At 47.1% G+C, this 257,926-nt stretch overlaps 11 protein-coding genes across 17 annotated transcripts in view; all 11 read right to left on the reverse strand.

Moving 5' to 3' along the window:
- The window catches only part of LOC309677442 (uncharacterized protein), a gene marked incomplete at its 3' end in the record, with an annotated part of 11,512 nt that extends 6,833 nt beyond the window's left edge, over window positions 1–4,679 (reverse strand). The window contains exons 1-2 of the mRNA XM_082490239.1: window positions 2,224–4,679; window positions 674–789 (exon numbers count right to left, since the gene is read on the reverse strand). Coding sequence (XP_082346365.1) covers window positions 674–789; window positions 2,224–4,662 — 2,555 coding nt within the window. The 5' untranslated portion in view covers window positions 4,663–4,679. The remainder of the gene's footprint in view (window positions 1–673; window positions 790–2,223) is intronic.
- Window positions 4,680–58,769: 54,090 nt separating this feature from the next.
- On the reverse strand, window positions 58,770–160,312 carry LOC309677149 (protocadherin alpha-C2-like; the record flags this gene model as incomplete). Of its 7 annotated transcripts, none has more annotated exons than XM_082489890.1 (4): window positions 58,770–59,208; window positions 94,243–94,331; window positions 96,581–96,639; window positions 157,131–160,312. In XM_082489890.1, 4 exons carry the CDS (start codon window positions 159,570–159,572, stop codon window positions 58,898–58,900), a joined length of 2,901 nt encoding a protein of 966 aa, XP_082346016.1. In that variant the 3' UTR covers window positions 58,770–58,897. The 7 variants fall into 7 exon arrangements, with proteins under 7 accessions (XP_082346016.1, XP_082346017.1, XP_082346019.1 ...); XM_082489891.1 differs by lacking the exon at window positions 157,131–160,312 and adding an exon at window positions 150,824–153,330; XM_082489893.1 differs by lacking the exon at window positions 157,131–160,312 and adding an exon at window positions 150,824–153,330 and having other exon boundaries at window positions 94,239–94,331; window positions 96,570–96,639.
- Window positions 160,313–163,979: 3,667 nt separating this feature from the next.
- Window positions 163,980–169,309, reverse strand: LOC309677443 (protocadherin alpha-2-like; the record flags this gene model as incomplete). The annotated part of the gene is made up of 1 exon (XM_082490240.1): window positions 163,980–169,309. The coding sequence occupies exon 1, from the start codon at window positions 166,638–166,640 to the stop codon at window positions 163,980–163,982; it is 2,661 nt and encodes an 886-aa protein (XP_082346366.1). The 5' UTR covers window positions 166,641–169,309.
- Window positions 166,741–177,422, reverse strand: LOC309677444 (protocadherin alpha-6-like; the record flags this gene model as incomplete). Its single annotated transcript, XM_082490241.1, has 3 exons — window positions 173,109–177,422; window positions 167,242–167,334; window positions 166,741–166,805 (listed from the first exon to the last, which is right to left on the reverse strand). Exons 1-3 carry the CDS (start codon window positions 175,648–175,650, stop codon window positions 166,741–166,743), a joined length of 2,700 nt encoding a protein of 899 aa, XP_082346367.1. The 5' UTR covers window positions 175,651–177,422.
- A 2,813-nt stretch (window positions 177,423–180,235) lies between these two features.
- Window positions 180,236–185,284, reverse strand: LOC309677445 (protocadherin alpha-2-like; the record flags this gene model as incomplete). Its single annotated transcript, XM_082490242.1, has 2 exons — window positions 180,900–185,284; window positions 180,236–180,241 (listed from the first exon to the last, which is right to left on the reverse strand). The coding sequence occupies exons 1-2, from the start codon at window positions 183,429–183,431 to the stop codon at window positions 180,236–180,238; spliced, it is 2,538 nt and encodes an 845-aa protein (XP_082346368.1). The 5' UTR covers window positions 183,432–185,284.
- A 4,575-nt stretch (window positions 185,285–189,859) lies between these two features.
- On the reverse strand, window positions 189,860–194,329 carry LOC309677446 (protocadherin alpha-2-like; the record flags this gene model as incomplete). Its single annotated transcript, XM_082490243.1, has 2 exons — window positions 189,930–194,329; window positions 189,860–189,883 (listed from the first exon to the last, which is right to left on the reverse strand). The coding sequence occupies exons 1-2, from the start codon at window positions 192,375–192,377 to the stop codon at window positions 189,860–189,862; spliced, it is 2,472 nt and encodes an 823-aa protein (XP_082346369.1). The 5' UTR covers window positions 192,378–194,329.
- Window positions 194,330–199,164: 4,835 nt separating this feature from the next.
- On the reverse strand, window positions 199,165–204,224 carry LOC309677448 (protocadherin alpha-8-like; the record flags this gene model as incomplete). Its single annotated transcript, XM_082490245.1, has 2 exons — window positions 199,463–204,224; window positions 199,165–199,248 (listed from the first exon to the last, which is right to left on the reverse strand). The coding sequence occupies exons 1-2, from the start codon at window positions 201,989–201,991 to the stop codon at window positions 199,165–199,167; spliced, it is 2,613 nt and encodes an 870-aa protein (XP_082346371.1). The 5' UTR covers window positions 201,992–204,224.
- Window positions 204,225–208,862: 4,638 nt separating this feature from the next.
- LOC309677449 (protocadherin alpha-13-like) lies at window positions 208,863–213,796 on the reverse strand (the record flags this gene model as incomplete). Its single annotated transcript, XM_082490246.1, has 2 exons — window positions 209,322–213,796; window positions 208,863–208,904 (listed from the first exon to the last, which is right to left on the reverse strand). Exons 1-2 carry the CDS (start codon window positions 211,848–211,850, stop codon window positions 208,863–208,865), a joined length of 2,571 nt encoding a protein of 856 aa, XP_082346372.1. The 5' UTR covers window positions 211,851–213,796.
- A 3,394-nt stretch (window positions 213,797–217,190) lies between these two features.
- Window positions 217,191–222,443, reverse strand: LOC309677450 (protocadherin alpha-2-like; the record flags this gene model as incomplete). Its single annotated transcript, XM_082490247.1, has 2 exons — window positions 218,266–222,443; window positions 217,191–217,195 (listed from the first exon to the last, which is right to left on the reverse strand). Exons 1-2 carry the CDS (start codon window positions 220,802–220,804, stop codon window positions 217,191–217,193), a joined length of 2,544 nt encoding a protein of 847 aa, XP_082346373.1. The 5' UTR covers window positions 220,805–222,443.
- Window positions 222,444–222,927: 484 nt separating this feature from the next.
- LOC309677451 (protocadherin alpha-2-like) lies at window positions 222,928–232,234 on the reverse strand (the record flags this gene model as incomplete). Its single annotated transcript, XM_082490248.1, has 3 exons — window positions 222,928–222,972; window positions 229,405–229,476; window positions 229,691–232,234. The coding sequence occupies 3 exons, from the start codon at window positions 232,232–232,234 to the stop codon at window positions 222,928–222,930; spliced, it is 2,661 nt and encodes an 886-aa protein (XP_082346374.1).
- An 18,038-nt stretch (window positions 232,235–250,272) lies between these two features.
- On the reverse strand, window positions 250,273–254,714 carry LOC309677151 (protocadherin-10-like; the record flags this gene model as incomplete). The annotated part of the gene is made up of 4 exons (XM_082489896.1): window positions 250,273–250,532; window positions 250,782–250,870; window positions 250,973–251,031; window positions 252,228–254,714. 4 exons carry the CDS (start codon window positions 254,712–254,714, stop codon window positions 250,273–250,275), a joined length of 2,895 nt encoding a protein of 964 aa, XP_082346022.1.
- Window positions 254,715–257,926: the final 3,212 nt, after the last annotated feature.

Raw genomic sequence — 257,926 nt, forward strand, 5'->3', positions numbered from 1 at the left:
AAAATCCCAAAATGTTAATTTCAACTTTACATTAGGGTAAAAAAAAAAAAAAAGAATATGTTGCTTAAAGCCCACGCTTTACAGTACGAAGAACCCGTAAATGCCTGGTCAAATATGCGAAGTGTGTCAACCGTTTCTAACATAACCACCTTCCACCTTCTGCTTGTTATTAAGGAATTACTTTGCAAGCACCACTTGATTTTTCTTAATATCTGTTCGGCCTGGTATTAAACAGGCTGTAGAAAATCAAGACATTATTACAGAGCCCTCTCCCTAAGGAAAAAAAAAAAAAAAGAGAGAGAGAAAAAAACAGCAACAAAAAAAAACCCAAAACAAACAAACCAAACAAACAAAAAAAAGCACAGAAAAGTTGATGTAGGAAAAAGTTATCTTGAAAATCTGCTTCCAGTTTTCAGGATTTGCCTTAACATTTAGAAACAATAGAACTCTCACAGTCACACATAAAGTCTTGGTGTAATCAACATGCAACACAGTCCTCCTCCATCCATATCACAATTACAAAATACCTACATGAATAAAGTACTGCTCAAGAGGAGCGTGGTTTTGCTGGCTCACAGAGAAACCTTGTACCTTCCTGGTATTTTTTTGGTGGGTGTTTGGTCTCTTCGCTTCTTTTCCCTGTGAGGACAGACATGCTTGTCTTTCTCCTCACTGATGGGTGAGCCAAGGGTTTTGATGAGAATTGGCATTTAGCTCCACCACCCTGTTTGAGGTGCCATCTGCTTCCACAGGTCTGGGACCGGTGTCTTCGGAGAGGGGAGCTCTGCCCTGCAAAGACCACAGAGTGAAGGTTGTCATTTGGGCCTTGAAGGTAAGCAGGCATCAGGGAGAAGCTTAAAGGGCATATCTTACATCACCTGCGTGTGTGACACCACTCTTCTCTACCCAGAGCCAAAGAAGAGGTTCGACCAGGTGGTGGGTCTCTGACCTGAATGGGGACAGTCTAAAGCTGGGAACTGTCCTCCACTGTGGATGTCACAAAGGCACTACTGCAAACCTTTTATGAGTCTGAGGGAGTAATTTAAGATGGTGAGAGATCAACATAAAACCACTTTCTCACAAACAGTAAATGTGGTTTAATGTTGATGTATCAAAGTGGGTCCTTGTCTTTCCTAACGCTACTGTGACTGCGGTTCTGAGAACATGCAGTAAAGTGAGTCCAAGTCATCAGTGATTATGAAATACGAAAATGTTATTGGGTGTTTGTGGTGTTTTGGGATAGGGTGTAAGATGGTGTTTGTGGGTCTTCACCCTCAATGTTCATCTGTCCAGACTCTTGTGAAGTGCTAGATAGATCTCTGCAAACTAGTAACCCCATGAGAAGAGAAGGAGCTGTTTCAATGACTGCCTCTTGTCTCCTCATGCTTTTTGAACAGCCAGAGTTTAAAGGGCATCTCAGACATGACTCACTTTAAGTTCACAGCAGCACTGGGAAGAGAAGTGCTGATACTGTCCAGGAGCACCCGTCTGGGTCAGGAAGAGACAGGGAGTATGTATTATAAAGCTCCGATTTTTCTGGCCAATACTGTTCATCCAAGCCACAAAAGTATAAGGGAATTTAATGGCAGAGGTCTCCACCTCCGTAGTCTCCAGCAGCTTGTAAGGCAGCTTGAGTTCAGCACTGCCACTGCCCTGGTGAACGGCACTTGGCAGCGCCGAGCACCAGCTCCTAACAGCAGTGTAGGGGACGTCGTCATTGATGTGACACCCCTTTGCATCGTTGTCCCCGCAGTCCCGGTTGCCCTGGACAGGACCACTACATTGCCGGTGCTGTCGCTTCCGGGAGGACGTATCGCTAGGAGTGGTGCCATTCCTGCCCTGGGTCCCTATGGGCTCTACACAGTGTGTGGACAGGACTCACTGTGTGGCTCACACATCCAACCCCCTACTTCTTATCTTCTCATCGTCCACCCTTTGTGGTGACACCAAAAACAATTTAAAGCGAATACTCAGGGCATAGGGGTGCGGTTTGTCAGCACTTGGGGAGCAGCTGAGCCGTGCCGGATCCTCCTGGGAGGCCCCCGCCAGCGGCTCTGAGATCCCCTTTACCCTCTCCTCCCGGCCCAGTGGCTTCTCCACACCACCAGTTCCGCAACATCGATAGTCCTTACTGCCAGGGGTGGGCAACCCCCCGCCTTCACTCCCCCTCAGCGTTGCTCCCCCCCCGCTCCCCCATCGCCTGGGCTCGGGCAGGTCTCTCACCTGTACAGACCAGTCGCCATCTTCCCCGAGGTTGGCCGCCTCTTGCGAGCACACCGTGCTCCGCTGTTCGCCCGGGCCGGGGGGGAGCCCGGCGGGGAAGCAGGGGAAGAGGGGCCGGAGGAATCGAAACTCGCTGTTGACAGTCCCGGCGGCAAAGCAGACGTCGTAAACGTAGCTGCGGGGCAGGGAGCCCGCGTTGCTATCCGTGGCAACCTTCGGGAACGTGGGCAAGTTCTCCGCCTCTCTCCGCCTGGCCCGCCGCAACCGCACCACCACGGTGGACACCGCGGTGGCCAGGAAGAGCGACGACACGCAGGCCAGGCAGACGATGAGGTACACGGTCAGCGGCCCGTCGGGCTCGGCGGCCGGCGCCTCCTCGCTTACCCGCAAATGGGCGTCGGAGAAGCCGTCCACCAGGGCGATGCCGAGGGTGGCGGTGGTGGAGCGCGGCGGCTGCCCGCGGTCTCGCACCAGCACGACGAGCCTGTGGCGGGGCGCGTCCCTCTCCGCCACGGCCCGCGCCGTGCGCACCTCGCCGCTGTGCAGCCCCACGCGGAACAGCCCCGGCTCCGTCGCCTTGGCCAGCTCGTACGACAGCCACGCGTTCTGACCCGCGTCCGCGTCCACCGCCACCACCTTGGCCACCAGGTAGCCCGCCTGCGCCCAGCGCGGCACTAGCTCCCCCGCCACTGCGCTGCTGTCGAGGGGCGGGTGTAGCACGACGGGCGCGTTGTCGTTCTCGTCCCGCACCACCACGCGCAGCACCGCCTGGGAGCTGAGCGGCGGCGAGCCGCCGTCGGCGGCGCTCACGGTCACCTCGAAGGCGCGCACCTCCTCATAGTCCAGCGGGCGGAGGATATAAACGTCCCCATTTTCAGAGTTGACCGACACGTCGGGCTGCTCCTTGCCCTCCTGCCTTACCAGTGCGTATCTCACGCGGGCATTTTTTCCGTCGTCGGCGTCCGTGGCGTTCACGCTGCCGATCCGGAGCATGGGGATGTTGTTCTCCGTGACTGACATGGTGTAAAGGGCCTGGGTGAACTCCGGTGGATGGTCGTTCACGTCCGATATCTGTACGAAGATGCTTTCCAGAGAGCTCAGCCGCGTCGTGCCCCAGTCCATGGCTGTGATGGTGATGTTGTACTGCGCTGTCCTCTCCCTGTCCAGCACCGCGTTTGTCCTCAGCTCGTAGTAATTGTCGAAAGTGGGGGTGAGACTGAAGGGCAAGTCCCCGTCGATTGCGCACTCCGTCCTGCCGTTGTCCCCGGAGTCCCGGTCCCGCACACTGAACAGGGCCACCACGGCGCGGAGCGGGGCGTCCTCGGGGATAGAGGTGCTGAGGGAGGTGAGCGCGATCTCCGGGACATTGTCATTCACGTCCAGGACCTCCACCTGCACTTTGCAGTGCGCACTCAGCCCCCCGCCGTCGGTGGCTCTCACCACCATCTCGTGGTTTTGCACTTCCTCGAAGTCCAGGTTGCCCGCGACCCGTATCTCCCCAGTGGCGGGGTTCAGCTTGAAGAGCTGCCGGGACCGCTCCGATGTCTGGGTGAAGGCATACCGCACTTTCCCGTTGGATCCTTCGTCGGGATCCGAGGCCGCGACTCTGACCACCAGCTGCTCCGGGGGGCTGTTCTCGGCCAGGCGCACCTCGTAGACCTCCCGACCGAAGACCGGGATGTTGTCGTTGGCATCCAGCACCACGATCCGGATCTGAGCCGTACCCGACCTGGGTGGCGAACCCCCATCGGTGGCAGTGAGGAGTAAATTCAGCTCTCGCTGCTCTTCGCGGTCCAGCTGCCGCTCTAGGACGAGCTCCGCATATTTTGCTCCACCTTTCCCTGTTCCAAGAGCGAGGGAGAAATGCGAATTGTATCCGAGGCTGTAGTTCTGCAAGCCGTTGCTGCCCACGTCCTTGTCCTGGGCGCTTTCCAGAGGGAAGCGGGACCCGGGAGATGTCGTTTCCAGAATCTCTAAAACCATCTCCTTCTCCGAGAACACGGGGGAGTTGTCGTTCACGTCACGAACCTCCACCTCTCCTCGGATCAGCTGCAACGGATTTTCAAAGAATATCTTAAGGAAGAGCGTGCAGGTATCGCTCTGCGGACAGATCTCCTCTCGGTCCAGTGACTCCTTTGCCGTCAGGACTCCGGTGTTTTGATTGAGGCGGAATAGCTGCTCGTACCCCTCGGACACAACGCGGGCCTTACGAGCTGCGAGCTGGCTCGGGGAAACGCCCAGGTCGTTTGCAATATTGGCCACAAAGGAGTCCCTCTCCATTTCCTCTGCCAGAGAATAGCGGAGGGTTTCTGCCCCGCTCTGACACACGCAAACGCACAGAATAAACAAGATCACTTGCCTCTTGTTGCCTCCGCTCCGTCTTCCACACGCCGTTACTCTCCAGGAAAGCCATCCACCGTCCTCCGTGTTTTCTAGCATTTTTAAGCAGATCGGTGTTTGTCAGGAATCCAAGGTAAAGGAGGTCTGAAAGGCCCCCGACTCCGTGCCCCACCGCCCTTCCCGAGCAGCTCACACGGCTTTTTTTTTTTTTTTTTTTATCTCCCTGTGAACCCGATGCAGGCAGAGGAACCTGCCTGTCCGTGGCCAACACCCCCACCCAGCGTCGTAAGGGGGAATATTTCCTCTGCCTTCTCATTCGGGGCACCACTGCTGATTTTGGAGTTTGCTGCTTGAGTCTGCACTTTCCTTGCTAAATTGAAGGCGAAAAGCGCAGTGGAAAGCGCTTGGAAAGCGCTTCCTCGCTTGGAAGCAGGCTCCCTCCCCGCAGACAGAGCGCTGCTCCGGGTGTCACTTGCCAGTTGTCAACGGCGAACTCTTCATGCGCAGCTCTTAGTTCTCCTCTGTGTTGTGTAGACACTGCCAGATCTGCCACTTCCACAGGATACATTGCGGGATTTTCCTTCTCCTCTCCACTTGTAAATCAGCACAAGACAATTAGTAGGAGGGGTGGATCGGAGGATAGTTCCTCTAGGAACTCTGAGAGCTGGTGCCAGGGAAAGGTCCCGAAAGCAAATGCTTGCCCATCACCCTAGCTCACCATCACACTAGAATGATAATCCTGTTCTAGGACACATAACCCTAATGCTGTTTTTCTTCACATTGTGTATCACACCTCGTCCAAAGCACACACAATTTTCACGCTTTTGTCTGAAAAGCGTTTTACTCCTTAATTGACAGAAGTATCTTACCCTGCCGCCTGCTGATCTTTGCACCCACGATAAAGTGTGTCACCGTGTGTCCCCAGCCATACATCAACATCGAAATGCTGCAACCGGGTGTCGTGTTTCAGAGGTATACAGTCCTTTCTCCTCTGATGTTAGCACACAGGCTTAGAAATACTTTAAAGGTCCCTGTACTCAAAGATCAAAACTCCTGCACCTGTGTAAGGATATACGGCCAACAGCTATTCAATACAAATGGCAAGGAAGCGAACCGGAGAGCTCATAAATTAACCCCGCAGATACACAAACGCTAACGAGCAGCAGCTAACAAAGACAACAGCAAAGATCAGGGATCTAACGACACTGATCGATGAGCCATTAGAGGCACAATTCAAATGCAAACTCTAAGAGGTTCAACCAGAAACTTTGTAAAAGATAAGGCGGCGGGGGGGAGAGATTATAATGGATTATCAGAAAGGGTCTCATAGGAAAAAGCAAACTGATTACGAGACGTTTGAGAGGGGCTCTAGGAATATGCAAAGCTTATTATAGGATGATTAGAGGCAGGATCAAACGCGGTAAAATGAAGATGTCAAGAGTGGACCTGGGAGGAACAACACTGGGGCAACGGAGGTGGGAGAGGAGAGCAAGGGTTCCTAAGCACGGCCTTGTAGCGTGAGCCAGGATCCGAGCCGAAGACAGGGTAAAAACTCCAGGGTCAGGCACTCATCGGCGGCCCTGAGGATCGATTTATACCTCGACTGGTCCTGCGGGCTCGAGCTCCCGCAAACGGACACGCAACGTACTGGAGGTGTGCACACCTGCCTCCAAGACCAGTCTTCCTCTTCAGAATTAAAGAAAAAAGAAATGGAGGGGAAAACAAAATATAGCTTGCACTACTTATTTTTGGTTCAAGCAATTTTAATTCAGCTTTTACTATAAAAGGAACGACGGCCTTTTTTATATATATACATATATATAAAGTATCCTAACCTCCTTGGTTTTGACACTTTTCCTTTAATTTCCTAGATGTTTCCCCTTTATTTTTGCTTGCTAAATGGGCTAACATTGTCCAACAATATTCACCAAGTGAAGTCCTAGAAGTTCGTTGGCCCCTTCATTTGTTTTAAAATAAAAACTTCGTGGCTGTATCAGTAGGAGAAAGTAACAACCAGGGTTGACTTTAGGATTCACCAGAATTTTAGCTACTAGAGGACTTTGCACGGGTGCAGCCATTTTTTGTGATTTCTGCTTATTGCCCTTTGACTTGGAAGTGTGATAGGATCCAAAAGGCTAACTTACAACAAAGGCCAGGTCAGCTCTTTCTTCCTTTCTTCCCTTCCATCTTTCGAGTTGCTATTGTTATCACCAGGACAGAAGCTTGATGTAAAACCAACCATAGGCCAAGTACAGCAATAGATGTCCTGGGGATGTGGCTTTTCTCCTCATTCGTGCCGTGCAAAAATAACAGTGATACCAGGAATCCATTTGCTTTGTGCCCTTGCCAGTTCTCCTGCTCAGGTCGTGGCACCTCCGAGAGGTGAAGATGTATTTGCTTCTCTGTAACCTAATCCTTGGCACCACTATGCAGCAGGGAACAGGCAGAAGATGAGATCTTCCACATACACTTCCCTCCCTGGCTGCAGTAACCCCGTTATTATTACTCTCCTCATTTCAGAAGGGAAATGGTGTCCTTCAGCTTCAGAAGTAGAAGGGTGTAAGAGGAACAGTGATCTTTAGCAGAGCTCTTGGTTATCATAGTATCTTTGCATACCAGAAGATTCTTCTTTTAGATTGAAGCTCATATTGTTTCAGATTTTAGAGTACTGCAAAATAAAGAGGGTCACTTACCGTGCACCACCAGATAGCTAATGCTGGTGTTTTCCGTTGGCTGACAACAATCAAACGGATGTATATGAGTGGAAAAAAGAAGCATGTATACTGCCAGACGAAGGCACACTGTGTTTTAGGACAGACTAAGGAACTACAGCCATAATAAGAATGTAATTCGCACAAATGTGTCAGAGAAATCTCCTTGAGCACATAGTGATGTTGCAGGCTTCCTCATTTTTTAATTTAGTGATGACGTCTGTATCCTAAGCAGGTAGCTTAAAATGACCGAAATACGGTTTCCTCTTTACTGAGATCTATATCAACGCTAGAAAAGTGCAACAGCAACATATTCTGCTCAGTTCCTGGTATATCCCCGTATTTCAGAAGACAGTGTTCCTAAAAGAGGATTCTCCCCGCACTTCTGCAGCCTGAGCAATTTCATTTTCCAAAATCCCCTTCTTGGTCTTCCAGCTGGGAATTCAGATCTGCCGAGCGAAATCTCAGAGGTCCTATGCCGGGTTTTGTTTCCCTCTGGATAAAGGTTTCTTCCCCATCCCTGGGGCCACTGCCAATCCACCTCCAGCACCCCCCGCGGATAGCGTGGTTTGGGAGGAGCAGTTGCCTGCAGCACAGATGCTTCCCCGAGTCACTGTGGTTTCCACGCCCGAGTGCCAAGAAGAACCAACGTTCCCGTCCTCTCATTCCCAGTCAGCTCCCAGAATGGATTTATTCTCTCCCCTCTACCATTCAAACAGCACCTGAATTCCCAGCTCTCCCGCGGAACTGTTGCCCTGAGCTCTTTGCTGGATGCAAACGTGAAGAAAGCTGGGATAATCGTTCCCAACCTTCTGGCTCTCCGTTATGCTGTAAATACCACTGGTACATATCCTATTTGTGGTTCATTTTCAGAGAGATAAACAGTCCTCTGCTCTCTGTCTGCATCCAGCTGAGTTAATGCTTTCCCCGTCTGCTAAATGTAAACATTTCTTTCTCGCGATATTAAGTCGGTGCTTACCAACCAACTGGCTCTGCCTGAGTGCCCCCAGACCTGCGGCGAAATCTTTCCAAATCCCCCGGGGATGGAACGTGGCATCAGCGGGATGGGGACAGCCGGGGACATCGTCTCCCTCCACATCCCCGGTTCTGCCTTGTGCTCTTGGCGTTTCCAGACGGTTCTCGATGCGGCAATTTCCAGCACACCCTTTGGAAAGGCTGTGAACTAGAACATTTCGGCTGGGCTTTCAGCTAATGTCAGCCATACAGCATCTGAGTGGTGCTGATTGGTCTTCGGAGCTCCCCGCCCAGCAGCAGGAATACACGCATAGCGCTGGCCAACAGCGGCACTGGGCGTCCAACGCAGAAACTGCACATGGGCGTCCCCCCCCCCCCGAGTCTCAGCACGCATCTCCTCCGTTGGGTTCTGGCTGTTTCTAGGGCAAAATATGAAACACGTTTCCCACCTAAAGTCTTTGACAAATAAACTCGCTTTCTTAGTACTTATTGAGACGTTTGGTTTGGCATTAATAATCCAGGATGCAAGAACAACCACAAAACCACGGATGAAAGGCAAAGAACAAATTTAATCTCAATACCTCACAAAATGGGGAATCTCCAAAGCAACACCCAGGCAGAGAGATGCGAGCAGGTCATGCAGGCACTGCAGAGCAGGAGAAAGTCCTTGTTAGCAGAAGCGTGTGAGCTCCAACTTGCTGTTTTCGCCTGCTTTTCAAAGGTTCAAGCAGGCATAGTTTTCCACTGTGCTTTGATCTTCTTCAACAACAAGGCAGTGACCTTATGTATGGTAGATAAGATGTCCCTGAGTCCATTTCAGATTTACATTATCTAAGTGTGGATGTTCTACTTGCGAGCACACAAGGCTGAACAACAATTAGTGTGATATGTGTTGTCCAGCACCACAGCTGTGAGTCACTTGAGCATGTTTATAATCCTCCTTGCCAATCTTTCATTATTTTCCCACACCAGGCAAGTATGAAAGTTCTAGAAGTCATCCTCTACAAACCTTCTGTTAAATGTGCTTAACAAGGAGGGAAACTATGGGCAGAGGAAGCAAGCATTTCTCACACATTGTGCATTACATCTTCCAGAAGTCAGAGAGACAATCGAGGCATTTTCAAGCACAGCTGGTTTCTACTTCACAAGGAAATCCTCCAGCTATTGTATGTCCTCTCCTAGAGGAATCTGAAATTAAGAACCAATGCAGTATTAATAGCAGCACGAACCTCCACCGTCCCTTGGATCAGTTACAACGGATTTTCAAAGAATATCTTAAAGAAGAGTGTGTAGATATTGCTCCATGGACAGATCTTCTCTCAGTCCAGCAATTCCTTTGCCGTCAGGACTCCAGTGTTTTGACTGAGGTGGAAATGTTGTTCATTTTCCTTGGCCACAATGTAGGCCACATTTCCTCCTGGTTAGCAGTACTTCCTTTCTACTAACACCAGCTTGTGAGGTTATCTGCTCTAAAATCTCCCATGCATACCTTCCAACTTTGACGAATAAAGGGAAATTCCCTGCTTCAAAAGTGTGAATTCACAAGCCTTCTCAGAGACATTTGGCACTCTCCAGTCTCCAAAGATAATGCTGGACAGAAGACATGGGCCAGATGTGTACCCAGATCTTTTCAATCCTACATCTTTGAAGACAGGAAATTCTTGCTCTTCTCTCTAGCCATGACAATCTCAATACTTCTCATTTGAAAATAAAACCTTCACAATGTCAACATTTTGGTACTACAAATACCTTTGAAGCCAACTAAGTAATTCTCATTTAGTAAACTTTGTGCTCAGTGGGATCAAGCTTTTCCATCCCCAGCCTCAATCCTAGGTCAAATATGCAGTATACAATTTTCTCAATAAATACCTAGAACTGTGTGTTTTCTTGCATTCTATAAATAATAGTTTAATTTCTAGCTCTAAATTGATGTATTTTGTGGGGCAAAAATGTAATCTATTGAGATTTTCTTTCACTTCTGTGTGTCCAATTTCTGTACGACTCCTTCCACAGTTTCCTGCAGTGGCTGTTTCGTGGTTTAGGCCAAAATCCACTATTTTTAGATATCCAAGGATATCTAAAAATTCACAGTCCAGCAGTAGCACTATATGTTGAACATTGGCTTGACTAGCGTGCCAAAATTTTTGTAGAAAACTGTATTTATACGTTCACAAAAATTAATACCATAGAATTAATACAGCTCCACTTTTTACCGGTAATTACTCTGAACTGCACAATAGCCCATTCTCTCATGCATGCTACACGATGGCCGCTAAACTTTTTGAAGGTTCAAATGCTGCTCCAGCACTATATAATCTCAGAATTTAACAAAATCAAATCTATAATCTCTGTGGGTTTAGAAAAATCCTGGGAGGGTGTCATGGTTTAGGCCAAAATCCACTACTGGGGACCTGGGGGACCCCAAATGGGACCAACAGATGCTCCCCTCTACCCCTCTTCAAAGAGAGAGGCAGAGGAGGAAAAAGAGACTTATGAGTTTAGAAGGAACTGAACTACTTTAAAGAAATATTAATAATAAAATCAAAAGAAATAATGAAATATATACAAAACCATATCAAGCTCTCGAGATGACAATCACGACAACAGCTGGCACAGGGGCAGTCCCAGGCTGGGCTCAGTGATAGACGGGAACTGGATTCTGGGTCTGCATTCAGGATCAGGATCACAGGCAGATGAACAGAGTCCGCCTCGGATGTCGGCCATTGAAGGAAGAGAAAGCTGACCCTTTGATCCCTCATCTTTTATACTGAGCATGAGGCAGATGGGATGCAATACCCTGTTGGTCAGTTTTGGGTCACCTGTCCTGTCCGCTCCTCCCCACAGGTGGGACCTCACTATGCTTTTTCGCTTCTGACCCTCCAATGGGGCAAATAACAAAGTTGGTTGGCATTGGTTGTTATAGCAATAACTATAAGCAAGAGCCTCTCTGCATACCATGCCTGGGCATCAGCTATAAACAATTGGTCTTATCACTCTGAGAGAGTGAACATTGTCTGCAAAATATGCTGTTAATTTCAGTAGTTAGAGAGGCCTAGCCAAGAAGCGAAGCTACTGAACAAAATTGGTTCTGTTTTACCTCAAACCAGGACAGTTGAACAGGAGGAGATAAATACACGTAGAAAGCCATATGATGAACAGTCTAGCAGCACAAAGTTGTCAGGCAATTCAAGTCCCCTGTGTGAATAGTCTTGGTTTTCTCTGTGCTTTTCACGAAGCAACAGAGGAGAATAAGATGATTTTCTCAGTAACATTTGGATAGCCTTGAAAAAGAGACTTCACAGAATCACAGAATCACAGAATCACAGAATTATCAGAGTTGGAAGGGACCTCTAGAGATCATCTAGTCCAACTCTCCTGCTAAAGCAGGATTGCCTAGAGCACATTACTCAGGACTGCATCCAGGCGGGTCTTGAAAATCTCCAGGGAAGGGGACTCCACAACCTCCCTGGGCAGCCTGTTCCAGTGCTCTGTCACCCTCACCGTAAAGAACTGTTTCCGTGTATTTGAACGGAACTTCCTGTGTTCTAACTTGTGCCCATTGCCCCTCGTCCTGTCACTTGGAACCGATGAAAAGAGCCTGGCTCCATCCTCCTTCAACCCACCCTTTAGATACTTGTATGCCATAATAAGGTCTCCCCTCAACCTTCTCTTCTCCAGGCTAAAGAGTCCCAGCTCTCTCAGCCTTTCCTCATAGGGGAGGTGCTCCAAGCCCTTAATCATCTTAGTTGCCCTTCGCTGGACTCGCTCCAGCAGTTCCCTGTCCCTCTTGAACTGGGGAGCCCAAAACTGGACACAGTATTCCAGTTGTGGCCTCACCAGTGCCGAGTAGAGGGGGAGAATGACCTCCCTCGACCTACTGGCCACACTCTCCCCTATGCAGCCCAGGATTCCATTGGCCTTTTTGGCGACAAGGGCACATTGCTGGGCCATGGATAATTTACTGTCTACCACAACCCCCAGATCCTTCTCCTCCAAGCTATCTCCCAGCAGGTCAGCCCCTAACCTATACTGGTGCCTAGCATTCTTCCTCCCCAGGTGCAGGACCTTGCACTTGGTTTTGTTGAACCTCATTAGGTTCTTCTCTGCCCAGCTCTCCAGCCTGTCCAGGTCACGCTGGATGGCAGCACAGCCCTCTGGGGTGTCAGCCACCCCACCCAGTTTGGTATCATCAGCAAACTTGCTGAGGATACACTCTGTCCCCTCATCCAGGTCATTAATGAATATATTAAACAAAATAGGACCAAGTATTGACCCCTGGGGGACACCACTGGTTACAGGCCTCCAACTAGACTCTGTGCCACTGATCACAACCCTCTGAGTCCTGTCCCACAGCCAACTCTCAATCCACCTCACTGTCACCTCATCTAGCCCATACTTCCTCAGCTTCCTAATGAGGATGTCATGGGAGACAGTGTCAAAAGCCTTGCTAAAGTCAAGGTAGATGACATCCACGACTTTCCCCTCATCCAGCCAACCAGTTATAACATCATAGAAAGCTATCAGATTGGTCAAGCACGATTTACCCTTGGTAAATCCATGTTGACCACTTCCAATAACTTCCTGTTCCTCAACGTGTTTGGAGATGACATCCAGAATGAGTCGCTCCAATACCTTCCCAGGGACAGAGGTGAGACTAACCGGTCTGTAGTTCCCTGGGTCCTCCTTCTTGCCTTTTTTGAAGATTGGAGTGATGTCGGCCTTCTTCCAGTCCTCAGGCACCTCTCCTGTTCTCCATGACCGTTCAAAGACGATGGAGAGTGGTCTAGCAATAACATCCGCCAGCTCTCTCAGCACTCGCGGATGCATGCCATCAGGGCCCATGGACTTGTGAATGTCCAGCTTGGCCAAGTGGTCTCTGACCCGGTCCTCCTCAACTGAGGGAAAATCTTCCACTCTCCAGACCTCCCCCTTTGCCTTCAGAATATGGGATTCATGAGGGACAGCTTTAGCAGTGAAGACCGAAGAAAAGAAGGCATTCAGTAACTCTGCCTTCTCTGCGTCCTCCACCACTAGGGCACCTGTCTCATTCACCAGTGGGCCTACATGACTTCAGGGACAGAAGTGCCACAGAGCATTTCGTGAACAAGGGCAAGAAACTTCCAGCTTGTGAAGATAAGTTTCTAAAGTTGGCTATCTGAAGATAGTTACTAGAATTGATTGAAGGAAAACAGTTGAGTGATATAACAAGAAAGTGAGAAATAGCCAGATTGTATGCTGTTTTGAGCACAGAAATAGCACATTTTCTCTTTAATGGGCAGGCCGGGAAGAAAAGGACCTTGGAAGAGGTTGGCCTTGGACGAGCTAATATTGAAATTCTAGCTGGTCACCTAAAGAGAGAAACAGGGCTTGAACTGAGAAGCAGATTTGGAAGTGGAGAGAAAGGGAGAGCAGGAAGAGGGAGAGCAATGGTTAGATGGGGGAAAGATGCTATGCAAGAGGGGCCAAGAGAAGACAAGCATGAACTTATTTGGTTGACAAGGCTGATCAAGGAGGGTGAGCATAGAGAAATACACGTAGGATCCATCCTGAAGGCAACTTAGGAGGAGCTTGTTGGTGCAGCACCTGTAAGAAAAGAATCAGAACAGGCATTAGTAAAGGGAAAGTGGGGTCAAATCAACCAGAGGGAAAAGCATATGGGGAATTCTGGAGAAAAGCAGGAAAGGCATTAGATGCGGTGTGAAGTCAAAGCAGGTCCATGGATCAGAAAGGAGCAAAAATGGTCATAAAGAAGGAAGAAGCAAAACAGGCAGGAGAGGAAGGTAAGAGGAAGAAAGGTGGAGATATGGTCCTTAAGGTTTGGGCCTGTCTTTCCCCCACTCTTAGTGTCTGGCTTAGGACCTAGGTCTCCTCTTTTCCATCTTTCTCCCTCAGAATGCCTCTCTTTCCATTCAGGCAGTGTGGGATAATTACTGGAGGTGACTTAGAAATTAAGTTATATTCACATTGTGAAGAAAAGTACAGCATCTGCAGGGGCAGAGTGCAGCTGGTGTGCAAAGGACACATTTCACAAAGGTTCCTTAGGCAGCCTTAGATGTTAACAACATTGGGGGAGTCCGATGTGCTAACTCTAAGAAAAACGGTGCGGAGGATGGAGCGGAGTGGAGACACTGCAGCCAAACTCTATGATAAAATGGGAACTTGAAGGTCATATAGAACTGATAAGCTGCCTAATTGTTACTCCGACCAACGATCTGTCATTTTTTGACAAAATGCTATCCTTTGGGTGAAATTTGCTCATTATAATGTCATTATAATACCAAAACACACCTCCATCCCAAAAGCTACCCGCCTCCAAGGTGCGACCACTCCTCAAAGAGCTGAATTTTTCATAGTCTACACCTTTAAAAGTGAAGCAAGAGAATTTTACATCGATCATAACAAAAGTATGTATGACTAGAGTCCCTCAAGCTCCACCTGAAAGGTAAAAAATAGTATAAAAATAGCTTAAAAGAGGAGTGATGTCAGGGAAGATACCAACGTGATCAGGGAAACACCATCGCTGCCCACCCCTGACTTCCAGGATCAGTCAACCGGCAGAGCCTCTCTTCCCCCCCATAAGGGTGCTTGTGGGAAAGATTTGAACACTTGGCCATACCACGTGCTTCCCCGGGAAACTTAGAAATCTCTGTAGAGTTGTTTTATAACTTAACACATTTGTAGCCAGGCTATATTACTAACATCTTTAGTATTTGCATGTGCTTTGCAGACAGTAACTATCACCAGCAATCCAAAAGAACTTGTGCATCTGTTGCTTCAATAAACGACACTTTTCACCAATCTAGCCGTGAGAGTTCATAGTGAATGCCACCTAACTCCTTAAGTGTGGCCGTGATAGTTCATGGAATGCCACTAGATCGAATTGTGTATGGTGTTATTAGTGTGTCCGTAATCGTGATAGTTCAATATACATATCGAACACTACCCGACTTTTAACGCCGAACTGGGCATCACTCAGAATCTAAACCTAGCTGCCCCCAGCCCCTCTGATACAGGCTGGAATGCAAGGGGGGTTATTTTCTGCCAAATTACTTTGCCCTTTAATGCAACAGGGAGCAAGAAAATTACCAGAAGGAAGCAGTAAACCAAAGGGAACCCTAGTTATCTCAGTCAGCTTAATAGGGTGAAGTGTCCAGAGAAAGCAAGTGTCAACAGCCAACTTTCTGTCTCTTGATGTCAGACCTGGCCCATCTTCAAGCCAAGTTCCCTTGGATAGCATGAATCATAGAATGGTTGGAAGGGATCTTGAAGATCACCGAGTTCCAAACCCCCTGCCATGGGCAGGGACACCTCCCACTAGACCAGGTTGCTCAAAGCCCCATCCAGCCTGGCCTTAAACACCTCCAGGGATGATGCTTCCACAGCTTCTCTGGGCAACCTGTTCCAGTGCCTCACCACCCTCATAGTGAAAAATTTCTTCCTAATATCTAATCTAAATCTACCCTTTTCCAGTTTGAAGCCATTCCCCCTCATCCTATCATTACATGCCCTAGTAAAAAGTCCTTCCCCAGCTCTCCTGTAGGCCCCCTTTAGGTACTGGAAGGCAGCAATAAGGTCTCCCTGGAGCCTTCTCTTCTCCAGGATGAACAACCCCAAGTCTCTCAGCCTGTCCTCACAGAAGAGGTGCTCCAGTCCTCTGAACATCTTTGCAGCCCTCCTCTGGACATGCTCCATCAGGCCCATGTTTTTCCTATGCTGGGGGCTCCAGAGCTGGACGCAGTACTCCAGGTGGGGTCTCACCAGAGCAGAGGGGAAGAATAACCTCCCTTGTCCAGCTGGCTACACTTCTTCTGATGCAGCCCAGGATAAGGCTGTCTCTGGGCTGCGATTGCACGTTGCTGGCTCATGTTGAGCTTCTCATCAACCAGTCCTTCTCCTCAGAGCTGCTCTCAATCCACTCTCTGCTCAGCCTGTACTTGTGCTTAGGATTGCCCTGACCCAGACCTTGCAGGACCTTGCACTTGGCCTTGTTGAACTGCATGAGGTTGGCTTGGGCTTACCTCTCCAGCCTGTCCAGGTCCCTCTGGATTGCATGCCTCCCCTCCGGCATGTCTACCTCGCCACACAGCTTGGTATCATCAGCAAACTTGCTGAAGGTCCACTCAATCCCACTGTCCATGTCACCAACAAAGATATTGAACAGCACGGGTCCCAGTACCAGCCCCTGAGGAACACCACTCATCACTGGTCTCCACTTGGACATCGAGCCATTGACCACAACTCTTCAAGTGTGACCATCCAGCCAGTTCTTTATCCACTGAGTGGTCCATCTGTCAAATCCATGTCTCTTCGATTTAGAGACCAGGATATAGTGTGGGACAGTGTCAAACGCTTTGTACAAGTCCAGGTAGATGACATCAGTTGCTCTTCCCTTGTCCACTACAGCTGTAACCCCCTCGTAGAAGGCCACCAAATTTGTCAGGCATGACTTGCCCTTGGTGAAGCCATGTTGGCTGTCACCAGTCACCTCCTTTTTTTCCACGTGCCTTAGCAGAGTTTCCAGAAGGATCTGCTTCTGTAGTTCTCTGGATCTTCCTTTTTTCCCTTTTTAAAAATCGGGGTTATGCTTCCCCTTTTCCAGTCTGCGATATGAAGATATTGAGAAGGTGAAAACACCTGGCCCAGTGGCACCTAAAAGGGAGGTCGTTGGAGAAGTGATTAAAGTACAGCCTCATGGACAGTGTGGTCACTACCTGGAAGGAAAACAGTTTCTGAACTGAGGCTGTCCAAGGAGAAAGAGAAGTCAAGGGAGTTGTCATGTTTACTCATGTCACAGGTGACCAGGGAGATGGGTCAACATGAGGGCACCACCCCCCACTTCATGTCTTCTGAAGACATAGTGACCAGTCCAGTGGTTAACTAAGTGGCCAGCACTGTTAGTAAACCAACTCCAGCTAAATAAAAAGGTCTGTATAAAACCAACATAAGGGAAATCTTGCCTGTGCTTTACAGAAGTCAGCAGAGATTTCCTGGGAGGATACCTGGGGGAAAAAAAAGGCTTTTTATGCCCTCTGTTTAACATCCTCTAGGACAGCTGCAGGTCCCTTCCTCTCACATTATGGTTCCAGCAGCAACTGCAGACGGGGCACCCGGCAGGCTCACAGGATGACCTTTGTGTCTCTGACACAACTATACAATTCCCAGAAATACAGGGTAACCGGTGAACTTCCTGGGACATCTTTTACACAAAATAGGGAAGTTTAGGCTCTCAGTATCCTAACATAATATTGCATCTTATTTTGTTTTATGCCTTTTGTATCTTGTCAAAGCTGAGCTGTGAATAAACATCTTTCTGTCAGATGATGTTTTGACATGTTCGGTACTGCTGACCAACGACATGTAGATACTCTGAAGGAAGGGAGACTTCCAGAGCAGAAAACATCCATCCTGTGGGGAGAAATCCAGAAAGGGTTTGATTACTGTTTAGGCAACAGACATGTACTCACACCAATATCACATTTGCTAATGGACTGGACACACTGGCAATAAAAAACTGATCAGAAAATTATAGATGTACACACACAGTTCCTAGTGAAAAATTATAAACAGATACAAACCCAATGCATTAAACAGGTACTGCTGAAGGTGCATGACAGTTAATTTACTTTCCAAAGAGTTTATACCTGGACAGATACAGCACACCTCTGATGTCAAAATTCTTCTACTGCTAGGTTCATAAATCTGAAAAAAAAAAAAAAAAAAAAGTAATGTATTTTTATATTAAGGTACTGGGTTCTGTTAATGATGGAGAGGGCTAATAGAAAACAACCTGTAATCCATGAGCACTGTCACATATAAAAATAGTATGCTCAAGCCCAACAAAAGACGCAATGAGGCTTGGGAACATCTTGGGGTCACTTAGATGCAGCTTTTTGTCCATCAGCAAGTCGGTCGCTGCCCAGGGAGGAGTAGAGGCAGCTGGGTCGCATACGGCTACCCCGTCCCTGGCTCAGCAGGCCCGGGATCTCCTGCTGCAATGCCCGTTTCACGCCGGCAGAGGGCAGCCGCCACCAGGGAAAAAAAAAAAAAAAAAAAAAAAAAAACCAACCGAAAAAAAAACGAGTGGCGAATTTGCAAGTCACGGAAAGGAGCAGCAGGAACCGGCTTGGAAACAACCAGGCTCGGCAGCTCGTCAGGTTCGGCTAGGGCAAGGGACAGAGTCCCCTGGAGAAAGGCAGGTCTCTTTATTATCTATCGATTGATCTATCTATCTATCCAGTCATCTGTCTATCCATCTGTATCTATTCATTTATCCATCTGTCTATCCATCTGTCCATCCATCTAGCTATCTACAGACTCATCCATTTATTGTCTCTCTATCTATCTATCTATCTATCCATCCATCCATCCATCTATTTATCAGCATCCTTGTCCACAGGAGCTGGGTCCTGTTGTGCTGCTTGCTGTGCCGGGCAAAGGAGCACACACTCAGATCCAGGGAAACAAGCTCAGACCGAGAGAGAGTTTTTGTCTCAAAGCAGGTGGCTGGAGAGAAAGGGATCGTTAGTGAGGCAGTGAGATTGTGAGGGGGGGGACCCGGCACTCTGGACTGAGCTGGTTTTGTGAGGGGATATAGGTCACGGAACAGCCATGGGGATGGTTTTACCCCTTGGGGTCCCTGACGCTGTCTTTCTGCCCTTGCCACAGATCAGAAATGAAATTGCAGTAGTATTGAGCAGTGTGCTGGTTCCCCCCAGCACAGGGCAAGTGAGGACAACAGCCAGCTTAAACCCCGGGAATCAGGGACTGTTGTAGGAGACGCCAGGGCTGAATAATCTCTTAACTTCCCTTTTTGTCAGGCCAGAGTGTGTCTAATGCAGAAAGTATTTATACCATTTTAAATATGCTTAAAGAGTTGTGTCCACAATTCCTTACTACATGCTTGTCTTCTGTTTTAATCCTTACAGAAGACAAAGAAAGGAGTTACAGACACCAATTTAGAGAGACAGACAGCTGTTAGGAATTCATACGTACACATAGTATTCGTAATCACACACCTCAATGTACAGTGAAATTCACAGGTTTGTGCATGACTGGTTTATTCATTTCTAATACTCTAAAGAAAATACACCTCAAAAAGTTTAAGCCAAGATTTTAAAATAAAATTAGTGATGTGGAGGCACATTTGATATCCAGAAGTGTCAGTCAAGGCACAGTAACAAAATTTAATTTTCAAGAAGCAAACGTATCATGCACTACTGTAAATCTCTCATTTAGATCCTTAAGGTACAAGTTTTGTCTCATTTTTTTTCTTCTTTTAAAAATGTTTTGTACAAAACATTTTTGCTCCTGCACGTCACAGTACTATTTAACTTCTGCTGAAGATCAGTTTATTGTTTCATTTTACTTGGACCGTACAGTTTAGTCCTCTAGACTGCAAAGTAAATTAGGCGAAGATATTTGAAATGTAAATGGGCAGTGTCATATGTATTGTTAGAGGAAAATGAGTTTGTATACTTCACATTAGACAGGTACATAATATTTCCACTGTTGAAGAAAATTACATGTATAGAAAATGCGTGTCTTACTCAACTTCACCAATCATTATGTGTGTAGCTAGGACTAGCCCTGAAGGCCCAGATTAAAAGGCTACTTAAAATAATTTTTAACTGCAAATTAAGGACAGATTTCTTAAAGTGTAATCCCAAAAGCCCTGCTCCCTGTCTCCTGAACTTGGCAATACACTGCTGAAGAGCATTAGCTATTTAACTGTAGACTTCTCTAAGCCCTCAAAACTCTGCTTCTGCATGTGCAGATGTGTCCTGACATTACCAAGCCTTTGTCTTTTCCATTAAGTGCCCAGGTGGTGTCCAGAAATCTGTGAGCCCATGTCTGTCTTCCAGAAGGAATTGGGTTCACTTGGCATTTAAAGGGCAGACATTGCCCAGAGCCTATGCAAAAGGCAGTGCTGCTATGAAAAGTACGGCGCTTTCTTTTAAAACTCTAAAATGGAGAAGAATAGTATATGACCCCCTTTTTCTGTAATACCATTCTGTATTTAAGGTTTTAAAGTTAAACTCTACCTAAAAAGATTCAAACTCACCTCTGGATATCAGATGATAGGAACTTTAGCGTCCAACTGGAGTGATTCTTGGCCTTCCTGTCAAAACATATATTATATTCATCAGCAGATAATAGTGAACAACTAAATCAGTACCTCTGCTTCCTCGTTTCAGTTTTTTTTTTTTGTCTACCTCATTCTGTTTCTTGATACATAATTAAAGGTAGCTAAAAAAATAAATGCTCAAAAAAAACGAAAAACCAAACCCAAACCCACAAACCCGGTACAAAGTCATGGGTGACCCTGAGAGAGTTTAAGAATTAACACAGGCTGCCTGTGTGAATAAGCAGCATGTATCTTAAATTGAACTTTTTTAATCCCAAACTGGAGTTTAAATGTGTATCCTTTTGAACATATAGAAAAGACAGCTCTGTACCCAGTACAGAATCACCTGCCATTCTATTCTGAGGGTAAACCCAGGGTATTGGATAGTGACAGGAAAGATAAATGTCCATTACATTGTTGTTCAGTAGATGGAGTATGAGTTACTTTTACATCAAAATGCTACACCAAGAGACTCGTAGCTATCCAGTCTCTGTTTATTGACACTTCCCACTAAACGCACATAACAAAAAGGCGTCAGAGAAACTATTTGGCAAAACCTCTAAGCTCAACAGACTAAACCTGCGCAGTGATTCTTGCTTTGTACATAAACCTTCTCTTATTTATGCACGTGCCTGACGAGCAACACATCAGAAAAATCAAGATAGATGTTGAACTGAATGGATAATAGGGTTCTAACATCACTAGAATACAGCAAAAATTTTCTTCAAGGCAGTGCTGCCTAAAGGCAGGAAAAAAAAAGGTAATATGATAATAGTCTTTTAATTTCTGTAGCATTCAGACAAGCTGATTGATGTTGCCTCCTAGAATCTGACATTTTTAACTCGCCTGCTTTCTTTTTTACCTCATTGACGGCTCAAATGCTCTCAAGCTTCAGAACAGTGAGATACAGCTGGCTGAAAATACAGCTTTAACAAGGAAATGTCCAATGTGTTCCAGGGTGTTGCAAAGGAGAAAACCAGTGAGGTTTACTACCAATAATAAAAGCTGGATTAGAGCAGCAGATGTGATAAGACTGGGAAACTAATTTATCACCTTCCACCTTTCAAAAACAACAAAGAAACGGGCTTGTTTGTAGTTCAGGGGAATGGTAAGAAATTCTGAGGAACACATAATCATAAAGATCTATTAATACTGGCAGCCTCTGTTAGTCAACTTCTGAATTACACTGTCTTTAAGAACAGATAATTATTTTAGGAAAAATATATCAGATTCTGAAACACATTAGTGCTTTCTGGTATTATATAGGAGCCATCCATCTGTTGACAAGTTAGTTAATAGTTTGAAATCTATCCATAATGTACCCACAATGCACATACTGGGTACAGCATATGGGAGCAATTAGCATGATACTGGACACAAAATTTGGTCAGACGTATACGAGCTATCATCACCCCATCACAAAGGTTAATACCAGCTAGTACAGTCTACTTAAAGAGTCCCTGAATGGGAGATTTATCACGTAATGCATCCTTCTGCTATGTGCTGTAGGATATTTCCAAAGTTTCTAAAGCTTTAAAGAGAGTTTGGCTTTGTACTAAGATGATTATTAAGAGGCATAATGAAATGTTGTCCAGCAAAGAGAAGACACTTTTAAATACCAGGCAGACGGCAAGCAGTGGGTCCTCAAGAGAAATAAGAAGGAAATGAGAATGTCAGAACTGTGTTATCATAGCTGAATCAATCAAACTCCTAAAGCTTCCCTTGGGAATAAAATGTGAGCTGACAGCAAATGGTGTATTCAGACTCAGACACAGACACCCCACCCCACCCCCCCCCAATAAAATAAAAAAAAACCACAAGCTGGTATAACTACCAATCCGCTTGAATATTCAGATTAAAAAGACTTGATATGAATGGTCAAATAAATTTCTTTTAAAAGCCAAAGTACTGTTCTAATAAAAGCCTTAATGCATCATTTGAAGTTTCACATTAAACTGGGGGGGGGGGGGGGGGGAGAAAGCCCTTCCTATTGGACAGGCGTTTGCACTTGCCTCTGAAATAAAAATGTGTAAGATTTCAGAGGACTGCATGTACTGATTCCTTTGCCCATGGGAAACAAAATTCTAAGACCATTCTCAAGCTTTCTGAATTAACACTGTAAACATCCCTAAATGTATAGACCTGCACATGCTATAACCAGAGAAGAAAATGTATTAATAAGACTTTTCTTATGTACTTTTACAGGGAAACTGGAAATGGAATTCTTTAATACAGTAGTAATTTCCTAAATTCTTAGCATCCTTTACCTTCTTAGGACTTTGTTTATCTTTTTTGTTTATTTGTTTATTTCTTGTTGCTTTTGTTATCTGAATGAATGGAGAAGTTAAGACAGAATAGAGGAAGACCTCTGAAAGAAAATTAAGTGAAACCACTGTACATTTCCATGTCACTCAGTACCTTACCTATAGATAACTCTTTGCCAGAAAAAAAAAAGTAAGATAGAAATCCACAGATTTTTTTTTGAGTGACTGATATTCTGAACAAGGCCTCTAAAGGTATTCCTCTGCAAGGGCAGATGTTCCCACCTTGAGCCTTCTGTTCTTCTCAAGAGTTAAAATGGCTGTTGAGGGGCGAGTTATCTAACCAAATTAAATAATACTCTATCATTTGGCTCTTAGGTTTGTAATTAAGTAGTTGAAAGTTGCCAAAGGCCAAATTTCGCAGACGTTCAGCAACCTTAACCGTGTGACGCATTATTTAAAAAAAATATTATAGAAATATGTGTCAGTTTAAACTTGATGTTTTGGTGGTTGGGCCAAAAATCGTCATCATTTTTTGGAAAATATGCATGAAAGTGATAAGACAGCCATGCTGGCAAAGACTGTATAATTCACAGCAAAAGTACCCCATATCGTGGGTTCCTTCACTTGCTGGTCCATGAAATACTTATCTGTAAATTTTAAATATTTAGGTGGTGGCCGTGTCAATGCTGAGGACTACCCTGACCTTGCTTCTACTGCTTTTGTCCTGCCAGTGCCTTAGAGATTTCCTGGCTCTTGTCATGGATCCCTATAATCCCTACACAGAGATCCAGCAACAAATTTACCATTGCTCTGCTCCTGCCTTTCTTGCAGTGCTGGGACGTCCTCCATTACATGCCAGTTTAGGCATGCCACGATCTGGATCTTGAAGATACTGTCGGGGCACAATTACAGGACAGAATAAGCACACTGAGTGACATTCCGCACTTAAATAGAAGTGCTTAGTGCTATTTAGGATGAAATATAGCATGATGTACCTAGTGTGTATATACATAGCATATAGGAAGCCTGGCCTTGTCTTTAGTGCCAGAAGGACATACGTCTCCAATAGAGCCTGTGTTACATCTTCCAGTCCTCTGTGGATATCCCAGTTACTGTTGCATGTGGCACTCGCTACCAACTGGCAGGTAAAGGAGCCTGACCTGTTGTTCCAAAACACAATTATTGGACTTGGACACATGGAAAAACATATAGCAAAAGTCACAAGCAAGGGGAAGGAAGTGCTTTCAGCCATCGGGAAGCAGAAGTGAACAAGTCAACTCCCCGATTCCTACTGTATCATATCTTATTTACTACTTTCTTCTAGATACTCCTCTTATTGTGTGGCAACAGCTTAAACTCTAACCACAAGTCTAATGAGGAGAGTGCAGCAGATTATGTCAAAGAGATTTGATATCTTTCTCTGACAAGATTAAAAATATGAATGATAACGGAGACTGTACTGCTGACATAATATAATCAGACTTTTGTAAGACTTCTGGCTTTGTGCCTTTAACATTCAGATAAAAAATTAAAAACAAGAACACCATGGAAAATCAGAACGGCACATACTGTATCAAATTAAATTTGTCAAGTTAATAGTCTCACTGCAACTAATGTGGAGGCATCGAATAATTTCAATTAGACTAATAATGTCCTATAAAGACTTTCTCTTGCTCTCTTATGCAGTTATAACCTTCTTGTGGAATGATATAGAGATATAATAATAATGTAGACATAGATTCATTCTTTAAAATTTTCAGATTATATAAATATTGGTATGGTGATAAACAAGCAAGTCAATGAGCAGTTCACAGAGCTGTGGAATGCTTGGTATGGCACACCAAGGCACTTTTTAATACAGTAAAACATATCATTCCCGCAGGAATAAAAAGTCGTATGCAGAGACTTGTCTCTGGACAGCACTCCAGAAACTGTTGCCTCCAGACAGGCAGAAAAAGCTAACACAACCTCCATGCATGCACTTCAAAACTGTTGGTAGTTCACAGAGGAACCATGAGAATAACTGGTCTAAAGAACAGGACACAGAGACTGAAAGAACTCCAGTCTCCATCTTACCATTGTGAAGTTATAGGTGGTTTGATTAGACTCCGATGAACAGATATCTATTAGATCACTCTTTAACCTAGTAAGGACATCTGACATGATCCTGTTATGATCTAGAAGTTTGAAGAAATGAAAACAGGGGAAAAAACTACAATTTATAACACCAAGAGGACATGGCCAAGGCATATGGTGTGTTACCTCTCATTTGGTATCTCCAAGTCAATAGGATGGAGTCTTTCTAAGATAGTTTGTAATTCTGTTGAAAGTCAGTGGTCGTCTTGTAGGGAGCAGTGGATACAAATATGCAGTGTATGTCATGCACAAAGCAGATTAGATGATCACAAAATTCCTCTTGCATCTCCAAAATATGTCCATTGGTATCTAACATGCTCCAGGTCATATACCATGTCTTCTGTATTTAGCCTCTCCACATTTGATTCCCAAATACCACATAAGTACTAGCTTTCAAAATCATCTAATCCTTTAAGTAGCACTTAGATTCCTCAGGAATCACATTTTTAAACAATATAACGAACCAAATTCAGCTTTTACTCTGCTCTATTCCCCTAGTAGAGATAAATAGAACTAGTCATTTTCGCAGAAGTTACTGACATAACAAAGATAAAACAAAGTGCAAACTTCATACCTTTGGAAACAAACACAAGACTTTCCTTTTGGTCAAGAAATACGTGAGTATCAGATGTTGCCTCCTGTGAGTCCATTTCCCACAGGATGCTTTCAAATGACAGACTCACCTCTGTGCTCTCCCTCAGGGACTACATACATGTGTATTAAGCAGAATAAGTAGGTTTTGGGGGTTTGTTTGTTTGTTTGTTTGTTTTTTGTCGTTTTGGAAATGCTGCTTTTCAATTCCAATTGTCTTCTAAAGAATAGATGTTCTTCTGATCCCCTAGCTATATTTGATTCTGCTATTTTTTTCTTCCTTTGAGGTCTGTAGAGCCAGCTCTGCTCTGTCTCTTCAGTATCACAAATATCAACTGAAGTGTTAACAAAGATGCATCTGCAAAGCCAGATGCTGGCCTTAGTAACGGCTGTACCCAGCTACTTTCCCTGTCTGCCATTGCATATTCAGAAATGAAGTCCTTTCAGAGGATAAATATCATGTGATATATTATATATTATCTTTCCTATTGCACCTATCTACCAGACAGTGCAAACAGTCTGATTTTAACCAGAAATGACATTTCCTGGCAATAGAAAACATGCTGCGTCTTGCTTATATTAGGAACATGTTTGATCTGCATTCAATCAGACGGCCAACATGGGATTCTTAAATCCTGCATTTCCATCATTGCTTTTTAAAGTGAAACATGAGTTTAATCTGCCTTAATTGGAATTGGAATAGGAAAGCCTTTGATATGTCCTTTGTCACTACAATGCCTGCCCCGCTGAGCAGAGGGTCCCCATTTTACTTAGCCTTCTTTTTGCTGTCTGTGTACTTCTAGGATCTTTCTTATTACTGTGATATCACTCACTTGTTCCTACTCCAGCTCAGTACGGTGAGTTTGGGTTTCTATAGTCCTTTTGAGGAGTCTGTCCCCACTTTCACTGTGTAACTCCTTTTGGCATTTGAGCTCAGTCAGGAGTTTGCTGCTTATTCGTGTTGGGTTCTGCCATGTCTGCTTGACTTCCCACGTGTTGGAATGGCACTTTCTTGTGTTTTAAGGAGGCTGTCCTTGAAAACCAATAGTCTGTCCTGGGTCCTTTGCCCTTCACTGCAACAGTAAGTTGGGTAGAAAGTTTGAGGGAATGTCATCAGGATGTGGGTACAACAGGCTGGGATGTAGAGTGGTAATGAAACAAATTAACATTTGTTACTTTGAAGGGTTATATAATCACAAATGCATGAATATGATGAAAAGAAAACAGGAGGGAGGATTTCATGTTACCCATGCAAGCCAAAATATTTCACTACCTGGGCTTCCTCAAGGGCAGTGTTTACAACTCCAACTCCTACAAACTAGCTAGAAAGGAATACTCTAATTATAATTTCACCATCTGTATTCCTTCTTTATTCCTGTTCTGTATGGTAAAGCACAAAGAAACACATTTAGAAGCAAATAGGACATCTTCATTCACCAGGTATTACTCATTGTGTCCTTTCCTAATGACTGCGTTATTTCCCCAAAAGATAATAGCATTATTTATTTCCAACACTGGTACTTCACATGTCCTGATGCTTGACTCTGTTCTGTCTTTCGTCTCAATGACAGCCAAATTTGAGGAAAGTTCTGGAAAATAATTCATAGCAAAATACTATAATGCAAATGAAACTCATGGAAAAGGATAAGTAAACTCTATTAAAACAAACAAACAAACAAACAAAACCACCTTCTCCAGACACAACTATTCAAGCCAAAACTGTTTATATTGGGTTTAATAAGTTGCTAATAAAAAATATTTTTATGTTTGATATCTCCTGGTTGCTTATCACCTGGGCACCTTGTTCATTTAAGTTGCCAGAAAAACGATGACATACCAGCTTTTGGCCTTCTCTTTCCTTCCCTTATTCAGTCTCTTATTTTTCAAAGGACCAGGTACTCCAGCTGTTAGTGCTGGCATTTATTTCAATGGGGCTCTGTAGGAGTGATTAACCGCAACAGTATAAATCTTCATTTTACACAAAGAAAGACCTGAAGGAGCAAATGAAGGAGAGCAGGGTAAAGGCAGAAAATCTCTGCACACCACCAGATCATAAAATCCCTTGCCCAAAAATGTAGGGAAAGTCCCATGAGCAAATGGAAAAAGCAGCTTTTGTGGGTTAATGACGCTGTTACATCTCCGTTAGGATCATCTATGAGAGAAACAGAGGGAAACCTGCTCATAGTTTGGATGAATCAAAGTGAGGATGTTTCAAAATTTTTTTGTGGCATCCTACAACTTGTTCTGGTGCATGAAACTTTTCCTTGTAATTTGATAGTGTGCCTTTTCATGTCTTCTATATAAAAACATGCATTTTAACCAGTAGACTCAAGCAAAATGCATGCTGCATTAAAGGAAGAGAGGGTAGCAGGGAGCTTAGTTTACATAAAGGGGGAATTTCATATGCAAAATATGATTTTTTTCATACAAACTTCTGTTCTCTTGCCTTGTGCATTATTTTTCAGCTCTTCATTCTTTCAGCGTTCCCCATATTTTCTTTTCTTCACTTACGTCTGTTTTTTTTCCTCTCTGTTCTCCTTTTCTAACATTCCTTCTTAAGTAGGACACCAACTCACCATGATATATTCAGATCACACCATCAAATTCAGAATAATGAAGAGCATTTGAAGCTAAGTGACATGAACTTGCCTATTCCTTCCAAGCATAAGAAAAATCTGCAGCTGATACCTGAAAGCACTGGGTGTTTTCTTGTAATGCCTTATGGCTCTGCATAAAACAACCATTGTCACACCTTCTGCAATAACAAATCTATTCCAATGGCAAAGACCTTTATACCAACATTAAAAAATACCAGTTGTAGTTCTGGTTTTCCCTGTGCTCCTTAGAATTCAACAGTTACTCACAGGGAAGACAACTGAATTTGTAAGAGAAGTAATAGCCTGGCCCAGCCCATCCTGATTGAAGAATATTATGAAGAATAATTGTAGATGAGGTGCAAGAAGCAACTTGTATAAGACAGTGACGTTCTGCAAAATATGGAATAAATTCCCAGAGAGAGTCCAGTCCATTTTGGGAAATTCAGATGGAAAGTTCTGAGAAATGAAGAAACCTAAAAGCAATAAGATAAAAAAACATGCCATCAAGAAAATTTTGAGGGACAAGCCTGAGGACCAGGCTGTATATATTCTCTGCTGCAGTTGCAAATTAGTGATACAGACTAGTGAGAAGGGATATAACAACTCACCTTCTTTCTTAGCAGAGCATTCCCAGAGAGTGGCACTGAGAAGCTTTTCCTCAGCATTTAAAAGACCAAGTTTACTTTCTAGGACAAATCAGAATTGTTTCAAAGATCTACTGTTTTCTGACAGCTGGTAGAAGTTTTTAAGGGACCTGAGTGTAAGTTTGGGATTAGCAGAGTGCAGCAGTGTCTTACCTTTACTTTTAGTATTCCCTACTAGCACTAGCTGGAAGCTTAAATCAGCCTTATACTTTGCAGGGATTTTCCCATGGGAGTGGTTTCTATTTGTTCTCTGTAGATTGATAAAGCAGACACTTTCCCAGTCTCTCCTTCAAACTCTGGGCCAGATTTGCTTATAAGTCATCGCATACTAGAATCTTTCACTTGTCAAATGATCTTCACTTGTTGATGATCTTCTGACTACTGACAAAGAATGTTCTTAGGGTTTTTTTACATGTACCATCTGTCACTGATACCACTGACCACAAGATAGTACTGAACTGTTTGGACACCAGGGCAGGAAAGGCAGAGCTCCATTTTTCCCTTGAGGAGAAAATGAGCAACAGCGATCCATAAGTACTTCTTAGTTTTGATAACTTTATCAAAGGGATCTCCACAGATGTTTTCTGCTTCTATTATAATATCTTTCCTCCCACGGCCTTCTAAAAATACTCGGTCTGTTCCCTCAGGAGGAGCCTACTGCCTCTAGATACTAGCCAAGTATGTTCTTACCAAATCCAATCACCTCTCTGCACTCCAAAGGCTCCTCAGGGTCCCTTACTCATTACATGCTCTTCCAAGACTGAACAATATGCAGCTGACGTGTACTGCATTGGGTGGCAATGGGGAGTAGAGAGAGCTATGAACTTCTTATGGTTACTCACTACTTAATCTACTTCTACATTCTCTCTCTCCTCATGCAAGGAGATGGAAGGTCCCCAAGGAGGTTTTTGGACACATCATGAAAATCACCAGGAACTGATGAAAGGAGTAGACAAGATCTGTAACAAGATGGCTCTTTTGCCCAAATCTGTTTTCCTATTGAGCTTCATTCTAATATTCAGGGACCTTTCATGCTCCAAGATATCATGCATAGCTTTCTTACACTAAGAGGTATCATATACCAGTCCCAGGTGTTGTGAGTGACACTTGGCAGTCTAGAAGAACACGTCTCCATAACAGTCATCTTTCAAGTCCTGGACTGTGCGAGTTCGTCTGTTTCTAAAAACTCAAGAGTTTGACACAGTGACTGTATCACTGTTCCAGTGCAGCCTGACAGAACCTAATAAGGTAAATTCATCATATTTGAAGATTAAAAGTTCCAGAAGTGAAAGAGCAGACAACAAAAGTAGCAGACCTTTGAACATGTACCTAGAAAAGAGAATGTCTCAGGCAGAAACCCTGTTTGAGAAATCCACAGAGTGGTTCACAAGGAGGATATGAGGCAAACCCAGAATCCCTCAGGAGACACTTCCTTGCCTAAAGTTTTTGAAGTCACCTTTATTGTGCTAAAAGGCACTTTGAGATGTGATGAGACATAAATGGGGAGAAATATATCACTAAAGACAAACAAAGTTCAAATGTTGTTAATTACTACTTGGAATTTCAGCTGTTTGGCCAAATGGTCATATTTTTGTGTTTGTACCTACCAAGGTCTATACAGCATTAGCCCTAGAATAGGCTTTCTAGGTAAATTCTTCTACCATAATGTAGATACTTCTGCTAATAATCACTGGTTCGTCCAGTCCAAAGGAATTGCAAATTAATAAACCATTTTTCATTGTAATATAAAATGAATATAATAGTTATTTCTAGTTTAGACAGCACTGTTGTTTATCTTGCCAGCTCTGTAAATGTTGATTGTGTGAAGCACTTCTGAAATATCCTGAAAAGTAGAGTATCATCTGGCTGTTACCTTGGTTTTAGCCGCTGTAATCTAAGTTGAAAGGCAATGTACCCTGCAAGTCAGCTGTGGATTTTGGCAGTTTCCTATATCATCACTTGCTGCCTTGTTCATATATTTCTTTATACCATCCACATGAAATTAAACAATAAACAAGAAGTTCAAATACACCCCTGCACCTCTGTACCCTATTTAGTATAATGATCTTCCCTTAAGCCTACTATTTTCTAAACAGAAGACATGATGCTTTTGTAATATTTTTAATTAACTGCAGTTCCTAGGTCCATGTGTAATTCTGACTGATTTATATTCTCTCTGTTTCTATAATATCCGTTTCATAATAAACGGACAGTCACATCACACTGAATAGCTCAAATGCAACATGTTCATAAACTTAGCCAATCCAAAGAAATATTATCAACTGATAAAAGGCTTGAAGGAAATTAAATGTGAGGAAAGAGAGTTAAAAATCTATAGCTTAGGGAGAAACAGATGAGAAGGTGAGATATAAGTCTACAAAAATCAAAAGTGTGTCAACAATGAAGCAAGAAATAGCAGAGGCACAGGGGTACAAAACTAAGCATGTGCACAAAATGACTTAGGGGAAGATGTAAACTGAATGCTAAGGAACTGTTGGGGTTTATTTACATATAGATCCCTGCAAGTCTAAACATAATCTCCATAAAAAAGCACATTCTAAAATTGATTATAGCAGATTTTTTTGAATATTCTGCAGTAAAACAGAGAAACAGAGACCATGAAAGAGAATAATCAGTATTCTTGACCTACTGGATCATTTGCCTTCTAACATCATTTCTCCAACTGCAAATCGTGTTAGAAAAATATTAAGTTTACAGGGAAGTACATAAAATGTAAGGGGAAGAGCTGTAATTACTGAAACAAATTAACATTCCTAATATCAAAATTCCAGGTTTAACCTCAGCTTTATATTTATCCAGCCGTACAAAGATAAGGAAAGGTATGAGTAAAAATGATGAAGTTTTACCTCTGCATTATAGGTATACCTTTATTATATGTATCACTTGTTAAATGGTCATCCTAACGCTAAGGAAGTTTGTTCTACACCTTATTTTTATCACCAGCAGGTATATAATACTTTTTATCAAGTTTGGGTTTGACCAGACTGCATACATTTTTGACAAAGAGCCCGTGGCCTGACTGTTCAGCAGTAACCACGACACAAGCATAACTGACAACAGTATTTCATCCACATGAGAAACAAGAACGCCCGTGGGAACTACTGAAAAACCATACAATCATTAAAGCAAGTCCCTTTCCCCAGGAACAGATATTATTATTTTAAGAAACAAAACCTGCTGAAGGAAACTGGAATTTTGCCAGATCTGGTACTTAAAAAGAAAAAAGAAAAGAGAATAAAAGAAAAAATTAGAGCACTTGAAGATTAAGCAACTGTGCAAAATGAGAAAGCCTCCATCCCAGAATCCCGAGGCAAGTACCAAAAGAACTGGGACAATATTAGCATATGCATTCAGTATGCTTCTGGAAGCAAGGAGGTGTTTAGAAAGATTCAAGTGTAACACCTGTCTTTTATACTAAGAAAAAAACAAGAATAAAAAAAAATTCAGGAAGGGTAACAGAGGACACCGTTAAGCTGACATGGAGCAGGCCAGCTGGACTGTTATGATTTAATTAAGGAGAGTTAGACTCAGTGAGATTCACACATGGGAGATTATTCCTATCAAATCTCACAGAAATTTTCACAGTGGTAACAAACATCATGGGGAGAAACTGTGGACATAAAAATGATTTGACACTGCACTGTATATTGTTAAATTAGAAAGTTAATGATTAGGATATATACAGCATTAAAAGCTTGACAGGAAAAAGCTGGCTTTGAAATGAAACATATGAAATCAAAAAATAGAGAGTAGACCAAATTTTAATTTACTCAGCTTCATCAAATTAAATGTATCTGCCTACTCCTAATATCTTTTGATCAACTAACCATGGAGGCATAATACACCACTTTCAGTAAAACAATTCCCGTGCTTTGCTGCCTCATCTTCTGCCTAAAAGTGCATAAATTTTATATTATCTAAATGTGACCAATTCTTTCTTTGATTCTGGTCTTGTCTTTTCTTCCCAGGAGCTCACTGTCAAGCTGCTTTATCAGAAACTGGTTTTCCTATTATTCACAGAGACACAGAACAGTTGAGGGTAGAAGGTACCCTCTGGAAATCACCAAGTTCAACTCCCCCCCCAACTCATCCTAAGTCTGGGTAAACTAAAGCAGGTTGCTCAAGCTCTTGGCCAGTTGGGTTTTCAACATCTCCAGGAATGGAAACTCCACCACCTCTCTGGGAAATCTGTTCCAGTGGTCAACTACAGTCTGAAGGTTTTTTTCCTTATGTTTAGAACAGAATTTCATGTATTTTCACTGCTGCCCATTGCCTCTTGTCCTGTCATACAGCCTGTCTCTGTCTGCTTTACTCCCTTAGATCAGGTATTTGATTGATATAATCCCCCCAATTCTTCTCTTCCCTAGGGTGAACTCTACCAGCATTCTGAGCATCTCCTCAGTCTCCAGCTGAAATTCCTACCTCTGGTCACAATCCTTTGAGCCTGCCAGTTTAGCCAGTTTTCTGTCCACTTATCTAGGCCATACTTTATCAGTTTGTCTGTAGGAATGTTATGGGAGACAGCACTGAAAACCTTATTAAAGTCAAGGTAAACAACATCCACTGCTCTTCCTTCATATAATGATCTAGTCATCTCATTGTAGAAAGGTGTCAGGTTGATCAAACACAGTTTCCCCTTCATAAATCGATGCTTACTACTTGTCCTTCATATGCTTCAAAATGGTTTCCAGGATTCTTTGGGCACCATCCTCCCAGGGACTGAAGTGAATCTGATAGGCTGTAGTTCTGTAGAGCCTCCTTCTTGCCGGTCTTGAAAATACTAGTGATATTTGCCCTCTTCCAGTTCTCAGGAACCTCCCTCAAACACCATGACTCTTCAAAGATTGAGTGGCCTTGCAGTGATATCAGTCAGGTCCCTCAGCAACAGTGGATGCATCTGTGGAATTCTGTATATCCAGTTTGCTTAAATGTTCTCTAGTCTGATCTTCCTCTACTAAGGGTAAGTTTTTATTGCTCCAGACTTTCCAACTGCTGTCAGACACCTGAGATTCCTGAAGGCAAATCTTAGTCATAAAGACCAAGGCAAATAAGGTATCAAGTGCCTCCTTGTTCTTTGTCAACCATCTCCCTTGTGTCATTCAGCAGTGGGCCCACAGTTTACTAGTCTTCCTTTTACTACTGATACACCTGTAAAAAACCTTTCATATCCTTCACCATATTCAACTCCAGATGGGTTTTGGCTTTCCTATTCATCCTTCCACGTGTCTTGGACAGCATCTCTATACTCCTGTGGGGTCACTTGTCCCTTCTTTCAGCTTTTGTATGCTTTCTTTTTTATGTTGGAGTTGTGCCAGGAGCTCCTAGATCATCCATGCAGGCTTTCTGCCACGTTCTTTTGATTTTCCACACATTGAGGTGGGCCACTCTGGATCTTGAAGAAGGCAAAAGTTTGACATCTCCTGAACTCCTCTTGTCTCCAGCACCATCTCCTACAGGATTCTTACTAGCAGGTAAGTGAACAGGTCAAAGCCTGCTCAGCTGACACCTAGGGTTGAGAGGCTGATATCTGCCCAGTGCCCTCCTCCCAGAATCCTTCATGCCACCATTGTGTGGTTCCTAAGGCTCCCCCAACCTTCTCACCCCAGAGCAGTTCTTCCTTGTTTATAAGTATCAGGTCGAGCAAAGAACTCCTTCTCCTTGATTCCTCAGTTACCTCAGGGAGTTATCATTAATGCACTCCAGAAAACTCCTGGCTTGCTTATGTCCCATTCTGTTACCCTTTCAGCAAATATCAGGGTGAATAAAGACTTTGAAGAACCTGTGAGTTTTTCTGGCCATTGTTCCTTATGGTGTAGTCAAGTGTGGTAACTGCCCCAGCTGGGGGGAAAGGACATACAATGAAGAATAACTACACTGAGAATACAGTAGTAGATAATCAAGTAGGCACTACTTCTTCAATAAATACCCAGCCAACAAAAAGCTTTCCTACTGCTTTACCTTTGCAGTGCTGTTGTGCATCAGAGAGAAAATTATTTAGCAGCTTCCATTTATTTTTTAGGATGGTTAATATACCAGGGCTTAACAGGGGGAAGCACACCCTACGTTCAGCTGAATGCAAGGAATTAATTATAACCTAAAAGACTGGTAATCTTCTCACACAACCCTCTGGTGGATTATATCAGGTGAGGCTGATGTACTACCCAGAAAGCAGTTCTAGGGGAACTCCAGGTCATTGCTTGTTGAAAAACATCTTTACTGAATGCTTCTCAGCTCTCATCTCCCTACTTGGCTTAAGAGAGACAGAGTTTGCTGACTTTGGGCCCAGAATTGTACTTTCATTAACGCTGAAGTTATTTGTGTAAGTCCAAAATGTTTCTAGATAAAAATTTGTTAAGGTTGAAGGCAGTTACTCTAGACAACATCAACCAAATAACAAAGAATGTTGAAGATGGAGAATTACTCTTTTTTTTTACAAACAGTAATGTTTACAGCAATGTAATCTGTTCCAAAGATCATTTAAAAATAACCTAATATTTGGAAGGAAATTAAAGGCAGGCTTTGACAGTTATCTGTTCTGAAGATCAGAGCTCAGGCCACACATTGATTCTCTGTAATATCATTCTGAATTCAGTTTGCAGACTCTCAGAGCTCTTGGTTTGGCAGCAAGAAAGCAACACATTCATCACTGTCAGGCTGATACTGCGGTCATTTCATAGACAAAAAGTAAGATAGCGGGTTCCTTGCTGAGAAAAATGTATTAACAGTGTACACACAGTCAGTAATACTGGGAAAGTTTAGTTCTGTAGTTTCATATACTTTGTAATACATTTTAAACCCCACATATTAGTGTAACATTTAATTATATACTTTGTAGGGTACATGTGTGAAAACCGCACCGCATCACATAGCGGCTTCATATAACCCTTTGCCAGTATTCTTTCTCAGGGAAGAAGATGCATAAATCCCCTTTCTGGAGTGATTTGTGAGTGGAGGAAGGAAGCCAGAGGAGGAATGTTTCCATACCACAGTCCTGTGGTGTACCTCTATACCACAAATGCCTCCAGGTGCTTATTAGTCCTTGACTAATATGTGAAACTATAGCTATTGCTCAGCAGACCAGAAGAGGGTCAAAAAGCAAATCTTACAACTGATTTGTGCTGATGATACCAAATTGGATATTTTTTCCTTTATGGCTACCATGGACCATATTACTCAACCCATCTGGGGAACCAGTCAGTCATAGCAATCACAGAATCACAGAATCATCAGGGTTGGCAGGGACCTCTGGAGATCATTTAGTCCAATTCCCTCACCAGATCAGGGTCACCTACAGCAAGTTGCACAGGACAGCGTCCAGGTGGATTTTGAATGTCTCCAGAGTGGAAGACTCCACAACCTCTCTGGGCAGCCTGTTCCATCAAGCTATCATACTTGTTGATATCACAGACACTTAAATCTTGCACCAGCTTTCTAATTGCACCAGCTCACCAAAACCAAGTCCTGAGCTCTGAAAGAAACTGAGAATTGGGAAGAGGATATACTGGATATAGGCTGAGAGTATAAGGCAACTAGGTTTCTATTTTTTTCTCAGGTCTAATCCCTAAAGAAAACTTCATCTTGCATCTGAGTATTATGGTACCTCTTAGTTCTGCTGTTATATCAGCATCTCTGAGCACTGTAAAAACTGTGCAAATCTGCTCCACTCAGTATCTCATTGTAGCATGTATTGTTCTCAGAACTTCCTGGAGCATGAACTCAGCCCTGTTCGCACTGGAATAGTTTTTCCAAGCCAGGCCAGGACTTCCCTGGGGACCTACCTCAGGCTTATCTTCAGGATTGTCAAATGAGTCAGCGCTGCCTCATCCCAAAATTGTACCGTTTGCTCTCTACCCAGCTCCTCAGAACTTCACTGCTACTGGCTCCTCCCCATTATTGCTCTTCATGACATCTGCACTGTGACATATGCCACAGAGTCAAAATGCAGATGTGAAAAAAAACACACTTTCATCCCCAAACGCATCATCTCTCCTTCAATAGCCTAAGGTAGGTCCCCAGACCTGGTCTCATCTACCTGATACCCCTCATACAGATCTCTACTGCAGCTTGTGCCCAGAATCATAGCAGGAAAAACTTTCCAATAGTCCAACATGTCTTAATGTCTCAGTTGGACACGGATAACATTTATAAAGCCACCTCCTTATTTGCTTTAGTTAAAAGAAGGCTGTATACCATTGTGTATGTGACTGAAAAACATTGACCTTTCTTACAGCTAGTCACTTATACATGGAAACTGAGTTTGTACTGACTGGTGTCCCAGAAAGCAGATAATGGTAACCTAAAGGTAGGCTTCAGTGAGTTGAATTTAAGATTCAACTCTTTCAGCCCTTAAACGTAAATAAACTACAATGAAGCTAAAAATGGAAGGAAGATGTCGGCTTCTTTAAGAACAAAATGCCCTTCAGCAACAAAACGATGCAGAGTGAAGGAAGCATGAGCAGAACAGAATGATTCACACGTGAGAGACATTCTGAACCATTCAGTAAAAGGTGCTTATTGTGCACAGGAGCATCCAATTATATGGGCATCAGTGGGCTTGGCTTACCCCACTGTTCTGTCACCCTTGATTACAGGGAACGTAAGCGACAGTAAATGTATAGGGAAATCCCAGACTGGTCTGAAACCGAAAGATGGCACGTAAAGAAGAGACCTGCATCATGAAAAGTGGTTACCCAATAAGTTTTCTATCCTTTGCATAAAAGTACAACACCTAATACATCTTCGGCTAGCAATGATCCTGATTAAGCTCTTGACATTGACAGTTAGTAGACAAAAATGGGAAATCTAATACAGTTTCTTCAAGGGTTAAACTTCTTTAAATCTCTGATTTAGGAAACCAGCTTGAAAATTGTGTGTGTGAATTTTAGCTTGCACTTTACATAATCCATTTCAATTCCTGTGTGTGCTACAGCGAGTGACATCTTTTTTGGAGAAGATAAACAGGGATCTATTATCTCTTACTGCTCTATCCCTTCATCTGGTTGTTCATCTGTCATCCACACTTTCAATCTCCTATTACGAATTCCTGTTTTCTCTGTTCCCCTTAGATATTTTGTCCTTTTGCCCAAAAGGGTATTGTTTCCATAAGCAGGAGTTGGGATCTCTTTCCCAAAATGCTTTTGCTGCTTTTGCTCATGATGTTTAGCAATTCTGCAAGAAGTCTCTTGGTAACATGATCTTTCTACTTTCCAAATTAATTTTGTCCTTCAAACCTGGTCCATTACTGACTACGAACTTCATCTCTCTTGACATTTACTTCCCAACCTACAGTATGTCTCTACTGTCTGATAATATCCCTCTCTTCCTCCAGAAAACCCTTTGTGAATCTTTGCGCCTGGCCTCATCTTTTTCTCCAGTATGCTTTCTCTTCCTTATGACATGGAGATCAACAGTCACCTTTTAATGACCCATTACTCCAAACCTGACCTCTTCCTTCTCCCCTTCTCAACTTTCTACCTGACACTTAACTTTTTTTCTGCAAACTCAAACACATAAACTTCAAAAAGCAACCTGGTTACACCGTAGAAATGGTTTAGATTAAATCACTATAAGGTTCATTAGGAAGAAGTTCTTTACCCTGAGGGTGGTGAGACACTGGAACAGGTTGCCCAGGGAAGCTGTGGATGCCCCATCTCTGGAGGTGTTCAAGGCCAGGGTAGACGGAGCTTTAAGCAACCTGGTCTAGTGGAAAGTGTCCCTGCCCAGGGCAGGGTATTGGAACCAGACGATCTTTAAGGTCCCTTCCAACTCTAACCATGCTATGCTTCATAAGCAACTGACTGAAGAAATTCAGAGTTTAAATGATGGTTTAATGTCCATCTGGGATGAAATTTCATGTATACTCCTACAGGAGTCTGTCATGCATCCCACTCTACAAAACTGTTTTACTAGCACATTGTATGCTACTGTAATGCACACATACTCTTAGCTGATGCCAAACTGGGACAGGGAAAAAGTGACACTTTATGGAATTCAAAAGAACCTTGAAAATTTGGGAGGAAGAGTCTGAAATAAGACAAAATTTCATAATGACACATTCAAAAAGGTACAGTCAGGAAGGTCAGAGCAAATATAACAGCAAAATGGGGAAATAAATGAGTGAGCATTACTGCAGAAAATATCTGGGGTTATATCGGTTCACAGACTATGAGATGCTGCTTTCAAAAACCAGAAAATCTCATTCTTGGGTATATTATCAAAAGTGTTGTATGTAAGACAAGGGAGGTAATTATTCTGCTCTACTTGTTACTAGTGAGAGCTGGGTTCCTGCTTTGGGCACAGCATTTAAAGAAGCATGGACATAAAGATTATCTAACAGAGACTGAGAAAAAATAAGGTTTTCCCAAATCACGGTCTTTAAGAAGAATTGTTTAGATGATAAGGAGGTTGAGGAAAGGGGAGAAGAGTCTTCTAGTTTATCAAAAGTTATTACAATGAAGATGGTGATCAATTGTTCCCCGTGTCCTCTGGAGGAGGGCAAGAAGTAATCTACTTAATTTGTAGCAAAGAGGATTTAGGTTACACACTAGAAAAAACTTGCTACTATAAGGATAGTTAAGCTCTGGAACAGGCTAGCTGGAAAGGTATTAGGATCACTTCAATAAGAAGTTTAGAGAGCAATTTTGGTTGATGTGTCAGGGATAAAAGAGTTGCGTGTGTTTAATGTTTCAAGTGAGGTAGAAGATCATTCAATCATCTTTGATGTAATTTTACCACTGCACCTACACATATGATACTAGGCCAGGCTGTGCATCTGACCTCACACTGATGAACACCTTGATTGCAGAGTTAGAAGGAATTCTTGAGGGGCTTGCTAAAGTGTTTGGTAAGTGATATCATTGAGTATATTCCATCCATCTTTGGTATAATTGGCTATTTACATACTTGCTGACAAGGATCATTAGCAGCACCATTTGATAAGACTGTTACCTTAAGAACCAGAAAAGAATATGAAAGTAAATTATTACAGGGCAGATCCTGCTAGAGCAGTCTATGACTTTGTCAACAGGTTCCTACAGTATTTTTGACATTGGACTTCTCCAATTTCCAAAATTCTTGTGTGTGAAATAATACCCACAGAGTACATCATACCTACATTTTGAAGTGCAATGTTTTCAAATTTGTGAATTTCAACCTATTGATTTTTTGTCTATAAGGCTCAGTTGTTTGTGTCTTGTATACCTTGGAAATCCTTTTTCTCCCCACATGACACTAAGTGAATTCTGAGCTACTGAGCTGCTCTGACACATAGCAACCTTTTCAAATGGGAGGGAACTGTTATCCTGATATTTTCTTTTGGTGACCTGTATGTTGAATTCGCCTGCTTCCTAGATATGACAAGAGGCAATGTCAGTCTCTCGACATGTAATGTGGTTACTGGGTTTTATTACACTGATCATAGGAGGTTTTGACTTTGCAGAGGAATAAGGAATTTTGCAGATTTCTAAGGACACTAAGTTTGCTGTATTTTTATGTTTCAAAAAAAAATTATAAGTGTCTAGTGTTTTGAGTAAGTTAAATTTAAATAAACAGATAAATTATCTGCTTATGCTGAGCTGTGATAATGACTTTGTTATCTTTAATTTTCATGATCTTTCACCTGCCCATTTGTGGGACTTTCATTGTGTGATGCCAGTAGCAAGCAGAGTTGTTAGAATTTTAAAAATATATTACATGTTTTTTTGCCCAAGGATTACTGTTTCAACAACTCCTTTCAAAATACTAGTTCTCACTTTTGTGCTTTGCAATGCCCTTACTTTAACAAGTAACCAGTGATGCACACAGCAAGATGAGACCTGTACTTCCAGCTAACACATGATTTTGCAAACACAAGTCAAAAGTTGGGAGATAAGGGGCAAGAAATAATTCTGCCAAATATTACTACAACAGGATAGAGATGCAAGAAAGATTGTCCATGCAGACTTAATTAGATAGCTACTTATTGTTAGACAGATCTGCCAAAAAAAAAAAACCCAACCCAAAACAAAACAAAATCCCAAGAATTATAAACCAAAGCAGTTTGAACAGAAGGTGCATAGAGAACAAAAGGCTGGCCCAAACATAAGCCAGCTCAATTGCTGCAGTAATTAATGACTGAGGAGCTCAGAAGTTTATATATTGAATTCCATTAATGTAAGCTTGTGAAAAGAAGTCTATCCCATCAGGTGGTCTCAAATACCTCAGATATCTAGTAGGAGCAAAGCAAATCAAACTGCTTTTTCCCTACCTCTGTAACAAAAAAACACCAAAAACCCCTGATAGCACAAAGACCATTGGCAAGTACAAGTTGGTTTTAAACAGTTTTAGGAGTGTCTGTGCTTTGCTCTGGGTCTAGATAGGAAATTACTCCTTTTAAATGTTGGACTAGCTGGTTAACTGACTGCCAGTCCCTTTATTATGCCAAGGAGCAACCACTTTGTTCCAACACAGAAGTTTTCAGCTTTCACCTACTATTTGAAATTATTCATACAGAGGAAAAACAGCAGCAGCTCAGGAATAAGAATGGCACAGGTTGGGATGTGTGCTTTTTACTCTTTCCCTAGTAATAAGACTGAGTATGATAGGACCAGAAGTATACAGTGAGGTCTGCAGAGGCCACAAGGGATCTGCCTCATGAGCCTCTGGAAGGGCAGGCAGGTGTGCTAGGCTTTGGGAATTGGAATGGTTCAGAGAATCCAAAGGGACACGACTAGCCTGGTGACAGAAAGGGAAAGAGAAAGAGGCAAACAACGGTCGGACAGTATTTTTAGTCTTTCATTAGCTGTACCTTCACGTGATGTTTACCAAAAATTTAGATTTTAAGCTGAAGAAGGCACATCGCATCACATTCCTGAGTTGTACAACAGGTCAGGGAGACATGATAGGGCTGGAATATATGCAAAAGGAACATAATTTTTTTTCTCCGTTGAGTCAGCAATGCACAGCTGGTGTAAGACACTTGTGTTTACTCCATGTCTGTAATCTGTCTGCAGTCTGTACAAGAATACATCCCTAGAGTCTTTCTTAGTCCTTGAATTCTAGCAGCTGTCACTTTAAATTTATTGCTTCCTTTGTCTGGAAGCTATTTTAGTGCAAATGCAAGCACATGTGCTCTGAGCAAAGCTCCTAAGAGCAGCAGACAGGTACCCTCCTACATACATGTATTATCTTCTTTTAACAGGCTAGAAACTGGTGGCAAATATTTTTCCCTTTAATGTATTTTTTTGCTAATCCATGGCCTGTTGGAGTGTTCCTTTTCCCCCACTGCTTCCCAAATCATCTCCTATGGCATAAAGCATTGGCCATGACAGCTTAGTAGAGTTTAAGGTAGTTCTGGGCTCACAGTAGCCAAAAGGTCCCAGGGAAGGAGTAGCAGAAGGACCTGTGCTAGGGATCAGACCTATTACAGGCCTCCTCCATCACAGTCTTTTGGGTTTGCAACTCTTGAGCTCCAGCCTGTTCGATCAGCCATCCCTTTCCAACCATGAGAAAAGGAAATCTCTCAGACTCAGCAGCTGCACTGCCTCATTTTTGCCTTTCTCATTGCTCCCTGAATGTGTTTTAGTTTCATCCTTCCCCTTACAGTGCAGCGAATTACCTCTACAATCACTCCTCCACAACCACTCCTCCAGCACCATCTCTTTCTGTGCCTATTTGTCCTATATTATGAGCTAGTGACCCCTAGGAGAGCCTGAATTTCATTCCAGTGGTCATCCTCTCCCTTTAACCAGTATAAATTGCATCACCATCATATCTTGCTCCCCAGAATAATAACCTATTAACCTTTTAATCAACACAGAAACTGCATTTGTCCTACACTCAAACAATCTGATGGGATCCAAACTGGGGTGGGGGAAAGTCTTGAGGAGGGAGACTGGGAACACCAATTTAAGCTGGGTCCGGGGGGGGCAGGAGGAGCAGAAAAAAATTGGATAACACATTTACTCTGGACTTATGAATAACTAATTAATATCTACTTGACCCCCAAAACTGAATTGTTTGGAGAAGATTAACAAGAGCAGATAAATAATCTTGCTAGACTTTCTTACTCTACAACAATATTTTAGTAGCTTCCCCTGTGAAGAGACAGAAGAGGAACTTCTGGCTAGACGATCCTCCAGGATCAGACATCTCTAATAGCCAAAGGGCGAGATTCCCCTGTCAAAATGGAGAGGTTAGTGGTGCAGACTGTCACCTTGGAGCTCATTGTCTGGGCTCTCTTTACAAAGAGACAGAAATAGGCCTTTCAAGGGTCACCTCATCTCACTCGAAGATAGGACAAATTACTAGAATTTCAGAAGGGTTTATTTCCCTCCACTGAATATGAAAGGAAACTCAAAGATTAGATCAGATGCAGATATCTATGCTGCAGACTTCTTAGATTAGGCAAGATGGGCCCCACTCAGTTTTCTAAATCTTGCTCACACGTTTCCCATTTGTCCTATGTAGCATGAAATATATAAATACTTGATATAGTATTAAATATTAGATATTTGATTCCTTCTCTACTGAGAATCAAATTCTTTCGTAGACCCCTTACCATGTTGCAACTGAGTACAACTGTGATAATTAGGGAAGCAGAGACAGCTGTGATGGGAACATTTAGAAGACAGATAAACAAGGGCAGCTTTAAACTCTTTAAAATCAACCCCACTTTACTTGCCTGATATTAACAATAAACATAGCTAGCGTTTGTTGGTACTTATTATTAATAACCATCACCACATATTCAAATAAATTATTTTAACAATCTCATTCTACATTAGCTGTAATTGTACAATACAACAGAATGGGTGCAATATAGTCAGGGCCAAGGACTCCTGTCCTTGGTGATCTCAGTCCATGAGGTGAAGGTGATTGGTTTTGAGAAAGGGAAAGCTGGAATAAAAGGGGAGCATTCTTTCTTTATAACTCCTAAATTCAATGTTTTCTCCTTTTAGAAAACGTTTCTGTTTCTAGACATTTCATAGCCATTCACTTGTGCACTGCAGTGTGCTGGGGGGGGGTTACTTTCCTAGGCTGCTACATGTGTCTTGGCCTGTTGCTTGGTTTTTTGCTTTGTGCTGGGATTTTTTTAGGGTGGTTTTTTTTTTTTTTCCCTTTTTTAATCTCTTGATGAGCTGCTGATGCTGGTAACACCCACCCCTTACAGCAAAAGCAGTCTTTTCCCAGCTTTCCAGGGTGTGGCTTTTTAATCAGCAGTGGCTGATCACCAGTGCTCAACTCATTGCTGCCTCGTGGTCCTGGGGGCTCTGTTTTAACATGCGTCCATATTTTCAAGGCTCTCGCTGCTATCATATATTTAAATTGTGTATATAGCTAAGACACAAGTTCAAGTTCACACAAAGTTATTGTAACACTAACAGGCAGGGATTGGAGTCTGGCAGAGTTAACATAAACCTGAGACCTGTTCCTAGCAATGGCAATACCATTCTTACTAGGACAAGTACAGAAACCCTTATACACTATTTGACAGTTATGCAATATGAGTGTGCTCATATTTGAATTCAAAACAAGCTGATATTGATTATATCCTGCTTATTGAGCTCCTATTTACAGGGGTACAACAGGCCTCTGATTTTGCTACAGCCACCTTCAAACCCTGGAATTTTTGAAAGCTTCATCTTCTCTAGAAAGAGCTGTCAGTCTCAAATGCTTCATCCATCCATACAAGTACTGATTACGCTAATGAAGAAACAGTAGCTTTTTTCACAATTTATGTGATGTCATGCTTCAAACTACTCTGTTTGAATTAATGGTTTATGTTGTTTGTTTTTTCAGTGATTTTGCGGTTGCGTATTTTGTTTGGGGGTGGGTTTTGGTTGTTTTTGTTTTGTTTTGTTTTGTTTTTGCTGTTTTTTTTTATTTTTTTGTTGTTTTTTTTTTTTTTTTACAGACATAAAACCTAAGGGGTGATTGAAAAAACACCAACCTATTACAGAAAAGAAGAAAGAGACTAAACCAGAAAGCCTGAGAACTAACTATGAATATAGCAGTCTTCAACAGTATAGTTTCATACCTATGATTTAAAGTTATTTCAAACAATTGAGAACACTTGGGACTAAGCAAGTGAGCATCACATTTCACATATTTGAAAACAAATTATTTTCTTTTAGAATGAAGATTCAGAAATAGCCAAGGTTTCTTACCTGCTGCTGGTCTGAAGAAAAGAGCTCAAAAAGCAGTGTTCAGACTCTAGACCGATGCCTAGCTATGTAAGGTCCTACCTAGAAAGGCCCTCCTGAAGTTTTCACAGTGAGCAAAAACAACTGACCTTGAATGAAATAATTTCTGCATAACGCGGAGCATAACCAACACCAAATACTAGAAACTTTTTTCTGCAGTATGGAACTGGTGCTCTCTTGGTAACCATTTCCTGATTCTAATGCAACACAATTAGGTACTCCATCTTATGACTTCGCATAACACCTCAGCAATCACTAATGTCTCCAATGCGGGCTTTTAAAATATATTTTCTTAAATTCAGAATTTATTATCAGTCTCTTGGAACTGAGTGCAATACTTTAAAACATCAAAAGCTATCTGGAAAAGCCTTGTCCTGTGTCTCTTTTCCCTTTCTTGGTATCTTCAGTAACTTTGCCAGAGCTTCGGTGATCTGTGCTGCCTTATTTGTAACCAACGCATCTAAGTTAGAATTTTAACAATTTCTTGAAACATTTATTGCATAACTTTAGCCAGTTAAGTTGTCGGTTACTTGATCTGAAGTAACCTTCCACACACAACCCGTCCCTTCTGAAAAAGGGAAAACAAAAAGGACTTTGAACCTTTAAAAGAGAAGAATGGACATCTGCAAGTGATAATTCACTTCTGAAAGCACTCGAAGAGTTGCCCTCCGGGAAGCTGTTTTTCTTTGTTGACTGTAGAGGCAGACAGGTCAAGTGGCTTTGAATAAACTCGTGGCACTGAATAAACAAAAAAGCAGCTTTGAAGAACTATTCCACTTTACGATGTTTACAACCGGAAAGATGAAATCCAGATTTTCATGGTCATACTTCCATGATTAATTTTAACTGTAGGAACTGCCAGATTGTTTTTAACTCCTTACCATACCTACCTAATATCTAGTCTCTTTTCGAGGCAGAAGCACTACTAGATTTTGAACAGCAATCTGTTTGAGATTACACAGAAACAAAGTTCTTTCCCCCTTTTTTGAAAGAATTTTCACCTGTTAAAACCATGGACAGCTAGCTGGCTTTATTATTTTTTAAATTGCAGTTTCTTTCATTACCTCTTCCACATCAGGCTCCACTATGTCTTTTTGAAAAGGGAACAAACAATTCTGTATCTTTTATAGGCTGAATCAAACCGGATGATTCTGAAACATGTTAACTAATTGGTATTAATTCAAAGCACATGTTGCTCAGCTGTTTATCCCACTGTCTTTGCAGTTATCCTTCCAGCGCATGTGCTTTTTGATGCAATGTGTTTTCTCTGCAATATTGCTACTAGACTTAAGGAGAATATGCAAAATTAACCAATTCATTTTCTTTAAATCTAAGATTCTTTAGGTTTAGGTGAAAGTACTTTCTTCTTCTTTTAAATTCTCCCCTTTTCCCCCTAGACAAAATATAGACCTCAAATGCAAAAATACTTCTTTCTTGTTACAGTCAAGAGCTGTTCCTTGCCAAAAAGCAAGAGCAAAGGTGGAGATACACCTCCAGCTCCCTCCTTGTCTCAGAGGATGAAATGCACAGCCTGTTTAGGACTGAGTTTTCAAAGTAAGGGCTGAGAGCGGCTGATGCTCTAGAGACCAATTTAGTCTGAACCCTTCCTGAAATCATGTCCTTCTCTGACACTGCCAGTCTGGAGTGATAACTAGGGACTTGAATATCACAGGGTAAATTTTATTTTCTTTTTTCTCTCTCTTCCAAACTGTGATTTCAGAATCTAAATGATTACAAGCACTTGTGTCTTATGAGATGAGCAAACAAATTAATGTGACTGATTTATTTACCAAAAAAGGGGGGAAAGAGGAAAGAAGATACTTAAGCACCTTCCTAATATTTAATACTACAACACCCAACACCCCCCATCCCGACGCTTAACAATAAATTAGGAGTTTCGCTTCGAGGCACAGCAAATAAGGAGGCAGGCTTACATGCACACACATTTACTCAAAGGATCCACAGCTGACAGCGCACACATCAACGCTAACAGAAAAAGTTACCTCTGGGCAAAAGTGAATTAAAAAAAATAAAAAAAAAAAAAAAAGGAGACATAAAGAACAGAAAAGGAAAGCTCTCCTAGCAACTGAAACACCATCTCCTTCAATGCAACAAGGAAACACCAAATACTTTTCCAAATGTAACAATATGGTTTCATTCAGTCTTATCACTGTTGAGGCTAAAGGCGTTGATTGCAGCAGGCTTTAATGAGGTACAGGTATTGCAGTGCTAATTGCCTATTAGGCTTTGTGCTGCCCATCATTGGGTAATGTTTATTAGTTGTTTAAATGCCCACTGTCTCCTATTGTTATCTACTGAGCAATGTGGTCCCTAGTGATTTTAGATTAAAGCTACAAAGTAGGAGGTGGAAAATGAAAGACAATTAACCCGTCAGTGTCCCACCAAAAATCCAACATATAGGACATAATACAAGGCCCTGAGGGTTGGAGGCCTTCTGGTCCAGGGGTGAAAGCATTGTCCTAGACCATGGTGGTGGTTGCAGGGCTGGAGGTGAGACAGACTGCAGTGAAATAAAAGAAAGGCTTCAGAATTACAAACATCAGGAATTTCACATTACAGAGGTGAAAGCACTGTGAGCTAATCTTTGCTATCCTTGCCTATTTTGGAGGATAACAATGAAGTTCAGCCTCCCACTAGTAGAACTACTTTGTTGCCCAAGACAGTCTTTCTCATTAGGGGATGTCTTAAGTGCTCACTCATCTTTCAGTTTTTTAAGTGTTAGATCTTCACAAGCTTGAAAAATCATTCTCCCAGGATTCAAAAATCTAACAAAAGAACTTCAAATTCATAGCCAAAATTATTGCTGTCTTATACAGAAATAATAAAATTTGAGCTGTTAGGTACTTAAGATGTGGAACCTCCAAACACTAATGTTTTCTTCTCTCTTTTCTGTGACTAAATGATTCTTTTACATTTTTGTTAAAAGCATGTTTTCCACTTTCTCTTTCCTCATGGTTTTGACATGGAATAACCTTCTTTCCCAGTCTGAACTATATTAAGCTGTGCAGTAAAAGAGGCTCAGCTGCCTGTTAAATGCCAAAATCTTTCGTACACTAATGTATTATCTTTTTAAAAATTACATGAGTGAGAAGTGCATTAGATAAAGCATTAAAGGATCGAATTTTAACATCACAAAATGGATAAACTAGGTTAGTAAAATACATAAGATTTCTAACTTGAATCAAAATGATAAGCCCAGCTGAGCAATTCTTTTGCTTCCAATGGTATTTGATTTCCAGATCAGCTGTTTTGGACAAAAAAAATATCATTAAATGTGTATAAAATTGTTTTGTTTTTCAGGATGGGATCTCCCACACAATACACCCTGGCAGTATGTGCTCAGTGGAACTACCAGATATTTTCCAGTCTTGGCAGTTCTGGACCATTTCTCTAACAGCAGTATGCCTGTGCAGCTGCTCATGCACTCATTTATTTGTAGGATCTGGGGTGGTCATTGCCCACAGTAGAAACGTACAAAGAACAGAAGCTTTGTTATTAATGTTGCTCGGGTGGAAAAGGAACAGTGCCTGTTAATGCCTCTAGTCTACATGTGCCTTTTCTTAGCCGTACTCATAGATACTCACAATGATTGTATATCTAGCAGGAGAAAAAGCAGTGATATGATCACAGTGACCTTGCTGGACATATTTGAGGAAGAAACCCATCTATGCAACTGTAGCAGAAGATGTCTTGCACTGACTGAGGAAAGTAGTGTATGTAATAACGCAGTGTTTTCAAAACGTGCCGATGAAGGAAAACTTGACCCCAGCTTTTATCATGACATGCTATATTTCATTACTGTTAAAAATTAGAGGCTGATGAAGGACCTTGTGCCATTTGCCCAACACATGATCAAATTCCCTTTTTATTTCTGTTATTTCATGCTTGTCTTTGTCACACAGAAGACAATCTTGATAGCTTGTCTACATTTTGAATAAGTCACCTAAGTCACCAGTCAGCCAGAGAAATATGAACATCTCAAACAGCTGAAAGTGGTGAAATGAAACATTCATTGTTCAAAAATCAGTATCTTTAACTCTTTCATATCTCTTTGCATTTACAGAAAAGCTCCCTTATCTACAACTCCCATCCATATCTTCTCATGAAAGCTCCCGTTCTTCTCTAATAATTTTTGACACTTTCTATGAGACTATTTTCCAAGAAAAGGACAACCAGGGCTCTTGAGAAAAAAGGAAAAGTGTGTCGTGTATATAATTTCATATTAAAGCAAACAGTTCAGAAGAACTCTACTGGTTATATGAGCAATTGAAAATTAAACCACTGCAAAATTTCTAGTCTTTGGCATCAGGGACTGGGGAATGCGATACTTGAAAGTAGGATTTAAGACTCTATTTGCAGCAGCACGTACATGGCTTTGACAATTAGATTTGTGACATTTCCCTACCTCCACTAAACTGCATTTGGCAGAGGCATTATATCAAATATCACACTTCACTGTGGCCAGAATACAAAGTTTCATCAGAATCCTAGCTTCAGTACACTCCACTGCCAATATAAGGGTAACTATGAGATAAGAAATAAGCCCTGAGAAGCTGAGTGCGCTTCTCTCTACAGAGCCTTGAAGGGGATAAAAAACTGCTAGACTAGTATCTGCCAGAAATTACCGTAAGAAATGAGAACATTTCCAGACAGGTTTCTAATGTGCATGGATTTTTCACTAGTGATTGTTATTTTATTAAAGTATTGGCCCAGAAGCTTCACCTGAAATGGCTGTTCTACTATGTTAAGTATCAAATAAACCTCTGCTGTGATAAGATGACAGTCAAAACAACTAAAATACTATGAAGTGCAACAACTGAGCATCTGTTTACATGTGTTTACATTTTTGCGTGTGCAAGTGAACCTGGAGGTGATGACAGGTGAGACAGATATCTTCATTCAAGAACAATACAAGAATTGGCTCCGGTCCCTTCAGTGATTGATTATTTTAACACCTCTTGGAATTCCGGAATAAAACCAGTGAAAGAGGCCAAATGGCAAGAGCTAGAAAATTATAGGGCAAAGGGCCTGAAATTTGTGCCAGAAAAATTAAGGAAATGGTATGGTATGCAAACAGTAAAGAATAAAACTATGGTTTCAAGAAAAATGGGTCTTGTCAAATAAATGCAATTCAATTTTTTAATGGGCCATTTGCCTGATTTATAGAGAAAACTGTGCTAACAAAAAACCTGATCAATTTGTGTGGCTTAGTTTTACACCACAGTGATCACATATAATAAAGCTGTAAACTGGCTACTAAATGTCTTACAACAGATAGAATGCAGCAAGTAAGTGTAAATCTTTCTCTGAGATTTTCTGTGCATCTCCACGGGATTTCTTCACCAAGTGCTGCTAATTTAACAATGTAGAAGAAGATATACAATTATTTAAGGAAAAACATGCAGATGGCACATACTATTAGAATAGAAAATGAGACTCTCAGGTCAATTATACAGAGTAATCTGAATTGGTTTGGAAAGTGGAGAGCAACTGAGGCACATATACTTTACTACATCCAAAGGCATCCTATTATATGATCCAGAATGTAGGTCATGTGCCTGACTAGAGGAATCATATCCATATCAGCCATGTATTGAAAAGGGCTTTGGACTAGTCAACGAACCAGTTCCATTGGGAGATTATGCTCAGTGTGTCACCTAGAATTGTCCTTGGATGTATAAGTGTTGCCCATGCATGCCAGGGAATGACTGAGAGGTCAATGAAGGTTGGGGTTGTTAGGCACCTTGGTTTGTGTCAGCCCTTGGCTTTACACCTTTACAAATGGCTAAAAATACGTGAGCCATCAGTTGGCGGGAAGGAAAGTATATGGCTTTTCAAAACATTTTAAACATTTTTCTGAAACAGAGCTTGGGGTAAGTGGGTGGGCAGGAGAAAAGAAGCCGACATGCTAGGCTTAGACAGGAGGCATTTCGACAGTCTCTTCATTTTGAAGGTGTGTCCGGACATGGGCACAAATCCAGTCTTGCTGAACTTGCTCAGTTCTGCATTTTAAAACAAGTTTTTGGAAGAGGCTTGGGGAGCTGGACTAGGGCAGGAGGAGGTAGTACATGGTTTACACCACCAAATTCTTTCATTTATTTTGACAGTGTATAGAAAATACAGAAAGATCTAATTTTCCCCCCATGCATTTAAAAGAGGACATAGGACTTGTGGTTGAGCTAACTTCTCAGAGGAGAGGAACGACAGCCCTGACTTCAGGCAGCTATGCAGACAAGAGGAGACCTTGGGAGCTTCCAGGACAGGCTCAAGCAAATCACTAATTGCCATGTGGGTGGGGTAGCATGAAGGCATCTGTCCCATTTGCCACCATAATCCTACCGTCGATTAGCAGCATGTATGGATTTTGGAGCCAGCCCTATGGTTTTACACAGAGCAGGTACGAGCAACCCAAAGCCCACTGGCACCTACAGTCAGCAATATAGACATGTATGGCAAAGCATACCCATGACCTTGCAAAGTGAGGTCAGGGAGCATGGACAAAAGCCTCTGGGGTTAAGAGTTTTTAGTACATACCTCTGTGTTGGGGAGGGACAAGACTTAGCATAACATAAAAATTTTCCAGAGTCTACCCTGTGGGGTGTGCAGCTGTCCTGTAAGTGTTCTTTGCACAGCATACCATTTGGGCTGCACATGCTTACACCTGCAGTTTGTCTGTGACCTATTTGTTATTTTATATAGCCACACAATTCTGGTAGACACAGTGTCAGTGAGCACTTCACCACAAACCTCACTTGCTGTAGGGGTTTCATTTTGTAAGTTAATCAATGCAGAACTAACTGCACCATCAACATTGATCAGGCTGCAAAGGCTTTGGCGTTATAGCACTGCAATATCCTGTTCCTTCCAGATTGCTTTGCATTAGCCTTGCATTAGTATGTGTGCATACTAATGAATGCCAGAACCTATATAACTGGGCTTGGCAGGTTCACAGAGGGAGCCCAGCACTGCACGATAAGGGCCCTTTGCCTAAGCAAAGACACTGAACAGGAATTTTAATTTTTTTTCTTGGGTACAAACAACTGGAGCAATATAATTCACAGGTCAGCGGGTCCTACCACCAGTCAAAGAGCATATCTGACAGCTTTGCAGATGATATGGGCTGTCCATTTGTGAAAGCTTGCTTGACCCAGGGGGCCATTAAGAAGATCTATAGGCAGAATAGCCCCTCCCTCTGACTGAAAGTAAGTGCATTTAGTGCCCTAGGTTGACCTGTCACACTTCGAATCTCTGGTATCTTCTAACGTTGTGAAAAAATTCACCCATATAACACTCCTGCTACTTTCTGACTAATAAATGTCTACTTGCTTGTGCTGCTGGCCAGAATCTGACCCTGTGTGGTTGAGAGACCTCCTCTTGTGTGTGTGAAGGGAGCCTGAGGATGAAATGAAGCTGTGATTTCACCTTTTTTGCCGTTTAGTCCCTGAGAACAAAGGACAGTACTTGCACATGTCAGTTCTCAGTGCAGTCACTCCTCAGGGTAAGATGCAGCTTATCTTCAGGATTGCATTGATATTGCAACTGCACTGAAGTAGCTTAACAAGAGATGGTTACATGTGGCTTTGGAAAGATTAAGGTAGCTTTTGTGATGCTTGTTGGCAGCTTAAATTCCCATTTCTGAGTCTACAGATAGCCAGTCTAACACAATTTACACAGCCTTGGGGTCACACAGCTCATTTTTATTGGGTAAACACCCATCAGGAGCTTTGTGGATCACTTTCTCAAATGCCAATACCTTGCATAAGCCCCTTTTAGGCATCTAAGACATGCAGAATTTCATGCTTTTAGGCTTGTCCCTTACCTAACATGCAGTAAAGCCTGCACTACAGGTAATTTCCACACTGCAAGGTTGGGGGTTAAAAGCAAATTCAGCAAAGTTAAGCCTCTTTCATCCTGTCACCATGCAGCTGAAGCTGCTCACAGCTGGGGTTCACAGTGTCTGGGAAGGGCCAGGTTGGCATAACTGCTCTAAGCAGGGCCTGAGCCTCCTATGCCAGCCCACAGGAATGGGGGTACCATAGGTGATGAAGAGGAAGGCAGGCACCAGTCAGTAATGGCTTTGACAGTGTACATAATCTGGGGGCGGGTGGTAGTGATGTCTGAAAAGCCATAAGCCCTAGTGTACAGAATTGATTTGATTCATGACTGCCTAGCACATCATTTCATGGGTAGAGAGACTTCAGGTAGGATTCCTTAAACAGTGACAGAAGAAAGTTCTTCGAGGTAGAGAGTGATTCATGTCTTCCTAAAGGAGGGCTATGATACACTGGGGGCTTAGTTAGGACATAAGATTATATCTACACACACATTCAGTTTAGTTTTCCTCAGAATTACACACATTTTTCCCACTGAGGCTGCAATGAGAGGAATTTGAGTCCTAGAAAAGCTAAAGGATTTATCTAACAGGAATACTGTTGCAGGATTAAAAGTCTAGGGTGGCTGTGATTGATGTGTTGTAATAACTATTACGTCTTGTCAGGCTTCTTGTGTGGCACCATTCCTGTAATTAATGGGAAAGGACTTTCTAGTTCTCCTCAGTGCTGCTCAAGGGGTGCCAAGACATTTGAACCTTCCATAAAATATCACCGAAGGATCTGGAACAGGGCTGCCAGGGCCAGCTCCAACATTATCCCTTCTCAGTGCTAAAGCCTGAAATCAGGTGTAATGCCCCAGCACTGGTGCAATACCCACTGCTGAGTCCATAGGGCAGCCCTTCAGGGTCTCACATCTGGTAGGAGATTCAGATATTATTCCTGCTGGAATGGTGCCCCAGTAACATGGGCTTTCACCCTTCATCTACAACACCTGATCTATATGACTTATTGCAATGCTATGTCTGTGGCATAATATTTCCCACTTGACAGCATACATGGGATTCTCTCTTTATGACATGCCTCACTCCCCACCACCACAATGGAGCTCATTATGTTGAAGGACAAGTGAGTTGAGTGGGTGGAGTGACAACAGACTTATGGCTGCTCTACTGGGTATAAAGGCCAGTTTAATACCTCCAAATCTTTGTCAGGGTCCTGGTTTTAAAATCTAGTTTTCAAGCCTAGGATGTCTGTTTTGTAATATGCTTCAGACATCAGTTCCTAAATGTGGATTAGTTGCTTGCTGTCTTTATTCAGACAACAGTTACATAGCTCTGGGCGCCACTGGCAGGAAAACATTTGTAATATTTGCCAAGCTGTGTGGCTTCTGAGAGATGTTTACTTCACTACATCTCTGTCATCTTTTGATGTTAAAACCTGTGTCAGAGTGATTGCACAAAGGCAGTCCTGGGATAAGAAAGGGAATCCGCAGTGCAGTGTAAGATACGCTCTTCTCACTATGTGGTGGAAGTAATTCTGTGGTACTTCATGCTGAAGAATTCCTTTCTTTAGTTCTCTAAGCCAGCAAAGGCACCCGAACAACACATATTGCAGAAGTAGGTGCATAATGTCACTGTAATAGCATCACCTTGAAAAATCACATAGATTTGCATAATAGGCTTTACCTAAGCAGTATTACCACTGGTAGTGCTGCAGTATTCTGTATAACATGATCAGGTCCCAGATTTGTATATATATCTATATCAATGTGTGTGTGCATATATATATGCACACATCTATCTGGAAATGCAGAGCAGTATCACTGGATCCTCTAGGGAGGGATGGAAGCCATAGAGAGGAGAAGGAACTCAGGAGAGTAGAGAGTAGAGCATCCCCATACCAAGAGCTAATGGAAAATTAACAGAACATGGGACTCTTGGTACTATCTTAAAAAAGTGTCTGTGTCAAGGAACAGCCAGTAGCTTCCAAACAATTAAATAACAGCAAAACTGAAGAATCTACTTATTTTTTAGGACTCAAATAAGGATAGCGGCTCAGCTCCTTCCTTAATACTTGTCTTACACAATATCCACAAAACTGCTGCTGGGGGAGAATAGGATAAGGAAGGAAGATTGTACATGGTTTATTTTATGTTGTTGTTGACACAAACTTGGCTATACCCAGATTAAAATAAGTGAGGCCAATCATGTAAAAAAAAGGCAGTAACTGACTTCACATTTTAAGAATGTAATTACAGTTTGAGAACAGATGATTTTAGAAACAGAGAAAACTCTAACTGAGGTGTTTAGTGGCATGAAGCATGGACTCATTTTGTACCTAAATATGTTACGAATAAATTAGGGAGCTAATAAAACAAAGTTTCCTGGAGGAAATGCTATTTATTGGCAGCTTGAGACTGTTAAGCCCCCAAATGGGCAGGTCTAAGTTTTTGACCAGCCAACATGAATTATGTATCCTATAGAAATTGTAGTCGCTGTATCATGTACTAATAAGCATTGTTCTATAAAGGCAGCTTACTCACATTTCTCCTGGGGAGGAAGTCAATTAACTGTGTAACAGCTTTTTCCAAAAAATTGAAGTGGTTCTTGAAACACATCAAATGAATGAAGAAGAAGGGAAAATGAAAGGTGATCTTAAAAGATATCCAAGTTGTCTGCAAATAATTCCATAATGGATTTTCATATATGAAATTTGGGAAGTGTATTTTGGGTTCTATGTTTTTCCCCTTATATAAGATCATTGGAAAAATTTAATTGGATCCCCCTCCTGTGTTATGCAATGACCCAAATACTGAGCAGAAAGAAAGCGTGTAAGACTAAGCCTCAGGAGCCTAATGTAAAATCTTTTTAATGACAGGATGTAATTAATATACAACATAACTCAGGCTTAATTGTTATAAAAGCCCAATAGTTTTGGCCACTGATCTTGTATGCATAAAAACCAGACTTCCAAAGACAATACGCTCACAGAAAATACATGGATTCTAAGAGAAATAAGTTGCTCAAGTGGTAAAAAGCCTCAAAATTGTAATTTCCTCCTTAACAAACTCTATACTGTATTTTGTCTTGCTCATTTCCTTGTCAGCAAGAGGATAAAAGAAACTTTTGTTTCTTGATTCTTGTTGGTCTTGACCACCTCTGATTCTTAATTCCCATTGTTGTGCAGTATTTAAATAGCTACCCCCAAAACTATGGCCGAATGTTCAAATTCTGTCCACCCTCCCAAATCATGGATATCAATGGTATATAATTTCTATACTAGTTTTGAAATAGCCAAATTTCACTTACAACATCTCAGCATTCCAGTTGTACTAGAGGGCTGAAATATGGAATAATCTTTTATAAATCTGGTGAGGTGCCTAAGTCTTCTGAAAAAACAGCGAATCTGTGTAATGTATATTCTACTAGTGCAGTCCAGCCTCTTTTTAAACAATTCCAGCAAAAGCATCTCCTCTCCTCTGGGAGTTTTTTCTCTGTTCTACCAGATCTCCACACTGGAATGCTTATATTCAGATATTCTGCTTTTTGCTATCAAGTCATGCAAGCATACAGTCCTCCTGCAGTAAGCACCTGCAACAAAGCCAGCATTGGTAAATGTCATTTTGTGTTAAGACAGGCAAATCAGAGATATACTGCAGCTCTTGGTTCATTCTGATAGAAGCAAGCCTTGGAAAACCAGCTGTGTATGACCACTGGTGAAAAATGAATGAATCAGATTGGCCTGTATAGAGGAAAATGCCGGCACTCAAAAGACAAAAAAAATATTCAGTTAAAATCTAAAAATAATCAAATGGTAAAGATTCCTGTAAGAATTAAATCTTTGTGCCAGATTTTTGCCAGAGGCATTGAGGAGAACTATTTTATGATGAGTACAAAACAACAGTATCCTTCTGTAACTCCAGTTTATTTACGTTTTGGGCACTGCTGGATTAGTCACCAAATAAAAAACTAAATCTAAATATAATTGCATAGCACACTTGCATAAAAGAACAGCTCCCTCCCCAAATCTTAAGTTTTTTTCCTCTTGGCTAGCCTTTAAAACCAAATAAAGGATTCTCTTTCTCAAGTAGCATCTTTTTCATTGCCAGTAAAACAAGACTGGTAGCCAAAGGAAACTCTAAATAGACCACATGAGTCCATTGGTGGTTCGTGCTTTGAGATATGAATTCTTTTATTAGGGCTTTACCTTCTGTGATGTTTTAAGACTTGCTGCAGGTTCTTAAAAATGAATAGGAATCATCCTATTCTGAACTGTCAGCACTTTGGAAACTTAAAACATGCAGGACATGTCTCAAGAAATCCAGTTGTTCTCTTTGATCCTACATTAAAGGGTCTGTTAGAAATTTTAGAGCTATGTAGTTTCTTACACAGTTCCAATTAATACGACACTTGAGCTTTATTCTGTGAATGTACAATAATGTAGAAAACTCTTTGGAATTCCCTCATCAGCGATAGTCTATTTAAAAATACATGTATTGGTTTTATATCAACATCCTCAACCACATTCAAGACTCCATTTATACCCTCAGGTTTAGTAATTCACAGAGCTTTAGCTTCACAGATTCTTACCAATAAATCCCAAACTGCATGCATGGCTTGATTTAAGAAAGATATTTTACTTGTGTTTCATACACAAAAAACTTATAATCAACAGTGGCTTAAAAAATTAACACTACTCCACTTTTTCACAAGTGTACAAAAAAGAAATAATGAATTTACATTCAACGGTAAAGCTTAAAGTCCACTCTAATAATAGTTGCATTGACATTCACATACACAAGCACAGAATAAATATTTCAGGATTCTTATAAGAGCATATAGCATACATACAGTACTTGAATTTTACATAATGAGTGTTAGTAGGGTCAGAAATTCATAATCTCATAGAAAAGTAAAACTAAAATCAGAAAAGGTTGTGTGGGAGGTAACACCAAGGTACTGCACAGAGCTAGCAGGTTATTAAATCCATTTGTGTGAGGAGTTTGCTTCTGCTTCTTCATGTTAGGACAGTTTGATTGCAAAGGTGTATTCAAAGTGCAGATTAATGTAAAAAAAAAAAAAAAAAAAAAGAGAAGATATTCTTGTATTAATACATGCAAGAGGCAGCCCCCAAGTCACCCGACAGAATAAAGCTGTTATTGGCAAGTGGCCGATATAATACAGATGTTTCAGGCAATTTTTCTAAAGCACTTTAATAGCAGCAATTGTAATTTATAATGGCTCTAGACTGACTTCTGTTTGGGTTAAAGGGCATCATATTTCTTTAACATTTACAGCTATATTTCTTTATAAATAAATATCTCAAATAACAAATAGCATAGTTAACGTTTTTTTTCTCTCTTTTGCATAAGTGTCGTGGAAAAACTCTGACCTTTTCAGAGACATAATGTGCAAAATAACGTTCGAGTGGCAATAGGGACACAGAACATCACAGTTACATTCCTGGGATGTCAGCCGAGCCCTTCTTACACTCTGAGGGCTAGCCTTGCCAGGGTAATGCAGGGCTTTAAGGGACAATTTTCCCAATGGCTTGCTTGGTAAGAGATAAAATTTATGATATCTTAAAGAGCTGTAAATTTGAGGTTTTATTTGCAGGAGTGTGTACAATACGTCATGTATAGGACTCAGTATTTCCACACAGTGACTTTTCAAGATTTGAAAAGTCTGGTCATCTCCTTTCAGACATTTCCTCCCCAGCCTGAACATCTTTGAACATTTGTGTTCATTAGGTGTCTCCTCTGTTGCATATTTACCAGCTCTTCTTGCATTTTATAATCTGATCTCGTATCACCTAGCTGACATCTGCACACAAATATTTCCAATCAGATAGAGGGTGCACAACATTAAAACTTTTAAACCTGTCCTGTAAGTGTCATCAAGACAGGAGCACAGGAACCACAGTGCAGAGTCCAACCTCTCACTGGCTGTACTGTGAAGATTCTCCTTTTCGGCGTAGGAGAAAGGAAACTTGTGTCTGCTTTTTAGATTCTGAAAACAAGCCAGAGTGGAGAAAAAGAGTTAACACCAGACTTAATAAAGCTTTTAAGACAAAACCTGTTAAGCAATTTAGACAGATACTGTGATTTTCTTGCTGATTTTCTCAAGCCTGTACATACAGGAAATTTATAACAGTAGGAAGAAGTTAGGAGTTGCTACATAGGAGAAATCTGCCATTATTACAAAAACTGGCTAAGTTGGTTCTTTCAGTATAAACCCCTCACTGGTCACTGTTCTCAGTGGTGCTGTTGCCCTTTTCTTTTTTCTCCTGAGTCTTGTTTCCCTTCTTCTTTTTCTTCTTTTTCTTCGTCTCTTCCTTCTTGCCAAAGGTTATGAAGTCACTTTTGTCAATTTGGCTGTTTGGTGGCTCCTGCCGGATGGAGATGATTGCAGGAGATCCTGGGATAATGAATTTGTCTGGCAACTCACCAGGACCACCTTGTTTGGGATTGCCCGGTCCAAATTTAAAGGTCCAGCTGTTGCTGTTCACACCAGCTCCCACTGGGGGGGACACCTCTCCTGCCTCAGGTTCTGAAAAAGTCAAAACAGCAAGAAAAGTTTAAAGCATCGTTAAATGCAAGCACTCGGTGAATATCAGCTTCCTATTTGAAAGCTATGGCTTTAGCCTGGCTCTACATGGACTCTTGGTTGACTGGCTGCTCGTCTGGGTGTTATCAACTGGTTCTTAGCCAGGCTGCTCAATGCTAGTACGCACTGTAGTGTTTTATAGGATGAAACACAAGCACGTGTATTGCGTGGCACAAAAGGGTATGTTTGAGGGTGTCAAGTCTTTTGGAAAATGGTTAGAGGAGTGTCCAGAACAGGGGAAGTCAGCCTTGCCAGTACACACATCCACACTGGATATCTCAGCAAACCATCCTGTCAGCTGAGTCCAGGATTCCTCGTGGAAGGAATGAGTTGGTGCATCCCAGAGGAACCTGAGTCAACTAGCATGTATGTATGTATGTGTGTACTTATGCATGCAATGTGGCTGATCAGCAGACATGGCCCTACAGCAAAAACAGGAGTGACCTGAATTGCCTGGGCAGAGATACCGCAGGACTCCTTCAACCAGGGTGCAGAGTCTGGTCTCAGAAATATTCATGGTCTTCTTCAAGGCAAGGCTTTAACAACCCCTTCCCTTTTGCCAGGAAGCAGAGTGACTCTTCTAAGAGAGTTGTAAAGTTTTTCTAAACTATAAACTTACAAGAAAAATGGGAAATCAGAAAGGGCTGGTGCCAAATTTGTGGTAAGCTGTCAAGAATGGTTCAGAAATAAACAATACTGCAGTGAGTTCTCAAACCGGGAAAGCCCTCGCTATTATGTTTCTTTTTTCTTGTGGTAATATACAACATAAAGGCTGAAGAACACCAGACTGGTGACGGGTTTGGCACATGGATTCTTTGTAAAGGTGGCGAAGTGACTGCTTTTACAATGTGATGTTCAAATAAGAATTAGAAGAGCCTGTACACTTCTTTTTCCCCTAAGACTGTATTTAATGATGAAGAAGATTTGACTTTATGTTCTTTCCAGGAACTGCTGAAGTTGTTTTAGTGACCTTAACCTCCCGAGTCTCAAATATCTTATTATTAATACCTATTATTAATGTGGAGCTTCCTCTATTTGATCAGTTGTAGATTTTCTGTAAACTTCCAACAGTTGTAACTATCAGCTTCAGATTTTTTTACATGTTTGTTGTTGGTAATAGCAATGTCCTAGCAAGCTCTTTCATACTAAACACATTAATATGAACCGACTTTCATTTCTGCTTATTAAAGTATTTTGGTTGGGTACATTTCATATCACTTCTGTTTCTTCAAGATGATAAATTACAAAGGTGAATGTTGTGTGTCTTGGCCTTTTTCCAAATTATTAATCAATTGTCATTCTCCGGCAATACAAAAATGTGAGCTTTCTTATTGTACATAATAAATTAAGCCCCATTTGACAAATAAATCCTTTCTCCTTCACAACAAGCCCATAAAACATTCATTCCAAATAACACTGGCCCAAACCCAATGCTGTTTTCCTGTTCCTGGCAGGAAAAAAAAAAAAACAGCCAAAGGTGACCTCAAATAATTTTTGAACCGTCTTTCCCCTGGTTGGGGAGAGCCCTGTAGCAGTGAATAGTCCAAAAACTGCTTTGAAGTGCACAGGGTTACAACACCCGCTGTTGTCACCCTGTCACCTATGTGCCACCACAGCACAGAGGAAATAACATGGTGTGTGGTCGTGCTATTTTGACATGAGCATATCAGGCTAATGACAGGAGATGAGACAATAACAGTGACCTTATATTATCCATTTTACCACACAAATACAGTAATATGCAAGAACAGAGGGTATCCTTAAAGTACAGCATCTTTTTCCTTGCATGAAAACCTTTGCCAGTCTAACAGGGTGCACATACACGTCTGCATTATTGAAATCTAATTGAGAACAGGATACTGACCCTTTAATCTGGTTCTGCCTAGACAAATCCACTCACCAGATGAAGTCAGTAACATTTATCACAAAGCCATTTGGCATAACGTATCCAAACAAACCCATCATTATCTACCCTGGAATCAGAATTCTGTCAAGCTAAAGACTAAGCGGGCTTACTTGCATTTCTGCGTGTTTTTTTCCCAGCCCCTGAATATGTTTGCTGTCCATACAGACTACGCATTTTAATACTCCTTAATACTCACTAAGCTAAAGGAAACTAATTATCCTTACAGCTGTGTGGAGAGCTCACATACAAGCAGACAGAGACAGACAGAACTTAGTGAGTTAATAGCCATCATTTCCTATGAGTGGGGTTTAAACAACCTCCTCAAGAAATTTCCCTTCTGAGTGATTTACCTGATAACAAGTGTGTTTTATCCGTATTGGCAGGCTGAAAGGTCACAGTTCAACTGTACTAACAATGTTGTATGTTTAGGCATTTCAGATCAAGGATAAATGTCAATTACCACCTAGTTTCCAGAGCTTTCTTAAACATCTCTTCTGTTTCGTATCAGCAGGAATTTAACAACAAAACTTTCCACTTGGATGTTATTTTGCATTTAACAGGATTAGTTGTACTTCTCTTGTATATTTTCTGGGTCTTATTGAATGCTCTAAAGTTGATTATTAAACTTAGAGGAAAATCTAAATCAAATCTGCCAGCTATATTTATACTACTTAATTTAAAACATTATACTGCTCTTCATCCTACAGCGTAGCGTGGTTTTGCCAGAGTTCCTACACAAAAGCACAGAGTCTGGCCATTTCCTGGTGTAACTCGAAGGATTACTTTGGAGAATGACCCCCTTATTCTCAAGGAATATGACAGCCTTCGTGTTCACTGACCGAATGATTTATTTTTAAAATGCACGCATGCAGCCAAACCCAAAATCTAGGCTGCACCTGCAGCTCCTGATGCTTCTTCGCTGTGTGTCTACACGCTAAAATGGGAGATGAACTTTTCACCCCTTCCATTTCCTTGTACTCTTACCAAAATACAAGTGTCTCAGTAGACTTTAAATGGAACCTAGAGCAACAGGAACTCTGCAGTTGAGTAGATCTTATATTTAGTTGGGAGGAAAGGCCTTCTGGGTTGCCTTTCAAAATACTTCTTTTTCTATCCAGTGACTGTTGTCTGAAATGCACAGGCAGATCTACATACAAAAATCCTCACATCCGAAATCACATTTCTGAAAGCTTGAAGCAGTAGGGTATGGTGTCCACCTACTTTTTTCTCTTCCAGAGGCATTTACACGTTATAAGCTGTAGCTCTCTACCTCTCACAGAACTTGAAAAACATACACATCTCGGTCAATAGGCACTTGTTCAACAAATCCTAATTGCTCTGAAAGTACCCGGTTTCCTACACATTGTCAGATAGAAAGTGTCATGTGGATGTCATAGGCTCCAAGAGCCCAGAAAGACAGCAGGTTGCACATAAGCTGCGTCACCTTGCTGAGCACAGAGCTTCTTGTTCGCGTGGTCCATGCAGCCCTGGTCTCAGGACCCAGGTTTTTCAGAGGTACCTAACTCTCCTCATGCTCTGTGCAGGGAGCCCAGGCACCTACTACAAGGAACAGCATCCCTAGAAGTTAACTTGTAGTAGTTTTTTTTCCTAGGTGTCACCCACAGAGTAAAGTATCCCTTTTCTAAATTCAGCCACCAAAGAAGTAGGCATCCAATCTAAACTGTCTAATTTAGTTCTTGCTATACAGTCTATAAAAAGAGACAGAAGGCAGTTCAACCCACCTAGCTTCAATGCCTGTTTTTATATGCACTGAATTTTCTTTGTTCCTCTCCTCTCTCTGCTGGAGCTGTGTTACCTTTGCTTCTTTAACTACAGATAGAGCCCAGAGCTAACTTTTGTATGGCTAGTGCAAAAGGAGCTGAATTTCACCCTCAGGAGCAAGCTAAGCAGCATCATGGCTTGAGGGATATTGTACTAATGACCATGCCAGAGTATTTTAAAAAAATTAAAATTTGAAACTAATCTCTTTAATAGTGACAGCCACAAAAATCCTGTGCAACTACTTGCAAGATGAGGCCACTTTCTCAGCCCTAATCCCTTCATGGGATTTTCATTTAGGGAGGCATTGGCATCATCTGGTCAGAAACACCTGAGAAAGCTCAGCCATATTGTTAAGGTTGCACCATGTCCACCCCTTAAAAGGGTACATTTTAGTTATGACAGCAATAACACCAGTACACTTCAGGTCTCGAGCGGTACTCTACTGCAAAACTTCAAAGTACAGGTCTGTCACTGAGATTTACAGTGCTGTCTTCTCAGATGCGGCATTTGCAAATTCACTCCATTGAAGGGTCGGCTTTCATCAGCTTGTGAAACCATCCGAGCTAATACGCAAGTGGAACAAAGCTGAAATGCTGAGTGATGGGTACAAACAGCCTGAAACTGAGACGTCGTCTAAATTTGGGGGAAAATGCCTGCTCAGAGAACATGTCATCACTCCACCCACAAATCAATATCCCATCAGGTCTGGGCAAAGACTGAAGTTTCTATCTCACTGACATTTTTCACTCTTTTCAGGGGGGAAAGTGTTCTTTTCTTGTCCCTCTATAGCCCCACAGCTCCAATCTGGTGTTTACTAGGAACAGGTGGTGCTTACTTCCCATAATGCGAGCTGGCCATATATTCTGTCATGTACATCATCTCTACCTCCTATGCCTCTGCTGCTTTCTTAAAGAACCTTTGTCAGAAGAAGGCTAACTTGTGTTAGAACAGATGTGCCCCTGCACAAGGGGGACAAGAGGAAAGCATTTCTGTGCAGCTCTGTCTCCCTGCAGAGACATTTTTGACTGTGTGACATGCTCAGCCAAGACAGCAGCTTGCTTTCGCTCTGTTCCACCCCTCCCCACTCACCACTTTGTCCCTGTCTCTAAAAATTCAGTGGCTCATGGACTCAGGAGATCATTTAGATAAAAGCTTTCAATCAAACCATCTATTATTATTAAGTTTAAAGGAAATATTTTTCAATTTTTTTTTCTAGACACCAGAACATGCTGATTAAAGCCACTGTGAGACTAGGAATGCCCCATCATTAATCCCAGACCCTTCTGCGCGCAGGTCAAAGTAGCAAAACACATTAATTAAATGAATTTATTTAAAACTGAGATCAGGCAATAAGCAGGAAGCAAACTGCAGAGAAAGCTAGTGATTAACCTGATTTTTCTCTTCCCTGCCTCCTCCACTGATGTTGTACTGACTGCAGCTTCTGCCTCTGGCAGGCTTAATGAATATTCACCGTTATAAAGAGTCTGACATTGTGCACTGATTCCGAAACAGCACATCAAATGCAAAGAGCATGCACTGAAAAACCCTCTCTGTCATTTAGAGGATGTCTGCGGACATTCTGGCTTCACTGATCATCCCTAAGCCTTTTGGGGATTAAAATGCCCATTTAATCTTTTTTATTATTAATAAATAAAAAAAAAAAAAAACAAAGCCAAACCCACAACCAACGACACAACAAAGAAAGCAAATAAAAATCCATCATCAACATGATAAAATGGCAGATACTGAATTGAAAGACAGAGAAACGATTCAGTCAGAACAAAGTTGAACCATTTTAACTATCAGTTTGCCAAACAGTCCCAACCATCTCTAAAGGCTATATCAATTTGCAGTCCTAAGGAAAAAAAAAAGAAATAAATAATTCCCACTCTCTGCCCTTCCATCTGTTTGACCTGTTCTGCCCTAATGATTCAGAGACAGGAGGAATGAACAAAATGAAAACTTCTCCCCACCAAGGGTGCCTGCAGCTTTAATCCATTGCTTGGATTTAAAGTCAGTAACATTAAACACGGTAATTATAGCACATATGTTGTGGGAGCTCTGTAAGCCCCCACTGCTCCAACATCCAGATAAAAAGTGGGGGGCGGGCACGGAGGTCACTTCCAGCTCAGTCTCAGGTTACTGTCCAAGCTAACGCTGCAATTTAATTTAGATTATCTACCTCATTATAAGAAAACAATCTTCCGTGGCTGTGTATTAAAGCAACTGTCTCAGCTACCAAATAGCCCTGCTAGCATATGCTGAGAGATGCGAAAGCAAAAATTGATTTGCTTGCTACCGCAGCCTGCTGTGGACAGAGCACAACAAATGGCTTCTCGCAGCTGCTGAAGAAGCAAACAGTGCCCAGTGCCTGCAGCCCCAAGCTCCTCTCAGTCTCTTTTCACTAAAAGAGGCTTTCCCTCCCACGAAACCATCAACCTTCTCAGGTAACATACTTTTAGCACTGTACTTATGCCCAGTCCTACTCCCACTGGTAGAATTTGTCTTGGAGAGCACCAGTTAGTGCTTGCTCAGCACAAGCTTTAACCTTTTCCTCACCAAACTGAGGACTAAATTGCTGCATCACCGAGACAGCATGTGCACACATCCCGGATGCTCCATATCATCTTTCCAGCTCTAATTGGATGCTGGCCTCGGCAGGATGCAGCATGGGAATATTTGTGTCGCCTGCACAAGTTTTTAGGGAGACACTACTCCTGCAATATAAGGTAGACGGATTTTTATTTGGGCATTTCACCATACCTGCAGGCCCACAGCGACCATTTTTAAGAGTTCATAGTTGAAAACAAGCCAAAAAAAAAAAACTCCAAACCAACCAACCAGATGATTTTCACCTTCTAAATGCAATGTAAATATAGTGTGGGCAGCTAGAGCATCAGCCCTTCTGCCCTTGTTTTAATGCAAACAGTAAAGGGCAGTGAATAGGGCAGGAAAACTGGAGTCGGTGTTGGGGAGACTGCTGTGCCCCTCAGTACCTGGGAAGGGAGAGGTGGTGTGGGAAGAAGCTGGGGATGACGCTTCCTCTGAGGACCAGCAGCGAGTTGTCCTCACCACAGTTCCCCCCATCTCCTCCAAAGAAAAGGCTTTTCTTTGCCTTCATGTCAAACCAGGCACTATGTAGCCTCCTTAAATGCCCTAAACTTGAACCGACTTGAGCAGCAAACAGCCACCGAGGCCTCCACTGAGGGCTGATTTTAGGTAACACATACCAAAAATGTGGACTTTGAGATAAATCTTTAAAAACTGGGATGTCTGATTTATGGCTCAAATCTCCCTCTGGATGTGACCAGGAGGGAAGCGGCATTCTAACTGCTTTCAGCTGACTGGTGCTGTGTGGGGGTGCTGCCTCTATTATATAAAGACATTAAATATTGCAAAGAGAGCAAAAGTCATTGCAGAAGACAAAGCTCCAAATGTCGGGAGGGCAGAAGCAGATCTGTGCACTGCTTAGTCTGTATTACGGAAAGCCAATTCTGGTTAGTGTGTTCTGTCAAATTGAAATAAAAAATAATTTAATTCTTACATGCAAGCACTTTTATGTGAAAGACAACAGGCTCGCAGACCATCATAAATCCTGCTGTGAAGGTGAAAAGGAGGAAGCATTTCCTGGCTGCTGCTGCAGCCTCTAACAGTATTCTGCAGAGAGCCAACTCCCTCCTCCCCTTGCTCTCTGCTAGATGAGCTATTGAACTGAGGCCAAGAGCACAGACTATCCATCCTATCTATCCAGTCACCTCCTGCCACTGGAGGCCACTCCGCTGCTATGGGGTGATCACAGGATCAGCAGCTTGGACTCCTGTCTACAGCCACTGCAAGCCACCTTCTGCCTCAGCCTCTACCTCGATGGGTGGCTGTGACTGATTCCCAAAAGGAAAATCTCATGTTGGGGATTTCAGCTTACCTGAATAAAAGACAGAAGGCAGGATTAGATGTTCTCCTAGTGTCAGATCTTCTGGACAGGACTAGTTTGTTTTTATTTGTGTACACCTTGGAGGGTGAACACTCCTAAGAGAATTCAGTTGAATTCAGTTCCTTCTCCTTACCCTCAACAAAACCATTTACCAAGTACCAGGCTCTACACCTATGAAAACCTTCTGCAGGTAAACTTACCCTAGCACAGCCCATATTACTGCTGGTGCCCAAAGAGGCCAGAGCCCAGCATGGCTGCCAAAGCCCAGCACTCATAGGCAAAAGAGAATCCCCACTTTTTAACTGAGCATCGTTAATAGAAAGACAGTAACTATGGAAACTTGAAGCATCAATTTTAGTCTTTCGAAGCAGAATCTAATTTTAACCAAGTAATTGGATGCTTGAAGCAGTAGTGAAAGCAAAAGGGACACATTTATTTCAGTGCTTTTAGAAGCATCTATTTTAAACATGAATGAATGTGTGAGCTTCATCATTTAGAAATGACAGCACATAACAGATCACAGACAACTCAGAAATGGTCTCAAAACATAACTTTTTTTTTTCTTTCTTCATCATCTATGTTTATCTTACAGGCTTCAACCATTCCTTTTGAATATGGCTCCCACCCCAGCAACCCAAACCATTGTAATCTGCAGGCCAGATGACTACAGTGTGAAGCTTTCTGCTTGGATCTTCCCTTCAAAAAACACACAAAGCTTCCAAGAGTGGAAAATGCAGTGCCTTGTCTCTCAGAGGTTGAAGGTGGCTCTGTGCTCTAAAGCTCAGAGCTGGAACCTGTTCCCTAGCTCCCTCTGGCTCTGATCACAAAAAAAAAGGGATAATTTTACTGGTATTTTATGAATGAAAATTGAAACTAGCCTTTTCTCTAGCTGGACCATACAGGGGAAAAAAGGGTACTGTTACTGTTTAGTTTAGTTTGGTTTTGTTATTCTGATTCTCACTGATAAGGCTGTTAGCCAGCAACCTGCCCTAAAAGGGATGTGTTACACTTTGATACCATCCACAGGAAGGGGCTGTAAAACTGAAGACATCACAGGCTTCAAAACAGACTCTGGCAGTCACAGCCCTCTTTCCCTTCCACAATATATATGTCACATTAGCAGCTTCCTGTCATCTCCTGTTAAGATCACATCCCATTATTATTCCTTTTTACTGATACGGGATGAATGGGGCTAATAATATTTCATATCAGCTAGAAAGGAATCTTAATTAAATGTGACCAGTAACTGCTAATACAAAATGATAAGCCCCCTGGATAAGCAACCTACGCTATTTCGCTATTTTTCAGAATCCTTTAAATGTTCTTGGAGAATAAAATGGAGGTGACTTTGCAAAGACTCCCCACATCCATTCTCCTACTGCAGAAATACCTTTGCTCCTTCAAGTGGTTGTGAGGTCCACACTTAGAGGACTTTTTCTTAGGTTGTAGGTAAATCCAGATATTATGATCATTTAGAGTCATCTGGGTCTGTAACCTGCTGTACTGATGAGATGAACCAGACTGACTGCCCTGGAAGTCTGGACCTACTGTATCATGGCTCCAAGCCTTCTACCTGGCTGTCCTTCCCTACAACTAAAGGCGTCCTCTCTTAACTGAAAGGACACTACCTGCTTGACCCATATGATGAAAAGCTTGCATTTGGTTTTCAACAGATGTGTATCTGTGTAAGAATTTAATAGATCTGCATGCACATCTGCATGCTCTGGCTGGCTGTTGAAAGCCAATTTAAATATGTTTATGAATCTCCTAACTTGTTCAGTGCTTTATTCTACTTGGTCACATAAACTGAAATCACAAATTGCTAGGTGATGTGCTGTAAAGGCCATATAATGCTAAAACAAAATAAATTTAACAAAGAGATTACTTGAGGGGGGATGATACAGCATTATGGAATATTAAGGTATGGTTATCTAAGTAAAGATGAGATCAAAGTTGGCAGTTGCTTGAAATGGATGGCAACATACTGCAACAGCCATTTTAAGAAAGTTGCAGATGCCTTTTGTGCCCTATCTCTAGGACTACACTGTCTTAAATATTCACCAGGTGGCAAGTATTAAGTGTTGGAGGCTTAACACATGCAAAAAGTGGGTAGATCCACCTCTGTTAATTTTTTATCACTGTAACCTTTCCAGAATAGACCCCTCATAATCCCAGTTTAAGAGTTAGTAAATTACCTACTTCATTTTCAACTATTTTTATTTTAATTTTATAGCCCCAGTCATGATTTAAGCCAAGCATTTTTCCCTCTGTGGAACAATTGGAGAAATGGCTCAGGCTTGTCCTTCCACATAAAATGGTGCTTTACGTTATACACAGGAACTGCTCATTTGCTAATGAACTCTCTTTCAAGAAAGGCATTGCTCTAACAGTTGTAGCAACATATCAAAAACTTATTTATATAATACGCCTGCCATTTCACTTCTCTGAAGGAAATATTAAAAATGGAAGAACTGGCTTGAAATTAACAGAAAGATCAAATCTGGGAAATGAATTATTACACATAAAGTGTAATGGATGTAAAATGGATGTCAGAGCAAAGTAAGGAAAATTAACTTCATTTCTACATTATTGCTTAATGAAGGCTGACTTAGAAAAAAAAAATCCTATCCTGATTAAATTTTAGAAAATTCACATTTCTTATAGCTATGATTGCTTTAAATGAAAAGGGAGGGAGAAAATCAAGTACAGACTGTATCTGGATTGATAGCATAGTTACTTTCCTTGCAAGAAATGAGTCATATGCCCAGGTAACTAGGACAAGCTGTCAAAGAATAGAGACACTTAAAAGATTTTAGTGGTTAAAAAGGCTAAAAGGTGATGTCATTGCTTCTTGAATCCTTCACTTCAAAGGGAATTTGAAATTACCATCTGGTGGGATCTACGTGTAGAATATTAAAAAAAAAAAACAACAAAAACAACACTGAATGGAAGTCTAAACTTTTGTTGTCACATTGTAATTGTGTGTATATACATACATGTTAATACACAATTGGCTCATTTGTTTTGAATTTGTGTGATTGTTGAGGACGTGAGTGACTGGCTTCTTAATTGTTACATATATGCTCTACATGTATAGTGCACTCAGAACGATGCAGAGAGCAACTCCTGACAGCAACTGGGACCACCATGGAGTGTCAGCCTCATGTATGCCAATCCGTAATATAGTCACATCTCTGAACTGCAGCAGATGGGGACCTGTGCATGGCACTTCTTTAGGAGAAAGGAAAGCGGTGACAAAGGTGCACGCATTGACACATTCTTTGCATAAATTGTGGCCTGCTAATACCCACAGTAGTCCTTCAGACAGGGGGACATACATAACGTAAAGACAATGTTTCTTTCAGAAACTATAGGCCAAATTAGATGTTTACGCCTCAGGAACACTTTAAAGATTGATTTGAGTTGTAAAATGCAATTCCATCAAAGCCATTGCAATCAGGGCCTCCTGAACCAGTCCTTGTGCTTCTGAGGATGGGCCAAGCCCTCTCCCACCTCAAAGAACACCCCATTTTCCTCAGTCACGCCGCTACCAGGTCAGGTCATGGAGGAAAGGGCTTGTTACATTATCAGCCCTGTATCTGGAATAGTACCTTAATGGGCAGTAGGTCCCAGTCCATTTTAATCCATGCAGACCACTCAAGTTCACAGGGTCCTGATGTGCAGTGCACATATGTCAGATCATATGATGACGAATGCATGTTCCTGCTATACCAGGCAACACTGTTGCCCCAGTCAGGGATCCCTGGTGCCAGGCAAACCAACTGACCCACCTGCTCTCCATATATCTCAACTGACTGCATTTGGTGTATGAGTTGGCAATATTTGCAATTCTTCATTGCAAAGGTGTGAGACCAGCATATGTCAGCAGGGGAGCACAAAGCCAAAAGAGCTTCACCCCCCCCTTCATAAAGGGGAATTTTTGTCAGCTATTACTATACGTTCCCTCACTGGAAAGGGTTAAAAAAAAGACAACTTCTGCAGCAAAAGGCCAGTTGTCTGGACAGCAGAAAGAGCAGCCATTCATTAATCTTGATATGCCTTGTCCCACTAAGCACTCGGTGTAAATGGCTGCAATCCTTACATTGCTTCCCTACAATCCAGGACTGCAGCACTGAACCTAACTGAAACATATTCCCTTTACACCAGACTTAAAGAAGAAATGGCTTGGGGTAGCCAGCAGAAACATAGTTTGTGACAACAAGGAGAAAAAAGCTCTATTTATAACTCTTCCTGCTGACACATGGAATAGCACACCCTTCATTCAAGCATACACGCAGCTGCTCAGTGGCTGGAATTTCTGCAGTGGCTTAGAGACTGGAGGAAGTGCAATCAAAGCACATATACTGTGTACCAAGGAGAAAAGACAGCAAAAGGATGCTTTAAAATGCTTTGCTTGATCTAGTTCATTCTACTCACCAGGGAGGCACACAACTCAATTTTACATTCAAAAACATGCATGCATATTTACTGAAACTAGCAGTAATATTTAATAACTCTTCCTGTAAAAACAGTATAATCACACATGCAGATCTTCGACAAGCGGCTATCGACAATTTTTGCATCAGCAACTATCCAATTTGCATCTCTAGTGGAAAAATTCAGTGAACAGGCAAAAAGATTTGTATCTCTGTGGATGAGCAAATCTGCCAGTTGCTTAGAGCTGATGTGTCAGTCTTCAGGAGGGGACAATAACTGGAGAGAGGACAAATATTTAGGCTCAATAGCAAATACTGACATGAGCCATATAGCCTTACCCACAGTATCTGAGAGAAATAAATAGCAGAAATGAATTATGATGGCTTTACTCTTTTTTTTTTTTTTGCAGAGGCCAGAGTTTTCTCTTTGGCACATAAATATTTTTTAGAGATACAGACACAATTAAAAAAAAAAAAAAAGGTGAGAGGGGATGCTAACAATGTGTCAACAAAACAACTGTTTATAAATACTGAAAATAATCTGTTAATTGCTTGGCTGCACTCTTCAGGGCCTCAGTCATTCATCAAAGTATATCAAATGGTGCCAGGTGGGATGACTTTCCCCTTGAAGAAGCTGAGATAAACTCATTGATACAAGGACCCAAAGTCACCTGATTGGACAATTAGGTCTGCAACTGCGCCCAAACCTGCAGAGCTTTCTTAAGGCAAAACCCACTATTTTTCCCCTCTGTAAATAACTTAGGCATCTGTTCATACTCCTCCCAAATATATTTCGTGTTCCTGCCTGCAGCTTTGATTTAGCACTTGTCTTCAGAAGCCAAAGAGAATCACCCTTTCTTGCCTCCTAATCCTCAAATATCACAAGCTTCTCTGTAAGTTTTCTTGCAGCTCCTCCAAGTAATTCTGCTTTGGCCTCAGTAGAAAAGCTGCATTAAGAAAGAAAAATGCTGAGCAGGTGGCACTGCCATAGTCTAACACACAGAGAATGGAATCAAGCTTGTTCCCTTGTGGCTGTTGTATTTTAATCACAATTAAATAATGAAAGAGCATAAACTGCAGCCTGAATTTTCTCATGTAGCTTTTTCTACCCATGTGAGATTTTTGTGTCTCTAGTCTTTGCACTGTGGGATCATGTCATGCCCATTCATCCTGCCAATTCTCAGAATATTTGTCACTGTCCTTAAGTATCAGTAGTTTTGTGATTTTGTGAGGTTTCACGGGGGGGGCTGAAGTTACTTTTGGCTGCTAATGCATCAGAAAGCAAATACAAGGAACTAATTATTTGGGATTGGTTTTTTTTTTAATCGTAATTTTTAAAACAATCTCTACTTGAGACTTATGTTTTGAGTGTTTGGGATTGGCAGCATAGGACTGACCGAATGCAATTTCATGGTCTGTTTATCCATCCTATTCTCTAGACCATCACGCATTTAATAACAGGTGCTCTTCTTTACCCTCGCATCTGTGACAAACGGAACATGCCATGCATGCGTTACTGCTGCAGAGAAAGCAACTGCCTTCATAAATTTAATTCCAGTCAACGAAGAGCTCGTGTCTGAGAATCACAGAACTGAGTAATCGATAATCACGGTCTGCAAGACAGAAAAATATCTTCTGATGGCTTCATTCAAAGTTGTGCACTGTTTTCTGGATTCTTTTTCAGCATTCCAGTATTATGCTGCTTCCCTAAAAGCTGCGTGGACCAACACTGTTACCCTGCATAACTCTATCTGGCACTTGACCTGAATATGTTTCTCCCGATTAGGCAGTGACATTCTCATCTGGAAACTCTGTTTGTACATTCAAACTGTTGTCTCAGCATAAAGGTGTACCTGAGTTATTCTGAAAACCCAGCTGAATGTTTGCTGGGATGTACTGTCTGTACCTCAAAAACTTTAGCAATTAGTATGGTTTGGAAGCTTTCACTTCCAGATTCCAGCTTCTGCTGCAGCTTATGCCTCCCAGCCTATTTGTTATGAAGTGATGGGTGTCTGTCAAGTGGTGGGAGGGACAAACCTCCACACCGCAAATAACACAACATCTTTTTCCATAACTACCAACTTCAGCAGAAAAATTAAATATGATTAACACACAAATAAGAAATATCTAGTGGCCACTATCCTTGATTCTTCCAGGTCAAAGATGAAAAACAAGCAGACCTGCAAAGGATGTAGACGTTTCTGCCAAGGACCTCTCCTCTGCAGTAAACAGGAGACCTCACTGCCGGGTGCAACAATTTGCCCCCTTTCACAAATACTAAATTTATCTTAACAACCAAATATTCCCCTTACCTTAATCCATGTTAGATATTTTTCATATTTGCCATCAGAATTGCACAGTCTCAGCCAACATGTTCTGTATGAAAAAAACCCCTGCAACAGTTGCCTCTTTTCAGAGTGAATAAAGGCCATTCAAAATGCAAACAATCCTCTCTTGTCTCCTCAGTTCATCTGTGAAAGTAGAAGGAATTTGTACAGAGCCCAGAAGGTCACAGATTCATTATCTGCCAGAGGAGAAAGCAAGCTCTGCTCTACAGGAATACCTGTTCACAGTTTCGAGAGTAATACTCTCAGCATCTGAGCTGACCTTAACTATTAACCCAACATACGAAGTGAGCAGTTGTGCATCCAAAAGTCAGGACCAAGGATATCTAAAAATTCACAGTCCAGCAGTAGCACTATATGTTGAACATTGGCTTGACTAGCGTGCCAAAATTTTTGTAGAAAACTGTATTTATACGTTCACAAAAATTAATACCATAGAATTAATACAGCTCCACTTTTTACCGGTAATTACTCTGAACTGCACAATAGCCCATTCTCTCATGCATGCTACATGATGGCCGCTAAACTTTTTGAAGGTTCAAATGCTGCTCCAGCACTATATAATCTCAGAATTTAACAAAATCAAATCTATAATCTCTGTGGGTTTAGAAAAATCCTGGGAGGGTGTCGTGGTTTAGGCCAAAATCCACTACTGGGGACCTGGGGGACCCCAAATGGGACCAACAGATGCTCCCCTCTACCCCTCTTCAAAGAGAGAGGCAGAGGAGGAAAAAGAGACTTATGAGTTTAGAAGGAACTGAACTACTTTAAAGAAATATTAATAATAAAATCAAAAGAAATAATGAAATATATACAAAACCATATCAAGCTCTTACCTTGACTTCAGTAAAGCATTTGACACAGTCTCCCACAGCATCCTCATGGCTAAACTGAGGAAGTGTGGACTGGATGACCGGATAATTAGGTGGACTGTGAACTGGCTGAAGGAGAGAAGCCAGAGAGTCGTAGTCAATGGGGCAGAGTCCAGTTGGAGGCCGGTAACCAGTGGAGTGCCTCAAGGGTCGGTACTGGGGCCCATATTATTCAATATATTCATCAATGATTTAGATGAGGGAATTGAGTGTACTATCAGCAAGTTTGCTGATGACACTAAGCTGGGAGGAGTGGCTGACACACCAGAGGGCTGTGCTGCCATCCAGAGAGACTTGGACAGGCTGGAGATTTGGGCAGGGAATAACTTAATGAAATACAACAAGGGAAAGTGTAGGGTCCTACATCTGGGCAGAAACAACCCCAGGTTCCAGTATAGGATGGGGAGCTACCTGTTAGAGAGCAGTGTAGAGGAAAGGGACCTGGGGGTCCTGGTGGACAGCAGGATGACCATGAGCCAGCACTGTGCCCTTGTGGCCAAGAAGGCCAATGGCATCCTGGGCTGTATTAGAAGGGGGGTGGTTAGCAGATCGAGAGAGGTCCTCCTTCCCCTCTACTCTGCCCTGGTGAGACCGCATCTGGAATATTGTGTCCAGTTCTGGGCCCCTCAGTTCAAGAAGGACACAGAGCTGCTGGAGAGAGTCCAGCGTAGGGCAACTAAGATGATTAAGGGAGTGGAGCATCTCCCTTATGAGGAAAGACTGAGGGAGCTGGGTCTCTTTAGTTTGGAGAAGAGGAGACTGAGGGGTGATCTTATTAGCGTTTATAAATATATAAAGGGGGAATGTCATGAGGATGGAGCCAGGCTCTTCTCAGTCCATGATAGGACAAGGGGTAATGGATTCAAGCTGGAACACAAGAGGTTCCACTTAAATTTGAGAAGAAACTTCTTCTCAGTGAGGGTGACAGAGCACTGGAACAGGCTGCCCAGGGAGGTTGTGGAGTCTCCTTCTCTGGAGACATTCAAAACTTGCCTGGACGCCTTCCTGTGCAACCTCATCTAGGCGTTCCTGCTCCGACAGGGGGATTGGACTAGATGATCTTTTGAGGTCCCTTCCAATCCCTAGCATACTGTGATACTGTGAGATGACAATCACGACACCAGCTGGCACAGGGGCAGTCCCAGGCTGGGCTCAGTGACAGACAGGAACTGGATTCTGGATCTGCATTCAGGATCAGGATCACCGGCAGATGAACAGAGTCCGCCTCAGATGTCAGCCATTGAAGGAAGAGAAAGCTGACCCTTTGATCCCTCATCTTTTATACTGAGCATGAGGCAGATGGGATGGAATACCCTGTTGGTCAGTTTTGGGTCACCTGTCCTGTCCGCTCCTCCCCACAGGTGGGACCTCACTATGCTTTTTCGCTTCCGACCCTCCAACGGGGCAAATAACAAAGTTGGTTGGCCTTGGGGGTTATGGCAATAAGTGTAAGCAGGAGCCTCTCTGCATACCATGCCTGGGCATCAGCTATAAACAATTGGTCTTATCACTCTGAGAGAGTGAATATTGTCTGCAAAATATGCTGTTAATTTCAGTAGTTAGAAGAGGCCCAACTAAGAAGCAAAGTTACTGAACAAAATTGCTTGTGTTTTACCTCAAACCAGGACAGAGGGAAAAAGAAGAAAGGAAAAAGAATCATAACTCTGATGATATAAAAAAAAAAAAAAAAACAACAAACAAGGAGTTTCATTTTTTTAAATCAGATACTCTTTGGATACTTGACTACTAAGTTTTATACCCGGGACTGGTAATGATTAATTTTCAAAGAACATCTCAAGTATAATGTCCTGCACAGCTCAAAGGAAAGGCTATTGCTGTGAAGACCAAGTGGTAGAATAAATACTTAATTACTATTTTCTCCAATTCCCAGCCTGTACCTCAAAAGTAGATGTGTGACCAGTCCAATGCAATCTTGCCCTTTTTTGCCCGAATCCATCAGCATATTACCCAAATCCCAGGCAGCAGTATCAAAGACTGCTGAAATCTTTGGAAAAATAATTCGGTCTTCCAGGCACTGTGTGACATTAAGGGAAGACATCAACTAGATTGGGCAATCTACATTCCATAAATGAGCTAAAAATAAAAGACACAGGTAATTAGGAGTCTCCAGACAACCCTCACCACAACCTCAGCATTTTAGTTCTTCGACAGGAGCACGTACAGGTAAGAAAATGACTGTGTAAGGAGCCCATGTAAGGAGAGAACGGCCACTTGCTTGAGTAGTACAGAGCCTCACTTCCCTTAGAAAGCACAGGCTAAGCATGCAAGTAAGATTTTCACTTGTTTCCAGGATTCAGAAGAAAACCTGAGGCTTTTCCACAACAGTAACCAGATAACCTGTTTGTTTCAGTACAAAGAGAAAACAATGAGATTTCACAGAAGTCCAGGTCTTACTGGTCTTGGTTTAGGCCTGCTTCTAGAGTATGAGAAGCAGAGAGAGTCTACATGCATGAATCGCAATGGTTCAAAGATGCCACAAGGAAGGGCATGCCAAGTCTCTCCATGGGGAGTCCCTGTTCTTGGAAAGGAAACCCCAAGGGCAACAGGAAGCTACGGCTTGGGGAGGACAAGGAACACGAGCTGTGCTTCAAAGAGAACAGAATATACACATATTTCCTGCTCCCCACTCAGATCTTCTGTCCCCTCTATCAAATAAATGGTAAGGATGCTAAAAGCAACAGCTTAGTGCATGAAAATAATGCTGATTACCTAAAAGTATGATACAAATGCATGAAAATAGCACCGTCACTTCAACAGAATGGAGGAAAGAGAGAGAAAAATAGAGCAAACATATGTGGGATTACATAAAAAAAAAAATTAGGGCCATGTAGATGAAGAATTCATCAGAAGTGAAGGATCAATACACGAGGATCTCCTCTCTACTGAGAAATCATCAGAAAACCTGTAGCTAAAAGGGTTAATGCTGTAGGAAGGACAATGAATACAGGCAGGAACTCTGAATGATTTTTTTTTACTCTTTCAAGAATCTGGTCTTGTTGCATTATTGCATGTAAACAATCTGAAAGGCTTCCTGGATACTGATAGGAAAGTACAGAACTTAAAAAGGTGGTTGGTGACATTATGAACTGATTACTCCCTTCCTGTCCTCTGATCTGGGCTGGTCCATTCAGGCTCTCAGTCTCCTGTGGACTACTGGAGTTTTCAGAAGTTAGCATTATTCAAATTTCTTCTGCCTTATTCACCTTCAGTCCTACAATCAGTAGAAAGAGGCATTTCTAGGGTATGATCCAGGGATTTTCCTCCAGGCTTTCTTTCTTTTCCACTAAAATGGTAATTTAGTACCATTTCCCTAAATGGGTACCATTCAGATGTCTTATCAATAGTAAAAAAATCTTTCAAGCCTTAATGCTCTTAAGCATTCACTCCCAGAAATGCCTACCAAAAGCAGAGACAAAGGCAGTCAGCCACTCTGATGAGTCCTCTCATTCTGTCTGTCAGAACACAGTCCTTGCACAACAGTCACGGAAGGCTGTCTTGGGCAGACCAATGTGTCCTCAGACAGTGGAAATAGCTGATTTTTTTTTTTTTTCCAATGAGTTGTCAATGCAGATTCTCACTTTGCCTGTAAGTTTTTAAATAATTATTTGGCTGTGGATATGCTTTTTGAATTTTAGTGGATATGACAGTTTCTTTTCTTCACAGACACTGTTCTTTCTGCAGTGGTATTACTACATCTGATGGCCATCTGCATTTCATTAGTTTCAGGAACTTCACAGTGGATTCTGTTTTGACTTCAGCATGCTCTTAGAAACATATCCTTAGAGGGCATGGGAAGGGCAGGAAGAATCCATGATGAGTTCTCCCTCCTCTCTTATGAATATGCTCATGCAGCGCTGCAAACATGTTCAAGGCTTGCTCTGCCTGATATGATGAATTCCAAACAATCATGTCTCATGGTTAGTGGGTTTCTTCTCAACAGTCTGCAATTGCCCACCAGCCATTAAATAGTTCTGCTAATACAACACAAGCATTTGGTCACGTTTTCCAATCCAATATTGCTGCTTATCAGTATTGCTGCTTATACTGCAGCTGGTAGCACAATCCATCTGAAATAGAATTGGTCATTAATCAAGTAGACTGGCTGCACATGTGGCAGCTGCATGCCTGGTAGCTCTTTCTGACTGGCATATCTACTAAGCATGTCTGGGTCTGATAAAATCATACCATAGGTCTCATCTTCACTGTAAGTTTCCACATCACCAGGTGGATTCTTGTACCTAGTTCTTCTTAGGCTGGGTAGCTACAGTATCCAGACTTACAGTAAACCTATTTCCATACACAGTGTCACTGCTTGTCTTTCCCAGGACAGGGCAAAGGTTATAGTCTTAACTAAGAACGCAGAAGTCATAGTTCTGTGTATTTTGGCCTCCACAGATGTCAACATTTCTGGTAGTCATGATATGCTACTTCAGTAATAGTGAAAAAGGAACTTGGTGAACATAATTCAGCTGATCTGTCTTAGCTACCTTCCCTAGGAAGGGACAAACTAAGTTTAACATGTCATTTATCTCCATCAGAATTTGCTTGAGCTCACAAGTTTGTGCGACCAACTGGGATGCTACCGTTTACTCCACATGCGACTAAAGTTAAACCAAAAATCCACCCCCTGTTTTTTTCCCGATTCTTAGTTTCTTACATGTTGACCTGGTACACTTGTCTTGTGTTCATAGCAGTCAAATGTTGATCCATCTCCTACAGACTTGAGCATTTCTCTGATGCATCTTGTGCTTTTTCTGATTTTTTTTCTTTTTTGTTTGAGTGGCCCCAAAGCCAGATTCACTGACTGTTGCAATGCTTATCCACACCTGAGGCTCTGCATAAGCAAACCAGGGAGTACAAATGGGAGAAGTGTTCAGTATTTTGTGCAAGTTCCCTGTGATATGGAGGAGCCATGCATCCTGAGCACAGCCTCAGTTGTTGTTACAGCATAGTTGTAACCCATCTGTGCATCATCTCTAATTTCAGAAATTAGTGTCTCCACTGGAGTTCTATGTTTGTTCTTCGTGCAGATATCTATGCAAAATTCTACTTCATAAATATACTTCAAAAATAAGATATTTTAGGAGAATTAATTCCATCAGGGGATTATTATACTTCTCAAACCCCTTATCAAATGCTTTGTTATCCTTGGACATAGTATCTCTTTCATTGTTTGTGGTGTTCTTACTCAGAAAACAAAAGTCCTTATCTGTCACGATCAACTCTACAACAAGATCAGTTCTTGTTTCCTCTTTCTGCCATCATGTTTTCACAAGGTTGATTCTCTACAAGCACGACAGTCCTTTGTTCTGAAGATGTAGTTCAAGGCATTTAGTCCGTGGTATCCCTACCCCTTTTTGTGCCAGTATTAGTTCTCATCAGCGGCTAATTGAGTTGAAAATTAAGCCTACACAAACCTTTTCAGGCAGAGCAGCTCCCTGAACCAGCTAACTGTATAGTCAGTGGAGAAACAATGACAATTTGAGAGAGGAATGGAATGTATGGTAGGAACTAAAAGAAAAACCAGAAACCCCAGACTTAGACTGGTATAAGCTGATATGGACCTACATAAAGCCCATCCATTTAGTCCACATGCAGGCAAGTTCTCCCCTGATACAGGCCTCACTTATCTTCCCTGCCAGCTGCCTCCGTATTTCTTGGAATACAAGCTGGGTAAGATCAAGGAAGTATGCCATTGTCCTGAAGTTGAAACCTGACTCTTCTTTAAATTAAAATTACTTGCGGTAACACAGGTAGGACTATAAACATCAGGACAGAGATCAGCTTCCTAGTGCTTCCTCCAAACTCTGCTTTGTGCAGCCTCTCTCCTCCCTCCATCCTCTACAACCTTGCTAAACCATCAACCTAAAAAAAAAAAAAAAAAAAGACAAATCGAGCAGCAAAAATCTGTCATGCTCATGATAGCGCTGTGCTTTTCTGCTTTGTAGGGATTTTTCTTTTGGTTTCCTAGCAACTCTGCAGCCCAGCTTGGCAGTGATTTTGTACTGAGCACTAGTTAACCTAGGGTTGTTGCAGCTCTTCTTAAAGAGATGCTTTAGACTCTTAACTGCCTTTCTCTCCTTTAATGCACAAAGGCAGATTAGTATGAAGCAGGAAGAAACACCTGCATTTTACTTTTACCCACATTCCATCCTCTGATGATTTTTTACCCCATACGAAGGAACTGTGGAGACTTCTTAAACCAGTATTTAATTCAAACTAATCAAGGGAAATAAACACATGGAAAGGAGAATTCGCAGATTAGAGTGAAGTTGTTATCAAAGATCTCCTTACATCATAGCTATGAAGGACCCAGATGTAGTTTCTACAATGTCTGTCACAAACACTTATCAGCTGGGAATGGGAAAAAGCAAAAATACGAGGAAAGAATAAGGAGGTTAATGTAAACCTTTATAAGAATTAAGCTTTTAAAATTATATTTGACATATAATTTGAAGATTCATAAAAATGCATCAAGAAATAAACAATCATAACACCAGTATTGATGGCTGGGAATATGTTTTCCACTGAGAACAGCTACGAGGCTGGCAGAAATGCTCTGAGCTTCCCATCATGCTGTCTAGCCAACATGCCTCAGAAAAGATCAGAAGCTGACCTGCACGGATTTAGTCTGCATGACCCACTGGCCTCCCTGCCAGGGCTGCCAATTAGTTTCAGTTGTGATAATGTTTTCTCTGATGTGGCAAATTGCCTGTGGGGAACTGGATTAGGACCACCAAATTACTTTGCCTGTAAACCCAGAAGTAACTAGTTCTCTTTCCCATTAACAGGTCTTCTAGATAGGTTTAGCTGTAATTTGAAAGTCTGTACACTGAGATAAATATACTGATTTACAGCATAGAACAACAGAAACATGATTTATTCTGTCTCCAAACTTCACTGCTGAAAATAGTTTTACTATGTAACCGCACCTGCATTCTTCACAGGAGTAAAGACAAGGATCCAGAGTGGACCATACACGGTGTGGTCCTTGTGAAACTCTGTAACCTTTCTTGCCCCACAGGAAATAAGCTCAATTAAATGCAAAAGGTGATGTTCATCATGATGCTTCATTTCTCCCAACTGCAGTGAAGTCTGGGAATAACTGAGGCAGATAATCTGACACTAATGCTATCCATTTATTTTAATTCTTCTGTTTCCAGCTACACATGTGGGAGACTCTGCTACCTACTTAGCATAAATTTGCAGCAAGATAATAATCTACCAAGAACAGGTAATTTTTGCCACGAAGAGATGACATTATATACGATAACCAGAAAGAGCAAATCCCTTAGAAACCTAATGAGTAGTGCAGTGCTAGCACACTACTCCTGTTGATAGTCTACATGTGTCATAGTTGCAGGTTACTTCTTTGGGTGAGCTTATCCTCTACGTGTGACTGAATACCTTTGACTCCAGGCATTTGGAAAGAGGACCGCTTACCATTACAGTCTGTCTGCTTATGCTGTCTGAGATGAAATGGTATAGTGAACACTGAAGACAAAGTATTCAGTTATTGTAATTATTCATTCTGACCTCTGAAACGCCATTATAGGCGTGCAAGTTGATTTACCACTAAAATGATAGCCTCTTGTTCCTGGGAGCATCCAGGATCATGGAAAAGTAATACAGCCCAAGACAGTGAAAAACTGAGAGCAGGAAGGAGAGGAACGGAATTTGCAACTGCAAATCCTGAGATGTGTTTAATGTGTAATGTTCCTTGGTAATGAAAAATCCAGTTTGGATTTTCTGCCTTAAAAGCAATGTTGTATGGTCTGCAGGCAGTGTTTGAAGGAAACCTGGGGGAGGAGTTGTTAATTGTGCATTTTTTGGTATTATGATAATATTTTTAATAAAGGTTTTGCCATTTTCCACTCACTACCTTTGTTCAAAATCCCTCAAATTTTATTGTAAGTCTTACAACATTCTGTTCTTCCTTAAAGATGAGCTGCCATATTCAAGTGATTATATGCAACAAAAATATCAGAAATTTGAATCAAGAACTAAAGAAGGTTCAGGACTTTTCTAATTGTTTTTTTTTTTAGCTCAGTCTATGGTTTCTTGATTTCCAAGTGCCTCCCAATGTATTAAAAATCTGAATGTGAAATTTCTGCTGAAATTACCAGAGCAGAGCTTGCCTCTTAGAAATAACTAGGTATTTCTTTCTCAAGGTTTGAGCAACCTAGCTACAATAAGCAATCCACAGGACCAGACTGGGCACCAGGCCAAGGGGGTGTGATTACAGGTTAAGAAGGTATAACCTAAGGCAAAATCCCTCAGCCAGATCTAGTAACCACAGGGACAAATGCAGAGAGGGAAGGGCAGGGGACCTCTCTTGCCATTAATTGTCTAAGTGAGCCTAAGGAGATTAGCTGCACAATTAGGTATTTAATCAGTGCCACTCCCAGCCTGTCTTGTGTGTGCTTCAGTATTATACTCCTGAAATCTGACCTTTACATGGAGATTGAACTCCCTTTGCAGCCCCTCAAATCCCACTCCACTTCATGCAACAGCTCCAACAGAGTCTGTGAATCCATTGGCACAAGATTTGCTTGCCAGTCAACAAATCTGGCTTGATTTTTCAAGAGCCCCTTTTCTTAACAGTCAAAAAACCAAATCACGGGAGGCAGGCACAAGACAGAACTGGGCCACTGATAACAGCAAATGAAGCACTTGCTCTGTTCCTAATAACAAACAACCAAAATATAAGCAATTTAATTTCATCACATTCAAACCACTACCAGTGAATTCTGTTCCAGCTCCAGCCTCCTTGACAGCGGTTGGTATGGGATGAACCGCTGCTGTTAACTGTTTTGCTCTGATCACTGCTTGGTATCTGATCTAGCACGGGGTGTTGAGCTAGGGCATGCAGGCTCTGCACAAGGTCCCACCAGCCGCACCGTCTCCCCTGCATCTCTGAACCTGTCCTATCTACCTGTGCAAGTAGAAGCAGCACACTATTTTTCTCAGCATAAACACAGAGAAACAATTTCCACAATACCACAAAGGGTTTGTGGGTTTTGTTTTCTTCCTAATCAACCCATTTATTTTGCTAGCTGTATGTGCATGCTAAGAGGGGATGCTTTTAGGGATGGGTGACTGTAATTATACAAGACAAGAACAGAGAAGCTGCCCTCAGATTCATTCCCTCCACATCCAGAGAGTTGATTTTCTGAGAATTAAATCCCCATAATGAAGGAGATGCCTTTGCATGCTGCTGTTACCCTTTTACATCTCTCATTACACCCTCTGAGTGCACACAAGTAACGACTGAATGAATTCAGAGTTTAGCTCTCAAAATAAATTCAGCATCTGTAGGTCACCGTTACATAAATAGCCAGAATGTATGCTGGAAAAATATGCACAGTATTGCAGTACTGCTTTCTCTGCTTTGTGCAGCCCAGTTCTCTCCTGGCAGTCCTATCAAAGCAAGGGTATGGCCAAGAGCTTGGGGAGGGGTGGGGTGCAAAAGACAGAAACAACGGCCAAGAGGAATGTGAAGCAGTCTCTGCCCACCTCTTTAAAAGCAGGACTTGTGAGCTGCTCAAGGTCTGTCATCACAGTGAAACGTAAAAGCTGAACCAAAAGGATTCTCTATGGCTCAAGCAGTCTGGAGAGGAGCAGGGAAGGATGCCCTGAAACAGGCTCACAGTTCTGTTATCCTTTGCTCACCCCCTGCTGCAATGAGAAAATTTTGGGCCAGATGGATGCTGATTCAGTCCTCAGCATGGCCATACAGCACTGTGTTAAGAATAATTTATTTTTTCTTCACCTTCACAGAATCACAGAATCATCAGAGTTGGAAGGGACCTCTAGAGATCATCTAGTCCAACTCCCCTGCTAAAGCAGGATTGCCCAGAGCACATTACTCAGGACTGCATCCAGGCGGGTCTTGAAAATCTCCAGGGAAGGGGACTCCACACCCTCCCTGGGCAGCCTGTGCCAGTGCTCTGTCACCCTCACCGTAAAGAACTGTTTCCGTGTATTTGAACGGACCTTCCTGTGTTCTAACTTGTGCCCATTGCCCCTCGTCCTGTCACTTGGAACCAATGAAAAGAGCCTGGCTCCATCCTCCTTCAACCCACCCTTTAGATACTTGTATGCCATAATAAGGTCTCCCCTCAGCCTTCTCTTCTCCGAGAAAAAACCTTGTTTTTTTCCTTTTCAAACCAGGATAACGATCATTTCCTTTCTCTTGTGTTCCCAGACTTTGTCTGCCCTGCTCATGTAAGTGGTAAGTTCCTTAAGGCAAAGCTTGTCTTCTGGTATTTGTAAGGGCTTTGTGTAGCGCCATCTGACCTGAGAGGCACTGCCACACTACAACATTAATAACAGATGCTGAAGCAATGCCCAGTTACAAAAATAAACACATGAAAAATACATTCATGACCCTTGTGTACAGCAAAGTGCTGCACACAGGCAGACATCCATTAGGGTAAGATGTAATATCACAGAGTGGTCTGTACTCCCTCAACCTCTTCTCTCCTTCCATCGCTTGCAATATAAACACATTCCAGATCAAAATTTCTTAGAATTGCTCAGAACCTTCCTTATTTTCTCCACTTATTTTCTATCAGATAGTGAATTGTATATTGCAAGAGAGAATTGGGTTGAAATTCCTCTGATTCATTAACACAATAGGTTGTTTTAATGTTTACTTGAGTATATTTTCTTTTAAGAAAATCTAAAAAGAATAAAATTAAGCCCACAGCAGTAGAGAAAGAGAAAAAAAAACAACAAAACACACACAAAAGGGAGGCACAACAGGGAGAAAATAAAGCAGCTGTAAGCTCATGTGGAAACAATTTGATTACCAACAATTCCCTGAAGTACTGACCAGATAAATACTTGTTTAACTTATAAGTTCTGACAAGATCACAGTGCAAGGTAGCACAGTTGCAAGTGAGTGATTTTTCTATTTATTTATTGAAACGTCTGAGAAAATAATAGAGATGGGAATCAAAATCCGTGTCTTCTATGTAACTACAGAATATTACCAGTAGGCATGCATGGCAAACTCATGGATATTGTTACCAAGATCACAAAGAAGCACATGCCTAGAGCAATGGACAAGTTAAATAGGTGCTTAGATATGAAAAATCGGACTTTATTTTATTTACAAGATAATTTCCTACCAGATGTCTAGGAACCAATCACATCATCTGGCAAATCTATTTTTTTGTAAGAAGTGTTGTTGTCACCTCCCCTTCCTTTTTGCTCAGTTACACCATTATTTGGGGTAAGTCTAACTTCTAGATGGTAGATTATTCAGCGTGGGAAAACTTCTAAACTAGCTGGAGTTTTTGGTGTTTGATTCAAAAGAGTTAACAAATTATTGGCCATTACAGACACAACAAAGTTAACCATAATCAAAATCTGGTAGTGTTCAAGAGATGTTACTTTGTTTTTAAAGGAAAGAGTAAAGTTAGTAACAGCTGTCAAATGAGAAACATTTTTAGGAGCAACTGTACCTTCCATTTTGAGGAAGCAAAGAGATTATTGCACAAAAAGATGAATTAAGTAGACAACAAGTTATTGTCATTAAACTTTCTCCTAGCACCTATATATAGAAATTATAGCCAGCTAAACTGCTTGTGTAAAATCTCTTACTTTATCACTCATTAAAATAACAAAGTCATGAGCTGCAGCAGCTTTTGTCCACAGTTTGGGAACACCTCCTTCATATTACTCAGTCACAGCAAACCACTAGCCTTTTGCTCCCGTTACTCTTATTTTATGCCAGGTTTTAGAAATTTTGCAGATTTCCTGTGTTATTAGTATCTCAGCTAGAGTTCAGTCTCACATGAACCTTCAAGAAATCTGCATTGGAAAAATCACCCCCTGTGGAGACCAGAAGCTGGACATGGTCATCTCCACATTGGCAAATTCAACAACTGGCTCCAGTCAGGGACAAATATGGCCCTAATCTAAACGGAAGGACTGCACGTGCACAGGGACCTGACTAAATGACAAGATGCACTAATGCATTCTGCATTGCCTGGGGCTAATGAGAAAGGTTAATTCCTCTCGCACACCTTTGCAGGTGGTGGAATCATGAATTCTCCACAGTATCTGAAGACATAAACTCTTCGAAAGCCTTTCTCTTTCATAGTCAAGATGGAGACAAAGTCTTTGTCAAATATATTAAGACAAACAGACCACACAACTTGGAAGTTTCCAGCGTTAGCGTCTCAAATTCTGATAAGTCCTTTTTTTCCCCTTACACTAAGTCTTCAAGGACTAAGGTATCACACACTATTAAATCTCTCATCCATGTAATCTTATTTACTTGGTAGACTCCACTGAAAAATAATGGTCCCAGTAATAAAGATCACAAATGCTATTTCAGGTCAGTCATGGGTTTTCTGGAGCTAAGACGAAAATAATAAAATAACAGAAAGTAAATTTAAGAGTAGCCAAATCATGACTGCAGTTTCCATATAATATAATCTATCTTCCCCTCTTTTCTTTGCCCACTCAGCTGAACAGAAATCTAAACTAACCTATTAATTTTCCTAGTCCTGGCTGCAAATACTGAAAGCTCAAACTGCTGGTTCAACTATAGTTTGTATGTAGTGAAGCAGACAAGTTCCTAGTCAGAACAGTCCTCAGCTTTTAAAAAATAATAATCAGTATGTCAAGCTGCATCTGTCATAAAAATATTTACATTTTTTGACATGTTCTTTTGAAAAATCTTTCTGATTTCAAAATGTTTTTCTTCAGCTCAAGCAGCATCTGAAATTCTCAGCCCTCTCCAGCTGATAATTTCAGATTTCAGAATCTCCGAATTTCAGAATCTCCATAAGGCTGTCAGAAATGAGAAGCATCTACCACAGAAATTCTTAGTTCAGTGTGAAATATTGAAAAGGTGATGTGTGGCCAAGCCAGTAATCTACATTTCAGCATTCCCAGAACAACAACACAGAGGGGAGACACAGTGGCAAGATGAGCGGGAAGAGACCAGAGTTGTTAGATGAAAGGAATAAATAAGTTTTGAAGAGAAAAAGGGAAGAGAGAGGCGCATACTTGGCAAACCAGGTGGGTAACAGGAAAGAGGTGAAAAAGGAGGAAACAGAAGTGGAAAGCCAAGAGCAGGAAGTATCGAGGGAGTATCCTGGGAATAAAGTGTACTGGGACTTGGGGCATAACTGAGGACTGTGCCTCACAGGTCTCAGCAACTAGGTGGAATTAACTCGAGAATTCAATGACCAAGGTCAAACCATCAGATAAAAGAAAGGGATTTAGCCTTATATGGTCCTTGCAGATTATTTCTATTTCAGTACATAGTCACTGCTCCGCATCTGCATGCAAAAGCTGGCATGATTTCCTTCTCCGGACTCTACTGAGCTGGTAGAGATACTGCAGCTTTAATAAAGGATTTTAGTGTGCTTTATGGGGATGATTTTTTCCATTATTACAAGAGGCTGTGAACTAAATCTCTGATACTTTACTATGTAGGCTTAGGAACTAGTTAAACTGCTTATGACCTTCACTTTGGAGATTTATTAAATCACTAATTTTCATGAGAAACATGAATAACTTGGCTGGTCCTTATTTTCTCCTTTAAAAATGTTACAAATATTAACACAGTGTTTCTTAGACCACTTAGGGTATGGTTCTTAGGGCTGGTATTTTGATACGTAGGTATTTCTGGTTCTGAAGCTGGAATTACAAAATTCCATAGAAAATTGGTTAATAATTAAAATAAATATAGAAGATACAGATGTGCACAGCTGCATTTTCTAGCTCCTTCCATTTTAAACAGCTGCAGCATTCTGTAATGAACCAAGATCCCAGTTTTGCATTCTGGGTTGCTAATTAGTTATTATCTTTTATAGCTTTAATCAATGAACTGCTAAAGCTAAGCAGACTAGTGTTCTCTACTCTTATTTGTAAATTAACCTTTAACAGTCTCAAAGAAGCAGCACATTCTTCACAGTGACTGGTCTTAATTAGACCCTTTTTTTGTAGATAAGGAAGGTCATTTGAAGAAGGTGAATAGAAACTCACCGACATTTAGGAAGAAATTGTTCTCCATTTAAGACGACAGTGTAAAGCTATATCATATGAAATACATAATACTTGAGGTCTCATAATTCTCAGAGTTATTTTTTTAGGCTCCTTCTCTTTAAACTGAATTTTTAGAAAAATACTTCAGAGGCCAAAAGCCTTGTGATAGGACTGTGAGCCCCCTGTGAGCTTTCTCTGGAGTGTTATGCCTGCTGAATTTCCAGAACAGTGTCGGTTCCAACAGTGAAAGAGTCAACCTGAAAAAAGAAATCAATCATCTCTTCTGTGCTGATGTTAAATGGATTCAAAGACACAAAGAGATCAAATGATTATCCCACAAAAAGAACAACTAACTGCAGTATGGCTTTCTGTCCCCCTCATCACAATCTATTACCCAATCTCGGTGTGCTAATCTTCTTTCCAGTGACCTATGCTCAGTAGCCACTTAAGAGTCTACACTGTGCCATTCCCAACGCTATCTGCCTCCTGTAGACCTTCAAGCATCCTTTTCCAATTGTTTCCCTCTATCAGATCATCTGTGCCCGTCTTCCTATTCCAAGATTTTTCCTGGTGTTTCCCTTCATGTCCTTAGATTTCTCCGCTCAGATCTCTCCTGCTTACACTAATGCCCTGTCTCTCATCTGGGCCCTTCTCATATTGTTCTGTTGGAAGAAAGTGTCTCTTTCTGACAAGTTCTTATTCAAGTAGGATTTACTTGCTTCACATACAAACCAGCCTGTGAAACACAGAATTGTGTATGCCACAACTCACACTAGATAATTATAATAATTTCTTCTCCTATCAAGGCATTCTTGGACATTTATATTAAAATCTACGCAAGCATCCCCTTTCCCTTCACAGCTTTCCCCACAGTCATTCCATTCACAACACTACCCCAAAACAGCAGCGTAAAACTTACTGGGAAGACTGAGTTTACCTTTCAGATAATTATGCTTATTTGCCATATTCATCGTTGCTTCTCATTTAATTTTCAGTATTCATCACTTATTCTGCAGCCCACACCCCATCAGTGGGCCTCTTCTGCATTCCAGCTGATTGCAGCAGGACCCATCCTCCGAGAACAACATAAATCTATTCCATAGCAACTGTAATGCCCAGCATAGAACCTAAGAGTCTCTACAGTCTTTCAGTACAGCCTGAGAGTATATGTGCATGGAATATCCCTAGCTAACATGGAATGTGTAAAAAGGTCACAGTTAGGCAGGAGGTAAGGAACAGCAGGAAAAATTGAATAAAGAGAGGAAAGCTGCAATAGACAAACTTCAGAGGACAAACACTGAAAGAGTCAGGCTTGGGGTGATGGAAAAGAAGCAGCTATATACATCTTTATATAAAGATTATATATATATATATAATACATATACACATACATATATACAGGACATAGAATCCTCCTCAGACATAGAATTGATCTCTGTGTTTCTTGGTTATAATATTCCCCTGCCTTTTCAAGCAGCTATGAAACCCACAGCTAACCTGTCTCTCCGGCTTATTTCTCTTAAGGAATAGCAGCCAACATTACTACTGCTGTTTATTTGGCCAGTTCAAGGGATAAACATATGCACCACGAATATAGAGAATGGAGGAATGCCCATGGTGAGGTCAGTAGATTCTCAAACAATATAATTGCTCTTTTCATAAGAGTGCTTTAAAAAACAAGGCTACCACTCTTCCCCAGCTAATCACATGGGAAAAGGGAAGAAAAATGACGGATATATTTAGAAGAATATTACCACTGCAGAATTAGAAGCATAAAATTAGCATACTTTAGGATTGCATTTGCCTATGTGACCTTAATTCAGTCCCTTGTGCACACTCAGGAGGCTAGACACCGAAATCCTTGAAGTCAGTGGGCTACTTGCCACGGACATCAGAGATGCCAGTATTTCACCCACGGTCTTCACCTATGTGCTTCCAAATTTCAGATACAGGTTTTTTCCATGAGGTCCCTTCCTCTTTTGTTTACAGACTTGTCTGAATGGAAGTATTTTTTCCCCCTCTAAAGGCGGTGCGTGGCCCACTGCCTTATTTACTGTACACATATGAAGACTACATTTAATAGAAGATTTTAAAATCGTCATGGCTCTTTTTCATCACAAAACCTTATAATTCTCCTGAGTCTTATATGCATTATGAATGCATCTTTAGACTGTTTTGTGAAGCGCTTGCATTACCAGTTCTGTTTTGTAGATTGGAACCTGGAGCACAGAGAAGTACATACAGATTTGTCTAATGCCCACTAATTCTAAGCTCTGAACTATGCATAGGTCTGATTTATTCAGAATCTTCAGTGTTGTGTTTAGAGCAAAAGTTTCTGTTCATATTTGTTTCTATTATGAGCTCCCACCATTTCTGCAAACCAAGCTTCATTTATTCCAAGTTAGGCATCCAGAAAACAAAGCTCACTCAGATTAGTTGTCACCAATAGAAAGTCTGATATAATTGCCAAATTCGTTGAAGGATATAGAGCAGAATCCAGAAATCTGTCTGTATTTCCTAAACTCACTACATAGCATGAGAGCGCTAAACCCAATGCTATCCTCTACCCATATGGAGTTTGAGCCTTCTTGTCCCACCTCACTAGGAAGTATCCTGACTACAAACCTACAAACTATTGGACTGGTGCATAAGAAAATGCAAAGCCAATAAAAAAATGCCAGATCGAGATTCACTGTCCCCTGCATGGGTAAAATATGCAATAAAGTCAACAGGAGTGCTGTCAGCCAAACGAGGACCGGGTTTTGCTCGGGCAACACATATTCGCTGAAATATCACATGATGTTCAAGTACAGCTATGCATTAGGAATTAAGGATTTACTGATTTAGCACTTGACTTGTTCATCCTTCTTAAAGCATTCCTATGACATCATCTTTGAATGTTCTCATTGATTAACTCTCTGAATCTGTCTCTGTGAGGCATCTCTACCCGTGGCTTTTGTGGACTGTTAAATTAAATGAATAGTTTAGCGACAAACTGTTTGGGATTAATCAATTGACTAAAACAATTGCATGAAGGATGTGTGCACAGGACAGGCTTGGAATTGGTTTCTAGTAATCAGAAGTCCAGACCTAGAGCTGCCACAGTATGTTGATAATAACAGAGATAACAAATAGCTTATCTAGGATTTTATCTGGACCCAGGTGCATTCCATCCATATGCAAATGATTTGTCAGGAGCAAGTGCATTTGTTGACTCAGTTGACTGCAATTGACCAGAATGAGTTGAATCTCTTCTGAAAAGCATCAGCTGTGTATGTTAACCTGATGAAAAATATTACAGGTCTTGAACCTAAGCCACGAAAAGAAAGAAGCATTGAAAGAGAAATTTGTGGGAAACTGCAGATAGGATTCTAAAACAGTGGTAGTAAATTGCTGAAAATGTGATGCATGATGACGTACTCAAGCTATGAGAATTTACACAATCATTAAGCCTAACTGAGATCTCCCTATGAATCGTCTGTTTGCTATTAAGAACTAGCTATATCCGTAGCTTTTGCTTACAAAGAGTGAAGAACAGTATTACCTGAAACCCAAGAAAAAAAAACAAAAAGCTAATTAATGTTATGTCAGGGTCACTAATCCCTTGGGAGTGGACAAAGACAAAACATATGAGCCTTCATTGTGCAGGAAAAAAAAAAAAAATCATTTACGAGGAACCCGATTAACAAAAATTGGATTTAAAGGTAGTTCTAACTAGCATGGATATTCCATAATGCAATTTGAATTAGTCGCATTTTTCTGTATGGCAGAAGAATCTCCTGTTGCTGAAGGTATTTCTTACACCCTGTTTGAATATATTACTTAGAAATAAAAGCCACAGAGAAACAATGATCTACAATGCTCAGAGTGTTAGCCTTGGCACCTGGACTGTCACGTCTCCAGCTGCCCAGCTCCACAGGGCCTCCTGCCAGCTTCTCTCACTATACCTTTTGGTATTCTCCACCCTACATAGCCACCAACACACAGAGCAGCATGAGTGACAGGGATGCATTCATTGCACAAAGTGCCTCATTGCATGGTCATGGAGGGAAAGGGCAATAACAGGCCAGGGTTACTGCTGCTCCTCAAAGTGACGTTCAGGTTCCCAAAGTGATTCCAAAATGCTAAGACCAAAAATGAATAGCAGGGAGAAGTCCAGATAGGAACAGGGCTCTGGGACCCAAATGTCAATGGACATCCTCAGAAGACAGGACTATCCTACCTTTACATTTACATTCACGTACTTAGAAATCTGCACTACCAGCAAGCAAACATCTGGGTGAATATTTGCATCTGTACTGAACTCAGTATAAGGTAATACATTAAGTGCTCAGTCAAGGATGATTAGTGCAGCTGAAAGCCTGGGGGAACACCTTGCAAAGGTTAGAGTGTACTTGTGGTGACATTTTCAAATGCAAGCTCAACAGTTATGTACCCTTCATAACATGCACAAGCTGTGTCTTCTTGCAAAGCCTGCCACAGAAGGAGGAGCACACGAAAAATCAGATAATTATAGCCTAGAGGCCCACTATATATTATATTAATTTCCAAATCTGTTTCTGCAGAGAAGCCTTCTGCAATACCAATGCAGGTTTTGCTGGGCACCATTAATTCATGGATATATTGTAACTGTGACTGAAAATCCTGAAGTTGTTTCTCAGCCCTTTTTTCAGGTAAGATTCCCATTTTAGCCAAGGGAAAGTTTTGCATCCAAAAATATTAAATAAAGCAGGTCTCACATCTTTTCTGCTGGAGACCCCACTTCTCGACTTTTGACTTGCCTCTGAGATATGAGCATCACTCCTCATTTGAATTTCCAGAGGGCTCACAATGCTCGTAGAGCTGTCATAAAGGGCTCACAATCCTACACAGGGCATCCGCTAAGTGGACAGCTTAGTTTGGACATGACTGAAACCACTGATCACACCAGTGACTGGCTGCTCCGCTATGTCTCAATATTATTCCTGCTCCAACATAAAAACTGAGAATATTTTATTGCCTGCACTGCAAAAGATACAGGTGATTTTCTTTTTTTTTAACTCAATAAAGACCTTTTGCCAATTCTTATTGACTGCTGTGAAGTCATCAGTCAGTGACTGAGTAAATGAAGCTACATTCTAAAATATATTTTTGGTCACTTATTTTGACAAGCCAGTGACAATTTAGTTTCCACCATCATGTACTAGTGAATGAAAATAGCTAGCAAAAAAACCCAAGTAAATAGGTCTGATCTCACCACAGAAAATGATAAGAGACATTGAAAAAGACTTACTGGGTTTGTAAAAATAACAAAGGGAGAATTGATAAGCTCCAGCCCCAGTTTTACCTTTCTTTTGAAATGGAGGGGAAATCACCTCTAGACCCAAGAATGGGCATTTTAAACTGAATACACACATCAGAACTGAAACCTTTCAGTACACAAACCAAGAAACTCCAAAGGCAGGGCAAAAGCTGGGATTGAGGTCTCTAAATCTCCAGTGCTCATCTCCCACTGAGTAAAGAAAAAGATGTATTTTATGCCTGATTATTCCACTCTATTTAGATTCCATAACTTAATTTACAAGAACTGCACTCAGAGACACAAAACAGAAGAAAAACTAAGATGGAAGCATTTGGAGGTCTACTGCAGTTAACATTAGTTCTGTGCATACATTCTGGATTTTCACGCACTTACCTGTAGTAGCACTGGAAACTGTTGGCCACTGCTGATCAGGCCCTCCTGGTCCTCCACGTAGGACTCCTGCCTCCTCCATATGCACAGCACTGAATAAGCACATATCATAGTTAATTATATAGTTCCCCTCTGCCCTGGGATTTATAACTTTTCCCTTTCTTGCTACTCTTCAAAGGTCATAACTGTCTGTCGCTGTGGAACTACTACTATAGTATTACAAGATGCTAACAAATTCTGCTGGAGCATTAGAGAACTAGCTGTTTTGACTCGCAAGAAAATATCTTGGATTATTCACTAAAACACAGTTGTGGCATAATTTATCAAACAAACATACCTGCAGGACACTTTGCTTTCATTTACTGAAGCCACTAACAAGGAAGTTACACACCTTCTTTGCTGTTATGCTGTATTAGCATTAAAGGAAATAATAAAAAGTTTTTGGAGTTAGTTCTGAGCTTTGGCCATTATGCTGTTTTAGCAGATCCCACTTTCCTGGGTTAATGCATGCTTCTTGTGAACAATTACAAAAGAGAAACACATTTTTATCAAATGCACAAACTAACACAGCAAATTTTACAGTGTCACATAGTGAGCATTTGGCCTTGAAAACACCAATTTGGGTATTAGCCAGCACCTTACATGGAAGGAATAAAAATCTGCTACTTTTAATGCATAACTAGACATGTATTTGTGTGCAATTCCTTGGAGAAATGGGATTCTGTGACTGTGTCCGTCTCTGCTCATCTGCTTCTCAGCTCCTTTCCACTCTCACACTTCAACTTAATGGGCAATTTCAACCAAATACCACAGATATCAAGGGTCCTACAGATACCAAATTTCTACAAGTTCTATTAAAGATCAGCATTTTACGAAAAACATCAGCTGGGCAGATCACACAGGCTCAGATTTCAGGTAAGGATGGGGGCTGTCAATGTGAGAGAACAGAGGAACAGATCCAGATTCCCAGAAAGGCTTCATTAGCTCCCCTGCTTGTGGGTTGAATTGCTTTAAATGAGCTCTGACTTTTCATTAATTGCTCAAGTAACTTCAGGCAAGATCTTGCACTCTGCATAGAAAGAAATGTGGGTCTACAGGATCACATTTGGAATACACAGGAGCCTGACTCTGAGGACCAGTAGATAAGGTAGATAAGATACTCAGATAGGCAGGAGAATTCCTGCTTCAGGATCCTGCTCCCCAGACTGTTTATTCATTTTGCAGTAAGCAGTCAGGGATTTAAAAACATAAATAATAACAGCAGGAACATAAAAGAAAAACCAGTTTGCCCAACAGGCCACAGAATCAAGCTTGCTCTTTCTTCCTTTCCTCCTGGTCCTTGAGTTTTAGGTTCCTTTTTACACAGCAGCCCAAAGTCAGCTGGAGAGGTACACTGTGCCTTCACCCACATGAAGCACAGTCTGAATCTGAGTTGTGGACTTCAACCTTATGAAGACTCTTCAGCCCTGTGAATAACGAATTAAAGGCGATGAATACAGTCCCATGGCACCAACAATTTTGGGAAAAGCATACAATCCTGCACTGTGTAGTCCCACTAGGAACTACTGCAGCCTTATAATTGCATCTAAGCCTGTAAGGCAGTCTTACTAATCATGTAAGATTACACCTGAATACACAGCCAGTTTTCCAGTCTGCTCAGGAAGGGAGAGCAAAGATTTTATTTAGGCTCTACAAAACCAACTTTATTATATTCCTTTTCTTCCAGGTGTGCTGAGTAGCAAATTATAGCAGAGACTGCTTGTGATGTTAGACAGAGGACTTTCAAAGATGTCTTAAGGGATTTGGACGCAGCCTCACTTTTTGTTCTTTAAAAATCCATCTTATATCTTCAAAATCTGCTTTAAACTGTGTTAATTATCTTGATTGTGCCATGTGGTTAATAAACCCACTGCAGGAGCAACATACTTTTATATTAACGAAGAGACAAGATGGAAAGTGCATCAATGCCGCAGACAGTCTATTGAAACATATCAGCATAAATGATTACAAGGAGCTTTAAAGTAAACAAAAAGTGCATAATCACAGTTAAATAATTCAATAATTGGAACAATTATGCCTTGACAGTCAACGTATAAAAAAGCAGAAGGTAAACACAAAAAAAGCCCAGATCTATGGTAGTATAATAATAGCATGAGATGCAGTCAGACTGAAGCTGTAACACTTGGAGATTGGAAGTGACAGCAGCAGAGCTCAGGTGGCTTTCCATCCTAGCGTACAGATACCACCAGTCTAGGGCATCACAGGAGCCAGACAGCTTTGTCCTTTTCAGAGAAGACAAGGACAGAATTCCCTCTTCATCATGGGGAAACACAATACGTACCTTTGCATTCCTGCCCTTAGGGATGCAGAGTAGCGCCAGTCAGGATTGGGGTGTTTTGGCTGTAGAAACAAAAGCCCAGGTAAACGTTGTTAATGCATGTGAAACGTGCTGAAAAGCATATGCATCTGGCTAATTTAGTCAGGGGAGTCTATATGGAGCTACTCAACTTTTGTGAACGTTCACAACGGCCAAATCCTTCTACAAATCTAAAAAAACCCACCTTTCAAACAGACACACAGAGAGTGGCTATGTAATAGAAAAACTTGTTTGCATGCCAAAGCCTTCGGCTTTTCCTCTTCTGGGAATTTTCTTATAGAAGGGGAACGGCTGCACTGAAGGTGGGAGGAAAGCCCCTTTGCTCTTTTTTTTCAATTTGAGAGGTGCAGAGATGATCTCGGTGGAACAACATTTAATGTTGGAAACTGGTGGACAGTTATTGCGTACATTCCTCAACATTCTGGGTCTAGGAAATAAAACCATCGTAAATCCATAAAGTACATTGTTTGTTTACCTGATAAGCTGAGGAAACTCAGTGCTCCTGCATTGAATAGTGTCCGCCTGAGGATGTATAAAACACAGCCCCCTGTGAAGGGGACACGTGGGGTCATCTGTCTGCTGCGAGGTTTCTGCTGGCATTTAGCATACCGCAGAGGACTGCACTAGATTGTATCAGATTTGCAGACTGCAGCAAGCCTTTTACCAAAGGCTGATGTGCTCTTTTATAATATCAAGAACATTCTCCACATTCATGAGAGGGCATAAAAGGTAGAAGGGGAAAATAGCCAGCAATACCCTTTGACCAACAAACCTCAGCATGTGCTGACCTGCTCAGAATGGTTTGCTAAATAAAGAGATAATGAAGAAATCCTCCGGTGATCAAAAATTGCTCCAGAAAAATCTCTTTTGCATCGTCAGGGGACCACCATAATAATTTTCAACTATAGGAATGAATGCAAGCTCAGGGTCTTTAAAATTAAGCCCTCAGCACATAACAAGGTTATTTCTCAGAATTCTCAAGGATTATTCTGTAGGTGACACCACAGTCAGTGTTTATCTTCAGGCACTTAAATTCAAAGGGAGAACTTAGGTCCAGAAACATAATGGACTACACTCATTCCTGGTGTGCCTTGTACAGTGCCAAACACACAAATAATATATGACACTAATGGTTTAATTCTCTTCAAGCTATTGGAGGCAGATCAGAAATGAATTTGGTTCCATTACTTGAAAGAGAAAAAGAAAGTGTTGAATGCTCTGAATTATTTAATGCCAACTCTTTCCTCTTGAGGTTTGGGGTATGCTTTTCCCTGGATCAATAGGTTTTATTCAAATAAAAATGGAGCAATTACAACTTACACTATCGCTCTATCACCATATTTCCCAGGTCCAGCATCATTCAAGAGTGAGATGCTCTTGGATGATGCGCATCCCAGTATTCTTTATGGTCTGAGTAAGACAAAAGGGAGGCGACTGCTGTTTGCAACCATACATTAAACATCTGTGCTAGCAATTTCCTTCCCATTTAGACCCCAGTTCTACGGCATGCTCAGGTTCTGCTGAGTTTAGCAGAAAGTGGCTTGACAAGGAACCCCTTATGCATGGTTCCAGTATTTTCTGATTTATTCTGTTTTGGCTCCAGTCCCAGGGATGTCAAAGCAACTCTAAAGTCAAACATGCAGTAACAGTCAATGAAAGAGGATACAAAATAATACACACTGATCAGACCCCCTCCTGAGTTTGTCTTTCTTGATGTATGAAGGGTGCTGACAACAGATGATTTGGCTTTTCCTCTGTTGGGGATTTTCTTATAGCAGCGGAACTGCTGGGCTGTGGGTGAGGGGAAGTCCCTTTGCTCTTTTTTGCAGTTTGAGAGGTGCAGGTTACTGATTTGTACTGGCTTACAGGCAGCGTGAGGAGGAGGAATCTTACCACTGCCCCAGGCAAAGCACAGATGACGTGAGATTACATCAAAAAGCTGGAAAAGTCTGACACGAGTTGGGTAGGATTGAGAAAAGAGGAAAACAGCCACTTGCTCACCGTATATAGATTTTGGTTTTTCAGCTGAGAGCTTTCCAGCTCTTGGCTAGAAGACAAAAATCTATGTTCTGTTGCAGTAGGAACTTTCAGAGACCAGATCATAAATGGCTGATAATAGCAGGAGAAAATCATCAGTTAATTCATCATTCATTCACTCCACATGCACAGACCAACATCCACCTTGTCAACATAACAGAAAGAGCAGCAATTAGGAGACTGTAGTATTTTCAAAGGTTACTACCCAGAAGTCACAGCATCTTGTGGCTACTCTGAAACAGTTCTCTATTTGCTATTACTCTTCAGGCAGGGCCATAGTGCTGCTCCCAGCAGGCCAGAAGAAAGAAGAAGGGGACAGGATCAGAAAAATATACTCTGGAAATGGAAAAATCTATTGCACACTTGACTTTCAGACACTTTCAGGGGTTGTTTCTTTGTTTTCAACTGTGAAAATTTCAATGTCCGGGACTTCTCTACTTTTTGAATTCTTCACAGGAAAAACAGGAGGAGCAGGCAGTTGGGCAGCAGGCTGCTTTTGTTCAGACCTGTTCTCACCCAGTTTTACTGTGTGTACACTGCTTGACTGTGAACTTTCAGACCTCAGCAAGAGACGCATGTTTGTCCCCAACTTGTGTTATCACAGGTCAATGTCCTGCAGCTGGCAAAACTGGTGAAATTCCAATTTTGTCAGTGTAACTGGCTTCCCCTTTTGTGCTGCTGCAGCCTGTAATTCTATAAGAACCCCTAGTCATAAGAGAAAATCTGTTTCAATACAGCTTTAAATGAGATTGGGCAATTAGGAGTGAGAAAAGCAAAAAAGTGTGACACAAAAAGGTGTGATACAAGTGACAGCATAGTAGAAGAGGCAAACCTGTTCAGTAACACATTTCCCCAGTTCAGATGCAGCAATGCTCCTTCTTATAGATCCACCAGGCATTCACAGCCTGCCTGCTTGGGTTGGCTTATATCTCCGTCTATGAACAGTCCACCTTTACCAGACCACCCACTGAAACCTGTCACACTGACATGTGCTGTCACACAGCACACAATCACCATGTCATGACATGATGTGGCACATCTCAAAGTAGAGCAGTGTCTTCAGCACAGTCCCAGGGGACAGAAATCTGCACAGGAGCTGTCAATTGGTTCCTCTGCAAAGCCCTGTCACAGGCTTTGCTGTGAGAAATGTAGCTGTGTCATAAATCAACACCACCAGGACAAGATACAGCTGGCCAGGACGCACGAATACAGAAAGGAAGCATGAGTACAGAGAGGAACCACCAAGAGGAACACAGACTCTGAAGTGGTCCAGATGCTTCCCAGTTGTATATTCCCACACTTTCACTATGTCACACAATGCTGATGAAGATATTACTGTTCCTTTTACCTCCCCAGCTCGCAACTCATCACAAGACCCTGTTTATCACATGTCAGCCCATTCTACTAACTTTAAGGTAATCTTAGCTTGCCATTTCCCTCAGAGCTTTTTGGAGGCTGTGTATCAAGACCAGTCATCCTGTCCTTACCACTCATCAGTGGAGGTGAGGGAAATCACATGATCCAGTACGGAAGAAATCAGCCATTCCCTGTTTCTCCCATCACCTGCTTTTTCTGATTTAGTGACAGTACACATCATCATAGTTGTGAGATGAGTCAAAATCTATCCAGGTGCCTATAGAAGCGGTTGGGACTGCATTAGGTGAACACCTCATACCAACAGTTTGCTCCTGCTAGTTCTTCCAGGCACTAGGGCTACAGTCTGACAACCACATAGCCACATGCATTAATGTCACTAGTCATAAACAACTAACCTGATTTGAAAGTCTGAAAAACAGAGTGAATGTACAATATAAAATGGACCCATCTCAGTAGCAAAAAAGCTCATACAAAATTTCACACAATTGTTTGCAAATTGTACAGCATGGGTTAATTTGAGAATCATATCATTGGTTCACAGAGAATAAATTTAATTGAAAACACATTGTTACAAGCATTTTGCTGAGTCCCCTTTTTTAGCTAATACTTAAACACAGTAAGGATTTGTCCCTGGGATAGAAGGAATTTCTAAAATTTTTTAATGTTGTCCTGATCTTGTATTCATGAAAAATCAATGCAAAGCCTCCCATTGACTTCAGTGGGTGCTAGAACAGACCTTGGTTGAGATAGAGAAGTGCGAATCAAACATTTACAAACATTTACCAGATGATGGGACTGCTAAAAGCATCCCACTCTATTCCTATTTCCACACAAGCACATGACAGAATGACATAAGGTATATTTATCAAATATATCCGCTTTGAAGCAATAATAAAAGCCTTTTAGAACCCCTGACCACATACAGCTCTGCTTATTTTCCAGTGACACGATGTTGACAGATATGGAGAAACAGAGACTTCTATTCTTGCTTTCCTTCTGTAAATGTTTAGAATTAATTTGATGTGGAAAACAAACTATTTATAGTCTGAACATGTGTTTATCATACAAGAAATCAGAATGGAAACTGGAAAAGGGTGTAAGTCAGAAGCCCAGAGATTCTCTTCCTGGCAGTGTTCATTTGAATTCTTAACTTTAAGAAAACTAAGGTGAAGGGAACAGGAAAATGCTTCTGTAAATTATATTTAATGAGATCCAAGAGCAGAAAAACTCCTCTGCTTAATATTGGATGCAAATCTCTGCTGGCACAGCAGTAAGCATCAAACCAAGAGTCTGACTGGCCTGAAGCACAGAGCACTGTCCCTGCTTAGTAGAACAGGATTGGATACTGCCGCTAAACAAAAGAACAAACATTTATAGTTAACCTTTACAATGTCAGTGGGGCTGGAGAATTTCTTAAAGGATTAAGTTCTTGAACTGAGATCATAAGATATTCCACCATTAATACGTTTAAAGGCTCTGTGAGAAGTCTCTTGGAAAGACTGCTCCAGACAATGCTGTGGGTTTACCAGATTTAGACACTTCAAAACATGCTTCCGTTTTAAAGCAGTATCAAGATGTGTTCAACCCAAGTATTGTTTGTTTTTTTCCATGTGTTTAGCAAGCTGGTTTTGAAGTGTAAAACACAGAGGAAGAGCCAGAAGCAGAGCAAACAGCAGTAAAACTCCAACGAACCCCTGGGTCTTACCATCACTAATGTGCAGGTTCTGTTCTTTCTGAAAAGTGTGCATAGAGCACAATGCAAATTTATTTATGAACATCACGTGAACCATCATATTTTGTCAGTCACATGTGTCACCACACAAAAAAAAGGGTACAAGGAAATGTATCATCAGAAGAGCTGGTATCAAGTTCTATCAAGTATCCAGACTGCCCACTCATCATTAGCAACATTGCCAGGCTGCCTTCTGGGGCCAAAAACTCCTGTTAAAACATATGTTGGTTTGATTGTTATTCCCTGCATTGAATGGAAACGACTATCATGAGATGCAAGACGTAACAAACAAGCTTAACCATACAGAATATAACAGAAGGGAGAGATGAAAAGACAAACCAAGGCCCAGACACTACTCAGACATCACTCGGCATCTTCACAGGCATATGAGGAAAGGGATTCCAAAACACAGCACTGAAAACTTTCCTGAGAAGGACAGATCATTACTGCAGCAGTGCCCAGTAACAAAACGCTTCTTTACACACACCCCTTCACATCTGCGTGCACCCATCTCTCAAAAGGCAGGAATCCAGGCTGCCCATAACCTCCTACAGGGGCCAGCAACAATGCCACAGGATTTTGCTCTCTGCATTTTGCCCACACTGCCTGCCTGGTCACCCTGCAGTAGTTATTGAGCTGATGAGAGATACCCCTTTACCCTACGTTCTGATCCTTATCACCAGACTCCTGCCAGCAATAATTGTGTCTAAGTTTTCAGTGCAGCTGTGTTAGTACATTTCTTCTTTTACAAAACACACTTGATTTGAGATATTCTTGTAAACCTATAAAGGACCACACAGGCAAGCAAAGTGAATGCAGAGGCACAGGCTGTCTTGCAGAAACAAGCTCACACTCCACCATCACAACACAAGCAGTACAAGTCAAAATAGTCATGCAGGAATCAGCGCTTCAACAGACCCAAAGAATTCCCTATCTAACCTTCATACACTGGGTTTTCCCATTGTATCCTTCTAATGACCGAATGAAGACAGTCACAACTTAGTGTAAAGAAATTATTAACATCTTTGACTTTACTAGTAAATATGAAAAGGATTAAGACCGTATTGCATCAAGTGGTACTGAGATTAATCCCAAATAACTTTGAAATATTTTCCCTCTCATTGTATAACAACTTTTGCAAAATATTAGCCTTTGTGAAACCCTATGTACGATATCTATGCATAGAAAATCCATTCACCTGGTCCCATCCTCATCACTGAGCAACAAATGGAGTATCAGTTTCCAAACACTGGGAAAAAAAAAGAAGGAAAAAAGGACCTGTTCACTTTAACCAGAAGTAACATACACATTGGAGTTTAACTTTATAAATCAACACAAGGACAACGATGCCTGTTGCTATGTTTCACAGGTAAAGGCATAGGCTTTTAAAGACTGATTAAAAGTTCACTTCAACTAAAAAAAGAAACACAGTTCTCTGAAGATTTAGTAATACAAAGATTATCCTTAAAAAGTAGAATTTGATGTTGCTAAGCAATGGATGGTATTTTCAGTGCATATGCTGAGCTTGAAACAAGAGAAAGACAGGATTTTATAGTATGCAATTAGCTAGAACTAGTAATTAGTGAATGCCATTACATCCACCCATTTTCTCATGTACACCTGGCATTGATTCATCTTCATACTACACGCTACCATAGGACAGTTTAAGAAGCTGAGACCTAAGAAAAGAACTTGTGACAAGTAGAACTTGTCAGAATTTCACCTCTGTTTAAATCATACAGAATTGTTTGAATAATTGATTGCTCTTTTGGATCATAACTCCACACAGGCAGGCATTCATTAGTTTGTTCTAGGCATTTCTCTACTTTTGTACCCCAAGTTTGGGCTGGCTTTGCTGCTGCTGCCTGATCCGCACCAGTGTTTCAAAATTTGCTAATTCATTGCATGCAATGGATTGATTCCCTAAAATGTGATAGGAATCTGTCTGTTAAACTAATTTCCTACTGGTCTCACATCCAAAGTTAAGCCATTTTTCAATTACTGCTCCTTTTTCTTTCGCCAGAAAAATCAGACATAAGGTGTATACTTCACTCTTTGATTCTTCAGCATACATACTTACAGAGTATGTTTCATGTTCCCTCCCATATCAACAGATTCCAGAAAGATTTTCAGGTACAAAAAAAGAAAAAATACTTCCCCCATACCCTGCCACTGTGATTTATAGAAAAAGCACTGCATTAGTTTTAAATGGATTATTTCTGAATGGATGATTATTACCCTCTAAAAGCACTTTTATGGAAGATTTGCTAGTCCTTAAGATATGTGCATCTTTGTGTAGCTAAAGAACAGTTGCAAAAGATGCTGACATCTTTATATGTGAATAAGTATAAAGAAATTAAGAAATAAGTTATATTTCTGTGGCAAGAATACACAAGTCTGGTTCCTTTCTATTCCACCACAGTTACTCCCCTGGCTTTCCCACGTCTGGAGGCATAGCACACATTAATGCACGAACCGATCTTAAGTCTGTTGCAATTGTAGGGTACAAATACAACACAGTAATTGCAAAATTTTCCTTTTGTGAACTAGAATTAGTCTCTCCTCTGAGAGCTTCTGGGTTTAGTCGCGCTATATGTAGAAAGGAAATGGTACAGAGTAGGCAAACCACACACTAACTGCAGACTGGCTGTATGCTAGCATAAAGCAACCATTAATTCTCCACTGTAGGAAAATATTGAAAAGCTTAGTACGCTGCTGGACAAACCATAGGTATTAAACAATTTTCAATAGCAACCCAGCAGGTTAGAAGTTGTCACACTGTAACATAATGACAGCAACTTGCTGTAATTCTCCACAAAGATGTCACTGGATTGTCACTGTCCAGAAAGCATGAAATGCAGCATTGGGTAGAACAAACATTATCAAAGGAGGGATTGCAGTTTTCAGACAACTCAAATATGCCCACATTAGTATGCAAAGCATATTACTGCAATAATCTAAATTCAACAGCTTTGCCTAGGGACGAAATCAATGAAGTAGCAAACATCTACAACTACCATAAAGTAATCTATTGATTTCCAGGCTAATCACTTCTTTTTATTTTTTCCTGCAGTATTAGCTTTAACATTAAAACTTTAAGACCACGTATCATTCCCCAGCACCCTGTGGCAGCAGGCAATTTTCAGTCTGTAAGAGAAAAGAGAAGGAAGCAACACTCTATATAGCATACGTTGCAAAAATGAAGTGAATCTCAAACAGACACCTATACCGAACTTACCAAATGGACCCTGAAAGCCCCAGTATTTACCTAGAAACAAAATGCATGGCACAGATTAGATTATTAGAACCACATTTCATAGCTGTACATCAGTGAGCCCAAAAGGGAATACACTTAATCTGAGTTTTCCAGTTTGAACCTCTGCTTGAGTACAGATTTGCTCAGAGCACTGTGCTGACCATTTATCAACATAGCCTCACCTCATTAGGAGTAATGGAGTCATTTTTAAGTATGATCAGGTTTTGTGCACTCTGCCCACTCTGTCCTGTCAGATGCCTCTCAGTCATCACTGCAGAGGGACCGGTAGTTCCTGTTGGGCCACAGGTATTGTAAAACATAAAAGTGTCACTTCCTGATCCTGCAGTTAGGCAGGCCTTATAGCAGTAGGTCTTAGTGAGAGACCCATTGCCCCTCACTTCAATGAAATGGGGTTGTACTTTTAAACCATGGGGCAACCTAGCATCAATGTTGTTGTTGGCCTGCTTGTACAATTCAGCAGGGGACCGTTCTCTCACCCCACAGAACCCTGCACAGCAGGAGTCCCCATACAGACTGTATCTGTAGCACTTGATAACAGTAAGCCCAATGACTGTGAAAAGAAAAACGAAGGAGATGGCGCTCAAAGCGATAATGAGATAAAGAGTGATCTCTGAGTAATTGCTCGGACTTTTAATGTGCCTTCTTGTATCAGGGATGATCTTGGAAACTCTGTCCACCACAGCAACAGTGATGGCTACTGATGAGGACATTGGTGGGTCTCCATTGTCTCTCACCTCCACCGTCAGGTTGAAGGTAGCTGTGCTGTCCTCAACCAGTTTGCGAGTAGTCCTAATCTCCCCAGTATGGAGCTCTACCCTGAACAAACCTGGATCTGAGGTTTGCACCAGGTGGAAGAACAACCAGGCATTTTGTCCTGAATCCCCATCAATGGCTATAATTTTGGTTACCAAATATCCAGCATATGCCGAGCGTGGGATCATCTCCAGGGCTGCTGAAGTGTTGGTTGAGGTAGGATACAGAATCTGTGGAGCATGGTCATTTACATCCACCACATAGATGTAGACAGTGACAGTGCTGCTCAGTGGTGGGATCCCAGCATCCTGAGCCTGGACAATCACCTGGAACTCCCTTAGTGTCTCATAGTCAAAGGACCTGACAGCATACATGTTGCCACTGTCAGATTTAATGGAGACATAGGAGGCAACAGGTAGCCCTTCAATCTCCCCATCTAGTAGAGAATAGGATACATAGGCATTTTCGGCAACATCTGGGTCAGTGGCTTTGATAGTGCACAGCAAGGCTCCAATGGGGTTGTTCTCAGGGATGTAAACTGAGTACACAGATTCCTCGAACCGTGGAGGATTATCATTGATGTCAGATATCTCTACATGGATCACCTTCTGGGAGGAGAGAGGGGGGCTCCCAGAATCTGTAGCTGTAACTGTGATGTTGTAGGCTGCTGCTTTCTCATGGTCCAGTTTTCCCTGGGTGATCAAGGTGTAGGAGTTCTTGAAAGAGTTCAGTGTGAAGGGGAGGCCAGGGGGAATACGCAGAGTCACTTGCTTGTTCAGCCCTGAGTCCTGGTCAGTGACGCTCATCAGGGCCACCACAGTTCCTGCCTTTGCATCCTCTGGCACTGGGCTGTACAGGGAGGTCAGGACCACCTCAGGAACATTATCGTTGGCATCCACAATGTTGACCAGTACCTTGCAGTACCCAGCCAGAGACACAGGGCCCTGATCAGTGGCTTGCACATAGATCTCATAAGAGGATGCCTCTTCATAGTCCAAGGTCCCATTAACCCGCACCTCCCCTGAATGTGGGTCCACACTAAAGAGCTGCCTCACCTTCTGTGGGGTGTAGCTGCCAAAGGAGTAGATCACATCTCCATTGGAGCCCTCGTCGGGGTCTGAGGCATTGAGTTTGACCACTAACGTGCCCGGCAGGGCGTTCTCCAGAAGGCTTACAATGTAGGTGGAGCGGTCAAAGGTGGGTGGGTTGTCATTGGTATCCACAACTCGTACAGAGATCTGGGCTGTACCGGACTTGGGAGGATCCCCACCATCCACTGCAGTGAGCACCAGCTGCTGCAGGGCACTCTGCTCCCGGTCCAGTGGCTGCTGCAGCACCAGCTCCAGGAGCTTGCTGCCACTCTGGAAGCCTTTAAGGTCCAGGGCAAAGTGGCGGCTGGGGCTGAGCCGGTAGCTCTGCACAGAATTGGTGCCCACATCAGGGTCCTGGGCACTCTCGATATGGAAGCGGGCCCCGGGCACGGCAGACTCACTGATCTCCAGCCGGTAATCCTGGCGGGGGAAACGCGGCGCATTGTCATTGATGTCCAGCACCTCCACCTCCACATTGTGCACCTCGATGGGCTGCTCGATGACCAACTCCAGGCTGAGGAAGCAGGCGGGGCTCAGCTCGCAGAGGGCTTCGCGGTCCATGCGCTCCCGCACCAGCAGCGCCCCGCGGCCCAACTCCAGCTCCAGGTACTGCCGGCCATTGCCCGAGGTAAGCCGCGCTCCCCTCGCCGCCAGTCGCCGCGGATCCACACCCAGGTCGCTCGCCACGCTGCCCACGAAGGCGCCGTCCGGCAGTTCCTCCCGCACCGAGTAGCGGAGCGGCCCGCCCGCCGCCCGCCCGGCGCACAGCCCCAGCAGCAGCAGGCCCAGCACCGCCGCCCCGCCGCGACTCCGCCGATCAGCCGCCGCCATGGCCGGCGGGGGTGGGGAGCTACCGGATCCCGGAGCCGCCTCTCCCGGCCCCGGCCCGGCCTCACTCCCCGCCGCCGCCCGGCCGCCTCATGCAAGCGGCGAGCAGCAGCCGCCGGCCGCCTCCCGCCCCGCCGCCGCCCGGTCCATGCTCGCCGGCTGCCCGAGGCGGCGGCTCCGACCTCTCTCCCTCCGGCGGCTCTGGGGAGGAGGAGAAGAAGGAGGAGGAGGAGGAGGAGGGAGGAAGGAGGAGGGACCGGGACTCGCCGGATCCGCTTTCTCCGGCTCCAGCTGCTGCGCGGCAGGAGGCGGGGGAGGGACGCTAAGCCGCGGCTGGCTGCGGTTCAGCACCTGGGCGGCGAACAGCGACACGGCGGGAGCCGCCACCGCTCCCGCGGCCCGCCGGAGCCCCCCGCCGCACCGGCCTCACCCACGTGTTGCGGGCCCCTCGGTAAGCCGGACCCCTCGCTTCCCGGGTGGCAGCGGGTTCTCGTTGCCGAGCCGGGAAGGGTGCGGCTCCCGCGCCGCCACAGCCCCTCGTCTCCGCCCTCGGCTTCGCTGCTGAAGCCGAGGGGGCGCGGGGAGGAGGATGGAGTCGGGGTGGAGGAGAAGGGCCGCAAACCGCCTGCACTTCTGGACCTGCTGCTGCAGTGCTAAAGTACATCCGCTTGGGAGGGTTGAATCAGCGCAGGGCTCCGAAAAAAAAAAAAAAAAAAAAAAACAACGGGCCTCCAGCCAGGTCTGGTGCCGTCTGTGTGTTGCTGCAGTATGTTTGACGACCTCTTTCTTGGAGACCTGCCCCTCTGCTCCCTCGGAGATTCATCCTTGCTGCAGCACCGGCCCTCTGCCCAACCTCTGCGGGCCCCCCTGCCCAGTTTCCACTCTCCTCCCGCTCAGCTCCCTCTTGGCCTTGCTGCAGCCGCCGTGCCCCGACAGCATCTTGGCTGGTAGAATTCTGCAAGTCACCCCCACGAGTTATGAGCATTTAAGGTGGGCTTCAGTTTCTCATCTAATGCAACAGACAGGCTTGAGGTGATCAAGCACAGCTGGAGAGAAGATGCAGCATGATCTGTTTTCCAGTTACAGGTTTTTTTCTCTGCCCTTGTGATGGAGGACTGACAAACAGGGCCATGAAATTGAACAAACACAGCAGTGGAGGTGAGGGTGCTGCAGCCACAATAAGTTTCACCCAGTGCCACAGATCCCAGCAAAGGCAATAAACTTAAGCATTCATTCGCAAAACATTTAAGTCACTAAGCTGACATATCTAATGAGACAAATCACAGGACCAGAAAGGCCCTGAAAGGTTGGACCAGATGATCCTTGAGGTCCATTCCATTCTGCTATTCTATGACATAGTCCTCCAGGGTGCAACTATGTTGTACCTACTACCCAGTGCAGCAACTGCTTCTCTGCTAGTAATTCTCTCCCTGTTGGTTTTTTCCTGGCTTGTCCCACAAAGTCTTTTGGAATGTCCAATGAATCCTCACGGGACTGGGCTGGTCTACCAAGGGGAGGGGGTGACCCAAACATTCAGCCAAAACCTCTTTCATTGCCTTCTGTGGGCCTGGGCACCTCTCACCATGTAGAATGACTTTTGAGAATACAACCTTACATTATGAATCCCAAAGGTTTTTACTATAATGTACCTGATGCACAAACCCCAGAGAACAATTGCCCTAATTCTGACTCAGCACTGCTAAGAACAATTATCCAATTATCAGTTTTTATCAGTGGCCACCATTATCAGAAGAGACAACATTAAGAGCAGGATTACCCTATTTATGTTTTGGCTGATGGGTTCGTTGGATTCTGAGCCCATTTTTGTAGCCCAAATATTTGCCCGCATATTTATCCTAATGTGCCCAGTACCCCAGTGTCTGCAAATACTGCTGTGGAACCACCCAGCCCTGCTCGTCTTTTTAAGTAGGATAAATGTAGGTCTGTGCAGACCAAGAAGGGCAGATAGAGATGCCAAGTGCCTAGAACATGTGGAAACGTGCCCATTTCATCCAGTTGTCTAAACAGGAGCCAAACACTTAAAAATAAATCAGCTTCAAATTTTTGGCTAGCTACCCACTTTCAAGACCATAATATTCACAGATTCAGAACAAAATGCCCCGACAGCCTCACAGAAAATCAACAACAAAAAAAGCAAGAACCAAACCAAACAAACCCCTTGCTAAAAGCTATAGCAGCACTAATATTCATGAACTATTCATCCGAGTGTCAAAATAACTTGCAGTCACCAGGTAAAACAGAAGCGTGAAGGGACACACCCTGAGTTTTCCAGGCAATGCAACAGTAGTTTCATCCAGACAGTCCATGGATTATCTCTGCCCCACACCTCCCATATGTACAGCCACAAAGTCCTCTAACAAACAAACAGCACACGAATAAAAGGTCAAAAGCCACAGCAACATTAGCAACATCTAAGGCCCTGCCTTAAGGAACATATTGGTACAAACTCTCCTGGAAACAGACGATGCCCATGCTAAGAAGTGATGGGAAAACAAAACTCATCTCTAGGCAATGCCTTTCTAGCCACAAGTTAATTTTACTTACGGTGTGTGAATGAAAGACACCAATCACACATCCAGGGGTTTTTAATATCAGCAAGGAACCTTTCACACTTTTCCTAGACCCCAGTGAGTTACTTTTGATAGACATTCAGGCTCTGCTCTTGTGCATTCCAGTTGGGTCTCCAAGCAAGGAAGGGCTGATGAACAAATCCTGGCCCACCTCACCAGTTACACACTACCTGGGTTCATCGTTCCTCACATCCTGTCTCTCCATGGACAGCTAAGACTGCGCACATCCAAAGTATTGCAAAACACCACAGAACGTAACTCTGAACAGAGATAACACACACACGCTTAACCAGCCATTCTAGAACATATTCTGTAATATTTTCATTCCCTTCCAACATGTTTCTAAACCTCAGGTTCTTAGAAAATTTTTCTTCTAATTTCAGGATCATAAATCCTAGGATTTATCCTAGGCTTCCTGCCTTTTTGTAAGTTTTATAGTACCCATGAAAAAGGTACTCTAATTTTCATTTTACAAATTAATACTGTAGCTTGGCTTATTTACAGTAGCGCTGTACAAATGCAAGAGTCTTTCTCAAAATGTTAGCTTTATACAGTTTATGCTGACTGCACAGTTTATAAGTGATATACTGATATTTGTTCTTTTCTAATTAAATGTTCCCCAAGTGCCTTTAAATCTATACAAAATTAATCCATGGCTGCAATAATTTTAGTTATTTCCATCAGCTCCAGTGGTAATGCTGAGTCAGTCCTGCAGGCCTTGATTTTTAATTCAGGAAAAACTTCCATTGAGAAAACACTTCAGGATCTGGTCTGTAGTAATATTGATTTTTCTAGTGAAAGGCAAAAATTGAAACACAGAAAAACATAATTTCAGTTTCAATTGGATTGAGGCTTAGGGGCTTTCTAGTTTTCTTTTTCCCCAGAGTTTCGTTTTCCAGTAATTTCTTGAAAATTCATCTAAGCATCAAATTTTGAAACACCTTCAAAGCTCACTAAATAAAAATGTACCTAGTGGGTTCATATGAATCCAGTTGACTAACAGCATCAGAAACCATCCCTGCAGCAAGAACAGTTGATAAAACATACCAGGCCCAAATATCCGTTTGCTGATAAACTTGATAACCTCTGAAGTGCTTGGATACTGCCTGTATGCAGTATCTATATACATAGGCCTATTAGGCTTTGCTGACATACAAAAATTGCACCACTTTAATTAGCTTGGTTAAATTAAATGGTATGAGTCCTTTAATGTCAGTACAAACATCTGGGTGTAGCAAAGAATACACTGGTTTTATCAAGTCCTGCAAATGAAAATTAAGTATATATCAGGATAGCAATACACTGACATGTATCTATGCTAGAGGTTGTAGTAATCTAACTATTTTATTATGAAAAGTCCTCACGTTCCTATGCAAGCCTTCCTTGAAACAGTTCTACATACAGATATGCCTGAATTAGGAGCAGTGACATGCAGTGCCACAGAAATATTTCTGTGCAGATATTTCTCTTGGGAGTGACACAATTATACACAGAAATAGTTCTGTAGGTATTTAGGGCCTTGAAAAGTTCATCAGTTTCAAATCATACCTGCACAAGAAACATTTTTATGTAACTTAACTAGAATCACCTAAATTTGCTTGAGCAGCAATAAATCTGTGTTCAATTTGCTTCATTGAAGAACACTATGCAGAGTCCTTCCTCTGGCTATTTCTGAGTCTCACACAGCAATAGGAGAGAGAAAGACATATTATAGATGAGGAAAGTGTGAAAATACAACATGTTAACTGAAGAACTCCAAGTTATTTCGACATCTGAAAAGACATTTTGCTTCTTTGTAAATAATATCACCTTCAGTAACTCACATCCCTGAAATACGATATCCAACAACTCCATGTCATGATGTAGCTCTGTTCTGAACTGGTGGAAAGTCACCAGCTCCAAGGACCAGGCTCTAGATTTTTGCATGTAGTCCTGTTGGTATGTAAGTTTTTAGCAACACTGAGATTACCTGCATACCGTATAAATGTACACACAATTTCTGTGAACAGATAAAACAGTGAACAGTATGCAAAAGAAGGTGGAGACAAGTCTGGAGAATCCATGTAGTTTAGCCATTAACGAGCAGGTAAGCAGTGTCATTCTCTAGAAAAACCTAGATTTTCTCTCTGTGCCTGCTTGCATGTGGTGCCTACAATTTGTCTGCCTTACTTAGAATTAAATCAAGTCCAGAGGAGAGGAAGAGCCATCAGTCACAAACCAGATAACATCAACGACAGTGGAAAACAATACCCATAAACTGTAAGGCAATGACTCAAATTTGCGGAGTTTCTTATATGCCATCTTTTCTAGTGAGATGGTGGACTGTAGCACCATCTTCTAGCCCATGGGTACTCATGAGATTTATGGAAAAAACATCTTGATAATATCAGGGGAAGGTCACAATACTACTTCAGTCCAACCCCATCTTTCACTTCACTTTCTTGGGATTCCTGCATTTTCTGCACTCCCACTCCACTCTTCTCTGAAGGAGAAGATGTACAAGATTGTTTCTGGTGATTTCCCATGTCTCAAGTACTATTTGATCAGAAAGACACTACCTAGAGATGATAAGGCAACACAAAGGCAGGAGTGAAAGGGTTTCATACCCAACGATGAATCCATGCCTGACAAGACTCCATCAGTCTCAATTTAGCAATCTGAGCTCAGACTTCCCAAAATATGACAGAGTAGGTTCTGCAGTCAGAACACAGCCACCGAGCAATCCCTTAAACAGAGTCCTGCAGTTAAACCAGGCCTCTTTCAGTATATGGCCTGTGTTCTCTGTATGGGATTTTCTGGAGATATGGGATTCTCCCTAATTCTAAAGATACTGCAAAATGCCCCCCTGAGGTAATGTAAACTTCTTGTTTCTATGCCCAACTTCTTCGCTCCTATGTTCAAGTCACTTTCCACACTTGAATTACTTGTTGACGAGTCATCTTTTCACATGCAGCTTGCCTCTCCCTTGTTTGAAATAGAGGTGTGGTGCCAAATTGCTCAGTTCAATAGGCTCTGTTGTTTTGTATCTTTCCCTAAACCCATTTTTCACATTGGTATGAATCTAACCAGTGACTTTTTTTTTTCTTTTGCATCCCAGGCATCTGAGACTGCTTAAAACATTGCTATTGTGGGAACCAAGGCTGCTAAAGAGCCAGAAAAAAATCCTGTTTGTATTTAGGTCACAATTTCTTTGCAGTAGTGTATTTGCTGTTATTCTAGAAAATAGTATGTAAAGAAAATAGGTGGCGGGTTGGGGTATGGAGAGGGATCTGCATTGTAAACCTCAATTCAGGCAAACCACAGAGAACAAAGACCCACAGAAAATACATTTCTTTGCTTCTCCTGGTTGCCAGCGTATATTGAATTATTTCTCACTTCGAGTCTAAAATTTAAGGATGGATATCTCTCTGACTCATTCTGTTTGTCTTCTGCTATATTTCTCTGATGACTTCAAAATCCTTTCAGTAATTTATTAACCATAATGTCACATACTGTGCCATTCTAAATGGAAGGACATTAACAACTTAGACATTGACAAAATAACTTTCACCTTTCCAAAGTCACCACAAAGCCTGTAAGTGCTTCTTCTAGTGCCAAATGTTTTCTTGTCTTGCCACAGTCTTTGTCACTTTTCTACACAGACCGTGATTCTTCAGCTCAAGCCATCACCACTAATTTCAGCTCAGCGAACTGGTTGAAACACACTCTGGTCAAACAAGTCTCTTCCAGATGATTATAACTTCATTTGTTTCCCTAGCTCTTGCTACTGCCTCACCCCATGCTTCTCTTCATATGTGTTGCATACCGCTCTTTACAGTTTGAGAACCGGGACAAAGTTAGAAGGTAGCTGTCCCCATCTTGAAACTGTATACGAGCACGTCAGAGCAGTTGCCCAGAAACTGAAGACTCAATTCTGTTAAGGAGTTCAAACTTCTTTCCTCATCTCCCTAGAAAGTGCCTTCATCATAAGCCATGGGATGTTCTCTACTTCCTTATTGAAACAATTGAAACTTATGCCATTCTAGGCCAAAGAAAACAGCAATATAAGACGTATCATCCTGTATCCTAATACCTGAGGTACTCGCTTGGAAAGGAGGAGAAGATGGTAGAAACTTGGTTTTGCTGCAAGAACTTTTATTAACTTTATACTAAACCACCTTGGGACATAATTCACAGTATAGTGATAGTATAGTTCCAATGTTTTATAACTTCTGTGTTACTTCTTATACACACGCATCTGTGTTTATTAGTGACAATAAACTATTTTCACGGCATGATTCCTCCCATTTGATGCTCATAGTACTAGATCCTGATGACACTTTGTCATAGATAATACACAACCAGTATCACTACATCTGCAACAGCACCTTTTATTCTTTGCTGGTTTTAATGTTTTTTGATACATAAATTTTGAGCTCTATGATTATAATTTAATTTTACTTATGTCACCTTTTCCTTTCCTATCAAATTAATTTTTAGTCAGGTCGTCCTTAGCCTATATTTTGGGGGGCCCCATTCATACCTGTACATGAAACATTTCATACGTATTATTCTCATGTTCAGGCATATTACTATTTAGTTAACTTTAAACCTCTTATAAGAAGATCTCAAATCTGAAGGGTCTAGCAGTAAGCTGTATTTCTGAGGAATAGATACATTCTGGCACAGTTACTTAAAAGATTGCTTTATTTACCCTATTGATACTAGATTTAGATGATCCTATCAGTTCAAGTCTCCATTAATGACTCCCAAGCTCTCCTAAATGGACATCCAAGTTGGACTGGTAGCTCTAAATCTGGCAGTGTTTCTTCTTGTTCATAGCCTGGCTCTTAAACCCATCATTTTCTTCTTTTCCTGTTTACCTAGTCTCCTTCTTAAATATTTGTTTCATATGTGAGCTTTTTAGTTGTTTGTTTTTTTTTCCTATCACTAGCTGCAGCTAAACTTCAACTTTCCATCTTTATTTATACTATCCTCCCCTTTTTCTCATTTTTGTTTCTATACTTTTTTCCATCTTGTCTCTTTCCACTCTCGTCTTTCCTTTCCATCTTCTACCTCTAGTACATTCAGTTATTTTCTACTCCATTTTCAGTCAGTTCTCCTACCTCTTTCACTTTGCCTAGGTCATCCACTCACTTTACCTCTTTAAGTTAATTTCCATATTTCTTTCCCCTCAATGTCCTAGGACTTTTGCATTTGTCCTTCTGGATGTGCAAGAAAGTCACTGTGTTCCTAAATGATGCTGATGCCTCCTCTTCCCTTCATTTTTGTCTACACAACTCGGGTAAAGTAGGAAGCTAAGCACCAAACAGTGGCACAGAACCAACGGAAACAGAGACCTAGGTATAAAAATAGAGAGTGAGAATCAAAAGCACAGGCAAAGAGTAATATGAGGAACAGTCACCTTCTTCACTGCTGAGAAAGACAGACAGCATTCTCTTTAGAGCCTGTCAGTGCCTCTCTTTATTAAGCAAAAGAGGTCAGGTTTGCATTATAAAGACTATAGAAGTACCCAAGTACAGTGTATTCACTCTCCTGAAAACATACATTGAGTTACACCTATTAACTTTATTTCTGCTCCCTACTTACTCCTAAGCATCTCCCAGAAGTTAATCACCTAAATCTGAAATTGCCTACTTTGGATCTGAAGAGGAGCTAGCAATCATGTAGGTTTGTAATCACACTGTTTTAATGATGACCTAGGTTCGCCTTTGAGCGTGTTAGAAGTATTGACTGTCAGTGCCCTACCCTGTACATCATGTGCTAGATCAGATTCTGCTTTTTGGAAGATCAGTGCTTTCTCTTCCTTCATTTGCACTCTTCTTCTTGGTCTGCTGCTCACCTAATGACTTTTCCAGGTCAGCTGCATTTGCTAATAGCATCTCCATGAATTCTCTTAATCTGTGAAAGTACATCAAGTTATAAAATGATAAATTCAAGACATAAAAGCATATCTTAAGCTTTAATTTCAATGTTTAACTTATTGAGCTCTGTATCTGGGCAATCACAGAATCATAGAATTGTTATGGTTGGAAGAGACCCTTAACATCAAGTCCAACTGTTAACCTAGCATTGCCAAGTTACCACTAAACCATGTCCCTCAGCACTACATCTACACTTCCAAATACCACATCTTTCAAGTGCCTCCAGGGATGGTGACTCAACCACTTCCCTGTACACCCTGTTCCAATGTTTGATAACCCTTTCAGTGAGGAAATTTTTCCTAATATCCATCCTAAACCTCCTGGCACAACTTGAAGCTATTTCTTCTTGTCTTATCCCTTGTTATGTGGGAGAAGAGAAAGACCCTCACCTCCCTATGACCTCCTTTCAGGTAGTTGTAGAGAGCGATAAGGTCTCCCCTCAGCCTCCTTTTCTCCAAGCTAAACAACCCCAGTTCCTTCAGCCGCTCCTCATAAGACTTATGCTCTAGACTCTTCACCAGCTTCGTTGTCCTTCTCTGAACACACTCCAGCACCTCAATAAATCGTATGCAATTCAGGGCCACAAAACTGCACAAAAGGACTTTGTGAAGATTTCCTTTTACCCAGCAGAGTTGCCCTGCTAAGGGACTACCAAGATTGCCACTTGTGCTGAATTATTAACTCATGCTTTTATTATTCAAAGATTCTTTCATGACAACTTTCTTTTATTAGCCTGCCTAATCTATCCTTAACACATCTTCAGGTTACCTAAAATGTTGCAGACCTTCTGCCGACTAAATAAAAAAAATAAAGAAGTTAAAACAAGAAAAAAAAAAGCAGACTCATCTCTCTCATACTTGCTGCCACTCTGCTTCCTGGTGTTTTCAAAAAAATACACACCACCAGCTGAAGCATGCATTAACCTATCACACTGGGCTCCTAATACCAAGTACATTTTCTCAGCAAAGCAGACCTATGGGCAACTTCAGTCCCATGTGACATCTTAAGTGCGACTTAAGTGTTTTGTGTTTATTCCCTATACAGCATTCCAATATTCATTCAACATACTGCCTGCAGCCACTCCAGACAAGAACAGGAGTTTAAGATGCACAATGTGAAGATGGATTGATCATCCAATGGTTACAACTAAGCAGTCTTCAGGTTGCTCTACATTTTTTCCAGCAGCTGAGAGTCACAGTTCTGTCCTTACTTCGTCCCCGGCACATCTCCACTCCGAAGCTACATGTTAGCACTGAGCTACAAATGTCCCAAACATCCATAGTATTCTTACGCAGTAGCAAGCTACAACTTGCTCCTGAAACTAAATAGGTAAAGCAGAGCCAAAATGAAGGGCAGATTTTCTCAATTTAAAATCAGACCCAAAACATTACTGTACTGTGTTGTACAGAGCTGCCCTTAATTTCAGCAGTTTCTCAAATTAATAGAAGAAATTATACTTAATCAGAGTTAAAAGTGTAGAGATGACTTTCCTTTTCAAGGTTATGTTTTAGGATTAACCATTTGACTGCTGTTTTCTTGATGTTTGAAAAAGTCAATGTCAAATTTGCCAGGAAATTAAATCATTAGAGCTATGCTTTTTAAAACACAGAAGCAAGGCAAATCACCCCCTCCACCTCTGGTTGTTGTACTCAGACACGATTCCCATGCTTTCCGCAGCTGGAGGCTCAGCCACCACTATGGTAGTGTCTCCAAGCCAGAGGAGGCAGAACTGTCTAGATATCACGGAAGTTTCTCGCTGCAAAATGGATGAGCTACCAAAGAAACAATGGAAGTGTTGCTCTGGGCTTCCAGAGTTCACCACAACAAACAGGCTGGGGACAGGTTGTATTCAGCATACCTGCCATGACAGAAGAGCCAGATCTGGTGTGGAGTGAACCTCTGCAGGTCTGGTCCCAACCTTTCACAGTATTCTCAGGATTAGTCATTGTTTAAGACCTGCAATTCTTTATACGTGAGGAAGGAAGAAACTCCACCCCAAGAACAAGTGATTGAAGAAAATCTCCATCACAGAATCTACCCAGCTTGTAGCACAGGTGGGAAAGAATTTGCTCAGTAACATGGCTAAATACCTAAAAAAACCCCTACTCTCACCCCCTTGATCTCAAGTGCAAAGACAGAAAATGAAAACCCTTCACATCTTTTAAAGAGCAGCTGAAAGCCTTAAAAGGGGCAGGAGTGGATTGGAGCACAGGAACTATAAGACATACTGACTCTGTGAGGATTTTTTATGAAACCATTATGCTTCTCCACAGCTTTCTGTATTTCATGTGTCTGCATAGGAATGGCTGAGCAGGGAAAGTAGGGCAGAAAAATATTTTTGTTTGTCTCCTAATTCTCAGCAGGCATTTCTGAGCTTAGAAGATTTTTACCTCAAATCCTATTTAAAAAAAAAACAAACAAAAAAACCCATCTGCCCAAACTGTGCTGTGCTTGAACTATTTTTAACCTATAACCACACATATGACAGGCAAAATGTTAATTCTGCAGATTCTGCTGATATTATTTGACCTCAGGACAAGTCCCATTGATTTTCTTACTCAGCAGTACCAGGAAGAGCATTTGACCCTGACTTACACTCTTTGCCAATCATTTTGTTTTATATTTGTGTTTCTTTTCAGGGTCCTGGCACACAGTGGGATTCGACACCCTCCGTGCCTCCCATCTCTTTCCTAAATAGACATGCAAAAGCTTGTTCTTTTTTTCTCCCTTGACTTGTAATCTATGTTCCAGCCACTTTATGCCCTTTACTGTACTTCTACAATCACAGTCGTATTTTCCCTTTAATAAGGTTACCAGAACAGCACAGAGAATTGGATTCTAAGTATGCACTTACAAGTAGTACCTGACAACGTGCCAAAAGATTGTCTGCCAATAATTCTATGAAAAAAAACAACCAAACAAACTTTAAAAAAACACCAACAAAACCAGCAACAACTTTGCTTTCTCACTTCTTGTGAATTCTGTACCAATAGTTTTAGTTCATTACCCATAACTAATTTAAATTTTTTCTTTCTGTAATCCACAGAACTTTACGTGTATCAACTTATTATCTTTCTTTTGATGTATAGAGATTTGCAAAAAAAAAATAATTAAAATTAGTATGAAGGAAGTATGAATATAAGTGTGTGCAACATGTGAAAACACCAAAAAAAAATACTAAAGAAGGACTAACAGGAAAAGTTTGTGTTAATTGCTACAGAGCACCCTATATGGGAATTTAATCCAAATGAACAAAGAGGAACAAAATGACCTAAAATAAGGTGTCAAGAAAAGGGAGACATGACCTGGAGCCTTAAAATACACAGACAAGGAAAACAAAAGAACTGTGAAATTAAAGAATTTTACCTAAGACTTATAAAGGCGGCAAAATAATGATGCAAAAGATCCCAAATAGCACCCATTCCCAAAGGGAATCAGTGGCAAGTCCCAGATCAGTCCATTGGCACCCATGAATAAGAACCTATGAACCATGATAGCCAGTGTCCCTTCTCTTCTGCATTGCACACAAGTGATCCTGGTCACAGAATCACAGAATTTTCAGAGTTGGAAGGGACCTCTAGAGATCATCTAGTCCAACTCCCCTGCCAAAGCAGGATTGCCCAGAGCACATCACTCAGGACTGCATCCAGGCGGGTCTTGAAAATCTCCAGAAAAGGGGACTCCACAACCTCCTTGGGCAGCCTGTTCCTGTGCTCTGTCACCCTCACCGTAAAGAAGTTTTTCCCGTGTATTTGAACGGAACTTCCTGTGTTCTAACTTGGGCCCATTACCCCTCGTCCTGTCACTTGGAACCACTGAAAAAAGCCTGGCTCCATCCTCCTTCAACCCACCCTTTAGATACTTGTAAGCATTAATAAGGTCTCCCCTCAGCCTTCTCTTCTCCAGGCTAGAGAGTCCCAGCTCTCTCAGCCTTTCCTCATAAGGGAGATGCTCCAAGCCCTTCATCATCTTAGTTGCCCTTCGCTGGACTCGCTCCAGCAGTTCCCTGTCCCTCTTGAACTGGGGAGCCCAAAACTGGACACAGTATTCCAGTTGTGGCCTCACCAGTGCAGAGTAGAGGGGGAGAATGATCTCCCTCGACCTACTGGCCACACTCTCCCCTATGCAGCCCAGGATTCCATTGGCCTTTTTGGCAACAAGGGCACATTGCTGGGCCATGGATAATTTACTGTCTACCACAACCCCCAGATCCTTCTCCTCCGAGCTACTTCCCAGCAGGTCCTCCCCTAACCTATACTGGTGCCTAGCATTCTTCCTCCCCAGGTGCAGGACCTTGCACTTGCTTTTGTTGAACCTCATTAGGTTCTTCTCTGCCCAGCTCTCCAGCCTGTCCAGGTCACGCTGGATGGCAGCACGGCCCTCTGGGGTGTCAGCCACCCCACCCAGTTTGGTATCATCAGCAAACTTGCTGAGGATACACTCTGTCCCCTCATCCAGGTCATTAATGAATATATTAAACAAAATAGGACCAAGTATTGACCCCTGGGGGACACCACTGGTTACAGGCCTCCAACTAGACTCTGTGCCGCTGATCACAACCCTCTGGAGTTCTGTCCCGCAAGTGTTAATGACCATCAGGCACACGAACTGATGCTTGTGAGTATATGGGTGTGAATGAGCAAAACCTATAAGAGACTGAGTGACAGTGGGACACTTTGCAGATTTTACAGAAGAAAATCAGTTTTTCCTTCCACAAGATCTTATACTCAGTTCTGTTATACTAATTTCCCACATAAAGAAGAGAAGAACAGGCAACAGTAACTTTTGCAACCCAGAGAGACTTTAAGAAAGGCTTCAGGGCACAGCTGTATTAACTGCACTTCCCCACCTACATACAGACATCAGCACCAGCTCCTGCACCCTTCTTAACTGTTCCTCACAGCCTCGAGCACTCACTGCTGCTATTACTGCTGGCAAACAGAACTACCTCCAGGTAGCTAGAGGGGTTGCAAGGAGCAGAGCAGGAAGCAGATGAGATGGGAAAATCCAGCAGTGTCTCTGAACTCACTACCTGGAAGAGGAACAGCAACAGAGAATGAGGCAGTAGTGAACTGACCTTAGAAAATATAAGAACTGTAACATTGCATAGAGTATTAAAAAAAGGATTTGGCAGCATGGCATGAAAAGTATCTTGTGTTGCACAGCCTGACAGGTACACACCTGGACAAAACAGTGATCAAATTTTTAAGACGATGACAGGAAGTCACTGACCACAGCTGCCCCATTCAGGGTCTATACTCCCAGCTTCAGCACTGGTGAGACAGCTCTGCTCAAATTCACCTGTGCAGCAAGTTCACCTCTGATTTACAGCACATAAGAGCATCTGAGAGTACTTGGAAGGGGAAACAAAGAAAAGGGGAGATGCCATGTATGTGGTAGGGCAGACTATGACCAGAAGTCCAGAGGAGGGACCAAGAAGCAATGTCTCTCATGCAGTAACAAGAAGGGAAAAAAAGTACCCTGGAGCTAAGTTGGGGCTTTTGAAAATGGGGCGAGACAAAAGCAAGATGGTGACAGAGGCAGCTGATCATGCCATAAAAGTCAGGAGAACTGGATTCTGTCTACTGTTATACCGAGGGCTTCAAGATTTTTGGCAAGTGTCTTAATTGATTCCTAAGATGTCAGCAATATCTGGGCTCAAATGGCCACCACAAGGTTTAAAGCACTACTGTAAAGGATACTTGGATAGTCTCAAGGAAGAAGGTACATATACATAGGCGTAATTTATTATTTGTAATGAGTGCTGAAGTGAGATAACTGTTTGGGTTTTTTTAAGTATACATTAAGCAAATCTGTTTTCAAACTTCTCTTCAGAATTCTTCAGCAACGCAAAAATATTTATGTTTTGAATTTAGTAAGAGTTCAAAAATATTCCTTTCCTTGAGCACAAGACTTCTTACTAAATAGGCCAGAGTAGTTGACCTAATACAATATTCTTTTAAAAGTTAGACTATATCTGGTGTTTAGCACTAGTTAGTACTACAGTATTAATGCAGTATTAGTTAAACCTTGTATATTTTGCATGGATCACACACGGCAAATTCATTCTTCAGCAGTGAGGAAAACCCACATTGTACGTACATGTTCACGCAACAGCAGGTAACAGTTCTGTGATGCAGAGGGCAGGGTATCCTGCCTGGTCCTCAGCTGTTCTTTCAGAAGGGCACAGACCTCCCACAGGTCATATTTGCCAACCTTAGAGGGGTACATCTGTTAGCCCTGGTATACCTCAAACGACACTAGACTTCTAGTTTTTAACAACTTAGCTGAGCTCAGTATATTTCTTCCATCCTTGAAAAGGGAAACCATAGCAGGACATGTGAGACTCGGAGCAATAAGTAGTGATGATGATATCAAATGTACCCACTGAAATCAAGTACCCCTCCTTGTACTAATCAAAACATTGTTTTGCACAACCAGACAGACCTGCAATGTCTCAGCATGATTCTTCTCCTTTAATATTCTTTTCAAACTGTCCTGTTTGGAGACAGATTTCAGGATTGAGCATTTGGAATACTGACTATTACTAGCCACATCATTATGAAAAAAACTAAAATAATATCCAGCAGCAGCACCAGTGTTCTCCTGGGTTTCTTTGTCACACTGAACAGTAGTTGGAGGCACAAAGTTTAGAGGCCTTCAAGTCCAGTTCACAGAGAAGGCTGTATCCCCCCAAACCATTACCACAGTGGTCAGGGGAGGCATTTCTGTGGAAACAGAGCCAGTGTCCAGCCAACAAAGTCAAGGTTCACGAGATCAAAAAAAGGCAGCCTGCTTCTGTGTCCTGGAAAGGACACAGTAGGAACAGGAGACTGGGTCTGGTCCCTCTCTCTGGGTTTTATACATTTTAAAATCAGAGTAAAATCTGAAAACATTTCTGGAAGTAGGAATTAGATCTCAGGAGAAGGAGAGGAAAGATGGATAAGGGCTGGGGAGGACAAAATTGAAGGTGAAAGAGCCAAAAAGGGCTTTGGAAAGATGGTTTAGGCACAACCCAACCAGTATTCCTACCCTTTGGGTACTTAGTCCTGCAACCATAAATATCATGGTTATCTTCCTGCTGTACATACCCTGGGAGCAATCTTGACACTAGATTTTCACCAAAGATTAAGTTCTTTTTTTTTAGTCCTTTGTTCAAGAATTCTGGCACATAAAACCACCTGCAATGGGAACTCTGCCAGACGTTAATACCACCAAGTTATTTTCTGGTTTTTACACTGCTGCAATACAAAAGCCTTTACACTTTTCAGAGAGATTCTAGCAAGACTGAAACAAAGCTTCTCCAGTCCAGGTAAAAGTATTGATAGAAAGAAGCTACTAGATTTCTGAGCTATCAAATATTTTATATATTATCTTCCATTGTGATACTTCTGTTTAATTATTATACTGTTGCATCATCTAATGACCTAGTTAATCTCTGTTTATTTATCTTCATCTTTGGTACTTCTGATTTGTTCGCTTTTTTTATTCTTAGTTTCTTACACCTCTTTAATGTGTTTTTAGTGATACTGTGAAACTAGTCCCCCACGTGAAGCTTCATACAACCTGTTTGTTTAAGAAGTAGTGTTATATTTCCCACTGATGAATCTCCACTACCAGGTAACTGACCCTCAAGGCTTACAAGCCTCTAAAATTTTGAGACAAATTTCCTCCTAAGATAGATTAAAAAAAAAAAAGTCCTTATCCAGCACAGATCCAATCATTGGAAGACACAAATAGAGGACAGTGGTGCAGTAAATATTCAGTTGATCTAATGAAGTATTTATTACTCTAGTGTCCTTCATTTGCATATTCCTAAGGATTGGATTTTTGGTTAGTACACATCTGCTGCTTTCCCATTCACATATTGAACCAGTAGCTGAGCATGTGTCCCAGAGGCACACACACGCAACACTGACACGGCTGGTCACACAGACTGTCACAGCCAAGGTGCTGCCTTCAACAGTGCCCACATACAGGACTTGCACAGGATAAACACAAACACCCAAGCCCCCTTCTGATTTTCAGCTAGCAGAGACAAGAGGTCACAAGTGAAAGCACACACACACACACATCACTCTGGATTCACAGCTTTCTGGGATCTGCACATTCATGGATCCCTCAAGTATCAGCCCCTCTGCTGCCTGGCACCCCTGCCCAATTCCCAGCCCTCTGATCCATCCCAAAGGTTCCCCACTCTCTGGATGGTCCACCTTGACACTCGCTGCAAACATGCAGCTCCCACATGATCATCCAATGGGTACCCCACACTCATGGGTACCCCTGGATGCCAGCATGGGCCTCCGCCTGCCCTGATCCAAGGCGCCCAGCTTGAAGTTTGCTGGTGAATACACATGCACACCCCACATATACCCATTTGGGGAAGATACAAGACACTTGCCCCCCAGCAGCCAGCACCAGGCACATGGGCTGTGACCTGCCATCCCGCTCCAGCCACTGGTACTGAGCCCCTCACTTGCCTCACTCATGCTAGCCCTTCAGTAATGTGGTTTCTGGGACATACACCATTCCCTCCCCACTAGTTGGCACCGAGACACCACTCACTCCAGCTGCCGACACCACAGGCCAGGGGCACCTACAGCTCTGCTCTGAATCTAGTCTGACACCCAGTCCACTCATGCTGGTTCCCCCAGTAGCTGACACTCCAGGTACAAAGTTGTAAGATCCACTAAGATCCAGAGGGCTATGGCCCCTTGAACCACAGGTGCTAGGACCCTCAGGTTTACATACTTTTCAGGTGCAAAGTCCCAGTTTGCCTGCAGTTTCTTGATAGCCCATCAGTTAATGGGACTGAGTAGGTTTCTGTCTGTCTTTGTTATGCTTATTTCGTAGGTTTTTTGTCTCCAGGTGTTTGCCTCCCACCCCTTCCTTATCACCGCAATCTGGCAAGGGCCTTGGTCACATAATCTTACTGGAAAAACTCAACATTCTTACACTCCACATATCCTTACCAATTAGAGTGACTGACCAGATTTGTACTTATCACTGCTTTGCTTATCATTTGTCCATCAGGTTTGTCTGTTCTTGTTTATGGTTCTGTTGACCAGATACCTTTAAAGAAGCAGACGCTCTCCTTCCACATACACATCCACATTTTACTTGAATCTTTCAGACTGTGTACGCCTTCCTGTATAACGTGCCAGCCTTCCTCTACAGCAACTGCATCTTTTATATTTCTGTATTGAACAAACCATACTTTTACTTTTTCTCTTGTGAACTTTCATAAGGATCTACTTGGGAAAAATCCCCTGGATAGTTTTCCCTCTAGTACATGTCTCTGGAATTTGAAGTCAGTTCTATATTTCTCTGTTCATCATGATCTTCTCTAGCTTCTCTAATAGTTTCCTATGTGCCACTTCATGATGTTCTTCACTGATGTCCAAATAAGTGGCCCTTCTTCTCAAGCTCTACACACCACTGCAATCAGACAATTAAATCTTCGTAAAACCTCCTTCCTTCTACTCTGGAAGAAGACCATATGTATTACAGCTCTCCCAATACACATGCTACTCTTGACTTGACGAAACTTGTAACATAACTTGCTATTGGATTTGGATTCTCATGTGTCAAGCATCTTTTTTTTTTTTTTGCCACTTGTTCTGTCGCTGTCCGGACTGTGACTTCCCTCCCATGTCCCCAGTGGTTCACCTACTACAGGTGTCTTCTTAAATATGATCCAGATCTGTCAACAGCTCTGCCCGCTGTCTTCAGCTTCACTGGGCTCCGTCCCCACGACTATTCCCAGTCGTCTTCTTCCTTAGCATCACATCGGGGTCACCATTTGTGGCAATTGAAATGCACGGACTCCGATATGCAGGATTGAAATCCAAAATCCAAGTCAGCTTTATTAAGCAAGCGTGCTCTTTATGTACTTTTCTACCAAGGCCAGTAATTTTCTACGTTACTTGTTTACACCATCACATACTCTGAAAGATCACATTCCCACCAAAAAGGGAATCTCTCTTCCCTGGGAGCAGCACCTCCTTATCTAGGGAGTAGCTTCACACAACTTCATCATCTGCCAGAACAGTGCTGCAGCTGCTTATTCCTCCCTATTAGTTCTACCACACTTAACCCTTTTTTTACTTCAGTCCCCACACTTGTTCCACATCTTTCTTTCCTTCCTCCAGCAGTTTCTTTGTTAGCATCTCCAAGTCACGTCCCAGCTTTCTCTCTTCCTCCTGCCAGTTCTGATCCAGCTTCCTTAAAATGCATAATATTCACCAACACTTAGCTTATATTTGGTATTTCATTTTGATACATCTCTAAATACTTCACAAAGAAGGCGTCAGCACGACTGACATAAATTTACAATGGGAAAATGACTCACAGTGGCAGGACACATCAAGGCCATGCAGGAGAATAAAGAATACATCCTGTCTGTCTCCCACAACCCAGTTCAGTGCTCTGCTCCTGGGATCACTTGATCTCCTCCCGTACAGTGCATTTCTACACATTCTGCACTGAAATTCGGGATCCTCCCCTTCCCTGCACCTTAGTCTGAATTGTGCAGTGGGGCTTTTTGCTCCCGTCTTCCTGTTCTCAGCTCCAGTCTCAGCCCCAACTTTGGTCTGGGCCACAATCATAGAACTGCAAATATAAGAAGTCCTGCCAGCTCTTGGCTGAAGCAGGGCTCTGTGTTGGCAGGACTCAGAGGGAACTGAGCTTTCCAGCTCTTGCAAGTATCTACCAAGTACAGCGAACAAGAATTTCTCAAAAGCTTGTAACTCAGCCAACCTTAGCAGATCTTAATGGCTATCAAACATGACACAAAAGCCACTTCACGATAAACATCAAGTCCTTTTCCCCAAAATATACTTCAGTAAGACTTTCAAAGGAAAGATCAGACACATTTTTATCATCGGCAAAAATAATATTTTTCACTACCCTCAGTCTGAGGAATGACTAAATTGTTCAAACTTGTCTAAGAGGCAATGCCCAGGTCACACATATCACCACCCTGAGAGACTAGAGGGTTTTATAACAAATAGCATCAGACCAGTTTCACAGTAAGCCTGAAACACTGAGAGGTTTTCATTCATTCAATAATGGACAGAGATGGAAATATAGAAGTCCATAGTTCCAAGATAACCAACTGCAATTGCTGATATGAAACAAAAAAAAAAAAAAAAAAAACAAAACAAAAAAAAAAAGAGTAATTTGAAAGTTGCTCATACTGCTGAATTTCCTTCCATCTGTTACTGGGGTGACAGAGTTTTCTTCAGATGGCACATTAACCTACCCTTTGGTTTAAGCAAAATGTCCCCAATATAAACAATATAGGTTTGCTACTAGAAGTAAATTCATTTTGAACACAAGATGCTACTATATAATCACCACTGTCCAGTTTCTTGTATTTTGAAAAAGTCCTTTTGTAAGATTAGTATTACATTAAAAATGCATGATATTAAGTGACTCAACACTACTTATAATAGTAACTAAAAAGTGTCCTTCAAGCAAAACATTTTTATACACCAAATTCTCCCAGCTTTATTGGAAGCCAACCAGGCTTGAGCACAAGTAGCAGCCAAACCTGTACTTGAAACAGTCTAATTGTACAGAATCAGGATGGATAAAGAGGATAATTCTGCTACCTCAGTGGATGTGGCTGGAAGCCCTTGGTGTAGAGAAATAAAATATATTATGAAATAATGTAATATACACTTGTTTGGGATTTTTAATGCATTTTAAATAACCACAAGTTATGGAAATTTTCCAGAGTGCACATGAAAAACCTTTATGCCAAGACTATGAATTATTTAGAGCCAAAGTATTCTTTTTTTTTTTAACAAAAAAGAAAAAATGTGGTGATGTTTTTAGGAGAAAAAAAAAAAACAAACAAACCAAACCAAACAAACAAAAAAACTCACAAAAAAAAACCCCACACCACAACAAAACCATAGCTATTGTAGCTGCTTCTGCAACTTCTGTTTGAACATGACTTCCTTCCCAGCTGATTCTGTGGAATGGAACAGGGACATTTAAAGGTATCTTCGGCTTTTTCAGTGTTTTGGACAGGCATGACATGGAATCCAAGATTCCCAAAAGTCCTCCGACTCCAGAAGGAAGTGCTAAACAAATTATCATCTCCATTCTCTAATGGGAGAATAACATCAACGGTAGTCCTGAAATTCCGCAAGCTGTCTAATCTTGAATACGAGATCCAATGTAAACATTAAACTTCTCAATTTTTCTTATAATCATGTAATCTCAGGTAAGAATCCCCTGTGAAGAGATGGACAATAAAGCTGCGAGGTGAGGTGAAATATGCTTGCAGGTGCTCAAATGTTTCTTTCTTTCCCCCACATACACTTTGCGCTTTTAACAATCTTGTGGTCAGTAGTACAATGAATGAATAAATTCTGATGAAATTAAATAGAATCCTGATTGCAAATAGCTAAGTAAGCATTCAAAAGGGCATTACAAGGGAAATTTATGGATGGCATTATAATTTCATATTTTAAATGAGATTTATGTATTATTCTAAAAACCTCCTTGCTATCTGACAGAAAGAAAAAGGAATAAAAACTCCTTACAGGACCCCAGTTTGGAAGGAATAGGGCAGTTGCCACCATCACAGATAGGTAGCTCTCAGCTGGTATCAACGATACAGTGCAGGCATAGATCTAAGTAGGCAAAAGTTCGTTTTTAAAGTATTAACAAATATTTCCAGTAAACTGAATTTTACATTAAATCAGAATTATACTTAATCTAAGTCCACCAGAAAAACAAACAAACAAACAAACAAACAACAAAAAACATTTCTCTCTTGTTCTTTTATTTTACTGGCGTTTCTAATCTGGCAGGTATATCTACCCCGTTAATTTGTCTGCCTCTTTAGCACTGCTTTCAACAGTTCACAAAACATCATCCAGGAGGAGCAAAACTCATTAACATAACGTATCCTTTCAAATCACACCATATGAAAGACAGAGAAGGACAACGAAGCTGTTGAGGGGTCTAGAGCACAAGTCTTATGAGGAGCAGCTGAGGGAACTGGGGTTGTTTAGCCTGGAGAAAGGGAGACTGAGGGGAGACCATAATGCTCTCTACAGCTACCTGAAAGAGAGGTGGGGGTTGGTCTCTTCTCCTAAGTAACAAGCGATAGGACAAGGGGAAATGGTCTCAAGTTGTGCCAGGAGGTTTAGGATGGATATTAGGAAAAAATTCTTTACCAAAAATGCTATCAAACATCAGAACAGGCTGCCCAGGGCAATGGTGGAATCACCATCCGTGGAGGTATTTAAAAGACATGTAGACATGGTACTGAGGAACATGGTTTAGTGGTGAATCTGGCAGTGTTAGGTTGATGGTTGGACTCGATCTTAAAGTTCCCTTCCAATCTAGATGATTCTATGATTCTACATATGAAAACTGACATTTATTTTAATCAACTTCCTGATGACATTCATCATTGCTTTCATCAAACAATGACCAGTCTAAATGATGGTGTATAATCCCTTTCCATGAATTTTACTTTGGTGCTACAGTTACTAATAGGTTCAAAACAGAGTAACAGTGAGTTTTGCAGCAGAAAAAATATAATTTGAAAGGTGAAGTAGGATTTGAGCTACAGATTCTTATATAGTAAACCACAAACTAATAGCTGCAGTAAAGCCATTTCCACAGCTTCCCACTGAATCAGGATACTACACCATGGAGCAACTCTCCGCTGTTTACAGTTATCCTAGAACCTTGTGCGCACACAACCAACAGCTGTTTCAACTCTGTCACCAGGCTCATCATTTCTATAGTGCAGTTTTATCTATGGAACCCTTATTTTATAAGGGAAGAGAGAGAGAGAAGAAAACTAAAATCTTCTCAATTATCCTTAGCCTACATATAGCTGAGTTGTAAAGGTAAGACCTGGGCTTCTTGTGGGAGATGAATTATTAGCATAAATGCTTTCTAAGAAATAGTTTTTCCATTGGAGAAAAAAAAAAAAAAAAAAAAAAAGATTCTTTCAGAAAAGAACTCAAGATTGCAGTCAAAAGTAATTTTGACTGGTTTAGACACCCAAACTTTCCCCGAAAGCTTGGTATGTGGGGTTTTTATTTCATGCTTGTCTGGCAAAGCAGAGCTTCCTAAACCTGTGTTACCTGAGTAACTCCACTGTCCAGTTGCAGCTGGAGACAGCTGAGTACAATCTAGCATTAGGATCCACAACAGGGGATGCCACCAGCTATGCATTTGACAGGGAAGGAATTCAGGTGTTTTGGCATGATTTTCATCTCTTTCACAGTGGGATTTGAGCATCTATTGGGAAATTTACAGCAGTTTCAGAACTCCTCTAAACACCTCAGCACAGGTTTTGAAAATGGAGTAAAGCATCATTTATGAAAAGGCCAAAACAACTTTGAAATGTTTACATTTTGCCACAGTTCAAAGGATCACAGAAAAAAAATTAGGGTGGAAAGGACCTCAGGAGTCTCTACTTCAACCTCCTACTCAAAGGGAGGAGGGTTAACCTGACAGGTAGATTAGATTGCTCAGGACCTTTGTCCAGTCAAGTTTTGAGTACTTCTAGGGATGGAGGTTCCAGCACCTCCCTGGGTCCTATCCCTGGGTTGCAACACTCTCACAAGGAAGAATTTCTCCCTCGTGTCTAGCAAGGACATGACCAAGGACCATTTCTTCTCTTTCTATCACTGCAATGCCCATTAGGTAGCAGAAAACTACTGCTAATTCCCACCTCATGATTTGTTGTTGTTGTTGTTGTTTTGGGGTGGGTTTTTTTGGTGTGTGCATGTTTGTTGTTTTTTATTTGTTGGGATGTTTTTTCCCCCCATTCAAGTTTAACTCTAATATTGGCTGTTTTACTAGTACCTAAATTTCCTACATTAAAGGATATTGGCCCCATATCCTAGATGATAATACAAACAATACAAAAAGAGAACCACTTGGTGATGAACTATTAATTCATACAACAGGGACTTACATCTCCAGGGCTCAATGGTTCAATTCGGATTTATCCAAAAACATCTATCTCCTCTTTCAGCAGCTTGAGTGAAGAAAAGCTTTTTCATGAGACATAACATTGCAGTAGTAAAGGGCCTCACCAGATGAAGAGCTCCAAAATGATAATTTTCAGCATGGATTTGTATTCTACAGCTATGTTCTGACCGTGATCAAACTGGCATCTTTCCATATTCTGCATTAGCTCAGGTTAATTTTTCTTGTAGTTTTTCAAATGAAGTGAGACGCATTAAAGAGATTGAATGCCTTGTAGAGAAGCGTGATGTTGTAAAAGATAAGACAGGAACTCGCTAATTCCAATCCCTAGACAAATATATAATAAAATTAAAACAAAGATGAAAGCGCAAATAGCAGTCCTAAACCAACAACCCAAAATCTTTTGAAGGTATTCCAGCTGGCAACTCAGATTAGACAACTCATTTACTAGGATGATTTTACTTCACCAGTCCAAAAAAGAGAGACAAGGTGGCAGTTATATTTCCTCTGACTGGAAGGAAGAAATCACTTTCTTTTTCCACCAGATTTCCTTCCCACCAATAACATATTGAAAACAAATGGCTTTGGAGTTTGATTATCTCTAGTGTATTCATGACTGCCCAACAATAACAACAACAAACAAACATCACCATAAAAAAAAGAGACACAAAACAAAACCCCAACAACAATAAACACCCCCCAACAACAACGATAAAAAAAAAGCCAAACAAGGGAAACATTCATTTGAAGGAATATATATCTATACGCACACACAAACAAATTGATAGAGGTCATGCTCCACGAGTCTAGGATTCTACAAAGAAGAAAGCATGTTCTGTCCAAAAAAAGATCCCCCAAAGTACATGCAAACAAAAATTGATTCTCATCGAACTCTATGAAGTGGGATGTTTCAGATAAGATCTATGGTGCCAAGGAATTTCTACAGACAGATAATCATCTCACAGAGTACCAAGTTGCTAAAAACTTTTGTTATATTAACCCATTCCCCCCCAGCCTCCACTGTGCTAATTCTGATTGAGCAATAAATATCTAGGAACATTGCTTTTTATAGACCAGCACAGTTGGTTGGTGTTGTAGGTGGCAACATGAAACCCAACAGTTTTCCTAAATCCCATGACTTTGAAATGGCCTGTCTAATTTAGTTATTATTATCTCAACTATGATAAACCAAAGGCTTAAACTTGTTAAGTCTAAAAAAAAAAATAAAAATCTCTGCAATCCTCATGCATTTCCCCACACTTTAGCAACATCTATCTCATGCTTGCAGCCCAGCACACCCTCATCACCAGGAACTACCTATGGGTATTTTATCCACCAGGAAACTTACTAGAAATTATACTCCACATCCCAGAAGTCACACCTTTTCTCCATCATCATCACACAGCTCTGGTAGGGCACACCCAGCACATTCCGCCATTAAGGACAACACAGAATCACAGACTGATTGAGGTTGGAAATGACCTCTGGAGGTCATCTTGTCCAACCCAAGCAGGGCCAAGTAAAGCAGGTTGTCTGTGACCATGTCCAGATGGCTTCTGAATATCTCCAAGGATGATGGAGACTCCACAAACAGCCTGGGAAATGCCAGTGTTCAGCATCCTCACAGTAAAAAACAAACAAACAAACAAACAAACCAACCCCCAAAAAAACCAAACAACAAAAAAACCCCAAACATACATATATACACACACACATATATTTCCTATGCTTAGACAGGAACTCCTCTTTTCCTCTCACTGAGCAACGGTGAAAAGAGCCTGGCTCAGTCTTCTTTACACCCTCCCTTCAGGTATTTACATAAATTAATGAGATCACCCCCGAGCCTTCCCTTCTCTGGGCCAAACAGTCCCAGTTCTCTCCATCTTTCCTCATGAGAGATGTTCCGGTCCCTTAGTTATCTTAGAATTTCTTCATTGGACTCTCTCCAGTAGCTCCATCTCTCTCTTGTATTGGAATTCATGGAGTCTTACAAAGTTAGAAGACTAAAATCAGGCTTCTATTGAAATGTCTTTGTGTCTGAACAGTATAGGCCTGATCACAACCCTGTGAATTTAATTCCATGCAATGAAAATTGCTTTAACCATAAGGACACCGTGCCAATCTCCAAAATAGCTACTGACTAGAAGGTAGACCCTAATCTAAAATACATTCCTGAGACACAATGGAAACAGCTATGTAGTTCAAAAGATGAAGAGCCCATTCTGCTGTAAAACTTATTTGCTTGGCTTCTGCCCCCTACAAAGGAACTGGAAAAGGATGAGGAATAGCACAAAACTTTTTGGAACCAACAGCCTCAGGTTTCATGTACGAACATCATAAGCTTTCATTCTGCAGACTGATCATGCAAAAAATATTTGACTTTGAGAAGGCAGCTTTTGCAGAACAAGAAAGAAATTAAAAGCCACTAAGGTGTCAAGGCCCATCAGGCTAGGACAAGCCCAGGAGGAGATGGAAGAAACAACAGATCAAAATATTAAAATAATTCCTTTGGAGAAGAAAGAATACAGAGAACAAAAATGTGTTCGTTTCCCTTGGAGAGACTGCTCAAAGACTAGAGTACAGACCTTTTCTTTATTTCTTAACCTACCTTCTTTCTCAGATATTTATTTTCTACTTGCCACACTTGTCAAATTTGCCCTTTTTTTTTTTTTTTCCTCCAAATGCCTCTGATAGCATCAAATCTTTGAGTTGTTGCCCTGCCATTTTCTTTGTCTTACAAGTCTCAACGGAATATCTTAATTCCCATGTGCCTGCTTGCCTCCCTTTTCAATTCTGGTGTTGGATTTTGTTGCTGTTCTTTTGATTAATTGTGACTTCAAATAGTCCTCAGCAAGTCACACTCTTAGCAAAATTCCTTTTGCTACATTGAAACAAGCTAACTTTAACCGTAATCCCAAAACTACATAGCATGAACACTGTTATATTGGGCCACACTAAAAGCCCAGCAGCCTCTCTCCAACAGGATACAGAGGATGCACAGCCCAATAGTACAAAAAAATGGCATACGCAGACCAAGCACCCCCTTGAGTCACCATCCCATCTTATGACAATAAATCTGTATTTCCCCTCTATTTTCAATATCTTGAGTGTGATGTTCACTATGTGAAAAATTACTCTGAGGGAACAGAAATTGCTGTCACCAAGCCAGAACTAAAATGCAGCATCCTCAAATGAACACTACCTGATTTCCATCACAGGTTTCTTAAAGAACTGACAAATAAAAGCATAGGATTGAGGAGGTTTTGTTTTGGTTTGGGTGGGGGTTTTTGATGTTTTTTTAAGATAAACCTGCGAATTCTGGAGTAGAATGATCAGATTAGAGAAAAGCAAGTGCAGTACCTGTAATTTAGGATGATAAAATCCAGCCTATGTGACCACAAGCCCAGTAGCCTGCCTGCTTGGACAAACATTTGGAGGCAGGAATAAATGACAAATGAAGGTACACTGAAAAGGAAGGAAAATTCTCATAGATTTATCAAACATAACTATTTGCTAGACTGGTCTTCAGTTCTCTTGAATGAAAACACAAACTGAAATTCACCTCATCTATTCTGATTTCAGTAAAACAGTCAATACAGCTCTCCACTGAAAAGTTTAACTATGGCACAGAAGTTGGACTATTCTAACAACAATTGAGAAAGACAACAATATAGCATCATTCACTCCAGGAACAACTTGACACCTGTCACAGAAATGGATGCCCTGTAATAATTCAAAGAACACACTCCCATAGGGTGCTACTTATATCAACTAGTTTCAGTCATTTAAAAGTTGTGCATCTAGACATAATCTAGACATAGCACTGAGACTAAACTCAGAAGATGAACAGAATGAGTTGCTCTCAGTAGGTGGCTATAACTTTCTAACATCTAAGGTTCAAACATCAGGCATTTAGATGGGTGAAGCTAGCCAGAAGAACCGCTATGTTGGGATCCAACCTTCCCCCATCCACCTCTAACCCAAGTAAGTTCTGCAATAATACTTACGTGACTGATCAATCTATATATTAGAACCATGGAGAAGGCAACCGCCATCCTAAGACATATCAGGTGATGTATTCTCTATCCCCTGGACAGGGAAGTATTCCTATCACTGTGTAGGAGGCCCTTTGTCTGAGATATTAAATATAATTCTGGTCACATATTTGCAATAAGTATATATCCACAAAGGAAGAACAACTACAGAGAATAGATGTTAGCATGATCAGACAAGATGCCTGTGAGCCAGCAATGTGCCCTTGTGGCCAAGAAGGCCAATGGCATCCTGGGGTGCATCAAGAAGAGTGTGGCCAGCAGTTTGAGGGAGGTCATCCTCCCCCTCTACTCTGCCTTGGTGAGGCCGCACCTGGAGTACTGTGTCCAGTTCTGGGCTCCCCAGTTCAAGAAGGAGAGGGAACTGCTGGAGAGGGTGCACCATAGGGCTACCAAGATGATTAGGGGACTGGAACACCTCTCTTATGAAGAACGACTGAAGGAATTGGGTCCCTTTAGTCTGGAAAAAAGACAGTTGAGGAGGGACCTGATCAATGCTTATAAATACTTAAAGGGTGGGTGCCAGGAGGATGGGGCCAGGCTCTTTTCGGTAGTGCCCAGTGACAGGACAAGAGGTAACGGGCACAAACTTGATTATAGGAAGTTCCACCTAAACATGAGGAGGAACTTCTTTACCTTGAGGGTGGCAGAGCACTGGAACAGGCTGCCCAGGGAGGTGGTGGAGTCTCCATCTCTGGAGACATTCAAAACCCGCCTGGACGCGTTCCTGTGCAACCTGCTCTAAGGTGTCCCTGCTCTGGCAGGGGAGTTGGACTAGATGATCTCCAGAGGTCCCTTCCAAACCTATGATTCTATGATTCGAAGTGCAGAGGTAACCTTAGAAAAAAGACTGAGAGAGGTTGATTTGTTTAGCTTAGTCAAACAGAGCCTAAGAAAAGATGTGGTTGCTTTCTTCATGGAAAGCAAGCCCCAAAGAGGGAAAATAACTATATATACTAAAAGGACATTGCTGGCACAAGAACAAATGTCTACAAATTCACAGCAAGTAGCTGTTGACAGGATGGCAAAAAATTATTTTCAAGCCTTAGAGAAATAACTTTCCAATAGGAATAATGGGCACAACCTAGTGAATTCTGTGAGTAAAATTAGTATTTTTACAATTAAAAATTAGATGTTGATTTTGAAGATTTAAGATTAAATGGTGGCTGATATAGGAAAAGACTGAACTTGATCCAAATTGTATTTTCTTGTTCTATGCTTTCATAGAAGAATTACTACTCATATCTACCCTCCCTCAGCCCAGGTCACCATACAATCTCATTCTTCCCTGCCCATCGTTGCCTTTGCTTTATGCCCCTCCAAATACAGTCACATGCCCTCAAGCCCTTTGTCTCAAGCTACTCCTTCTGTCACCCTCCCTTCCATCACCTCTGAAAATAACACTCCAAGGTAGACCTCAGACAAGCAAGGTTTCAGCCCAGGCATTTGTAGCCTTTCCTGGACACAGTGTTCTTTTGTTGAACATTGGAGCTGCATCCTTCTTTGCAAAAGGTAATCGGCATGGTCAGAAAGAGAGAAATCTACAAAAATCTACCTTGCTGAATTTTCTTTGATCATCACTCTTTCTAGGATTTTCTTGGCCTGACCCCAAGAGTGACTTCTGTAGCCAAGAAATCTGCCTACATAACTGAATTTTTACAATTTGGGCATAAGACTGCTGGTTCTGGGCAGGTTGTTATCAGCACAGACAGAAATAATTGGGAAGGTGCTTCACACTTACACTGGGCTGTTATGGGGGTTGCTCCCATCAGAACGAGATGCAGGGAGGGCTTGCTCACATGGCTGGTCTTTACTTGTGCAAGTAAGTGAACGATGCTTAGCCTGCAGCAGTTCAGCCTAGATTGCATGCCACTGTCTCAATGTAAGTGCATTTTTGTCGCTGGAAATGCACGCCACATTGCGCAAAATGATTCCACTCCTATTACAGTTTAGCAAGAAAGAGTCTCCATTGCTAGGTTTGTGTCTATTTTTGGATGTAACCTAAATATTGAATGTCAGATCACAGAGAGGTGACTACTCTCTGAATGTAGAAATATCTTACAGGCCTTTTGCATAGCACAATGAACAACGCAAGCAAACAAAAGAACTGTAACAATCCATGGTCACATCACGATCCCAGAAATACTCAGTGAACTACTGCGTACTTTAGTAATCCCACTAGCACCTGTGTCTCTAATAGCACAGTCACATAGCTGCATAACATGCTTTTCACTTAGCTGACACTTATGCTACATTGCAGAAAGACACAGCAAAATACTGAGCAACACAATTGCAGTTTACTATACTGCTATTATGGCCATACATAGTTCTATTTTTAGCTTTAACCTAAATAGAAGATGTATACAAGAACAAAAGGGTCTTGTGTGTCTGCATATGTAAAAATCATTCAAGCCTATGGTTTAATTCAGTAGGAAAAGACGACCAAGAATAAAGAAGCTAACCTGAATTTTTAAAACATATTTAACTTCTGGAATTTCAATTACCTTTTGGTATATGTAGATTTTTTTTTTTGTCTTCCACATACCAAATACTGTAATCACCCTCCTCAATTAAAAAAAAAATAAAATAATTAGGGATATTTAAGTTGTGCTAAAATTGCAATTTTGGAGTTGTTTCCAGTGCCTTGAATTATAAGTATGGAGTTGCTCCCAGTGCCTTTAAAATATTTGATGCTTTCTTTTTGTTACATTTATATTCTTAGGGAGCAACACAATGATCCCTTCTCAGAAGTTCAAAGGATCACTTATGTTTATATTTTTAACTCCAAATGAGTTAGTCTGAAAGCACTTAAAGACATAATTTAGTCAACACCCAAACTTAATTTTTTTTTAAATGAAATTTCTATTGGTAAACACTGAAAAACTATAATCCTCTCATTTTAACATAAGTAAAAATATTCCTCACTAATAAAGTGACTGTGATCTTTCTGCACAGAAATCATATTTAAGTCCACAGGGATTTGGACTAAGGAACAGTTTTCAAGAATGAATGACAGTTCTCTTTCCTACCTCAGGTGACTGGAAACTATTTTCCAAGTAACTCCAACATAATTATACTTTATTTTAAATCTTGGTGAATCTAAAGCATGTACAGAAATGAAAGTACAGAAACTGCAGCTTCTGCCCACCCCTGATTATTTGAATAATAATGCTATTTTAATAACTTGCAAATTTTGCAAGAAATACGTAAATTGTATACATACACATACATGTCTGTACATATACATAGTTGATTCTTCATTATACTAGCCACTGTAATCATCAGCACCAAATTAATAATAACTGGCATAATTTTGTTTCTAAGGGTAGATGAGTTTTCACAGTCTCTGCCTCTGCTCCCCTACTCAACTCAACTAATGCAAAGCCTTTGGACTTCCCACGTAGGTCACATCTATGGTTACCCATCTCTGCCTGTTAGGAACTAAGGAAATAAAATTGCCAAAGATGACATCCGAGATTTATTTTACCCGCTGTCAAAAGCTCCTAAAAAGGTGTCTCATATTTCAAGTTTAAAAATTCATCTGAATGACTGGAATATAGTGAGATGTAATAAGATACATTTTGGTTGTTCTCATTACAGAGATCAGGGATACTTTTGCATTTTTACTATTATTCAGTCCATTAATGTGTTGATAACCTGAGTTTCAAGATCTTGCTCAATAGGAACACAAAAATTACTTGTGCAGAGGGTTTTTTTGTATCACCTTTGTTACAGAAATTTTGCAGTTCTGAACTACTCACCAGCCAAGGATCAGCCCCCAAGACACTGTCAGTGTTCTTGCAGACATCTTCTGAGTTAAGAGGTTGCCAAAAAGGTTTTTGACTCCCCATTACAATGGTTCTAACTCAGCTTTTTTTTTTTTTCCAGATCCTCAAAATAATCAATGACATTCCCAAAGTACACCTATGCATCAGGTACAAATTCTTCTCTGCATACTGCCACTGCTATTTTCCTGGACTCTACAATTTCTTACTGAAAGACACTGATACTTCTGCTTTTGCAAGATTTATTCCAACCCCCACTTTGCATAGTGAGAGACATGTGCAACACTCTGCCACTACAGAGAACAGAACTTAAAACCGATTAGGACTTTGGTTAAATACTAGGTAAACCACCATGAGTATATCAAATATTTGAGAAAAGATCTTTCCTTGCCAGCAAGATTTACGTGGAAAAGATGTTCAGAAAATAGTGAGGGGAAGAAAAACCCACAACCCAATTTCACCTTGCCAACAGATAAATAAGAGAAGGCATAATAAACTAATCACATAGTTAAGAGCAAATCAGTGGTCTTTTCTAGAACAAGGGAAAACTTACTAAAAATCACTACTTGGAAATTCAAGAGTTATAAAAGGAAGTGTTATATAGCTGAATACGTATTCAATTATCCAAAGACGCTGCTGAAGATACCCTTACATCAAGGTTCAAAATATGAGCTGGCCATTTACATGTATTTAAAGGTATAATAATGATTTCAAAAATTAAAATAAACATAATGGTTCCAGACTTAGGACAACCTCTAATAATTGTAAATTAGGATAAAAACAACTGCAGGAAGCAGATTATACCATGTCTGTCTAACATAGGTTCTTACATTTGCCTTAGAAACATCTGGAATAGCTTTTACTACAGAGTACTGACCTAGACAGAACCAACAGTGGTTAGTTTCCGTTATGCACACTAAGGAAATTTGACAGTCAGCAGGCCAAACATCTCAAAACTTCACAAAAATATAAAGACAACTCACAGCACCTTTTGAAAATACAAGTGCTGTTTTTCATTTAAGAAAACTGAATCTTGGACAAGTGACCCAGCAGATCAGACCTGCAGACATATCCCACCTTGTAGCCCTACGCTGCGATCACTGTAAGATATTCTCTCCTGCAAAGTCACCCATCACAGTACTGACAAGAAACTGGCTTGTTCAGAGGCTCAGACGAGAATTATTTTTGATTCATAATACCTATGGATTGCTTGGAAATACAGATAAGCACTACAAATTACATTTCATGAAGAGTTGCTAGATGTTGAATTCCTGTTATGCCGCCACAGGCTTACCTTGGGCATTGTAAACCATCATCTTGGCTCAGTAGACTACTCGCCCCTCAATGAAAAAAATCTCAGGATTGGGGGTGGGAGGGGAATAATTACAGTGTAGATGAGAACCACCCATGGATTAGAAACTTGCATGGACTCTTATCATGCCCCTACTTAGCTATCTGAAGACAATGGCTTGGCTTGCAAGGTATTTAGTTTTCACTTACATCTTCTTTACCTTCAGTTTAGCCTCAAGCTCCTAAATGTTTGTGGGGAAAAAAAAAAAAAAAAAAAATCTTTTGTCATCCCACAATCATATTTCACCCAAAGAGAACTTGGCTTTAGAAAAGAGAGAAAAAGAACTAAAGTTTCCTCTAGGTGCCTCCTCCATGAAATGATGCCTGCTCTCCTGCAAATACCCTCAGTACCTTCTTCTGCACTGACAGCAACCCAGTGTAGACGCAAGGCCATGAGCCTGGGAGAAAAAAAAAAGTAAAAGGAAGAAGTACTTACCACAAGGAGAGCACTCAACCGATCACTTTGGACCTGCTGCACTTGGATGCAGGGTCCTGGCACTTGTAACCTTGAGCCACTGGGAACGTTCCCAGTATCACCATTTGGGACACTGCCATTACTAGGCCCAAGACCTACAGATGCCCTGTACAAGTAGGTATGAGTCAGTTTACCCACACCAGTGACCTCCAGCATGTCCGGTGGGAGGTGGGAGCTAGGAAGCATGTGCACGCTATAGCAATACTTTGTATACTCATCAGCTGGGCAGCAGCAGCTGCAGCAGCAGCAAGTCTGGCAGCGGCACAGCCGCACAATGGCAAGAAAGAGGAGGAACGCTGCAAAGATGCAAGAGACACAAGCAAGGGAAACAATCAAGTAGATGTTTGTAGTGTTGAGCAGTGTTGGTGGCTCCCCGCTGTCATCAAAGTCTGGCAGTGCCTGGGGCAGGGTGTCAGCCAGCAGGATGCCCACTGTCACAGTAGAGGAAAGCGGTGGATCCCCATGGTCCTGCACCACAACAACCACCTTGTGCTTGAGGAAGTCAGTGGAACGCATGGAGCGTGTGGTACGCAGCTCACCAGAGTGTGGTGCCAAGCGGAACAGGTTGGAGTCAGAGGAGTGGGCAAGGTGATAGGAGAGCCAGGCATTCTGCGCATTGTCCTCATCATCCGCCACTATTTTGGTCACCAGGTAGTCCTCATCAGCCAGGCGGGGCACAACTTCCACAGCTATTGAGCCATTCTGGCTGGTGGGGTACAGGATGGCTGGGGCATTGTCATTCTGGTCTGAGATGTAAACATTCACAGTTATGGCAGCACTCAAGGCTGGTGACCCATTGTCCTTGGCTTCCACTTGGAAATAGAAGCTCCTAAGCTGCTCAAAGTCAAAGGCACATTTTGCATAGATGCTCCCATTGGCCAAGCTCACAGACAAAAGGCTGGCCAGGGCACTACCTGCAACTGTGGAATTCCTGAGCACGTAAGAGACCCGTCCATTCTCCCCCATATCAGCATCAGATGCTGAGACCTGGTAAAGAAAAGCACCAAGTGGATTGTTCTCCTCCACAAACACATCAAATGTGTCAGCACTGAAAACTGGTGGATTATCATTCACATCAGAAATCTGCACCCAAAGGGTCTTCTGAGTGGTGATGGGTGGAGAGCCCAAGTCTGTGGCAGTAATGGTAATGTTGTACCCACTGATCAGCTCTCGGTCCAGAAGCCCACTGGTGACCAGGCTGTAGTAGCTTTCAAGGGAAGGCTTCAGCTGGAAAGGAAGGTTATCAGGGATCTGGCAGGTTATTTTTCCATTCTCCCCAGGGTCCTTATCCATAATACTCAGCAGAGCTATCACTGTGCCAGGAACAGCATCCTCAGGAACAGGACTGGAAAGGGATGTAATTGTTATCTCTGGGCCATGATTGTTCACATCAGTGATTTCCACCAGCAGCTTAGCTGTGCTGGACATGCCAAATGCCCCGTTGTCCCTTGCCTCAATAAGCATCTCGAGGAGAGGTCTCTGAACAGCTAAAATGCCATTGACTGTTACCTCCCCAGTGTGTGGATGAACTGAGAACATTCGCTGTAAATCAGCAGAAGTAGTATTGACAAATGAATACCTGACCTCTCCATTTGGACCTTCATCCAAGTCTGTGGCATGCACTTGCACTACCAAAGTGCCACTGGGGGAGTTTTCCAAGATACTCGCCCTGTAGACTGAGTGCTCAAATTCTGGTGCATTGTCATTGGTGTCCAGCACAGTCACAATGACTGGGACATCACCAGACTTTGGAGGATCCCCACCATCTTTGGCTGTAAGGACAAGTCTGTGAGTGGCTTGCTGCTCCCTGTCTAAGGCTTTCTTCAGCACCAATTCAGGATATTTACTCCCATCCCCGCGTGTCTGCATTTCCAAATGGAAATGTTCATCAGGGCTCAAAGTATAATTCTGGACACTGTTGGTACCTTCATCAAGATCTTGGGCGCTGGGGAGTGTAAACCGTGCTCCAGGTGACAGAAACTCAGGCACGTTTATATGATATTCACTTAAAGGAAAGCTGGGGGAATTGTCATTTATGTCCAAGACTTTAAATTCCATCCTATAAAGCTCTAGAGGGTTTTCTAACACAAGTTCGTAACTCAGAAGACAGGCAGACTTTAATTCACAAAGCTGCTCTCTGTCTACGGGCTCATTAACAGACAAAGCCCCCGTGCTTTCATTTATATTAAAATATTGCTTACTTGAACCGGTGATCATGCGAAATTTCCGAGCTGAAAGTGTAGCTGCATCTATTCCTAAATCCTTCGCTATGTTCCCAACAGACGCTCCACGCTCCGTTTCCTCAGCGATGGAATACACTACTTGCCCGTTCGCGGTGTAGCAAATAAGGCAGAAGACCATTAAATAGACCCGCATTCTTCCTCCCCTGGCTCAGCTCCCCGCAGACCGGCTCAGCAGGAACATAATCCAGAATTTCAGCAAACCCCCGTGAAGTTCCCAGCCCGAAGCGAACGGGCACCAGAGCGCACCGGCGGCAGGGCGAGAAGTTCACTGCAGGTGCCCCGGGCTCCCTGGCGGCTTCCCCCCTCCCCGCTCCGCCGGCTACCATGCGGAGAGAGGCGGCAGCTCCGCTGCGCTGCGCCCGCCGCCGCTCGCTGTGACCGGCGCGGCGCGACCCCTCGCGTCTCTTACACGCGCGGAGGTGGCGGAAGCGCCACCCAGAGGCCGCGCCGACACCTACGCCGCCGGGGGAGGGGGGGCTTCGCTCCCCCCGCCCCGCCGGCTCCCCCTCTCCTTTTTTTTTTTTTTTTTTTTCCCCCCCCCTAACGCCCCGATGGAGATTCCGGAGGGACTCCGGGGCCCCGACTCCGCGGGATGGATGTGTTTCCGTGAAGGAGAGCTGCAGAGCAGACACCACCACCACCACACCCCTCCGCTCCTTGCAGGAGACACAGCGAGAGGATGCGCTGCCCCACGCTGTCAGAGTACGGCGGTTGAAGAGAAACGCGTATGAGAAGTGACAGGCATCGGCTAAACATGGGTCAGCAGAGTCCAGGCAGACTCCGGCTGAGCACAACATCTCCCAGAGGGGTTTTAAGAGTACAATGAAAGGAGGCAGTCGACTCTACTAACAGGGTAGCCCTGTTAAACTTAAAAAAAAAAAAAAAAAAAAAAAAAAAAAAAAAAAAAAAGAGAGAGAGGAGAAGAGAAGAGGGAAAAAAGAAAAAGCTTCTTCACTGCCTCGCCTTCTAGACAAGGTAAATTAACACGGATTATTGGAGAGAAAAAGGATGTCTCCTCTGACAGTTCCCAGTCGGATCACCTGCAGCCACAGACGAGCTCCCATCCAGTCCGCCAAAGCAGGATGGGGATGGCTCGTGTGGGCGGGGGAAAGTGGGAGGCTGCAGCAGTGGAATTACGTGAAGTCTTGTTTTTAGGACATGCCCAGGAACTGTGTGGAGAAACAATCTCATATCCCACAGAGACAGCAGACCACGATTGGAAAAAAAATAAATAAAATAAATATCAAAGCTCTTTGCTCCCCCGACTTTCTGCATCGAGGGCACAGTTAACAACTACCCGCTAAGCAGGTGGGAGAGGGCAAAAAGCATTTCAAAATACCCTCCTGGAAAACCTTCCTGGAATGACCTTCGGCAGCAATTTACACAGATGGGTCTTAAGCCCTGACAACCCCTCCCATTTCCTCCATCTCCAGCTTCCTTCTGTGAGAGCTTATTATCACGAGATCCTGATCGATCAAAAGCAAGAGGCTATAAATATGCGACAAGGACAGATCTTAACCCTTCTTGCGTTTGCTGTGTTTCTTTATGCAGCTGAGGTTTTCCGGGCAAGTGAAAGAGAACATTTCAATTATACATAGTATCAGGGCCTTTCAAAGTGGGAGAAAATCGGGAGCGCAGCCAAAAGTTGTACATTAAATAATAATAAAAAAAAAATATATCGATATATCTGTTTGCATCCTCACAACCCAGCAAAATCTCCCAGTGATGTTCCTAACCTTCCCGCACCGGAGCAAGCCTTGGTCAGCCCCAGCACAAACACCTGAGAATTTTATTTTTTTTTTTTTTTTTTAAGTCCAGGCAGTACCTGAATGTTGCATTTTACTTCTACTGCGTTGACGCTACCGCATCCATTAGAGCTGCGGGGAGGGGGAGGGGAGGCTGAGCGCAGGAGCTGCGGAGCTGCTGTTCATCCACCTTAATTCACACACCACATAAATTTATTCAATGGACTATTGCACACAGTATACAGTGTAAGTATTTATTGCACACTGATTACCTTGGCTTTTTTTTTTTTTTGATTGCTAACTGCAGAAATCCCCAATTCCCACCTAGTCACCATAAAATTGTCATCCAGACTCCCCCACCCCAAATTTGCCCTAGACTCCCCTACTGCCAAGATATGATGTCATCTACAATATGAGAAATAGTTGCTAATTTTACTGCTCTGTAGTGATGCACAGTCGTTATAAACACCCTGACCCAATGCAATAACACCTATTAAAGTCACAGGAAAGATTGATAAATTTCCCTTAACATTGGCCTGTGGCAAAGACAAACCAGTTCATCTGGGAAGGCTAGAGCAGATGGGTGTTGGTGTCCCAGGTGCACACACAGACTCACCCATCTGTGACTGGGTTTGCAATGAAGAAACCCAGGAATTTGGGGCCCAAGATCCTCCTGTTGAACAGAGAAACCCACTCAAAGGCAGATTTTCTTTAAATCTTAACTTTGGAATAACAAGCTGTGGTTATACATACCGGTGCCTGAAATACCAGCAGCGCTAGAAGAAACTGGTCAATGAACAGTGGCCAAAATCAGTCAAAGTAATTGTACATTCGTCTCTTTCCAAGATGTACTCACCTTTTGAGAAGTATCTGGCAGCCTACACTTTAATTCATTCATTTACCACCCAAAATAACTTCTTCACCTTTCTGCTACATCTCTAATTTTTGCCTAATGCTTGTTTACAAGGCTCTCTTACCTGCCTCTGATTCTCTTTCTTTTTAACAACATTTTTAATCCTTACCATCCTGCTTCAGTATTTTGGCATCCCTTCTCCTATTGCCCTTTTCCACTCTCTGGTGTGGACAGTGACGTCACCAGCAGTCAGGCAGCTTCACTCACTGGAACATCTGTGCTGCCAGCAGCATCTCAACACCCAGCTACTCCCTGCTCCTGCCACACCACCTTCCCTGTCCAGCCCAGATGAGCCTGATCCATGCACCGCTCAGATAGACAGCTCTGGGTCATGGCCAAAACCCAGTGCTTAGTAATATTAAATATCTAGGGGCAGTTACACCACAGCCAATCCTGCCGTGAAGGGAGTAACGCTGTTGCGCCGTGGGGGCAGAATCCAGCCTTGCCCTGTGTGTGAAGCCACTGCTCTGCTCGGCAGAGTCCCAGGCCCGATCCTCCCTGCCTGTTCATGCTCTGCCTCCCACATTCAGCTGCCTCGGGTGTCTCAAGGCTCTCTTCACATTGTTTCTCCGCTCTCACTCTTGTTTAGCCGCCCTTCCACCTAATCCCTCTTTTCAGGGTCTCCATCTCAAATCGCTTACCCCAATTACGTTATTTGCACATTAAACACCTTTAATGGTGTTTAATTATTTAATTTAATGGTGTTTAATAACACACTTCCCTTGGTATCACAGCGGATAATGTAACCACCGTTGTAAAACCCCTCGTCTTTCATCTCACATTTGCCTTCAATCTGCCGTCTCTGAACCGTTCCCTCTTCCCTTCCTTCGGCTTGACCCATTCTTAAAGCCGCTTTGACCCGACTCGCCGAGGAATTGAATTTTTTGTGATCCCGAGGGCATGGGTCGGCACCCGCACGGTCTCACCCATCGCTACACAACCCCGCTCATCATCTCTTGCTCCCCGACGTTCTCACAGAACTCTTCCTCCACGTCCCTCCTCCCGACAGGCGGTTGCAGAGCTGCGTTTCCACCGCCTCAAAGCCCTGACCATCCCCTTACGTACTCTTTCCCCCGCTCGGTCTTATATTTTCAGCCAGTCATCCCTTTTTCCGGCTGTAAGACGTCATTAGTCCAGCCGTGCACGTTGTGCTCGTAACAATGGTAGCGGCAAGAGGAAATTATTAAGCGAGCAAAGGCAAAAAAAAAAAAAACAAAGATAAATGGTAAAACTGGGTTACCTCGGGGCTGTGGAGCATGTGGCTGCACCACGCGAAGCGCCACTCGTGTTTGAACATCATCTACGTCAGCAATGATTTTAAGGCGCCGTTTCCGCGGGAAACGCATCAGAGGCGGTGGAGACGCGGAACGGTGCCTTCGGCGGAGGTTTCCAAGACATGTCGCGCTCGGTACTGAGCCTTGGGAAAATCCCAGAGATGCTCACCAGAACCCAGGGGCTCTACTGGTGCTAAACTAGGACACGGCGCTTCAGCGGGAGACAGCAAGAAGGGGCAAAATCCATTCGGGGGACCAGACGGAGCGATAGCTCAGCGGTTTCTCCTCCGAGGGGAACCGGTGAGCTCTCCGCGCCGGCAGCTGTGCCCGGACCGACCGGCAGCCCCAGCCGTTATTTCCACTCGGAAAGGAGCACGTGAAAAGCTCGTACGCTGCCAGGAGCCCGACAGTAAACATGGTCTGCCTACGGCCTGAGGACGACCGGAGCTCCTACTCGGACAGAGCCCAAATCACCAGCGCGGAGCCACCGACGGAGGTGCAGGACCCCCGCTGTCGCCTTTCGCATGTGGGCTCCTCCGGGTAGGGATGAACGCAAGGACGGTGGTAACTCCCAGCGCCCGGTAGCCCACGCTCTTCCCCGTGGGAATTGTCCCCTCATGACCACCCCCTCTTCTATTCTCCGCGGGCTCCGTCTCAGCCCTGCGCCTCCCTCGGCGAAAGGGGCGGGCAGAGAAGCTCCGACATCCCTCCCCCCTCCTACCCCCCCCCCCTCCCCCCGCGCAGGCAGGCGGGCAGCGATGTCAGGATGCCCTTCAACAAGCCACGGGAGCTCGCAGCTGCTACGTGGGGACAAGGGGAGCGGAGATGATTTACAAGGAGCCCGGGAGAACAATCTCGCACGCAGAGGATTTCTAGATATCAACGAACCCCACGAAAATCCTCGTTACCCACAGCAAGCCACGGAAATGCGGACTCACAACGCGCTGTTCGCCATATCGCCCGCAAAAACTCGCCTCTTGAACGCGAGGGCGGAGATTCGTCTATTTAACTCCCAGTCAGAGACTGCTGGGCGTGGCGGAAGATGCTGGGGGAAAATAGCGACAGCGGGTACGTGGGACCAGTCCCAGTCGTGCGGAAAAGCAGCTCCGAGCCGAGCATCCGGCGTCTCTCTCAACTCCTCCGGCAGCCGCGCCGGGCATTTCCCTGCCTGTAAAATCCCCAGTACTGAGGCTGCAAAACAGCCTCCGGCCACCGTGGCGGTGCTGGCGCTGCAGCCGCGGCTCCGCCGCCTCTCCGAGACCCTTCCGCTCCCAGAGCCGCCCGCGAAAGAGCTCTACAGAGCACCCAGATGCCAGCCCCGCCTGGATGCCGCGATTACACGGTGTCTAATAACATCAGCATCATTCGCCAAAACAATATGAAGCGGGAATGAGAGTCGGGGCTTGCAGCGACTGACAGGCCTACACGAAATTGGTATCTTTTATTCAAGACACTGACTGGATGTTCTAGCGCCTTCTGTTAATCACTCCTGCCCTGACTATGCTGCGAAGTAAGAGCATCACGAGCTCTGTTGCTGAAGTTAAGACTGCTTTATGTTTCTAAAAGAAATGCTGAAATAGTTCCTGCCAGTGTACGTCCATAATAAATCTCGTTCAGATCTTCAATTCATTACTGCAGTCACAGAAACCAAGAGAATCCGTACGGAAGCCAAAGCCTCCCATGCCCCAAACGATCGGCTTTAAGAGACTCCGCATCGCCCATAATCACAGCCCGAGGCAATGAGTTGCCTCCCACACCTGCGCGCAAGTGCTGATTTTTTCCACCCGCTTCTACAGAATTAATTAAACCTTCTTAGAAACCTAACCAGAAGATTCTGCTTTAGAAGAGGGCTGTTTGCTGTTCCTGCCTTCCAACACATCCATATGAATTAAGGAAAGAAAGTGACAGCTCTACAGCTCTGGGATAAACCTTACTACTTACAAGTGAAGGTAGTTCACGCATACTTAAGAGGTGATGATCCACTCCCCGTAAACACATCAGCTATCGGACGTGATCAAAGGAGACTAGAAACACAATCCCCAGCAAATACACAAAGAACTCCAACGTAAAGCCCTTACTAAGGGATCTAAAATAGATAAAGGAACGAAAGAGAAATTTATGGCACACGCTCACGTTTTTCTCTGTATCAGCGCGAGATAATTCGCTCCTATGATTGTTTTCCAAGACCGACGTGAAGTTTTCAGCTTTCTTTACTAGATTTCGGTATCCCTATAAGTACCATTCTTGTCAATTTGGAACAAATGACCTCCGATTTTATTTTTTTACTCCACATACTTCGTGTAAAAGACTTATAGAAGTACAAAACCCAACCAAATGTGCGTTCCCAAAAGAAATATACCGTTTTACAGGTATCACTTTGCCACAAAACTATAGTAGTTATCCAAACGTGTGTCTTTGGCGAATTGAACGCATAACACGAATAAGAATTATATTAAAGTACTGCTTGTTCTTACAACCCCGGCAGCTCTACAGAATTCGGGTTTAGGCTATAAAAATCAGCCGAGATCTTCGCTTTTTTCTGTAGAGCTGCATCCAGCTTCTAGCATCGAACAAGAAACACAACACATGATCCTAAGATGAAATATTATTTCATCTCAGAGTGCTGTGGAAGTGGTCTCGATGAGAACGGAGTTGATAAAGTCCCATTAGTGCATGGTCAGGACCAACTGCTTCGATAACGGCATTAAAACAACGCGATAATTAAACAATCACTCGCCACACAGGAAAATCACTGTCGAAAACAGTATCGGAAATATATTTTCAGCTGAATCTGCGTTTCCTTGTTTCTTCTACTCTACTGCTGGGTGAACCAAAAGTTTTCAACCTACCATCACTAGACTATTCAATACTGCATATAGAAGCTCTTCCTTCTACTTTTAGCTTAACCACACTTCCTCCCCCGATTCCAGCCAAGTTAATTTTCGATTCTACTATCCACAGCACATTTCTGGGTTGGATGGGGTAGAACAGAAACCACAACACTACAAAGAAAGGGGGGTGAGGTGTCGGGGAGAGGCGCAGCAAGCCGAGGAAGCACCCTCTCCCTCAAACACTTCTCCACTTTTTCATAAAGTGTCTCACTCCATTTTCTCTCACCTTTTCAGTGCACTTCCAGAGTCACAACAGTACTCACGACTTCCACCAACATTTCCTCCTCTCACTGCACCCCATAACTTTCACTCGATGTACTTAAGATTTGTGTTCCGTCACCGCCCGGTGAGCTTCTGAAGCAATAAAAGCCCGACCGAGCCTTTGCGCACATGAACACAATGATCATCAAACGAAGCGTAACCACACCTGGTTTCAAAGATAATATCCTAATTACTGTCATCCTGAGGGAGACACCAAACTCCTGGAGACCTGCTGAGTGTTTTCACACGTTGAAAGACACTAAAAAAAGGAGATATAAAAGATCTGCTAACTACTCCTAATATAATTTGAAGCCAAGTAGCGGGCCGGGAGGGAACCAACTTACAACGATAAGAATACATTTAAGCGTAACGTTCTACGCAAAGCAGAGAGAATTAAAACATGGAAATTTTGCGAGGCATTCAAGTAGTCAAACAACGACATTTCAAAAAGCGAAAACGCATATCAGACGCTGTACGCTACGGCTACATCCAAGAAAAATACAAAGCAAGGATTCGCATTGTAAAGTTATTATTACAAAAATTGTGTTTTAATCTATAGACGATCCATGAAAATTGATAGGTAAATAGAACTAGCCAATTGAGAATAAAAAAATATTTATGGATACACCTACCACGCCGGAAGCAAGTGGGGAGAGAGGCGGCCCATTCCCAGCACACCCGTTTTCTACAGCGGGGCCGGCCGGCGGCGGCGGCAAGTTGGGGCTGAAAACCATCAGGTCGCTCTTGCCCGCGCCCTCCGCCACGCACAGGCTCCGGCTCTGCCGCTGCGAGTACGACCAGCTCCCCACTTCGCTGGCGCACACCAGCGTCGCCGGCCCGGGCCCCGACAGCACGGCCGCCCGCGGCGACCACCGCGACGCCACGTACAGCACCACCGCCAGCACCAACACGCTCGACACCGCGCAGATGCCCACCACCAGCCACACGTTCGTCGACGACGACGCCGACACCGACGCCGGCCCGACGCCCTCCGCGCCCGACGCCGGACGCAGCCCCGACCCCGACGAGCCCGCCGCCGCCAGCGCCGCCTCGCCGCCTTCCACCAGCGACACGCTCAGCGTGGCCGTGGCCGAGCGCGACGGCTCCCCGTGGTCCCGCACCACGATCACCAGCCTCTGCCGCGGGCCGTCCGCCTCCTCCAGCGCCCGCGCCGTGCTCACCTCGCCGCTGTACAGCCCCACGCGGAACGCGCCCTTCCCCCGCGGCTCCCACAGCTCGTACCGCAGCCACGCGTTGTAGCCCGAGTCCGCGTCCACCGCACGGATCTTCGCCACCACCTGCCCCGCCGGCGCCCCCCACGACGCCCACGCCCACAGCGACCCCGAGCCCGGACCCGGCGACGCCTCCGGCGACGCACCGACGCCCGCCGACGGCAGCAGCGACGGCGCGTTGTCGTTCTCGTCCACCACGAACACCTGCACCGTCGCGTTGCCGCACAGCGCCGGCTCCCCCGCGTCCACCGCCCGCACCTCCAGCTCCAGCACCTGCACCTCCTCGTAGTCCAGCGGCTGCAGCGCCCACAGGCGACCGCTCTCCGCGTCCACCGACACGTACCTCGACCACGACCGCCACCCCACGACCGACGCCGCCCCGCCCGCCCCGCCCTCCCACAGCGAGTAGCTCACGCGACCGTTGCCCGCCTCGTCCGCGTCCCGCGCACGCAGCACCGCCAGCTCCGCGCCCGCCGCGTTGTTCTCCCGCACCAGCACCGTGTACACGGCCTGCGCGAACGACGGCGCGTTGTCGTTCACGTCCGACACCGGCACGCGCACCCCGCGGCTGGCGCGCAGCGGCGGCGACCCGCCGTCCTCCGCCCGCACCTCCACCTCGTACTCCGACACACGCTCCCGGTCCAGCGCCTCACGCAGCACCAGCGAGTACGACCCCGCGAACGTCGACACCAGCCCGAACGGCACCGGCGGCCACACCGCGACCCGCACGCGGCCGTTCGACCCCGAGTCCCGGTCCGACACGCTCAGCAGCGCCACCACCGTCCCCAACGACGCGTCCTCTGGCACCGGCACCGACAGCGACGTCACCCGCACTTCCGGCGCGTTGTCGTTCACGTCCAACACTTCTAACACCACCTTGCAGTGGCCCGATAACGGAGGGGACCCTTTGTCTCTTGCTTCTACAGCGATCTCGTAACTATCCATTTCTTCGTAGTCTAATTTTCCTTGAAGTCTAATTTCTCCTTTTTTCTCGTCAATAGTGAACATTTCTTTAACTTCTTCAGTGACATGTCTACTAAATAAGTATATAATATCGCTATTGATCCCTTCGTCCAAATCGGTGGCATTAAGCGTGATTAAAAGAGTCCCGGGCTCTGAACCCTCTAAGATTTTCACATTGTAAATCGATTGGTTGAACTGGGGTGCATTGTCGTTCGCGTCCAGCACAGATATCAACACCTCCATTGCGCCCGAAAGCGACGGCCGGCCACCGTCACTCGCCGTCAACACCAGCCGATGCACAGGCATCATCTCACGGTCTAGCAGTTTCGTCAGAACAAGAGCCAAAGACGCGGTCTGGTCGTTATTACTCTGATGATCAAGAGTGAAGTGCTCGCTGTGGCTGAGTGTATAGGAGAGCTGCGCGTTCGCTCCGATATCTGCATCCGACGCGCCCTCCAGCGGGAAACGGGACCCCGGCAGCGACGATTCCGCGATGCTAAAGGCTTCTTCATTCACGCGGAATAGTGGGGCGTTGTCGTTGATGTCGGTCACCTCCAGCTCCACGTGGAAGACGCGCAGCGGCCGCTCCACCAGCACCTCCAGCCGCAGCGCGCACGGCGCGCTCTTCCCGCACAGCTCCTCCCGGTCCAGCCGCGAGCTCACCACCAGCGCCCCGCTCGCCCCGCTCACCTCCACGCTCGCCCGCCGGCCCGCCGACACCAGCCGCAGCCGACGCCACTCCGCCTCGCCCGCCTCCAGGCCCAGGTCCTGCGCCAGGCGACCCACCACCGTCCCGGCCTTGCCTTCCTCCGCCACCGAGTACCGCACCTGACCGACCACCAGCGCCCACGCCGCCTGCACCAACAGCACACGCAACACCGCACCCCAACACACGCCCATCGCCGCCGCCGGCACCCGCCCGGGCCCCGCACGGCTCCCCGCCGTCGCCCGGATGGCCGCCTTAATCGCTCTCCGGCAGGCGCGGGGCGCCACTCCGCGCTCCGCCGCCCCGCCCGGCCCAGCCCGCCGCATTCTGCCTCCCGCTGACGGCAGCCGTGACAGAGGATCGGGGAGGAGCTGCCGCCATCCTCCCGTCTTACCGGCGCCTTCGCGGCCAACAGCGGCACCTGGTGTCCGACCGCAGCTCCTTCCACGAGCAGCCTCCTCCTGCCGCCCTCCCGAGACCTGCCGCGGCGCTCCGCTCGGGGAATGACGGGCCGTGGCTCGGACCGCTCGGCCGCCAACCTCCGCGATTTCCCATTTTCAAGAATGATAATAGTTGATAACAGAACCTTCTACTTCGCTTCTCTTTCTCTTCTTTCTCTTCTGTTTCCCATCTCTTCCTCTTCCCTCTCCTTCTCTTCCCTAAAGGCATTTTAATTGATGTATATTTGCAAAAATGTTTCCTAAAAGCCTACAGGAATCACACCTGGAAATGTCTTCACTGAGAAGAACTTACCTCAGTTCTGCTTTCCTGACTTTGTCTTCCTTACACGGTGTTGAGGAGGCATAACCCGTTTCTTCGTTTATTTCTTCCTTTGTGAAGAGAGTTCATCTGTGTCCTCTACGGAAGACTGTATCCTCGATCTTCCATCTATGGGAAATACTCAGGTCTCCAGAAGACATAGATTCACGCGGGAATTTTTTGTATCCAGTGCAACAACGCTAAAAACAAGCAGAAATTGCTTCCTTTTTCATGGCTTTGTGACAGTGTTGTAGCTGAGAAATCCCATGAGCTCTCCTTGGTTTTCATACAGTAAACAACAGTGAGGGACATCATATTACAAATATCTCTGTCTGAGATATAACAGAATGGTTTTGCCTCTTGAAGTATAGCTCCAACGTAAGGAACTAGCAATGCATACAAATTCCAGAGACTTTCAGCTCCATCTGTGACTCCCTAACTGTATATGTCAGTCGAAACATAAGCCACATACCATAAATCCTCTCTGAAGGGTGAAATAGGTCAGGGAACATGAGCTCTACGGTAGTCTTGATGCGTCTCAGTCAAATATTTCCTACAAGTTTTATCCCCCACTTGTAACTGCACAATGAATAACAAGTTCTTTCTTACCTTTTTAGTCAGGTAGGCGCTCACAGTACAGTAAAACAATGGGCCCATTACTGATGGAGATAAGCTGCTGCAGGATACAGTACAGTCATCCACCCATCACATAACTAAAGACAGCGCAAAAGGGTTGTGCCACTGCTCTGGCAAGGTACAGTTCATCTTACAACATGTTTGCAGGCTCCCACCTTATCCACTGCCATAAATGCATCAGGGTTCCTTCTCTACACATCTACAGACACTTCCTGCTACCCCGCCACGCAGGCCAGGCACCAACAACAGAACAGATGATTTCACAGGGCAGTGATTTGCTGGTTCTACCACAAAAGCATCACCAATGCAACAGGAGGTCAAAACAAAATGAAGATACCAAATGCTAAAAAAATCCAAGTAGGTCTGTTGACAGGTAATCTTTAATTAAGCCTGTTGCTAGTCTACCAGTTCTCTTGATTTATTTCCAGGTCTCTATTGTCAGGCCCAAGTTCAGGGATCGCTGTTTACACTTTCAGGGAAGTAGGGCTGGAAAAGCAATCAGGCTTTTCCCCAACCTCTCAAATCCCTCCTGTATTGCCAGGGTTTCTATATCCCTTTCTATGAAGATGGAAACAAATAAAACCTGAAGTGTCATGGTATTCTCTCGAGGTAAACATCACCTTGAGAAACTACAAGAAAATGAACTGCAGTGATGGCACGAGGCACAAATTCTGAAATCAAGTAGTCAAAACTATTTGGCAGCATGGCTTTTGCTCACAATCACTGACACATCTCCTGAGAAAGGCAAGCTAAGCCATGCTGTCTATGGGGGAATCAGGAGTCTCCAGTGTCATCCCAGTTCATACTCACATGATCACCACACAAGGCACGCACACAACAAGACACAAAATAACAGTTTATTTTAAACAGTATTCTCAGGAAGGGAAAAAGAAAAAAAAAAAAGGAAACACAAAAGCCTATCGCTGCAGGGTACATGGAACTAGCAGGGTCAGGAACCACAGCTGAGGTGATTCTACAAACACATTCACCCACTAAAAACAAGTCCTCTAGCAATACATCTTCCATAATACAGCGCTATAGCTGCATGTTTTTCACACCTCCCTTGGTTCATGCTCTTCTGCCATTAAGTGCTTCATATTAGAAAGTACATTTACATCATACTTGGAACGGGGCAATATGAAATGCTTCTATTATCTTTCCTATGTTCATAGAAATCGTGTAATACTTCACAAACTGATATATGCCAGGCAGGCGAATAGAGAAGAACCTGGAGCACCAACTGTGCTCACCTTGCACAGTTTCAGAAGAGAATCAAAAAGGAGGACAGAGTTCTGATTAAGAAAAGACTGGAAACCAGCACTTCGCATCAATCAAGAGCAAAAAGTTTATTAAAACTGCCCTACCTACAAGGCAGGGAAATGAACACAAATGAAGACACCCCACAAATATGAAAGAAGGCTGAAAGAGGCGCTTAGAGTTGTGATTAACTATGCAAATGGCAGGAAAACCAAACATGGTCACTTGACCAAGATAACAAGGTAAACACTGCAGTCGGGCAGAGACATCAAAGGATCTCAAAAAGTCATGGAGAGTGATGTAACAAAGTTTAGAGTAGATACTACCCTACAGAGGAGTGTTAAAATACAGGCCTGCTGAGAACTGCAGAAAGAGTTAATGATCCTGAAGACCTATGTGGGGAAATGGCAAAAGATTTTCCATGCAGGACATCACAAAGCTGAGTGAAGGAGCAAAAAAGTGCGGCTTCAACAGAGACTGATTGACTTTGAAACACCCATTTAAGGTTCTGAACTTACATCTTTAGCATACAGGAGACAGTGACATGGATATATCAGCTCTGTTCTCAGTGCCAATCAAAAAGCTAAGATTTATGAGACGATACAAGAAAAAAAAATGCGTTTCGTTCAACTGTACGAACATATAAGTTTCACCAACACTTTCAATATTTTCTGGAGGTCCTCCCGTTCTTAACAGGGTAAGAAGAATAGATAAGACCAGGAAGAGTTTCAGAGAAGGCCAGCAGGATGACCAAAGATTAAGAGCAGCTTCTCTTTGAGGAACGCTTCCTCATGTTAAAAACAAAAGACTGGAATGGAATACGACAGAGATCTTCAAAGCACAAGTACCATGACGAAAGATAAGGCGCAAAAGCCATGAAAAACTAGACTGCACAACAATGCGAGAAAAGCCATCCAATTTCAACATATCCGCCATTCAGAGCGGGTTTGTACTGGAAATTTTGACGCATCCTTTAAACCCCAACTTGTGTTCTCGATCTCCCCATCACGCCTACAAAAAGAGAGGAGGTGCTAAAGAAAACAGCAGCTGACCCTATTACACTTTCACCTAGAAATAAAGCGGTAAACCATCACGTTAAAATACTAGCATTGAGGTCGTGAAACTATGGAAACTGGCTGCAGAACGGCTCCAACCAATTGCGATCCCCAGGAAGAGAAGAAAGTGGCATAAAAAGTGCTGCAATAAAACCGCTTGCAGAGGAAGAAGACGCAAGAAATGCAGCAGCCAGCAGCCAGAGAGAAGGAACCGACAAGCACCGCCCTCGGGCCACGCGGGGTGACCACGGCTCCCACCACCGCCTGACCAGGCGACGGAACACAAGATAGAAGGGGCGTCGGGCGAAGGGGCGAGAAAGGGAGGGCCACTCACCGTGTCCAGGACGGCGGGCGGCTCCGGCTGCGTCTCCTTCGCCGCGGGGCCGGCCGGCGGCGGCGGCAAGTTGGGGCTGAAAACCATCAGGTCGCTCTTGCCCGCGCCCTCCGCCACGCACAGGCTCCGGCTCTGCCGCTGCGAGTACGACCAGCTCCCCACTTCGCTGGCGCACACCAGCGTCGCCGGCCCGGGCCCCGACAGCACGGCCGCCCGCGGCGACCACCGCGACGCCACGTACAGCACCACCGCCAGCACCAACACGCTCGACACCGCGCAGATGCCCACCACCAGCCACACGTTCGTCGACGACGACGCCGACACCGACGCCGGCCCGACGCCCTCCGCGCCCGACGCCGGACGCAGCCCCGGCCCCGACGAGCCCGCCGCCGCCAGCGCCGCCTCGCCGCCCTCCACCAGCGACACGCTCAGCGTGGCCGTGGCCGAGCGCGACGGCTCCCCGTGGTCCCGCACCACGATCACCAGCCTCTGCCGCGGGCCGTCCGCCTCCTCCAGCGCCCGCGCCGTGCTCACCTCGCCGCTGTACAGCCCCACGCGGAACGCGCCCTTCCCCCGCGGCTCCCACAGCTCGTACCGCAGCCACGCGTTGTAGCCCGAGTCCGCGTCCACCGCACGGATCTTCGCCACCACCTGCCCCGCCGGCGCCCCCCACGACGCCCACGCCCACAGCGACCCCGAGCCCGGACCCGGCGACGCCTCCGGCGACGCACCGACGCCCGCCGACGGCAGCAGCGACGGCGCGTTGTCGTTCTCGTCCACCACGAACACCTGCACCGTCGCGTTGCCGCACAGCGCCGGCTCCCCCGCGTCCACCGCCCGCACCTCCAGCTCCAGCACCTGCACCTCCTCGTAGTCCAGCGGCTGCAGCGCCCACAGGCGACCGCTCTCCGCGTCCACCGACACGTACCTCGACCACGACCGCCACCCCACGACCGACGCCGCCCCGCCCTCCCACAGCGAGTAGCTCACGCGACCGTTGCCCGCCTCGTCCGCGTCCCGCGCACGCAGCACCGCCAGCTCCGCGCCCGCCGCGTTGTTCTCCCGCACCAGCACCGTGTACACGGCCTGCGCGAACGACGGCGCGTTGTCGTTCACGTCCGACACCGGCACGCGCACCCCGCGGCTGGCGCGCAGCGGCGGCGACCCGCCGTCCTCCGCCCGCACCTCCACCTCGTACTCCGACACACGCTCCCGGTCCAGCGCCTCACGCAGCACCAGCGAGTACGACCCCGCGAACGTCGACACCAGCCCGAACGGCACCGGCGGCCACACCGCGACCCGCACGCGGCCGTTCGACCCCGAGTCCCGGTCCGACACGCTCAGCAGCGCCACCACCGTCCCCAACGACGCGTCCTCCGGCACCGGCACCGACAGCGACGTCACCCGCACTTCCGGCGCGTTGTCGTTCACGTCCAACACTTCCAACACCACCTTGCAGTGGCCCGATAACGGAGGGGACCCTTTGTCTGTTGCCTTGACGTGTACGTCGTAGAAAGTAACTGTCTCAAAGTCCAGGGCGCCCGTCAGTCTGATCTCCCCGCTGGCCGCATCGATGCTGAACACATCTGAGTCCGAGGGAGGAACAATAGTATCAATTTCATAAATCACGTCTCGATTACTTCCGACGTCGGGGTCCGTGGCATTAACCCGCAACACCACCGCCCCCTCTAAAGTGTCTTCGGGCAATACTACGTTGTACACCGACTGGTTGAACTCGGGTGCGTTGTCGTTCGCGTCCAGCACCGAGACCACCACCTCCATCGTCCCCGACAGCGACGGCCGGCCACCGTCACTCGCCGTCAACACCAACCGGTGCACAGGCATCGTCTCACGGTCCAGAGGTTTCGCGAGTATCAGAAACAGGGATGTACTACGCGACTTACTGTTTTCTTCTTCTATTCGAAAATACTCGCTGGGGCTCAGCGTATAGGAGAGCTCAGCGTTCGCTCCGATATCGGCATCCGACGCGCCCTCCAGCGGGAAACGGGAACCGGGCACCGTGGTTAATTCCGCGAGGCTAAAGTTTTTCCGGGCGGCGGGGAAGAGCGGGGCGTTGTCGTTGATGTCGGTCACCTCCAGCTCCACGTGGAAGACGCGCAGCGGCCGCTCCACCAGCACCTCCAGCCGCAGCGCGCACGGCGCGCTCTTCCCGCACAGCTCCTCCCGGTCCAGCCGCGAGCTCACCACCAGCGCCCCGCTCGCCCCGCTCACCTCCACGCTCGCCCGCCGGCCCGCCGACACCAGCCGCAGCCGACGCCACTCCGCCTCGCCCGCCTCCAGGCCCAGGTCCTGCGCCAGGCGACCCACCACCGTCCCGGCCTTGCCTTCCTCCGCCACCGAGTACCGCACCTGACCGACCACCAGCGCCCACGCCGCCTGCACCAACAGCACACGCAACACCGCACCCCAACACACGCCCATCGCCACCGCCGCTGCCGGCACCCGCCCGGGCCCCGCACGGCTCCCCGCCGCCGTCCGCTCGCACCGCCTCTCCTGCCCGCCCCGCGCTCACAGCCGAGCTCTCCGCCGCACCGGGGCGGAGCCGCCTCGCCGCTCCGCCGCCGTTTCTGAGCCTGCAGCGACACCGTGTGCTGCTCCGCCGGCGCACACGCTCCCACCACCAACCGCGCCTCCGGACCCGGACCCGTCGTCTCCTCCCTACTCTCTTCCTTCCATTCTCCTGTTCCTTTTTCTTTTTTTTTCCTTGCTTGTTTGCTTTTCCCTTCTTTGTCTTTCTTCTTCCTTTGTCTTCCGTTTTTCCTCGTGTTTTCTTCCTTCAGTTCTCTCTTTTGTTTCGTTTGTCTCGTTCTTCCTTTCTTTCCTGCTTTTTGACTTCTCTTTGTTGCTTTTTCTCTTCGCCGCTGTGGACACCATCAAAGACGGAGCCATCAGCGCTAATTACGGGGCATGAGGGCCCGAGCGCCTTACTGTAACCAAGGCAGAGGCTGTTGAGGACTAACTCCGTTCATCGTCTAGAGCTGGCATCGCTGCGCCCTAGTAATATCCTTCATTATTTCTTCCTTTATTTCTCTTCTTTCTGTTTCTTCCTTCCTTTATTACTTCATTGCTTCATTTCTTTGTTCCTGCTTCTTCAGAATAAGAAACATTTTCAGGACAGGAGAATTAGTTTTAAGGGACACATTTGCTTAACATTAGCAAAGATTTCTGGGGGACCTGAACAGGGAAAAAAAAAAAAAAGTTCTGCAAAAGCCTAAAAATCACTGGACAGTGCACAGTGCTCTCTGTTGCCAATGTTGAAGGAAGAGAACCCAAAACGGTGGCAATTTTTGCTGTCAGAAGAAAACCAACAGAATCCATCCCACTGGATTGAAGCACAAGGCTTGCCAACATCTTCAATACGGAAAGCACTTCTTCCCCTGCCAAGCAAGGGAGATGAGCAGAGAGATGACCAAGGAGAGTTTTACAGCAGGCAAAGTGATCGAAATTTCAAAAACCACCTGTTTGACTAACAACATACCACGTTCAGGAGCAAATGATTAAAGGAACCCGTGGCAGATGTCTTCACGTCACACGTGAATACCATGGAGAACAAAAGGGTGTGAGGATGTGCAGATCTTCTGGAGGCCCTGAGAGGATCCTGACCAAGTAGGGCTCTGCATCAGGCCTCTTCTCAAGGCTTTCTACTCGCATCTTCAATGACATGCCATGGGAAATGAGATCTCCAGTTAAGTGGACATTCTCCTTTACTTCCCCAGTGACACAGACTGTTACAGAGACACCCAGCATCTCCATTTCCCTCAGGCAAGACTCTTCCCCACTCAAAGTCACCCTCCCACTGATGCATGCCCAGGCCCTACTTCATGATGCTGGGAGCATCACTGCCACAACACACAGACATTGCTCCACCACGATAACATGCCCCAGCTCTCAACACTACTCTGAGCATGACCCAAGCCCTTGCACATCCTCACCTTCCCTCATGATCAGCACAAAGAACATATGGATGGATGCAGAGCCACTCACTGTCTGGCAGACTCCTCCCAGATGCCTGAACTTCACCCTGAATACTTTATGCCTTCTCAGCATTTTTAGGTGCAAACTCTACAGAGCTGTGCATTACAGTTCTTAGAGTTTCTGTGATTAGACCTGTGGCAGCTCTGATCCCAGTCCGCACAGATTTCATTCTTCAAGAGAACCACACCAAATACCAAAGTGCAAGCGCACTCCCAGTATCAACTGGGTGGGAAAATTTGCACCATAGAAAACCAGAGCTGGGCCACTGTGCAGGGTTTGGTGTGTACACACACATAGCAGAATGAGCCATGTGTAATAGGACACATAATAGGACACAGGTGACTGTGTCCAATAAAGCCAATGCCAGCTGGCTCCAAGATGGACCCATTGCTGGCCAAGGCCAAGCCAAGCAGCAATGGTGATAGCACCTCTGTGATAACATATTTAAGAAAGGGGAAAAAAAACCAAAACAACTGCACAATTGCAGTGGGAGACAGGAGTGAAAATATGTGACAAAAACAACTCTGCAGATGCCAAGGTCAGTGAAGAAGGACAGGGAGGAGGTGCTCCAGGTGCCGGAGCAGAGATTCCCCTGCAGCCCATGCTGAACACCATGGTGAGGCAGGCTGTTGCCTTGCAACCCATGGAGGTTAATGGTGGAGCAGACACCCACCTGCAGCCCATGGAGGACCCCATGCCAGAGCAGGTGGATGCACAAAGGAGGCTGTGACTCAAAGGAGACTGTGACCCCGTGGGAAGCCTACACTGGAGCAGGCTCCTGGCAGGACCTGTGCAACCATGGAGAGAGAAGCTGACACTGTAGCAGGTTTGCTGGCATGACTTGGGACCCCGTAGAGGACCCACGCTAGAGCAGTCTTTTCCTGAATGTCTACACCCTGAGAAAGGGATCCACGCTGGAGCACTTTGTGAAAAACTGCAGCACATAGGAGGGACTCATTTAGGAGAAGTTGCAGGGACCCCACACTGGAGCAGAGGAAGAGTATGATGCATGCTCCCCCATGAGGAGGAAGCAGTGGCAGAGACAACGTGTGATGAACTGACCACAACCCCCATTCCCTGTCTCCCAGTGCTGCTGGGTAGAAGGAGGTAGAGAAACTGTGAGTCCAGCCCAGGAAGATGAGAGTGGTGGGGGGAAGGTGTTTGATTTGTGTTTTCTCATTACCCTACTCTGGCTTTTTATTAGCAATAAATCAAATTAATTTCCCTGAGTCAAGTCTGTTTTGACTGTGACAGTAATTGCTGAGAGATCTCATTGTCCTTAACACAACCAATGAGCACTTCATTATGTTTTTCTCTCTCCTCTCCATTTGAGGAAGTGGACTGATACTGTGGCTTTGGTGGGCACGTGGCGTATGGCGAGGGTCAACACACAACAAACATCTTTCAAAAAAAAAAAAAAACAAAAAACAAACAAAAAACAAAAACAAAAACAAAAAAAAAAAGAGGGAAATGCTCCATCAGACAGTATTCAGCAGTCTGCATGTCACCCCCTTTCACCAACATGTTGCCTACATTAGGCCGACAGCAGCTCCAAGGACAGCCTCTGCTGGACGATATTCGTAACCTCAAAAGACATTGTGGGCATTTCAATACCACGTTCTATTTCAACACTGGGAAGGCCTCCAACCCCAGACCTTTGGAACCTGGGAAAGGATCCTACAAAAGACCATTCCCTGGCCATGCTGCCTTCTGATTCTTTCTGGGCATTCTCAAATCCCCACTCTGGCACATGCCTTCTCAAGACAAGCACATTACCTCCCATTCTTGTCTTCTTATGACATGGAGTATGGTCTTTCTCAAGCATTTTCACTTCCCTCACATCGGTCTTCCACTGCTCAACATCACCCTTCACATCAGGACATGGCCAGGCCTTAGTCCCACTGGCATTTTCAGCTCCACGACATGCCACAGTTTCCTTTCCCAGCTCAACGCTCAATCCCACTTTTGCTTACCCTTCCTATCAAGAAGAGCACCACAAAAACCATACAGATGGTACCATAAAAATGTTGTCCCGCAGACTCTCTGCTGATGACTGATCACATTTGGCAGTGCTTCACCAATTTCAGAGGGAAATGGTACAGACCTGAGAACAATACTCTTTATAGACGTTATGTGGGGATGACTCTTAATGTCAACCGGCAATGATTTCATGCTCTGACAGAAACCAACCCACATGTAGACAAGAACACCAATCCATTAGATGACATCTGCTGTGCATGAGAAGGTTTTTTTCGCTGCTGATGCGACAATTTCCAGGGAATTTGTAAGGGTGCTGCAAATATTGAAAGAATATGAAAACAGGTCAGAGTACATCAAGCCACCAGTCCAGCCAGGAACGCAGGTTCCAACCCTTATAGGAGAGTGGGAGAAGAAAAAGAAAATTCCCTTTTCTAATAAATTGGGTCATACTCCTGTGCCTAAACAATTTATAATCTTAACCGTGGTTACAAAAAGAACATAGTCCACAACGCCTTCCCGACATTCATAATGACTCCAATGGGTCAAACAAAATGGAGAATTTACACCATAAGAAGAGTAAAATCCCTGACACATCACAATTGTCCAAAAGTCTCTTACAGAGGAGAATGAAAGAGGAGGAGGAGAGAGAATAAACCACATCGAATAACAAGGTCAGCACTCCGCAAATGTAAAAAGGCACTAATAGTGCCAGGGGAACTGTCACCACAACACACTGCATGTCTTGCTCTACTCCAGCAAACTCGGCTGGAAATGCTACACACCAGCAAAGACAGAGCGCCTCGAAAGCATCTCCCATCGCGATTAGCAGTGATTTTATCCTACGAGAACCACGCACACCGACCACAGCAAACCTCACGTGAGGACAGCAACTACAGATGCGGAGTGCAGCAAGATCGTCACTTTTCCTCCAAAGAGACGGGGGCGTCCCGCAAGTAAGCGAAGGCAGATGGTCCCATTCACGTCCTTAAGCACCCGACAAGCACCCACCGCTCTGGGGCCCAGGCGACGAGTCACAAGCACCACAAGGGGGAAGGGGCGAGAGGCGAGAAAGGGAGGGCCACTCACCGTGTCCAGGACGGCGGGCGGCTCCGGCTGCGTCTCCTTCGCCGCAGGGCTGGCCGGCGGCGGCAAGTTGGGGCTGAAAACCATCAGGTCGCTCTTGCCCGCGCCCTCCGCCACGCACAGGCTCCGGCTCTGCCGCTGCGAGTACGACCAGCTCCCCACTTCGCTGGCGCACACCAGCGTCGCCGGCCCAGGCCCCGACAGCACGGCCGCCCGCGGCGACCACCGCGACGCCACGTACAGCACCACCGCCAGCACCAACACGCTCGACACCGCGCAGATGCCCACCACCAGCCACACGTTCGTCGTCGACGACGACGACACCGACGCCGGCCCGACGCCCTCCGCGCCCGACGCCGGACGCAGCCCCGGCCCCGACGAGCCCGCCGCCGCCAGCGCCGCCTCGCCGCCCTCCACCAGCGACACGCTCAGCGTGGCCGTGGCCGAGCGCGACGGCTCCCCGTGGTCCCGCACCACGATCACCAGCCTCTGCCGCGGGCCGTCCGCCTCCTCCAGCGCCCGCGCCGTGCTCACCTCGCCGCTGTACAGCCCCACGCGGAACGCGCCCTTCCCCCGCGGCTCCCACAGCTCGTACCGCAGCCACGCGTTGTAGCCCGAGTCCGCGTCCACCGCACGGATCTTCGCCACCACCTGCCCCGCCGGCGCCCCCCACGACGCCCACGCCCACAACGACCCCGAGCCCGGACCCGGCGACGCCTCCGGCGACGCACCGACGCCCGCCGACGGCAGCAGCGACGGCGCGTTGTCGTTCTCGTCCACCACGAACACCTGCACCGTCGCGTTGCCGCACAGCGCCGGCTCCCCCGCGTCCACCGCCCGCACCTCCAGCTCCAGCACCTGCACCTCCTCGTAGTCCAGCGGCTGCAGCGCCCACAGGCGACCGCTCTCCGCGTCCACCGACACGTACCTCGACCACGACCGCCACCCCACGACCGACGCCGCCCCGCCCGCCCCGCCCTCCCACAGCGAGTAGCTCACGCGACCGTTGCCCGCCTCGTCCGCGTCCCGCGCACGCAGCACCGCCAGCTCCGCGCCCGCCGCGTTGTTCTCCCGCACCAGCACCGTGTACACGGCCTGCGCGAACGACGGCGCGTTGTCGTTCACGTCCGACACCGGCACGCGCACCCCGCGGCTGGCGCGCAGCGGCGGCGACCCGCCGTCCTCCGCCCGCACCTCCACCTCGTACTCCGACACACGCTCCCGGTCCAGCGCCTCACGCAGCACCAGCGAGTACGACCCCGCGAACGTCGACACCAGCCCGAACGGCACCGGCGGCCACACCGCGACCCGCACGCGGCCGTTCGACCCCGAGTCCCGGTCCGACACGCTCAGCAGCGCCACCACCGTCCCCAACGACGCGTCCTCCGGCACCGGCACCGACAGCGACGTCACCCGCACTTCCGGCGCGTTGTCGTTCACGTCCAACACTTCCAACACCACCTTGCAGTGGCCCGATAACGGAGGGGACCCTTTGTCTGTTGCCTTGACGTGTACGTCGTAGAAAGTAACTGTCTCAAAGTCCAGGGCGCCCGTCAGTCTGATCTCCCCGCTGGCCGCATCGATGCTGAACACATCTGAGTCCGAGGGAGGAACAATAGTATCAATTTCATAAATCACGTCTCGATTACTTCCGACGTCGGGGTCCGTGGCATTAACCCGCAACACCACCGCCCCCTCTAAAGTGTCTTCGGGCAATACTACGTTGTACACCGACTGGTTGAACTCGGGTGCGTTGTCGTTCGCGTCCAGCACCGAGACCACCACCTCCATCGTCCCCGACAGCGACGGCCGGCCACCGTCACTCGCCGTCAACACCAACCGGTGCACAGGCATCGTCTCACGGTCCAGAGGTTTCGCGAGTATCAGAAACAGGGATGTACTACGCGACTTACTGTTTTCTTCTTCTATTCGAAAATACTCGCTGGGGCTCAGCGTATAGGAGAGCTCAGCGTTCGCTCCGATATCGGCATCCGACGCGCCCTCCAGCGGGAAACGGGAACCGGGCACCGTGGTTAATTCCGCGAGGCTAAAGTTTTTCCGGGCGGCGGGGAAGAGCGGGGCGTTGTCGTTGATGTCGGTCACCTCCAGCTCCACGTGGAAGACGCGCAGCGGCCGCTCCACCAGCACCTCCAGCCGCAGCGCGCACGGCGCGCTCTTCCCGCACAGCTCCTCCCGGTCCAGCCGCGAGCTCACCACCAGCGCCCCGCTCGCCCCGCTCACCTCCACGCTCGCCCGCCGGCCCGCCGACACCAGCCGCAGCCGACGCCACTCCGCCTCGCCCGCCTCCAGGCCCAGGTCCTGCGCCAGGCGACCCACCACCGTCCCGGCCTTGCCTTCCTCCGCCACCGAGTACCGCACCTGACCGACCACCAGCGCCCACGCCGCCTGCACCAACAGCACACGCAACACCGCACCCCAACACACGCCCATCGCCACCGCCGCCGCCGGCACCCGCCCGGGCCCCGCACGGCTCCCCGCCGCCGACCGAACGCACCGCCTCTCCTGCCCGCCCCGCGCCGCCCCCCCGCGCTCACAGCCGGGCTCTCCGCCGCACCGGGGCGGAGCCGCCTCGCCGCTCCGCCGCCGTTTCTGAGCCTGCAGCGACACCGTGTGCTGCTCCGCCGCCGCACACGCTGCACACCACTGACCGCGTCTCCGGAACCGGGCTGGACATCTCCTCTTTCCTCTCTCCCTTCCGTTCTTCTCTTTTTTTTTTTTTTTTCCCCCTTCTTATCGTTTCTTGCTTTCCTTTACTTTTCTTTCCTTAAGTGTTTACACTTTCCTTACATAAATACCTTTCTCTCTTTCGTTCTTTGGAATTCCTACGATTTTTCTCTTCTTTGTTGTCTTCTTCGTCTTTGTTGTCTGTCTCTCATTCTAATTTTCTCTCCCATTCTCTTTCCTTCTTTGTCCTTCTATTGCTTCTTTCTTATCTTTCCATCTTCTTTCTGCTCTCTCCTTTTTCTTATTTCTCGTTCTTCTTTTCGTTCTTGCCATGCCGGGCCGTGTTCCTGCCACGGCTTTCCCTTACCTTTCCCTGACTCTCTCTTCTCTACCCTCGCTGTCAGATCCCCACTCGCCTCCGGCGCCGCGGCGGAGACCATCATAGACGGAGCCATCAGCGCTAATTACGGGACATCAGCGCCCGAACGCGGGACTTCAACCAAGGCGGAGGCTATGGGGGATCAACTCAGGAGTTTAGAGGTGACGTCGTGCTGGTAGTCTCCTCCCACACCACTCACCGCGCCTCCGGATCCGGGCTGATCATCTCTCTCTCCTGTCTCCCTTCCTTTCTCCTCTTTTCTTTGTCTTATAATTTCTCGTTTTCCTTTCCTTTTCTTTCCTAACATGCTTGCCGTTTGCTTGCATAGATACCTTTACCCTCTTTCTTCCTTTCTCCTTCTTTTCTTTCTTCTTTCGATTCTCTCTCATTCTTCCATTCTCTCTTTCGTCCTTTGCAATTCCTACTTTTTCCCATTCTTTTTCTACTTTCTACTCTTTCCTTCTCTCTTCTATCTTCTCTTTCCTCTTTCTTCTCTTCCTTGTCCTTTCCTTTATTACTCTGCTCTGCCTTTTCATTTACTCCCCTTTCGCTCCCCTTTCCATTCTTCTCTTTTTACCCCTGCGGCCCTGGTCGTGCCACGGCTTTCCATTCTTCTTCCATTATTCTCTTTTTTCCCACGCTGGAAGATCCCCACTCGCCTCCGGCGCCACGGTAGATACCATCAGAAATGGAGCCATCAACGCTAATTACGGGCATCAGCGCCCGAGCGCGGGACTCTAACCAATGCGGAGGATACGACGGACCAAGTCCGTTCAGCGTCTAGAGGTGACGTCGTGCTGCTCATCTCCTCCATCGTCTCTTCTTTCCTTCCTTGCTCTTCCTTTCTTTACATTTTACAGTCCTTCCTTCTCTTCTTCCTCCACTTCTCAGTCTCTTTTTCTTTCTCCCCTTTGTTCCTACACTTTCTTCTCCACCTTCTTCTTTCTTCTGTCTTCTTTCCTTTGCTCTTTCCTTTTCTCTTTTTTTTTTTTTTCTTTCCCTGCCCTGTCGTATCTTTCCGTCCAAATCATTTCTGTTTATAGAAAACCGTCAAGCTGTTCTCTCTCCCTTTCTTTTTCTCCTTAACGAAACCGTTCCTAACTGTCTACACCATGCTCGCAATAAAGCATGAACATCTTCAGGCAAGACAGAGCTCTCATTCCTCGTCCTCACTACTTAAGACTTACACAGCATCCCTGTACACAGCACGAGGATGCTGAGATCTTCAGCTCCATTCATCGTGTCAACATAACATCGGTGCATGTTGGCATTCTCCTCTATCGTCTCTTCCTTCCTACCTGTATTTTTTTTCTTCTTTTCTTTCTTTCTTTTTTTCTTACTTGCTTGCATAGATTCCTTCATTTAGCTCCTCCTTCTAATTTTTTTTTCCCCTTTCCCTCTCATTTGCTCCCCTTTGGTTCTACTTCCATTCTTGTATCTTCTTTTCCTTATTCTGTTATCAGAACATTTTTAAAATATCTACACCACACTCACCATGAAGCACAGACATGCCCTTGGCCAAGACCTCTCTTTCCTCTTCCCTATCACCTTCCATCCTTAAGGACGGGGAACGACCTTCCCTCTTTCCTCCAGACTATCAGTCTGCACCTCCCCTTATCTTCTGGAAGAACAACACATTCTTCAGCACACTAGCCAGCAAATACCAGGGTAAGGTAATCATATGGCAAAGAACATCTCTGCAACATCCCAAGAGAATCCACCGCTCTCAGAAACACAAGCCCAAGCCCCACATACTTGGACATATGATTAAAAAGCCCCAGAGATTCCAAAGAACACAGCCGAGTCTCTCCTTCAGGAACTCAAACCAGTGGTAGCCCAGAATGACAATCCTCCCACCAAAGCGGAAAAAGCATGGGGCAACTACTGCTCCCAAGCACTCTTCATATCCATCGATTCTTCCAGCCTCGTTGTCCACCTGCACATGGAATAGCATCTCTTGCTTTCCCTTTCAAGCAGGGCACTGTCAGAACAACAAACCAAGAGCCTCGGTACCCAGGAGCATTAGTCATCTTGGAATACCATGCTCAACCCATCATACAGCCAAACAAAAGCCACAAAGGTAACAACACTGTTCTCACTGAGAACATCCCCTCCACGACCAACACATTCACTCAGAGAAATGCTTTGCGGTCCCTCCTCCTTACATGCTTCCTGATACCTACTCACACTGTGCCTGGCAGCAGCAGGAAAGGAATGCGGAGCAGGCAGTGATGCTTTCTCATCCAAACCTACACGCATTATAATCCAGGCAACACTTGGTTGATCCAACATGAAGAAATCATGACAAAACAGGAACAAAACTACATCCTTCTCTCAAACTCTTACTCTTCAGGTATGAGCAACTTACCTGTACAATCACTGGTTGGTTCTTCAAAATAAATACCACTTTCTGGTCAGCAGAAATGTTTTTAGGGGACATTCTTAATTAATATTATCAGAGATTCCTGGGAAAGCCACACAGAATAAAAAACCCTCATGTTCTGCAAAAGCCTTGAAAACACTGGACAGTTTGCGGTGCTCCCTTACACACCTCTGTCAAATGGGAAGGAGGAGGGAGAGCTGAAAACTACAGGACACTCCCTCACCATCAACCTCAGCTCACAAGAGTGGGAAAGCCATCCTCCACATAGATGACAAACCACCATCAGCAACATTTACAACTTGACAGCTGCCGCAATTCCACAGACTGCATCTTGTCCACCGTTACTAACACATTGCCAATGTGAGCGAAGAAAAAACAAAATGCTGGGAGTATTTGTTAACAGGAGGGAAGAAAATGAAAGGAAACCATTCCACTGAACTCAAATGCAAGAAGAGAACAACACACCACATCATTATGCAGAAATTCTGGAGGCCGTGAAAGGATTCCAGGCAAGCAGCACTCTCTGTGCAGCCTCTGCTTGAGGTAGACCTCTACTTGAGGAAGACCCAGGCTTCTTCACATCCTCACCATCCCTCACAAATGGCACAAAGGACACACAGAGGTCCTCAAAGCTGCAGTGTCTGGCAGACTCTTCCCTGCTGCCTGCACTGCACCCTGAATGTATTGGGACTTTTCAGCAACCTCAGATGGAAACAGCTGAGCTATGCATTAGAACTTTAAGATTCTGTGACTAGAGCTTGATAGCTCTGATTCCTGTCCGCACCGGTTTTATTCTTCGAGAAACCACAGCAAATACTGAAGAAAAAGCACACTCACAAGGTCAGCTGGGTGGGAGAAGTTGTACCAGAGAAAACCAGAGCTGGGCTGCTGTGCAGGGTTTGGTGTGTACATGTACACATATGAATGAGTTAAGCATAAAGCCAGGGCTTATCAGCTCTACCGAGGCTAACTGTGGGCAGTCTTCATGAAAGTAGAGAAGAAAACCAAAGATCCCATTCCACTGTATGGAAATGCCAGGCTTGACAGTATCATGAAAACAGAGACCACTTCTTCCCCTCCCTAGCAAGACTAAGACCTGAGAGGTAACTAAGGAAGGTTCAGAGAAGGATGGCAGCATGATCCACATCTCAAAAAACTTCTCTTTAACCAACAATATTCCACATCGAAAACAGGTGACTAACAGCCCATATGGCAGTTATCTTCACAAGCAGTAATACCACCGAGAACCACAAGGTGCAAGAATATGCTCTCAGCATATCTTCTCAAGGTGTTCTACTGGCACCCTCCACTCCAAGCACTCAGAAATGGCATCTCCACAGCTAAGCATACATTCTCCAGGACTTCCCCAAGGACACAAGCCCTGTTCTACCCAGCATCTCATTTTCCATCTGGCAAGACTCTTCCTTGCTCACAGTCACCCTCCCAATGACACATACCCAGGCCCTACTCAATACCACTCACAAGATCACTGCCAAAATACTCAGACATTACTCAACCCCAACAACATGACCAGCTCCAAATCCCACTCTCAGCATCACCCAGGCTTTCACACATCCTCACCTTCCCTCACGACTCGCATGCGAAGAGTTGCAAAGACACACAGTGTCTGAAAAACACCTTTTGCCTTTTCAGCAATCTGAGGTGGAAACACCACAGAGATGCATATTAGAGCTTGGAAGGACCCTGTGATTGGAGCTGTGACAGTTCAGATCCTACTGTGCGCAAATTGCATTCTTCCAGAGAAGGACATCAAAGACCAAAGGGCAGACGCATTCAAGATATCCGGACAATTCGTACCATAGGAAGGGAGATTTGAGCTGCTCTGGAGGGTTTGCATGTATGTGCATGTAACCAAATGATGAAAGCATGACAAATGGTCACAGCATCTCTACTGAGGCTGACTGTGCAAGTGTACAAGTAGGGGAAGTCAAGTGTAGAAAGATTATACTCACCTCATCACATCACCTTAAAATTTTGCCTGAGGATGAGCAAAGAACCGCCATGGTAATATCAACAGCTGTGGAAGCTACTATGGATACCCACCAAAACACAAGAACAGTACATTGAAGTACTATCCACCCACAACATCTTTCCCAAAACAGCAGTGAAAAGGTTCATCAGAAAATATTCAACACTGCATGTCACCCCCTCTTACCAACGCATTGCCTACATCAGGCAGGCAGCAGCACAAGGGATGGACTCTGGTGTAAGATACTCATAACCTCAAGGGACATTGTGGGTGTTGCAATACCATCTAACTATCTCAAAATCTATAAGGCCTCCAATTCCATTCACCATGGAGCCTGCAAAAGAATCCTGGCAAAGAACACTCTGTGCCCATTCTGCCTCATGCATTCCTCTAGGCATCCTTCATTCCCCACTCTGGGACAATCCTTCTCAAGAGAAGTACATTACTCTCATCCTTGACTAATTATGACATGGATCATCGTCTTTCCGAAGGATATTGAGTTCCCGCAAACAAGTCTTCCCATCATATCAGGATATGTCCAGACCCTACTCAGTCCCACTGCCACATTCACCGCCACAACATGCCACAGTCTCTTTTCCCACCTCAACACTCAATCCCACTTTTGCTCACCCTTCCCATCAATAACAGCACCACAGAAAACATACAGATGGTATCACATACATGGTGTCCAGCAGACTCTCTGCTGCTGAACCACCATGTTTGGCAGTGCTTCAGCAATTTCAGAGGGAAATGCTGAGAGAGACAGGTCAGTGTACATCAAACCACTAGTCCATCCAGGAAAGCAAATTCACAATCTGTGTAGGGGAGTGGGTGAAGAAAAAGAAAATTCCTGTTTCTTGGGTCATCCCCCCCTGACTAAACACTTTATACTGCTAAATATGGTAACAATATAGTGGGAAAAAGAACAGACAAAAAGGCCACAGCACCTTACCAACGTTCATAATGACTCCAATGAGCAGAACAAAATGGAGAAATTACACCATAGGAAGAGAAAAATCCATGAAAATTATCCAAAAGTCTCTTACTGAGAAGAATGAAAGAGAAGGACAGAGATTAAACCACATCTAATACCAACATGGTCAGCACTCATGAAGGGTAAAAAGGCTAAATAGTACCAGGGGGACTGTCGCCACCACACACTGCATGTCTTGCACACTTTCAGAAAGCTCGGCTGGAAATGCTACACACCAGCAAAGACAGAGCGTCGGCAAAGATGATACCGTAAGAGATATCATCGCGATTTGCGGTGATGTTATTCTATGGGAGAACAATACAACCACAACAGCAAACTACACCTGAGGACAGTAAGTGCTGCGGGGCGGGGCAATGCCTTTCTTTATCTTTCCCCTGCAGCAAAAACCGAGGGGTTCCAGCAAGGACGCATAGTCCCATTCACAGGTCCCATTCACGTCCTTAAGCACCCGACAAGCACCCACCGCCCTCGGGCTAAGCACGGCTCACACCAGCGCCTGACCAGGGCACGGGACAGAAGGACAGAAAGGGGGAAGGGGCGGCGGGGGATGGGGCGAGAGGCGAGAAAGGGAGGGCCACTCACCGTGTCCAGGACGGCGGGCGGCTCCGGCTGCGTCTCCTTCGCCGCGGGGCCGGCCGGCGGCGGCAAGTTGGGGCTGAAAACCATCAGGTCGCTCTTGCCCGCGCCCTCCGCCACGCACAGGCTCCGGCTCTGCCGCTGCGAGTACGACCAGCTCCCCACTTCGCTGGCGCACACCAGCGTCGCCGGCCCAGGCCCCGACAGCACGGCCGCCCGCGGCGACCACCGCGACGCCACGTACAGCACCACCGCCAGCACCAACACGCTCGACACCGCGCAGATGCCCACCACCAGCCACACGTTCGTCGACGACGACGACGACACCGACGCCGGCCCGACGCCCTCCGCGCCCGACGCCGGACGCAGCCCCGACCCCGACGAGCCCGCCGCCGCCAGCGCCGCCTCGCCGCCCTCCACCAGCGACACGCTCAGCGTGGCCGTGGCCGAGCGCGACGGCTCCCCGTGGTCCCGCACCACGATCACCAGCCTCTGCCGCGGGCCGTCCGCCTCCTCCAGCGCCCGCGCCGTGCTCACCTCGCCGCTGTACAGCCCCACGCGGAACGCGCCCTTCCCCCGCGGCTCCCACAGCTCGTACCGCAGCCACGCGTTGTAGCCCGAGTCCGCGTCCACCGCACGGATCTTCGCCACCACCTGCCCCGCCGGCGCCCCCCACGACGCCCACGCCCACAGCGACCCCGAGCCCGGACCCGGCGACGCCTCCGGCGACGCACCGACGCCCGCCGACGGCAGCAGCGACGGCGCGTTGTCGTTCTCGTCCACCACGAACACCTGCACCGTCGCGTTGCCGCACAGCGCCGGCTCCCCCGCGTCCACCGCCCGCACCTCCAGCTCCAGCACCTGCACCTCCTCGTAGTCCAGCGGCTGCAGCGCCCACAGGCGACCGCTCTCCGCGTCCACCGACACGTACCTCGACCACGACCGCCACCCCACGACCGACGCCGCCCCGCCCGCCCCGCCCTCCCACAGCGAGTAGCTCACGCGACCGTTGCCCGCCTCGTCCGCGTCCCGCGCACGCAGCACCGCCAGCTCCGCGCCCGCCGCGTTGTTCTCCCGCACCAGCACCGTGTACACGGCCTGCGCGAACGACGGCGCGTTGTCGTTCACGTCCGACACCGGCACGCGCACCCCGCGGCTGGCGCGCAGCGGCGGCGACCCGCCGTCCTCCGCCCGCACCTCCACCTCGTACTCCGACACACGCTCCCGGTCCAGCGCCTCACGCAGCACCAGCGAGTACGACCCCGCGAACGTCGACACCAGCCCGAACGGCACCGGCGGCCACACCGCGACCCGCACGCGGCCGTTCGACCCCGAGTCCCGGTCCGACACGCTCAGCAGCGCCACCACCGTCCCCAACGACGCGTCCTCCGGCACCGGCACCGACAGCGACGTCACCCACACCTCCGGCGCGTTGTCGTTCACGTCCAACACCTCCAACACCACCTTGCAGTGACCCGACAGAGGCGGTATCCCCTGATCTACCGCATCCACTTGCAGGCGATACAGACCAACATCCTCAAAGTCTAAGTCACCCCGAACACGGATCTCTCCGCTGTTTCTCTCGATCTCGAAAACGTCTCTTCCATCCTGAGGAAACAACTGCTGGAGAGAATACGAGATATTCCTGTTCGTACCCTCATCCAAATCCGTGGCGTTTACTCTGATTACTAATGTGCCGCGTTCCGTATTTTCTGGCAGCTGCACTTTATACACCGACTGGTTGAACTGGGGCGCATTGTCGTTTACGTCCAGCACCGAGACCAACACCTCCATCGTCCCTGACAGCGACGGCCGGCCACCATCACTCGCCGTCAACACCAACCGATGCACAGGCATCGTCTCACGGTCCAGAGGTTTCCTGAGCACCAGGAATAAGGACGCACCGTCCTCCTCGGTTTTCTGAAAATCCAAACCGAAATACTCGCTGGGGCTGAGCGTATAGGAGAGCTGCGCGTTCGCTCCGATATCGGCATCCGACGCGCCCTCCAGCGGGAAACGGGACCCCGGCACAGTGGTTAGTTCCGCGACGCTGAGGTTTTTCCGGGCGGCGGGGAAGAGCGGGGCGTTGTCGTTGATGTCGGTCACCTCCAGCTCCACGTGGAAGACGCGCAGCGGCCGCTCCACCAGCACCTCCAGCCGCAGCACGCACGGCGCGCTCTTCCCGCACAGCTCCTCCCGGTCCAGCCGCGAGCTCACCACCAGCGCCCCGCTCGCCCCGCTCACCTCCACGCTCGCCCGCCGGCCCGCCGACACCAGCCGCAGCCGACGCCACTCCGCCTCGCCCGCCTCCAGGCCCAGGTCCTGCGCCAGGCGACCCACCACCGTCCCGGCCTTGCCTTCCTCCGCCACCGAGTACCGCACCTGACCGACCACCAGCGCCCACGCCGCCTGCACCAACAGCACACGCAACACCGCACCCCAACACACGCCCATCGCCGCCGCCGCTGCCGGCACCCGCCCGGGCCCCGCACGGCTCCCCGCCGCCGACCGCACGCACCGCCTCTCCTGCCCGCCCCGCGCCGCCCCCCCGCGCTCACAGCCGGGCTCTCCGCCGCACCGGGGCGGAGCCGCCTCGCCGCTCCGCCGCCGTTTCTGAGCCTGCAGCGACACCGTGTGCTGCTCCGCCGCCGCACACGCTTCACACCACTGACCGCGTCTCCGGAACCGGGCTGGACAACTCCTCTTTCCTCTCTCCCTTCCGTTCTCCTCTTCATTTTCCTTCGTCCTTTTTTTTTTTTTTTTCTTCTTTGTTCTTCCCTTCTTCGTCTTACTTTCTTCCTTTGCCTTCCGTTTTTACTTGTCCTTGCTTCTGTCAATTCTTTTTATTCGTTTGTCTCGTGATTCCTTTCTTTCCTAATTTTTCCCTTCTTTTGTTACCTTTTCTCTTCCTTTCCTAATTTTTACTCTCCTTTCTTTACCCTTTCCATCCTCGCCTCCTCTTTACACCCGCTTGCACATCCCCAGTCGCCTTCGGCACCGAGGCGGATACCATCAAAGTCGGACCCATTAGCGCTAATTACGGGGCATCAGCTCGCGAGAACGGGACCCTAAGGAAGACGGGGCTGTTAGCGACCAGCTCCGTTCAGCGTCTAGAGATGATGTCGGTGCACCCTGGTCATCTCCTCTATTGTCTCTTGCTTTCTCTTCTTTCTCAGCTTCTTCCTTTATTGCTTGCTTCTCTCTCCTTTTCCTTTTCTTGTCTCTGCACACCCCCCCGCTCTCTTTACTCCCCCCTTTCTCCTTCTCTTTTTTTTCCCTGTCCATTCCTCACCATCTCTTCTTCTTCCCTCTTTGCTTCCCCTTGTCTCTTCTCACATAACCGTTTTGATATGGCTACATCGTTCTCGCCATGGAGCATGGACGCGCCAGTATGCAAACACTCTCATCCCTCTTCCTTGCAGAGGGTCCCCGAGTACTGTACCGAGCATACTGAGGTCCTCTACTCCAGTCAGCGTGTAGAAATAACGTCGGTGCATGCTGGTCATCTGCTCTATCATCTCTTCCTTCATCGTCTTTCTCTTTTTTTCTTCTTCCTTGATTGCTTTTTACTTGCATAGATTCCCCCCTCCTTTCTCTTCTCTTCATCTTTCTTCCGTTCTTCTCTCTTTTCCTTCTCTTCCTTCACTTCCTTTTTCTTTCACACCTCGCACTATCTTTCTTCCCCTCCTCATCTTCTGCTTCCATATTTCTACTTTTCCTTTTCCCTTTACCAAAAAGTTTTCCAAATGTCTACATCATTCCCACATGCAAAGCACAGACATGCCCTTTGACAAGAGCTCTCATGGTGGTCTTGCATCCCTCGGGACCGGGAACAACACTCCATCAGTCAATACTAAAGCAGACAGACTGCCCCTGCACTTCTCCTCCCTTTCCCTTCCGGAGGAATGCCACACTCTTCAGCCCCCACTCTTCTCAAGGGCCCAGCAAATAACACAGCAAGGCATTCATATAGCAAAGAACAGATCTTCTATGTCACACCACCACCCTCGGAAATACAAGCCCAAGCCCCACATACTTGGACATCTGTGCAAACAGGCACCAGTGAGCCCAAACAACCTAAGGGAGTCTTTCCATCGGGCACTCAAGCCCAGCACCACAACCTCCATGAAGGCTTAAAAAGCACAGCTCCCAAGCACTCTTCACACACCTCGATGAAGAGCTGTTCTTCCTGGCTGGTGTGGTTTGGCCTCAACCAGCAGCAAAGAACCACGGAGCCGCTCAATCGACTCCCACAGCTGTGGGAGAAATTGCCAGAAAAAGGCAAAACTCCTGGGTTGAGATGGTGCAGTTTCAACAGAACAGCAAAAGGGAAGAGAAAAAACAGTAACACTGATAAAGAGACATAAAGACGCAGTTAGAGTACCACCACACACCGACCAGACCCATACCACCAAAGCCGTGCACAAGAACCGACTGTCCCCCTGCCCCCGGCAAGCTCCTCTTATATCCCCGGCATGGGTCACGTGGTATGGAATACCTGCCTCCCCTCCAGTCATGGAATATCTCAAGCTGCAAGGGACCCGTAAAGATCATAGAGTCCAACTTCCAATCCAGGCTACATTCCATCGACCCAACATGAAGACAGCATGACTAAACAGGAACAAAAGTGCATCTGTCTCTCAAACACATCTTCTTTAGGTAGGAGCCACTTACCTGTAGCATCACCGGTTGCTTCTTCAGAAAAGAAATGTTTTCAGGGGAGGGGAATTGGTTCTAAGGGACATTTTCTTTTAATGTTATCAGAGATTTCTGGGGAAGATGGACAGAAAAAAATATTAGGCACATTCTGCAAAAGCCTTGAAGTCACTGGACAATGTGCTGTGCTCCCTTACGCAATTCTATCACAGCACTTTCAGAAGGGACACCTGAATACTAAGAACATTCTCTCAACATCAACCTCAGGAGAGTGGAAAAGCCATCTTCACAACTGACAGAAAATTACCTGAACGTCTGAAACTTGACAGCTGCCCAAATTCACCATCTCATCTCATCTCATCCGCTGTTACCAACACATTGCCAATGTGAGAGATGGAAAAACAAAAGGGTGGGAGGTTTTGGTAAGAGGAGAGAACAAAACCAAAGAATCCCATTCCACTGTACTGAAACACAAGAAGAGAACAGGGCACAAGGATGTGCAGAACTTCCAAAGGTCCTGAGAAGATCCTGGGCAAGTAGCACTGTCTGCAGAGCCCCTTCTTGAGGTTTTCTACTACCATCCTCTGTCTCCTGTCTTGGGAAATGGGATCTCCACCTAAGCAGACATTCTCCAGTCCCTCCCCAATGGCTCTGAGTGTGTTCTACCCAGCATCTCCATTTCCCTCAGGCAACATTCTTCCCCACTCAAGGTCACCCTCCCAGTTCCACATGCCCAGGCCCTACCTGGTTCCACTCACAGGATCACCGCCACAAGATCACAAATCCCACCCTAAGCATGACCGAGGCCCTTCCACATCCTCACCTTCCCTCGTGATTGGAACAAAGAACATGTGGAAGTCTGCAAAGCCACACCGTGTCTGGCAGACTCTTCCCAGCCGCATAAACTGCACCCTGAATCCTTTGTGCCTTTTCAGCAATCTCAAGTTCAAACACCACAGAGCAGCACATAAGAAATGAGTTCTGAAGGGTTCTGCGATTAGAGCTCTGACAGCTCTGATCCCCGTACACACAGATTTTATTCTTTGACAAAACCACACCAAATGCTAAAGTCCAAGTGCACTCACGACATCAACTGGGTGAGAGAATTTGAACCAGAGAAAACCAGAGCTGGGCTGCTGTGCAGGGGTTGACATGTAAGTCCCAGACATCGGAATGAGCCATGTTAGACAATAGGCGGACCATCTTTAAGAGGCTAAATTTGCAAGTGCAGAAGGGGAAGCCGAGTGCACAAAAATTATATCCACCTCATCATGTGCCCTCTAAAAATCCTGCCTGAGCAAGAGCAAGGAACCTTCATGGCAATACCAACGACTGTGGAAAGCGATATAGATGCCCACTACAACACAAGGACAGCAGATTGAAGTGCTGCCCTCCCACAACACCTTTCCCAAAACAAGAGGCAAAAATTCCATCAGAGAGTATACAGCAGTCTGCCTGTCACCCCCCCTTACCAACACATTGCCTACGTCAGGCAGGCAGCAGCACAAGGGGCTGTCTCTGCTGGCAGATACTCATACTCTCAAAACACATTGTGAGCATTTCAGTACCATGTACAACATCAAGACTCAGAAGGCCTCCAACTCCAGACACCTTGGAGCCTGGGAATAGAATCCTGGGCAGGAACGCTCTGTCACCATTCTGCCTCATGCTTTCCTCTAGGCATCCTCCATTCCCCATTCTGGGACATGCCTTCTCAAGACAAGCACATCATCTCCCATTCTTGTCTTCTTAGGACATGGCCCATGGTCTTCCCAAGGATTTCCACTTCCCTCACACACGTCTTCCCACTGCTCACGGTCACCAGTCACATCAGGACAGGGACAGGCCCTACTCTGTCCCACTGACATATTCACCTCCGTGACATGCCACTTTCCTTTCCCACCTCAATGCTCAACCCAACTTTTGACACCCTTTCCATCAATAACAGCACCATAAAAAACAGACAGATGATATCATACACGGTGTCCAGCAGAGTCTCTGCTGCTGACATTCGGCAGTGCTTCAGCTGCCTCGCATGAAAATGTTGCAGTCCTGGGAGCAATAGTCTTTCTAAAGGTGCCATCAGGACAGCCCTAATTGTCATTGGCATTGATTTCATGCTCTCACAGAACAACCCAACCATTCCTGAGCACCTCACTGTAACAAACGGTAGCACCTGCGAAAGAGAATTTTCTCTGTGTTGGGTTGGGAGGTTTTATTTTATTCAGCGTATTTGCTTTTTGGGTTCTTTCTTCTGTTGGTTTGTTTGTTTGTTTTCTGAAAAGAAGATTTCCCTGGCTTCTGTAAGCATGTGGCTGCTGATTCAAGTACTAGAAAAATAAGCCAGCATACGTCAAACCACTCTCTGGCCAGGAACGAGAGATCAAATCTAGAAAAAGGCAGAAAGACGAAATAAAAAGAAAATTCCAGTTCCTGACACCTACTTTGTTGGCTGACACTCCTCTCCCTCAACACTTTCTACTACCAACTACAGTTACAACACACTTGGGAAAAGAAAACAGGACAAGTCGGCATCACATTCCCTACTTTCACAATGACGCTGATAGGTCGAACAAAATGCAGGTCTCTTGCAGAACACAAAGCCGAGTCGAAACACAGTTTTCGACAAGAAACCAAACACGATACCAGTACGCTCAGCACTCACCAGAGGTAAGAAGGCAGTAAAAAGTGCCAGCGGGACTATCACCACCACACACTGCATGTCTTGCACACTTTCAGAAAGCTCGGCTGGAAATTCTACACACCACCAAAGCTACAGCGTCGGCAAAGCTGATACCGTGGCACTTACCACGGCGATTGGCAGTGATTTTATTTTACGGGAAAAAAACTCACAACCACCACAGCAAACTACACCTGCGGACAGTAACTGATGATGCGGGGTGCAGCAAGATCGTTACTTTGCCCCCACAAAAAGAGCCGACGGGATCCAACAAGGACCCGAAGGAAGATGGTTCCATTCACGTCTTTAAGCACCCGACAAGCACCCACCGCCCTCGGGCTAAGCACGGCTCACACCAGCGCCTGACCAGGGCACGGGACAGAAGGACAGAAAGGGGGAAGGGGCGGCGGGGGATGGGGCGAGAGGCGAGAAAGGGAGGGCCACTCACCGTGTCCAGGACGGCGGGCGGCTCCGGCTGCGTCTCCTTCGCCGCGGGGCCGGCCGGCGGCGGCGGCAAGTTGGGGCTGAAAACCATCAGGTCGCTCTTGCCCGCGCCCTCCGCCACGCACAGGCTCCGGCTCTGCCGCTGCGAGTACGACCAGCTCCCCACTTCGCTGGCGCACACCAGCGTCGCCGGCCCGGGCCCCGACAGCACGGCCGCCCGCGGCGACCACCGCGACGCCAAGTACAGCACCACCGCCAGCACCAACACGCTCGACACCGCGCAGATGCCCACCACCAGCCACACGTTCGTCGACGACGACGACGACACCGACGCCGGCCCGACGCCCTCCGCGCCCGACGCCGGACGCAGCCCCGGCCCCGACGAGCCCGCCGCCGCCAGCGCCGCCTCGCCGCCCTCCACCAGCGACACGCTCAGCGTGGCCGTGGCCGAGCGCGACGGCTCCCCGTGGTCCCGCACCACGATCACCAGCCTCTGCCGCGGGCCGTCCGCCTCCTCCAGCGCCCGCGCCGTGCTCACCTCGCCGCTGTACAGCCCCACGCGGAACGCGCCCTTCCCCCGCGGCTCCCACAGCTCGTACCGCAGCCACGCGTTGTAGCCCGAGTCCGCGTCCACCGCACGGATCTTCGCCACCACCTGCCCCGCCGGCGCCCCCCACGACGCCCACGCCCACAGCGACCCCGAGCCCGGACCCGGCGACGCCTCCGGCGACGCACCGACGCCCGCCGACGGCAGCAGCGACGGCGCGTTGTCGTTCTCGTCCACCACGAACACCTGCACCGTCGCGTTGCCGCACAGCGCCGGCTCCCCCGCGTCCACCGCCCGCACCTCCAGCTCCAGCACCTGCACCTCCTCGTAGTCCAGCGGCTGCAGCGCCCACAGGCGACCGCTCTCCGCGTCCACCGACACGTACCTCGACCACGACCGCCACCCCACGACCGACGCCGCCCCGCCCGCCCCGCCCTCCCACAGCGAGTAGCTCACGCGACCGTTGCCCGCCTCGTCCGCGTCCCGCGCACGCAGCACCGCCAGCTCCGCGCCCGCCGCGTTGTTCTCCCGCACCAGCACCGTGTACACGGCCTGCGCGAACGACGGCGCGTTGTCGTTCACGTCCGACACCGGCACGCGCACCCCGCGGCTGGCGCGCAGCGGCGGCGACCCGCCGTCCTCCGCCCGCACCTCCACCTCGTACTCCGACACACGCTCCCGGTCCAGCGCCTCACGCAGCACCAGCGAGTACGACCCCGCGAACGTCGACACCAGCCCGAACGGCACCGGCGGCCACACCGCGACCCGCACGCGGCCGTTCGACCCCGAGTCCCGGTCCGACACGCTCAGCAGCGCCACCACCGTCCCCAACGACGCGTCCTCCGGCACCGGCACCGACAGCGACGTCACCCACACCTCCGGCGCGTTGTCGTTCACGTCCAACACCTCCAGCTCCACGCTGCAGTGACCCGACAGCGGGGGCCAACCTCTGTCTCTCGCTTCAATACGAAAGTCAAATATACTGACTTCTTCAAAGTCCAGGGACCCAGTCAAATGGATGTCCCCCGTATTCGGATTCACGGAGATCACATCTCTGCCACTCAGCGGAATGAAATTGGTCGCCGTGTAGGTCACCTCACTGTTAATTCCCTCGTCCGGATCCGTGGCGTTAACCCGCAACACCAGTGTCCCCTCTGCAGCGCTCTCCGGCAGCTGCACTTTATACACCGACTGGTTGAACTGGGGCGCGTTGTCATTCGAGTCCAGCACCGAGACCACCACCTCCATCGTGCCCGTCAACGACGGCCGGCCACCATCACTCGCAGTCAACACCAGCCGGTGCACAGGCATCGTCTCACGGTCCAGAGATTTCGTTAAAACAAGGTCGGGTACAATATTTCTCTCACTTGATTTTTGTATATCCAAACTGAAATGCTCGCTGGGGCTGAGTGTATAGGAGAGCTGCGCGTTCACTCCGATATCGGCATCCGACGCGCCCTCCAGCGGGAAACGGGACCCCGGCACAGTGGTTAGTTCCGCGATGCTGAGGTTTTTCCGGGCGGCGGGGAAGAGCGGGGCGTTGTCGTTGATGTCGGTCACCTCCAGCTCCACGTGGAAGACGCGCAGCGGCCGCTCCACCAGCACCTCCAGCCGCAGCGCGCACGGCGCGCTCTTCCCGCACAGCTCCTCCCGGTCCAGCCGCGAGCTCACCACCAGCGTCCCGCTCGCCCCGCTCACCTCCACGCTCGCCCGCCGGCCCGCCGACACCAGCCGCAGCCGACGCCACTCCGCCTCGCCCGCCTCCAGGCCCAGGTCCTGCGCCAGGCGACCCACCACCGTCCCGGCCTTGCCTTCCTCCGCCACCGAGTACCGCACCTGACCGACCACCAGCGCCCACGCCGCCTGCACCAACAGCACACGCAACACCGCACCCCAACACACGCCCATCGCCACCGCCGCCGGCACCCGCACGGCTCCCCGCCGCCGACCGCACGCACCGCCTCTCCTGCCCGCCCCGCGCCGCCCCCCCGCGCTCACAGCCGGGCTCTCCGCCGCACCGGGGAGGAGCCGCCTCGCCGCTTCGCCGCCGTTTCTGAGCCTGCAGCGACACCGTGTGCTGCTCCGCCGCCGCTGCACACGCTCCCCAAGGCCGACTGGGACTCCGGACCCGGGCTAGACAGCTCTCGCATCTTCCGACTCCCCTTTTTCTTGTTTCTTTCTTCACTTCTCTCCTTATTTCTTTCTCCATCTTTCCTCCCTGTTTCATTGCTCTTTCCTTCACCATTCATTTCGCTTGCCATGCCTGTCTGTCTTTGTTGTCTATCTCTCATTCTAATTTTCTCTCCCATTCTCTTTCCTTCTTTGTCCTTCTATTGCTTCTTTCTTATCTTTCCATCTTCTTTCTGCTCTCTCCTTTTTCTTATTTCTCGTTCTTCTTTTCGTTCTTGCCATGCCGGGCCCTGTTCCTGCTACCGCTTTACCTTATCTTTCCCTGAATCTCTCTTCTCTATCCCTGCTCGCTTCCGGCGCCGCGGCGGAGACCATCAAAGACAGAGCCATCAGCGCTAATTACGGGACATCAGCGCCCGAACGCGGGACTTCAACCAAGGCGGAGGCTATGGGGGATCAACTCAGAGTTTAGAGGTGACGTCGTGCTGGTAATCGCCTCTTATTTCTGGTAATCGTCTCGTATTTCCTACGTTGCTCTTCTATCTGTCTTGCTTGCTTTCTTTTACTTCCATACATTCCTTCCTTCTCTTCCTCCTCCCCTTCCACTGGTCTCGTTTTCTTTCCCTCTCTTTCTCCTTTTTTCCCCAACCCTTTCTTCTCCTGCTTATTCTGCATTCTCTTTCTTTTGCTCTTTCATTTTCTCCTTCCTTCTTTCCCGGCCCGGCCTCATCTTTCCATCCTAACCTTTTCTGTTTATAGAAAACCCTTCGAGATGTTCTCTCTTCATTTCTTTTTCTCCTTAATCAAAACGCTTCCTAAAAGTCTACACCACACTCGCAATGAAGCACGGACATCCCTCAAGGCAAGAGCTCGCATTCCTCTTCCTCACCACTTTACTGAAGACTTACACAGCGTTCCTGACTACCGAGGATGCTGAGATCCTCAGCTCCTTTCGTCGTGGCAGTATAACGTGGGTGCAAGCTGGTGATCTCCTCTATGGTCTCTTCCTTCATTCCTGTATATTCTTTCCTTTCTCTTTTTTTCTTCCTTCTTTGCTTGCATACATTTTATCCTTCCATTCTTCCTTTTCCTCTTCCTTTCTCTCTCGTCTTCCTTCTTTTTTTTTTTTCTTTTTTCTCCGGCACTATCATTTTCTCCCAGACTTTTCTACTTCCATTCTTGTATTTTCTGTTCATTTTTCTGTTATCAGAACATTTTAAAAATCTCTACACCATGCTTGCCAAGAAGCACGGACATGTCCTTGGACAACAGTTCTCGTTCCTCTTCCCTGACACCTTCCATCCTTCCCAACAGGCAACAAACTTCCTGCTTTCCTCCAGCCTATCAGCCTGCATCTCCCCTTATCTTCTGGAAAAAAAATGCATTCTTCGACACACCAGCCATCTCAAGGACCCAGCAAATAACAGAGGAAGGCAATCATATGGTGAAAAACATCCCTGCTACATCACAAAACAATCCACCACCCTCAGAAACACAAGCCCAAGCCCCACATACTTGGACATATGATTAAAGAAAGGCCCCATAGAGTCCAAACAATGAGTGCAAGTCTCTCCTTCGGGAACTCAAACCAGTGGTTGGGAGGATTGTCATCCTGGGCTGCAAGGCGGAAAAACCATGGGGCAACCACTGCTCCCAAGCACTCTTCACATACCTCAATTCTTCCAGACTCATTTTCTACCTGCATGCTGAATGGCAAGCTCTAGCTTTCCCTTTCAGGCAAGCCTGCACGGTCAGTACAACACATCAAGATCCTCCGCAGCCTAGGGCATTAGTCGCCTTGGAATAGCATGAGCCACCATACGGCCAAACAAAAGCCACAAAGGTAACACTACCGCATTTCTACTGAGAACATTACCTCAACACATCCTCTCAGAGAAATGCACTGGGGTCCCTCCTCCATACATGCTTCCTGCCACCTGCTCACACTGTGTCTGGCAGCAGAAGGAAAGGAATGGGAGCAGGCAGTGGTGCTTTGCTGCTCCAAACCTACACGCATTACAATCCAGGCAACATTTGGTTGATCCAACAGGAAGATATAATTAAAAAACAGGAAAAAATGTACATCTGTCTCTCAAACTCATCCTCTACAGGTATCAGCAACTTACCTGTACAATCACTGGTTGGTCCTTCAAAACAAAACACATTTTCAGATCAGCAGAAACGATTTTAAGGGACATTCTCAATTAACATTATCAGAGATTCCTGGGAAAACTGCACAGGAAAAAAAAATAATTACTCATATTCTGCAAAAGCCTTGAAAATGCTGGACAGTGCACAGTGCTTCCTTACACACCTCTGTCACAAAAGAAGGAGGAGGGAGATGTGAAAATTAAGGACGCTCCCTCAACGTCAACCTCAGCTCAAAAGAGTGGAAAAGCCATCCCCCACAATGATGACAACCTGCCCAAACATCTGCAACTTGACAGCTGCCACAATTCCACAGGCTGTATCTCATCCACTGTTACAAACACATTGCTAATGTGAGAGGAGAAAACACAAAAAAAAGGACAGGAGTTTTTCTAACAGCAGGGAAGAAAAAGAAAGGAACCCATTCCACTGTATCGAAATGCAAGAAGGGAACAACATGACATGTGGATACGCAGAAACTCTGGAGGCCCTGAGAGGATCCCCGCCAAGTAGCACTCTCTGTGGAGCCTCTCCTTGAGGTTTTCTATTGGCAGCCACTATCCCACACCTGCAGAAATGCCATCACCAGCTAAGCAGACATTTTCCACTTCTGCCCCATTGACACAAACCATGCTCAACCAGCATCTCCACTTTCCTCCCCAAAGACTTTTCTCCACTCAAGCTCACACACCCCATGACGCGTGCCCGGCACTACTTCAGGCACTCACAGGATCGCTGCTACGGTACCTGGGTACTGCTCCAGCCCAACATCATGCCTCACCTCTAAACCCCGGTCTGAACATGAACCAGGCCTCTCACATCCTCACCATCCCTCACAAATGTCACAAAGAACACACAGAGGTCTTCAAAGCCACACAGTGTCTGGCAGACCCTTCCTTGCTGCCTGCACTGCACCCTGAATGTTTTGGGACTTCTCAGCAACCACGGATGGAAACAGTAGAGCTATGCATTAGAGCTTAAAGATTCTCTGACTAAAGCTTGACAGCTCTGATTTCTGTCCACACAGAAAAACACACCAAATACTGAAGAAGTGCACTGGCGATGTCAAGCGGAAGGGAGAGTTTGTACCAGAGAAAACCAGAGCTGGGCTGCTCTGCACGGTTTGGTGTGTTCGTGCACACATATCAATGAGTTAAACACAACAACAGCACACATCATTGCTACCACAGTCAATTGTGGGCAGTCTTCATGAAAGCAGAGAAGAAAACCAAAGGATCCCATTCTACAGTATGGAAACATCAAGTTTGCCAACATCCTGAGCATGGAGACCGCTTCTTCCCCTCCCTAGTGAGACTAAGACCTGAGAGGTAACCAAGGAAGCTTCAGAGAAGAATGGCAGCATGATCCACATTTCACAAACCTTCTGTTTAACCAACAACATTCCACATCGAAGATAAGTGATTAAAAATACGTATGGCAATTACCTTCACAGGCTGTAATACCATCGACAACAGCAAGGCACAAAGATATACAGAACGTCTTGAGGTCCCGAGAGGATCCCAGGAGAGCAGCCCTCTGCTCCAAGCATCTTCTCAAGGTTTTCTAATGGCATCCTCCACCCCAAGCACTCAGAAATGGCATCTCCACAGCTAAACATACATTCTGCAGGTTTTCCCCAAGGACAAACAACCTGTTCTACCCAACATCTCCATTTCCCTCTGGCAAGACTCTTCTTCACTCAAAGTCACCTTCCCAATGACACATACCCAGGCCCTACTCAGTACCACTTGCAGAATCACTGTCAACATACTCAGACATTGCTCAACCCTAACAACGTGCCCAGCTCTAAGTCACACTCTAAGCATGATGCAGGCCTTTAGACATCCTCACCTTCCCTGACGATTGGAACAAAGAACATATGGAGGGCTGCAAAGCCACACTGTGTCTGCCAGGCTCTTCCCAGCTGCATGAACTTCACTCTGAATCCTTTTTACCTTTTCAACAATCACAGATTGGAACACCACTGATCTGCATGTGAAGAACTCTTAAGGATACTGTGATTAGAGCTGTAACAGCTCAGATCTTACTCTGCACAGGTTTCTTCCGTTGAGAGAACCACAACAAAGGCTGAAGTGTAAGTGTCCTTACAATATGAACTGGGTGGGAGACTTCATACCATAGAAAAGAAGTAGGCTGCTCTGGAGGGTTTGGTGTATACGTGCACATAACCAAATGAATAATGCATGACAAAGAGACACAGCATCTGTACAGAGCCTGACTGTGCAAGTGCACAAGCAGGGGAAGTCGACTGCACAAAGATTATACCCATCTCATCACATCGCCTTAAAATCTTGCCTGCGGATGAGCAACAAACTGCCATGTCAACAACAATGGCTGTGGAAGCTACTATAGATGCCCACCAAAACACAAGAACAGTACATTGAAGCACTATCCACCCACATCTTTCCCAAAACAGCAGTGAAAAGGTTCATCAGAAAATATTCAGCACTCTGCATGTCACCCCCTCTTACCAACACAACGCCTACATCAGGCACGCAGCAGCAGAAGGGATGGACTCTGGTGTAAGATACTCATAACCTCAAAGCACATTGTGGGCGTTGCAATACCATCTAACTATCTCAAGATCCATAAGGCCTCCAATTCCAAACACCTTGGAGCCTGGAAAAGAATCCTGGCAAAGAACACTCCGTGCCCATCCTGCCTTATGCTTTCCTCTACACATCCTCCATTCCCCACTCTACAACATGCATTCTCAAGACAAGCACATCATCTCCCATCCTTCACTTATTATGACATGGACCATTGTCTTCCCAAGGGTATCCAGTTCCCACAGACAAGTCTTCCCACGGCTCACAGTCTCCCGTCATATCAGGACATGGCTAGGCCCTACTCAGTCCCAATGCTAGATTCACCTCTGTGACATGCCACAGTTGCCTTTCCCACCTCAACGCTCAATCCCACTTCTCTGCTTACCCTTCAAGGAGAGCGCCATAAAAAACATGGTGATAGCAGAGTCTCTGCTGCTGACCATTTATGTCTAGCAGTGCTTCAGCAATGTGAGAGGGAAATGGTACAGACCTGAGGACAATACTCTTTGCAGAGGTCATGTTGGGACAACTCTAATAGCAACGGGCATTGATTTTATGCTCTGACAGAGACCAACCCACATGTTGACAACACCAACATACCAGATGATATCTACTGTGTAGCACAATTTCTTTGAGAGGATTTTTTTTGTTGTTGTTGATAAGAGAGTTTCCAGGGAATTCGTAAGGGTGTTGCTACTAAAACAAATATTAAAAGAATATGAAAAAAGGTCAGCGTACATCAAGCCACCAGTCCGGCCAGCAATGCAGGTTCAAAGCACAGGTAGGGGAGTGGGAGAAGAAAAAGAACGTGCCTGTTTCTAATATCTTGCGTCATACTTCTCTGACTAAACACTTTATACTAATAAATATGGTTACAACATACTGGGGAACAACAACAACAACAAAAAACCCAAAGCAGAAGAAAAGGCCACAACGCCTTCCCAACATTCACAATGATTCCAGTGAGGCAAACAAATTGGAGAAATTACACCATAAGAAGAGATAAATCCCTGAAAATTGTCCAAAAGTCTCATACAGAGGAGGACAGAGATTAAACTATGTCTAATACCAGCACGGTCTGCTCTCATGAACGGTAAAAAGGCAATAAATAGTGCCAGCGGGACTGTTACCACCATACACTGCATGTCTTGCACACCTTCAGAAAGCTCGGCTGGAGAAGCTACACACCAGCAAAGACAGAGCGTCTACAAAGCTGATACCGTGGCAGCTATCACCGCGATTGGCAGTGACTTTACGGGAGAAAACCTCACACCCACCACAGCAAACATCACTGGAGAACAGTAACTGATGATGCGGGGTGCGGCAATGCCTTTCTTTATCTTTCCCCTGCAGCACAAGCCGAGGGGTTCCAGCAAGGACGCGAAAACACATAGTCCCATTCACAGGTCCCATTCACGTCCTTAAGCACCCGACAAGCACCCACCGCCCTCGCGCCCCGAGGGCGCACGACAAGCACCCACCACCGCTTCACCAGGCGACGGGACACAAGCACTACAAGGGGGAAAGGGGCGAGAGGCGAGAAAGGGAGGGCTCTCACCGTGTCCAGGACGGCGGGCGGCTCCGGCTGCGTCTCCTTCGCCGCGGGGCCGGCCGGCGGCGGCGGCAAGTTGGGGCTGAAAACCATCAGGTCGCTCTTGCCCGCGCCCTCCGCCACGCACAGGCTCCGGCTCTGCCGCTGCGAGTACGACCAGCTCCCCACTTCGCTGGCGCACACCAGCGTCGCCGGCCCGGGCCCCGACAGCACGGCCGCCCGCGGCGACCACCGCGACGCCACGTACAGCACCACCGCCAGCACCAACACGCTCGACACCGCGCAGATGCCCACCACCAGCCACACGTTCGTCGACGACGACGACGACACCGACGCCGGCCCGACGCCCTCCGCGCCCGACGCCGGACGCAGCCCCGGCCCCGACGAGCCCGCCGCCGCCAGCGCCGCCTCGCCGCCCTCCACCAGCGACACGCTCAGCGTGGCCGTGGCCGAGCGCGACGGCTCCCCGTGGTCCCGCACCACGATCACCAGCCTCTGCCGCGGGCCGTCCGCCTCCTCCAGCGCCCGCGCCGTGCTCACCTCGCCGCTGTACAGCCCCACGCGGAACGCGCCCTTCCCCCGCGGCTCCCACAGCTCGTACCGCAGCCACGCGTTGTAGCCCGAGTCCGCGTCCACCGCACGGATCTTCGCCACCACCTGCCCCGCCGGCGCCCCCCACGACGCCCACGCCCACAGCGACCCCGAGCCCGGACCCGGCGACGCCTCCGGCGACGCACCGACGCCCGCCGACGGCAGCAGCGACGGCGCGTTGTCGTTCTCGTCCACCACGAACACCTGCACCGTCGCGTTGCCGCACAGCGCCGGCTCCCCCGCGTCCACCGCCCGCACCTCCAGCTCCAGCACCTGCACCTCCTCGTAGTCCAGCGGCTGCAGCGCCCACAGGCGACCGCTCTCCGCGTCCACCGACACGTACCTCGACCACGACCGCCACCCCACGACCGACGCCGCCCCGCCCGCCCCGCCCTCCCACAGCGAGTAGCTCACGCGACCGTTGCCCGCCTCGTCCGCGTCCCGCGCACGCAGCACCGCCAGCTCCGCGCCCGCCGCGTTGTTCTCCCGCACCAGCACCGTGTACACGGCCTGCGCGAACGACGGCGCGTTGTCGTTCACGTCCGACACCGGCACGCGCACCCCGCGGCTGGCGCGCAGCGGCGGCGACCCGCCGTCCTCCGCCCGCACCTCCACCTCGTACTCCGACACACGCTCCCGGTCCAGCGCCTCACGCAGCACCAGCGAGTACGACCCCGCGAACGTCGACACCAGCCCGAACGGCACCGGCGGCCACACCGCGACCCGCACGCGGCCGTTCGACCCCGAGTCCCGGTCCGACACGCTCAGCAGCGCCACCACCGTCCCCAACGACGCGTCCTCCGGCACCGGCACCGACAGCGACGTCACCCGCACCTCCGGCGCGTTGTCGTTCACGTCCAACACCTCCAACACCACCTTGCAGTGACCCGATAACGAAGGGGAGCCTTTGTCTCTTGCTTCTACAGCGATCTCGTAGCTGTCCATTTCTTCGTAGTCCAATTTCCCGTGAAGTCTGATTTCCCCTTTTTTTTCATCGATAATGAACAACTGTTTTACTTGAGGAGCGACACGCTTACTAAATGAATATATAATATCGCTATTGATCCCTTCGTCTAAATCCGTGGCATTGAGCTTGATTAACAGAGTCCCGGGCTCTGAACCCTCTAAGATTTTCACATTATAAATCGATTGGTTGAACTGGGGCGCGTTGTCGTTTACGTCCAGCACCGAGATCACCACCTCCATCGTCCCCGACAGCGACGGCCGGCCACCGTCACTCGCCGTCAACACCAACCGGTGCACAGGCATCGTCTCTCGGTCCAGAGGTTTCGTCAGAACAAGAGCCAAAGACGCGGTCTGGTCGTTATTACTCTGATGATCGAGGCTGAAGTGCTCAGTGAGGCTTAGTTTATAGGAGAGCTGCGCATTTGCTCCGATATCGGCATCCGACGCGCCCTCCAGCGGGAAATGTGACCCCGGCAGCGACAGTTCCGCGATGCTAAAGGCTTCTTCATTCACGGGAAAGAGCGGAGCGTTGTCGTTGATGTCGGTCACCTCCAGCTCCACGTGGAAGACGCGCAGCGGCCGCTCCACCAGCACCTCCAGTCGCAGCACGCACGGCGCGCTCTTCCCGCACAGCTCCTCCCGGTCCAGCCGCGAGCTCACCACCAGCGCCCCGCTCGCCCCGCTCACCTCCACGCTCGCCCGCCGGCCCGCCGACACCAGCCGCAGCCGACGCCACTCCGCCTCGCCCGCCTCCAGGCCCAGGTCCTGCGCCAGGCGACCCACCACCGTCCCGGCCTTGCCTTCCTCCGCCACCGAGTACCGCACCTGACCGACCACCAGCGCCCACGCCGCCTGCACCAACAGCACACGCAACACCGCACCCCAACACACGCCCATCGCCACCGCCGCCGGCACCCGCACGGCCCCGCACGGCTCCCCGCCGCCGCCCGAACTCACCGCCTCTCCTGCCCGCCCCGCGCCGCCCCCCCGCGCTCACAGCCGGGCTCTCCGCCGCACCGGGGCGGAGCCGCCTCGCCGCTCCGCCGCCGTTTCTGAGCCTGCAGCGACACCGTGTGCTGCTCCGCCGCCGCACACGCTGCACACCACTCACCGCGCCTCCGGATTCGGGCTGATCATCTCCTCTCTCCTGTCTCCCTTCCTTTCTCCTCTTTTCTTTCTCTTTGTCTTATAATTTCTCATTTTCCTTTCCTTTTCTTTCCTCATTTGCTTGCCGTATGCTTGCATAGATACCTTTACCCTCTTCCTTTCTCCTTTTTTTTCTTCTTTCGATTCTCTCTCATTCTTCCATTCTCTCTTTCGTCCTTTGCAATTCCTACTTTTTCCCATTCTTTTTCTTCTTTCTACTCTTTCCTTCTTATCTCTCTTCTATCTTCTCTTTCCTCTTTCTTCTCTTCCGTCTCCTTTTCTTTCCGACTCTGCTCTGCCGTATCTTTTACTCCCTTTTCTCTCCCCTTTCCATCCTTTTCTCTTTACCTTGTGACCCTGGTCGTGCCATGCCTTTCCCCTCTCTTTCCATTATTCTCTCTTGCCCCGCTGACAGATCCCCAGCCGCCTCGGGCTTCGCGGTGGTGACCGAAAAGTCGGAGACATTAGCGCTAATTACGGGGCCCCAGCGCCCGAGCGCGGGACTCTAACCAAGGCGGAGGCTGTTAGACAACAACTTCCTTCAGCGCCTAGAGGTGACATCGCTGCCCACTAGTAGTCTTCTTCATGATTTCTTCCCTTCTTTCTCATCTTCCTTCCTTTATTACTTCCTTGCTGCCACTCTCTTTTTCTATCACTCTCTTTCTCCCTTTTTCCCCTACCCTTTCTTCTCCTGCTTCTTCTTTCTTCTGTCTTCTCTTTCCTTTTCTCCTTCCTTCTTTCCCTGCCCGGCTTCATCTCTGCGTCACTATCTTTTCTGTTTATATAAAAACGGTCGAGCAGTTCTCCCTTCCTTTCTCTCTCTCCTTAATCAAAATGCTTCCAAAAGGTCTACACCACACTCGCAATATAGCATGGACATCCCTCAACACAAGATCTCTCATTCCTCCTCCTCCTCACTTTTCATCAAGACTTACACAGCGTCCCTGATTACCGAGGATGCTGAGATCCTTCAGTCCATTCATCCTGTCAGTATACCATCTGTGCACGCTGGTAATTCCAATTCTTCCTTCATTCCTGTATCTTCTTTCTATCTTTCTTTCTATCTTTCTATTTTTCTTCCTTCCTTGCTTGCATAGATTCCTTCCTTCCCTTCTTCCTTTTGCTATTCTGCCGTTCTGCCTCTGGTCATTCTTCTGGGTTTTGGTCGTTGATTTATTTGTTTGGTTCGTAGTTTGTTTGCTGGGTGGTTGTGGGTTGATTGTTGTTTGGGTTTTTTTTTCTGTCCTGACCTATTATTTCCTCCCATTCTCTTCTACCTCCATCCTTCTATCTCCTGTCCATTTTTCCATTATCAGAAAGTTTTTTAAAATGCCTACACCACATTTGACACAAAGCACAGACACGCCCATGGCACAAGCTTTCATTCCTCTTCCCTACCACCTTCCATCCTTCCCAACAGGCAACAACCTTCCTGCTTTCCCCCAGCTTATCAATCTGCACCTCCCATTATCTTCTGGAAGAACAACACACTCTGCAGCATACCAGCCCTCTCTGGGACACAGCAAATAACAGAGGAAGGCAATTGTATAGTGAAAAACACACCTGCTACATCACAAAAGGATCCGCTACTCTCAGAAACACAAGCCCAAGTCTCAACATACTTGGATATATGATAAAAAAGGCCCCACAGAGTCCAAACAATGCAGGCGAGTCTCTCATTTGGGAACTCAAACCAATCACAGTCCAGAATGACAATCCTCCCACCAAGGCGAAAAAAAGCAAGGGGCAACCACTGCTACCAAGCACTCTTCATATCCATCGATTCTTCCAGCCTCGTTGTCAACCTGCACATGGAATGGCAACTCTTGCTTTCTCACATCTGTTGTGGTTTGGGCCGAAGCGGCCACTGGGTGATCAACTGATGCTCTCCCTTACCTCTCTTCACAAAGAGAGGTAGGAGAGGGAGAGACAACTTATGAGTTTAGAAGGAACTAAACTACTTTAATGTAACACTAATAATAACATAAAAATGAAATAATGAAATGTATGCAAAACCATATCAGGATCCCAGGATGACAATCATATCACCGCCTGGCACTGGGAAAGTCCCAGACTGGACTCAGTGATGGACGGGAACTGGATTCCAGATCTGGATTCAGGATTGGGATCAAAGGCAGATGAACAGACAAAATCCTCCTCAGACACCGGCCACTGAAGAAAGAGGGCTGATCCTTTGATCCCTCAGCTTTTATACTGAGCATGAGGCACATGGGATAGAATACCCTGTTGGGCAGTTTTCAGTCACCTGTCCTGTCCTCTCCTCCATGCAGGTGCGACCCCTCTGCACTTTTCTGCTTCTGACCCTCCAACAGGACAAATACCAAAGTTACCTGGCCTTGGCTGTTATAGCAATGAGTGTAAGCAAGAGCTTCTCTGCATACCATGCCTCGGCACTGACCATTAACAGAGGTCTTATCACTCCAACAGCGGAGAGTGCCTGCACAATATGCTCTTAATGTCAGTAATTAGAAGAGGCCTAGATAAAAAGTAAAATTACTGAACAGAATGGGTCCCGTTTTACCACAGACCAAGACATTCCACTCATTACTCCATTCCATTTCCATCTTGCTCAGACCATTATCACATTTTATCTGTGAAATCTATACACACACAGATATATATCTGTGAAAAATATCCACTCAGAGAAATGCACTGGGGTCGTCCTCCATACATGCTTCCTGCCACCTGCTCACACTGTGCCTGGCAGCAGCAGGAAAAGAATGCAGAGCAGGCAGTGATGCTTTCTCATCCAAACCTACACACATTACAATCCAGGCAACACTTAGTTGATCCAACATTAAGAAACCATGACAACACAGGAACAAAACTACATCCTTCTCTCAAACTCGTACTCTTCAGGTATGAGCAACTTACCTGTACAATCACTGGTTGGTTCTTCAAAATAAATACCACTTTCTGGTCAGCAGAAATGTTCTGAAGGGACATTCTTAATTAATATTATCAGAGATTTCTGGGAAAGCTGCACAGAATTAAAAAAAAAAAAATCTGCAAAAGCCTTGAAAATGCTGGACAATGCACAGTGCTCCCTTACACACATCTGTCACAAATGAAGTAGGAGGGAGATATGAACACTAAGGACATTCTATGAATAACAACCACAGCTCAAAAGAGTGGAAAAGCGATTCCACACATGGATGACAAACTGCCCGAACTCTGCAACTTGACAGCTGCCACAAGTCCACAGGCTGCATCTCACTCGCTGTATCCAACACATTGCCAATGTGAAAGAAGAAAAAAGAAAAACACTGGTAGTTTGAGCTAAAAGGAGGAAAAAAACTAAAAGGAACCGAATTCCACTGTATTGAAATGCAAGAAGAGAACCACAGGGTGTGAGGATATGCAGAAATTCTGGAGGCCCTGAGAGGATCCTGGGAAAGTAACACTCTCTGCAGACACTCTCCTTGAGGTTTTCTGCTGGCATGCTCTATTGAACACCTGGGGAAATGGCACTGCCAGCTAAGCAGACATTCTCCACTTCTTCCTCAGTGACACAGTGCATGTTGTAACAAGCATCTCCATTTCCCTCCCCAAAGACTTTTCCCCACTCAAGCTCACACTCCCCTTGACATATGCCTGGCACTACTTCAGCCACTCACAGGATCGCTGCCACAGTAGCCGGGTACTGCTCCAGCCCAACAACATGCCCCAGCTATAAACCCAAGTCTGAACATGAACCAGGCCTTTGCACATCCTCACCATCCCTCATGAATTCCACAAAGAACACACAGAGGTCTTCACAGCCACACAGTGTCTGGCAGACCCTTCCTTGCTGCCTGCACTGCACCCTGAAAGTTTTGGGTCTTTCAGCAACCTCAGATGGAAACACCAGAACTATGCACTAGAACTTTAAGATTCTGTGACTAAAGCTTGACAGCTCTGATTCCTGTCCGCACAGATTTTATTATTTGTCAAACCACAACAAATACTGAAGAAAAAGCACACTCACAAGGTCAACTGGGTGGGAGAAGTTGTACCAGAGAAAACCAGAGCTTTGTTGCTGTGCAGGGTTTGGTGTGTACATGCACACATCTCAGTGAGTTAAGCATAACCACATCACTCATCAGCTCTACTGAGGCCAACTGTCGCCAGTCTTCATGAAAGTAGAGAAGAAAACCAAAGGATCCCATTCCACTGGATGGAAATGGCAGGCCTGACAACATCCGGAGTATGGAGAGTATTCCTCCCCTCCCTAGCAAGACTAAGACCTGAGAGGTAACTAAGGAAGGTTCAGAGAAGGATGGCAGCATGATCCACATCTCAAAAAACTTCTCTTTAACCAAAACATTCCACATCCAAAACAGGTGAATAACAGCACACATGGCAGTTATCTTCACAAGCAGTAATACCACCGAGAACCACAAGGTGCAAGGATATGCTCTCAGCATATCTTCTCAAGGTTTTCTAATGGCATCCACCACGCCAAGCACTCAGAAATGGCATCTCCACAGCTAAGCATACATTCTCCAGGACTTCCCCATAGACACAAACCCTTTTCAATCCAGCATCTCATTTTCCATCTGGCAAGACTCTTCCTTGCTCACAGTCACCCTCCCAATGACACATACCCAGGCCCTACTCAATACCACTCACAGGATCACTGCCAAAATACTCAGACAGTGCTCAACCCCAACAACATGACCAGCTCCAAACCCCACTCTCAGCATGGCCCCAGCCTTTGCACATCCTCACCTTCCCTCATGACTGGCATGCAAAGGGATGCAAAGTCACACAGTGTCAGACAAACGCATTTTGCCTTTTCAGCAATCTGAGGCGGCAACACCACAGATATGCATGTTAGAGCTTGGAAGGATCCTGTGATTGGAGCTGTGACAGCTTGGATCCTACTGTGCGCAAATTACATTCTTCCAGAGAAGGACACCAAAGGCTGAAGGGCAAGCGCATTCAAGATACCCACTACGTAGGACAATTCGTACCATAGGAAAGGAGAGCTGGGCTGCTATGGAGGGTTTGGCATGTATGCACATGTAAGAAAACAAGAAAGCATGACAAATGGTCACAGCATCTCTACTGAGGCTGACTGTGCAAGTGCACAAGCAGGGGAAGTCGACTACACAAAGATTATAGCCATCTCATCATATCACCTTAAAATCTTGCCTGAGGATGAGCAAGGAATCATCATGGCAACATCATGGCTGTGGAAACTGGTATAGATGTCCACCATAACACAAGAGTAGATTACAGAACTATCCATCCACAACATCTTTCCCGAAACAGCAGTGAAAAGATTTTCAGTATTCAGCATTCCGCATTTCACCCCTCTTACCAATGCATTGCCTGCGTCAGGCAGGCAGCAGCACAAGGGACTGACTCTAGTGGGAGACATTCATAACCTCAAAGGACATTGTGAGCTTTGCAATACCATCTATCTATCTCAAGATCCATAAGGCTTCCAACTCCAGACACCTTGGACCCTGGAAAAGAATCCTCGGCAGCAACACTCCATGCCTATTCTGACTCAAGCATTCCTCTAGGCATCCTCCATTCCCCACTCTGCAACATATGCTCTCAAGGCAAGCACATCATCTCCCATCCTTGATTTATTACGACATGGAGTGTGGTCTTTCCAAAGGATATCCAATTCCCGCAGCAGAGAAGTTGTCCCGCTGCTCAAGGTCACCCTTCCCATCAGGACATGCCCAGGCCCTACTCAGTCCCACTGCCACATTCACCTCTGCAACATGCCACACTTCCCTTTGCCACCTCAACTCTCAGTCCCACTTTTGCACACCCTTCCCATCAATTACAGCACCATAAAAAACATACAGATGGTATCACATACACAGTGATAGGAGAGTCTCTGCTGCTGACCCATCACGTTTGGCAGAGCTTCACCAATTTCAGAGGGAAATGGTACAGTCCTGAGAACAATACTCTTTGCAGACGTCACGTCGAAACAACTCTAATGGCAACAGGCATTGATTTCATGCTCTGACAGAGAACAACCCACATGTTGACTAGAACACCAATCTAGCAGAAGATATCTACTGGGCATCACAATTTCCTTGAGAGGGTTTTTCTTTTTGTTCAGAACAGAATTTCCAGGGAACATGTGACGATATTGCTACTAACGCAACTATTAAAAGAATATGAAAACAGGTCAGTGTACATCAGCCACCAGCACAGCCAGGAACGCAGGTTCACAGCCCGGGTAGCAGAGTGGGAGAAGAAAAAGAAAGTTCCTGTTTCTAACACCTTGCATCATACTCCTCTGCCTAAATACTTGATACTACTAACCATGGTTACAAAATGATCAGAGGAAAAGTCCACAACGCCCTCCCACCGTTCATACCGACTCCAATGAGCAAAACAAAATGGAGAAATTATGCCATAGGAAGAGAAAAACCATGAGAAATCCCCATTGTCCAAACTCTTATTACAGAGGAGAATGAAAGAGGACAGAAGAAACCACATCTAATACCAGCACGGTCAGCACTCAGCAACCGTAAGAAGCCACTAAATAATGCCTGGGGGACAGTCACCACCTCACACTGCATGTCTTGCACTCCTCCAGCAAGATGATGTCGTGGCACCTCTCATCACAATCGGAAGAGATTTTACTCTACGGGAGAACAACTCACACTCACCACAGCAAACATCACCTGCGGACAGTAACTGCTGCGGGGCGGGGCACTACCTTTATTTTCCCCTACAGCAAGAGTCGGGAGAGCCGGAAAAGGACGCGAAAGCAAATGCAAAGGTCCCATTCACGTCCTTAAGCACCCGACAAGCACCCACCGCCCTCGGGCTAAGCACGGCTCACACCAGCGCCTGACCAGGGCACGGGACAGAAGGACAGAAAGGGGGAAGGGGCGGCGGGGGATGGGGCGAGAGGCGAGAAAGGGAGGGCCACTCACCGTGTCCAGGACGGCGGGCGGCTCCGGCTGCGTCTCCTTCGCCGCGGGGCCGGCCGGCGGCGGCGGCAAGTTGGGGCTGAAAACCATCAGGTCGCTCTTGCCCGCGCCCTCCGCCACGCACAGGCTCCGGCTCTGCCGCTGCGAGTACGACCAGCTCCCCACTTCGCTGGCGCACACCAGCGTCGCCGGCCCGGGCCCCGACAGCACGGCCGCCCGCGGCGACCACCGCGACGCCACGTACAGCACCACCGCCAGCACCAACACGCTCGACACCGCGCAGATGCCCACCACCAGCCACACGTTCGTCGACGACGACGACGACACCGACGCCGGCCCGACGCCCTCCGCGCCCGACGCCGGACGCAGCCCCGGCCCCGACGAGCCCGCCGCCGCCAGCGCCGCCTCGCCGCCCTCCACCAGCGACACGCTCAGCGTGGCCGTGGCCGAGCGCGACGGCTCCCCGTGGTCCCGCACCACGATCACCAGCCTCTGCCGCGGGCCGTCCGCCTCCTCCAGCGCCCGCGCCGTGCTCACCTCGCCGCTGTACAGCCCCACGCGGAACGCGCCCTTCCCCCGCGGCTCCCACAGCTCGTACCGCAGCCACGCGTTGTAGCCCGAGTCCGCGTCCACCGCACGGATCTTCGCCACCACCTGCCCCGCCGGCGCCCCCCACGACGCCCACGCCCACAGCGACCCCGAGCCCGGACCCGGCGACGCCTCCGGCGACGCACCGACGCCCGCCGACGGCAGCAGCGACGGCGCGTTGTCGTTCTCGTCCACCACGAACACCTGCACCGTCGCGTTGCCGCACAGCGCCGGCTCCCCCGCGTCCACCGCCCGCACCTCCAGCTCCAGCACCTGCACCTCCTCGTAGTCCAGCGGCTGCAGCGCCCACAGGCGACCGCTCTCCGCGTCCACCGACACGTACCTCGACCACGACCGCCACCCCACGACCGACGCCGCCCCGCCCGCCCCGCCCTCCCACAGCGAGTAGCTCACGCGACCGTTGCCCGCCTCGTCCGCGTCCCGCGCACGCAGCACCGCCAGCTCCGCGCCCGCCGCGTTGTTCTCCCGCACCAGCACCGTGTACACGGCCTGCGCGAACGACGGCGCGTTGTCGTTCACGTCCGACACCGGCACGCGCACCCCGCGGCTGGCGCGCAGCGGCGGCGACCCGCCGTCCTCCGCCCGCACCTCCACCTCGTACTCCGACACACGCTCCCGGTCCAGCGCCTCACGCAGCACCAGCGAGTACGACCCCGCGAACGTCGACACCAGCCCGAACGGCACCGGCGGCCACACCGCGACCCGCACGCGGCCGTTCGACCCCGAGTCCCGGTCCGACACGCTCAGCAGCGCCACCACCGTCCCCAACGACGCGTCCTCCGGCACCGGCACCGACAGCGACGTCACCCACACCTCCGGCGCGTTGTCGTTCACGTCCAACACCTCCAGCTCCACGCTGCAGTGACCCGACAGCGGGGGCCAACCTCTGTCTCTCGCTTCAATACGAAAGTCAAATATACTGACTTCTTCAAAGTCCAGGGACCCAGTCAAATGGATGTCCCCCGTATTCGGATTCACGGAGATCACATCTCTGCCACTCAGCGGAATGAAATTGGTCGCCGCGTAGGTCACCTCACTGTTAATTCCCTCGTCCGGATCCGTGGCGTTAACCCGCAACACCAGTGTCCCCTCTGCAGCGCTCTCCGGCAGCTGCACTTTATACACCGACTGGTTGAACTGCGGCGCGTTGTCATTCGAGTCCAGCACCGAGACCACCACCTCCATCGTGCCCGTCAAAGACGGCCGGCCACCATCACTCGCAGTCAACACCAGCCGGTGCACAGGCATCGTCTCACGGTCCAGAGATTTCGTTAAAACAAGGTCGGGTACAATATTTCTCTCACTTGATTTTTGTATATCCAAACCGAAATGCTCGCTGGGGCTGAGTGTATAGGAGAGCTGCGCGTTCGCTCCGATATCGGCATCCGACGCGCCCTCCAGCGGGAAACGGGAACCGGGAGGGGAGTTCTCCGATAAACTGAGGTTTTTCCGGGCGGCGGGGAAGAGCGGGGCGTTGTCGTTGATGTCGGTCACCTCCAGCTCCACGTGGAAGACGCGCAGCGGCCGCTCCACCAGCACCTCCAGCCGCAGCGCGCACGGCGCGCTCTTCCCGCACAGCTCCTCCCGGTCCAGCCGCGAGCTCACCACCAGCGCCCCGCTCGCCCCGCTCACCTCCACGCTCGCCCGCCGGCCCGCCGACACCAGCCGCAGCCGACGCCACTCCGCCTCGCCCGCCTCCAGGCCCAGGTCCTGCGCCAGGCGACCCACCACCGTCCCGGCCTTGCCTTCCTCCGCCACCGAGTACCGCACCTGACCGACCACCAGCGCCCACGCCGCCTGCACCAACAGCACACGCAACACCGCACCCCAACACACGCCCATCGCCGCCGCCGCTGCCGGCACCCGCCCGGGCCCCGCACGGCTCCCCGCCGCCGACCGAACGCACCGCCTCTCCTGCCCGCCCCGCGCCGCCCCCCCGCGCTCACAGCCGGGCTCTCCGCCGCACCGGGGCGGAGCCGCCTCGCCGCTCCGCCGCCGTTTCTGAGCCTGCAGCGACACCGTGTGCTGCTCCGCCGCCGCACACGCTTCACACCACTGACCGCGTCTCCGGAACCGGGCTGGACAACTCTTCTTTCCTCTCTCCCTTCCGTTCTCCTCTTCATTTTCCTTCGTCCTTTTTTTTTTTTTTTTTCTTCTTTGTTCTTCCCTTCTTCGTCTTACTTTCTTACTTTGCCTTCCGTTTTTACTTGTCCTTGCTTCTGTCAATTCTTTTTATTCGTTTGTCTCGTGCTTCCTTTCTTTCCTATTTTTTTCCCTTCTCTTTGTTACTTTTTCTCTTCCTTTCCTTTCTTCTCCTCCTTCTGCTTTCCGTTTTTGCCTAGCCCTGCCCTAATTTTTACTCTCCTTTCTTTACCCTTTCCATCCTCGCCTCCTCTTTACACCCGCTGGCACATCCCCAGTCGCCTTCGGCACCGAGGCGGATACCATCAAAGTCGGACCCATTAGCGCTAATTACGGGGCATCAGCGCCCCAGCGTGGGACACTAACCAAGGCGGGGCTGTTAGCGACCAGCTCCGTTCAGCGTCTAGAGATGATGTCGGTGCAACCTCGTCATCTCCTCTATTGTCTCTTGCTTTCTCTTCTTTCTCAGCTTCATTCCTTTATTGCTTGCTTCTTTCTCTTTTTCCTTTTCTTGTCTCTGCACACACCCCCCGCCACCCTCGTTTCTGTGTACGTCTGCTAATGCTAGTAAATCCGTTTAACGTTTTGTCCTTTCTTTATCTTCTTTCTCTCCATTCTTCTTTCTCTTTAAGCCCACCTTTCTCCTTCTCATTTTTTCCCTGTCCATCCCTCACTATCTCTTCTTCTTCCCTCTTTGCTTCCCCTTGTCTCTTCTCACATAACGGTTTTGATATGGCTACATCGTTCTCGCCATGGACCATGGATGCGCCCGTACGCAAACACTCTCATCCCTCTTCCTTGCAGAGGGTCCCCGAGTACTGTACCGAGCATATTGAGGTCCTCTACTCCAGTCAGCGTGTAGAAATAACGTCGGTGCATGCTGGTCATCTGCTCTATCATCTCTTCCTTCATCGTCTTTCTCTCTTTTTTTCTTCCTTGATTGTTTTTTATTTGTATAGATTCCCCCTCTCCTCCTTTCTCTTCCCTTCATCTTTCTTCCGTTCTTCTCTCTTTTCCTTCTCTTCCTTCACTTCCTTTTTCTTTCACACCTCGCACTACCTTTCTTCCCCTCCCCATCTTCTGCTTCCATATTTCTACTTTTCCTTTCCCCTTTACCAAAAAGTTTTCTAAATGTCTACATCATTCTTGCCATGCAAGCACCGACATGCCCTTTGACAAGAGCCCTCATGGTGACATTACATCCCTCAGGACTGGGAACAACACTCCTGCTTTCCACTGGTCAATGGAAAGCAGACAGACTGCCCCTGCACCTCCACTCCCATTCATTTCCGGAGGAAGGCCACACTCTTCAGCCTCCACTCCTCTCAAGGACTCAGCAAATAACACAGCAAGGTAAGCATATAGCATACTTGGGCATCTGTGCAAACAGGCTCCAATGAGTCCAAACAACCCAGAGGGGTCTTTTCCTTCGGGCACTCAAGCCCAGCACAACAACCCTCCAAGAAGGCTTAAAAAGCACAGAGGAACCACAGCTCCCAAGGCCCTTCACACACCTCGATGAAGGGCTGTTCTTGCTGACTCATTTTCCACCTGCATAATGAATTGCGGGCTCTCCCTTCCCCTCTCAGGCAGGCCTGCACTGCCACAGCAACACAGCAAGAACCTCCTCACCCAGGGGCATCAGTCTCCATCGACTACCTATCACTCAGCAGTATGAGCCACATGTCAAAAGCCATGAAGGAAACACCATGGCATTTTCACTGAGAACAGCCCCTCAATGCCCAACACATCCACTCAGAGAAAGGCATTACGGACCCTCCTCCATGCCTGCCGCCAACTGCTCATGCTGTGCCTTCAAGTAGCAAGAAAGGAATGTGAGCAGTCAGCGAGGATTTGCTGGTCCAGTCATAGAATATCTCAAGCTGCAAGGGACCCATAAAGATCATAGAGTCCAACTTCCAATCCAGGCTACATTCCATCGACCCAACATGAAGACAGCATGACTAAACAGGAACAAAAGTGCATCCGTCTCTCAAACACATCTTCTTTAGGTAGGAGCCACTTACCTGTAGCATCACCGGTTGCTTCTTCAGAAAAGAAATGTTTTCAGGGGAGGGGAATTGGTTCTAAGGGACATTTTCTTTTAATGTTATCAGAGATTTCTGGGGAAGATGGATAGAAAAAAAATGACGCACATTCTGCAAAAGCCTTGAAGTCACTGGACAATGTGCTGTGCTCCCTTATGCTGTTCTGTCACAGGGCTTTCAGAAGGGACACCTGAATACTAAGAACATTCTCTCAACATCAACCTCAGGAGAGTGGAAAAGCCATCTTCACAACTGACAGAAAATTACCTGAATGTCTGAAACCTGACAGCTGCCCAAATTCACCATCTCATCTCATCCGCTGTTACCAACACATTGCCAATGCAAGAGATGGAAAAACAAAAGGGTGGGAGGTTTTGGTAAGATGAGAGAATAAAACTAAAGAATCCCATGCCACTGTACTGGAACACAAGAAGAGAACAGGGCACAAGGATATGCAGAACTTCCAAAGATCCTGAGAAGATCCTGGGCAAGTAGCACTGTCTGCAGAGCCCCTTCTTGAGGTTTTCTACTACCATCCTCTGTCTCCTGTCCTGGGAAATGAGACCTCCACCTAAGCAGACATTCTCCAGTCCCTCCCCAATGGCTCTGAGTGTGTTCTACCCAGCATCTCCATTTCCCTCAGGCAACATTCTTCCCCACTCAAGGTCACCCTCCCAGTTCCACATGCCCAGGCCCTACCTGGTGCCACTCACAGGATCACCGCCACAAGATCACAAATCCCACCCTAAGCATGACCGAGGCCCTTCCACATCCTCACCTTCCCTCGTGATTGGAACAAAGAACATGTGGAAGTCTGCAAAGCCACACCGTTTCTGGCAGACTCTTCCCAGCTGCATAACCTGCACCCTGAATGCTTTGTGCCCTTTCAGCAATCTCAAGTTCAAACACCACAGAGCAGCACATAAAAAAATGAGTTCTGAAGGGTTCTGCGATTAGAGCTCTGACACCTCCGATCCCCGTACACACAGATTTTATTCTTTGACAAAACCACACCAAATGCTAAAGTCCAAGCGCACTCACGACATCAACTGGGTGAAAGAATTTGTACCAGAGAAAACCAGAGCTGGGCTTTTGTGCAGGGGTTGGTGTATACATCCCAGACATCGGAATGAGCAACCTTTGGTGCCCAATGTGGGGCCCAAAGGGTTGCAATAACGACATATCTGACCAGAGCTTGTTGAAATTGATTTCTTATATGCATTTCTCCTATTACTCAGGGGTGGACTCCAGCAGTGCAGGTCCATCCGGTGCGCTACGCGGTGGTACTATAATCGCCTCTTTATACTCCTTTATCGGTGTTATTGTTTTTCTTTCTTCTTCCCTTTTGCTGTTCTGTTACATTGCACTATTTCAACCCACAAGTTTTGCCTTTTTCTGCTGATTTCTCCCACGGCTGTGGGAATTGAGTGAGCAGCTGCATGGTTCTTCCCCTTCCACAATAGGGGAAGTCGAGTGAGCAAAAATTACATCCACCTCCTCATGCGCCCTTGTGTATGCTGTCTGAGGAGAACAAAGAAACTACCATAGAAACATCAATGGCTGTGGAAGTTACTATAGACACTCACCACGACACAAAGACAGCTGATCGAAGAGCTGTACTCCCACAATGTCCTTCCCAAAACTGGAGCAAAAAGCTTCATCAGAAAATATTCAGTAGTTTCCATGTCACCCCCTCTATATCAATGCGCTGCCTACATCAGGCAGGGACAAGGGACTGTCTCCACTGAGAGATCTTCATAACCTCAAAGGACATTGTGAGCATTGCAATACCATCTAACTATCTCAAGATCCATAAGGCCTCCAATTCCAGACACCTTGGAGCCTGGAGAAGAATCCTGGGCAGGAACACTCCATGCCCTTCCTGCCTCATGCTTTCCTCTAGGCATCCTCCATTCCCCACTCTGGGACATGTCTTCTCAAGACAAAGAGATCATCTCCCACTATTGCCTTATAACATGGCCCATTGTCTTCCCTATGATTTCCAATTCAGACAAGTCTTCCCACTGTTCAAGGTCACCCTTCACACCAAGAGATGGCCAGACCTCACTGACACATTTACCTCTGCAACATGCCACAGCTTCCTTTTCCACATCAGGACTCACTCCAGCTTTTGCAGACCCTTCCCAGAAATGACAGAACCATAAAATAAACATACAGATGTTTTCATATAGACCATGTCCAGCAGAATACTCTTTCTAAAGGTGATGTTAGTACAGCTCTAAATGACAATGGCATTCATTTCATGCTGGGAGAGAACAAACCAAACATTGACAAGCACCCCAATGCAATGGATGATATTGATTCTGGAGGAGAATTTGGGTTTGGGGTTTTGTTATCAGGGGAGTGGTTTCTTGGTTGGTCGAGGTTTCTGTGTTAAAAAGAAGATTTCTGGGTCTTCCATAATGGTGTGGCTGCTGATACAAATTTTGAAACCACATCACGCCACTTCTCTGGCCAGGAACACAAGTCCACAACCGTTCCCCGTCAATAAGACCACCACAAAAAAACCCATACAGATGGTATCATATACAGTGTGTTCAACAAACTCTCTGTAGTTGACCCTTCATGTTTTGCAATGCTTCAGCTATTTCAAATAAAAAAGTTACACACCTGGGAGCTCCATAACACATCTGAAATGTTACACAGCTATTTGCAAAGATGGTGTTAGGATAGCTCTTACGGCAATGCGCACAGATTTCCTTCTGTGAGAGAACAGCCTGAATGTTAATGAGCCCAGCACTGCACTGGATGGTAGCTAGTGTGGACTGTGATAGCTGTGGGGTGCAGCAATACCTTTATTTATTTTTCCTCCAAAGCAAGAGGTGGTGGCCTGCTCCAGCAATGACTGCTTTTCAGCAATTTCAGGTGGAAACACCACCGACCTGCACAAAAAGGTTCTTAGATACCATGATTAAAGCTCTGACAGCACTGATCCCACTCCACATGGATTTTATTCTTCAATAGAACCACACCAAATGCCAAAGTGAAAGCAGGCTTATGATATCAACTGGGTGGGAAAATCTGTGCCATAGAAAACCAGAGCTGGGCTGCTCTGAATGGGTTTGGCGTGCAACTGCACGTATCAGAGCAAGCCACATGTAATAGGACACAGCATCTCTACAGGTGCAAACTGCACAAGCACAAAAGCATGGGAATTCAGGAGCAAAAGATTATACCCACCTTTCTCTTGTGCCCTCTAAAAATCCTGCCTGAGCAGGAGCAAGGAACCTTCATGGCAATAACAACAACTGTGGAAAGCGATATAGATGCCCACCACTACACAAGGACAGCAGATTGAAGTGCTGCCCTCCCACAACACCTTTCCCAAAACAAGAGGCAAAAATTCCATCAGAGAGTATACAGCAGTCTGCCTGTCACCCCCCCTTACCAACACATTGCCTACGTCAGGCAGGCAGCAGCACAAGGGGCTGTCTCTGCTGGCAGATACTCATACTCTCAAAACACATTGTGAGCATTTCAGTACCATGTACAACATCAAGACTCAGAAGGCCTCCAACTCCAGACACCTTGGAGCCTGGGAACAGAATCCTGGGCAGGAACGCTCTGTCACCATTCTGCCTCATGCTTTCCTCTAGGCATCCTCCATTCCCCATTCTGGGACATGCCTTCTCAAGACAAGCACATCATCTCCCATTCTTGTCTTCTTAGGACATGGCCCATGGTCTTCCTAAGGATTTCCACTTCCCTCACACACGTCTTCCCACTGCTCACGGTCACCAGTCACATCAGGACAGGGCCAGGCCCTACTCAGTCCCATTGCCATATTCACCTCCGTGACATGCCACTTTCCTTTCCCACCTCAATGCTCAACCCAACTTTTGACACCCTTTCCATCAATAACAGCACCATAAAAAACAGACAGATGATATCATATACATGGTGTCCAGCAGAGTCTCTGCTGCTGACCCTTCGGTTTTGGCAATGCTTCAGCTGCCTCACATGAAAATGGGGCAGACCTGGGAGCAATAATCTTTCTAAAGGTGCCATCAGGAGAGCTCTAAATGGCATTGGCATTGATTTCATGCTCTGAGAGAACAACCCAACCATTCATGAGCACCTGAATGAAACAGATGGTAGCGAGTGTGCAAAAGAATTTTCTCTGTGTTGGGTTGGGAGGTTTTATTTTATCCAGCTTATTTGCATTTCAGGTTTGGTTTTGTTGTGCTTTTTCTTTGTTTGTTTGTTTCTGCAACGAAGATTTCCATGGCTTCTCTAAGTGTGTAGCTGCTGAGTCAAATAGTAGAAAAACATCACAACAGGCCAGCATATGTCAAATCACTCTCTGGCCAGAAACGAGAGATCAACAAATCTCAAGGAAGGAGAAAAGAGGAAGAAAAGAAAAAAAAAAATGGACAATTCATGTTCCTGACACCTACTTCGTTGGCTGACACTCCTCTCCCTCAACACTTTCTACTACCAACTATGGTTAAAACACACTTGGTAAAAGAACATAGGACAAGTCGGCATCACCTTCCCTACTTTCACAATGACGCTGGTAGGTCGAACAAAATGCCGCCATGTCTCTTGCAGAACACAATCAAAGAGGAGTAGGACAGAGTATTCGACAAGAAACCACAGCCACCACCAGTACACTCAGCACTCAGCATAGGTAAAGCACTAATAATGCCTGGGGAACTGTCACCACCAAACACTGCATGTCTTGTCGTCCTCCAGCAAGCTTGGGTGGAAATGCTACACACCAGCAAAGACAGAGCCAGAGCGTCTGCAAAGCTGACATCGTGGCACCTATCATCGCGATGGGCAATAACTACTGATGCGGGGTTCGGCAACACCGTCACTTTTCCCTCACAGCAAGAGGTGGGGGCTCCAACAAGGACGCGAAGGCAGATGGTCCCATTCACAGGTTCCATTCACATCTTTAAGCAACCGACAAGCACCCACCGCCCTCGGGCTAAGCACGGCTCACACCAGCGCCTGACCAGGGCACGGGACAGAAGGACAGAAAGGGGGAAGGGGCGGCGGGGGATGGGGCGAGAGGCGAGAAAGGGAGGGCCACTCACCGTGTCCAGGACGGCGGGCGGCTCCGGCTGCGTCTCCTTCGCCGCGGGGCCGGCCGGCGGCGGCGGCAAGTTGGGGCTGAAAACCATCAGGTCGCTCTTGCCCGCGCCCTCCGCCACGCACAGGCTCCGGCTCTGCCGCTGCGAGTACGACCAGCTCCCCACTTCGCTGGCGCACACCAGCGTCGCCGGCCCGGGCCCCGACAGCACGGCCGCCCGCGGCGACCACCGCGACGCCACGTACAGCACCACCGCCAGCACCAACACGCTCGACACCGCGCAGATGCCCACCACCAGCCACACGTTCGTCGACGACGACGACGACACCGACGCCGGCCCGACGCCCTCCGCGCCCGACGCCGGACGCAGCCCCGGCCCCGACGAGCCCGCCGCCGCCAGCGCCGCCTCGCCGCCCTCCACCAGCGACACGCTCAGCGTGGCCGTGGCCGAGCGCGACGGCTCCCCGTGGTCCCGCACCACGATCACCAGCCTCTGCCGCGGGCCGTCCGCCTCCTCCAGCGCCCGCGCCGTGCTCACCTCGCCGCTGTACAGCCCCACGCGGAACGCGCCCTTCCCCCGCGGCTCCCACAGCTCGTACCGCAGCCACGCGTTGTAGCCCGAGTCCGCGTCCACCGCACGGATCTTCGCCACCACCTGCCCCGCCGGCGCCCCCCACGACGCCCACGCCCACAGCGACCCCGAGCCCGGACCCGGCGACGCCTCCGGCGACGCACCGACGCCCGCCGACGGCAGCAGCGACGGCGCGTTGTCGTTCTCGTCCACCACGAACACCTGCACCGTCGCGTTGCCGCACAGCGCCGGCTCCCCCGCGTCCACCGCCCGCACCTCCAGCTCCAGCACCTGCACCTCCTCGTAGTCCAGCGGCTGCAGCGCCCACAGGCGACCGCTCTCCGCGTCCACCGACACGTACCTCGACCACGACCGCCACCCCACGACCGACGCCGCCCCGCCCGCCCCGCCCTCCCACAGCGAGTAGCTCACGCGACCGTTGCCCGCCTCGTCCGCGTCCCGCGCACGCAGCACCGCCAGCTCCGCGCCCGCCGCGTTGTTCTCCCGCACCAGCACCGTGTACACGGCCTGCGCGAACGACGGCGCGTTGTCGTTCACGTCCGACACCGGCACGCGCACCCCGCGGCTGGCGCGCAGCGGCGGCGACCCGCCGTCCTCCGCCCGCACCTCCACCTCGTACTCCGACACACGCTCCCGGTCCAGCGCCTCACGCAGCACCAGCGAGTACGACCCCGCGAACGTCGACACCAGCCCGAACGGCACCGGCGGCCACACCGCGACCCGCACGCGGCCGTTCGACCCCGAGTCCCGGTCCGACACGCTCAGCAGCGCCACCACCGTCCCCAACGACGCGTCCTCCGGCACCGGCACCGACAGCGACGTCACCCGCACCTCCGGCGCGTTGTCGTTCACGTCCAACACCTCCAACACCACCTTGCAGTGACCCGACAGCGGCGGGTTTCCCTGATCTACCGCATCCACTTGCAGGCGATACAGACTAACATCCTCAAAGTCTAAGTCACCCCGAACACGGATCTCTCCGCTGTTCCTCTCGATCTCGAAACTGTATTTCCCAACCTGAGGAAACAACTGCTGAAGAAAATACGAGATATTACTATTCGTACCTTCATCCAAGTCCGTGGCATTTACTCTGATTACTAAAGTGCCGCGCTCTGTACTTTCTGGCACCTGCACTTTATACACCGACTGGTTGAACTGCGGCGCGTTGTCGTTCGCGTCCAGCACCGAGACCAACACCTCCATCGTCCCCGACAGCGACGGCCTGCCACCGTCACTCGCCGTCAACACCAACCGATGCACAGGCATCGTCTCACGGTCCAGAGGTTTCGTCAGCACCAGGAAAAAGGACTCACCATCCTCCTCGGTTTTCTGAAAATCTAAAGAGAACTGCTCGCTGGGGCTGAGCGTATAGGAGAGCTGCGCGTTCGCTCCGATATCGGCATCCGACGCGCCCTCCAGCGGGAAACGGGAACCGGGAGGGGAGTTCTCCGATAAACTGAGGTTTTTCCGGGCGGCGGGGAAGAGCGGGGCGTTGTCGTTGATGTCGGTCACCTCCAGCTCCACGTGGAAGACGCGCAGCGGCCGCTCCACCAGCACCTCCAGCCGCAGCGCGCACGGCGCGCTCTTCCCGCACAGCTCCTCCCGGTCCAGCCGCGAGCTCACCACCAGCGCCCCGCTCGCCCCGCTCACCTCCACGCTCGCCCGCCGGCCCGCCGACACCAGCCGCAGCCGACGCCACTCCGCCTCGCCCGCCTCCAGGCCCAGGTCCTGCGCCAGGCGACCCACCACCGTCCCGGCCTTGCCTTCCTCCGCCACCGAGTACCGCACCTGACCGACCGCCAGCGCCCACGCCGCCTGCACCAACAGCACACGCAACACCGCACCCCAACACACGCCCATCGCCGCCGCCGCTGCCGGCACCCGCCCGGGCCCCGCACGGCTCCCCGCCGCCGACCGAACGCACCGCCTCTCCTGCCCGCCCCGCGCCGCCCCCCCGCGCTCACAGCCGGGCTCTCCGCCGCACCGGGGCGGAGCCGCCTCGCCGCTCCGCCGCCGTTTCTGAGCCTGCAGCGACACCGTGTGCTACTCCGCCGCCGCTGCACACGCTCCCCAAGGCCGACTGGGACTCCGGACCCGGGCTAGACAGCTCTCGCATCTTCCGACACTCCTTTCTTTTTCTTGTTTCTTTCTTCATTTCTCTACTTATTTCTTTCTCCATCTTTCCTCCCTGTTTCATTGCTCTTTCCTTCACCATTCATTTCGCTTGCCATGCCTGTCTGTCTTTGTTGTCTATCTCTCATTCTAATTTTCTCTCCCATTCTCTTTCCTTCTTTGTCCTTCTATTGCTTCTTTCTTATCTTTCCATCTTTTTCCTGCTCTCTCCTTTTTCTTATTTCTCGTTCTTCTTTTCGTTCTTGCCATGCCGGGCCTTGTTCCTGCTACCGCTTTACCTTATCTTTCCCTGACTCTCTCTTCTCTACCCCCGCTGTCAGATCCCCACTCGCCTCCCGCGCCGCGGCGGAGACCATCAAAGACGGAGCCATCAGCGCTAATTACGGGACATCAGCGCCCGAACGCGGGACTTCAACCAAGGCGGAGGCTATGGGGGATCAACTCGGAGTTTAGAGGTGACGTCGTGCTGGTAATCGCCTCTTATTTCCTACGTTGCTCTTCTATCTGTCTTGCTTGCTTTCTTTTACTTCCATACATTCCTTCCTTCTCTTCTTCCTCCCCTTCCACTAGTCTCGTTTTCTTTCTCTCTCTTTCTCCTTTTTTCCCCAACCCTTTCTTCTCCTGCTTATTCTGCGTTCTCTTTCCTTTGCTCTTTCATTTTCTCCTTCCTTCTTTCCCGGCCCGGCCTCATCTTTCCATCCTAACCTTTTCTGTTTATAGAAAACCCTTCGAGATGTTCTCTCTTCATTTCTTTTTCTCCTTAATCAAAACGCTTCCTAAAAGTCTACACCACACTCGCAATGAAGCATGGACATCCCTCAAGGCAAGAGCTCGCATTCCTCTTCCTCACCACTTTACTGAAGACTTACACAGCGTTCCTGACTACCGAGGATGCTGAGATCCTCAGCTCCTTTCGTCGTGGCAGTACAACGTTGGTGCACGCTGGTGATCTCCTCTATCGTCCCTTCCTTCATTCCTGTATATTCTTTCCTTTCTCTTTTTTCTTCCTCCCTTGCTTGCACACATTTTATCCTTCCATTCTTCCTTTTCCTCTTCCTTTCTCTCTCGTCTTCCTTCTTTTTTTTTTTTTTCTTTTTTCTCCGGCACTATCATTTTCTTCCAGTCTTTTCTACTTCCATTCTTGTATCTTCTGTTCATTTTTCTATTATCAGGACATTTTAAAAATCTCTACACCATGCTTGCCAAGAAGCACGGACATGTCCTTGCACAACAGTTCTCGTTCCTCTTCCCTAACACCTTCCATCCTTCCCAACAGGCAACAAACTTCCTGCTTTCCTCCAGCCTATCAGTCTGCACCTCCCCTTATCTTCTGGAAAAAAAATGCATTCTTCGACACACCAGCCATCTCAAGGACCCAGCAAATAACAGAGGAAGGCAATCATATGGTGAAAAACACCCCTGCTACACCACAGAACAATCCACCACCCTCAGAAACACAAGGCCAAGCCCCACATACTCGGACATATGATTAAAGAAAGGCCCCATAGAATCCAAACCATGAATGCAAGTCTCACCTTCGGGAACTCAAACCAGTGGCAGCCCAGAATGACAATCCTCCCAACAAGGCAGAAAAACCATGGGGCAACCACTGCTCCCAAGCACTCTTCACATGCCTCAATTCTTCCAGACTCATTTTCTACCTGCATGCTGAATGGCAAGCTCTAGCTTTCCCTTTCAGGCAGGCCTGCATGGTCAGTACAGCACACCAAGATCCTCCACAGCTTGGGGCATTAGTCGCCTTGGAATAGCATGAGCCACCATACAGCCAAACAAAAGCCACAAAGGTAACACTACCACATTTCTACTGAGAACATTACCTCAACACATCCTCTCAGAGAAATGCACTGGGGTCCCTCCTCCATACATGCTTCCTGCCACCTGCTCACACTGTGTCTGGCAGCAGAAGGAAAGGAATGGGAGCAGGCAGTGGTGCTTTGCTGCTCCAAACCTACACACATTACAATCCAGGCAACATTTGGTTGATCCAACAGGAAGATATAATTAAAAAACAGGAAAAAATGTACATCTGTCTCTCAAACTCATCCTCTACAGGTATCAGCAACTTACCTGTACAATCACTGGTTGGTCCTTCAAAACAAAACACATTTTCAGATCAGCAGAAACGATTTTAAGGGACATTCTCAATTAACATTATCAGAGATTCCTGGGAAAACTGCACAGAAAAAAAAAAATTACTCATATTCTGCAAAAGCCTTGAAAATGCTGGAGAGTGCACAGTGCTCCCTTACACACCTCTGTCACAAGGGAAGGAGGAGGGAGACATGAAAATTAAGGACGCTCCCTCAACGTCAACCTCAGCTCAAAAGAGTGGAAAAGCCATCCCCCACAATGATGACAACCTGCCCAAACATCTGCAACTTGACAGCTGCCACAATTCCACAGGCTGCATCTCATCCACTGTTACAAACACATTGCTAATGTGAGAGAAGAAAACACAAAAAAAGGACAGGAGTTTTTCTAACAGCAGGGAAGAAAAAGAAAGGAACCCATTCCACTGTATCGAAATGCAAGAAGGGAACAACATGACATGTGGATACACAGAAACTCTGGAGGCCCTGAGAGGATCCCTGCCAAGTAGCACTCTCTGCACTCTCTGCGGAGCCTCTCCTTGAGGTTTTCTATTGGCAGCCACTATCCCACACCTGCAGAAATGCCATCACCAGCTAAGCAGACATTTTCCACTTCTGCCCCATTGACACAAACCATGCTCAACCAGCATCTCCACTTTCCTTCCCGAAGACTTTTCTCCACTCAAGCTCACACACCCCATGACGCATGCCCGGCACTACTTCAGGCACTCACAGGATCGCTGCCACAGTACCTGGGTACTGCTCCAGCCCAACATCATGCCCCACCTCTAAACCCCGGTCTGAACATGAACCAGGCCTCTCACATCCTCACCATCCCTCACAAATGTCACAAAGAACACACAGAGGTCTTCAAAGCCACACAGTGTCTGGCAGACCCTTCCTTGCTGCCTGCACTGCACCCTGAATGTTTTGGGACTTCTCAGCAACCACAGATGGAAACAGTAGAGCTATGCATTAGAGCTTAAAGATTCTCTGACTAAAGCTTGACAGCTCTGATTTCTGTCCACACAGAAAAACACACCAAATACTGAAGAAGTGCACTGGCGATGTCAAGCGGAAGGGAGAGTTTGTACCAGAGAAAACCAGAGCTGGGCTGCTCTGCACGGTTTGGTGTGTTCGTGCACACATATCAATGAGTTAAACACAACAACAGCACACATCATTGCTACCACAGTCAATTGTGGGCAGTCTTCATGAAAGCAGAGAAGAAAACCAAAGGATCCCATTCTACAGTATGGAAGCATCAAGTTTGCCAACATCCTGAGCATGGAGACCGCTTCTTCCCCTCCCTAGTGAGACTAAGACCTGAGAGGTAACCAAGGAAGCTTCAGAGAAGAATGGCAGCATGATCCACATTTCACAAACCTTCTGTTTAACCAACAACATTCCACATCGAAGATAAGTGATTAAAAATACGTATGGCAATTACCTTCACAGGCTGTAATACCATCGACAACAGCAGGGCACAAAGATATATAGAACGTCTTGAGGTCCCGAGAGGATCCCAGGAGAGCAGCCCTCTGCTCCAAGCATCTTCTCAAGATTTTCTAATGGCATCCTCCACCCCAAGCACTCAGAAATGGCATCTCCACAGCTAAACATACATTCTGCAGGTTTTCCCCAAGGACAAACAACCTGTTCTACCCAACATCTCCATTTCCCTCTGGCAAGACTCTTCTTCGCTCAAAGTCACCTTCCCAATGACACATACCCAGGCCCTACTCAGTACCACTTGCAGAATCACTGTCAACATACTCAGACATTGCTCAACCCTAACAACGTGCCCAGCTCTAAGTCACACTCTAAGCATGATGCAGGCCTTTAGACATCCTCACCTTCCCTGACGATTGGAACAAAGAACATATGGAGGGCTGCAAAGCCACACTGTGTCTGCCAGGCTCTTCCCAGCTGCATGAACTTCACTCTGAATCCTTTTTACCTTTTCAACAATCACAGATTGGAACACCACTGATCTGCATGTGAAGAACTCTTAAGAATACTGTGATTAGAGCTGTAACAGCTCAGATCTTACTCTGCACAGGTTTCTTCCTTTGAGAGAACCACAACAAAGGCTGAAGTGTAAGTGTCCTTACAATATGAACTGGGTGGGAGACTTCATACCATAGAAAAGAAGTAGGCTGCTCTGGAGGGTTTGGTGTATACGTGCACATAACCAAATGAATAATGCATGACAAAGAGACACAGCATCTGTACAGAGCCTGACTGTGCAAGTGCACAAGCAGGGGAAGTCGACTGCACAAAGATTATACCCATCTCATCACATCGCCTTAAAATCTTGCCTGCGGATGAGCAACAAACTGCCATGTCAACAACAATGGCTGTGGAAGCTACTATAGATGCCCACCAAAACACAAGAACAGTACATTGAAGCACTATCCACCCACATCTTTCCCAAAACAGCAGTGAAAAGGTTCATCAGAAAATATTCAGCACTCTGCATGTCACCCCCTCTTACCAACACAACGCCTACATCAGGCACGCAGCAGCAGAAGGGATGGACTCTGGTGTAAGATACTCATAACCTCAAAGCACATTGTGGGCGTTGCAATACCATCTAACTATCTCAAGATCCATAAGGCCTCCAATTCCAAACACCTTGGAGCCTGGAAAAGAATCCTGGCAAAGAACACTCCGTGCCCATCCTGCCTTATGCTTTCCTCTACACATCCTCCATTCCCCACTCTACAACATGCATTCTCAAGACAAGCACATCATCTCCCATCCTTCACTTATTATGACATGGACCATTGTCTTCCCAAGGGTATCCAGTTCCCACAGACAAGTCTTCCCACGGCTCACAGTCTCCCGTCATATCAGGACATGGCTAGGCCCTACTCAGTCCCAATGCTAGATTCACCTCTGTGACATGCCACAGTTGCCTTTCCCACCTCAACGCTCAATCCCACTTCTCTGCTTACCCTTCAAGGAGAGCGCCATAAAAAACATGGTGATAGCAGAGTCTCTGCTGCTGACCATTTATGTCTAGCAGTGCTTCAGCAATGTGAGAGGGAAATGGTACAGACCTGAGGACAATACTCTTTGCAGAGGTCATGTTGGGACAACTCTAATAGCAACGGGCATTGATTTCATGCTCTGACAGAGACCAACCCACATGTTGACAACACCAACATACCAGATGATATCTACTGTGTAGCACAATTTCTTTGAGAGGATTTTTTTGTTGTTGTTGATAAGAGAGTTTCCAGGGAATTCGTAAGGGTGTTGCTACTAAAACAAATATTAAAAGAATATGAAAAAAGGTCAGCGTACATCAAGCCACCAGTCCGGCCAGCAATGCAGGTTCAAAGCACAGGTAGGGGAGTGGGAGAAGAAAAAGAACGTGCCTGTTTCTAATATCTTGCGTCATACTTCTCTGACTAAACACTTTATACTAATAAATATGGTTACAACATACTGGGGAACAACAACAACAACAAAAAACCCAAAGCAGAAGAAAAGGCCACAACGCCTTCCCAACATTCACAATGACTCCAGTGAGGCAAACAAATTGGAGAAATTACACCATAAGAAGAGATAAATCCCTGAAAATTGTCCAAAAGTCTCATACAGAGGAGGACAGAGATTAAACTATGTCTAATACCAGCACGGTCTGCTCTCATGAACGGTAAAAAGGCAATAAATAGTGCCAGCGGGACTGTTACCACCATACACTGCATGTCTTGCACACCTTCAGAAAGCTCGGCTAGAGAAGCTACACACCAGCAAAGACAGAGCGTCGGCAAAGCTGATACCGTGGCACCTCTCACCGCGATTGGCAGTGATTTTATTCTACGGGAGAAAAACTCACACCCACCACAGCAAACATCACCTGCGGACAGCAACTACAGATGCTGAGTGCAGCAAGACCGTTACTTTGTCCCCACAAAAAGAGCCGACGGGATCCAACAAGGACCCGAAGGAAGATGGTTCCATTCACGTCCTTAAGCACCCGACAAGCACCCACCGCCCTCGGGCTAAGCACGGCTCACACCAGCGCCTGACCAGGGCACGGGACGGAAGGACAGAAAGGGGGAAGGGGCGGCGGGGGATGGGGCGAGAGGCGAGAAAGGGAGGGCCACTCACCGTGTCCAGGACGGCGGGCGGCTCCGGCTGCGTCTCCTTCGCCGCGGGGCCGGCCGGCGGCGGCAAGTTGGGGCTGAAAACCATCAGGTCGCTCTTGCCCGCGCCCTCCGCCACGCACAGGCTCCGGCTCTGCCGCTGCGAGTACGACCAGCTCCCCACTTCGCTGGCGCACACCAGCGTCGCCGGCCCGGGCCCCGACAGCACGGCCGCCCGCGGCGACCACCGCGACGCCACGTACAGCACCACCGCCAGCACCAACACGCTCGACACCGCGCAGATGCCCACCACCAGCCACACGTTCGTCGACGACGACGACGACACCGACGCCGGCCCGACGCCCTCCGCGCCCGACGCCGGACGCAGCCCCGGCCCCGACGAGCCCGCCGCCGCCAGCGCCGCCTCGCCGCCCTCCACCAGCGACACGCTCAGCGTGGCCGTGGCCGAGCGCGACGGCTCCCCGTGGTCCCGCACCACGATCACCAGCCTCTGCCGCGGGCCGTCCGCCTCCTCCAGCGCCCGCGCCGTGCTCACCTCGCCGCTGTACAGCCCCACGCGGAACGCGCCCTTCCCCCGCGGCTCCCACAGCTCGTACCGCAGCCACGCGTTGTAGCCCGAGTCCGCGTCCACCGCACGGATCTTCGCCACCACCTGCCCCGCCGGCGCCCCCCACGACGCCCACGCCCACAGCGACCCCGAGCCCGGACCCGGCGACGCCTCCGGCGACGCACCGACGCCCGCCGACGGCAGCAGCGACGGCGCGTTGTCGTTCTCGTCCACCACGAACACCTGCACCGTCGCGTTGCCGCACAGCGCCGGCTCCCCCGCGTCCACCGCCCGCACCTCCAGCTCCAGCACCTGCACCTCCTCGTAGTCCAGCGGCTGCAGCGCCCACAGGCGACCGCTCTCCGCGTCCACCGACACGTACCTCGACCACGACCGCCACCCCACGACCGACGCCGCCCCGCCCGCCCCGCCCTCCCACAGCGAGTAGCTCACGCGACCGTTGCCCGCCTCGTCCGCGTCCCGCGCACGCAGCACCGCCAGCTCCGCGCCCGCCGCGTTGTTCTCCCGCACCAGCACCGTGTACACGGCCTGCGCGAACGACGGCGCGTTGTCGTTCACGTCCGACACCGGCACGCGCACCCCGCGGCTGGCGCGCAGCGGCGGCGACCCGCCGTCCTCCGCCCGCACCTCCACCTCGTACTCCGACACACGCTCCCGGTCCAGCGCCTCACGCAGCACCAGCGAGTACGACCCCGCGAACGTCGACACCAGCCCGAACGGCACCGGCGGCCACACCGCGACCCGCACGCGGCCGTTCGACCCCGAGTCCCGGTCCGACACGCTCAGCAGCGCCACCACCGTCCCCAACGACGCGTCCTCCGGCACCGGCACCGACAGCGACGTCACCCGCACCTCCGGCGCGTTGTCGTTCACGTCCAACACCTCCAACACCACCTTGCAGTGACCCGATAGCGGGGGTGTCCCCTCATCTGTCGCTTCGATTTGAATCTCGTATGAACGGACGTCCTCAAAGTCTAGAGCGCCCGTCAGATGAATTTCACCCGTCGTCGGATTTAAATGGAAAAGGTTTAATCCCTTCTCGGGGAAAGTATTGATCGCAGTGAACTTCATTTCGGCATTGTTTCCCACGTCCGGATCCGTGGCGTTAACCCGCAACACCAGTGTCCCCTCTGCAGCGCTCTCCGGCAGCTGCACTTTATACACCGACTGGTTGAACTGGGGCGCGTTGTCATTCGCGTCCAGCACCGAGACCAACACCTCCATCGTCCCCGACAGCGACGGCCGGCCACCGTCACTCGCCGTCAACACCAACCGGTGCACAGGCATCGTCTCACGGTCCAGAGGTTTCGTCAGCACCAGAAATAGGGATTCTCGATATTCTTCACTCCGCTGTAAATCTAAACCGAAATACTCGCCGGGGCTCAGTGTGTAGGAGACCTGTGCGTTCGCTCCGATATCGGCATCCGACGCGCCCTCCAGCGGGAAACGGGACCCCGGCAGCGACGATTCCGCGATGCTGAGGTTTTTCCGGGCGGCGGGGAAGAGCGGAGCGTTGTCGTTGATGTCGGTCACCTCCAGCTCCACGTGGAAGACGCGCAGCGGCCGCTCCACCAGCACCTCCAGCCGCAGCGCGCACGGCGCGCTCTTCCCGCACAGCTCCTCCCGGTCCAGCCGCGAGCTCACCACCAGCGCCCCGCTCGCCCCGCTCACCTCCACGCTCGCCCGCCGGCCCGCCGACACCAGCCGCAGCCGACGCCACTCCGCCTCGCCCGCCTCCAGGCCCAGGTCCTGCGCCAGGCGACCCACCACCGTCCCGGCCTTGCCTTCCTCCGCCACCGAGTACCGCACCTGACCGACCGCCAACGCCCACGCCGCCTGCACCAACAGCACACGCAACACCGCACCCCAACACACGCCCATCGCCGCCGCCGCTGCCGGCACCCGCCCGGGCCCCGCACGGCTCCCCGCCGCCGACCGAACGCACCGCCTCTCCTGCCCGCCCCGCGCCGCCCCCCCGCGCTCACAGCCGGGCTCTCCGCCGCACCGGGGCGGAGCCGCCTCGCCGCTCCGCCGCCGTTTCTGAGCCTGCAGCGACACCGTGTGCTGCTCCGCCGCCGCTGCACACGCTCCCCAAGACCGACTGGGACTCCGGAACCGGGCTGGACATCTCCTCTTTCCTCTCTCCCTTCCGTTCTCCTCTTCATTTTCCTTCGTCCTTTTTTTTTTTTTTTTTCTTCTTTGTTCTTCCCTTCTTCGTCTTACTTTCTTACTTTGCCTTCCGTTTTTACTTGTCCTTGCTTCTGTCCATTCTTTTTATTCGTTTGTCTCGTGCTTCCTTTCTTTCCTATTTTTTCCCTTCTCTTTGTTACTTTTTCTCTTCCTTTTCTTTCATCTCCTCCTTCTGCTTTCCGTTTTTGCCTAGCCCTGCCCTAATTTTTACTCTCCTTTCCTTACCCTTTCCATCCTCGCCTCCTCTTTACACCCGCTGGCACATCCCCAGTCGCCTTCGGCGCTGCGGCGGATACCATCAAAGTCGGAGCCTTTAGCGCTAATTACGGGGCATCAGCGCCCCAGCGCGGGACACTAACCAAGGTGGGCCTGTTAGCGACCAGCTCCGTTCAGCGTCTAGAGATGATGTCGGTGCACCCTGGTCATCTCCTCTATTGTCTCTTGCTTTCTCTTCTTTCTCAGCTTCCTTCCTTTATTGCTTGCTTCTTTCTCTTTTTCCTTTTCTTGTCTCTGCACATCCCCCCGCCACCCCCGTTTCTGTGTACGTTGGCTCATGCTCGTTAATCCGTTTAACGTTTTGTCCTTTCTTTACCTTCTTTCTATCCATTCTTCTTTCTCTTTAACCTCCCCTTTCTCCTTCTCGTTTTTTCCCTGTCTGTCCCTCACCAACTCTTCTTCTTCCCTCTTTGCTTCCCCTTGTCTCTTCTCACATAACGGTTTTGATATGGTTACATCATTCTCGCCATGGAGCATGGACGCGGCTGTACGTGAACACTCTCATCCCTCTTCCTTGCAGAGGGTCCCCGAGTACTGTACCGAGCATATTGAGGTCCTCTACTCCAGTCAGCGTGTAGAAATAACGTCGGTGCATGCTGGTCATCTGCTCTATCATCTCTTCCTTCATCGTCTTTCTCTCTTTTTTTTCCTTCCTTGATTGCTTTTTACTTGCATAGAGTGCCCCCTCCTTCTTTCTCTTCCCTTCATCTTCCGTTCTTCTCTCTTTTCCTTCTCTTCCTGCACTTCCTTTTTCTTTCACACCTCGCACTACCTTTCTTCCCCTCCCCATCTTCTGCTTCCATATTTCTACTTTTCCTTTCCCCTTTACCAAAAAGTTTTCTAAATGTCTACACCACAACCCTCCATGAAGGCTTAAAAAGCACAGAGCAACCACAGCTCCCAAGCACTCTTCACACACCTCGATGAAGAGCTGTTCTTCCTGGCTGGTGTGGTTTGGCCTTAACCAGAAGCAAAGAACCACAGAGCTGCTCAATCGACTCCCCCAGCTGTGGGAGAAATCGGCAGAAAAAGGCAAAACTCCTGGGTCGAGATGGTGCAGTTTCAACAGAACAGCAAAAGGGAAGAGAAAAAACAGTAACACTGATAAAGAGACGTAAAGACGCAGTTAGAGTACCGCCACACACCGACCAGACCCATACCACCGCATCCACGCACAAGTACCGACTGCCCCCCCCCCCGGCAAGCTCCTCTTATATCCCCGGCATGGGTCACGTGGTATGGAATACCTGCCTCACCTGCCGGCTCCTTGGGGAAATTAACCCCATCCCTGCCGGAACCAGGACACTGACTCATTTTCCACCTGCATAATGAATTGCGGGCTCTCCCTTCCCCTCTCAGGCAGGCCTGCACTGCCACAGCAACACAGCAAGAACCTCCTCACCCAGGGGCATCAGTCTCCATCGACTACCTTTCACTCAGCAGCATGAGCCACATGTCAAAAGCCATGAAGGAAACACCATGGCATTTTCACTGAGAACAGCCCCTCAATGCCCAGCACATCCACTCAGAGAAATGCATTACCGTCCCTCCTCCATGCCTGCCGCCAACTGCTCATGCTGTGCCTGCAAGTACCAAGAAAGGAATGTGAGCAGTCAGCGAGGATTTGCTGGTCCAGTCATAGAATATCTCAAGCTGCAAGGGACCCATAAAGATCATAGAGTCCAACTTGCAATCCAGGCTACATTCCATCGACCCAACATGAAGACAGCATGACTAAACAGGAACAAAAGTGCATCCGTCTCTCAAACACATCTTCTTTAGGTAGGAGCCACTTACCTGTAGCATCACCGGTTGCTTCTTCAGAAAAGAAATGTTTTCAGGGGAGGGGAATTGGTTCTAAGGGACATTTTCTTTTAATGTTATCAGAGATTTCTGGGGAAGATGGATAGAAAAAAAATGACGCACATTCTGCAAAAGCCTTGAAGTCACTGGACAATGTGCTGTGCTCCCTTATGCTGTTCTGTCACAGGGCTTTCAGAAGGGACACCTGAATACTAAGAACATTCTCTCAACATCAACCTCAGGAGAGTGGAAAAGCCATCTTCACAACTGACAGAAAATTACCTGGACGTCTGAAACCTGACAGCTGCCCAAATTCACCATCTCCTCATCTCATCTCATCTCATCTCATCTCATCTCATCTCATCTCATCTCATCTCATCTCATCTCATCCGCTGTTACCAACACATTGCCAATGCGAGAGATGGAAAAACAAAAGGGTGGGAGGTTTTGGTAAAAGGAGAGAACAAAACCAAAGAATCCCATTCCACTGTACTGAAACACAAGAAGAGAACAGGGCACAAGGATGTGCAGAACTTCCAAAGGTCCTGAGAAGATCCTGGGCAAGTAGCACTGTGTGCAGAGCCCCTTCTTGAGGTTTTCTACTACCATCCTCTGTCTCCTGTCCTGGGAAATGGGATCTCCACCTAAGCAGACATTCTCCAGTCCCTCCCCAAAGGCTCTGAGTGTGTTCTACCCAGCATTTCCATTTCCCTCAGGCAACATTCTTCCCCACTCAAGGTCACCCTCCCAGTTCCACATGCCCAGGCCCTACCTGGTGCCACTCACAGGATCACCGCCACAAGATCACAAATCCCACCCTAAGCATGACCGAGGCCCTTCCACATCCTCACCTTCCCTCGTGATTGGAACAAAGAACATGTGGAAGTCTGCAAAGCCACACCGTGTCTGGCAGACTCTTCCCAGCCGCATAAACTGCACCCTGAATCCTTTGTGCCTTTTCAGCAATCTCAAGTTCAAACACCACAGAGCAGCACATAAAAAATGAGTTCTTAAGGGTTCTGTGATTAGAGTTCTGACAGCTCTGACCCCAGTACACAGAGATTTTATTCTTTGAGAGAACCACAACAAATGCTGAAGCACAAGCGCACTCACGACATCAATTGGGTGGGAGAATTTGTACCAGAGAAAACCAGAGCTGGGCACCTGCACAGAGGTTGGTGTGTACGTCCCAGACATCAGAATGAGCCATGTGTGACAACAGGCAGACCACCTCTAAGAGGCTAAATTTGCAACTGCACAAGTAGGGGAAGTCAAGTACACAAAAATTACACCCACCTCCTCACGTGCCCTTAAAAATCCTGCCTGAGGAGGACAAATGGACTACCAACACCAATGGCTATGGAAGCTACTACAGACACCCACCACAACACAAGGACAGCAGATCGAAATGCTGCACTCCCACAACACATTTCCCGAAAGAGGACCAAAAAGCTTCATCAGAAAACATTCAGCAGTTTGCATGTCATCCCCTCTATACCGATGCACTGCCTACATCAGGCAGGCAGCAGCGCAAGGGACTGTCTATGCTGGGAGATCTTCATAAACTCAAATGAAATTGTGGGCATTTCAATACCACACACTATCTCAAGACACAGACGGGCTCTAACGTCAGACACCTTGGGAGCTGGGGAAAGCATCCTGGGCAGGAACACTCCGTGCCCTTCCTGCATCATGCTTCCTTAATTCCCCACTCTGGGACATGTCTTCTCAAGACAAAGAGATCATCTCCCACTATTGCCTTATAACATGGCCCATTATCTTCCCTATGATTTCCAATTCAGACAAGTCTTCCCACTGTTCAAGGTCACCCTTCACACCAAGAGATGGCCAGACCTCACTGACACATTTACCTCTGCAACACGCCACATGTTGTGGAAAGTTTCCTTTTCCACGCCAGGACTCACTCCAGCTTTTGTAGACCACTCCCAGAAATGACAGCACCATAAAATAAACATACAGATGTTTTCATATAGACCATGTCCAGCAGAATACTCTTTCTAAAGGTGATGTTGGTACAGCTCTAAATGACAATGGCATTCATTTCATGCTGGGAGAGAACAAACCAAACACTGACAAGCACCCCAATGCAATGGATGATATTGATTCTGCAGGAGAATTTGGGGTTGGGGTTTTGTTATCAGGGGAGTGGTTTCTTGGTTGGTCGAGGTTTTTGTGTTAAAAAGAAGATTTCTGGGTCTTCCATAATGGTGTGGCTGCTGATACAAATTTTGAAACCACATCACGCCACTTCTCTGGCCAGGAACACAAGTCCACAACCGTTCCCCGTCAATAAGACCACCACAAAAAAACCCATACAGATGGTATCATATACAGTGTGTTCAACAAACTCTCTGTAGTTGACCCTTCATGTTTTGCAACGCTTCAGCTATCTCAAATAAAAAAGTTACACACCTGGGAGCTCTGTAACACATCTGAAATGTTACACATCTATTTGCAAAGATGGTGTTAGGATAGCTCTTACGGCAATGCGCACAGATTTCCTTCTGTGAGAGAACAGCCTGAATGTTAATGAGCCCAGCACTGCACTGGATGGTAGCTAGTGTGGACTGTGATAGCTGTGGGGTGCAGCAATACCTTTATTTATTTTTCCTCCAAAGCAAGAGGTGGTGGCCTGCTCCAGCAATGACTGCTTTTCAGCAATTTCAGGTGGAAACACCACCGACCTGCACAAAAAGGTTCTTAGATTCCATGATTAAAGCTCTGACAGCACTGATCCCACTCCACATGGATTTTATTCTTCAATAGAACCACACCAAATGCCAAAGTGAAAGCAGGCTTATGATATCAACTGGGTGGGAAAATCTGTGCCGTAGAAAACCAGAGCTGGGCTGCTCTGAATGGGTTTGGCGTGCAAGTGCACGTATCAGAGCGAGCCACATGTAATAGGACACAGCATCTCTACAGGTGCAAACTGCACAAGCACAAAAGCATGGGAATTCAGGAGCAAAAGATTATACCCACCTTCTCTTGTGCCGTCTAAAAATCCTGCCTGAGCAGGAGCAAGGAATCTTCATGGCAATACCAACGACTGTGGAAAGCGATATAGATGCCCACCACTACACAAGGACAGCAGATTGAAGTGCTGCCCTCCCACAACACCTTTCCCAAAACAAGAAGCAAAAATTCCATCAGAGAGTATACAGCAGTCTGCCTGTCACCCCCCCTTACCAACACATTGCCTACGTCAGGCAGGCAGCAGCACAAGGGGCTGTCTCTGCTGGCAGATACTCATACTCTCAAAACACATTGTGAGCATTTCAGTACCATGTACAACATCAAGACCCAGAAGGCCTCCAACTCCAGACACCTTGGAGCCTGGGAACAGAATCCTGGGCAGGAACGCGCTGTCACCATTCTGCCTCATGCTTTCCTCTAGGCATCCTCCATTCCCCATTCTGGGACATGCCTTCTCAAGACAAGCACATCATCTCCCATTCTTGTCTTCTTAGGACATGGCCCATGATCTTCCTAAGGATTTCCACTCCCCTCACACACGTCTTCCCACTGCTCACGGTCACCAGTCACATCAGCAAACGCCCAGGCCCTACTCAGTCCCATTGCCATATTCACCTCCGTGACATGCCACTTTCCCACCTCAATGCTCAACCCAACTTCGGACACCCTTCCCATCAATAACACCACCTTAAAAAATAGACAGGTGATATCATATACATGCTGTCCAGCAGACTCTTTGCTGCTGACCCTTCACATTTGACAGTGATTCAGCTGCCTCACATGAAAATGGGGCAGACCTGGGAGCAATAGTCTTTCTAAAGGTGCTGTCAGGTGAGCTCTAAATGGCATTGGCATTGATCTCATGCTCTGAGAGAACAACCCAACCATTCATGAGCACCTCATTGAAACAGATGGTAGCGAGTGTGCAAAAGAATTTTCTCTGTGTTGGGTTGGGAGGTTTTATTTTATTCAGCTTATTTGCATTTCAGGTTCTTTTTGTTGTCTTTTATTCTTTGTTTGTTTGTTTCTGCAACGAAGATTTCCATGGCTTCTCTAAGTGTGTAGCTGCTGAGTCAAATAGTAGAAAAACATCACAACAGGCCAGCATATGTCAAATCACTCTCTGGCCAGAAACGAGAGATCAACAAATCTAGAGGAAGGAGGAAAGAGGAAGAAAAGAAAAAAAAAAAAAAGGACAATTCATGTTCCTGACACCTACTTCGTTGGCTGACACTCCTCTCCCTCAACACTTTCTACTACCAACTATGGTTAAAACACACTTGGTAAGAGCATAGGACAAGTCGGCATCACCTTCCCTACTTTCACAATGACGCTGGTAGGTCGAACAAAATGCCGCCGCGTCTCTTGCAGAACACAATCAAAGAGGAGTAGGACAGAGTATTCGACAAGAAACCACAGCCACCACCAGTACGCTCAGCACTCAGCAAAGGTAAGGCACTAAATAATGGCTGGGGAACTGTCACCACCACACATTTCATGTCTTGTCGTCCTCCAGCAAGCTCGGGTGGAAACTCTACACACCAGTAAAGACAGAGCGTCTGCAAAGCTGACATCGTGGCACCTATCATCGCGATGGGCAATAACTACTGATGCGGGGTTCGGCAACACCGTCAATTTTCCCTCACAGCAAGAGGTGGGGGCTCCAACAAGGACGCGAAGGCAGATGGTCCCATTCATAGGTCCCATTCACGTCCTTAAGCACCCGACAAGCACCCACCACCCTCGGGCCCCGAGGGAGCACCACAGATCCCGCCGCAGCCTTGCCCAGGCGACGGGACACAAGCACCACAAGGGGGAAGGGAAATTTATTACTTTATTGCTTCATGGCAACATCAATGGCTGTGGAAACTGGTATAGATGTCCACCATAACACAAGAGTAGATTGCAGAACTATCCATCCACAACATCTTTCCCGAAACAGCAGTGAAAAGATTTTCAGTATTCAGCATTCCGCATTTCACCCCTCTTACCAATGCATTGCCTGCGTCAGGCAGGCAGGAGCACAAGGGACTGACTCTAGTGGGAGACATTCATAACCTCAAAGGACATCGTGAGCTTTGCAATACTATCTATCTATCTCAAGATCCATAAGGCTTCCAACTCCAGACACCTTGGACCCTGGAAAAGAATCCTCGGCAGCAACACTCCATGCCTATTCTGACTCAAGCATTCCTCTAGGCATCCTCCATTCCCCACTCTGCAACATATGCTCTCAAGGCAAGCACATCATCTCCCATCCTTGATTTATTATGACATGGAGTGTGGTCTTTCCAAAGGATATCCAATTCCCGCAGCAGAGAAGTTGTCCCGCTGCTCAAGGTCACCCTTCCCATCAGGACATGCCCAGGCCCTACTCAGTCTCACTGCCACATTCACCTCCGCAACATGCCACACTTCCCTTTGCCACCTCAACTCTCAGTCCCACTTTTGCACACCCTTCCCATCAATTACAGCACCATAAAAAACATACAGATGGTATCACATACACAGTGATAGGAGAGTCTCTGCTGCTGACCCATCACGTTTGGCAGAGCTTCACCAATTTCAGAGGGAAATGGTACAGTCCTGAGAACAATACTCTTTGCAGATGTCACGTCGAAACAACTCTAATGGCAACAGGCATTGATTTCATGCTCTGACAGAGAACAACCCACATGTTGACTAGAACACCAATCTAGCAGAAGATATCTACTGGGCATCACAATTTCCTTGAGAGGGTTTTTCTTTTTGTTCAGAACAGAATTTCCAGGGAACATGTGACGATATTGCTACTAACGCAACTATTAAAAGAATATGAAAACAGGTCAGTGTACATCAGCCACCAGCACAGCCAGGAACGCAGGTTCACAGCCCGGGTAGCAGAGTGGGAGAAGAAAAAGAAAGTTCCTGTTTCTAACACCTTGCATCATACTCCTCTGCCTAAATACTTGATACGACTAACCATGGTTACAAAAAGATCAGAGGAAAAGTCCACAACGCCCTCCCACCGTTCATACCGACTCCAATGAGCAAAACAAAATGGAGAAATTACGCCATAGGAAGAGAAAAACCATGAGAAATCCCCATTGTCCAAACTCTTATTACAGAGGAGAATGAAAGAGGACAGAAGAAACCACATCTAATACCAGCACGGTCAGCGCTCAGCAACCGTAAGAAGCCACTAAATAATGCCTGGGGGACAGTCACCACCTCACACTGCATGTCTTGCACTCCTCCAGCAAGATGATGTCGTGGCACCTCTCATCACAATCGGAAGAGATTTTACTCTACGGGAGAACAACTCACACTCACCACAGCAAACATCACCTGCGGACAGTAACTGCTGCGGGGCGGGGCACTACCTTTATTTTCCCCTACAGCAAGAGTCGGGAGAGCCGGAAAAGGACGCGAAAGCAAATGCAAAGGTCCCATTCACATCCTTAAGCACCCGACAAGCACCCACCGCCCTCGGGCTAAGCACGGCTCACACCAGCGCCTGACCAGGGCACGGGCCGGAAGGACAGAAAGGGGGAAGGGGCGGCGGGGGATGGGGCGAGAGGCGAGAAAGGGAGGGCCACTCACCGTGTCCAGGACGGCGGGCGGCTCCGGCTGCGTCTCCTTCGCCGCGGGGCCGGCCGGCGGCGGCAAGTTGGGGCTGAAAACCATCAGGTCGCTCTTGCCCGCGCCCTCCGCCACGCACAGGCTCCGGCTCTGCCGCTGCGAGTACGACCAGCTCCCCACTTCGCTGGCGCACACCAGCGTCGCCGGCCCGGGCCCCGACAGCACGGCCGCCCGCGGCGACCACCGCGACGCCACGTACAGCACCACCGCCAGCACCAACACGCTCGACACCGCGCAGATGCCCACCACCAGCCACACGTTCGTCGACGACGACGACGACACCGACGCCGGCCCGACGCCCTCCGCGCCCGACGCCGGACGCAGCCCCGGCCCCGACGAGCCCGCCGCCGCCAGCGCCGCCTCGCCGCCCTCCACCAGCGACACGCTCAGCGTGGCCGTGGCCGAGCGCGACGGCTCCCCGTGGTCCCGCACCACGATCACCAGCCTCTGCCGCGGGCCGTCCGCCTCCTCCAGCGCCCGCGCCGTGCTCACCTCGCCGCTGTACAGCCCCACGCGGAACGCGCCCTTCCCCCGCGGCTCCCACAGCTCGTACCGCAGCCACGCGTTGTAGCCCGAGTCCGCGTCCACCGCACGGATCTTCGCCACCACCTGCCCCGCCGGCGCCCCCCACGACGCCCACGCCCACAGCGACCCCGAGCCCGGACCCGGCGACGCCTCCGGCGACGCACCGACGCCCGCCGACGGCAGCAGCGACGGCGCGTTGTCGTTCTCGTCCACCACGAACACCTGCACCGTCGCGTTGCCGCACAGCGCCGGCTCCCCCGCGTCCACCGCCCGCACCTCCAGCTCCAGCACCTGCACCTCCTCGTAGTCCAGCGGCTGCAGCGCCCACAGGCGACCGCTCTCCGCGTCCACCGACACGTACCTCGACCACGACCGCCACCCCACGACCGACGCCGCCCCGCCCGCCCCGCCCTCCCACAGCGAGTAGCTCACGCGACCGTTGCCCGCCTCGTCCGCGTCCCGCGCACGCAGCACCGCCAGCTCCGCGCCCGCCGCGTTGTTCTCCCGCACCAGCACCGTGTACACGGCCTGCGCGAACGACGGCGCGTTGTCGTTCACGTCCGACACCGGCACGCGCACCCCGCGGCTGGCGCGCAGCGGCGGCGACCCGCCGTCCTCCGCCCGCACCTCCACCTCGTACTCCGACACACGCTCCCGGTCCAGCGCCTCACGCAGCACCAGCGAGTACGACCCCGCGAACGTCGACACCAGCCCGAACGGCACCGGCGGCCACACCGCGACCCGCACGCGGCCGTTCGACCCCGAGTCCCGGTCCGACACGCTCAGCAGCGCCACCACCGTCCCCAACGACGCGTCCTCCGGCACCGGCACCGACAGCGACGTCACCCGCACCTCCGGCGCGTTGTCGTTCACGTCCAACACTTCCAACACCACCTTGCAGTGGCCCGATAACGGAGGGGACCCTTTGTCTCTTGCTTCTACAGCGATCTCGTAACTATCCATTTCTTCGTAGTCTAATTTTCCTTGAAGTCTAATTTCTCCTTTTTTCTCGTCAATAGTGAACATTTCTTTAACTTCTTCAGTGACATGTCTACTAAATAAGTATATAATATCGCTATTGATCCCTTCGTCCAAATCGGTGGCATTAAGCGTGATTAAAAGAGTCCCGGGCTCTGAACCCTCTAAGATTTTCACATTGTAAATCGATTGGTTGAACTGGGGTGCATTGTCGTTCGCGTCCAGCACAGATATCAACACCTCCATTGCGCCCGAAAGCGACGGCCGGCCACCGTCACTCGCCGTCAACACCAGCCGATGCACAGGCATCGTCTCACGGTCTAGCAGTTTCGTCAGAACAAGAGCCAAAGACGCGGTCTGGTCGTTATTACTCTGATGATCAAGAGTGAAGTGCTCGCTGTGGCTGAGTGTATAGGAGAGCTGCGCGTTCGCTCCGATATCGGCATCCGACGCGCCCTCCAGCGGGAAACGGGACCCCGGCAGCGACAGTTCCGCGATGCTAAAGGCTTCTTCATTCACGCGGAATAGTGGGGCGTTGTCGTTGATGTCGGTCACCTCCAGCTCCACGTGGAAGACGCGCAGCGGCCGCTCCACCAGCACCTCCAGCCGCAGCGCGCACGGCGCGCTCTTCCCGCACAGCTCCTCCCGGTCCAGCCGCGAGCTCACCACCAGCGCCCCGCTCGCCCCGCTCACCTCCACGCTCGCCCGCCGGCCCGCCGACACCAGCCGCAGCCGACGCCACTCCGCCTCGCCCGCCTCCAGGCCCAGGTCCTGCGCCAGGCGACCCACCACCGTCCCGGCCTTGCCTTCCTCCGCCACCGAGTACCGCACCTGACCGACCACCAGCGCCCACGCCGCCTGCACCAACAGCACACGCAACACCGCACCCCAACGCTTCCGCGGTTGTCCACAAACGCCCATCGCAGTCAGCGATTTCTTCTTCTTCCCACTGTGACTTTACAGAGCTTTTTATAGAGAAGGTTTCTGCTGTGCGCCGTACAGTAACCCTTTCTCAGGGGCTGCACATCCTCCTCTCTGCTGCTCTTTTTCTCCTCTGCGTTCTTTTTTGATATGCACCGGAAGGTCTTTCCCCGCCCTTCCCCCGCTTTTATCATACGTTTATTAGGTCAGAGCGGCATCATGTGGCCCTCTGCACGAATTGCCTCTTACGGTTCTCTGGAAATCACTCTGGTTTGCTTCATCTCTACCATTTTCCATTCCGTGCAATTCAGTTCTCTCTCTTACTTTGTTGCCGAAACAAAGCTTATCCCCAGCATTTTCAGGTCACTGGTTCAGGAGATGTTAATATGATTCTCCCCACCTTCTTCGTAGAGCACTCTTCTGCCAGTTTTTCTTAAACACAGTGCTTTTCACTAATTACAACTGATTTTGAAGCCTGAATTTTCTTCTTCGGTTAAAACGGTCAGAAAAATCCCCCCTTTAAAAAAATAAAACCACCCCACCCCCCTCCTTTTACTTCTTCTCGAAGACGGTTTATTTTCTCTTCGACTGGTGTTCATTGTCACCTGTGCTTATCTTGATTTGTAGCCCCTGTCATCAGTTCAAATGGCGAAAAACACTTCACACATTTTCCCAGTGAAATGGTCTTGCCTTAAGTTACACTGAAGATATTTTTCAATTAATGGGACAGGTCCCAAGATGACCCTGATTGGTGTTCCTCTGTTAGAAACCTTGAGGTTTAATTGAAGTGTTTCCAAAAATATGCACGTTCCACATGCAGTTCTGTACATTTCTTGCGACAAAATGTATCTATAAGTGCTTTGTAACCGTGCCATCTGGATGAGGACGTTCTGTGAGCCAGTCTTGTAAGGACTGAGGGTAAAAGGAAAAGGAAAACGGGGAAACAGACCCCTTTCTCTCCGTCGCTGGGTTCCTCCCCACATCATCCTTCTGAGGGAACAGGAGGGTGAAACGGTTTGGCGATAACAGGGAGTATCTGCTGTGAAGGAGTTACCTATCAGCTTTGTTGACACCACAAGTGACCACCTTGCTATGAAACGCTGAGTGGAAAGGGGACGCAGAAGCAGAGCAGACTCTGAGAAACGCAGGTTAATCCACATTTCCCTCTACACGGAGTCGGGGGGGGGGGGGGGCGGGGGGGATGACACGGGAGGGCAGAAGTGAGAGGAGACGCAGTCAACACGCGTGGTGAAGACAATCCTTTGGGAGGAAGCAAAGAGAGACGTGTCATGGGCGAGAGCCTTCCCTTATATTACACAGGGCTGAGTTTTTCCGCTATCTGTGCTCTTCATTCGTGCTCGCCGTTTAGCTCCGTTTACCGGCATCGCAGGATATAGGAATAAATGTTACCGTCCCCCACACCCCCGCACCGGCAAAGCCGACTGCGCGGCTGTTGGGAGGATTTTCAACCACCTTTTAAGGCTTGAAAATCCGCCGTCTGCCCACACAGCTCTCACTCTCATGCACCATCACCGGCTCCGGGTCCCCGCAGGCAGCTGGGCTGCGGCACACGGGCCCCGCGGCCGCCGCGCCTCCCGCAGCCGGACTGAGAACAACTTCTGCTATTACCTCGGCAGCTCACGTACACGGACCAAAGATTCTTGAACACGATTGGGCCTACTGACCTTTTTGTATTCCTGCCCGACTGACCTCCACAGCGCCGCCGGTTCATGCAGAAATCCCCCACTGAAGGTTGGCCAGACGTCCCGGGGACAGCAACGATGTCTTGAGTCCAGCTCCGTCCCTGATGCCTTTTTTTGTATGGCTTATGCCATCAAAACGGAAAGCCGAACTCTTCCTACTGCGTCTTTGTAACTTACCTGCATTTCCTTATCCCGACCAGCGACAGGGTTTTCTCCCCGAGGAAGGCATTCAAACAGATCACGTTTCGTATCCCAAATCCTTGTGGAAGTTCAGCCATTGAAAATGAAGAGTGGGATCTCTCTCCAGTGCTGCTCTCGAGCAGAGCAGCCCACGGAAAACGGCAAAAGACACCTCTGGCAGACACAGCTGCTGCTGGGGACCCGGACTTACTAAGGCCATTAGCACATCCCTATCACATTCATAACGCCCACACAGGTTTTGTAATTCTCTTCCATTGTTTAGGGCTACACACGGATTTTCTGCAGTCTCACACTGTCATTTCCATAGACCACAGCTAATGTTTACAAATGTATCCTATCAAATAGAACAGCATTCATTAACTTTCTCCAGGTGCACGCGTCAGAATTGATCTTTTTGATAACAGAAGACCGACGAGTAAGATTCTTGCCAAGTTAATCTGGACACCCGTTCCCGACCTCTGAGTTTCCTGGAGTTTTCTGGCAGTTTGTTTTAATTCGTGTAGGAAATAAAGGTTTGGGTAGACATCGCCGTCTTGACTAATGGATAGGAAGAGATACCAGGAACAGATCTTCTGTCAACAAGTTCATCACACTCGCTCCACATGAGACCAGACGTGTTTAAGCAGGACAGGCTTGGGGTTTTATTTTTGCCGATTTATCCCCTTGCTAAGTTCACCTACCTGGAACAAGTAGATCTTCTCTGGAGAAATATTTCATAGGGATGAAAATACAATGCCGACGTCAGCAGGAAGAGCACCATTTTATTTTCAAGTATCTTAGAACCATGCTAGGGTCTAAGTTAAGATTGCTGTAAAATGTAGTAGGATGTTTGTAACACACTAAAACAGCTGTTAAGGAGATGATATCAGGGATAGAGGACACGGTGTCCCTTTTCCTATGGTCTGAACACTTGTCTGCGTCATTTCTATATCCACCAAGCAGCAGCTGGAATAAATGGTCCCACAATGCCAGAGATCTGAGCTTAGCTATGGATGAAGGTGTTTCTGTACGCAAAGAAACAGTTAAAGAATGCAGGATAACCTACACGCTGGAAGAGTTGTTTCTTGCTTCCTCAAATCCAGGCCACGTGAAATTCTTACATTTTGATGAAATCCAGCTACTACCCGAGTAGCAGCAGGGTAGCATTGGCAAACCCTTAAGCATTACCACAGATGTACAACTAAGTTGCCTTTTATACCACCTGTATCTATAATGAGAAGCTACAAAGGTCATAAGGAAAAGATGAGATCCTGCAGAAAGCACCCGGGGTTGAGGAGGGCTTAGTTTAGCTACTCCAAATTTGGTCAGTCTCAGAGTATGCCCTGCGCTTCTGACAGTGAGGAGTCCACATCAACAAAGAATCTGTACAGAAAAATCAGTAAAAAGCTACTCACCTTTACACCCCGACAGCCCACCAAGTTGCCCGGGAGTTACTCTGAGTCTCCTCCATTAGACAGGAAGGGGTGAAAGCCTAGTTGAACTGCTGCAAAAAATAACCACGAGTTTCGATATCCCGAGTTCAGGTCACCCATCAGAGCTCAGGGAGAGAACGCTGGATTCTTAGAAAAGCGAGTACAGCCCAACAGCAAACACAGCTGTCTCCCGTCGTTCTTTAGACAGTGGAGCGACAGATAGACTTTTCTAGGGATATCTGGAAAGCTCTAGTTTGACCCATTCTGAACTCAAAGCATGACTTCAGTTACATTTTGAGACAAGAAATTGCAAGAGGGAGAAAAGCTGGAACTCCGGCACAACTGCTGGCGTCATACAGGACACTTCCAGCTTCACCGTCCCCCGGATGGAAGGTGCCGCACAGCAGCTCCAGATCAGCCGGCTCAGGGCGACTGTCGTCGGGGATCCGGAGAGAAGAGCCCGTCCCCCCCTGCAGAGCAGGCGAGCCCCGAGCTCACATTGTCGGATTCGTCTTCCTGCGAAGCGGGTCCTTCACGCCTCTTTAAGGCAGTTTAGCGGTTAGAGCACGGCACGGGTAAGCCGAGGTCTGGTTTCAAAGGCTTCCCGAGATTGAAAGCGTTTAAAACAGCCTCGCCCACCATTCAAGAGTGCCCTAGTCACACGTACGGGATGCTATCGGTCCTTTAGAGGGGCATTCCGCCCTGGGAGAGGCTGGGGACAGGGGTGACCTGGAGCACTCACCGCCGCGCGGTTTAGTCCTCGCTTCTGCACATGACCCTCAGGCAGCCACCGAAACATAACGGGGACCAGCTCAGGCAGCAGGACACCAAACCAATCCCCGTCCCACCTCTGCCTCCCTCCCCCGGCGCTTCTTGGGAAGCTGCATTAAATAAGAATAAGAATAAGAATAAGAATAAGAATAAGAATAAGAATAAGAATAAGAATAAGAATTACACCACCACCCCCAGCTACTCCCAAAGCGCTCCCACACCAGCGCGTCCCTCCCCGGGAAGCCACGGAGCCACTTCCCCCCCCCGCTTCCTCCCCGCCGCCGGAAGTACTCGCCAGCCTCTGCCGGGACCGGTGTCCAGCGGGCGACAGCGACACGGAGGGTGCTGGGCGACCGTCCGCGCTTCGGCGGCGACTGCGGGGCCGGCTTCCCTTGGTGTCGCCCCGAGTGGGTCTGGGCTCTCGCTGACACCCCCCACCCCCCCCTTGAAGGGGGAAGCGACGGTGTTGCCCGCTGTCAGCCGCCGGTGGGGCAGAGTGGTACAGAGCCCGCCGAAGCCCCGGCTGCGCTTGTTCCCTTTCTGCCCCTCTTTCCCGTCTCTGTCGGTTCCGGCCTCAACTGGCCTTTATTTTTGGGCTAGAATAGGGTTTATGGGAGCCCGGGTTTTGTCACATATTAAGTGTTTTATATATCAAGCCCGGTGCCCGAGAGCTTGCCCCGTTCTGGGTTTTTCTGCTAAGGGGAAGCGCGTCTGCTCGCACAGACCCTACCCCACCACGGTCAGGCGGAGACATCCTCTAGCAATAAACATTTTGGCTCTTATAATTGGCTATAATAAACATTTGGCTCGTCATCCCGCTCGGGTGATAGCCCCTCCACGTCCCCAGCCTGTCTCAATTAATATAATTAACATCTAGGTGTCCGCAGCACCCCGCACGTCCTCATTTTCCCGGGGATGGCGGGCACCGAGCCCCGGCGGTGGGCTGATTACCTGCCCTCCGCTGCGCTGTGTTATAGCCAGCCCAGCCCGTCCCTTCGGCTACCCAGCGTCGGGAGGAGCCGAGCTGGAAATCCTTGCCAGCTCCCCCGATCAGGCACTGTTTACAGGTGGAGGATAACATTTTATAGGCGGCAATTAGCACCGACCGAGAGGAAAGGCGGACCAGATCGGCTTCCCTGTCCGGGGATGCGGGGACACATACACAAGAGAGCCCCTGGGAGGGCGGCTTTCCCTTTGATTCCCAGGACGCTTTTATTTCTGGAAAGGATCTCGAAAGAGAGTGCGAGTTCCCTGAGAGCTGGCCGAGCCTGCGAGGCTGGACAGATAGTGAATGCTCATAATCGTCCTGAATCCCAGTTCTCTTCTCACCCTTATGGGATCCTGTCGCGGGGGTGGGGGAGCCCCTGTGTTGTCCCAGCCTGGAAAAGCTGTGCGGAGCCCAGGGACGCAGGGAGCCCGGCTGGCCGATCTCATTGCTTTTCATTTGCTAAGTTCATTCCCCAGACACCATTACAGCTACCACTCGGGAGCAGATGGTTCCTCTCCGTCCTGAGGTTCATCCCGGACAGATTGCATACAATTTATTAATAACCCAACAGATGCTCGGGCACTTTCCAGCTCAGATTATATTTCCTGATTGCTCAAATCCCGCCGTAGGGGAGCTGTTCATTTATCTTCCGCCGCTCCTCTTTGTGCTTTACTAGCACCGACCCGTCAAGGATGGAATGGGTGAAATTCGTGTGGCCAGTCTGTCCGTGTCTCCCCCGCCCCGCTGCAACCCCCGCTCCAATCCTGTCCGGGAACTGAAGGGGGTCTGATGCCAGCCTTGGTTTGACCCTTCCAGCGCCCGCGTCCCGGGGAGAAGAACCCTGAATGCTGCCGGGGCCGCTCCGCTCCCCGAAGGCACAGCACGGACGGGCAGTCTGGCCCCCCCTCCCCGGTGCTGCTCTCCACGGCGGGACTGGAAGCCGACGCGCCCCATTAGCAGCCCGCCTTGCCGGTGCCTGGCAGGGAGCGACACGTCGTGACTCCTAGTGTACAGCCAGAGTCGGGACTTATGCCCGTTGCTTCCCAGGGTTATGTTAATTGGCTTGCAGAGAGACAGGTTCCCCCCCCTCCCGGAGCTGCTTTCCTACCTGTGCGGATCACTGTTCAGAGATGTATTTAAAATAACCCCATGAACGAAAATGATACTGCCCTCGACACGAAATCCCCCAGCCTTGGGCAGCAGAGGCAGCGAGACAGGCAGAGCTGAGGGCTGGTGACCCCATCTCCCTCTCGGACACGGGGTCTTAAGAGAGGAGGGGGATGTACAGGAAAAACCTGCTTATGCCCTGTGAGGCCTCTCTCAGAACTCGATAAGATGCTCTGAGCTCCAGAAAAAGCCATCACAGACCTTTCAGCAATGCTGCGTTCAAATTTAATGTATAAAATGGGCTTTTCCTTGCTCTTTAGGGAGAAGCACAAAAGCAGCAGGTTGTTTATACTACTGAATAAACTAAATGCGGGTCTCTAAGGGATCTTATGCAAACCACTTACCTTGAAACACAACCCCATGGGAAAGTGAGCAACGGCGAGATGCACGGTTAATGTTTTACATCTTCAGAGCAGCATCAAAGTGGCTGGCTCAGCACCAATTAGCATTAGATATCATGGAAGGTAGGGGCTGCGGTTTTAATTTGGAATGTAGAAGTCACTTGTAAGGTACAAGTAGCAGCACATAGGGGGTTGAAGTTTAGTGGAGCATGATGTAGGAGTTAACCCTAAAGGCTGAGAGCTTGAATTAAGTCTTGAAGCTGAAGGTTAATTTTTAAAGTGAGAATTTGGAGGGAAAGTGCATTTATTGTCAAGATGCGTGCCATAGCGTAGTTTTAAAATGAAAATAGGAAGCATGGAAATCTTTTCTGCTCAGTGGCAGCTGGGGCTCGGTAAAAAGCACTTCACTTTCTGTGAATACAGGTGAGAGACACTCTCAGCAATAACAGCAGAAGAATATTAAAGTGTATTACATTTTTCATAGCTCCTGACATTTGCAATATAATTCCACTTCCTTGCCTTCACCATGCTCCTCATGCCCAAAAGATTTAGTGCAGGGGTGAGTTTCCTTCATTTCAGCCTCTGTAAATAAAGTGAGAGAATTATGCACTTGCAGGATAAATATTTCCTTCTCCTTGCTCTACAGCAATAGGGAAGAACTGCATGAAAAGATGCTAGCTAGATTTGCCGTGGAAAGGAGAATCAGGGTGTAAAAGCTGGGGATGTTGTGTTAAGATGGCCAGTGAGCGTAATGTGAAGAGGGGGTTGTGGGCTGTCAGAGACTGAGCTCTTTGTGATTTCAGGTGGAAACATATAATACCTTACACCCTGCTTACATGGCAATTTCCTTTCCTATCTGTAGGTTCCCCTAATACCACATATTCCCTGAAATGTTCACTGGAAAGGCAACGGAGGGAAATTCCAAAGCTGGTTTCTGGTCAGATAGTGGCTATTTTACCCACTTTTCAATGTTCTTACCATCTCTCTTCCTTCTTTCTGTAACAGCAACTACAAATATTATCCCATGGCAGAAATTCTCATAGGATGTTAAAGTAGACAAGTCTCCCACCATATTTTTTTTCTTTTGCTTTCCTCTGCTGCATACCAGCTGCGCAGGTCCTGAATGCCATCTCTTTTTTTCTTTCACAGACCTCCCAAATACGTATGTCCTCAATAAGTTTCCTAGGTCAGGTCACAGAGTAAAGCAGAGAATAAGCAAAACCAGCAACAGCAACAAAAATATTTTCTGGGCTGACAAATGCTTTTCAGTCACTCACCACTTTGTGCTTCTGACAAATTGTCACCACAACGAGTAAATCTGTTTGAATAACATAGGTATTTTAAAGGAATATATAATTATGTGATCTGTTGACGTTCTGCTAATTTTTCAGTCCCAACCTCCTCCTGAACTCAAACAAGGCGAAATATGAAGCTTATCCAAATAACAAAAGTTGCAAGGTAGAACCTTGTAACAGAACAAAACAAACAAAGAAACAAAAGTCAGAAGGATTCACTTCCTTTATTTCCCCCTTTTATCCATCACAATTGCCTTGGGAGTGCCATACTCTTCAGCACTTGGAGGACAGACATCCCACTAAAGAAAAAATGGATTTCTGCTGACAATCAAGAAGAGCGTGGCCAGCAGGTTGAGGGAGGTCATCCTTCCCCTCTACTCTGCCCTGGTAAGGCTGCATCTGGAGTATTGTGTCCAGTTCTGGGCTCCCCAGTTCAAGAAGGACAGGGAACTGCTGGAGAGGGTCCAGCAAAGGGCTACTAAGATGATCAGGGGATTGGAGCATCTTTCTTATGAGGAAAGGCTGAGGGACTTGGGCCTTTTTAGTCTAGAGAAAAGACTGAGGGGGGATCTTATTAATGCTTATAAATACTTAAAGGGAGGGTGCCAGGGGGATGGGAACAGTCTTTTTTCAGTGACGCCCAGTGACAGGACAAGAGGTAATGGGCACAAACTTCAGCATAGGAAGTTCCATCTTAACATGAGGAGGAACTTCTTTCCTTTGAGGGTGGCAGAGCACAGAGACAGCCTGCCTGGAGAGGTGGTGGAGTCTCCACTCTGGAGACATTCAAAACCCGCCTGGATGCCATCCTGTGCAACCTACTCTAGGTGACCCTGCTCTGGCAGTGGTGTTGGACTAGATGATCTCCAAAGGTCCCTTCCAACCCTGACCATTCTGTGATTCTGTGATCAGCTAGCCAAAGAGAACTCATCGGGCAACTTCATCTCTGCCCAGAACAAGGGCGTGTGAAAATATTTGGAGAAGAGAGAAAGAGATGGGGAGCCAGGGCTTATGGGGCACCCATTCAAAGTAGGAAAAAAAATACTTCACTACCTGCAGACCCTGCTTCTGCCTGTACAGATTTCTAAACAGGTACCAGTAGTGATGGGGGTGCAGGGTCAGGCCCTGAGGGTTGTCCTTGTACAGTTTGACACTGTCCCTGGCACAAGCCTCACATTGCACAAGTTTTCTCCAAGGTACAAATCTGGTACAAACCTCTGCCCACACAGCAGACAGAAAGGATTGGATTACGACAAATTCCAGGGGCTTGAAAACTGCTGGGACCAGCTGGTCCTCTTCCACCCCTCCTAGGTCACACCACAGTCTTAATTAAAACCTCTTCTCAACAGCTTTTATTCACCAAACTTCCAATGTTTAAGCTTAGGTGTCATGGAAAGATGCTTCTGCTAAAGCAATACCAAAATTACAAGGTTGCCTGATGTTTGAGATGAGAGGGGCAAAAAGCCGGGGCAGTCAGCAGACCCTGGAGGGTGTGCAACTGGTAGCAAGGCATGGTTAGTACAGAGTCCGTTCAGGCTTTGTGAGGCTGCTGGAAAGCTTAGCTTCACATGAGAGAAACAGAAACTGGTTTGCTTCACAGCTGCGTAGAATATTGCATTGGGCTATGTGTTGTAAGCAAACGTGATGCAAATATGGAAATGTCTGAATTTTCTCCTTTCTTTCTGTGGCCACAGCAACATGTCCGTCTCTTTTGGGTTAAGGAAAGGAAACAGCTGTGATTACAGAATCAGAGAATAGTCTTATTTGGAAGAAGTCTCTGGACAACATCTAGTCTACTCCCCTCTGCTTCAAGCAGGTTGCCCAGGACTGAGTCCAATCAGTGATTTTACTCTGCATGTTGGTTTCCTTGGGATCAGCTTTCAGCATTTGGAAGCTGAAAAAGTGGATTTGTTTGAAGAGTTTTGCTTGGTTTGTTTTGTTAGAGATATGTCTGCATCATTCTTGTTTTGGAGGGCTTTCTGTGTACATGAGCTTAAAAATGTTCTCTGTCTTTGTCAAGCCTGCTGTTCTTTACTCATCTTTCAGGCAACAACCAGCTGTATGCGTGCCAAAAGATTTTACTGAAAAAAAACACACCATAAAGCAGCAAGCAATCCAGTTAAGCCAATGAATGACAGCCCCACAACCCCAACCCAGAAAACACTGAAAGCTGCATCTAGATTGATACTTAATTTGCCACCAAAATAAATAAATAAATCAAGCCTTAAGCACTGTGACGTTCATCAAGGAAACAAAAGCTAGTGCAGATTAGCAGCCTCCTCGCTTGGAAATGGGAGGAAAAAAAAAAGAAAAAGATAACTGAAGCCTGACTCACAGTCTCAGCCTTTGTAACAAATCCAGATAACAAGGTCCACTATATTTTACAAACTGCAGGATACCAGGGACTGCAAATTTCCGTCAGCCACTCTGGTTAGACTTGCAGCATGGACACCTGTCCCCGGTCTCTAATTTTTTTTGCCTTCCTCAACCTTTTGGTCTCTTGGGCAGAGGGGCACCCAGGCCTGCCCCACTCAAAAACACATGCTTATGAGAAGACGTGCTGTCTCTGGTTCCTGCTGAAGGCCTTAGTTTGGCCAAAGGGTTCACAAGAAAGCTGTAGCTTGAGGGATTCTGCAGCTGCTTGATCTGTTCTTGAGGACATCGGGCAATGCTGTTCTCCCAATTTTTTGCTAATACAGACTCCTTGTCAGGCTTAGTCTGTTGCCTTGTTTACCACTTCTTGGCTTTTCCAGAAAGAATGCAGACACACAAACCTAATGAAAAGCTCGACATGTAAACGGAGAATTTATATTTCACTTCATGCCTTTGCTATTGGTTTTACAAGTGATTGCTCATCAGAAACCAATTACCCCAGAAAGGCTTGGGTTTGGGTCCCTACTGATGTTAGCAGGATGAATAGCCTCATTTACAATCTCTCAACTGGAAAACAAAAAGTAATGATAATTAAAAAAAAGTCTTTTCTAATTCTCTCTGCCCCCGTTGTAATTCACAAGAAAATTAAACTAATAACTCTCTCTGTGAGTGTGTTATGCAGATGCCAGGAGTCAGGGATAAATGGATGAAACTATCCCAGGCAAAGTCCCTGGGGAAGGAACCTGTGAGCAGACAACTGCAAGATTACCTTGCAAGATTCAGAGCTTCTCCACCAATGCAATCTATGCAGAGAGGAGGCTGTTTCATTTTTCTTTCTTCTTTTTCCCCTCCTGTTTTTCACTTGAATTCCACCTGCAGGCAGCAAAAAAACTTCCATGATTTTTTTGCTGGGCTCATTTCCCACTCCATCTCCATTTCCCGTTTGTGTATAGAGGTCCTTTGTGAAGAAAATTGTCCATGCAAACAGAATCAAGTTTTCCACAGGTGGTTCTCAGGGTGGTCTTCCTTCCTTATTCCTTCAGCAGACAGGCAGTGCTTTACTAGACAGAAAGCTTTGGGGGAAGACACAAGGGTCCCCACTGTGTTCCCCAGCTCTGTGCTGTGATTCGTCCCTGCATCTCAGATCCAAGTATTCAAATTTTTTTTAATCTTTTTAAAGAAGGTATAACATTAAAACAAAGTCTGCCCCTGCCCCTGCTGGTCTCCAAGACAGGAGGAGCAGAAATTATCTTCTAACTCCTCCATTGCAAGATTGGAAGTGTCTTGCTGGTTGGCCTTGATACCCTGCGTTGATCCACCCTAGTTTTCAGACAGCACGCGGCTGCACACAAGATGGCTCAGTAGACACAAGCACAGCAGATAGGATGAGTTTGTCCCACTTGGGTACTGGTGGTGGTGTTCATCATGTGAGGAACATGGAGGGGACACAATTTCACTAAGGATTTGGCAGTTTGCAGCGTAGGATCTTCTTGGATTCATACGATGGCTGAGACCGAAAAGGATACTTGGAAGTGGTTGGGTCAGCCTTTTGCTCAAAGCAGGGTCAGATTTGATCCAACCTCATGAGGAAACTATAACAGATATAAAACCTGAGCCAAAAGAGAGGCAGAAAAGAGGAGTGACAGAAACATGCTGGAGTCTGTTCAGATATCAAAGGAACATGACCATCAAGGTGAGCGCCATCTCACAGGCATTGAGGGAGTCAAATGGCTCATGTCATTTGGCACAACCAGCCAAGAGGATTCTTGGGGAACATGGGAAAAGGAGTCACCCAGCTCTAGATCTCCTTACATGCTGGGGCAACTACCAGACTATTATGCAGGGAGAAACCCATAAGCAAACTGAATATAGCATTGTGTTTCCTGGCAACAGAAAAATTAAACTTTCATTTTAGGAACTGATTTCAGGATTACATTCCTGAAGTTTGGTCTTCTAGGGGAGACTCAAGGCAAATAGCAAATTTGTTCCTCTGGTCTCTGATAAAATGCCACTGACAGACAGGTGCTGGGCACGTATGGCTTTATTTCCATTTATGGTAAATTATATTTAAGGAAGATCAAGTAGGAGACTGAGAACAAGGGGGATCTTACAGGTGGAATTCAGGCCCAGGTCAAACTCATTACATTTAGATACCTTGGGTGGATATGTTCCACCTGCATTCAGGAAAGCTTTGGAGATTTAGTCAATACAGACTGAACAACTGCAGAGCAAGAGCTGTGATAAACTGGGTGCAAAAGAACAGCAGCTCTTAGATGGAAAAATTAAGCCTAGGGCCCTCAGCCATCACACTTGGCAGTATGAAAAAAACTTTCTCTTAGTTAAAACACCAAGAAATATGGACGCAGACTTAAGAGAAGACTCATCAAACCAGCCAGGCTTCCCTGTGATGATAAACTAACCTCTAAATTTCAGATAGACTTGGGCTGAGAAAATCCTTGTGTGGAGATCTGCGTTATTGTTTGCACCATGATGAACTCCAGTATGTTTTAGGGGAAGATTTGCATACAGAAATTCAGTGACTCACTGCAATAGAACAGAACAAATTCAGACAGCTCATCTTTTCTCTGGGTTCACATAGCAATTTAACCCCAATTTTTCTATTTCACATGCAGCCTACTATCACAGTTTTTGCATCTTGGCCTATCAGAAATCCTGCTAATACTCATAATGATTTTCTTGATTGATGGTTGCTTTTCCTGCTTCTCTTTCCTTCGTATAAGTATGATTTATTTTCTGTGCAGGCAAAATGTATGATAAGACATTTCTGGAACTCTTTAATGATATTTGCTGTTGTAGACATTATTGAAATGAACAGATTTGATGTGAAGACCTTAGTGACCCTTCTGGGAATCTTTGCTCTCTCTTCATTTCTTCTGATGCATTTTTTTCACCTGTTGTTGCAGATATTCCTAGCAATGAATTAAAATAAATATCCCATCACAAGTGCCTGCAGATCCTCTGGATGTATTTCTGATGGTTGACTGCACAAATGTTTTATTTTTCAATCCGTTTAACATGAACTTGTTTGCCCTGCTTCCTGGCATTGGAGAAACACTTTGAATCCTGAATGCTGAAATAGAAATCGCTGCTATTGTTTAAAACATGCAAAAATGTATCACTTATTCAAATGTAAGATTTGTAAATCATTGAATTTCATGGCAGACGAATCATTAGTCAAAGTGCAGACTGCAGTAGAGGTCATATTTAATTTATTTTCAAAGCCTTCAATCGCGCTTTTTGGTCCGGTATGTCATAAGTTATTCAATACACAAAGGTGTCTACTTATGTCTCACAATAATTAAGCTGATTAAGTCATATTATCACTAACAAGAAGCATTAATTCCACTTGAGTGAATGCTGCAAACAGAGTCAGTGACATTTCCACCACTTAGACTGAAAACGCATTATAGGCAAACTGGGGAGGCAAAAGCCTTACTTAGTCCAGGCCTGTTTCTTCATCTGATCTCTGCGGAGGAGTTAGCAACTGATGTTATCAGAGCAGTAAAAAAAAAAAAAAAAAAAAGAAAAAGAAAAGGTGCAAAGGAGCAGAAAAAATCAGCACGTGACAATCATGCAGACCATTTTTCAGTGTGGCAGAGGCTAAATTATTATGACAAAAGCTAAAGGATATTTATTTCTACAAAACATCTACTGAGATCAAAAAGGAAGCAGGAGGAGGGGATCTAGCCAAGAACAGCAGGTTGTTCTGTACGATGAGTCCAGGAAGATATTTAAGATACTGAGGCAGTTTGAAAAGAAATCAGGATAGACCTCGACCCCGTCCTGGATAAACTGAGGTGTGTTCGTTCCAGCATCATCTTCAAGTGAGAAGAGAAGAAAACAGAGACCTAACATCTTTGGAGACTGTAATTAACCGGAGTGCCACAGATTTCAGGCTGGATCCAGGACCCTCCAAGGCCAATGCGCAGACTCCCACCAGTCCTCAAGGATTTTAGCTCTGGGGAGCTGAGACAGCCTATATTCATGGCTCCCCCCAGCCTAACCTGACTGCATGCAGAGTGCTGCATCCACACTAAGGTTTCCTGGGGGCTTCGCTGTCTGCTACTTGACTCCACACGTGGCAGACCGCAGTAGAGCTGAGCACCAGCCCCTCTGGGTCCTTTCTCTCTGGCCTCTTTTCTCTCTACCTCTGGATTTATTTTGTCTCTCTGGTATATGCTTTCAAGTCATTACAGAGATATAAGTAATGTTTCCATCCAAAGAGTCTATTCAGCAACAGCGAGAGCACAAAAACCTCCCCTTTTTGTGCTGGTGCCCAGAAGCGCTATGTGCCTGCCTAGGATGGCCTGCAGCATTTTGCAGCCAACTGCACCACATGGCAGCTTTCCCGCTGTTGTAGGAGCAAGTCTCAAGCTGGCTGGCAGGTCCCTGAAAGCCAGATTTGCCTCTGGATCTTTGAGAGGGCTGGAACAGATGAGAGGGGCATATAGAGAGCGTTCTGTTGAGTATGTCTCCAAAGCGGCTCTCATGCCCAGTGCATTATCAGAATACAGAAACCAGCTAATGCTCATGAACTGTGCGGGAGTGTAAGCACAGGAAGAGTTGTAAAAATAACTGGTTGTAGGGCAAAGACCTTGCATTTTTAATGATGCCCTGTCCCCGCGGGAGACCTTCAAAGGAGATCTCATCTGTTACATGGACAATTCTGACCAGGCATGCCCTTTGAAGAGGGGATAGTAATGTGGTTCAACTAGGTTTCAGCAAGTACTCTCCCCCCTAAAGCAAGTCCCTTTTTACTGTCCTTTTTATCAATATGTTGATTGAAAAGAGAGAATGAAATTGAGCTCTTGCCAGTGCAGGACTTCCTTGAACTAAGCAAAAGGAGATCTTCAGGGAAAAGGGGGCGTTGGGGCCCTGGCTGGGCACTGTGTTGTCCCTCAAATCCCTTTTGGAAGAGGCTTGGCCCGTTTTATGGGGCAAACCTAGGGATCAGCAGGAGGCACAGACGCGTGTGTGTATATATCTCATCTCCTGGGCTGAGGACAGCCAGAAGTAATGGAGAGGAGAGTAAGGCAATTTACTGAGGGTCAGCTATGCCTTAGTAGCAGAGGTTTAAAAATGCCAGGAAAATGCACTGGAAAGTGACACAGTCATGGGGCAGTGGCAAGAGCCGTCTGCTTGGTTGCTCAACCCCATGAATTTCCAAGGACAGGGGTGCAAATTGTCCAGTTAAAATGCCTGTGTCTTTCAGGGCTCAGTTTTGAGACCTCCCGTTGGGAAGCCACACCTGTGAATCCAATACAAAGCTCCATGCGTTTGTTTCGATCCTGGATGCTGCAAAGCACGTGTACTGGGTGCTTTTGCTATGTGAGCTAACGGCTTGGCTGTGCTGCAGAGGGGCTGTGGCTGAACCCCTGTGGACTCACTAGAGAGGGGCTGCAGTCCTCTCCTAATGCCTGAAAATGGCAGGGAAAATACTGCCAGAGCTAACCAGGGAGAGGGCAGTGCTTGCTGCTCCCGTAGGGAGTCAGGTGTATCTGATGCTTTTATTACTACTTGAAGCTGTTATTAATTTTATTGTATCACTTTACATAATTCTTTTGTTCTTCTGAAGCAGTGAAAAAGGCTAATGCTGTACAGGGGTCTCAGGCAGTGGCTGTTTGGGATTCTTTTTTTACCCTTAACGCTATGCAGAGACCATTGAAGAATGCACTCGGCAGCATAAAATCCTTCGTCCTACTGTCTAATTGGGACAGGGAATAATATTTCATCTACTGACAGCCAGGCAGATGTGAGCCCATGTGAGCTGGGACTGAAGTCACCAGAAGCAGCAAGGTCCCTTTCATGTTCCAAGCACTGTCCTACTGGGTCCCTGACTCCCATGGGGCCCCTTTGAGCATTCCCTGCCCCCCGCTTCCACCAAAGAGCACATTACCCACTTGAGACAAGGACTTTTCTGGGTTAATCCCAAAAGCCGCATTGCAGCCTCCCCAAGCCAGTCACTGAGCAAGCCGGGGTAAGAGAAGGACAGCCACAGCATGTGGCTGTCTCAGGACTTCATCCAAAGGTGAACCACTTCCCACACCAAGTCAAGAGTCATCCCACCAGCAGTTACAGGCTTGCCTGTTCCCAGGCAGTTGGTCCCTACACCTACACACACTCACACACTCTATAGCTCCCAAGGCAAGCTGGTGGGTGACAAGCATCCATTACATGAACCGTAGAAAGCAATGCAAAACAACAACAATAAGCCGTTACTGCCAGGCCCGGCCCCTCTCCCCAGCATTTCAAAGCCCTTTATGCCCATGTCTTGGTGCAAAGCCCTGCAGAGTCTCTACCCAAGCTGGAGCATGGAGCAGGGAGCTGTGTGACATCTCTGGTACACGGCTCCTCCTGGCCATGACCCCAAAGTGATCCTGAGTACACGGAGGGAGGGAAGGGGACCCCGAGCCCACAGCATCTGGGTGAAGTGAATAAAATGAAGTCTCCTGGGGTGCTCCAGCAACTGTGGAGGCTAGAGGGACATGCATGTCTGCTGGAGCCGAGGACGTTCCTCCAAGAGCTGAGCATGGATTCCTGCTGTCATGTGCAGATCAGGGACAGCCAGGAGCCAGGGTGAGCTATTAAAATACAATTTATTGGTACAAATCAGACATTGTGAAACATACTTGGTTTAGAAAGAGCTGTCATGTTCTGCACAGATGGATTGGAAATGAACTGTCCCGTGACAGGAACAATTGGCAATGCTGGCAGACAGACCGGATGGACAGGTGTAGGGTGAGCAGGGCAGGGGGAGAGACTGTTCTGGGGCTGGAGTCCTGCCTGTGAGGGCTCCTGACAGCCAGCTAAAAGTCCTCAAAGAGAAGCAGAGCACAGTGAGAGATGTCCGTCCTATGCAGGTGGGGCCCCCAGTGCAGGGTTTCCCCCAGGCGTTCAGGACCTGGGGAAAACAGAGATCCAGGAGAGGGCAGGGGGAGGCGGGAAGAGGACTGTCACCTGTGTCAGGGCCCCTATGATGGCTGGAAACTGTCTTTCTTTCAGATGATGTTGCCTTGGGCTAGACAGTTACCCAGCGGGGCCTCATCCTGTGCATCTCTCAGCTGCTTAAGCTAACAGCTCTTCTGGCCAACCAATCTGTGTGTGCTCCAGTCCATGCTGCTCCCAGAGCAAAGACTGGCTCTGTCCTGGACTTTGGGTCTCCCAGTCCTGCAAGAGTCAGGTCAGGGTTTGAAGGGAAGCACTCATAGTCGTTGGGTTTTGCACTCACTTTCCAGAGAAGTCGGCCATCAACGGCTGCTCTGGACATGCAACACATCCCACTGGATCTCAGGGACAGAGCAATGGTCACTGCCCCAGTATGTGGGTCAGGCTTGACTGAATCAGGCTTGATCTGTGTACATTTGCCATGACTACTGAGACAGAAATACAGGCATGCAGCTCAGTACATTCACACAGCCAGACAAGACAAAGAAGTGACAATGTTTACAGAGATAGATGGTCCCTAAGGGGACGTGAGAATGGATAAACTCAAGGCAGATTTGCTTAAATCTGGTTGTATGGACCCCCAACAGCACCTGCCGCCAACACAGCTCTGCAGGATGAGATGGGAGGAATGTGCCCCGCTCCACCCATCCATATCACTTCTCAGTCTCTTGCTTCTTAAATCCTTCCCCCAAGCCCTGGTGGGCCACTATGGCAGCAGACCCACAATCCTGAGTGGTCCATACGTGGAGCTGTGTGCAGCTGAAATAATGTGAGTGATTCCCAGGCCCTTGGGCAGAGCCATCCTGGATCAGCACTGGTCACTACTTCAGGTCGTTGTTGATAACCACACTGTCATGCATGTCACAGTAAGTTGTCATCTTCTTCCTCTTGCCAAAAGTGGAGAAGCTGTTCTTGTTCTCTCGGCCCAGGAAGAGGGGTCCATCTTTGCTGGAAAGCAGAGTAGGAGTGCCGGGGATGTAGACATTGTGCTGATAATCCAGGGCTGGGATGTGTCCTGGGTACAAGGAGCTGTACTGTGGTGTCCAGATACTGTTGGTGCCTGCTGAAGCTTTCTGAAACTCTGTAAGAAAGATGAGTGGGAGACTGGCTCAGGAGAGGTCACATCCATGGCCTAGTGGGACAGTCACATCCATGTCGCAGGGTGCAAGCCCATGGCCACGTGTCACCAACCTCACTCCTGGAGCCTGGATACCCCTTCCACCCCACAAAACTCTATCACTACTAGGAACATGGATGTGTCCCCTCCACTACACCTCCACCAAACAACAAGAGGCTCTGGTCTTTCCAGCCCCAGTGCACCAACACTAACCAGAGACAGGGGTCACCAGCGTGCACAGCCTCTCGTGCTCCTTCTGGAGGGCTCTGCGGATTTCCCCCACGTCCTCCAGGCTTTGGGAGCTAAAGAGAAGAGATGGGTTCAAAACTGTTGGAGATAATCTCCCCATCCCTACATCCCCTTTCCACCCACTCCCTCTATTTCCACAGTGCCAGATTTAGTACCTCTTCAGAGCAGGTCGCTGCGTGCTTGGAGGCATCCAGTCCATGTTGGGCTGCTTGATCTGGAAAACACAGAGAAGGGCAAAGCTGGTTATTGGGACCCTCTGTTAACCAGCCCAGCCCTGCCAGCACAAGGTATCAGTAGCCAGGGAGGCAGGACTCCGTCTCCTCCTTTGTGGAGAAGCAAGCAGCACATCCCCATTTTAGGGAAACTGAGGCAGTTTTGAACCAGCCTGTTCCCTTCTGGACCTTCTGCACCCTCCTGAGATGCTGGGGTTGTCTGGGGCTTACTCTACATCCCTGGGAGTTTAATTGCCAAGGTCTGTCCTTCTAGGGAGAGAGAGGGGTTTTCCTATTTCTGTTAATTTCAAAAAGCCTTTTTTGCAGGTGTGATGGTGACTTAGCCCAGGTCTCAGACACCAAAAGGTGAGAGGTGCAGAAATTGGCTGCATACCCAATGTCCCGGGGGGGGGTTGCAAACAACTGGGGGGAAATCACATTAAGGTATTAGAGAAGTGAGTCCAGCAGTGCAAGGAGACGTGCGGGGAGAGCCTCTTGGCAGTGAGTGTTGGGCTCTCCTTGGAAGGGCTGTTTTATTAAAAGTCAAATATAAGTGGATTAGACGCCTCATCACTCTCCATCCTTGTAATCGTGTTTCGGAAAGAGTCTTTCGTCGAGAAAATTAGACATTCCTCATTTCAATACCTAACAAATGTTGACATCAAAATCCCGCCCCAAAGACCCCACTCCCTCCCTGCTGGCACAGCCCAGTGTGGCACAGCGGCCGGGCCTGGGTGCCAGAACCAGGGACACAAGGATTGCCAGCGGGGCCGGGACCAGCCCTGCGTGCAGCAGTGGGACACTGTGGACCCCCACTGGCACGGGGGAAGCAGAGTGGCAGCAACGCTCTGGCTGTCCCAGTGTGGATTGCTCACCCACAGAAAGGAGATGCCGCCCCCACCATCCCACCCCTCCAGGGCCCCGGAACATCTCTGTTTCCTCTAATGTGTGCAGAAGGCAGCAGAAAGGGATTTCCTCTCGCCTCAGTCAAGCTTGATGCTCCCCGGGTAATTAGACACATCGGGAAGCTCAATAGAGAGTTTCCCACTGCCTGACGGCTTCTAATTCCCGCACTGATCAAAGGCGCCAGTTATTCTCTGGGAAAAGCCATGCCTCGTTTCTCTCACAGCAGAGGTTGATGGAGGGGGCTGGGGGGGACCCGTGGGGCACTGGTAAGAATTGCTGGGCACAGTGTTACCTGCTTGGAGACCTGGAGATGCTGGGCGGGCCGGGACTGCTTCCTGGGGTCCTTCTCATTGTTCCGGGGGGGGCTGCAGGGTTTGAGGAACATGAAGTCGCTCTGGGCAGACTCAGGACCGAGGCAGACCTTGTAGCAGTAGCCCGGGGGGCCGCCCCCAGGCACATCGAGGCATGTGGTAGCCGTGGTCCCCGCAGGGGGCTGCGCCGTCAGGTTGGATGTCTTCAGGCCATCAGAGGAGGGTCTGAACGCCGGGCAGCAGTGGCAGCGGGGTGGTGAGCAGCCATCACCTTGGTGGGAGCGGTGCTCTCCGCGGCATCGAATGGCTGTGAGGATGAGGATGGCGAGGAGGAAGGTGAAGGAGATGGAGCCCAGGGACACAAGGAGGTAGAGGGTGACTGGGGAGGATGAGGAGGCCTCTGGAGGAAGGCTGAATTCACTGAAGTCAGAGAGAGTCTGAGGCATGGTCTCCACCACTGAAAGCAGGAGGGACATAGTGGCTGAGAGGGCTGGCTGCCCACCGTCACGCACCTGCACCACCAGCCGCTGTCGGGTAGCATCCTGCTCCAGAAAGGAGCGGAGTGTGCGCAGCTCGCCTGTGTCTGGTGCCACGCTGAAGAGGGTGAAGTCGGTGGCCTGGAGGAGCTGGTAGGAAAGGCGGGAATTCAACCCTGCATCCGCATCCACTGCCGACACCGTGCCCACGAGGTAGCCAGGCCCGGCTGATCGTGGCACCAACTCGGTGGCCACAGAGCCATTGCGTGGCATGGGGGAAACGATGACTGGAGCATTGTCATTCTGGTCCAGCACAAAGATATGGACAGTGACATTGGCACTGAGTGGGGGGAAACCCGCGTCCTGTGCTTGCACCTGGATCTGGAAGCTGCGGATCTGCTCATAATCGAGGGAGCGCAGGGCATACATGTGCCCGCTGTCTGAGTTGATAGACACGTAGGTGCCCACAGGCATGCCATGGATGTGCCCATCAGCAATGGAGTAGGACAGATAGGCGTTTTGTTGGCAGTCGGGGTCCAATGCGCTGACGGAGCAGATGGAGGCACCTGGCGCATTGTTCTCCATCACGTAGACACTGTAGGAGGGCTGGAGGAAGCGTGGAGCGTTGTCGTTCACATCGGACACCGGGACGGTGAGGGTGCTACGGGTCAGCAGGGCAGGGGAGCCCATGTCCCGAGCTGTGATGCTTACGTTATACTCGGACACAACCTCCCGGTCCAGCGGCTGCGTGGTGACTAGTGTGTAGTAGTTGCGGAAGGAGGAGCGGAGCTCAAAGGGCACGTCGGGGCCGACCTCACAGCTCACACGCCCATTGTCCCCAGAGTCCCGGTCCAGAACACTGATGACAGCGATGACGGTGCCTGGTGGGGCATCCTCCAGCACGGGTGTGGACACAGAGGTGAGGGTCACCTCTGGTGCATTGTCGTTCACATCGAGGAGGTGCACAATCACCCGGCAGTGCACAGCCACAGCTGAGGGTCCACGGTCCTTGGCTTGCACATAGATCTCATGGAGGCTTGCCCGCTCGTAGTCCAGAGGCCCCTTCAGCAGCACTTGCCCACTCCGGGGCTCTATGTGGAAGAGCTCGCGGACACGTGGTGGTGCATGCCCACTGAAGGAGTACTCGATCTCCCCATTGGGGCCCTCATCCAGGTCAGTGGCATTGAGCTGGATGACCAGGGTGCCAGCAGGGGCATCCTCAGGAAGGCTCACGCCGTACGAGGGCTGGTCAAAGGCAGGTACGTTGTCGTTCGCATCCAGCACTGTGACGAGGATGTGAGCTGTGCCTGAGCGCTCGGGGACACCGCCGTCAAGAGCGGTGAGCAGCACCCGGTGCATGCGTTGCTGCTCCCGGTCAAGGGCGCGCTCCAGCACCAGCTCTGCAAACTTGCTGGCGTCACTGCGCGTCTGCACCTCGAGTGAAAAGAAACCATTGGGGCTGAGCCGGTAGGCGTGCACCGAGTTGGTACCCACGTCAGGATCCTGGGCACTCTCCAGCGGGAAGCGGGCACCGAGCACGGCAGACTCGGCCACCTCCAGCACATACTCTTGCCAGGGGAAAGTGGGTGCATGGTCATTGATGTCCAGCACCTCCACCTCCACACGGTAGAGCTCCAGCGGGCTCTCGACGAGGAGCTGCAGGTGGAGCAGGCAGGTCCCCCCAGCCTCGCAAACCTCCTCCCGGTCAATCCGCTCGTTCACGAAGAGGATCCCATTCTCCAGGTTCACCTCCAAGTGCTGCCTGGCCCCAGCCCGCGACACGATGCGGAACCGCCGCGCCGACAGGGTGGACACGTCCAGCCCTAGGTCCTCGCCGAGGTTGGCCACAAAGGCTCCGTGCTCCAGCTCCTCCGGCACAGCATAGCGCAGCTGTCCCTGGACCAGGCGCAATGCGGGGGACCCGGCCAGCAGGAGGAAGAGGAGGGAGCGGAGGAAGAACTGCCCCTGCCCGGTGCTTGCCCCGGCCCCCATGGCCCCGCAGCCCTCCCGGAGTCGCGGAGTCCCACCTGCGCCACCGCCTCCCTCCTCGCCTTTGCTCACCCCTTCCACTTCCAAAGAGTTTCGGACTCCTGGGGGCGGCGGGGGAGGGCCCTGCCAGGAGCTGGGGGTGGGGGACGAGCCGAGACCACCGGCGGCCGCTTAACCCTTTCCCCGCTGGCCCCGGGGAGGGGATGCAATCCGGGCCCCGCTGCCACACCAGAATCCGTCTACCGGAGCCGGGAGCACCTGAGGTGGGGACTAACCCTAGGGAGGTCCCGTTAACGGCGGAGGGAGCTCCAGCGAGACCTCTGGCTGCCCGGGGCACCGATATTACCCCGCAGATGCTGCGCTCGTCCCCGCGGTAGATTAAGAGGAGCCCGGATCGCGGCGGCTGCCAAATCCCCCTGCCGCGTCCCCCGCCGTGCCGGTCCTAACCTTTACCAGATGGTTAAGCCCCTCCAGACTTGATTACATTTCCCTGCACACCGTTTTCCTTGTAATGCGGAGTTTTTAATTACCGGAGCAGGGGGGATTACAGCCCTGGATAAAGCTGAGCCCATCAGCTCGGAGGCACAGAGAGACCACCCCCTTAAGCCCCCCTCCCTCCTTCCCTGCCTGCTCCCACCCCCGACACCCCGCCTGCCCACAGCCCCGCGCCCCTAATCCCGGTGTGTCCCCCCGCCGCCGGTCCAGCCCTTCGGGCTCTGGGGGCACGATCCCGCCGGAGACCCGACGACCTGCCCCCCCACCCCCTCCACCACTCCCCCTGGAGGGTCCCCCCGCGGGTCACAAACTTTCTGCCCCCGCCGGAGGCGAGGGGGAGGCGGGCGCGGGCCGAGCGTCGGGTCCCCCACCGTCCCCCGGAGGGTGACAGACGGAGCCCCCTGCGACACCGTCCCCCCCCTCCCCTCCCCTCTCCGCCCTCCCCCGGTACCGATCACGGTCCCTCCGGTGGTGGAGCCGTTCTCCCCGCAGACCCGTCTTCAGCCGCTGCCGTCGCGTCCAGGCAGTTCAGCGCGTCGCCTCCCACCGGCGCCGTGCCCCCGGGGGGGGGAGGGGGAGACACGCTCAGTAACGGGACGGGGCGGCCGCCCCCCCTTCGCCCCGCGGCTGCTTAGGGCGCGGATAATCCCCTAACGATCTCGTTAAGGGCTCGGCGGGGCTCGGAGCGGCTTTAGCCGTGCAGTGATATTTCACCGCCTTTGTCTCTGCCTCCCGGTCCCCGGTGGGAAGGGAACGGCCGGCCCCAGCTCCCTCCACCCCCCTTTCCCCCCCTCCCCGCTACCCACGGGGGCCCGCGTGGGAGGCAGGACCCAGGGGCGACCGGGAGACCGGAGGAGGCAGGAGGCGGTGGGGCTGGAAGGGTTTTTGGGGAAAAGGGATTCGGTGCGTGGGAACGCAGCGCGACCCACGCGGGACGTGCCGCCCTCGAGGGGCCGCCGGTTGGGGGGGGGGGGGGGAATACGCCGCGGGGCGAGCAGGTGGAAGGAGCGGCTCGGCTGGGTCACGCGTGGGCTCGGGCTGCTCACGGGTGGAATCGGGACGGCTGCCGGTAAGTGAAGCCCGGGCTGCATCGGAAGCGCCGATCACCGCCGTCCCGTTCCCCGCACCGTCTCCCACGCGAGGGCCACCCCTGGTGTCGTCGTTGTCACTCCCCTCCCCCCCCCTCCTTCCCCCCAGCCCCGATCTGTTTCTTTCTCATCCCACAATCACCACCACCACCCCCACCCCCCCCAAAGCTGTCCCCCGCTCCCCGCCCCGCCTCACCGCGGGAGGTGGGATGGTTGGGGTAAGGCTGCTCCGGGAGCCCCCCGAGGGCTGCTCGGGCCAGAGGGGCATTTGGGGGAGGACGGGACACGACATGACACACAGGACACCGAGATTTTCGGGGGTCTCGTTTCCCCCCCCTCCAGTCTTTCCCCGTCTCTGACCAAGTGCGTTCCGGGAAAAATCCTCGGAGCGGCTCTCGCCCTTTTGTTTGAGTCAGATTAAAATATTCATACACACCCCCTCCCGGGTGCAACCTGCTCCCGGCAGGATCCGTGCCTCCCCCGGCCCCCCTGCCCGGTCCTGGCTGCCCTTTTCCGAGTCTGCTTGGCGATGCCCCCCACCCCATTGCTTCTCTCTCCTAAGGGAGGTCACGGGATAGTCTCACTCTGGTCTTTTTCCTCACTTTCCCAAACGTAGGGGTCCCTTCCTGCCCCCCGCGCCCCAGCCCCCACGATTCCAGGGGACCAAGGTAAAAAAGTCAGGGGCTTGAGAAGGGGCACAGGCTTGTTCCCAGGCTCCCGAAAGAGATGGCACAGGCTGGGGGGTGGCTGGGGGTGCTGCAGAGGGACGTGGGATCCGAAAAAGAGCCTTTTTTGGGGGGGGGGGCATAGCAGAAGGCGGTGGACAGCAGGGCAGGGGACACGGCATGGGGGCAGTCCAGCACCCCAGCTAATATCCTGCAGATTTTAAGTCCCCTCTTGTGACCCAGGGGAGCATTCAGTTGCCACCTCTGTTCTCACGGGGTAAGGAATCAGGATGCAGCTAGAAGCTTGTTTTTGGAAGAGGCTGTAAATTAGAAGAAGCCAGGGGGCGCGGGGGGGGTGGGGGTGTCTCTCTGAGATGTCTTGGCACAGGCAGGCGGGTGGCCGGTTGCCGCAGGTCAGCAGTGATGTGCATTGGCAAGGCCAGCCGGAGAGATCAGGGTGGGATGCAGCAGAAGATGCCGCAGGTTGAGCCGCTTTGGAAAAGCCACGCAGAGAGCAAAGGGTTGTTGTTGTTGGGGGGGGGGCATCACTCAAGCTGCCTGCAGGCACCAAACCTTACCCAGCCACCATCCCTCACTTCATTTTCCTGCCCGCTGCGTTGCGGGGCAGCAGAAGGGACTGCAAGAAAAGCTGTCCCTGCCAGACCACACATCCCATCCCCCAGCTCCTCCAGGCGCCCATCTGTCCAGCCGTGCATGTGGGTTTGCTGCTCCCTCCTCGCTGGAAGCGAGAGCGGTTATATTTTGCGGTGCCCAGGAGGACAATCACGGTGGGAGGGGGTGTCTCCTGATTGAAGATGAGAGCCGCCCTGGCCCCGCGGCTCCTAAGTCGCTCCCAGGTTGCTTGTGCGGGGCTCAGGCGCTGGCGGCTCGGTTTTTGAAGCCACAAAGGTCTGTGCAGCAGGATGCCCTGATGAGTGCTCCTTCCCCTCTGAAGCTTTGACTCCCT

Source organism: Vanellus vanellus (genome assembly GCF_965231255.1).
Source record: "Vanellus vanellus genome assembly, chromosome: 13".
Lineage (NCBI taxonomy): Eukaryota > Metazoa > Chordata > Aves > Charadriiformes > Charadriidae > Vanellus > Vanellus vanellus.